The 241739-nt window shown below is 37.6% G+C and overlaps 3 protein-coding genes across 5 annotated transcripts; 1 reads left to right on the plus strand and 2 right to left on the minus strand.

Annotated features, from left to right (window-relative positions):
- Nucleotides 1-98517: 98517 nt before the first annotated feature.
- ASB17 (ankyrin repeat and SOCS box containing 17) lies at nt 98518-115426 on the plus strand (the record flags this gene model as incomplete). Its single annotated transcript, XM_082859153.1, is given in 4 exon segments — nt 98518-98877; nt 98881-98918; nt 111349-111628; nt 115220-115426. Coding segments are annotated over 4 exon segments (885 nt in total).
- A 7098-nt stretch (nt 115427-122524) lies between these two features.
- Nucleotides 122525-219698, minus strand: MSH4 (mutS homolog 4; the record flags this gene model as incomplete). The annotated part of the gene is made up of 20 exons (XM_082863144.1): nt 122525-122716; nt 126940-127028; nt 128384-128558; nt 139611-139739; nt 141025-141143; nt 156006-156206; nt 157444-157568; nt 158828-158931; nt 159928-160064; nt 163914-164083; nt 165203-165267; nt 174503-174577; nt 192554-192621; nt 199846-200018; nt 204861-205034; nt 205930-206045; nt 209089-209199; nt 210494-210654; nt 216537-216719; nt 219461-219698. 20 exons carry the CDS (start codon nt 219696-219698, stop codon nt 122525-122527), a joined length of 2805 nt encoding a protein of 934 aa, XP_082719270.1.
- Nucleotides 219699-221368: 1670 nt separating this feature from the next.
- On the minus strand, nt 221369-229063 carry RABGGTB (Rab geranylgeranyltransferase subunit beta). Of its 3 annotated transcripts, none has more exons than XM_082833730.1 (8): nt 227909-229063; nt 227068-227265; nt 225825-225930; nt 224927-224979; nt 224738-224848; nt 224052-224177; nt 222398-222547; nt 221369-221988 (listed from the first exon to the last, which is right to left on the minus strand). In XM_082833730.1, exons 2-8 carry the CDS (start codon nt 227254-227256, stop codon nt 221878-221880), a joined length of 846 nt encoding a protein of 281 aa, XP_082689856.1. In that variant the 5' UTR covers nt 227257-227265; nt 227909-229063; the 3' UTR covers nt 221369-221877. The 3 variants fall into 3 exon arrangements, with proteins under 3 accessions (XP_082689856.1, XP_082689855.1, XP_082689854.1); XM_082833729.1 differs by having other exon boundaries at nt 221370-221992; nt 227909-229062; XM_082833728.1 differs by having other exon boundaries at nt 221371-221988; nt 222394-222547; nt 227909-229062.
- Between the last annotated feature and the right edge of the window lie 12676 nt (nt 229064-241739).

Genomic DNA, 241739 nt, shown 5'->3' on the forward strand with positions numbered 1-241739 from the left:
AGAGACCACTGTTTCAGGGTGCGCGAGGAGAGGAGATTCAGAGCACTGCTTAAAGGAGCTCCAGAGGCAGGCACAAGCCGCGACTATCAGGGTGGCCCCCAGAGACAGGCATGAGACGCTAAGGCTGCTACTGCAGCCACCAAGAATCCTGTATGCAAGCACAGGTCACTATCCACACCCCCTTTCCTGGGAGCCTGTGCAGCCCGTCACTGCCAGGGTCCTGTGATCCAGGGAGAACTTCCCCGGGAGAACACACGGCGCACCTCAGGCTGGTGCAACTTCACGCTGGCCTCTGCCGCCTCAGGCTTGCTCCACACTCTGTACCCCACCCTCGCCCCCACCTGAGTGAGCCAGAGCCCCCTAATCAGCTGCTCCTTTAACCCCATCCTGTCTGAGCGAAGAACAGACGCCCTCAGGTGACCTACACGCAGAGGCGGGGCCAAATCCAAAGCTGAACCCCAGGAGCTGTGGGAACAAAGAAGAGAAAGGGAAATCTCTCCCAGCAGCCTCAGGAGCAGTGGATTAAATCTCCAAAATCAACTTGATGTACCCTGCATCTGCGCAATACCTGAATAGACAACAAATCATCCCAAATTGAGGAGGTGGACTTTGAGAGCAATGATATCTATATATATTTTTTTCCCTTTTTCTCTTTTTGTGAGTGTGTACATGTATGCTTCTGTGTGTGATTTTGTTTGTACAGCTTTGCTTTTACATTTGTCTTGGGGTTCTGTCTGTCCATTTTTTTGTTTTTTTTTTAAGTATAGTTTTTAGCACTTGTTATCACTGGTGGATTTGTTTTTTGGTTTCGTTGCTCTCTTCTTTCTTTCTTTTTTTTATTATTAAAAAGATTTTTTTCTTAATAATTATTTTTTATTTTTCATTTTAATAACTATATTTTATTTTCTATTACTTTCTTTTCTTTTCTTTTCTTTTTTCTTCTTCTTTCTTTTTTCTCTCCCTTTTATTCTGAGCCATGTGGATGACAGGCTCTTGGTGCTCCAGCCATCTGTCAGGGCTCTGCCTCTGAGGTGGGAGAGCCAAGTTCAGGACACAGGTCCACAAGAGACCTCCCAGCTCCCTGTAATATCAAATGGTGAAATCTCCCAGAGATCTCTATCTCAACGCCAAGACCCAGCTCCACTCAATGACCAGCAAGCTACAGTGCTGGACACCCTATGCCAAACAACTAGCAAGACAGGAGCACAACCCCATCCATTAGCACAGAGGCTGCCTAAAATCATAATAAGGTCACAGACACCCCAAAATACACCAGCAGATGTGGACCTGCCCACCAGAAAGACAAGATCCAGCCTCATCCACCAGAACACAGGCATTAGTCCCCTCTACCAGGAAGCCTACACATCCCACTGAACCAACCTTAGCCACTGGGGACAGACACCAAAAACAACGGGAACTACGAACCTGCAGCCTGCGAAAATGAGACCCCCAAAACAGTAAGTTAAGCAAAATGAGAAGACAGAGAAACACGTAGCAGATGAAGGAGCATGGCAAAAACCAACCAGACCTAACAAATGAAGAGGAAATAGGCCATCTACCTGAAAAAGAATTCAGAATAATGATAGTAAAGATGACTGAAATCTTGGAAATAGAATGCAGAAAATATAAGAAACGTTTAACAAGGACCTAGAAGAACTAAAGAGCAAGCAAACAGTGATGAACAACACAATAAATGAAATTTAAAATTCTCTAGAAGGGATCAATAGCAGAATAACTGAGGGAGAAGAACGGATAAGTGACCTGGAAGATAAAATAGTGGAAATAACTACTGCAAAGCAGAATAAAGAAAAAAGATTGAAAAGAATTGAAGACAGTCTCAGAGACCTCTGGGAAAACATTAAATGCACCAACATTCAAATTATAGGGGTCCCAGAAGAAGAGAGAAAAAGAAAGGGACTGAGAAAATATTTGAAGAGATTATAGTTGAAAACTTACCTAATACAGGAAAGGAAATAGTTAATCAAGTCCAGGAAGCACATAGAGTACCATACAGGATAAATCCAAGGAGAAACATGCCAAGACACATATTAATCAAACTATCAACAATTAAATACAAAGAAAAAATATTAAAAGCAGTAAGGGAAAGACAAAAAATAACACACAAGGGAATCCCCATAATCTTAACAGGTGATCTTTCAGCAGAAACTCTGAAAGCCAGAAGGCAGTGGCAGGACATATTTAAAGTGATAAAGGAGAAAAACCTACAACCAAGATTACTCTACCCAGTAAGGGTCTCATTCAGATTCGACGGAGAAATTAAAACCTTTACAGACAAACAAAAGCTAAGAGAATTCAGCACCACCAAACCAGCTTTACAACAAATGCTAAAGGAACTTCTCTAGTCAGGAGACACAAGAGAAGCAAAAGACCTACAATAACAAACCTAAAACAATTAAGAAAATGGTAATAGGAACATACATATTGATAATTGCCTTAAATGTAAATGGATTAAATGCTCCAATCAAAAGACATAGACTGGCTGAATGGATAGAAAAACAAGACCTGTATATATGCTGTCTACAAGAGACCCACTTCAGACCTGGGGACACATACAGACTGAAAGTGAGGAGATGGAAAAAGATATTCCACACAAATGGAAAGCAAAAGAAAGCTGGACTACCAATTCTCATATCAGACAAAATAGACGTTAAAACAAAGACTATTACAAGAGACAAAGAAGGACACTACATAATGATCAAGGGATCAATCCAAGAAGAAGATAAAACAATTGTAAATATGTATGCACCCAACATAGGAGCACCTCAATACATAAGGCAAATACTAACAGCCATAAAAGGGGAAATCGACAGTAACACAATCATAGTAGGGGACTTTAATACTGCACTTTCACCAATGGAGAGATCATCCAAAATGAAAATAAATAAGGAAACACAAGCTTTAAATGATACATTAAACAATATGGACTTAATTGATATTTATAGGACATTCCATCCAAAAACAACAGAATACACTTTCTTCTCAAGTGCTCATGAAACTTTCTCTAGGATAGATCATATCCTGGGTCACAAGTCAAGCCTTGGTAAATTTAAGAAAATTGAAATCATATAAAGTATCTCTTCTGACCACAATGCTAAGAGACTAGATATCAATTACAGGAAAAAATCTGTAAAAAATACAAACACATGGAGGCTAAATAATACATAACCAAGAGATCACTGAAGAAATCAAAGAGGAAATAAAAAAATACCTAGAAACAAATGACAATGAAAACATGATGATCCAAAACCTATGGGATGCAGCAAAAGCAGTTCTAAGAGGGAAGTTTATAGCAATACAATCCTACTTTAAGAAACAAGAAACATCTCAAATAAACAACCTAACCTTACACCTAAAGCAATTAGAGAAAGAACAAAAAAAACCCTGAAGTTAGCAGAAGGAATGAAATCATAAAGATCAGATGAGAAATAAATGAAAAAGAAATGAAGGAAACGAGAACAAAGCTCAATGAAACTAAAAGATGGTTCTTTGAGAAGATGAACGAAATTGATAAACCATTAGCCAGACTCATCAAGAAAAATAGGGAGAAGACTCAAATCAATAGAATTAGAAATGAAAAACGAGAAGTAACAACTGACACTGCAGAAATACAAAGGATCATGAGAGATTACTATAAGCAACTCTATGCCAATAAGATGGACAACCTGGAAGAAATGGACAAATTCTTAGAAATGCACAACCTTTCGAGACTGAACCAGGAAGAAATAGAAAATATGAACAGACCAATCACAAGCACTGAAATTGAAACTGTGATTAAAAATCTTCCAATAAACAAAAGCCCAGAACCAGATGGCTTCACAGGAGAATTGTATCAAACATTTAGAGAAGAGCTAACAACTAACCTCCTCAAACTCTTCCAAAATATAGCAGAGGGAGGAACACTCCCTAACTCATTCTACAAAGCCACCATCACCCTGATACCAAAGCCAGACAAAGATGTCACAAAGAAAGAAAACTACAGGCCAATAACACTGATGAACATAGATGCAAAAATACTCAACATAATACTAGCAAACAGAATCCAACAGCACATTAAAAGGATCATACACCATGATCAAGTGGGGTTTACCACAGGAATGTAAGGATTCTTCAATATATGCAAATCAATCAATGTGATACACCATATTAACAAATTGAAGGAGAAAAACCATATGATCATCTCAGTAGATGCAGAGAAAGCTTTTTACAAAATTCAACACCCATTTATGATAAAAACCCTCCAGAAAGTAGGCATAGAGGGAACTTTCCTCAACATAATAAAGGCTGTATATGACAACCCCAGAGCCAACATCATCCTCAATGGTGAAAAACTGAAACCATTTCCTCTAAGATCAGGAACAAGACAAGGTTGCCCACTCTCACCACTCTTATTCAACATAGTTTTGGAAGTTTTAGCCACAGCCATCAGAGAAGAAAAGGAAATAAAAGGAATCCAAATCAGAAAAGAAGAAGTAAAGCTGTCACTGTTTGCAGATGACTTGCTACTATACATAGAGAATCCTAAAGATGCTACTAGAAAACTACTAGAGTTAATCAAAGAATTTGGTAAAGTAGCAGGATACAAAATTAATACACAGAAATCTCTTGCATTCCTATACACTAATGACAAAAAATCTGAAATTGAAATTAAGAAAACACTCCCATTTACCATTGCAACAAAAAGAATTAAATACCTAAGAATAAATCTACCTAAGGAGACAAAATACCTGTATGCAGAAAATTATAAGACTGATGAAAGAAATTAAAGATGATACAAATAGATGGAGAGATATACCATGTTCTTGGATTGGAAGAATCAACATTGTGATAATGACTCTACTACCCAAAGAAATCTACAGATTCAATGCATCCCTCTCAAACTACCAATGGCATTTTTCATAGAAGAAGAAAAATTTCACAATTTGTATGGAAACACAAAAGACTCCGAATAGCCAAAGCAATCTTGAGAAAGGAAAACGGAGCTGGAGGAATCAGGCTGCCTGACTTCAGACTATGCTACAAAGCTACAGTAATCAAGACAGTACGGTACTGGCACTAAAGCAGAAATATAGATCAATGGAACAAGATAGAAAGCCCAGAGATAAACCCACATACATATGGTCACCTTATCTTTGATAAAGGAGGCAAGAGTATACAATGGAGAAAAGACAGCCTCTTCAATAAGTGGTACTGGGAAAATTGGACAGCTACATGTAAAAGAATAAAATTAGAACACTCCCTAACACCATACACAAAAATAAACTCAAAATGGATTAAAGACCTAAATGTAAGGCCAGACACTATCAAACTCTTAGAGGAATACATAAGTAGAATACTCTATGACATAAATCACAGCAAGATCCTTTTTGACCCATCTCCTAGATAAATGGAAATAAAAACAAACCTAAACAAATGGGACCTAATGAAACTTAAAAGCTTTTGCACAGCAAAGGAAACCATAGCAAGACAAAAAGACAACCCTCAGAATGGGAGAAAATATTTGCAAATACAGCAACTGAAAAAGGATTAATCTCCAAAATTTACAAGCAGCTCATGCAGCTCAATATCAAAAAAGCAAAGAACCCAATCCAAAAATGGGCAGAAGACCTACATACACATTTCTGCAAAGAAGATATACAGATTGCCAACAAACACATGAAAGAATGCTCAACATCACTAATCACTAGAGAAATGCAAATCAGAACTGCAATGAGGTAGCACCGCACACCAGTCAGAATGGCCATGATCAAAAAATCGGCAAACAGTAAATGCTGGAGAGGGTGTGGAGAAAAGGGAACCCTCTTGAACTCTTGGTGGGAATGTAAATTTATATAGCCACTATGGAGAACAGTATAGTGGTTCCTTAAAAAACTAAAGATAGAACCACAATACGACCCAGCAATCCCACTACTGGGCATATACCCTGAGAAAACCATAATTCAAAAAGAGTCATCTATTTTCAATAGCCAGGACATGGAATCAACCTAAGTGTCCATCGACAGATGAATGGATAAAGAAGATGTGGCACATATATACAATGGAATATTACTCAGCCATAAAAACACCTAAAATTGAGTTATTTGTGGTGTGGTGGATGGACTTAGAGTCTGTCATACAGAGTGAAGTAAGTCAGAAAGAGAAAAACAAATACCGTATGCTAACACATATAATTGGAATCTAAACTACAGAACAAAAAAATGGTCATGAAGAACCTAGGGGCAAACAGGAATAATGACGCAGACCTACTAGAGAATGGACTTGAGGATACGGGGAGGGGAAGGGTAAGGTGGGTCAAAGTGAGAGAATGGCATGGACATATATACACTACCAAATGTAAAATAGATAGCTAGTGGGAAGCAGCCACATAGCACAGGGAGATTAGCTTGGTGCTTTGTGACCACCTAGAGGGGTGGGATAAGGAGGTTGGGAGGGACAGAGATGCTAGAGGGAAGAGATATGGGGATATACGTATATCTATAACTGATTCACTTTGTTATAAAGCAGAAACTAACACACCATTGTAAAGTAGTTACACTCCAATAAAGATGTTAAAAAGAAAAAAAAAGAAATATATATATATATCATGTGGGCATCATATCATATACATCTCATATCATGTATATATATTTATATACATATATGTCACATATGTGATAATGAGGAATAAATTCAAACTAAAGGTACAGAGAACTTTATGAAGAAAAATATTTAAATATTAAAGGATATTATAGACGTCTCTCTCAGATAAATGGAGAGATCCTCAATGCTTGTGGATAAAAAGATTCAATATTATAAAGATGTCAGTTTTCCTGAAATTATTTAATGTTATGTCAAAACTTAGTCTTCACGGATTTGACAATATGAATTTAAAATGTATATGAGAAAATGACAAAAATGAATAAGAAAATTTTGAAGAAGAAAAAGAAGATTGAGGGATTTGTCCTACCTAACATCAAAATTTATTATCCATCTGTGGTAATTAAGACAACTTGATATTAGCTGGAGATAAATAAAAGACCAATAGAACAAAATAGAGACCCTGAAACTGACCCATGCATATATAAAGGTCTAATCTAGAACATATGTAGCATCATAAGTCGTTAGGTAAAGTATAAACCATTAAATAAATCATGCTAAAACAATTGATTTTTTAAAATTGATTTTTCCATGTGCAGAAAAATGAAAGTATACCTCTACCTCACACTATAAACAAAAGTAAATTCTAAATGATTAAAAACTTAATTTTAAAAACCAAACTTTCAAGAAGATTACAGTATATTGACTTCAGGTATTTGTGATTCTCACACAAAACACTAAAATCACAAACCAAAAATGAAAACAATGTCTAGGCAAATGTATTTGCAACGCCTAGAACCACAGTAGTGTGGCTCCCACAGTCCCATAACAGTAATAGACTCACACAAATTGATAAGGAGAAAGATAAACAACTCAGATGAAAAATGAACCAACAATATGAACAGGTAATTCTTAGGAAAGGAAACCCAATGGCCAATAACACTATGAAAAGCAGCTCACGAATGTATAGATGTTGAGCAACTGGAGTGCAAATCCACCAGGGGTGGATCTGTTAAATCAGCAGGACCATTTGTAGAGCCACTGCCATTTCTAATGGACTTGAAGGTGAGCTCATGCTTCACCCTGCAATTTCACTCCTATGTGTGGACCTCAAAGGGCCCAGTACTGCCCCCTAGGGTCATTTGAAAATTTGTCAGCTGTCTCCTGACTCCGAATGATAAAATCTACCTCCATTCAGAAAGATATGGGAAAATTAGCAATTTAATACTGAAAATATGAATGCAATGGGCTGTATCCACGTAGCAACATAAAAGAGTGAGATTTCTTCCTGTATTTGCAGTCTCTTAGCGGAGTGCCTGTGATGCACATCACATTCTTGTTGAATGCTTATTTGAAAATAAAACTGTTTCTTTCACTTAAAAACTCACTAGTAGGGGGGCTTCCCTGTTGGCACAGTGGTTGAGAGTCTGCCTGCCAATGCAGGGGACACGGGTCCGAGCCCTGGTCCAGGGAGATTCCACATGCCACAGAGGTCCTAAGCCTGTGCGCCACAACTACTGAGCCTGCACTCTGGAGCCCGTGAGCCACAACTACTGAGCCGATGCGCCACAACTACTGAAGCCTGTTCGCCTAGAGCCCGTGCTCGGCAACAAGAGAAGCCACTGCAATGAGAAGCCCTCACACCACAATGAAGAGTAGCCCCCACTCGCTGCAACTAGAGAAAGCCCACGCGCAGCAACAAAGACCCAACTCAGCCAAAAATAAATAATAAATAAATAAATAAATAAAAATTAAAAAAAATAGAGCAACACAAATACAAAAGAGAACAATATAAAGGAAAACATTAAATAAATAAATAAATAAATAATAAAAAATAAAAATAAAAACTCACTAGTAGGGACTTCCCTGGTGGTCCAGTGGTAAAGAATCTGCCTTTCAATGTAGGGAACGTAAGTTCGATCCCTGGTCGGGGAAGTAAGATCCCACATGCTGTGGGGTAACTAAGCCAGCTCACCACAACTACTACTGAGCTGGCGCACCTCAACTATAGAGCCCATGTGCCGCAAACTACAGAGCCCATGTGCCCTGGAGCCTGCCTGCCACAATTAGAGAAGAAAAAACCTGCACATCACAACTAGAGAGAAGCCCGTGCACCACAACAAAGAGCCCATGCACCACAGCAAAAGGTCCCGTGTGCCACAACTAAGGCCCGAGGCAGCAAAAAAAATAAGTTAATTAAAAAAAAAAAGAAAGAAAAAAGAATAATGCAGTTCTCATAAAAAGAAAAATATTTAAAAAAATTAAAATGCTTAAAAAATATCTACTAGTAATCAGGGATATGCAAATTAAAACCATAAGATACCATTACAGACCTATCAAAAAAATAAAATCCAGCAATAGCAAATGTGGTGAGGTCACGGAGTACCTGTAACTTTCATACACTGTTGGTGGAATTATAAATTGGTATTCACTTTGGAAAACAGTTTGACACTGTCTAGTAAATCTGAAGAGGCATATACTCTTTGCTTAGTCATGTATACATATCCAAAAGAAACTCTTGCATATGTGCACCAGGATACATGTATACAAAGGTTCATAGCAGCACTGTTTTTGTTTTTTGTTAACATCTTTATTGGAGTATAATTGCTTTACAATGTTGTGTTAGTTTCTGCTGTATAACAAAGTGAATCAGCTATATGTATACATATATTCCCATATACCCCCCCTCTTGCTTCTCCCTCCCACCCTCCCCATCCCACCCCTCTAGGTGGTCACAAAGCACCAAGCTGATCTCCCTGTGCTATGTGGCTGCTTCTCACTAGCTATCTATTTTACATTCAGTAGTGTATATATGTTAATGCAACTCTCTCACTTCGTCCCATCTTACACTTCCCCCTCCCCGTGTCCTCAAGTCCATTCTCAATGCCTGCGGCTTTATTCCTGTCCTGTCCCTATGTTCATCAGAACCTTTTTTTTTTTTTTAGATTCCATACACATGTGTTAGCATACGGTATTTGTCTTTCTCTTTCTGACTTACTTCACTCTGTATGACAGACTCTAGGTCCATCCACCTCATCGCAAATAACTCAATTTCATTTCTTTTTATGGCTGAGTAATATTCCATTGTATATATGTGCTACATGTTCTTTATCCATTCATCTGTTGATGGACACTTAGGTCCCTTCCATGCCCTGGCTATTGTAAATAGAGCTGCAATGAACATTGTGGTACATGACTCTTTTTGAATTATAGTCTTTTCAGATTATATGCCCAGTAGTGGGATTGCTGGGTCATATGGTAGCTCTATTTTTAGTTTTTTAAGAAACTTTCATCCTGTTCTCCATAGTGGCTGTATCAATTTACATTCCCACCAACCGTGCAAGAGGGTTCCCTTTTCTCCACACCCTCTCCAGCATTTATTGTTTGTAGAGTTTTTGACGATGGCCATTCTGACTGGTGTGAGGTGATACCTCATTGTACTTCTGATCTGCATTCCTCTAATAATTAGTGATGTTGAGCATTCTTTCATGTGTTTGTTGGCAATCTGTATATCTTCTTTGGGGGTATGAATGCAGTGTGGTCCATGGCAGGCCCACTACCCCACTGGGGATACTGTTGGTGTGTGAGCTACTTCATGAAACACCGTGACAGTCCTAGATCCAAGTGACTATGTTTTGTGAGGCCCCGACACACACACACAATCATATCACAGAGGCCAGGAGCTGCAGACTGCTTACCTAAATTAAGACTGAGCATTATCGGGCCCAGGATGAAAGACCTGGATCTGCCATCCATGTCAATGCTGGCGTTGCTCCCAGAAACACAGTGGCTCACAGAGGTATCACAGGAACCTGGAAGTGGCTCAGTCGGCCAGGCCAGCAAGCAGCCAGCAGCTGCTGAGGCTGATAGCAGTCCTGATCCTAAGTAAGACTTGGGGACTCCCAAATATACTGGGGGGGAATAGGCGAGTAGGTGGGCCAGGCCTGGAACCAACGGGATATGGAAATTAGTATTACTACAAGCTCATTTATACATACAGGCAGGTAAGCTTGGAATCATTTGAGATACACATCTACACTTGGAGCAATCACAGCTTCCTTTTTCTTAATTCCTGTGAATCAGGAGCTGTTCTTATTAACTCTCATTAAGGTCATTTTTAACTCAAAATGGAAGGAACATCAGGAACTACCTTTGCTCAGAAGGCCACAAAATTTATTCAAAGCAGAAGTTCTTTCTCATTCTATATAGATTCTTGCTTTCTATCTTAATTTCACAGTTATGCCCAGTCTTTCTAAAATTATTTTTGTCTTGCTTTTGTTGATTCTTACACAAACAAGAATGTTGGCTCAGCGGAATGGAGTCCTCCTTCAGATGCCCACAGCTTCTCACTGACCTCATGTCTTTGCCCCTTGGCAGGGCACTGTGGCTGGTGACCTAGGCTTCTGATCCACAGCTCGCCTGAGAATGATGAGCCTAAATGGATCAAAACATAACTAATTTGGTAGCTTTAGCCTAATCTTTCAAAACTCCAGCCACAGGTCCCCAAAACCCAGGTGGGGTGGAGAAACATCAGGAAAGAGGGAGTTCCCTATCCCCAAAAATGGGTGAGGGGAGGACTCCAGCGTCTGCTCCCCCAACTCCTCAGAGACTTAAAGCACTGCCTTTTCTATCAAAGGAATAAAAACAGAGAGAGGCAGCCACAGGATGGCAGGGAACCCTGAAGTCCAGCAAACAAAGAAAAAGTAGACTGCCTGTTAGCTAAAGGTATGGGCAGCAAAGAAAGGAGAAACAGAAGAAGAGGATTTTCCCTCGGCAGCAGTAAGAAGGATGGAGGTGAACACTAGCAGGAGGAAAAGCAGGGGGGATAGTGAGGGAAGAGCATGAGGGGAAAGGGGGCAGAAAGCAAGGGGGGGAGAGAGCCCAACAGTGTGACCATTTTATACAAGAGGTATTCAGAAATCTAACATAAAGGACAGAACTATCTGTAACAACTTGGTCAAAGAACCAACATGGTGAACCCACTCTTTCCATGTACAGTCGTCTTGTAGCAATTGCAGACTTTTGTAGAAAGCAGGACTATCCAACATCACAAATTTCACAGGTTCCCGTCTAATACGTGACTTAAAACTCCTATGCTCGTGGAAGGCACAGAGCTGTCCAGAAGGAGAAATAGGGCAGCAAACGTCCTATGGAGTCTGATGGGATATCTACTGACAATGGGTTGATGTGGTGCATTATCTCACCATAGCTGTTCTACTATGGTTACCCAATCACATGTGTGACATGACTTTTAAACTTAAAGTATCCCTGTGCTTATACTAGTTACATGAATAATAACTTGCTTTGGTCATTAAAAATCAGGAAATTAGTATTCTGCATTGGGATGGGACAGAATACTATCTATCTGGAACAAATATGTTTGTTTTCAATCAGATAGTTTTCGTATGTCAGCTGTATAATTCCCTTGTGGTGTTGAAGGCCAGATCCGTGATCTCTTAAAAACTATGCAGAGTCTACCACACAAGGGAAACAGGACTGATGTTAGGGAACCCCTGGCCACCAGGGGAAAACAGGTATCTTTCCAGTTATACTATCTTTTCTAGGTTCCTAGAACACATATCTTGGCTCATCTCCTGAACTCTCTGACTCTTTCAGCAGCAGCCTCTCACTATCCCATTTCTTTCCTTTTTTTTTTTTTTTTTTTTGCGGTACGCGGGCCTCTCACTGTTGTGGCCTCTCCCGTTGTGGCGCACAGGCTCCGGACATGCAGGCTCAGCGGCCATGGCTCACGGGCCTAGCTGCTCCGCGGCATGTGGGATCTTCCCGGACTGGGGCACGAAACCGTGTCCCCTGCATCGGCAGGCAGACTCTCAACCACTGCACCACCAGGGAAGCCCTCACTATTCCATTTCTGACCACAGGCCTTCACTGCTGACCTTCACTGGAGGGTGCCCCTATCTCACCCTTTCCACATCCATCCTACTTCAGCAGCTGCTGCTTGGCTGTCTTCTTCCCTCATGTACACAACACCCATAGGTCCCCATGACCACAGCTGTGCTCTAGTCTAGCTGATCAATAAATGTTATACCAATAAATTATAATACCTATGTTGTCCCCAAACTAATATTGACCATTTTCCTTCATGCCCTTTATGAATCCCAAGAGGTCCCCTGAAATTATACAAATCAAGTATTAAACTCTTATGCCTAGAAGGTCCAGTATGTAACATAAATGACTGAAGGAAATGGATAGGGAGACACTAGGACATGGTGGGGACTGAGGCAAACTAGAGAGAACATGCCCCAACTCAAGAAGGAACAGCTGTCTTCTTCAACCAATTGTTGCCATGTGGGAACAAATAAGGGCCCAGTCATTCCAAATCCTTTGACTTTTTCAGAAATCTCCCAATTTTTTTATGCTGGCAACTAATTTAATATATATACTGTATGAACTAACACTATGAGGAACAAAAGAAACACATCTGTAACCCCAGTTTGTGATGTATGACATGTTGGTTAAGAATAGAAGTGTCAACAACGAGAGATCATAAAGAGAAATTAAGGAAACAATCCCATTTACCATCACATCAAAAAGAATAAAATACCTAGGAATAAACTTACCTAAGGAGGCAAAACACCTGTACTCAGAAAACTATAAGATACTGATGAAAGAAATAAAAGATGACACAAACTGATGGAGAGATACACCATGTTCTTGGATTAGAAGAATCAATATGGTGAAAATGACTGTACTACTCAAAGCAATCTACAGATTCAATGCAATCCCTATAAAATTACCAATGGCATTTTTCACAGAATTAGAACAAAAAAAGTTACAATTTGTATGAAAACATAAAACACCCTGAATATCAAGCAATCTTAAGAAAGAAAAACAGATCTGGAGGAATCAGGCTGCCTGACTTCAGACTATATTACAAAGCTACAGTAATCAAAACAGTATGGTACTGGTACAAAAACAGAAATATAGATCAGTGAAACAGGATAGAAAGCCCAGAGAAAAACCCACACACCTATGGTCACCTAATCTATGACAAAGGAGGCAAGAATATACAATGGAGAAAAGACACCCTCTTCAATAAGTGGTGTTGGGAAAACTGGAGAGCTACATGTAAAAGAATGAAATTAGAACATACCTTAACACCTTACACAAAAATAAACTCAAAATGGATTAAAGACCCAAATGTAAGGCTGGACACTATAAAACTCTTAGAGGAAACCACAGGCAGAACACTCTTTGACATAACTCGCATCAAGATCTTTTTTCATGCACCTCCTAGAGTAATGAAAATAAAAACAAAAATTAAAAAATGGGACCTAATAAACTTAAAAGCTTTTGCACAGCAAACAAAACCATAAACAAACCAAAGGACAACCTTCAGAATGGGAGAAAATATTTGCAAATGAAGCAACTGAAAAGGGATTAATCTCCAAAATATACAATGCAGATTAATCTCATGCAGCTTAATATTAAAGAAACAACCCAATCAAAAAATGGGCAGAAGATCTAAATAGACATTTCTCCAAAGAAAACATACAGATGGCTAAAAAGCACATGAAAAGATTCTCAATGTCACGAATTATTAGAGAAATGCAAATCAAAACTACAATGCAAGTCAAAACTCACCTCACACCAGTCAGAAAGACCATCATCAAGATATCTACAAACAATAAATGCTGGAGAGGGCATGGAAAAAAAGGGAACCCTCCTACACTGTTGGTGGGAATGTAAACTGGTACAGCCACTATGGAGAACAGTATGGAGGTTTCTTAAAAAACTAAAAATAGAGCTACCATATGATCTAGCAATCCCACTCCTGGGCATATATCTGAAGAAAACCATCATTCAAAAAGATACATGCACCCCAATGTTCATTGCAGCACTATTTACAATAGCCAGGACATGGAAGCAACCTAAATATCCATACGTAGAAGAATGGATAAAGAAGATTTGGTACATATATACAATGGAATATTACTCAGCCATAAAAAAGAACCAAACAATGCCATCTGCGGCAACATGGATGGACCTAGAGATTGTCATACTGAGTGAAGTAAGTCAGACAGAGAAAGACAAATATCATATGATATCAATTATATGTGGAATCTAAAAAAGGGTACAAATGAACTCACCTACAAAACAGAAATAGAGTTACAGATATAGAAAACAATCTTATGGTTACGAGGGGCCAAGGTGGGGTGGAGAGGGATAAACTGGAAGATTGGGATTGACATTTACACACTACTATATATGAGATGGATGACTGATAAGGAACTGCTCGTAGTGCACAGAGCTTACTCTGTACTCTGTAGTGGCCTCTATGGGAAGGGAATCTAGAAAGGAGTGGATGTATGTGTGTATGTAGCTGATTCACTTTGTTCTACACCTGAAACTAACACAACACTGTAAATCAACTGTACTCCAATAAAAATTTAAAAAATAAAAATAAATAAAAATTTTAGAAAAGAATAGAAGTATTAACAGGGCAATGATATGTGAATCTGTGATGAGCAGCAGCAGGCAGATAATGACCATGGGTCACATCACGGCTCTCTAGCTTCCATAATATTATATTGAGTGGTACAGAGAAATGAATCCTAGATGGAAGCTACACAATATTATTTGCTTCTCTCTTGCTGATTACATAGAAAAGGAAAGAGAAGAAGAATCAGTAATATATTTTAGGGGCACCTCAGTCAGGCTATATAACCATGATCTGAATTCTGGTTTCAAAGTAACAGGCAGCCCTAGAGAAACTAAATTCATATCTCTGGACCCAGGGAGGTTCCATGGGTTTCAAAACCCTTTGGGAGGGGGTGGAGTCAAGATGGTGGCAGGGGAGGACATAGAGTTTGCATCTCCCCACAACTAGGGTGCCTGCCAGATGCTGGTGGAGACCTTGACACCCAAGGACATGGGAGGAACCCCCCAAGTGACCAGGTAAGATGATGGGGGAGTGAACAGGGAGGAGAAGTGGAGGCCAGACAGGACTGGCACACCTGAGGGGTGGCTGGGAGAGGGGAGGGGTTCCTGGGGACCCTGGGGGTTCGGAGGATCAGGGGGAGTGCACTTAGCATCTCCCCTGCCCACTCGGACCCCAGGAAGTCTGCAGGGCTCCTGGGCCGGGTCCTCCACCCTCTGAGACCCCTTCCAGGCCGTGTTGGTCCTAGGGGCATAGGAGGGATGGACGATGGGGTAGATGAAGAGAGGCAGACGGTGGTGGGGGCCCCTCCAGGACCAGAGGATCAGGGGAGGTGCTGTGGGCCTTTCCCCAACCCACTTGGCACTGGGAAGCCTGCTGGACTCCAAGGCTGTGTCCCCCACCCTCCAAGACCCACTTTGGGCCATGTGGGTCCTAGGGTCATAGGAGGGAGGCAGGGAGAGAAGAGGATAGGCAGGTGGGAGGGGCCCTCCAGGACCGGAGGATCAGGGGAAGCACTGTGGGCATTTCCCCCTGCCCACTTGGGCCCCCAGGAAGCCTGCTGGGTTCCTGGGCCTGGGCCTCTGCCCACTGAGGCCCCCTCCGGCTGTGGGGGTCCTAAGGGCATAGGAGAGAGGGAGGGGGCAGAAGAAGAGAGGCCAAAGGGTAGGGGCCCTACAGGATAGGAGGATTGGGGAGAATGCACCTAGCATTTCCCCTGCCCACTCAGGCCCAGTGAGCCTGCTGGGGTCCTGGACCTGGTCCTCTGCCCTGCAAGACTAGAGGCAGGCCTGGCCCCCTCTTGCTGCATTGGACCTAAGCCCTACCCCCCACCCCCCCAGGGCCTTTTCCTGTGCTGTGGGTCCTAAGCATAGGCCCTGCCCACCACCTAAACCCCACACCCCCACAGCCAAGACATTTTCTGGCATTTTTTTTCTTGCTTTCTTTCTTTTTTTGTTTCTTTTCTCCTCTTTTTAACTACTGTGGTTCTGTTTTAACTTCCGGTTCTTGTTTCAGCTATATTTTTATTTTTTATTCTTTCTAATGTATCTGTTAGTTTTCTAATCTAATTTTATTTTTTACTCTTCGTTATTGTTTTGCTCCTTTTTATTTGTTTTTTTTTTTGCCACCCCATGCAGCTTGCGGGATGTTGGCTCACAAGCTGGGGTCAGGTGAGAGTTCCTGCAGTGGAAGCTCTGAGTCTGAACCACTGGACTAACAAAGAACCCCAGACCCCAGGGAATATTCATCATTCCTCATCTTGACACCAAGACCCAGCTCTACCCAACAGCCTACAAACTCCAGTCCTGGAAGCCTCAGGCCAAAAAACCAGTAAAACAGGAACACAATCCCACCCAACAACAACAAAAAATGAGATGCCAAAAAAATATGTCACAGATGAAGGAGCAAGGTAAAATCCTACAAGACCAAATAAATGAAGAGGAAATAGGCAACCTACCTGAAAAAGAATTCAGAGTAATGATTGTAAAGATGATCCAGAATCTTGGAAATAGAATGGAGGCAGGATTGAGAAAATACAAGAAATGTTTAACAAAGATCTAGAAGAACTAAAGAACAAACAAACAGAGATGAACATCACAATAACTGAAATGAAAAATATATTAGAACAAATCAATAAAAGAATAACTGAGGCAGAAGAACGAATAAGTGAGCTGGAAGACAGAATGGTGGAAATAACTGCCAAGGAGCAGAATAAAGAAAAAAGAATGAAAAGAAGACAATCTCAGAGACCACTGGGAAGACACTAAACACATGAACATTTGAATGAATTGAACATTTGAATTATAGGGGTCCCAGAAAAAGAAGAGAAAAAGAAAGGGTCTGAGAAAATATTTGAAAAGATTATAGTGGAAAACTTCCCTAACATGGGATAGGAAATAGTCACCCAAGCCCAGGAAGCACAGAGAGTCCCATACAGGATAAACCCTAGGAGAAACACACCACGACACATATTAATCAAACTAACAAAAATTAAATTCAAAGAAAAAATATTAAAAGCAGCAAGGGAAAAACAAAAAATAACATAGAAAGGAATCTCCATAAGGTTATCAGCTGGTTTTTCAGCAGAAACTCTGCAGACCAGAAGGGAGTGGCGATATTCTTAAAGTGATGAAAGAGAAAAACCTACAACTAAGATTACTCCACCCAGCAAGATCTCATTCAGATTTGACAGAGAAATCAAAAGCTTCTCAGACAAGCAAAAGCTAAGAGAATTCAGTACCACAAAACCAGCTTTACAACAAATGGTAAAGAAACTTCTCTAGGCGGGAAACACAAGAGAAGAAAAAGATCCACAAAAACTAACCTAAAATGATTAAGAAAATGGTAATAGAAACATACGAATAGATAATAACCTTGAATGTAAATGGATTAAATGCCCCAACCAAAAGACACAGACTACTGAGCCCACATGCCACTACTACTGAAGCCCATGCACCTAGAGCCTGTGCTCCACAACAAAGAGAAGCCACTGCAATGAGAAGCCCACATCCACAACAAAGAGTAGCCCCCAGTTGCTGCAAATATAGAAAGCCCACATGCAGCAACAAAGACCCAATGCAGTCATAAATAAATAAATAAATAGATTTATTTATTTAAAAAAATTGAAACTGTAATTAAAAATCTTCCAACAGGGCTTCCCTGGTGGTGCAGTGGTTGAGAATCTGCCTGCTAATGCAGGGGACATGGGTTTGAGCCCTGGTCTGGGAAGTTCCCACATGCCACGGAGCAACTAGGCCCGTGAGCCACAACTACTGAGCCTGCATGTCTAGAGCCCGTGCTCTGCAAAAAGAGAGACCACGATACTGAGAGGCCTGTGCACTGCAATGAAGAGTGGCCCCCGCTTGTCACAACTAGAGAAAGCCCTCGCACAGAAATGAAGACCCAACACAGCCAAAAATAAATAAATAAATTAAAAAAAAATTTTTTAAATCTTCCAACAAACAAAAGTCCAGGAACACATGGCTTCACAGGTGAATTCTGTCAAACATTTAGAGAAGAGCTAACACTGATCCTTCGCAATCTCTTCCAAAAAATTGCACAGGAAGGAACACTCCCAAATTCGTTCTACAAAGCTGTCATCACCCGATACGAAAACCAGACATAGATATCACAGAAAAAGAAAATTACAGACCAATATCACTGATGAACATAGATACAACATTCCTGAACAAAATACTAGCAAACATAATCCAACAACATATTAAAAGGATCATACAACATGATCAAGTAGGATTTATCCCAGGGATGCAAGAATTCTTCAGTGTACACAAATCAATCAATGTGATACACCATATTAACAAACTGAAGAATAAAAACCATATGATCATCTCAATAGATGCAGAAAAAGCTTTTGAAAGAATTCAACACCCATTTATGATAAAAACTCTCCAGAAAATGGGAATAGAGGGAAACTACCTCAACATAATAAAGGCCGTATATGACAAACCCACAGCAAAGATCATACTCAATGGTGAAAAACTGAAAGCAGTTCCACTAAGATCAGGAACAAGACAAGGATGTCCAGTCTCGCCACTCTTATTCAACATAGTTTTGGAAGTCCTAGCAACAGCAATCAGAGAAGAAAAAGAAATAAAAGGAATCCAAATCAGAAAAGAAGAAGTAAAGCTGTCACTGTTTGCAGATGACATGATCCTAAACATAAATAATCCTAAAGATTCCACCATAAAACTACCAGAGCTAATCAATGAATTTGGTAAGGTTGCAGGATACAAAATTAATGCACAGAAATCTCTGGCATTCTTATACACTAGGAACAAAAAATCAGAAAGAGAAATTAAGGAAACAATCCCATTTACCATCACAACAAAAAGAATAAAATACCTAGGAATAAACCTACCTAAGGAGGCAAAAGACTTGTACTTGGAAAACTATAAGACACTGATGAAAGAAATTAAAGATGATACCAACAGATGGAGAGATATACCATGTTCTTGGATGGGAAGAATCAAAGTTGTGAAAATGACTCTAGTACCCAAAGCAATCTACAGATTCAGTGCAATCCTTCTCAAACTACCAATGGCATTTTCCACAGAATTAGAACAAAAATTTTTAGAATTTGTATGGAAACACGAAAGACCCCTAATAGCCAAAGCAATCTTGAGAAAGAAAAACAGAGCTGGAGGAACAGCCTCTCACACTTCAAACTATACTACAAAGCTACAGTAATCAAGATAGTATGGTATTGGGCTTCCCTGGTGGCACAGTGGTTGAGAGTCCGCCTGCCGATGCAGGGGACACGGGTTTGTGCCCCGGTACAGGAAATCCCACATGCCACGGAGCGGCTAGGCCCGTGAGCCATGGCCGCTGAGCCTGCGCGTCTGGAGCCTGTGCTCCACAACAGGAGAGGCCACAACAGTGAGAGGCCCGCGTACCACAAAAAAAAAAAAAAAAAAAAAGATAGTATGGTATTGGCACAAAAACAGAAATATAGATCAATGGTACAGGATAGAAAGCCCAGAGATAAACACACACACATGGTCACCAAATTTACCACAAAGGAGGCAAGAACATACAATGGAGAAAAGACAGACCCTTCAATAAGTTGTTCTAGGAAAACTGTACAGCTACATGTAAAAGAATGAAATTAGAACACTACCTACACAAAAATGAACTCCAAATGGATTAAAGACCCTAATGTAAGGCCAGACACCATAAAGCTCTTAGAGGAAAACATAGGAAAAAACAGTCTTTGACATAAACCACAGCAAGATCTTTTTTGACCCACCTCCTAGAGTAATGAAAATAAAAACAAAAATAAACAAATGGGACCTAATTAAACCTCAAAGCTTTGCACAGCAAAGGAAACCATAAATAAGATAAGCAGACAACTCTCAGAATGGGAGAAAATATTTGCAAATGAATCAACGGACAAAGGATTAATCTCCAAAATATACAAACAGCTCATGGAGCTCAATATCAAACAACCCAATTAAAAAATGGGCAGAAGATCTAAATAGACATTTCACTAAAGAAGACAAAAGATGGCCAAGAAGTACATGAAAAGTTGCTCAACATCACTAATCATTAGAGAAATGCAAATCAAGACTACAATGAGGTATCACCTCACACTGGTTAGAATGGCCATCATCAAAAAATCTACAAACAATAAATGCTGGAGAGGGTGTGGAGAAAAGGGAATCCTTTTGCACTGTTGTGTGTGAATGTAAATTGATACAGCCACTATGCAGAACAGTGTGGAGTTTCCATAAAAAACTAAAAAATAGAACTACCATACGACCCAGCAGTCCCACTACTGGGCATATACCCTGAGAAAACCATAATTCAAAGGGACACATGTACCCCAGTGTTCATTGCAGCACTATTAACAATAGCCAGAACACGGAAACAACCTAAATGCCCAACAATAGCTTAACGTATAAAGAAGATGTGGTACATATATACAATGGAATATTATTCATCCATTAAAAGCAGTGAAATTGGGTCATTTGTAGAGATGTGGATGGACGTAGAGTCTGTCACACAGAGTGCAGTAAGCCAGAAAGAGAAAAACAAATATTGTATATTAACGCCTATATGTGGAATCTAGAAAAATCTAGAAAAATGGTACAGATGAACCTATTTGTAGGACAGGAATAGAGATGTAGATGTTGAGAACGGACATGTTGCACAGGGGGGAAGGGGAGGGTGGGATGAATTGGGAGATTAGGTTTGACATAAATACACTACCATGAGTAAAATAGATAGCTGCTGTCTAGCACAGGAGCTCAGCTCGGTGCTTTGTTATGACCTAGATGGTGGGGGAGGGAGGTCCAACAGGGAGGGGATATATGTATACATACAGCTGATTCACTTCAGTGTACAGCAAAAACTAACACAACATTGTAAAGCAATTTACTCCAATAAAAAAATAAATTAAATAAATGAAAATAAAAAACCCTTTGAGGGAGGGAGGTTTCAAAGTGAAGGCACTATGAACTTGAGCCTAGCCTTTGATTTTCTAGCAATTAAGGTACTCAAAGAGTGAGACATACAGGAGGAATTGTGACAGGAAGAATTATGCTTTACCTTTTTTTTTTTTGCGGTACGCGGGGCTCTCGCTGTTGTTGTCCCTCCCGTTGCGGAGCACAGGCTCCGGATGTGCAGGCTCAGCGGCCACGGCTCACGGGCCCAGCCATTCCGCGGCATCTGGGGCACGAACCCGTGTCCCCTGCATCGGCAGGCAGACTCTCATCCACTGCGCCACCAGGGAAGCCCCTATGCTTTACTTCTTATGTGGACCAGTGATCACGTGCCTTTCCTATCAGCTTTGCACCAAAGCCTTTCCTTATGACCTTAATTCGGCATCTCCCAAGCGGTGTGCTTTCCTTATGACCTTAATTCGGCATCTCCCAAGCGGTGTGCTTAGACTCAGGTTATATGAATCAGCTCGCTAAAACACTAATTCTCTAAGCCCCAGGCTGTCAGGTGGGCATATGGTAGCTGGAGCCCCTGAGCTTGTCACCTCTAGCCACAAGCAGCCAAATCTATTTATCCCAATGCAGTATAAAAATATTATTTTTGATATGTCACAATGAAGAAAAGATTAGAAAGCACAGCAAACACATCGGTCTGCAGGGTTCTTTATGGATGGGTTTGCCTTGGAGGTGGCCTGGGTTTGTCATGGACATGCTGCTCAGGTCTCCCCTCCCTGGACAGAAGCACTTGTTTCCCTAGCTGCTGGGGGTGATGGCAGCTGACAGCTCTCAGCAGAGTCCCTCACAACAAGCCTCATGCATACGAATCTCCATCTCAGAGTCAGCCTCCCAGAGCCAGAACTGACCTGAGACCACCTCTGATTCAATCTCTTTTTCCCGTAAAACTCAACCGCTCTGGAAACACGTAGAAACATAACTCAGCATAACCTTGCCAGCTCAGATGAGTCTCATTTCAACATCCATTTTCCACATAGGTTATTATGGTCTTAATTCCTTCTGAGTTCTTTTTCTTATGTAGCTCATGAGGTCTGTCTGTTTTCACTATACTGGACTTCTTCAGTGGGGTTAAGAAAACAAGTTTTACACAGTGGGGAAGAGAAATAAATTCACAGGAAGTAAAACTTCCCATTCTAACACCCTCCCTTCATCTCAGGCCAACCACAAGCATCAAATGTTGCTGTCCAGGGGGTGATGGAGGATTGGACTGTCCATGCTATTATCCTTACTAAGATAATAATTACAATAATAATAATAACCATTACTACCATCATCATACACTTGTGATGTCATAAGCTCCCCAGTAAAAGTTTTTCTTAATATATTATCTTTAACTTTTCCAACAAACCCAATGAGGACAGTATTATTAACCATTTCTATAGACCACAAAAGTGAGGAGAGTCAAGTTGCCCAAGGCCACACCATTCTGGAGCTGGGACTAAATGCTGGATCTTTTTCCCTTCAAAGCTTATTCATGGTACTCTGCACCAAATCTCCATATCCTCTCTTCTTCCCACCTCCCCAGTTCATAGTTCACTTTGGAGGGAAAGTGAATCCCATGAGGGCAGGAATTTTTGTTCTCCATTGTGTCTCAGTGCCTACAGCAGTGGCTGGCATGTGGCAGATGTCCAATTAGTTGTTTGTTTGCTTGTTTGAATGAATGAATGAGATCCAGTGGCACAATCCTACCAGAGTGGACTCAAGCATTATAGAATGCTGAAGAATACATCTGAACTTATGTTTCTGAGCAAGCAGCTGCTGCTGGCCCATACAGTGTGTCCAAATTTGAAAAGGAACCCCTTTTAAAAACCCGTTATATACACCTATCAGAAAATTGTCCTCCTATATGAGGCCTAGTAAACAAGATACTTTACTGCCATCTGCCCCAAAATAATAACTGCACAGATCTACCCTATCTATGATGTGGACAATGTCCTCTGTAATGTGGTACTTTGTGCACCAGACAACGTGCACAGCCACGTGTGGTCCCTCTACCTGGACTGGCCAGGCATAGTTTATGCTTTTGTCTAACTAGATACTGGGGTTATATTTGTATTATTTTCTGACAGGTGGACTCTAACCCAGATTTGTTTTTAATTCCTCACTCAGCTACCTTTTGTCAACTTTGAGATAATGACCAAAAGTCTCAGAAAGTTTGTTGGATGATAGTCTTGGTATTACCCAGGCTCTCCACTCTGTAAGGTTCATGCTTTCAGAGAGCTCTCTTACCACTCTTTGATGGAGAGCTATTTTCAAGAGCTATACAATTTCCTGACATTCTTTTTTGCTTGTTGAAGACAGATCCTCTTGAGACAGTACGACATCTTAAGTACTTTAAAAACTCTGAATGTCATTGCCTCCCTTCTGAATCAGGCTTTCTTTCTCATCAGTAATCTTTCTCTCTGACTTCCTTTTACAGCCTTTTTTACTCCCTTTGTCCCAGACAGATGAAGCAACTGGTCTGGAAAAGGTCAAATTCAGCATGCCAAAAAATGAAAAGAAAGGCAGATTGAAAGATAACATTAACCAATCCATCTCTGAGGTTCTTGAGAGAGACACTAAAAATGTGAAATCATGAACAGTCTTTGATCAGGGATGCCCAGATGCCAATATATAAACCAACTGAGTATTTTATTTTATATACAATTCTTTACACAGACCCAGGAAAGAAAACAAAACAAAAGGAATAACAGGCCATCCTACTGTTATAAAATATAATAAAGCAAAGGCAAATCTGAGAGGAACCAACAATCTAGTTGGCTTAATTCCCAAGATACTGAAGTGAACATGATTTGGGTGTATAAGTAGGTCACAGTAAACAAATAACAACTCTACTTCGATGATCAGTTCAGCCCACTCACCATGGCAACTAAACTAGATCTTAACATCCCAGGCAGACCTAAGTTGTTGCCACATTTGGGAGCCCATTGCATTTTGTTTCTTCTTCTGTTGGAGTATTTATAATATGTTGTATGGAATTTTCAGCTCACTTATCAATCTCTTCCCCATTGGGTTGGGATTACTTGAGGCAGGAACAACATCTTATGTGCCCCGTGATGAGTATAATGCCTGGCACCTCACTGGTGTCCACAATGTTTTATGGGAGTCAGCTGGACGGTGCTATGGACTGAATGTGTGCCCCCAAAATCCACATTTTGAAGCCTTAGTCCCCAGTGTATTTGGAATTGGGGCCTTTGGGAGGTAATTAGGTTTAGATGAAGTCATGAAAATGAAGCCCCCATGATGAGACTGACTCTCATAAGAGAATAAAGAGATTACAGCTCTCTTTCTGTAACATGTGAGAGTACAGCAGGAAGGCGGCCACCTGCAAACCAGGAAGAGGACCCTCACCCATTCAGGCTGGAACCCTGATATTGGACTTCCAGCCTCCAGAACTGTGAGAAATAAATATTTGTTGTTTAAATCACCCTGTCTGTGGTATTTTTGCTATAGCAGTCTAAGTTAAAACAGATGTTTTTCCATTGGTGCAAAGGAATTAGACACCATTTTTATTTTGAAATCTTCCTTCTGGATAGTAAAGGAAGAGGTGTCATTAGCAGCATTCGGAAGGCTCAAAGGACAATGTCCACAGCAGAGAGCTTTTCCCCTCAGTATGTTATTAATACATTGATTTTCTGTCATTTCTCCTGATTTGCTGAAATTCACCCATTTCTCAGAAAACTGTGTATTGTACTATTGTGTACAATGACTCAAGCAATGAAATGCAGGTGCCTAGAGGAAGTCTGTGACCCTGATGATACTGGGCATGAAGTGAAGAACTTCCCTACCTACTACACCAGGAAGATGTTTAATGATGATACACAGCAGGTGTCATGTGCTACACAAATGGGCTCTCAGTAAGAGACTCTGCCCACCAAAGGACTTCTACAATCTTTCCCTGTCATTCTGCCACATTCAAGGATAATCCAACAGAGGGATTACAGCCCCCACTGCAGAGAATACTTATTCTTCAAAAAAGAATACAGTTTCCAGAACATCCCAGTACACAACATTGTGGCCCAAAGGGTAGCAAACATCACAGCTAACATTTAAGAGCACTTACTGTCAGTATATGCCAAGCATTTGGCTAGGGATTTAACAAGCATTCATCCTTGGAGCCACCCAGGGAAGGAGGTGCTCTTATAATCTCCATTTTATAGATAAGGAAACTGAGGTTTATTAAGCAGGTTAGCAATTTACCTAAAGTCTCATGGAAAGTAAGAAGCAAAGCCAGTCTTGAACCCCAATCTGTCTGCTGGAACTCTATACTTTGAGCAAGTGCATCAGCAGAAATTAAGTGTGGTAAACAATACCAAAGCTTACCAATATATATGGGTTCTTCTCTCCTCCTGAAAACATGGTTGGATTACATGACCCTACCCATTTAAGTTACTTTAGCCAATGAAATGACATAGTATACTTCATAGCAGAAGCATTTAAGATCCAGAGTGCAATTCTCCACTTCTCCTGCCATAGCAAAGCCTGAACCCCCATGTTGAGATGGAAGCATCATCCAATGCCCACTTCAGATATGGGATCAAGGATGATAATAGAGAAGGAAGGACCTCCTAGAGGGCCAAGTAAAGGAGATTGATGGACTTGGAGTTTCCTAGGGATCAGAATAGAGCCCAGTCTAGGAATATTCTCTACTTCCAAGGTAGGGAACCATCACATGTCAGTAAGTTTTTAGAATTGCTGTGTTTCCCATTCTTCCTCTTATAGAATATGAACATTTATTGAAGTTATCCTGTCCCCATTATAGGGAGAGAAAGGGGGAGGGACAGATGATTTGTTTTTTTAGTTCACAGTGTTTCATGGGGATTTGGGATTCTCTCTTTTGCAGGATGCTATGGTCTGAATGTATGTGTCCCCCCAAAGTTTATATGCTGAAATCCTAACCCCCTGAGGTGATGATATTAGGAGGCGGGACCTTTGGAGATGATTAGTTGATGAGGGCAGAACCCTCATGAATGGGATTAGTGCCCTTATAATAGAGGTTCAAGAAAGCTCCCTTTCTTACCATGTGAGGACACAGCAAAAATATGCCATATATGAACAAGGAAATGGGCTCTCACCAGACACCAAATGTGCTGGCATCTTGATCTTGGATTTTCCAAACTTCAGAACTATGAGAAATAAATATCTGTTGTCTTATATTCTACTAAGTCTCTGGTATTTTATTATAGTGGGCCAAATGGACTAAGACACAGGGGGTAGGGGCCATATTCTGTGTGTGGGGAAAAAAAAATTAACCTAACATTTGGTTACCAGATTATGGTAGGCATTACAGATTACTTCCCAATATTTCTCTTCTCCTCTTCTTCTCAGAATACTAGCAGATTGTACTTCCCTGTCTCCTGAAGTCAAGGCATAGCCAATGGCTTGCATTGGCCAATGGAATATGAGCAAAATGATGTGTCACTTCTGGGCAGATGCATTTAAGATCCAGTGCAGGATCATCCATGCTTATTTCCCCAGTCATAGCAAACCCTGAAAACTTGTGTTGAGATAGCAATGTTGTAAGATGATAAAGTTTCCATCAGCCTGGGCCCCTGAATGACCATTGTTGACCAATGACTATTGACCATTGTTGACCAATGACCATTGTTGACCAATGACCATTTTGCTTCTGTGTAGTATTAGAAAAAATAAACCTTTGTCATCTTAAACAGAGAGAGTTTGATGGTTGTTTGTTACAACAGCATAACCCAGCCTATCCTGATCATACCCTAAAACTCAGCATTATGACGGCCCTGACATTAGAAGCTCAGGCTGTAAAGGTTAGAAGGGCAGTGGAAGACGCCTAAAAGAGAAGCCAAAATGAACACGAACTCTTCATTAGCCAAACTGATCAGCACCTGCTCCTTAGTGAAGAAAAGATGAAACAGACCCAATAGAGTTTATTATAAATGCACATATATAATAAAAGATAGATGGCTTATGGAGTCATTCATTTGTCAAAAAAATACTTTATTCATCTTCAAAAAAAACTGAGTTAAAGATCCCTTTAGGGATCCCCAGAAAGGACAACCAGGTGAGGAACACCTGGAATAGCAGTATTTCTCATAATGTGGTTTGTGAACATGTTACATCAGAATCACTAGAGTCCTTATTAAAAATCCAAATTCCCTAGGCCCTACCATTGAAACTCATTGCTTTAGCAAAATTCTGTCTTAAGGAGCCTTCTTTCTGTCTGGGTGCGCTACATTCTATGCTTTGACTTCTCCTAGAGTTACATAACTCCCACTGCAGTAAGCCCACAATCCCCTTAAGTCAATAAATGTTTAAGACCATTAACAATTCCTTAGGAGCTGATGCCCAAGCTAATACTAAAAAGTGAATTAGAACCATCTGGCCTTTAAGCAGGCATCCTTGGCGGACCTGGAACAAGGAAGAACACATAATTACCAATGAAATCAGTATTTGGAATATCCTTTGCTGTTAATGTCAAGAACATGAAACACCTACCATGTTCTTAATTTTAACCATTATTCCAAGTGTTAGGTATACAATGATGATGGTTCCATGTCCCAAGGAATTCCTTGAGGAAGGAACAATATAGTTGATTCTCATTATTCACCATTGTTAATGTTCTATTAAATCACCACAAGTGCGGAATTAGCAAATACTGAAACACTGCTCCTAGGAAATATAGGGTTAGGTTCCTGCAAGCCTCCAGTCATAACATTTTTCTCAGCCCATAAATACATAACCTTGTTTTTTGTGTGTTTCTGTTTAAAAACAATTTACTTAATATATATTGCTGATTAATTAACATCGAACTCATGGCCCACAGGGCTGTGACTCATACCTGAATAAAGCTCATATAACACGTGTATTTTCTCTGTAAGGCACATCACAGCCTTCTTGCACTTAGGAACACTATACAACACTTCAGCACTATGTTTGGGGGTGGGCATTTTAAACAGCAAAATCACTAACAAAAAGCACAAAAAATGTGAAAACTGTAGCCTGAAACAGGCCACAAAAGGATAATTGTTAAAAAAAAAAAAAAAGGATAATTGTTCAATCTGTGAGAGCTAAAACAAGAAGGCTGCCCCTTTAACCTCAGCAGGGAACATGCATGATGGGTGGCTCAAATCTTTTGCTTCTGTGGGTATACCCACAAGTGATCATGAAAGTGCCACAAGTGTTGCCTGGGGGATCACAGATACATTTTAGCGAGTGGAGAAATTCGCAAATATGGAATAGTGAATAACAAAGGTCAACTGTGTATACAAGGGTAATATGCAAATACTGTAATGGAAGCATAGACAAGGTCTGATGGAAACACAGAGGAAGGAAACAAGAGTTTTGTGGGAAATGGTAGTGGGAATATAAACTGGTGCAGCCACTATGGAGAAGAGTATGGAGGTTCCTTAAAAAACTAAAAATAGAGCTACCATATGGTCCTTCAATCCCACTCCTGAGCATATATGCAGAGAAAAACATAATTTGAGAAGAGACATGCACCCCAATGTTCATAGCAGCACTATTTACAATAGCCAAACACATGGAAGCAACCTAAGTGTCCATCCACAGATAAATGGATAAAGAAGATGTGGTGCATATATAGAATGGAATATTACTCAGCCATAAGAAAGAAGGAAATAATGCCATTTGCAGCAACATGGATGGACCTAGAAATTGAAGTAAGTCAGACAGAGAAAGACAAATATCATACGATATTGCTTATATGTGGAATCTAAAAATATGATACAAATGAACTTATTTACAAAACAGAAATAGACTCACAGTCATAGAAAACAAACTTATGGTTACCAAAGTGGGGAGGGAGGATAAATTAAGAGTTTAGGATTAAAATATATACATTACTATATATAAAATAGATAACCAACAAGGACTTACTGTATAGCACAGGGAACTATACTCAATATCTTTTGTTTTTTTATCTTTCTTTCTTTCTTTATTGTTGTCTGCATTGGGTCTTCGTTGCTGCGCACGGGCTTTCTCTAGTTGTGGCGAGTGGGGGCTACTCTTTGTTGCGGTGCACAGGCTTCTCATTGCGGTGGCTTCTCTTGTTGTGGAGCACGGGCTCTAGGCACGCGGGCTTCAGTAGTTGTGGCACATGGGTTCAGTAGTTGTGGCTTGAGGGCTCTAGAGCGCAGGCTCAGTAGTTGTGGCGCACGGGCTTAGTTGCTCCACGGCATGTAGGATTTTCCCGGACCAGGGCTCGAACCCGTGTCCCCTGCATCGACAGGTGGACTCTCAACCACTGCGCCACCAGGGAAGCCCAGAGTATATATATTTTTATATATGTACAACTGAATCACTTTACTGTATACCTGAAATTAACACAACATTGTAAATCAACTGTATTTCAATAAAACTTTAAAAGATAATAAACGATCACATACAAAAGTTTGCAGCTAAGAGTCTGGTGGGCAAGGATGGAGGCAGACAGAAATGCAATCAAAGAGGAAGTAATGCTTAAGCAAAGACTTGTAAAGGGAAAAGGAAACTGACCCATAGGTAAAGAAGAAAGTATTCCAGGAAGAGGGAAATGTGTGTGGGAAGAACGGGAGACTGAACAGACTGGCAGGAGATGATGCTGAAAGGCCTTGCATGCCATGCTGAGGAGGTTAGACTTTATCCTCTGTAAACATCAGTGAATGATATCCTGGGTAATTGAACAGACTCTCAATTTTAATTTCCCTTCTATTTGCCACATTGCTACCTCAAGCCAAGTACCAGGAGAGTGTAAAGGATTATTTTCAGAGTAACGATTGCCCTATCCCTTTTGTAATTTCTCCTACTTAAATTTCATTTCCTAAGCATGGCTTGCCTGAAAGCTGCACATTGTGATTTATTCACTGAGTAATTTCACATTTAGGAGACGATGCTTTGGCAATGTTTTGACTAGATGCGAATCCCAGACATCAAACATGACAGGAATCAATATCAGTCTAATCCCTATATAACTACAACTCAATCAAATAAAACCAGTCAGAGTAGCTATGATGTCTACCACATATCAGTAAAGTGCTTTTGACCAAGCAGGGGAAAATACCATGAAGGAGTGAGCCTCTGTGTATTTGGAGAAGGTAAACCAATTCAAAGACTGGACAAATTAACTAGCCTACCAACTGATTACTTGGGGCCCTGTGATGGTTATTATCATTGTTTTAAGTGCCTGGAGTCCTTCTGTTGCTTTACCAGCCTTAGACAGTGCTCGGGCAGGCCTGCCTTTCATTTACTAAATGGAATTGCCACAGTTACCCAGGTGACCAGATGTGGTCACTAGGCGGCAGTTCAGACCACTACCATCCATCACCTTCTTTATTACTACCATTCCTTAACTGCCCTTCCTTATAATCCCTTAATTGTCCTTCCTTATGCTAGTCATAATTTTTCTCTCATCTATTCTCCACACTCCTTCCAGAGTAACCTTTTTAAAGTGGTAAAGCCAACACATTGCTTTCCAGCTTGGAAATCTTCAAACACTCTCCTTAACATGGGTTCAAGACCCATCTTGCTTAAGTTTCCCTTAACTCTCTCATGACTCTCATACTTACATTCAGTGTTTGAGCTAGTGTTTAAATAGGCCACTATTTAACATTCTTCGTCCAAACCATGATTTGCCCTGCCTCAGGACCTTTGCACATGCTGTTCCCTCAGCCCCCAACATTGTTCCCCAGGCCCCACCACAAATTTCTTCTTATTTATTCAGTCTCACCTTAGACATCCCTCTCCAGAAAGCTTTCCCTGACCACCCCATCACTCCCCCTGCCCTAATGGGCCTCCCATCATTCCCTGTATTTTCCCTAACAAAGCATGGATCATCCTGTATTATTCCTTCCTATTTACTTGACTATATTACCCCATTAGACCATATGCTTCACCAGAGCAGGGACTGTGTCCTAGTCTCCCCCGTATTACAAAAGCCAACACAGTGCCAACACTGTGTTCATAAATTTTTTTTTTTTTGCAGTACGCGGACCTCTCACTGTTGTGGCCTCTCCCATTGCGGAGCACAGGTTCCGGACGCGCAGGCTCAGCGGCCATGGCTCACGGGCGCAGCCACTCCGCGGCATGTGGGATCTTCCCGGACCGGGGCAGGAACCCGTGTCCCTTGCATTGGCAGGTGGACTCTCAACCACTGCGCCACCAGGGAAGCCCGTTCATAAATGTTTGTACAATGCTTGAATAAATGAACAATGAGTGACTCAATACTGAACTCTTCCCCCAAGGAGACATGACAGGATTTAGAATCTGAAAAAAAAATGGGTGTGATTCCAGTTCTGCCAGTTACTGGTGTGTGAGCGTGGGCAAGTCACTTATTTTTTCTGAGACCTAAATCTTATCTGCAAAGTAAAGAAGACAATAATACCTATTTCATAGAATTGTAGTGATGTTGTTTAAAACATGCATAAATAGGCACTATAAACTGTGATTTGTTAAATACATGCTAGCTGTTACACATATAGAAAATACATATTTTTATTGTTCAGAGGGTTAATGTTTTCAACCACTGATTTCACTTAAAAAGAGAGCTTAATTTGGTGCTGTGGGTGCAATTTTATCCTATAAATGAAAATCACTGCACTGTGAATAGATTAGGATATTAGGACTCTCATGAAATGCAGCAGGAAATTGGAAATGTTCTAAAAAAAAAAAGAAAAGGCTAAGTAGAGGGAGACTGTTGAAATTCTAAGCTTCCAGCATTTACTGAGAAAAAAACAAATGCACTATGCAAAGATTTTTTTAAATCCTCTATCTAGTATAAAAGAAAGGAAATATGGCCCATGATAACTTTATTTGCTGACACCAAAACAGTAACTTATAGACGATCCATTTTCTGTGTGGTCAAGAAAACTGGACACTGCAGATGATCTTGGGACATGTAGATGATGAAAATTCTACTCTTCAGTTCATTCAACCATACAGAACTTTCAGCTTGCTTCTCCATAGACCCTGTACAGAAAGCTTCATTGGCAATAGCTCAGCTTCACTAAATGACCAGGGGAGCTAATGGACAGTCATGCTGATCTTTTCATGCAGTGAAAAGAGTATTTCTCATTGTTGGCTTTCAGACCATTTCAGAATCTACTTCTTTTTCAATTTCTAAATCAGGAATCATTTTTAAAGTTTAGGGAACTGGCTGGTTTATCAGCATATGCCCTACTAATGAATTCCAATACAGAACAACCAAGTTGTTCAAATATCAATAGAACAATGGCCTATTCAAATCAATTCCTGGCCCTAGACCTCAACTGGAAGTGCAAGTCATGTCAGCAGGTAGATTTTTCAGTTGCTGTTTTCACTAAATTGCAAAGATACAGTTTGACAGTCTAGAAAATATTTCTCCAATTATTTCCTCTGAGTTCTGATAATGAGGTAGGCAGGCCCTCAGCTCCCCTGTCTTTTAGTTTATCTCTGTGTACGCACACTGCTTCACCTCTAATTTCCCGGTTTCTCTTAGAGGAGAAACTGTCCATCTTTCTTGGGAGCTTACCCTTTCCTATGAGCTCTATGCTACCTGCCTTGTCTTTCTGCATACTAGACAGGAAAAGAGAGTCAGTAAACTTACTGATTAATTGACCTGAATCCACCCTAATACCTCCCTCTGCATTGCAGCTTCAATAGCTACATTGACTCTATTTGATACCCTGAAACATATCCAAGCTTTCCCTACCTTCAAACAAACAAAAAGTGCCTCTCAGCCAATTCATTTCAACAAATACTTACTTAGTACTTAAATATGTTCAATGAACTATGATGGCACCATGAGGAACACAAGAGAAATGCGATAATCTTTTCCCCAAAGGGCCTTCCGGTCTGGCCCAAGAAATGAGACACATACACAATGCAAAGCTGGCTTGAAAAGCCTGGCTCTTCTGCAGACCTCTGTGAGTTGCTCATGCCCTGCAAACCTCAGTTTGCTCATCTGTAAAACAGAAGCAATGACGGTGCAAACCTCAGCGAATTATTGTTGGACTGAATGCATTAATGAATATGAAGCACTCAACACAGTGTGGCCCAAAGTCAGTGTCAGATAAGTGTTTTTTTAAAAAAAATATATTTAATATATATAACATAGTAGAAAAGCTCTTGCCTCTACAATTTCCAAATGACTTGCCAAATTAAATAGATGTTCTATGATCCTTTTATAAAATATACTAAAGGAGGAACCATGAGGCTTACCATGAGGAGCCACTGAAGAGTTTTTAAGCAGGAAACTCACATGATAAAATTTATATTAAAAATAAAAATGAACGTTAACAAGGTGAGTAGTGAGTATTGTTTTTCAGAAAACATAAATAAAATCTATCTATCTATCTATCTATCATCTATGCTTGTGTTACTAGGAGATGGGTGGGGAAAAAGACAAACCAGGCTGTTGATAGATTACTCCGCGGGTGTGGGCAAGAGAGGAAATGAATAGATTTGTCTTTATGCACATCAGCACAATATTGTTACACTTGATACAATAAAATTACTTTTTAATTTGAAAAATATAAAATGGAAAAATGTGATTTTAAAAAGATCACTCAGTCTACAATGTGGAGGAGACCATCAGGTCATGAGGGTGGGAACTGGAAGGCCGGGTAGGAGATTTTGGTGACAAAGCAAGAGTTGATGGTGGCCTAGACAAGGGTTGAAAGCAATGGAGATGGAGAGAAGTGGACAGGTTTGGGGTACATTTTGGAAGTAGAGCTAATGTATTGAATGGCAGGAGGTGAGGGAATAGTGAAGGCAAGAATGGAATAAAAAATGACTCCAAGGTTTTTGGTTTGAGCACTTGGGCAGGTGACGGTATCATTTCATGAAAGGTAAGACTGGGAGAGTGACCGGTTTGGAGAGGGGTGCTAATAGATAAAAGTGTTATGTTTTATAAATGTTAGGTTTGAAATGCCTTTTGACATCCATGTGGAAATGGATTTCCCTCTGGACTGTGTTATTCAGTATGTGAATTGGGAGCATTATATGAACATTGGCATTACAAAGGAACAGCATGGAAGGCAAGCCATTCTTCCTGCCTACTTTAAGATACTGCTTTCCTACAGACCAAGAGTTGCTCTTGCCCAAAGAAACACAGCACAGAGACAGCTAGTTTTCTATCCCAAGGTCTGTTCTCTCCTTCTCCCTATGAAATAGAACCTTTGATTTTTAACTGGGCACATGGCCAATTTGCAGCAAAATTCACACCAGTGATCTACAAAAACTGTGCTGTCTGGCAATTTCAGAAAAACCACATTAAAATATTGCTGGCATGTGCCTTTTGCACCTTCTTCCTGTATCTCTTTCTCTATCCTGCTACCTGAGATAGATATGAGTGCTGGAGCTCCAGCAGCTACGTTAGACTATGAGAATGAGGTCCACACCAAAGGAATGAGAGAGAAGAGAACTGAAAGAAGCTTGAGTCCCTGATGACTCAAAGGAATCAGCATACTAACATCAGACAACCTTCTTGTTGACTTCTTTTATAAAAGGAAAAATTAAAATTCTATCATGTGTAAGCCACTTTTACTTTGACTATTCTGTCATCAAATCTAGTTCTGTCTAAGAACAGAAAGAAGGTACTGTTAGTTATAGGATTTGATACTCTCAAAGTTCCTTATCTTTCTCTTCATGACCCTCATATAAGCAAGCTCTATATTCATAATTGGAGTTTGCTATAATTTCCTTCTTTTACTATTTTTTTCAGTTTTGGGTATTAAAGTTATGCTGGACACAAAATGAATTGGGTTTACAAAATAAATTTGGGCACTTTCTAGTTTTTTCTTTTTTTTTTTGGTCTGGAATAGTTTAAAAACACTGAAATCATCTGTTCTTTAAAAGTTAGACAAGATTCAGCTGAGAAACTTACTGATTCTGCTGTTCTTCTTAAACAGTTGATATTTAGTTATATTTCCAATGTATGCTATAGGTATTGGTCTATTCAAGTTTTCCATTTCTTCCTATGCCAACTTCCTATGCCTCTCTTTCCTCTGGGTTTTCAAATTTATCACCAAAAAGTTGCACATAGTATTCTCTCTGTTGTACCTCATCTCTTTTTGTATCTTCAGTTAAGCCTCCGTCCTTATTTCTAAACACTTTTTTCTCTTCTTCACCTTTCCTTATATTGAAGTCTCTGTTCCAGTTTCTTTGCTTGCTTTGTGCCCCTTCTCATATATTTTCTTTAGGTGGGGCATAGCCTCAAATGTCTCTCTTTCAGCCTGACCCATGAATTATATATTGGCTCTGTTTGGATCCTTAGGTTTTAGTTCCTTTCTCTAAGTCATTTACTGTTTCAAATACTGCAGAAGTTCAAAGCCAGTTTGACTGCTTTGCCTTTGTAACCACCTTTTTCTTTCTGCCTAGAATCGTGAGGTTTTTCTTTATCCTGCAGTTCAGAAATTTTACCAGGACATGCCTAGATAAGTCTTTTCAGTCTTTCCTGGGACATTGTCAAACTGTAGTCAGGTCTTTCTTCAGCTCTCTCACCCCTCTGTTTCTTTTCCTTTAGTTGGAATTCCTGTAATTCTCAGGTTTTTCATAGATCTTTCCTCCAAGTCTGTTCTCTTTTCCATTATGAGTTCCATCTCTTTGAAAGTTTGCTCTGTGTCTTGATAAATTTTATCTTTCAGACCAGTACACAGCTCTTGATTAGGACAATGCTCTTCTCCCTCCATCTACTGAATGTTTTCATTTATAAATCGTATTTTAATTAAGACTTATTTTAATTAAGTCTGTTTCATGCTCTCTTTTTATATCCTTAAGTGCTCTTTTCGCTATTTTATTCATGTTATCCTTTATCTTCTCCAGCAGCTATATTTCAATAGGAGTTCATTCCAAGAGTCATACTCATCCTCCTCTCTCTACCTGAACCACTAGTGTGCCTTCTTATTTTCCTTTGCCTGCTTATCGAGGCTCAGATACAGCTTCTGGAGTACCTTAAATGGCCAAAGCCTCAAAAATTGAAGAAGACATACTGTTTACTGTTCTTTGGGACGGGTGTTATGCAGCAGGCAGGCCATCATACCCAATCCATCATCTCTGCACCCAATTTCCTCCCATTCACTCATTCTCTGGAATAGAGAGGATTCAGCCCACCTGTTTGGCTATTCCTTAACCCCTCGGGGTCCAAGGAAACTGTATCCTGATAGCAACTCTCCCCTGGAGCTGACCCAGAGCACAGATATCCCTGAACCAGTTTTCTCCAACAGCTGCTTGCCCACCCTCAGAGCCTTATGTGAAGTCCCAACAGCTTGGCTCTGAAATGGACAGACTAGAGTTGGGAATAGAGAGGAATAATAATATCATATTGAAGCCACCATCTTCGCAGAGTGCCTTCTGTGTATGTGGGTGAGTATGTTTTTTATGTTTTGTGTTTATGTGTGGTAAAATGGGCGAGTGCGTTTTAAATACCATTTATTTCATGCTTACTAAGTATTCTGGGCTGAATAGTGTTCTCCCAAAATTAATGTTCACCTGGAACCTGTGACTATGACCATATTAAGAAATAGGGTCTTTGCATATGTAACTAGTTAAATTAAGATGAGGTCATACTGGATTAAGGTGGGCCTTAAATCCAATTACTTGTGTCTTTAGAGAAGGCCATGTAAAGACATACAAGGAGAATAATTTGTAATGACAGAGACAGAAATTGGAGTGATGTGTTTATAAGCCAAGGATCACCAGAGATTGCCAGCAACCACCAGACCCTAAGAGGCAAAAAACTATTCTTCCCTAGAGCCTTCAGAGGGAGCATGGCCCTGATGACACCTTAATTTCTGACTTCTAATCTCCAGACCTGTAAGAAGATTAATTTCTATTGTTTTAAGCCACCCAGTTTGCAGTAATTTGTTACAACAGGCCTAGGAAACTAACATACTACATTTCAGGTGCAGTGTGAAGAACTTTAAATTTATTATTTCATTTAATTCTCACATCAATTCCATGAGGTAAAGCTATTATTATTATTCCCATTGTATAGACTAGGAAACGGAGGCATGAAAACTTAAGCCTCTTTCCCATGATCAAACCATTAGATGGAGTCTGGACTCAAACCTCAGCAGGTTGGTTCTTAATCACTGCTTTCTCTAATCTCCCAGGGATTTAGGAATTTAAACACCCTTCATATGGTTGTTATTACAGGCAAACACATACCAAATACAGCTTGTTGGTATGATTGTAAGGACTTGGCTTGCTAGCATGAAAGGATCTTCTGTAAGCACCTGTCCAAACCAGAAGGAGGGATGACAGGATGTGTGTAACCAGGAAAGTGATCCAGCAGCCCCTTCATCACTGAGTATGAGACACCGAAGGGGAGAGTAAACAGCATCTAACGGTGCTCATGGTCTGACTACTGCCCTTTGTAAGAAGCATTCCTTCCGATGTGTGTTTTCATGGTTCTATTAGACTAAAATGTTTTCTTTTATAATTGAGATGCAGTGGTTACCTGGCAAAGTTAGAGAAAGTAAACTGTGTGGCACGACTCCTGAAATAATGCAGTTTCATAGGGCTACCCAGATGATAACAGTGCACCCTCGCACATAGGTACCCCTCCTTTCTGTCCCCTCACATCCTGTGTCTGCTGCTGCTGTTGCAACTTCTTCACAATATTATACTTTTCTGTTTATTTGTCTGTGTCCATTACAGGAAGATAAGTTCCTTGTGGGTCAGGATGATGTTTTACTCATGAATATATCACCAGCCCATGCACAAATGGCTAACAGTAGTATATTATCTTGTACTCTTTCATAGTTGAATCTTTGGAGGATGATTTATTTTTTTCAATTATGTACACCTTGAATGGAAGAGAATTTTGGTTAAGCTGGGCTCATCTGAAGGAAGGGACATGGACTGCCTGAGATGGGAGTGGAAGGCGTTCTAAGTGGAGACAGTAGCATTGATACACTGCACAGAAACAGGACAAAGAAAGCACGTGTATGAATCAGGTAAGGGTGACAGCACTGTGATTATTGTGGCTGTAATTAGGCCCATATTAGTTAGAAAATGAGAAAAAGGCAAGGCTGCCTTTAATGTCTAAGAAAGCAGAGAGAGCCTGTTTTCTATGTGTTGTGATTTCACCAACTCCAGCAAGGTCCCTCTGATTGTGGTAAATGCCTCCTCAATCCCACTGATACCTAAAATTAAAGCTTTTTAAATTATAAAGCATGTCAAATTACGAAGAGGATTGGTAAAAAGAGCACAATAATTCATATAAATAATTGTGTCTTAATGGCTATGTGTTTACCACACCCTTTGCAGAGAACACAAAATGTGGAGATGAAAGAACATGAGGACTTCGGATGGAAGATAGGAAACACAATGACAGAAGAGGAAGAATAAAAAATACATACAACTAATTTCACAATTATGCCTGGAGTCTTGCTCTATAAATGAGGCTAGGGGTTCTGTAGGACAAAGTATTTAAAGACCATTTATTCCCTAGAAGGCTGTATTTTATTTGTACATTGGAAAATCTAGTTTATTAATTTATTAGAGCTTCCTTTACCAACATTCCCTCACACCGTAGGAAAAGGAGACAAATATACCAGAGCCTAAGTCATTGAAAGTGAGTATTTTATTTCTATTGCATAGAATAGAGTAAGGAAGTATACTTAAGTGATTTCTACTTTTCCCCAACTGCTTTTGATCCTGCATTAGATTTGCTAGGAGGCCTTATTAAAAAGTCACTTCAAGGACAAACAAGTTCAAATCTGATTATTATTTCTTTTGACAATACTTATTAAAAACTGGAAAGACAGAGATGCTGTCAATTTCTCATTTTGGTTGACCTTGCCATTTCTAATGACACCAGCAGGAATAAGGTATATCTCTGCCAAAGGTAATACTATTTTTGTAAGAGGATATGTCAGAGAAATTAACTATCTAGAAACTTAACAATTTTTTATATTTATATCACAAACCAAAGAAAAGAAGAGAGAATAATATTGGTCAAATATATCTTCATTTAAAGTCCATCCTGCATTCTCACTACCAAGTATTTTAAAAGGACAAAAGCTCATGTTAACAAACTAATAATAATCCTAATGCTAGTACTACTATTAATACTAATAATGTTAGCTACATATAATGAGTCTATGTGCCAGCAATATGTGCTTTTATATTCATTTTTTTAACGTAATTCTCACAAAACCCCTAGGTCTATCTACATTCCAAAACTTGTTAAACACTGTACTTTGGTCAGTCAGACCCTGTTTGGAGCAGAGTCTCTGCCATTTATCAGTTTTTTTTTTTCTTTTTTAACATCTTTATTAGGGTATAATTGCTTTACAATGGTGTGTTAGTTTCTGCTTTATAGTAAAGTGAATCAGCCATACATATACATATGTTCCCATATCTCTTCCCTCTTGCGTCTCCCTCCCTCCCACCCTCCCTATCCCACCCCTCCAGGTGGTCACAAAGCACCGAGCAGATATCCCTGTGCCATGCGGCTGCTTCCCACTAGCTATCTACCTTACGTTTGTTAGTGTATATATGTCCATGCCTCTCTCTCGCCCTGTCACAGCTCACCCTTCCCCCTCCCCATATCCTCAAGTCCGTTCTCCAGTAGGTCTGTGTCTTTATTCCTGTCTTACCCCTAGGTTCTTCATGACCTTTTTTTTTTCTTTTTTTTCTTTTCATCTCCATGACCTTTTTTTTCTTCATGACCTATATTACAAGAGTGACAGGTTAATTACTGTCTATAAAATATTCTTGGGAAAGATATGCAATCTTCCAACCTGGAAGATAAGGATAGGGTGGACAACAACATGGTCATGGTGATGAAGAGAAAGGAGACAGGGAAAGAAGAGGGGTCTAAAGGAGAGGGAGAGCATATTGAAAGACACCAAAGCACAGAAACAGCACAATGTGTGGGGAGCAGAGAGAGACTTCTCATGACTCAAATAGGGCATAAGTGGAGGGAGGAGCACAGAAGTGGTAGATGGTGCTCAGATTATGGAGGGTGTTCAGTGTCATGCACAGGAATTTAGATGGGTCACATAAAGCATCTGTATTAACATGATGGTGCAAAGTACTTTGATAACACCTCATTGTTTAGAACCAAAGACACTCCTTCACCTTTCAAGTTCACTAGTCTATTAGTGTGGACTCCTCAGCACACGATTTGCTATACTGTGGTCTTCTAGCAGAATCTATTTCATAATAGTCTTTTATCATCCGAATAGAGAGCTAAAATGGGGAGAGGGAAAAAGAGAGTTGGGGAAGAATTCACAGTTTGATACTTGGTCTTTCTCCATTTTACCATTTTCCTAATGGTAGAGGGGATTGTGGGGACGGTGAAGATGTTCCACCTGCCTCCCCCCTCCCCCTGGCAAAAGCTGGAAGTCCCAGGAGAACCGTCTGTTAGGTTAGGGTTTGAGGATCACCGGAGTTTCTGCTGAGCACTGACTCATTATAAAGCTGATGCAAAGCATGCAGCATGTTCTGTGGCTACAATAAGTAGAAACAGCTTTCCATGCTCCTGGATACTGAGGATTTGGAGATCAGTTAAGAGAGAAATCAAGCTGCCTGGGACAGCTGCCCACCTAATAAGAAACCACACACCTGAAAAGGCATGTGGTACACTTTCCTGAAGGGAGGTTGAAGTGAGAGGGGAGCATCCTCTTCTGGGGCTTTCCCTGGGCTGGAGGTGGATCAGGGGAGCCCAGCTGAGAGTACACATCACTTATACTAAGGTCAATCAGATGATGGGGAGCCTGCTTCCCACTGCATCCAGGTGGAGATATGATCTGCAGATATAAGCAACTCTATATGTCACCAGCATCTGACAGAGGAGCAAAATTATCCAACAGAAAGGAACTCACCTCCTTATCTTTAAGGTGTGGGCAGTAGCACAAGTGGATTGCTCTCTCTCCCTACCCCACCCCCACTTATGCCTTGAGGGGCATAAGCACAAGAGACAGGGAGGAAAAAGATGGAGGAAAAGGAGGCCACATCCTATTGTGCCCTTCATGGACCCTACTCAGAGGGCAAGGATAGAAAATTTACCTGAGATGAAACTAAGACCTTAATAGCAAGCTTAGACTCCCAATCACTAGATTGGGACTGAGGTATAATTAACTGGCAACTCTGTTTTCTTTCCCTTTTCTTCTCCCACCAGTGACTTGGGTTCTGAATTGCAATCAAGAGTCATGATTAATATGGAAATAGGTACCTGGCAGTGGGGTGTTGCAAATGACAGATCCTAATGTGTGAGACTGGCTCAGTCAAGGAGAGGTGTGAGCAGTGGGCTTTCCCTTGACCCCAGCTGGGAAGCTGGCATTCCATGTAATGCAGTAGGAAAGCTGCTGATTAAACCTGCTGGTTAAACTGTCACCTATTGTATCTTAGGATCTCAAACTTGCCACTTGAAGCTTATCTTGACCACTGCAACTGGCTAGTGAGAATCTGGGGCTAGGCTTCTTCTGTGGGTAAGGGCAAATGCCCCCTGAAAACTGGCCCTATGCAACAGAATAATTAGTAATTGATTGTGAGAAGAGATTTTTAAAATTTAATATGAAGGCAATAAGTATGGAACATTTTTATATTGTGTAACTGTGTTTGGGGCTATGCCTTTTGCTCATTTTAACATGTTTCATTAGGCAATGCAGTTGAACACCTTTGAGATGGCAGGAATGAATGAAGAATTTCACTGAGGAATGAAATCTCAGCCTAGTGCATATGGTGGTCATGGGATAAACTGCATCTCCAGGCTTAATCCACCTCGGAAACTTCTAGGAACAACTTTGAGAGACATTCATAAGGGAACTTGGGCCTAGACCACCCTTATATTAGATCTCAATTTTTTTTTTTTTTTTTTTGCGTTACGCGGGCCTCTCACTGCTGTGGCCTCTCCCGTTGCGGAGCACAGGCTCCGGACGCGCAGGCTCAGCGGCCATGGCTCACGGGCCCAGCCGCTCCGCGGCATGTGGGATCTTCCCGGACCGGGGCACGAACCCGTGCGCACTGCATTGGCAGGCGGACTCCCAACCACTGCGCCACCAGGGAAGCCCAAGATCTCAATTTTTGCAGCAGCAAAGACTGCTTTTAAGTCCCACAAAAGGAATAAATGGGACATCTAATGTGCCGCTAATCTTTCCCCCACAAAAGCCATGATCCCATTCTAGATTAGCCGTTGGTATGGTTGTTAAGTCAACTAGATTAATAGGATAAAAATATAAATTGGGGAAATGCTAAACTTAGGCGCCCCAAGTTGCTGCACTTTGAAAAGGGAAATGATCTGGTCAGTTTTAAAGGCAATCTACTGACTACTGTACTACTGGGTAGAGTCACTTTGCTAATAAAACATCACAGGATACATACGTTGGGCCATTCGTTCTCTCTTTTCTTTCACAGGTCTCGAGTAATAAGAATACTACAGTTGCCCTAAGAAGTTTCCATCATCTCTCCTTCCCTTTTTCCAGATTGTTTTCTCCAAAACATAAGAAACCCTGGAGCTACTACCCTGTTTAGAACAACTAGAGGCAAGCAATTCTAGGCACTAAAGGAAATCTGCCTTGTCTCTCTGCTCTCCCTGCTTTTCTCTCTCTTCTCTCATAGGTGCTTCTTCCACTTTTCTCCCACTGGAGTGGTTAGTGTTGGAGTGGGAGCATACCAAGAGCCATCTGGTCTGCTTTTGTATTACGTCATTCAGACCCATCTAGCTTCAGTTAAAAACTTTCCACAGACCTGGGGTTATGCATTGAGGTTCAGGGTCAAACTCCAGCTTTGCCTTGCATCTTCATTTGTGTGTGTGTGTGTGTGTGTGTGTGTGTGTGTGTGTGTGTGTGTGTGTGTGTGTGTGTGTCTGTACATCCCCTTGGAGATCTTTTTGGAGGACTTATTGGTCAAGAGCAGGATTCAGACTGTGGTGGTTTCAAAGTATATCTACAAATTCTTTGACACTCTTCTCTTCAAAAGATGGAGCCTAATTCTCCTCCCTTTGTGTATGGACATAGTGACTTGATTCTAATGAATAGAATGTGGTAGAAGTGATGGTTTCTGATTTCTAATACTGAGTCATAAAAGGCACTTTCACTTCCACCTTGCTTTCTTGAACAGCCTGCTCTGAAGGAGGTCAGCCATCACGTTGGGGGGACACTCACGCAACCTGTGGATAGGCTCACATTGGAAGCAAATGAATGAAGCCTCCCACCAACAACAAGCATCAACTCGCCAGCCCTGTGAGTGAGCCACCTTGGAAACAGATTCTCCAGCCTCAGTCAAGCCTTCACATGTAGCTCTGGCCAACATCTTGACTGCAACCTCATGAGAGACCGTGGGCCAGAACTACCTACTCCTGCATTCCTAACCTACAGAAAGTGTGAAGGTAATAAATGCTTATTATTGTTTTAAGCTACTACATATTGGGATATTTGTGACACTGCAATAGATAAACTAATGGTGATTTTAGTACTGGAGATGGTATAATGCTATAATAACAAACTAAAATGTGGGAGAGGTTTTAGAACCAAGAAGTGAGAGGAAGCTGAAAGGATTTTGAGGAGAATGTTAGCAGAACCTTGATAGCCTTTGAGGAGGCTACTGGTGTGATCTTAAAGGAAAGTAAGAAAAATGTTACTGGAAACTGGAGGACAGAAAATCCCTGTTATGTACTGTCAGAAAACTTAGTGACACTGTTACCGGCAGCTACATGTAAAGTTGAAAATGTACTAATAAATTGGTTTATTTAACTAAGGTGATTTCCAGGAATTATGTTGATGTTGTCACCTGTATTTTTCAGACTGATTATAATCAAATGTGAGAGAAGATAAATAAGCTAAAGAAAGGACTATTTAATGTAAAAGAGTCAGGACTTGCTGGTTTTGAAATTTTCCATCCTCTCCAGATGTCAAACTATGCTAAAATTAAGAAATGTTCCCAGGTAGAGAATAAATCCAGGACACTACCAGAAATATTTGTAAAGATGAAGCTGAGGGAGTAACTATAAAACCCTTTGATTAGACTTCAGAAAGATGAAGGAAGGTGCCTCAGAGAAGTTTTAGTTAAAAAATAAGACTTCTAAAAAGCTTAGGGCTTCTTCTCTCAGCAGTCTCAGCAGAAGCCTGAGTAGGGAAGGGCATATCTCAAAAATATTCGTGGGTCTGGCTTAACGACATGAACTCTCAGTAAGAGTCATAGGAGACCCACAAGTTTTAAAGAGAATTGCATGGCAGAAATACAACTAAGTTGGACTGAAAGGAACAATATAGTACAAAATGAAGAGAGATCTTTGGGTTTCCAAACTTCTACAGGGAGTAAGCAGGCTTACGAGACTACTCAACTATAAGCCTTGTCTACCTTTCATGAAAAAGGAAGGATGACTCAGAAGGTGAAACCAAGAGACCAGGGTGCAGAGTCAAGAGGGATGGAGACTTATTCCCAAGCATTGATTCCCAATCAAGGCACTGCAAACTAGTGCTCTGCTATATTACAGACTTTCTATGGACCTGTGGCTCTTGTAAGCCTCCTGTGTTTTTGTTTTTGTTTTCTTTTGCAGTACGCTGGCCTCTCACTGTTGTGGCCTCTCCCGTTGTGGAGCACAGGCTCCAGACGCGCAGGCTCAGCGGCCATGGCTCACGGGCCTAGCCGCTCCGCAGCATGTGAGATCTTCCTGGACCGGGGCACGAACCCGTGTCCCCTGCATCGGCAGGCGGACTCTCAACCACTGTGCCACCAGGGAAGCCCAAGCCTCCTGTTTTTACCCTTTGTGGATGGGAGTATCTTTGGCATTTATGTTATACCTGTTCTACCATTGTATACTGAGTATTTGTGGGACAAATAACTTGCCTCTTTGGTTCATAGGTCTTCAGGTCAAGAGCAACTACATTTGAGGAACTGTACTTAAGGAACTACACCAGAGGAGCCTCATCCACACCTGAATCTAACATAAATAATGTGATCCTAGAATTTAAGTCAATGCTGTAAAGGATGAGACTTTGTGGGGAGGTTCTTGGGAGTGACTAAGAATATTTTGCATGTGAAAAAAAATGTAAATAATTTTTCGCTGGAGGGCAGACTAGAGTGGTTTTAAAACACATCTGAAAATTCTTTCATACTCCTGTCTTCAAAGCATAGAGCCTAATTCCCCTTCCTTTTTATGTGGGTTGGACTTAGCGACTCCCTTCTAATCAATAGAACGTGGCAGAAGAGATAAAGCATGACTTCTACTACATATTGAGGTAATTTCTTACACAGCAACAGATGACAAATCCCTCTCCCAAGTAGTGCCACAATACTATTCCTAAAAGCTCTCTAAATAAAAATCAGATTCTGGTGTAACTGAAAGTACCACACTTTACATAAACAGTATCCCTTCATTTGAGACAACTTCATAAATATTCCCTTCTCTGTAAATTCATTTCTCCTCTCCATACCCACAATTTTATTGTTGAGATTGCTTCTCTGTGTGTCTCCCAAAATAATGAAGACATCTTGAGAACAGGAGTCATTAATATATGACCATGATACCTTGAATATAGTAGGTAATCAAAAGTGTTTATTATCCAAAAGAATGAAAACCAGGACAGATATTATACATATAAATGTTTAAGTTAATAATGGAAGAATGTTTTTTACATAGCAGGTATGCCATAAATATTGGTTGCATGTATTACTGATAGACTGAACTTGATTAACAGCAAAAATGTTAAGAAGAAAAAAAGAACATAAGGATAGAGGTTTGTTCAACTGGGTAAACCTATCCCTGAAGCCAGGATCAGTGTAAAAAAATTAGCAAGATATTATTGAACATTTCCAAAAGACATAATACCATATTGTAGAAGGAATGAAGATAACAGAGAAAATAATTGAAATATATGGCTAGAAAGGAATCCAAAGAAAAATTCTTTTTCTGTTCAGTTCCAATCTTACTGCATTTAAAAAACCCAATCACATCTTTCTTTTCCAGTTTAAATTTTAAAAAAAAAAGATTACACAAGTTTGAGGTAGAAGATAGAAATTTTTTCCTAAAAGAGGCTATTTATCTTCTTAATAAGTTGAAAAATATAGATAATAATCCACTACAATTGGGTGCTGCTTTATAAGCCATAAGGAATTTTTCACATTACCTAATTTATCTTTTGCAACAACCCTATGAAGTAGGATTTTTGTTTGTTTGCAGATAAGGTAATTAAAGTTGAAAGGGCTTAAAGGACTTGTTCAAAGTCACACATAAGGTAATTAGGAGAGCCTATACTTAAACTCAGGCCTTTTGACTCCAAATCCAGCTACACCTCACTACATCACAATGAAAAACTGAGTTAAGTACATGGGAAAGTCAATTCAGTTTATCAGAGAATGAATGATCAGCAAGCACAGCAGTATTTCCTAGCCATAAAAACTCCATCTGGAACAAACTGCCCAATTCCAGAAATATAGGCCACATAAAAATCATACCTTAGCTGAATTTAGAAGGGAAAATTCAACAACACTGCCAAATGATAGCCTAGTTTCACAGGGTAGCTTCCTTGACTTTATAACAAGCAGTATTTTCATTCATCATTATTATGGTGACTCATTTTCTCATCTAATAGATGATGGCTGTAGGCATAAAAAGAAAAATGTTATTCTTTAAACAAGTTTATCACATGATTTAAACTTTTTTCAACTTTTTCAATAACTATAACTTTGAATCAACATAATACCTGTACTGAATAACTATTACTTCCAGTGGAAAAAAATTGTATTGAAAATGTCAAAAGTATATGCATACAAAGGCAGAGTCAAGATGGTGGTGTGGGAAGACATGGAGTTTGTGTCTCCCCACAACTAGGGCACCTGCCGGACACTGGTGGGGGACCTTGATGCCAAAGGAGACATGAGGAACCCCCAAGTGAACTGGTAGGATGTGGGATGACTGAGGGGGGAAGAGAAGTGGAGGCTGGACAGGACTGGCACCTCTGAGGAGTGGCTGAGAGGGGGGAGGGGTTCCCATGCCTGGAGGGACCCATGGGGTCTCTGAGGGGGGAGCACACCCAGCGTTTTCCCGGGGAAATCTGCCTGGCTGTCGGGCCAGGTCCTACACCCTCAGAGGCCCCCTCCAGGCCTCATTGGTCCTGGTGGGCATAGGAGGGAGGCCAGGGGAGAACAGGAGAGGCGGGGGGGAGGGTCCCTCCAGGACTGGAGGAGCAGGAGAAGGAGCAGAGGGCATTGGCCCTGCCCACTCGAGCCTGGGAAACCTGCTAAGTGCCCAGGCCTGGTCCCCTGCCCTCCAAAACCCCCTCCGGGCTGCGTGGGTCCTGGGGGCATAGGAGGGAGGCTGGGGGAGAGCAGGAGAGGCAGGTGGAAGGGGAGGGACACTGTAGGACTGGAGGAGCAGGACAGGAGGGGAGGGGCCCTCCAGGACTGGGGGAGCAGGACAGGAATGGAGGGCACTGACCCCACCCACTCAGGCCCTGGAAGGCTGCTGGGCTCCCAAGTGGGGCCCCCTGCCTTCTGAGAGCCGAGGCGGGAGGAATGTTATTCTTTAAACAGGGGCCTTCTGTTCTGTTGAACCTAAGCCCCACCCACCACACCTCCCAGGGCCTTTTCCAGACCTGTGGGTCCTAATAATAGGCCCCACCCACCACCCAAACCCCACCCCTGCTTAGGCCCTGCCCTCCACAGCCAAGGCCTTTTCTACCTTTTTTCTTTTTTTTTCTCCTCTTTTTTTACTATGGTGGTTCTGTTTTACCTTCCAGTTGTTGTTTCATATATATTTTTATTTTTATATTTTTTCTAAAATAGCTGTTAGTTTCCTACTCTAATTTTATTTTTTACTTTGTTATTGTCCTCCCTTTTTTTTCTTTTGCCACCCTGCATGGCTTGCGAGATCTTGGTTCATGAGCCAGGGGTTGGGCCAAAGCTCCTGCAGTGGAAGCTCTGAATCTAAACCACTAGACTAACAGAGAACCTCAAACCCCAGGGAATATTCATCAGAGTGAGGTCTACCAGAGGTCCTCATCTTGGCAAGAAGAACCAGCTCTACCCAACAGCCTACAAGCTCCCATGTTGGAAGCCTCAGGCCAAATAACCAGTAAGACAGGAACACAATACCACTCATTAAAAAAAAAAAAAAAAAAGAGCAAAAAAATATGTCACAGATGAAGGAGCAAGGTAAAATCCTACAAGACCAAATAAATGAAGAGGAAATAGGCAATCTACCTGAAAAAGAATTCAGAATAATGTTGGTAAAGATGATCCAGAATCTCAGAAATAGAATGGAGGCATGGATTGAGAAAATACAAGAAATGTTTAACAAATATCTAGAAGAACTAAAGAACAAACAGAGATGAACAACACAATAACTGAAATGAAAAATATACTAGAATAAATCAATAAAAGAATAACTGAGGCAGAAGAATGAATAAGTGAGCTAGAAGACAAAATTTGGTGGAAATAACTGCTAAGGAGCAGCATAAGAAAAAAGAATGAAAAGAACTGAAGAAAATCTCAGAGACTGCTGGGAAAACACTAAACACATGATCATTCGAATTATAGGGGTCCCAGAAGAAGAAGAGAAAAAGAAAGGGTCTGAGAAAATATTTGAAGAGATTATAGTGGAAAACTTCCCTAACATGGGAAAGGAAATAGTCACCCAAGCCCAGGAAACACAGAGAGTCTCATACAGGATAAACCCTAGGAGAAACACACCACGACATATATTAATCAAACCAACAAAAATTAAATTCAAGGGAAAAATATTAAATCAGCAAGGGAAAAACAGACAATAGCATACAAAGGAATCCCCATAAGATTATCAGCTGATTTTTCAGCAGAAACTCTGCAGGCCAGAAGGGAGTGGCAGGATATACCTAAAGTGATGAAAGAGAAAAACCTACAACCAAGATTATTCTACCTAGCAAGGATCTCATTCAGATTTGACAGAGAAATCAAAACTTTTCAGACAAGCAAAAGCTAAGAGAATTCAGCACCACCAAATCAGGTTTACAACAAATGCTAAAGAAACTTCTCTAGGTGGGAAACGCAAGAGAAGAAAGAGACCCACAAAAACAACCTCAAAACAATTAAGAAAATGGTAATAGGAACATACATATGGATAATAACCTTAAATGTAAATGGATTAAATGCCCCAAGCAAAAGACACAGGCTCACTGAATGGATACAAAAACTAGACCCATATATATGTTGTCTACAAGAGATCCACTTCAGACCTAGGGACACATACAGACTGAAAGTGAAGGGATGGAAAAAGATATTCCATACAAATGGAAATCAAAAGAAAGCTGTAGTAGCAATACTTGTATCAGATAAAATAGACTTTAAAATAAAGACTGTTAGTTTTAGTCAGAAACTGGCTGAGGTAAAATCCAGGGCGTAACCATTTTAAAGCCTAGTTATTCAGAAGCTAGGTAGGGGCTAAATCCACTTCAGTTTTAGTCAGAAACTGGGTGAGGTAGAATCCAGGGCCTAAGCATTTTAAAGCCTAGTTATTCAGAAGAGGGGGGCTTCCGGGAAGATGGTGGCAGAGTAAGACGCGGAGATCACCTTCCTCCCCACAGATACACCAGAAATACATCTACACGTGGAAAAACTCCTACAGAACACCTACTGAACGCTGGCAGAAGACCTCAGACCTCCCAAAAGGCAAGAAACCCCCCACGTACCTGGGTAGGGCAAAAGAAAAAAGAATAAAAGGGCAAAAGACAAAAGAATAGGGACGGGACCTGCACCAGTGGGAGGGAGCTATGAAGGAGGAAAGGTTTCCACACACTAGGAAGCCCCTTCGCGGGTGGAGACTGCGGATGGCGCAGGGGGAAAGCTTCGGAGCCGCGGAGGAGAGCACAGCAACAGGGGTGCGGAGGGCAAAGCGGAGAGATTCCTGCACAGAGGATCAGGGCCGACCAGCACTCACCGGCCCGAGAGGCTTGTCTGCTCACCCTCTGGGGCGGGCGGGGCTGGGAGTTGAGGCTCGGTTTCGGTCGGAGCACCGGGAGAGGACTGGGGTTGGCTGCGTGAACACAGCCTGCAGGGGGTTAGTGCACCACGGCTAGCCGGGAGGGAGTGCGGGAAAAAGTCTGGACCTGCCGAAGAGGCAAGAGACTTTTTCTTGCCTCTTTGTTTCCTGGTGCGCGATGAGAGGGGATTAAGAGCTCTGCTTAAAGGAGCTCCAGAGACGGGCGCGAGCCGCGGCTAAAAGCACGGACCCTAGAGACGGGCATGAGACGCTAAGGCTGCTGCTGCCGCCACCAAGAAGCCTGTGTGTGAGCACAGGTCACTGTCCACATCCCCCTTCTGGGGAGCCTGTGCAGCCCGCCACTGCCAGGGTCCCGGGATCCAGGGACAACTCCCCCGGGAGAACGCAAGTCGCACCTCAGGCTGGTGCAACGTTGCGCTGGCCTCAGCCGCCGCAGGCTCACCCCACACTCCGTGCCCCTCCCTCCCCACCCCCCCCACCCCCGGCCTAAGTGAGCCAGAGTCCCAGAAGCAGCTGCTCCTTTAACCCCATCCTGTCTGAGTGAAGAACAGATGTCCTCCAGGGACTGACACGCAGAGGCAGGGCCAAATCTAAAGCTGAGCCTCGGGGGCTGTGAGAACAAAGAAGAGAAAGGGAAATCTCTCCCAGCAGCCTCAGAAGCAGCAGATTAAATCTCCACAATCAACTAGATGTACCCTGCATCTGTGGAATACATGAATATACAACGAATCATCCCAAATTGAGGAGGTGGATTTCGAGAGCAAGATTTATGATTTTTTTTCCCTTTTCCTCTTTTTGTGAGTGTGTATGTGTATGCTTCTGTGTGAGATTTTGTCTGTATAGCTTTGCTTCCACCATTTGTCCTAGGGTTCTATCCGTCCTTTTTTTTTTCTCAATAACTTTTTTTTTATTATAATAACTTTATTATATTTTATCTTACTTTATTTTAATTACTTTATCTTTCTTTCTTCTTTTCCTTCCTTCCCTCCTTCCTTCCTTCCTTCCTCCCTCCCTCTTTTCTTTCTTTCTTTCTACTTTTACTAATTCTTTCTTTCTTTCTACTTTTACTAATTCTTTCTTTCTACTTTTTCTCCCTTTTCTTCTGAGCCGTGTGGATGAAAGGCTCTTGGTGCTGCAGCCGGGAGTCAGTGCTGTGCCTCTGAGGTGGAAGAGCCAACTTCAGGACACTAGTCCACAAGAGACCTCCCAGCTCCACATAATAACAAAGGGCGAAAATCTCCCAGAGATCTCCACCTCAACACCAGCACCCAGCTTCACTCAACGACCGGTAAGCTACAGTGCTGGACATCCTATGCCAAACAACTAGCAAGACAGAAACACAATACCACCCATTAGCAGAGAGGCTGCCTAAAATCATAATAAGTCCACAGACACCCCAAAACACACCACCAGACGAGGACCTGCCCACCAGAAAGACAAGATCCAGCCTCATCCACCAGAACACAGGCACTAGTCCCCTCCACCAGGAAGCCTACACAACCCACTGAACCAACCTTAGCCACTGGGGACAGGCACCAAAAACAACGGGAACTACGAACCTGCAGCCTGCAAAAAGGAGACCCCAAACACAGTAAGATAAGCAAAATGAGAAGACAGAAAAACACACAGTAGATGAAGGAGCAAGATAAAAACCCACCAGACCTAACAAATGAAGAGGAAATAGGCAGTCTACCTGAAGAAGAATTCAGAATAATGATAGTAAAGATGATCCAAAACCTTGGAAATAGAATGGACAAAATGCAAGAAACATTTAACAAGGATCTAGAAGAACTAAAGATAAAACAAACAACGATGAACAACACAATAAATGAAATTAAAAATACTCTAGGTGGGATCAATAGCAGAATAACTGAGGCAGAAGAACGGGTAAGTGACCTGGAAAATAAAATAGTGGAAATAACTACTGCAGAGCAGAATAAAGAAAAAAGAATGAAAAGAACTGAGGACAGTCTCAGAGACCTCTGGGACGACATTAAACGCAGAAACATTCGAATTATAGGGGTTCCAGAAGAAGAAGAGAAAATGAAATGGACTGAGAAAATATATGAAGAGATTATAGTTGAAAACTTTCCTAATATGGGAAAGGAAATAGTTAATCAAGTCCAGGAAGCACAGACAGTCCCGTACAGGATAAATCCAAGGAGAAATATGCCAAGACAAATATTAATCAAACTGTCAAAAATTAAATACAAAGAAAACATATTAAAAGCAGCAAGGGTAAAATAACACACAAGGGAATACCCATAAGGTTAATAGCTGATCTTTCAGCAGAAACTCTGCAAGCCAGAAGGGACTGGCAGGACATATTTAAAGTGATAAAGGAGAAAAACCTGCAACGAAGATTAGTCTACCAAGCAAGGATCTCATTCAGATTTGACGGAGAAATTAAAACCTTTACAACAAGCAAAGCAGAGAGAGTTCAGCACCACCAAACCAGATTTACAACAACAGCTAAAGGAACTTCTCTAGGCAAGAAACACAAGAGAAGGAACAACCTACAATAACAAACCCAAAACAATTAAGAAAATGGGAATAGGAACATACATATCGATAATTACCTTAAATGTAAATGGACTAAATGCTCCCACCAAAAGACACAGATTGGCTGAATGGATACAAAAACAAGACCCATATATTTGCTGTCTACAAGAGACCCACTTCAGACATAGAAACACATACAGACTGAAAGTAAGGGGATGGAAAAAGATATTTCATGCAAATGGAAACCAAAAGAAAGCTGGAGTAGCAATTCTCATATCAGACAAAATAGACTTTAAAATAAAGACTATTAGAAGAGAAAAAGAAGGACACTACATAATGATCAAGGGATCGAACCAAGAAGAAGATATAACAATTGTAAATATTTAGGCACCCAACATAGGAGCACCTCAATACATAAGGCAAATACTAACAGCCATAAAAGGGGAAATCGACAGTAACACATTCATAGTAGGTGACTTTAACACCCCACTTTCAACAATGCATAGGTCATCCAAAATGAAAATCAAGCTTTAAATGACACATTAAACAAGATGGACTTAATTGATATTTATAGGACATTCCATCCAAAATCAACAGAATACACATTTTTCTCAAGCGCTCATGGAACATTCTCCAGGATAAATCATATCTTGGGTCACAAGTCAAGCCTTGGTAAATTTAAGAAAATTGAAATTGTTTCAAGTATCTTTTCTGACCACAACACTCTGAGACTTGATATCAATTACAGGAAAAGATCTGTAAAAATTACAAACACATGGAGGCTAAACAATACACTACTTAATAACGAAGTGATCACTGAAGAAATCAAAGAGGAAATTAAAAAATACCTAGAAACAAATGACAATGGAGACACGACAACCCAAAATGTATGGGATGCAGCAAAAGCAGTTCTAAGAGGGAAGTTAATAGCAATACAATCCTACCTTAAGACACAGGAAACATCTCGAATAAACAACCTAACCTTGCACCTAAAGCAATTAGAGAAAGAAGAACAAAAAAACCCCAAAGTTAGCAGAAGGAAAGAAATCATAAAAATCAGATCAGAAATAAATGAAAAAGAAATGAAGGAAACAGTAGCAAAGATCAATAAAACTAAAATCTGGTTCATTGAAAAGATAAACAAAATTGATAAACCATTAGCCAGACTCATCGAGAGAAAAAGGGAGAAGACTCAAATCAATAGAATTAGAAATGAAAAAGAAGTAACAACTGACACTGCAGAAATACAAAAGATCATGAGAGATTACTACAAGCAACTCTATGCCAATAAAATGGACAACCTGGAAGAAATGGACAAATTCTTAGAAATGCACAACCTGCCAAGACTGAATCAGGAAGAAATAGAAAGTATGAACAGACCAATCACAAGCACTGAAATTGAAACTGTGATTAAAAATCTTCCAACAAACAAAAGTCAAGGACCAGATGGATTCACAGGCGAATTCTATCAAACATTTAGAGAGGAGCTAACACCTATCCTTCTCAAACTCTTCCAAAATATAGCAGAGGGAGGAACACTCCTAACCTCATTCTATGAGGCCACCATCACTTTGCTACCAAAACCAGACAAAGATGTCACAAAGAAAGAAAGCTACAGGCCAATATCACTGATGAACATAGATGCAAAAATCCTCAACAAAATGCTAGCAAACAGAATCCAACAGCACATTAAAAGGATCATACACCATGATCAAGTGGGGTTTACTCCAGGAATGCAAGGATTCTTCAATATATGCAAAACAATCAATGTGATAAACCATATTAACAAATTGAAGGAGAAAAACCATATGATCATCTCAATAGATGCAGAGAAAGCTTTCGACAAAATTCAACACCCATTGATGATAAACACCCTCCAGAAAGTAGGCATAGAGGGAACTTTCCTCAACATAATAAAGGCCATATATGACAAACCCAAGGCCAACATCATCCTCAATGCTGGAAAACTGAAAGCATTTCCACTAAGATCAGGAACAAGCCAAAGTTGCCCACTCTCACCTCTCTTATTCAACATACTTTTGGAAGTTTTAGCCACAGCAATCAGAGAAGAAAAGGAAATAAAAGGAATCCAAATCAGAAAAGAAGAAGTAAAGCTGTCATTGTTTGCAGATGACATGATACTATACATAGAGAATCCTAAAGACACCACCAGAAAACTACTAGTGCTAATCAATGAATTTGGTAAAGTAGCAGGATACAAAATTAATGCACAGAAATCTCTTGCATTCCTATACACTAATGATGAAAAATCTGAAAGAGAAATTAAGGAAACACTCCCATTTACCATCGCAACAAAAAGAATAAAATACCTAGGAATAAACCTACCTAAGTAGACAAAAGACCTGTATGCTGAAAACTATAAAACACTGATGAAAGAAATTAAAGATGATACAAACAGATGGAGAGATATACCATGTTCTTGGATTGGAAGAATCAACATTGTGAAAATGACTGTACTACCCAAAGCAATCTACAGATTCAATGCAATCCTTATCAAACTACCAAGGGCATTTTTCACAGAGCTAGAACAAAAAATTTCACAATTTGTATAGAAACACAAAAGACCCCGAATAGCCAAAGCAATCTTGAGAAAGAAAAACAGAGCTGGAGGAATCAGGCTCCCTGACTTCAGACTATACTACAAAGCTACAGTAATCAAGACAGTATGGTACTGGCACAGAAACAGAAAGATAGATCAATGGAACAGGATAGAAAGCCCAGAGATAAACCCACGCACATATAGTCACCTTATCTTTGATAAAAGAGGCAGGAATGTACAGTGGAGAAAGGACAGCCTCTTCAATAAGTGGTGCTGGGAAAACTGGACAGGTACATGTAAAAGTATGATTTAGATCACTCCCTAACACCATACACAAAAATAAGCTCAAAATGGATTAAAGACCTAAATGTAAGGCCAGAAACTATCAAACTCTTAGAGGAAAACATAGGCAGAACACTCTATGACATAAATCACAGCAAGATCCTTTTTGACCCACCTCCCAGAAAATAAACAAATGGAACCTAATGAAACTTAAAAGCTTTTGCACAGCAAAGGAAACCATAAACAAGACCAAACACAACGCTCAGAATGGGAGAAAATATTTGCAAATGAAGCAACTGACAAAGGATTTATCTCCTTATTTATAAGGAGCTTATACAGCTCAATAACAAAAAAGCAAACAACCCAATCCAGAATTGGGCAGAACACCTAAATAGACATTTCTCCAAAGAAGATATACAGAGTGCCAACAAATACATGAAAGAATGCTCAACTTCATTAATCATTAGAGAAATGCAAATCAAAACTACAATGACATATCATCTCACACCAGTCACAATGGCCATCATCAAAAAATCTACGAACAATAAATGCTGGAGAGGGTGTGGAGAAAAGGGAACTCTCTTGCACTGTTGGTGGGAATGTAAATTGATACAGCCACTGTGGAGAACAGTATGGAGGTTCCTTAAAAAACTACAAATAGAAGTACCATGTGACCCAGCAATCCCACTACTGGGCATATACCCTGAGAAAAAACCATAATTCAAGAAGAGTCATGTACCAAAATGTTCATTGCAGCTCTATTTACTATAGCCAGGACATGGAAGCAACCTAAATGTCCATCGACAGATGAATGGATAAAGAAGATGTGGCACATATATACAATGGAATATTTCTCAGCCATAAAAAGAAGTGAAATTGAGTTATTTGTAGTGAGGTCGATGGACCTGGAGTCTGCCATACAGAGTGAAGTAAGTCAGAAAGAGAAAGACAAATACCATATGCTAACACATACATATGGAATTTAAGAAAAAAAAATGTCATGAAGAATCTAGGGGTAAGACAGGAATAAAGACACCGACCTACTAGAGAATGGCCTTGGGATATGGGGAGGGGGAAGCGTAAGCTCTGACAAAGCGAGAGAGAGGCATGGACATATATACACTACCAAACGTAAGGTAGATAGCTAGTGGAAGCTGCCGCATAGCACAGAGAAATCAGCTCGGTGCTTTGTGACCGCCTGGAGGGATGGGATAGGGAGGGTGGGAGGGAGGGAGATGTAAGAGGGAAGAGATATGGGAACATATGTATATGTATAACTGGTTCACTTTGTTATAAAGCAGAAATTAACACACCATTGTAAAGCAATTATACTCCAATAAAGATTTCAAAAAAATAAAGTAAAATATTCCAAGAAAGTATAATTGGAAAATAAATGCATAACAAATGTCAATTAAAAGTAATTAATTATAGAAATAAAAAGCAAGGGAAAAAAAAAGCCTAGTTATTCAGAAGCCAGGTAGGGGCTAAATCCACTTCAGTTTTAGTCAGAAACTGGCTGAGGTAGAATCTAGGGCCTAAGCATTTTAAAGCCTAGTTATTCAGAAGCCAGTTAGGGGCTAAATCCACTTCAGTTTTAGTCAGAATGTGGCAGAGGTACAATGCAGGGCCCCCCAAAATAAATAATTAAAAAAAATAAAATAAAGACTGTTACAAGATATAAGGAAGGACACTACATAATGATTAAGGGATCAATCCAAGAAGAAGATATAACAATTGTAAATATTTACCCACCCAACATAGGAGCACCTAAATACATAAGGCAAATGTTAACAACCATGAAAGGGGAAATTGACAGTAACACAATAATAGTAGGGGACTTGAACACCCCACTTACACCAATGGACAGATCATCCAAAATGAAAATCAATAAGGAAACACAAGCTTTAAATGACACAATAGATCAGATAGATCTAACTGATATTTATAGAACATTCCACCAGAAAGTGGCAGAATACACTTTCTTCTCAAGTGCACACGGAACATTCTCCAGGATAGATCACATCTTGGGTCACAAATCAAGCTTCAGAAAATTTAAGAAAATTGAAATCATACCAAGCACTTTTTCTGACCAGAATGCTATGAGACTGGAAATCAATTAGAGGAAAAAAAAAAAAACTATAAAAAACACAAATACATGGATGCTAAACAGCGCACTACTAAATAACCAAGAGATCACTGAAAAAAATCTGCAGACACTTCAAAAAGCAAAAACTGAATGAGTCATATTCTCAGAGAAATGTACAATAATAATACACTTAATAATAATACACAGAAATAATTTTTAACACAAAAATTCAAAATGCTTAGAAATATTAAAATACCATCAGAAAGCAAAGATAGTTCAATCATTAGAAATTTACTCAAATATTTTCCATACTAATAAGTCAAAGAAGAAAAACCATATAGTTGAGGATGGCTCCGACACTTCATTCCTGTAGCCAACATGCAACTCTCTGGCCCAGAAGAGGTCAACCATGAGGTCTTGTGAAGTTACTTCACACAGTGGGAGTCAACTTCCATATCCCAAACCTGCTTCTTGATTTTCTATCCTTGAAATAATTAGTAAAGCTTAACATTGGGCAAGATCTCTGATTCATCTGAGTCTGATTTGATGATCTGATCCTTTGTGGTATATCAGATTGTAGATTAGGGTTTGATGCAAGGATGGATGTCTATTTGTGATAAGTGGTGAAAGTTTTGAAGCAAATTACAGATAACAAATCTTACCAATGAAACTGGAGGAATTCAGAATTTGTAGGAAATAGACTTAGGCCTAGGGGAAATGGCAAGTAGATTGTCAGGAAGTGGCAGGCAGAAAGTAACAATTAGCCACCAGAAACAGTTTAAACCTTTTCAGTGGATCAGTGGCAATATGCCTCAGTGAAAATGTTTTTGCAAATCAACCAATAAGTAGGAGCTGCTCCCCTCTGAAAGTCACCTTGTCAGGAACAAGCTCCAATAAATCTCCTTTGAATGCCAAGCAATTGTTACTGAACTAGGCTCGTTTGCCCAACACACAGCAAAGCAAATGCTGAGACATGGAAGTTTGGAGCTGAGAAAGAGTTCATTCACAAGGCAGCCAAGCAAGGAGATGGGAAAACAAGTCTCAGATCCACCTCCCCAAAGGCGAGGTGTTTGAGATATTTATGGGATAAAGAAGCAGAGTAGTCTTGGGAATGGGGAAAGGAGTTTGGAGGTAGGAAAAAGGTGAGGTAATCAGTGTTCTGTGCAGACATACCTGGGTTACATGTTTCTTCACTGATAAATGTTCAAAAATGGAGGCACTTAGCATGATCTGAGGGTGGAGTTTTGGGCCCTCTGACATCAAAAGGTCTCTCACAGGACACCAGTACATGCTCAGTTTTGGGGTGGTCCCAACCAGTCTAGGCTGGATTGAACTGGGCGGGAGCCAACTCCAGCTTCCTGGAAAACAACTTAACTCCCCCTGCCTTTACTATAGTGACCCATAAGTTAGAGGTTTTATCTACAGAAGTGGTTAAGAAGTCTGGTGATCTATTACCTAGGCTATGTGAAGCTTAGAGGGTATGCAGTTAAAAAAAGAAAAAAACAACTAAAGTAGGCTTAATTAGTAAAGGCTGGTTACAAGCAGAGGGGTTTTTAACAAGCCATTCCTTTACATGCTGTTCTGTAAGACACACTCAAGGACTTCTGTTAAGGCACAAGCTTCTGTTAACCCTATGGGGTACAGCTTCACAACAAACAATCTCACTCAAGTAACCATGATTTTACAGATTATGTCAGATCATTTACACTTCTGAAAGTCCATCAATCCCTGAACTCCAAGCTTCCTAAAAATCCCTATATTAAATCAGCAGTCTGCTCTACTCAGAGTGACTGTGTCTAGCCAGCATAGCTCTCACATAATAAGCAAGAAATTCAGCTTCTCTTTTATTCAGATTTTATTCATGGCCTACTTATCATTTAACATTACTTGAAGTTCTCTCAAGATCATTTTGAAGACCCCTGCTTGTGACAGCACACCAGGGGACCCTTGGACCAACAGGAATACTCACCGGGGCCCTTGTGCCCAAACTGTTTTGCCATCTGCTGCCACATAAGTCAACAACGATCTGAGCTCTAATTTCATTAAACTCTTATTACTGAATTTTCTCATTTAAGGATTTGTACTCAGATTTGAATAAGCGAATCAGAACTACATCTTTGTATAAGGTAATGAAACCTTTCACGATAAAGATATATCATTTGATAAATATTTTAGTCATTCACCTGTTCACCTGCCACCTGCTTATTTTTCCACTGTTTTTGTTTGTTTTGCATTTGTTTGTCTATATATACAGGGGTCTTATTTCATGTTTTTTGTTTTGTCCCAGTTGTCTTGCTTCTGTTATACTCTGCTTGTATAACCGAGTGTGTGATAGGGAACTGAATGGAGATATAGGCTTGATAGGCCTCCAGTACAGTCCAAGCTGACCATGACTACTAGGGAATGGAGGTCCAGAACCAACTAAATAATTTGTGAGCCCACAGAAAAAAATTTAATTATTAAAAATTTCAAGATAGCAACAGAAGAAAACAGAAGAAAAAGCAAGTGTGGTGTCCTTCTAAGCAGGGGGCCCTGTGGGACTGCCCAGGTCACACACCTATGAAGCTTGTCCTATATTTTTTTAACATCTTTATTGAAGTATAATTGCTTTACAAACATGTGTTAATTTCTGTTTTTATAATAAAGTGAATCAGCTATACGTATACATATATCCCCTCCCTCTTGCGTCTCCCTCCCACCCTCCCTATCCCACTCCTCTAGGTGGTCACAAAGACCGAGCTGATCTCCCTGTGCTGTGGGGCTGTGAAGTTGTCTTATGAAGGCCCTTTGGATTGGCAATAAATTTGTGAAAAGATGATTGGTCAATATTTTCATTGGAGTTCCCTCAAAGCTTTTCTTCTTCATTTGTGAAAGAAGATCACTTTGTTTAGTCCATATTCTGGGGTCAATGATAGTCAGGTTGTTGATAGTTTGCCCCTTTCTAGCCTTTGCTTGGTTGAGGAACTTGAGACAATGTTCAAAAGTATACACTTTGGGGACTTCCCTGGTGGTCCAGTGGTTAAGACTCCACGGTTCCACTGCAGGGGGCATGGGTTTGATCCCTGGTCAGGGAACAGAGATCCTGCATGCCACGGGGCATGGCCAAAAGTAAATAAATAAATGGCCAGCACTTAAAAAAAAGTATACAATTTGGCCAATTACAGTACCTTTCTTGTTTGTAATGGGTTTGTGTCAGTAGCTCTCAACTGTGGTGACCTTGCCCCCCAGGGGACATCTGGCAATGTCTGGAGACTTTTTAAAAAATTTTATTGAAGTATAGTTGATTTACAATGTTGTGTTAATTTCTACTGTACAGCAAAGTAATTCAGTTATACATATATATATATATACACACATTCTTTTCATATTCTTTTCCATTATGGTTTATCACAGGATAATGAATAAATTTCCCTGTGCTATACAGTAGGACCTTGTTGTTTATCCATTCAATATTGGAGACATTTTGATTTGTCACAATTGCAGAGAGTATAGGTCGAGGCCAGAGATGCTTCTAAACATTCTACAATGCACAGGACAGTCCCACACAACAAAGAATTACCTGGAGAATCAACAACAGTGTGTAAAGCTCCAGACAATCCTCATTGGTCTCTCCTGAAGCTTTGATTGAATGAGGACCGAAAAGGGGGACCAGGGATAAAAAAGTTCCCATGCTCTTAAAAAAGACTGATTGTTCTGTAGCCATGGTGGCATACAGCCAATCAGGGAAAGCCCCTGCTTCTGGAATTCAGCCAATCAGGAATAGATTTGCTCCAATAAACTCACCTGTGAGTACCAATCAGTCAACAACAATCTTATTGAAGTAACCAAGCTCTATTCAGAGAGATTGTGTCTGACTAGCAAAGCTCTCTCTTATTATAGTAAGCCATCAATTCAGCTTTGTCTTTTTATTCCACATATTGAATAATGCTCCCATCATCCTTTGACAACATCTGTGTCCTCATGGTATGTTCCTTATGAGTATTTGGCTGAGTAGGAAAAAAACTCAAGTCGGATTTATGGACGATTCTACATGATATGCTGGCACCAACAAAAGGTGGACTTTTGCAGCAGTACAAGCCCAACTGGGAGTGTTCTGGAACAGTGATGAAGGGAAATTCTCCCAGTGAGCTAAATCTTTGGGTAGTATGTTTATTATCCACTTGATCCAGATTAAGAAATTGCATATGTACAGATCTACACTTATTCATAGACAATGGTTAATAGTTTGGTTTTGTTGTCAGGGACTTGAAAGAAATAGAATTGGAAGATTAATCATAAGGAAGTCTGGGAAAGAAGTAAATGAATAGACCTTTAGTAATAGGAACAATGCAAAGGTGTATCCTGCGTGAATGCATACCAAAGGACATACACTATAGAGGAGGTTCCCAATAATCAGGTTGACAAAACGACATATTCTGTGTATGCCACTTTTTCCCCCAGCCAGTTTTTTGCTTGCTCAAGTGACAATGGTGAAAGAGATGGAGTTTAAAAAATATATATTTCCCCTCACTGAGGCTGACTTGGTGTGGCAGATTTTATTCTACTAAAGATGGTCACAACGCTATATCATATCCCACATGCTCTTCTTACAATGTGACCTTTACCCTTTTCCCAGCAAATGATGGGTCAATGTCCCCTCTCCTAGAACTTAGGAAGATCTTTATTATGGCTTTGATCAGCTAAACACAAGAAAAGGTGACACAATTTGATTTCACAAGCTAAATCATAAAACTGACATGTATTTCCAACTTGTCCTTTTAGGACATTCACTTTTGGAGCTCTAAGCCACCATCTAAGAGGGCTGAGGCCATCATGCTGTGAGAAAGCCCAGGCTTTAGGGAGAGACCATGCATAGGTTTGCCAGCCAACAGCCAGCATCAAGTGCCAGACATATGAGTGAAGACATTGCCAGATGATTCCATTCCTCAGCCATCAAGACACTCTCGGGCTTTAAGTCTTCCCAGATGAGGCTTCAGAAAATGAAGATCAGAGATAGGCCATATCTGCTATCTAAACAGCAGTGATTTACCTAAATTAGTGATATATCTATCTAAAAAAGATTATTATCTATCTAAATTCCTGATCCATGAGTATAAGAAAATGGTTGTTTTATACCATTAAGGTTTTTTTTTTTTTTTGAGGTGGGGGACATTATGCAGTAATAGATAACTAGAACAAAATTTAAAGCCTGGAAGTGGAGATGTCCATACCAAAAATATAAAATATGTGGTGTTCACTTTGGGGCCAGGCAAAAGCTGGATGGCTCTGAGGAGAGCGTTTGTGGAAGTCTAAAGGGCTTCAAAGAGGCTTTTAATGAGTGCTCAAAGGATAGTAAGGAAAATGTTACTGGAATCTTGAGGAAAGGCAAACCTTTTTATGTAGTTTTGGAAAGTTTGGTAGCATAGAAAATAGGAAATGATGTAAAGAATTTAACTATAGAGATTTCTAGGCAGAATATTAAAAGTACCAGCTGGCTTCTTCTCACTGTCTATGATGAAACATGAAAGGAAAGAAATTAGTTAAATAATAAGCTGTTAAATATAAAGGATATAGGACTCACTGGGTTTGAAAATAAAACTGTCTCTAACCCTAATAGCTTCCAGGCTAAGGTCAAATCCAGAGTAGGGTTGTAAGACCTTTGTTAAGACCTCAGAAAAATCCAAGGCCATATCTCATAGAATCTTTCAGATGGAGAAAAGGCTTTTAAGAATCTTAAGGGCTTACAGAGATAAACCCACGCACAGTCACCTTATCTTTGACAAAAGAGGAAAGAATATACAATGGAGAAAAGAAAGTCTCTTCAATAAATGGTGCTGAGAAAACTGGACAGCTATATGTAAAAGAATGAAATTAGAACACTCCCTAACACCATACACAAAAATAAACTCAAAATGGATTAAAGACCTAAATGTAAGGCCAGACACTATCAAACTCTTAGAAGAAAACATAGGCAGAACACTCTATGACATAAATCACAGCAAGATCTTTTTGACCCACCTCCTAGAGAAATGGAAATAAAAACAAAAATAAACAAATGGGACCTAATGAAACTTAAAAGCTTTTGCACAGAAAAGGAAACCATAAACAAGACAAAAGGACAACCGTCAGAATGGGAGAAAATATTTGCAAATGAAGCAACTGACAAAAGATTAATCTCCAAAATATACAAGCAGCTCATGCAGCTCAATATCAAAAAAACAAAAACCCAATCCAAAAATGGGCAGAAGACATAAATAGACATTTCTCCAAAGAAGATATACAGATTGCCAACAAACACATGAAAGGATGCTCAACACCACTAATCATTAGAGAAATGCAAATCAAAACTACAAAGAGATATCACCTCCTACCAGTCAGAATGGCCATCATCTCAGCATATACCCTGAGAAAACAATAACTCAAAAAGAGTCACGTACCACAGTGTTCACTGCAGCTCTATTTACAATAGCCAGGACATGGAAGCAACCTAAATGTCCATCGACAGATGAATGGATAAAGAAGATGTGGCACATATATACAATGGAATATTACTCAGCCATAAAAAGAAACGAAATTGAGTTATTTATAGTGAGGTGGATGGACCTAGAGTCTGTCATACAGAGTGAAGTAAGTCAGAAAGAGAAAAACAAATACCGTATGCTAACACATATATATGGAATCTAAAAAAAAAAAATGGTTCTGATGAACCTAGGGGCAGGACAGGAATAAAGACACAGATGTAGAGAATGGACTTGAGGACACAGGGAGTGGGAAGGATAAGCTGGGACAAAGTGAGAGAGTGGCATGGACATATATACATTACCAAATGTAAAATAGATAGCTAGTGGGAAGCAGCCACAGAGCACAGGGAGATCAGCTCTGTGCTTTGTGACCACCTAGAGGGGTGGGATAGGGAGGGTGGGATGGAGATGCAGGAGGGAGGAGATATGGAGATATATGTATATGTATATCTGATTCACTTTGTTATAAAGCAGAAACTAACACACCATTGTAAAGTAGTTATACTCCAATAAAGATGTTAAAATAAATAAAAAGTCCACTACTAAAAAAAAAAGAATCTCAATGGCTTCCAAAAATCTTAAGGGCTTTCTCCATAACAATCTCACAAGAGGCCAAAGTACAGAAAGCATTATCTCAAAATAATTTGTGTTTGTGGCTTTTATCTAAAAAAGTGTGTTATAAATCGACACATAAAAAGCCCACAATGTTTTAAAAAGAATTTACCAGCTTTGATTGAAAGGGAAAGAGATGGTGAGAAATAAAAAGAGGTGTTTGGACTACTATAACCTATTTCTACAGATGATGTCACGGTTGTCCAGTTATACCTGTGGAAGTCCACCAATCCCTGAACTCCTTGCTTCAAAAAAGCCTATATAAGATCAGCAGGTGCAGTCTAAGTTTACTCAGCTATAAACACAGACAACTTCTTATAGAGAAGGATTCAAAAGGCAGAGGGAATGAAGCCATGACTCTAGGGGCAGAGCCAAGAGTCATGGAAAACAACTTCTAGGAAGTAGGACTGAGACCTATTCAAGGAATTCGCAACATGAGCCTGCTGGGTTTCAGGATTGCTAGGGAGCAGTGACTGTTGTGTGCTTTCTATTATATTTTCCTCCTTTACTTATAAGGGGTTCCCCTATGTCTATTCCACCACGGCATGTTGAGCATGTGGGGGATATATATAATCTCATTTACAGGTCTTCAGAGGGAACTACACCCAAGGAGCCTTATCTACACCTGGACCTGATTAGGTAGCAAGATCCTTTAGGTGGCAAGATCCTTTCAAGCTGATGCTGTAGTGAAATAAAACCTGAGGGGATCCTAAGAGAGGGGATGAATAAGTGTTGCACATGGGAGGGATGTGAACTGTGACCAGAAGATGAACAGGGTGTGGACCTAGTGTTTCTCATGGATAAAATGACACACAAGTAAATTTGAAATTCATAATTCATATTAAGTTCAATTTGTTCCTTAGTATATCAATTGTATAAGCATAAGTTCACATTTTCAAATCAGGTGTTGTATCAGAATTGACTACCTGAAAGGAGAATTTGTAGTTTGAAAATTAATTGCTTAGCATGGAATTAGGGCAAAGAAAGGATTTATGCAAGGAACATAGTCTGATGAAATCTCATGAAGAGTTCCTGCCCTGTAGCAGAGAAAGACTCTAGAGACCTTGATGCTCATGTAATTCAGATTTTAAAACACTCTAGAAAATGCTGGATGCTCATTGCTATGTGTTTCTGTAAAGTCTGCTTTTTAATATGCTGGCTATATTCTTTTGGTAAGAGTTTTAAAATACATATTAATATCACTGATTAAGCAACAATCAAGTAAAGTAATTTTTCTCCATGGACCTAAGAGACATTTTGTAGTACTCATAATGTGTTAGTTTGATTAGTTTAAATTTCAAAATAGTAAGCCTTATTTTCCTTAAGGCTTTGTACCAAGTATAATCTATATTGACACTTTATATTTTACAACTTGATATGTAAATAAAACAAATAAGTAAAATGAGGTATCTATATCTGACATATCACTCATCTAAAACTTAAGCCACTCCACTACAAAGCTTTTTAGCACTCCTCATTGCTATCATCTGTAGACTTGCCACGCACCCCCTTATTAATGAAGATTATGAAATTTTAGTCACATTTTTTACCTGCCCTAACTTTTAGAATATTCCTACAACATCAACAGGAACAATTAATATAATGACCTTGTCATAAAATTGCTGGACCCTTAAATTGCAATAAGCTTAACTCTACTCCCAGGCTCTAAAGTGGATCTTGTCTTCAGTAGAACATCCCCCCCTCAGATACATTAAACTTTGACACTGCACTCTCTGACCACAACTTCCATCCTGCCACATCTCCTTCACTCCTGCTTTACCTAGTCTTTGGCCATGGAGAAATGTTGTTCCATTTTCTACCAGCCCAATCCTTTCCTGACCTCTCTTCCTTCCTAACCTCACCTAGACACTGTTGTTGATCATTTTGACCTCAGCTCTATTTGTTTATATACTACAATATGACCAAAAAGTTACAACACTGATTTCAAAAATAAAATTAATTTGGTTTTGCTTGCATGATTACAAAAGAAACACATGTGAATTGGGTAAATATTTAGGAAACAAAGAAAATGATAAAATTAAAATCACCATTAACCATATTAAAAAGAAATATCCAGTATTAACATTTTGATGTATATATCTTACCAGTTATTTCTATTCATATATATATATATATAAATACAGATTTTTTTAAAAATATAGACTGGACTGTATATATTGGTTTCTTAAAGTCATGTGGGTTTTTTTTATTCCAATACTACTCCATAAATAATCAAGATTAAAAATTTTTACAAGATAATAGCATTTTTGAAAATATATTACAAAAGTCTTTAATATAGAGATTTAAGTTATAACTATGACATAATTTATGTAGCAGAGATCTTTTAACGAATGTTATGACCAAAACTATTAAAATCTCACATTAGTTCCTGTGACATAATTTATGTAGCAGAGATCTTTTACGAATGTTATGACCAAATCTATTACAATCTCACATTAGTTCCTGTCACCCTTTAAAATTCTAATTGTGATTATATTTCTCTCTCTATTAAATATTTCTATATGTAGAGGTCATCTCTAATTTTAAACACTATTTGGCAGTAAGAATTTGACATAATTTTAAAACATAAAGGTCTGTTTTCTTTTCAGTATTGCCATTTCTTCAAATAGAATATATCACCATAAGTCTCTGTATACTAATTTTCAAGGGTACATATTTTCTTTTCATTATCACTACATTCCTATTTTAAAATACATATTATTATTTAATTTTTAAAAAACAGATATTGAAAGTATTTTACTTATTCTTAATAGAAAAATGGGAGTACAGGTTGTTCATATCCAAAATGGACTCCCTGGCCAAACACTATTTATCATTCTAGCCACCACTATTGAATTATATTTCTTTTTTTTTTTTAACATCTTTACTGGAATATAATTGCTTTACAATGGTGTGTTAGTTTCTGCTTTATAACAAATTGAATCAGTTATACATATACATATGTTTCCATATCTCTTCCCTCTTGCATCTCCCTCCCTCCCACCCTCCCTATCCCACCCCTCTAGTTGGTCACAAAGCACCGAGCTTATCTCCCTGTGCTATGCGGCTGCTTCCCACTAGCTATCTATTTTATGTTTGGTAGTGTATATATGTCCATGCCACTCTCTCACTTTGTCACAGATTACCCTTCCCCCTCCCCATATCCTCAAGTCCATTCTCTAGTAGGTCTATGTCTTTATTCCCGTCTTACCCCTAGGTTCTTCATGACATTTTTTTTTCATTAGATTCCATATATATGTGTTAGTATATGGTATTTGTCTTTCTCTTTCTGACTTACTTCATTCACTATGTATGACAGACTCTAGGTCCATCCACCTCACTATAAATAACTCAATATCATTTCTTTTTATGGCTGAGTAATATTCCATTGTATATATGTGCCACATCTTCCTTATCCATTCATCCAATGATGGACACTTAGGTTGCTTCCATGCCCTGGCTATTGTAAATAGAGCTGCAATGAACATTTTGGTACATGACTCTTTTTGAATTATGGTTTTCTCAGGGTATAAACCCAGTAGTGGGATTGCTGGGTCATATGGTAGTTCTATTTGTAGTTTTTTAAGGAAACTCCATACTGTTCTCCATAGTGGCTGTATCAACCTACATTCCCACCAGCAGTGCAAGAGTGTTCCCTTTTCTCCACACCCTCTCCAGTATTTATTGTTTCTAGATTTTTTGATGATGGCCATTCTGACTGGTGTGAGATGATATCTCATTGTAGTTTTGATTTGCATTTCTCTAATGATTAATGATGTTGAGTGTTTTTTCATGTGTTTCTTGGCAATCTGTATATTCTTTGGAGAAATGTCTATTTAGATCTTCTGCCCATTTTTTGATCGGGTTGTTTGTTTTTTTGTTATTGAGCTGCATGGGCTGCTTGTATACTTTGGTGATGAATCCTTTGTCAGTTGCTTCATTTGCAAATGTTTTCTCCCATTCTCAGGGTTGTCTTTTAGTCTTGTTTATGGTTTCCTTTTCTGTGCAAAAGCTTTTAAGTTTCATTAGGTCCCATTTGTTTGTTTTTGTTTTTATTTCCATCTCTCTAGTAGGTGGGTCAAAAAGGATCTTGCTGTGATTTATGTCATAGAGTGTTCTGCCTATGTTTTCCTCTAAGAGTTTGATAGTTTCTGGCCTGGCATTTAGGTCTTTAATCCATTTTGAGTTTATTTTTGTGTATGGTGTTAGGGAGTGTTCTAATCTCATACTTTCAGATGTAGCTGTCCAGTTTTCCTAGCACCACTTATTGAAGAGGCTGTCTTTTCTCCACTGTATATTCTTGCCTCCTTTATCAAAGATAAGGTGACAATATGTTCATGGGTTTATCTCTGGCCTTTCTAGCCTGTTCCATTGATCTATCTTTCTGTTTTTGTGTCAGTACCATACTGTCTTGATTACTGTAGCTTTGTAGTATAGTCTGAAGTCAGGGAGCCTGATTCCTCCAGCTCCGTTTTTTGTTCTCCAGATTGCTTTGGTTTTTGGGGGTCTTTGTGTTTCCATACAAATTGTGAAATTTTTTGTTCTAGCTCTGTGAAAAATGCCAGTGGTAGTTTGATAGGGATTGCATTGAATCTGTAGATTGCTTTGGGTAGTACAGTCATTTTCACAATGTTGATTCTTCCAATCCAAGAACATAGTATATCTCTCCATCTATTTGTATCATCTTTAATTTCCTTCATCAGTGTCTTATAATTTTCTGCATACAGGTCTTTTGTCTCCTTAGGTAGGTTTATTCCTAGATATTTTATTCTTTTTGTTGCAGTGGTAAATGGGAGTGTTTTCTTAATTTCACTTTCAGATTTTTCATCATTAGTGTATAGGAATGCAAGAGATTTCTGTGCATTAATTTTGTATCCTGCTACTTTACCAAATTCATTGATTAGCCCTAGTAGTTTTCTGGTAGCATCTTTAGGATTCTCTATGTGTGGTATCATGCCATCTGCAAACAGTGACAGCTTTACTTCTTCTTTTCTGATTTGGATTCCTTTTATTTCCTTTTCTTCTCTGATTGCTGTGGCTAAAACTTCCAAAAATATGTTGAATAAGAGTGGTAAGAGTGGGCAACCTTGTCTTGTTCCTGATCTTAGTGGAAATGCTTTCAGTTTTTCACCATTGAGGAGGATGTTGGCTGTGGGTTTGTCATATATGGCCTTTATTATGTTGAGGAAAGTTCTCTTTATGCCTACTTTCTGGAGGGTTTTTATCATAAATGGGTGTTGAATTTTGTCGACAGCTTTCCCTGCATCTATTGAGATGATCATATGGTTTTTCTCCTTCAATTTGTTAATACGGTGTATCACGTTGACTGATTTGCGTATATTGAAGAATCCTTACATTCCTGGGGTAAACCCCACTTGATCATGGTGTATGATCCTTTTAATGTGCTGTTGGATTCTGTTTGCTAGCATTTTGTTGAGGATTTTTGCATCTATGTTCATCAGTGATATTGGCCTGTAGCTTTCTTTCTTTGTGACATCTTTGTCTGGTTTTGCATGTTATTATTTTAAAAAGAAAAGTCTCCAGCCTAATAAAGCCATTTCAAAGCCCTCTCCCTGCATTTCATTTAAGTGGGTACAAAAAACAATAAAACTAATTCAGAAAAAGGAGAGGAAGGAAGAGTCCAAAAAAGCAACCTACTTTACAAGAGTTGAAAATATAAATGGTAGAAATATTTTTAGACACTGTTCTTTTTGCTTTAAAGTACAGTACAAGAGAACACTAGGCCAGTAGTTTTCAAATATTTTTAGCAGCATTTATTTTGCAAAAGGAAATGTTTATGCAAGAACAATACATAAAACACATGAAGTGGGCTGCTTCAGTTCAAGCCCGGGGGAGCAGGTCTGGACACACACCGGTTGGATGGGCCACACCCTACTGGGGTCCTTGAAACACACCTACAACCCTCAGGGCTCTGGGGAAAAGCTGTAAACAAAAATTTATATTTAAACACCTATCTGCAACATGGTATCAGCAACAGAGAAGTCTCAGAAATTATTAACGTATGTGAATATATATCAAGTATAAATGTTCTGATTTACTTTGTAATGTTCAAACATCACTATATGGTAGTTCTAGTTTTAATTTTTTGAGGAACCTCTATACTATTTTCTGTAGTGGCAGCACCATTCTACATTACCACCAACAGTGTACAAGGGTTCTAATATCTCCACATCCTAGCCAACACTTAAAAAAAATTTTTACAATAGCCATCCTAAAAGGTATGAATGAGGTTATAAATTACTGTGGTCTTAATCTAGCAATCCCATTTTGTGTATATATCCAAAAGACTTGAAATCAGTATCTTGAAGAGGTATCTGCAACCCCATGTTCATATCCAAGTGGAAAATGAATCCAAGAAAACAACCAAAATATCCAAAAACAATGAATGAATAAAGAAAATGTAGTCTATATGTAAAATATTATTCTGCCTTAAAAAAGAAGGAAACCCTACCACTTATGACAACATGGATGAGTCTACAGGATATTATATTACATGAAGTAAGCCAGTCACAGAAGGACAAATACCACATGATTCCACTTATATGGCATATCTAAAATAGTTGATGGTGGTTTGCCAGGGGCTTGTGGGAGAGGAAATGGGAAATTGTTTTCAATGATATAAAGTTTCTGTTATGCAAAATGAGTAAGTTCTAGAAATCTGCTGTACAACATAGTACCTGTAGTTAACAGTATGGTATTATGCACTGTAAAATACATTAAGAGGATAGATCTCATGTAAGTGTTCTTACCAAAAAAAAGAACCAAAGAAATTTTTGGAGGTGATGAATATGTACAGTGCCTTGGTTTTGGTGATGGTATCATGGGTGTATGCATATGTCTGAACTCATCGGAATGTATAAATTAAATGTGTGACTTTTTTATATCAATCATACCTCACTAAAAATTCAATATAAAGACCTTTTACAATATAATTTTGTTTTCATGTACAGAAATATGTGTTATTCTGTATTTTTAGAAAGAATTTAACTTTTTAAAAAAGTTACTGGATAGAAATCTGTTCATCAACAAATACATAGCTCAAAATTTATATAAATATTAGCACTTCCTTTCACTCTCAAATGTTTCCTGATCTGGATAAGAAAATAATATTTTATGGTTAAGAAATTTGAAACGTTGACACCTTCAGTTGACTTTTTCTATAAGCCAAAATATTATCAATTGAAAAATTACTCTAAGGGTGCTGAAGTACCTGATAAGCTCAGAGCAAAAGCAAGTTATATATAAGTGAAGGATATTTTCAATTCTATGTTTTAAAATAAAATGTCGTGTGTTAGTCCCAGTTTTCTGAGAAGCAGATGCCAATATAGGATTAAATGTGGAAGGATTTTCTTAAGGGAATACTGTGAGAGGAAATGGGAAGGGATCTAGAGAAGGCTGGGAGAGTTGTCAGACTGCAATGGAAGTCTAACACTGAGTGAAGGAGGGAGGAAGGAACGTTGGGTGGAAGAGACGTAAGCTGAGGTTGGAGTGCTGTCAGGCACATCTCACAGCCACCACAAATGTGTATTTCAGCCCAAACATTTCTACAGAGCACTATTTTTTGGCCACCATTCAGAGTACCTTTCTACAATTGTCAAAAAAGTTACCTATGGGACTTCCCTGGTGGTGCAGTGGTTAAGAATCCGCCTGCCAATGCAGGGGACACAGGTTTGAGTCCTGGTCCAGGAAGATCCCACATGCTGCAGAGCAACTAAGCCTGTGCACCACAACTACTGAGCCTGCATTCTAGAGCCCGCGAGCCACAACTACTGAGCCATTGTGTCACAACTACTGAAGCCCACACACCTAGAACCCATGCTCCACAACGAGAGGCCACCTCAATGAGAAGCCCGTGCACCACAACGAAGAATGGCCCCCACTCACCGCAACTAGAGAAAGCCCGTGTGCAGCAACGAAGATCCAACGCAGCCAAAATTAAATAAATAAATAAATTTGTGTTTTTTTAAAAGTCACCTGTTTCCTTTCAATGTTTCACCAAATTTAGATGCTGCAAATCTGTCTTCTAAATTTTATTCATTCCAGACATAATGTAAACTTATCCAGTTAAAAGTTCCTACAAATTGAATTTTACAAGGTGGAATTAGAGAATTTGGAAATCAAAGCTCATACAATTTATTCAATACTTCCCTTGCTTGTGAGGATAAAGTTCAACATCTTCCATTGTGTGACTTTTTATTTCATAATTGCAATTTTCTAAAAGCTTTAAAAACTGGAGGTGTTGGGTGTTCCATTCATTAAATATTTTCATTTAAGGTCTCAAACTGATTTTGAATAAATTCAACAAAAATTTGGAGTATCTGTTTCCAAAAATAGCCCAATACCATTATTGTAGCTTAGGCTGATTTACAAAATACTTCTTCAAAGGCTCAAGTATTTCTACAGTCTGACTGGTTATGGATGAAGAGAGAAAGTGCATACTTTCTGAAATGTTTTATAATTCAACATATGCTTCTTTGTTGAATTAACTGCAGTTAACTTTGTAAGTTAATTGTCCTATGTACATATGTATGTTTACATTTTGACAACCAAAGCTTCTATTTAGATTGGCTTCTATTTAAAATATCAGCTGTTTGAATTCAATTGCACATCATATGTGTTCCACAAACAATTCCTAGTACATTTCTATTCCATAGGTTTCTTAATTTACTAAGAACATTGTTTTTACCACAAGGCTGTGCTTCTTAATAAAATCTGTTTCATATTATCATTGTTAAACCCAATAATTTTCTTTTTAGTGAGAAACTTTATCACTGAACTTGTAATTACATTCAAAATATTAGCTGTTTCACTTTGACATAATAAATTCCCAAAAGTTTTACTTTGATTCCATAAATTGGATGAAAAATTGAACCATCATTGGAATAAACTGACTTTATATTTGAATAATTTGATGACATTAATATAAAATTGGTAACATTTGACTACTTGTGAAGTTCTGCTGATGAAGCCAACATGTTCATATTCCTTAATAGTTTCTTACTTATCTGTCTCTAATGCTATTTATTCACTGGTAAAGTGAACTATCACTTCCCTTTCCTATCTACACATAAAAAGTTTGAATAAAAAATGAGCAAGAAATTACTTTTTAATTATTTTTTGATCTAGATGAAAAAAATCATGCTTTCCACTGTAATGTATAAATGTTTATTCTGAAAGTGCACTTGTAAAATTATCAACTTTGGACACAGTCTTTTTCAGAAAACTGCTAATTTTGAAATTAATGATACTGCTTCTTCAGCAGATTTGTGTCTCTTGTATTCCACGTGACCAGATATGGCCCCCACGTGGGTTGCAGTATTGACAAATGTTTTGTGCAAAATACATTCTGCTCATCATCAGTTTCTTTGAGAAATGTAAATTCTGTATGAAATTTTTTACTAAATAAAGCATGCACTTTATTTAGATCATTACTGCTGAAAAAGTGTATTGGAAAACACAATACTGTTAATCAAATTATAAAGTAATTTCATTGTACAGTAAATAAACAATTATAAGAAGAGTTTTTAATATATACGATGTACTATAGATCAGGAGTGTTCAGCCTCTATTTTCTGCACATATTTCATGCACACTCAACCAATAATTTTCCTTGTTTCCCACTGACTCTGCCTACTAATGGCCTGGTAGCCTTGGGTGTCTTGAATGTTGTAGCACAAGCCACATCACAATGGCTGGAATGACAGGTGTTGTCAGGGACATCACCGCTGAATAAATCTACCACCACCTGCAGCCAGAGTTACCTGTTTCTATGCTACAGGTAAATAAATTTAACCTCTGTGCTGAAATGCTTCATTTTACCAGTGAGCACCATTATGCTGCCTTTGAAAGGAAGGTATTGGTTTATTGCATCTGGGAGGGGTCAAGACACAGATTCAGGTTATCTTAAGGTCATCTTTCAGATTTCACCATGTGTCAAAGTGAGAAATCTGTTAACTGCACATACATTTCATATACTGCTAGATGAGACCATGGCAGTAGCTAGAAGTGAAAAGTGGAGATCTAATGTCACACAACAGCTTCCCCATAAAGCAGACTCAGAGATGGAGACTACACAAGAAGTTTGTAGGAGTGTGTTCTTGGATCAAAATATGTGGTAGGAGCAAAAGAAGTAGAACTGGGCAGAGGGAGAACTGAGTAGCAATGCAGTCACAACAAAGGCCCTTGCTGATCCCATGAGGAGCTCTGGAGCTGGGATGGTTCTTATAATTGCTCAAAATAGAAAGAGGATGGGACTTTAACTCCCTGCATTTATCAGTCATTAGATGAGACAATGTGGTTCTGAGGACAAGCTTTGGAATTAAATTAATAGACCATACATTTTAAGCATTTAGAGAAGAATTCAGTTGAGAGCTGTCTGCTGCCAGCCACTACCAGTAGCTGGAGAAATGAGTGCTTTGGTCTTTGGAAGAATCAGGGCAGCATAACTTGGCATCTACTATTTCTCCAAACACAACCCAGCTTATCTCAATGCAACTATTCATAACAACTTCTCATTAAAAGTGAAAAACCTGGAACAATGCTAAACTGGACAGGAGTCAGTATAGCAGCTGTAATTCAGTGCTGAACTAGACAAACTAGCATGTATGACCAAGTACTTCCACTCTCTCTTGGTTCTACTCTTTGGAAAACCTTTGACCACCATTTGATTTCTCTTACCCAGTTTCATCCCCTGCCTACTTCTTAAATATTTATCTTTCCCTAAGAATCCAATCTTTGTCACCTTCTCTTATTACTCTATATTTAGATTAATCTTGTACATATGGATGACTTTATTCATTTAAAAAACTTTTGAGTGGATTTTATGTGATAAACACTGTGCTAATGTCTGGGGGTTAAAAAAAAGATCTCATCTATGTTGTTGCACAGAGGTAAACACATAACCTAGGGGAGTATATAAAAGATTCATCAAGGGGCACCGAATCCAATCATCTGATTGCAATCAAACAGGCAGCAATGTGGAAATGGTTTGTACTGGACAAAATGTTATAATTAAAGAAGCTAGGAAGAAAATATGGGGCCTAATCTAAGTCAGTTCAAGTGATGCTGGAGAAAAGAGGACTAATTTGAAGACATTACAAAGAGACATAATATATAGGAAATTGTATATGGAGGTAAAGAAAATGGAAGAGTTATGATGACGACTCTGAGGCTTCTCACTAGGGTAACTGGCTAGATAGTAGTGCCACTCACTAAGAAAGAAAATAATATAGGATAAGGAGTAATTTTAACTTGTTGCATCTGAAGTGTCTGTGAGACACCCAAGAGATAATGTGTAACAGGCAGCTGCATATACACTAGAGTTCAGAAAAGAAATATGGACTGCAGACATACATTCTGGGAGATCAGTATCATACAGTTGATGTGGAAGACATGCAAGGAGATAAGACTAACCACAAAAAGATTATACAGTAAGAAAAGAAAGATAAATTAATCCTAGGAGGACATCACAATTTATAAAGTAAGTAGAGGAAGAAAAGCCTTCCAAGAAGGCTAAGCACTCAGAGGAAACATCTGGAAAGTGAAATACCATGGAAATCAAGGGATTTGATTTGAAGGGTCTGGTTTGAAGAAGACGAGAGTGGCCAAAAAAGTCCAGTGAGGCACTGAGTTTTACAGTAGAAGAAATAAGATGTGTCCATCGATTTAACAACAAAGGGGGCACTGAAAATCTTGACAAGAGCAAGCAGTCTCAGTGATGGGGCAGAAGCCAGACTTCAGTTGATTGAAGAGTGATTTGAAGAGAAGACATAGTAAATATGAATATAAGACACATGTTCAGGGATATAGGAAGGAGAAGGGATAGGAGGTAAAAAGAAATATAGGGTTGAGATAGGTAGGATTCGTTGTTGCTTTTAAGATGAACATGACTTGAATATGTTTATATGATGATGAAACAGCCAGAAAAGAGATAAAGTTTGAAGATACACGAGAAGAATATGATACCTGAAACAAGGTCACTAAGAAGAAAGAAGAGGACAAATCTGAGAGGAATATACTTAAACAGGAAGGCTATTGGGAGGTTGAAAAAATTAAAGGCAAGGATGGGTGCTATTGTGGGCTGAGTTGTATCCCTAAAAAAATATAGGGATACAAGTTCAAGTCCTAAACGCTGGTACCTGTGAAAATGACCTTATTTGGAAATAGGGTCTTTATGGATGTAATCAAGTTAAAATGAGTCATATTGGATTAAGGGGGGCCCTAATCCAATGACTGATAACCTTATAAGATAAAATTTTGGACACTAACACACAGATACAGAGGGGAGAAGACTGTGTGAATATGGAGATTATTTTAACAAAATATAATATTTTGGTTTGGAACTCAGTTTAGCTAAAGAAATTTTACATTTGTTTGAGGTGGGGGTAATATGCAATATTTGGTTTCAAGTCTCAGGTACTGATAGTGATTGGAAAGTTTGTTCTAGTGAATAGTTTAATCTTTCCTGTAAAATCTTATTGATTTCCATTGTAAATTATTTCATCCACTGTCTTTCATTCCCTATGCCTAGATGATCAGATATTCAAAAATAAGCGAGTTCAAATTAATAATGTTTTACTCTAGTCTTTCTTCAATATTTTTTGGTCAATTGCTTCATTCCCTTCAAACGATTTGTAATGCAAATGAAAGAATCTAATAAGTCACGAGTTAGATTCTGACTTCTTGAATTAACTTCATTTAATAGCTCCAACTACAGGAAAGAGCAGACCTTCTTGCTTTTCGGGTGAAAAGAGTCACAATTTGAAATGTCAGTTGCCTCAGGCAGCACTCACATACAACTCACATTGAGTTGTATTTAAACATAGCTTCACACTGAAGCTAGCTTCACACTGAATTATAATAGAGAAGTCACTGAAGTCATCTCTTTTAATCTATAGCAGAAAAAGGAAAAGGATTTTAGTATTCCTTAACTTATGAAAAATGGTTCATATATATATATAATAGTCCACTATATTTATCTTATATAATGATAATTTTTCTCTGAAAAAATCTAAAAATGTGTACAGTTATCCAATAATTGATACAATTTGGTATAATATCAGCATATATATGAATTAATGTGATAAAAATATAGAGATAAAAAATTAGTTCCATAATTATTTTAGTTGGCAACAGTGAAGATTTCCAGTTAATGATTATCTAAGGGAGATAAGACAAAAGCATTTTGAAGTCTAGAAGTATAACTTTGTGAAGAAAATAAAGGCATCCCAGACAGAACAGATTTTAAAAGAGGCTGTCTCCTATTTTAGGTAAATCCAGCTAAAGATCCACAAAACATTCCCAGGTTAGGCCAGCAATATCTTCTCACAATAAATTCTTTATAATACATACATGAACTTAAATTACTTGCTAAATATTTCTTAGTCCAAAAAAGGAAATCAAGACTACAAATAGAAACAATTGAGAAAATAACAAAAATGCATCAAATTAAAAATTATTACAGCCTAAGTGATACTCAATAAAAAATGTATAACTTTAAATATTTTTAGTAAAATGAACTAAGAGATAATAGAGGAAAGAAAAATTAGCAGCTCTTTAAAAATGAAGAAAAAGGAATAATATTAATAAAAGCCGAAATTATTATTAGTGAAGAAAAACAATAGGACTTTCTTTGTGCTTCAGCCATACTGGTGATTTTTAGTCTCCTTTTTCTGCCTCAGGGCATTTTCATAAGCTGTTTCCTCAAACTGCAATGATATCTGCCTCTTCTTCTTCACCTAAATCACACTTACTAAATCAATAGAGATCTCAGTTTAAACATTATTTTTGCAGAGGTTTCCTTGACACCCATATGGGTTAACTCCTTCTTGTATATGCATCCACACACCCTAGCTCTTATCCCAATTACATTACTTATTCACTGCTAGATTATAAGTATCACAAAGGCAAGGACCATATCTGATCATTTCACCACTGAATCTCTAGTGCCCAATACAGTGCTCTCCATATAAAGTGGGCTTGAAACATTTGTGTGAAATGAATACATAAGTAAATAAATGAATGAAAGATGTCTTGGGAGAAAATACAAACACACAATTTTCCAGAAATTTGAATCCACAAATAAAAAAGAACCACAAATACACAAAATTAAGCACGGGAAAAGGAAAGAACAGATATTAAGGAGACTTTAAAGAGCCATAGGGGTGTCAAGGAAACCTCTCTGAAGAAATGTTTAAACTGAAATCTCTATAAAGATTTAGTAAGTGTTATTAAGGTGAAAAGAAGAGGCAGTTTGAGGAAACAGCTTATGAAAATGCCCTGAGGCAGAAAAAGGAAGGTGGAGTGCGGGGAATCTGTGAGGCTGAAGCAGAAAAAAGTCCTCCTTGGTGCACTAGAAACATTTCCTTTAAAGACAGTAACAAGGGACTTCCCTGTTGGCACAGTGGTTAAGACTCTGCGCTCCCAATACAGGAGGTAGGGGTTCGATCCCTGGTCAGGGAACTAGATCCCACATGCATGCTGCAACTAAGTAAGCCTGCCTGTTGCAAGTAAGACCCGGTGCAACCAAATAAATTTTTTAAAAAAAGACATTATTTAAATAAATAAGTAAAGTCGGTAACAAGTCAGGAAGCCCACTAGCAACAGTTATTAAACACTGACTAGAAATTTCAGTACAATAAATAGGTTAAGAAACAAAAATATGATGTACAACTATTGTACCCGAAGGGTCAAAATTATTTTTATTTTCAGATGATACTGTTATCCAACTAAAAATGTAAGAGAAGAAATGGAAAAAGCAAAGACTAAAACTAATAGGAGAGTTTAGTAAGATATCTAGTCACAAAACTACATACATTGTTTCATGTTAGTCTCATCCTACTGACAGCAATGCTATTGGCTAGGAATGCTTGGGGCACTGTACTACTTGTGGCAGCTCCCCAACACATTTCCTCCAACAGAGCCAATGTTGTGGCTGGATCTGCCCTTGTGGTTCTTATTATGATTGCAACACATACCTCAGCAACAACTATCAAGGAACATTGAAAAGACAAGGTTATTACTCACAGCTCTTAGAGAATACATGGCACACACCTCAGGGCCACACAGGGAAGTTGCAGGTTGAGAGAGAGGGAGAAAGCGTGTATCTGGGGTTCTGCCTTTACTGGGGTCAAGGATGGGGTCCCTAGGGTTTCGTGGGCTTACTCTTTATTTAAAACATAAGAGCAGGAATTAGGGTGCAGGAAGGGAAAACTCGGGTTACTGTTTTGCTAGCACCTGTGTCATATAGCTGATAATAAGTTGATTCCAGATGGATGCATTTGAAACAGATGCCTCAGCAATCAAAAGTTAAATGTCAGGCATTTATATTACAATCAAAAAAGCTTACTGTCAGGCACTTATACTACATATATTTATATAGTATAATACTAATTTTTAAGAAAATATATATCTGATTACATTCAAACATTCATGAGTATCTATCTCTGGGTGGAAGAATTACAGATGATTTTCCTTTCCATCTTCCCTTTACACTTTGATAGAAACTAATTTTATAATCGACTTATAAAGGTATAAAATAATTATAAACATACCTACTTGCCAAAAAGAGCCTACAAATATAATTATATTCGTAAGTATCAGTTATTATACAGTATAAAATAGCCTCAAGTTTTAATATAATTGTGTTTTCCTCCAAAATAAACAACCCCAGCCTCTGTAATAATTGGTGACATTTACTTCATCTCTACCTGTATAAGGAGAACCTTCCAGTGGCACTTGCTTGGCTCCACCTTCTACTCCTTAATTTAATTTCCAATTTTGGGAAACATGTCAATCATGAGAGTTACCTGAGAAGAGCAAATAACCAATTTTAAGTCAATAGCCTTAACATTATGTATAAGAATTTATCTGGCCTTCCTCTATTTTAACGTACATCAGCTTTGTAAATGGCTCTTTTTTCCTTCTTTGATACTCAAAGACCTTTTTTTCATTTCATATTTGTGTTTTGGATTGGTCAGACTAGCAGCAGTTAAATAAGAATGAAAGGAAAGAGAGAGGAAAGAAGGAAGGGAGGAAGGGAGGGAGGGAGGGAGTGAGGGAGGAGAAAGAAATTCATGAACTTAAAATCAAAAGAATGATAATGGATTAAAGAATGAAAATTTAAACTACACACTTCCTCTGACTTACTGGAGTCTAAATCCCTCTCTATATGATGCATGTTCAAACTGAATATTCATATATTTAGACAGAACAGAGAGGTAAAATGATAATTCAAAAAGAGGGATAACGCTTTTAAAGGCATTTTAATACTTAAAATCAATTGTGTTACTGACACAGGAGTACAGAGGCTATAAAAAATGTTCTGAGTACTAAAGTAATTCTTAGCAACTGCCAATATTTCCAAGTTATTCAGTTTTATTGCCAAAAAATATACTTGGATAATGTTGTCTAAGCTTGTTACAGACATGCCTTTATTACATTATTAATAAATATAATATCCTTTTCTTTTAGGGGATGAAGGGAATAGAATAATAGAAGAAATATCCAATAAAAGGTTTGGGGATTTTTATAAAACTCTAGCCAAAAACATGTTCATTATACTTTAAAAGAGTAAATATTATGGCATATGAATTATATCTCAATTTTTTAAAAAACATTGCTCATTTTGCTATTTAGTGTCCATTATCAAAAGGAGCAACATGACAGTGGCTTAACAAAAGATCTGGAAACTTTAATTCCTAATAATCTAATAATGCAGAAATAACATTAGCATAACCTAAAGAAATATATCATTAATTTGTCCCTTAGATTTTTCTCTCTTTTAAATATCAGCTCTCAACTGACCACTGATTAAGTGCAAGATTCCAATAATTTAATGCTTGAATTCTCTAAAATGCTAATTTATTATTATGAATGCTTGATATAAGACATAGAAGTAGGGGGTGACGAGCAAGACAGTAGAATAGGAAGCTCAAGACTCTCCTTCTCACACTTAGACACCAAATTAACTACAATACATAGACCAATTCCCTTTGTGAGAAAACCCAAAAGTTGAGGCTCCTGTGCCACAGGCAAGCATGAAACCAGCTGCATCAAAGCCAACAAGAAAATTCATGGCACCCACTCTCCAGAGCCTCCCTGCCCCAGGTATAGCATGATCAGGAGGAAACTCCCACTCGCCCCAGCTTCTTCCAGAGGAGGGGAAAAGTTGGAGCATGTGTCTAACATTCTGACTTTTCAGAGGGCTGCCCGAGAGACTGGTTTCTGTCTGGTCTGTCTCAGAGGGTATACTTCCAATCTCATTTTATGAGGCCTACATTACCCTGATACCAAAGGCAAAGACAAGAAATAAGACTACAGGCTGGGCTTCCCTGGTGGCACAGTGGTTGAGAGTCCACCTGCCGATGCAGGGGACACGGGTTCATGCCCCGGTCCGGGAAAATCCCACATGCCATGGAGTGGCTGGGCCCGTGAGCCATGGCCACTGAGCCTGCGTGTCCGGAGCCTGTGCTCCGCAACGGGAGAGGCCACAACAGTGAGAGGCCCGTGTAGAGCAAAAAAAAAAAAAAAAAAAAAGACTACAGGCCAATATCCCTGATGAATGTAGATGCAAAAATCCTCAACAAAATACTAGCAAACTGGATCCAATAACATATTGAAAGGATTATACACCATGACCAAGTGGGACTCATCCTTGGGATGCAAGGATGTTTCAACATTAAAAAAAAATTCACCACATTAATAGAACAAAGTAGAAAAATATCACATGATCATATTTGACAAAATTTAACACATTTCATGATAAAAACACTCAACAGACTAGAAATAAAAGGAAATTAATTCAACATAATAAAAGTCATGTATGACAAGCCCATAGTTAACATCATACTTAATGGTACAAAACTGAAAGCTTTTCCTCTAAGATCAGGAACAAGGCAAGAATGTCATGTTTGCCATTAATATTCAACATAATACTGTAGTCCTAGCTAGAGCAACTAGGAAAGAAAAAGAAAAGGCATCACAGTTTTAAAAAGGAAGAAGTAAAGTGATCTCTGCTTGCAAATAACATAATCTTATATGTAGAAAACCCTAAAAGATTCCACCAAAAAGAAAATGTTAGAAATAATAAACAAGTTGAGTAAAGTTGCAGGATAAAAAAATCAGCATACAAAAATCAGTAGTATTTCCATATATTAACAATGAAAAATCTTAGAAGGAAATTAAAAAATCAATCCCATTTAAATATATCATTAAAAAGAATAAAATACTTAGGAGGATCTCCCTGGTGGTGCAGTGGTTAAGAATCCACCTGCCAATGCAGGGGACATGAGTTCGAGCCCTGGTCCAGGAAGATTCCACATGCCGTGGAGCAACTAAGCCCGTGTGCCACAACTATTGAGCCTGTGCTCTGGAGCCCACGAGCTACAACTACTAAGCCCACGTGCCACAACTACTGAAGCCCACGCACCTAGAGCCCAAGCTCCGCAACAAGAGAAGCCACCACCATGAGAAGCCTGTGCACCGCAACGAAGTGTAGCCCCTGCTTGCTGCAACTAGAGAAAACCTGTGTGCAGCAACGAAGACCCAAAACAGCCAACAATACATAAATAAATAAATAAATAATTTATTTATTTAAAAAAATATTAAAATACTTAGGAATTAACTTAACCAAGGAAATGAAAGACTTGTACATTGAAAACGATAAAACATTGCTGAAAGAAATTTAAAATAACACAAATAAATGGAAAGACATCTTGTGTTTATGGATTGGAAGACATAACATTGTTAAAGTATCTATACTACCAGAAGTAATTGACAGCTTCAATGCAATCCCTATCAAAATGCCAATGCCATTTTACATTATTCTGCCATTATTACAGAAATATAAAAACCAATCTGAAAATTCATATAGAACCACAGAGGACCTTGATTAGCCAAAACAATCTTGACAAAGAAGAACAAAGCTAGAAGCCTTATACTTCCTGACTTCAAAACATATTACAATATTACAGTATTCAAAACAGTATGGTACTGGCCTAAAGACAGACATATGTACCAATGGAACAGAATAGAGAGCCCAGAAATAAATCCATGCATACATGGTCAAATGGTCTTCAACAAGGGTGCCATGACTAAACAATGGGGAAAGGATAGTTTCTTCAACTAACAGTGCTGGGAAACCTGAATATCCACATGCAAAAAAAGAAAAAAAACTGGATCCTTATCTTATACCATACACAAAAATCAACTCAAAAGAGATCAAAGACTTAAATGTAAGACCTGAAACTATAAAACTTAGAAAAAACTATAGGGGAAAAGCTTCAAAACACTGACCTTGACAATGATTTCTTGGATTTAACACTGAAAATACAGGCAACAAGAGCAAAAATAGACAAGTGGGACCACATCAAAATTGGAAGCTTCTGTGCAGCAAAGGAAACAATCACCAGAGTAAAAAGAAACCCTACAGAATGGAGAAAATATTTGCAAATCATATATCTGATAAGGAGTTAATATGCAAAGTATATAATGTACTCCTTACATACAACACAATAACATAAAAACAAATAAACCGATTTTTTTTCTTTTTTTTTTTTTTGCGGTACGCGGGCCTCTCACTGTTGTGACCTCTCCCACTGCGGAGCACAGGCTCCGGACGTACAGGCTCAGCAGCCATGGCTCACGGGCCCAGCCACTCCGCGCCATGTGGGATCCTCCCGGACCGGGGCATGAACCCGCGTCCCCTGCATCGGCAGGCGGACTCTCAACCACTGCGCCACCAGGGAAGCCCAAATAAACCGATTTTTAAATGGGGCAAAGGACTTGAATAAACATTTCTCTAAAGAAGGCATACAAATGGCCAACAGGTATATGAAAGGATGCTCAACATCATTAATTCTTAGGGAAATGCAAGCCAAAACCACAATGAGATATCTCATACCTGTTAGGATTGCCATTATTGAAATAATAGAAAACAACAAATGTTAGCAATGATGTGGAGAAACTGAAACTCTTGGGTGATGCTGGGAAAGTAAAATGGTGCAACCACTGTGGAAAACAGTATGGAGGCTCCTCAAAAAATTAAAAAAAGAACTACCATGTAATGTAGCAATTCTACTTCTGGGTATTTATCCAAAAGAATTGAAAATAGTATCTCAAAGAGATATTCCATTCCTATAATCATTGCTGCATCATCCACAATAGCCAAGATGTGGAAACAATCTAATGGCCCATCCGCAGACACATGGATAAAATGTGGTATGTACATACAGTTGAATGTTATTCAGCCCTAAAAAGGAAAGAAATCCTGCCACGTGTGACAATATGGATGAACATTGAGGACATTAAGCTAGGAGAAATAAACCAGTCACAGAAGAAAAACACTGTATGATTCCACTTATACGAGATAGCTAAAGTAGTTAAACCTATAGAAGTGGAAAATAAAATGGTGGTTATCAGGGTCTGTGAGAAGGGGGAAATGGGAGTTGGCTGCTTCAATAGGCATAGAGTTTTAGTCATACAAGATGAAAAAGTTCTAGATATCTGTTGTACAACAATGTGTATATAATTAACAATACTGTACTGTATACTTAAAAGTTTGTTAAGAGGGCAAGTTTCATATTAAGTATCTTTTTTTCTTTCTTTTTTTTTTTTTGCGGTACGTGGGCCTTTCACTGCTGTGACCTCTCCCGTTGTGGAGCACGGGCTCCGGACGCGCAGGCTCAGCGGCCATGGCTCACGGGCCCAGCCGCTCCGCGGCATGTGGGATCCTCCCGGACCGGGGCACGAACCCATGTCCCCTGCATCGGCAGGCAGACTCGCAACCACTGCGCCACCAGGGAAGCCCTTAAGTATCTTTTTAATCACAATTAAAGAAACAGAGCCCATAAATGAGACCAAACTTAGATGGGCAGTTACTCCAAGACAAAGGAGGCAAGAATATACAATGGGGAAAAAACAGCCCCTTCAATGAATTGTGTTGAGAAAATTAGACAGCTACATGCAAAAGAATCAAATTGGACTACTTTTTCACACCATGCACAAAAATAAATTCAGAATGGATTAAAGACTTAAATTTAAAACCTGAAACCATAAATTTCTAGAATAAAATATAGGGAGCACACTCTTTGACATCGGTCTTAGTAATGTATTTTTGGATATGTCTCCTCAGGCAAGGGAAATAAAAGCAAAAATAAACAAATGGGACTACATCAAACTAAAAAGCTTTTGAACAGCAAAGGAAACTATCAACAAAATGAAAAGGCTGCCTACTGAATGGGAGAAGATTTTGCAAACAACATATCCAATAAGGGTTAATATGCAAAATGTGCAAAAACTCATATAACTCAACATCAATAAAACAAAAAACCTGATTAAAAAATGGGCAGAGGATATGAATAGACATTCTTCCAAAGAAGATATACAGATGGCCAACAGGTACATGAAAAGATGCTCAATATCACAGAAATGCAAATCAAAACCACAGTGAGATATCACCTGACACCTGTAAGAATGACTATTGTCAAAAAGACAACAAATAACAAGTGTTGTTAAGGATATGGAGAAAAGGGAAACCTTGTACACTATTGGTAGGAATATAAATTGGTGCAGCTACTACAGAAAACAGTATGAAGCTTCCTCAAAAAACTAAAACTACCATACAATCTGGCAATTCCACTCCTGGTATTTGTCCAAAGAAAACAAATACACTAATTAGAAAAGATATATGCACCCCTATGTTCATTGCAGCATTATTTACAATAGCCAAGATATGAAACAAACCTAAGTGCCAATCAAAAGATGAATGAATAAGGAAGAAGTGGTATATGTATATATTTATACACAATGGAATATTAGTCATAAAAAAGAATGAAATCTTGTCATTTGCCACAGTGTGCATGAACCTAGAGGGAATTAAACTAAGTGAAATAAGTCAGACAGAGAAAGACAAATACTGTATGGTTTCACTTACATGTGCAATCTAAAAAACAAAACAAATGATCAAACATAACAAAACAGAAAGAGTTATAGATACGGAACAAACTGGTGGTTACCAGAGGGGAGGGAGGTGGGAGAAAGAAAGAAATAGGAAAGGGAGATTAAGAGGTACAAAATTCCACTTGCAAAATCAATGAGTCATGGGTACGAAATGTACAGCGTGGGGAACATAGTCAATAACTATGTAATATCTTTCTGTGGTGAGAGATCAAAACTAGACTTATTGTGGTGATCATTTTGAAATGTACTGAAATACTGAATCACTGTGCTGTGTAACAGGAACTGGCATAGCACTGTGGGTTAATTATACTTCAAAAACTAACTGACTCATAGAAAAACAGATCAGATTTGTGGTTGCCAGAGGCAGCGGGTAAGAGAAGAAGGAATTGGATGAAGGCAGTCAAAAAGTACAAACTTTCAGTTATAAGATAAATATGTACTAGGAAAACAAGCAAACAAACAGAAAGACACAGAAGTGGCAGAGGTGACATTCCATTGCAGAAGGGGAAGTTAAGAACCTTACCTGCATTCTTAGGAATGAGAGGCCAGGTGATTGCCGCACAGAAGAGTGAAGTCTGGATTTTAGGGTACTTTTGATTTTAATGTACTTCTGTTAGATATGTTCATCTGAAGGAGCCTTGCATAGCTGAACAGAAGAATGACAGATAAGAATCCCCTGGTAGCTCTCAGGTCCTAATCATTCTAGAACATCTATCACGGCGAAACTTTTAAGTATAAATTAGAGAGATTAGACATTACACTTTGGTTTTTAAATGTCTAAAAAATTTCATAGATGTGCTTACTATTCTTCCGTAAATAACTGTATTTCTAATATGCTTAATATAAATGACCTGTATGTTTATTTAAGATTTTTAATTGTAATACTAGATATTCTGTAGTGTCTGCCTCCCCTATAGCCACACCTGACTAGCCTGAGGGGGAGACATTGTCCCAGGACAACTCACATACAAACTGGCCAGGGATCTACAACTTAAAATAACTTAGTTTAAAACTCAGGTTAAAAATTGAGTTAAGGGACTTCCCTGGTGGCGCAGTGGTTAAGAATCTCCCTGCCAATGCAGGGGACATGGGTTGGAGCCCTGGTCCGGGAAGATCCCACATGCCCCGGAGCATGTGGCATGCCCCGTGTGCCACAACTACTGAGACTGCGCTCCAGAGCCCGTGCTCCACAGCAAGAGAAGCCACCACAAGGAGAAGCCTGCGAACCACAGCAAAGAGTAGTCCCCGCTCACCACAACTAGCGAAAGCCTGCACTCAGCAACGAAGACCCAACGCAGCCAAAAATAAATTAATTAATTAAAAAAAATTGAGTCAAATTTTTGACTGGATGCCATGAGGTAGAGAGAAGTCTAACCAACTGTAGCTCTGTGCAAGCCAAAGTTCTGAGGGAACCAGAATTATGAGTCTAAGTGTTTCTAGAGGGTTGCCTCAGTCATAGATAGAAGAATAAAAAATTCAGTTTGCCATATCTTTTAGGATATCCCCTAAAACTGACATAGAGCTATTGTATTCACACTTAAGGCATCATACAATATATACACATACTTTTCATTCTTCTTTTGGAAATACATACAGTTCCTACCCATATTTAAAAGTCAGGAAAGCCCTCTTCTCTCAATTTTGCTTTTACTTTTAATTTTCTCTTAAATGTGTAAGTCAGTATTAAAGATCAATGGTACTGAGAATGGTAAAGCCTGGCAAAAGGGCTACTATAAACTTTATAGAGCAGATAGAATTTTTACAAACAGTAATTTAATATAATTATGTAGAAACTGTACTTTTGAAACCATCAAAAAGGCCATTCTCATCGAATGACATCTGTTTGACTGTTTACTGAGATTATACAAACATGTCCCTCACCAGTGACTTACCTGTAGAATTTATCTCTGGTGAGACTGCTTAGCAGGCCAAGTCTGTCCTTGGCGCCTCCCCTTACTCACCTCTCGGCCGTCCAGTACTGCTGTGTTACATCCTTTGTACTTCCCCAATCCTTAAGCCATTGCTCTAGGATTTTTCTAGATAAGCTTCCTCCTTAACAAAATGTAGCTGCCCTGAGCCCAGCCAGATTACAGACTGAGGCATCTAATAAAAATGAATTTACTTAAAAGATTTATGACTGATAATATCAGTAGTTTCAAGCGTAAGCCTTCCAGATAACACTTAGGCCTGAAATGCACAAACTTAAAGGAAAATCTGAGTGGGAATTTTAGGCAGCATTTGAGACCTACAAGCCTTTGGCCTACTCACAACACATAGAGGTCAACATGCAATCTATGTCTAGGGTACTAGGAAGAGCAGTAAGATACTTATTTGAAACTCATACTTTTTCAATTATTAGTGTATAATTTATAGAACATTTTTCTTTAAATCGGGACATTTATAAAAGCTGTTGAATATATTTTCAGTGCCATTAGACTTCAAATGATTTTACTGAGGGATTTTCCATGAACATGAGAATGTATAAACTACACTCTGGCAAAGATGTTATACTCAAGTCTGAAGGCAGCTGAGCACACAGACAAAGGATATGGACTGTGGACTCATCTTTGGTTCAAATCATTGCTACTCAGTGACTATATGACCTCTGGCAAGTGGCTTAACCAATCTAAACCTCAGGTTCCTCAACCATAAAACAGAGATTAAATAATAGAGAATTTTGAGGATTAAATGATAAAATGCATGTAAAGCACTCATCTAGTATAGTCGAAGTACATAAGAACTCAATATATATTAGTTATTATTATTAATCAGCAGATTGTGTACTGAATATGTTTTTGATGTTTACCATTCATAGTGGCTATAATTTAAAAATATTTTTTTTAAACTAGTGCAGCACCAATTCTGACTTAATATATTCTGGTTATTATATTCAAAATGAAAATGACTTCACTAGTTTTTTCGATTAAAAAACACCTAATCAGACATTCGAATAACAAAGAAAATTATAAAGGAAAAAAATCACTCAAATTTATACATGTAGAGATATACCTCATTATTACTTTAATAATATTTTTTGCCAAAACAGGATTAATCTACCATCTGTTTCTGTTTTTGAGATATAATTGTAGAGCTCTTGTTTCTTGATTTCTATTCATAAACTAACCATGAAAATGGAAAGGTAACCTCTCTTTTTGGAGAAGCAGGAGAGAGAAGTGAAGCCTCTGGTACCATCCTGCCTGGGTTCAAATTCCAGCTTTACTACTTACTAGACATAGCATTGTGGGTAAGTCACTTAAGTGCTGCATCTCAACTTCCTTATCTGTGAAATGGAGTTATTGGAAGGATTAAAGGAGTTAATACAGAAAGTGCTTAAAGTAGTGCCTGGTACATAGTAAGAAGTATATAGGAGTTAACTATTATTATATATGGTCATTCAAAGGTATCTATGATATATTGTTATACAAATAAAAATCAGCTCATAGAACAAGTTATATAAAATATTTCCCATTTGTATAAAAAGAACAAAGTATATAATAATACATCTATTTATATACATAAGCATAAAAATATTTTAAAGTCTCTATATACAACTGCTAATGTGATTATATTTTTTTTTAGTTTTGTTTTATTTGACTATATCTTAAACTATTTTATTATATCTATTCAGGCACAATAATTATATAATTCTAAAACAAAACAAAACAAGTACTTTCTGAGAAATATAGTTTCCTCCTTTCTCCTCTATCCTCTTCCTTCTCCCCACCTCACAGTTGCCCACTTGTATAGTTTTAATTTTTCCATTAAGATATAAATGCATAAATATATAGAAGTGCATAAACTATATGAATTATATTCACTTCCTTGCCAAAATAAAGCTAACTGCACAAAGTATTCTGATAGTCACTGACAATTTAGGTCTGCATAGTTAAAAGAAGTTACTCCTTATGTCACAGCTGCCCAGTGCTCTTAGGAGGATGCACTTGATTTATTCAATCCATGTCCTATAGACTGATGTTTCAATCTTATCACCAAAAATGCTGCAAAAATAGGTTTGTATTTATGAAAAAATCTGCTTTTAATCTTTATATAAAATTGGAATAATTATTAGGAAAGCAAACAAATTTCCCAGCCCTAATGACAGGTACTCAATATTTTATATTCTACAGAGTCCTCTGATTGCAATAATATCAAACTCCAACATTCCCTCTAAATTTAAAAATAATGCTTTTTACTAATCTAAATTTTTAATAGATCTTTATTGGACTATAATTTCTTCACCATACTATTTAGTTTCTGTTGTACGACAAAATGAATCAGCCATATGCATACATATATCCCCATATCCCCTTGTTCCTGAGCCTCCCTCCCACCCTCCCTATCCCACGTCTCTAGGTCATTGCAAAGCACCAAGCTGACCTCCCTGTCCTATGCTGCTGCTTCCCACTAGCTATTTTATACTTGTTAGTGTATATATGTCCATGCTACTCTCACTTCACCCCAGCTTCCCACTCCACACCCCGGACCTTCAAGTCCATTCTTTATGTCTACGTCTTTATTCCTGTCCTGTCCCTAGGTTCTTCAGAACCACTTTTCTTTTTTAGATTCCATATATATGCGTTAGCATATGGTATTTTTTTTCTTTTTCTGACTTACTTCACTCTGTATGACAGACTCTAGGTCCATCCACCTCACTACAAATAACTCATTTTCGTTTCTTTTTATGGCTGAGTAATATTCCATTGTATACATGTGCCACATCTTCTTTATCCTTTCATCTGTCATTTGACATTTAGGTTGCTTCCATGTCTATGTCCTGGCTATTGTAAACAGTGGTGAAATGAACATTGTGGTACATGTCTCTTTTTGAATTATGGTTTTCTCAGGGTATATGCCCAGTAGTGGGATTGCTGGGTCATATGGTAGTTCTAATTTTAGTTTTTTAAGGAACCTCCATACTGTTCTCCATAGTGGTTGTACCAATTTACATTCCCACCAACAGTGCAAGAGGGTTCCCTTTTCACCACACCCTTTCCAGCATTTATTGTTTCCAGAATTTTGATAATGGCCATTTTGACCAGTGTGAGGTGATACCTCACTGTAATTTTGATTTGCATTTCTCTAATAATTAGTGATGCTGAGCATCTTTTCATGTGCCTCTTGGCCATCTGTATGTCTCCTTTGGAGAAATGTCTATTTAGGTCTTCTGCCCATTTTTTAATTGGATTGTTTGTTTTTTTGATATTGAACTCCATGAGCTGTTTGCATATTTTAGATATTAATCCTTTGGCCCTTGGTTCATTTGCAAATATTTTTTCCCATTCTGAGGATTGTCTTTTAATCTTGCTTATGGTTTCCTTTGCTGTGCAAAAGCTTTTAAGTTTCATTAGGTCCCATTTGTTTATTTTTGCTTCTATTTTCATTACTCTAGGAGGTGGGTCAAAAAAGATCTTGCTGTGGTTTATGTCAAAGAGTGTTTTTCCTATGTTTTCCTCTAAGAGTTTTATAGTGTCTGGTCTTACATTTAGATCTTTAATCCATTTGGAGCTTATTTTTGTGTATGGTGTTAGGTAGTGTTCTAATTTCATTCTTTTACATGTAGCTGTCCAGTTTTCCCAGCACCACTTATTGAAGAGGCTGTCTTTCTCCATTGTATGTTCTCCTTCCTTTGTCATAAGTTAGGTGACCATATATGCGTGGGTCTATCTCTGGGCTTTCTATCCTGTAAATATTGATCTATATTTCTATTTTTGTGCCAGTACCATACTGTCTTGATTACTGTAACTTTGTAGTATAGTTTGATGTCTGAGAGCCTGTTCCTTCAGCTCCATTTTTCTTCTGACTACTTTGGCTATTCAGGGTCTTTTGTGTTTCCATATGAATTGTAAATTTCTTGTTCTAATTCTGTGAAGAATGCCATTGGTAGCTTGATAGGGATTGCATTGAAGCTGCAGATTGCTTTGGGTAGTATAGTCATTTTCACAATATTGATTCTTCCAATCTAAGAGCATGGCATATTTCCCCATCTGTTTATGCCATCTTTGATTTCTTTCATCAGTGTTTTATAGTTTTCTGGGTACAAGTCTTTTGCCTCCTTAGGCAGGTTTATTCCTAGGTATTTTATTCGTTTTTTTTGCAATGGTAAATGGGATTGTTTCCTCAATTTCTCTTTCTGATTTTTTGTTCCTAGTGTATAGGAATGCCAGAGATTTCTGTGCATTAATTTTGTATCCTGCAACCTTACCAAATTCATTGATTAGCTCTAGTAGTTTTCTGGTGGCATCTTTAGGATTTTCTATGTATAGGATCATGTCATTGGCAAAGAGTGACAGTTTTACTTCTTCTTTTCCAATTTGTATTCCTTTTTTTCTTTTTCTTCTCTGATTGCCGTGGCTAGGACTTCCAAAAGTATGTTGAATAAGAGTGGCTAGAGTGGACATCCTTGTCTTGTTCCTAATCTTAGTGGAACTGCTTTCAGTTTTTCACCATTGAGTATGATGTTTGCTGTGGGTTTGTCATACATGGCCTTTATTATGTTGAGGTAGTTTCCCTCTATGCCCATTTTCTGTAGAGTTTTTATCATAAATGGGTGTTGAATTTTGTCAAAAGCTTTTTCTGCATCTATTGAGATGATCATATGGGTTTTATTCCTTAATTTGTTGATATGGTGTATCACATTGATTGATTTGCATATATTGAAGAATCCTTGCATTCCTGGGATAAACCCCACTTGATCATGGTGTATGATCCTTTTAATATGTTGTTGGATTCTGTTTGCTAGTATTTTGTTCAGGATTTTTGCATCTATGTTCATCAGTGATATTGGTCTATAATGTTCTTTTTTTGTGATATCTTTTTTTGGTTTTGGTATCAGGGTGATGGTGACTTCATATAATGAATTTGGGAGTGTTCCTCCCTCTGCAATTTGTTTGAAGTTTGAGAAGGATCAGTGTTAGCTCTTCTCTAAATGTTTGATAGAATTCGCCTCTGAAGCCATCCATTCCTGAACTTTTGTTTGTTGAAAGATTTTTTTTTTTTTGCGGTACACGGGCCTCTCACTGTTGTGGCCTCTCCCGTTGCAGAGCACAAGCTCCAGATGCACAGGCTCAACACCATGGCTCACGGGCCTAGCTGCTCCGTGGCATGTGGGATCTTCCCAGGCCAGGGCACGAACCCGTATCCCCTGCATCAGCAGGCGGACTCTCAACCACTGTGCCACCAGGGAAGCCCTGTTGGAAGATTTTTAATTACAGTCTCAATTTCATTACTTGTGATAGGTCTGTTTATATTTTCTAATTCTTCCTGGTTCAGTCTTGGAAAATTGTACCTTTCTAAGAATTTGTCCATTTCTTCGTGGTTGTCCATTTTATTAGTGTATAATTGTTTGTAGTAGTCGCTTATAATCCTTTGTATTTCTGTGGTGTTTGTTGTGATTTCTCCTTTTTCATTTCTAATTTTATTGATTTGCATCTGCTCCCTTCTTTTCTTGGTGAGTCTGGCTAAGGGTTTATCAATTTTGTTTATCTTCTTAAAGAACCGGTTTTAGTTTTATTGATCTTTGCTATTGTTTTCTTTGTTTCTATTTCATTTATTTCTGTTCTGATCTTTATGATTACTTTCCTTCTACTAACTATGGGTTTTCTTTGTTCTTTTTCTCTGGTTGCATCAGGTGCAGGGTTAGATTGTTTATTTGAGATTCTCCTTGTTTCTTGAGGTGAGATTGAATTGCTATAAATTCCCTTCTTAGAACTGCTTTTGCTGCATCCCATAGGTTTTGGGGCGTCATGTTTTCGCTGTCACTTGTTTCTATGTATTTTTAAATTTCTTCTTTGATTTCTTCAGTGATATCTTGGTTAATTAGTAGAGCACCATTTAGCCTCCATGTATTTGTGTTTCTCTCAGTTTTTTTCCTGTAACTGATTTCCAATCTCACAGTGTTGTGGTCAGAAAAGATGCTTGATATGATTGCAATTTTCTTAAATTTTCTGAGGCTTGATTTGTGACCCAAGATGTGATCTATCCTGGAGAATGTTCCATGTGCACTTGAGAAGAAAGTGTATTCTGCCACTTTCAGGTGGAATGTTCTATAAATACCAGTTAAATCTATCTGGCCTATTGTGCCATTTAAAGCTTGTGTTTCCTTATTGATTTTCTGTTTGGATGATCTGTCCATTGGTGTAAGTGGGGTGTTCAAGTCCCCTACTATTATTGTGTTACTGCCGATTTCCCCTTTCATGATTGTTAGCATTTGCCTTATGTATTTAGGTGCTCCTATGTTGGGTGCGTAAATATTTACAATTGTTGTATCTTCTTCTTGGATTGATCCCTTGATCATTATGTAGTGTCCTTCCTTATCTGTTGTAAGAGTCTTTATTTTAAAGTCTATTTTATCTGATACGAGTATTGCTATTCCAGCTTTCTTTTGATTTCCATTTGCATGGAATATCTTTTTTCATCCCTTCACTTTCAGTCTGTATGTGTCCCTAGGTCTGAAGTGGGTCTCTTGTAGACAGCATATATATGGGTCATGTTTTTGTATTCATTCAGCGAGCCTGTGTCTTTTGCTTGGGACATTTAATCCATTTATATTCAAGGTTATTATCGATATGTATGTTCCTATCACCACTTTCTTAATTGTTTTGGGTTTGTTTTTGTGGGTCTTTTTCATCTCTTGTGTTTACCACCTAGAATAGGTTTCTTTAGCATTTGTTGTAAAGCTGCTTTGGTGGTGCTTAATTCTCTTAGCTTTTGCTTCTCTGAAAAGCCTTTGATTTCTCAAATCAAATTAGATACTTGCTGGGTACAGTAATCTTGGTTGTAGGTTTTTCTCTTTCATCACTTTAAGTATATACTGCCACTCCCTTCTGGCCTGCAGTTTCTGCTGAAAAATCAGCTGATAACGTTATGGGAATTCCTTTATATGTTATTTTTTGTTTTTCCCTTAATGCTTTTATATTTTTTTCTTTGAATTTAATTTTTGTTAGTTTGATTAATATGTATCATGGATGTTTCTCCTAGGGTTTATCCTGTATGGGACTCTATGGGCTCCCTGGACTTGGGTGACTCTTTTCTTTCCCATGTTGGGGAAGTTTTACACTATAATCTCTTCAAATATTTTCTCAGACCATTTCTTTTTCTCTTCTTCTTCGGGGACCCTATACTTTGAATGTTGGTGTGTTTAGTGTTGCCCAGATGTCTCTGAGATTGTCTTCAATTATCTTCATTCTTTTTTCTTTATTCTGCTTCTCGGCAGTTATTTCCACCATTTCATCTTATAGCTCACTTATTCATTCTCCTGCCTCAGTTATTCTGTTATTGTTTCCTTCTAGTGTATTTTTCATTTCAGTTATTGTGTTGTTCATCTCTGTTTTTTCTTTAGTTCTTCTAGATCTTTGTTAAACATTTCTTGTATTGTCTCAATCCATGCCGCCATTCTATTTCTGAGACTTTGGATCATCTCTACTATCATTACTCTGAATTATTTTTCAGGTAGATTGCCTATTTCCCCTTCATTTATTTGGTCTTGTAGGATTTTACCTTGCTCCTTCATCTGTGAGATATGTTTTTGTCACCCCCCCTTTTTTTTTTGATGAGTGGGACTGTGTTCCTGTCTTACTGGTTGTTTGGCCTGAGGCTTCCAACAGTGGGGCTTGTAGGCTATTGGGTAGAGCTGGGTCTTGGTGCTGAGATGAAGACCTCCAGGAGATCTCACTCCAATGAATATTCCCTGGGGTCTGAGGTTCTCTGTTAGTCCAGTGGTTCGGACTCGGAGCTCCCACCACAGGAGCTTCAGCCTGACCCCTGGTTCATGAACCTAGATCCTGCAAGCTGTGCAGGGCAGCAAAAAAAAAAAAAAAAAAAGGAGAACAATAACAAAGTAAAGAAATAAAATTAGACTAGGAAACTAACAGATATGTTAGAAAGAATACAAAAATAAAAATATAGATGAAACAACAACCAGAAGGTAAAACAGAACCACAGTAGTTAAACAGAGGAGTAGAAGAAAAAAAAAAAAAATAGGTGGAAAGTCCTTGGCTGTGGAGGGTGGGGCCTAAGCAGGGGTGGGGTTTGGGCAGTGGGCATGGCCTATGCTTAGGACTAATGTGTTTATCTTAAGGAGGGATTTTCACTGGTTCTATTATGTTTCAATTTTTTACAACCTTTATATTTGGTATTATTAAGAAATCAATAAAAATAGTTCAATTAAAAATGTATTTTTTGAATTAGGGAAAAGAAGAAAAAGAAAGTAGAGGAAAACAACAAAATTCTTAGTTTTTACAAAGATGACAGTATTTATTAGGTTTTTATGCTAAAAGAGAGTTTGGATTTTATAAAATACAATATTACTGGAAGTATATTACAGTAAACCTAAAGTTATAACTTCCCTTTACTAAAGAGACATCATTCATATTATGTAAAGAAAAATATGCAAAAGGAAAAAGAAAATACTTAAATACCTTTAAAATTGCTAATAAATACACTCAAGGTTGTTAAATTTAACAGAAAGTTGGCTGAAGCATTAACTACAAAATAATGATAAAACAATCTTAACATATTTCTGCTTTATTTTACTGAGACAAGGATGCCATAATAAGCTCGAAGTACTTTTCTAAAAATTAATTAATTAATTAATTTTCGGCTGCATTGGGTTTTTGTTGCTGTGTGTGGGTTTTCTCTAGCTGCGGTGAGCAGGGGCTACTGTTCATTGCAGTGCGTGGCCTTCTCATTGAGGTGGCTTCTCATTGCAGAGCATGGGCTTTAGGCAAGTGGGCTTCAGTAGTTGTGGCTCATAGGCTCTAGAGAGCAGGGTCAGTAGTTGTGGCGCATGGGCTTAGTTGCTCCATGGCATGTGGGATCTTCCCGGACCAGGGCTTGAAACTGTGTCCCCTGCATTGGCAGGCGGATTCTTAACCACTGCACCACCAGGGAAGCCCCAGCTTGAAGTACTTTTAATGACCCCACTGTATATATTCTGCCTAATATAGAGAGGAATAATCTCTACAAAACTTACAATTCTAAAACAAAGTTTCCAAATTTTGTTTAATATTGTATGACATCTTTTCTCTCTGAGAATTAATACAGTGCCTATTGGTAGGTTTATTAACCTATCTAAGCCTTAGTTTCCTCAACTATAACATAGGGAAAATATCCTATGAAGATTAAGTGAGAACGTGCAGTCCTCATGCAGAACATGAGAACAACAGTACTTGAACTTTTTCACTCTATCATTACCTCTTTGTTATATGATAGCCTAAAAAGAATAATCAGTCTGATTATTAATACTATTTTGTCTAATGTATAGACTGTAATTTTAGCACTTGATAAACATACATATTAGCTGAGTTGAATTCTTAGAAAGTTAAAAATATATCTTATTATATATATATTATATATATTATATATAATATACAATATATATTATATATATATATTAATATTATATAGCTCTCCCATGTGCCATTTCTGTCCAATATGTCTTTCTCAAAGGTCACCAGTTACAAATCATATCCCAAATTTCTGACTTATGCTGATGACAGATCTCCATCTATTGTGATGTCATCCAGTACTTGATGGTAATATTTCACATGATATTTATTTCTGGCTACAGTTTAAAGAGCAATTCCTGTTTGTAGAGTAACTCAAGGATTACAGTATGACTTCCTGTGATTTTATTTCTATATCGTTGCCTTAAGTAGCAATGAGTAAATCTTCTAAATTATGTCGAAAGACTTCTTGTCCACAAAGCAATATATTCTGCGATCTCATTGACAAAATTGTTAAAAGACCATCCTTGCAGTTTTTGGGTCAGCGGGGATATCACTGTTATGAACCCAGGATTTACAGAACACTGGCAAAAATTCTGAGGTACGGAGACTTGCATCAGTTTGACATACTACTCACAGATTATATTGCATTTGTGGAAAAATCAAGATACTGTTTTGAACTAAATTTTAATCTTGAATTTACTGAAATATATGTGAATACAATTCTGTACTGGGTTTTCGCCAGAAAAGGTAATCCTGACTTTGTGGAATTGCTCCTCAAGAGGGCAAAAGACTAAGTTCAAGACAGAAGTTGTAACCTGGCACTGATATGGAGGTAATAATCTCATATTTTTTCAACATAAAAGGAGAAAATTTCTCTTTAGGAGGATATACTACTTCTCTTTTTCTAAAATGTATATGCATAGTGACTACATATGGATAAAGAATCCTGACTTGATTGCTCATTCATTTGTTCATTCCTTCATTATTTATTCAATAAAATTTTACCTATATGTAAATTATTATGTACCAATAAATTACTAGTGGTTTGCTCTATAAAGCTTATATGTAAGTGTTCAAGGTAATGCAGTGTTACACAACCTAGATTTCTGTAACTAGTCAAAGACATTGTTTTTTCGTAATACTGTGACCTCTTCTTTTTGAGAATACTGAGAATGTTTATCTATATACTATCTAAATTATCTTTCAAAGTATAATTCAGGATATACACACATATTCACTTAGTCATACTTGTTAAACATAATAATTCCTTATTTTTATGTTAAACATTATAAATTTGACTCCAAATTCTCCAGAATTGAACACAGTGAACGTCAAATACCCGATTCAATCTGCTATAGAACCAAATTTTCACATTGTCTCAACATGTCAATCTAGCTAATGAATACTACTGAGGATCTTAGAATAAAATGTCCAATATGACCTCGTTGTAGTCTGTAATACAGATTTTAAAGTTACTTAGTTTGCACTAACTGCAATTTAGTCTTTGGTTTTAGGTATTAATTTGATTAGAACAGATGTGCATTTATTCATTCATTCATCTTACTGTGCATGAGGCACTGTACTAGGCATGATGATAGAACCATGTATTCAATGAAAAACAAGACAGATAAGATCAGTTTAAGACTAAACCAATTTAGATTCTGCCTGAAGCAGAGTTGTTTTCTTGATTGTGTATCACTGTGGTGATGGAGAACCACTGGATTACTTTCCTTAATGATAACCCAAGTACAAAAACTGAGAGCTGAAGTCTTCAATATCAATAAATAAAACTCCAAGTAGTACTTTTTGGTTGTTTTACGACCATTATATTTGTAACTATAGCAGAGATCAGCAGCTTCTAACACTGAGTGTCACTAGCTGGGTTAAGTAGTACCTATGTGTATCCCTGGCAGGCCCATGGGAAAGAAAAATGAAGTAAAACAAAGGAAGAGAGGATAAGTTAAAAAAAAAGATTAATGAGGGGCAAGAAGGGAAAACTGAAAGGAAAGAAAGGAAAATGAAAGAAAAACATATGGTGGGACATGATAGAGTGCCATTAACAACTGTCTTAATAAACTGTTTGAAGATTAACAGATTTTGACTTAGATGCATCCACAAGGTAAAACACATTACAGGCCAATTCTAAGTACCACAATATCTTTAGGATCTTTCAGATTCACAGAATTTTAAATTCAGATGGAACCTAACAATTCATTAGCAAACCTCCCCTAACCCCTCTTCCTGGGCAGCAACTCCCAGAGTGCATCTCTGGTTGGTGCTCATCTGGTCTCTGCTTGAACAACTCTAGTAATAGTGAGTTAACTATTTCCTGAGGTAAATCATTCATTTGCCAGGGACCCTTCTCTTTCCTAGCCACTCATTTTCCCTCAAAGATTTTACCCAGTCCCACGACTTTAAATATTACGATATGCCAATGACTCCCAAATCTTTATCTCCAGCCATGACCACTCCTCTGAGCTCCAGACTCCTCCTATATGAGGCTGTCTGCTCAACATCTCCACAGAGCATCTCAAATTTAACAGAATCAAAACAGAATACTGATCTTACTCACACTATACCTGCCAACTTGCTCCTTCCCCTGAATTCTGCACTTGATTAATGGCCTCTGTTGGTCAGGCCAAAAATCTAGGATTTATGTTTGCTTCTTCTCTTTCTTTCACAACACATCAGCAAATCTTTTTTATTTAATCTCTAAAATATGTAACAATTAGTTATACTTTTCATCTTCTCAGTTTCTAACGTAGGTGAAGCCACCATTGTCTCTTGCCTAGACAACTCCAATGGACTCCTAAAGAGTCTTCCAGCTTCCACTCTTCCCTCTTACAATCCATTCTTGACTCAGAAGCCTGAGTGACCTTATAAAAATGTAAAATAGGCCATACCACCCACGCTTAAAATCATCCAAAGTTTTCCTACTACAGGTGAAATAAAATTCAAACTCAATAACCATTTTTTAAAACTCCCATATGGGGACTTCTGTGATGGTGCAGTGGTTGAGAGTCCGCCTGCCAATGCAGGGGACACGGGTTTGAGTCCTGGTCCGGGAGGTCCCACGTGCCACAGGGCAACTGGGCCCGTGGGCCACAGCTACCAAAGCCCACGCGCCTAGGGCCCATGCTCTGCAGCGGGAGAGGCCACCACAGTGAGAGGCCCGCACACCCCAACGAGGAGTAGCCCTGGCTCGCCACAACTAGAGAAAGCCCACGTGCAGCAACAAAGACCCAACGCAGCCAAAAATTTAAAAAAAAAAACAAAAAAAAACCTCCCATATGATATGTCCCCAAATCCAATCTCCCAAATTCTAATCTCATGTCATTCTCCCCCTCGAACACTATATTCCAACCACACATTTGTTGTCCACTGTCTACTCTTGCTAAAAGTAAGCTCCATGAAAGGAGGAACTTTGACTATTGCTTCAGCTTTGAATCCTCATGTCTAGAACTATGCAGATGCATAGTAAGTGGTTAATGAAGATTGTGTTGGATGAAAAAATGAATTTTTATACAGCTTTATTAGATTCTTCTTCCTCATAGTGCACTGAATTCTGTCTCCATTTCTCCAACTCTGCCCCCAGAGATATAGAATACAAAGTCTACTCATTCTCTGTCCTGTATGAAAACCTCTCAAATATTTGAACATAGCTATTATGTTCCCATAATAAATACCTTACGTTTCCTATTATCTGTTGTTCTTTATTTCCATAGCAGCATCATTCTTTGGTCACCTTCCCCTGTATACACTCCAGTTTGATAATTTCGCTAACCCAATAATGAGGTGTCTAAATAGGTCTCTGGAGGAGAAGAGACAGAATTAATGAGAGAAAGGAACTTAAGTTTGTTCATTTTTGCAATAAACCTGCAAAAATAAATGCTACAGTATGGAAGACTGTAAGTGGATAAAGAGAGATGACATCATTCAGTTAAAATAACAATAATCATTTATTAAGCATTTTCTAAGTACCAGGCACTGTGTTATTTGCTGAGGATACAAAAACAAAGTAGACATATTTCCTGATTTTGGAGAGCTCACAGACTAGTACATAAGCCATAAAAAATTATAATTATACTATAAGTTCAAAAATAGAAGCATATAGAGGTAGAAAGAACAGAGGACATCGTTAATATTGGGGAGGAGCTGGTATCGGAGAAGGCACTTTAGAAGAGGTGATGTCTTAAATTTATTTTTAAAATGTAAAAAGGAGTTTTCCCTGTCTTTCCCTTGAAGAAATGTAATCTAGGCAGAGAGAGGCTGACTAAAGAAAGCCAAGAGAGATACAAACACGTTGTATCCAGTGACTACAGGCAATTCAGCAATTGCTAGAGAGTGAGATGGAAATCAGGTAATAGTGACAGATAAGGCCTAAAAGAGAGCCCTTGAAGGACTTTGGAGGCCATACCAAGGAATTTGAAATTTATACCATGGGTGATGCCCAATCAGTGAAGGTCTTTTCAGACTTGAAGTATGAAAAGATTCATCAGCTCCCATTTGAAGACTGGACTGTGGTAAGGGAGGGTGCAGCTAGAATTAGGGAGGCTAGTTAGTAGACTGCTCAAACACTCCAGGTAGAATGGCAGGTCCAGAATTTCTGTAGAGGAAGGGTTGAGGGAAGCAATCTGATTGAAAAGAGGGAGGTGGTTAGAGGAGGTGCTTGAAACTGAATTTGCATAGCATGCCCAGTGTGCTAACTAAGATTACATGTGTACTTATAATAGTTTTGGGGGAAGAACTAATCTGCTCTGCCACCATCCCCCCCCAATCCCTAGGTAAATCATAATGAGGACTTAAACTAAAAACAATAGCAATAGGGAAAAGAAGAGATATTACTAAATAGAATAACCAGGCATTACAGTAGGTGGTTAGAAGTAGAAAATGAAAGAGAAGAGTTACTCCTCAAATTTCTAAATTTTGAAACTCGTTGATGATTGTATTAGCTTCCTTTTGCTGCTGTAACAAAGCTGCCACAAACTTAGTGGCTTAAAATAATATAAATTTATTATTTTATAGTTCTGAAGGTCAGAGTCCAAAATGAGGCTACAAGGGCTAAAATCAAGATGTCACAGGGTGGGTTCCTTCTGGAGGTTCTAAGGGAGAGCCTTAGAGGGCTCTAGCTAGATACTCTAGCTGCCTTTGCCAGCTTCTAGAGCTGCCTACATTCCTTGGTTCATGGTCTCTTCCTCCATCTTCAAAGCCAACACTGTAGTCCTATCTCCTTCACTGGCTCTGCTTCTGTCATTCTCTGACATCTCTTATAAGGACTCTTGTGATTATACTGGGCCCCCCTGGATAATCTCACACCTCAAGATCCTTATCCTAATTATATCTGCAAAATCCCTTTTGCCATATTGAGAGGCTATTTCAGTCTACCACAATGGTCATGCCACAAATCTATCAAAATTATTACAAGAGACTACAAAGTCAGTTTTGGATGCATGTGTTTGCATTGCCTAAGGGATATCCAGGTAAAGATGTGCAGTAGGTAGCTATTATGTAGTGTCATCCTTGATGTCTCTCTTTTACATTGCACATCTTAGTCTGTCAGGACATCTGTTGAGTCTACCTTTAAACAATATACAGAATTTGATCATCTCCACTGTTATCACCTAAGTTAAGTGATTCCTCTCCTTCTATTCCATAACAAATTCTCAATAAAGGTGAGATCGTGCTGTTTTTTTTTACTCAAAATCTCCAGTGGCTCTTCCATTCCATTTAGAGTAAAAGATGAAGTTCTTACAGTGATCTGCAAGGCTTTACACGATGTGACATCCCATTACCTCTGTCCTCATTTCCTACTATCCCTCACCCTTTTCACACTTTTAGCCACACAGGCTCCCTTACTCTTCCTCCACCACCCCAGGCACACTCTCCTGCCTTAGGGTTCTTAAATGTCCAAATGGCTAACTTCTCCATCTCCTTCTTCTTTATCTAATGTCACATTTCAGTACAGCCCTCTCCTATAATCCTATTTAAAATTGGAAAATGCCAAAAGTTCAGGACCAGACACTTTCATGCATTCTACCAAACATTCAAAAAGGACTTAATCCTTCTCAAACCATCCAAAAAATTGAAAAGGAAGGAATGCTCCCAAACTCATTCTATGAGGCCCACATTAGCCTGATACCAAAAGCAGATAAACGCACTTTGAAAAAAATAATAAAATAAAATAAAATTACAGGCCAATATCCCTGATGAACACAGATGCAAACATCCTCAACAAAAGAATAACAAACCAAATTCAACAATACATTAAAAGGATATACACCATGATCAAGTAGAATTTATTCCAGGGATGCAAGAATGGTTCGATATGTGTAAATCAATCAACCTGATACACCACATTAACAAAACAAAGAATAACACCATATAATCATCTCAATAGAGGCAGAAAAAACATTTGACAAAATTCAACATCCATTTATGATATAAACTCTCAACAAAGTGGGTATAGAGGGAACATACCTCAACATAATAAAGGCTATATATAATAAACTCATTGTTAACATATTATTCAGTTGAAAACCTGCAAGCTTTTCCTCTAAGATCAGGAACAAGAAAAGGATGCCCACTATCACCACTTTTATTCAACATAGTATTGGAAGTCCTAGCCACAGCAAATCAAACAAGAAAAAGAGACAAAATTGGAAAAATTGGAAAGAAAAAAGTAAAACTGTCAGTATTTGCAGATGACATGATACTATATAGAGAAAACTCTAAAGAGTCCACAAAAAATTTATTAGAACTAATAAACAAATCCAGTAAAGTTGCAGGATACAAAATCAATAAAGAAATCTATTGCATTTCTAAATGTTACCAACTATCAGAAAGAGAAATTAAGAAAACAATCCCATCTATAATTGTGTCAAAAGAATAAAACATCTCGCAATAAATTTAACCAAGGAGGTGAAAGACCTGTACTCTGAAAACTATAAGATATTGGGACTTCTCTGGTGGTGCAGTGGTTAAGAATCCGCCTGCCAATGCAGGGGACACGGGTTTGAGCCCTGGTCTGGGAAGATCCCACATGCTGCGGAGCAACTAAGCCTGTGCGCCACAACTACTGAGCCTGCGAGTCACAACTACTGAGCCCGTGAGCCACAACTACTGAAGCCCGAGCACCTAGAGCCCATGCTCCGCAACAAGAGAAGCCACTGCAATGAGAAGTCTGCACACTGCAACGAATAGTAGCTCCCTCTTGCTGCAACTAGAGAAAGCCTGTGTACAGCAACAAAGACCCAATGCAGCCAAAATAAATAAATAAACTTACCACAAAAAACCCTATAAGATATTGATGAAAGAAATTGAAGGTATTGATGAAATAAATGGAAAGATATACCATGCTCATGGATTCAAAGAATTAACAGTTAAAATGTCCAAACTACGCAAAGCAATCTACAGATTCAATGCAATCCCTATCAGAATAACAATGGTATTTTTCATGAAACTGAAACCAATAATCCTAAAATTTGTATGGAATCTTGAAAGACCATGAACAGCCAAAGCAACCTTTATATAGAAGAACAAAGCTGGAGGTATCATGCTCCCTGATTTCAAGCTATACTTCAAAGCTATAGTCATCAAAAGTGTATAGTACTGGCACAAAAACAGACACATAGATCAATGGAACAGAATAGACAGTCCAAAAATAAACCCATGCTTATATGGTCAATCAATCTATAACAAAGGAGGCAAGAATATACAATGGGGAAAAAACAACATCTTCAATAAATGGTGTTGGGAAAACTGGACAGCTACACACGAGAGAATCAACCTGGACCACTTTCTTACACCATATACAAAAATACACTCAAAATGGTTACAGATCTAAATATAAGACCTGAAACCATAAAACTTCTAGATGAAAACATAGGCAGTATGCAATTTTACATCAGTCTTTGCAATATTTTTTAGGATATGTATCCTCAGGCAAGGGCAACAAAAGCAAAACTAAACGAATGGGACTACATCAAACTAAAAAGCTTTTGGATAGCAAAGGAAACCATCAAAAAAATGAAAAGGCAACCTATTGAGTGGGGAGAGTTATGTGCAAACAATATATCCAACCAGTGGTTAATATCTAAAACATATAGGGCTTCCCTGGTGGCGCAAGTGGTTGAGAGGCCGCCTGCCGATGCAGGGGACACGGGTTCGTGCCCTGGTCCGGGAAGATTCCACATGCTGCGGAGCGGCTGGGCCCATGAGCCATGGCTGCTGAGCCTGCGTGTCCAGAGCCTGTGCTCCGCAATGGGAGAGGCCACAACAGTGAGAGGCCTGCATACTGAAAAAAAAAAAAAAAAATCTAAAACATATAAAGAACTCATACAACTCAATATTATAAAAATCAAATTTAAAGAGGTGCAGGGGACCTGAATAGGTACTTTTTTCCAAGGAAGACATACAGATGGCCTATAGATATGTGAAAAGATGCTCAACATCACTAATCACTAGAGAACTGCAAATTAAAACCATATTGAGGGAGCTTCCCTGGTGGCGCAGCAGTTGAGAATCCACCTGCCAATGCAAGGGACATGGGTTTCAGCCCTGGTCCGGGAAGGCCCCACATGCTGTGGAGCAAGTAAGCTCCTGCACCACAACTACTGAGCCTGCGCTCTAGAGCTCACAAGCCACAACTACTGAGCATGTGTGCCACAACTACTGAAGCCCGCATGCCTAGAGCCTGCACTCCACAACAAGAGAAGCCACTGCAATGAGAAGCCTGTGCACCACAACCAAGAGTAGCCCCCACTCACCACAACTAGAGAAAGCCCATGTGCAGCAACAAAGACCCAACTCAGCCATAAATAGATAAATAAATAGATAAATAACTAAATTTATAAAACCACAATGAGATATCACCTTCCCCCGTCAGAACACGTATTATCAAAAAGACCACCAATAAGTGTTAGTGAAGATATAGAGAAAAGGGAACCCTTGTGCACTGTTGGTGGGAATGTAAATTGGTGCAGGCACTATGGAAAATAGTATGTAGTTTCCTCAAAAAAATTAAAAATAGAGTTACCATATGATCCAGCAATTCTACTTCTGGGTATTTATGTGAAGAAAATGAAAATACTAATTAAAAAAGATACATGCACCCCTATGTTCCTTGCAGCATTATTTACAATAGCCAAGATATGGAAGCAACCTAAGTGTCCATCAATAGATGAATGGATAAAGAAGTGGTGTTTGTGCATATATACATATATATAATGTATTATTACTCAGCCATACAAAAGAATAAAATCTTGCTATTTGTGACAACATGGACAGATTTAGAGGGTATTATGCTAAGTGAAATAAGTCAGATAGAGAAAAACTAATACTGTATGATTTCACTTACATGTGGAATCTAAAAAACAAAACAAAAAACAAAAAGGAAACCGACTTGTAGATACAAACTGTTGGTTTCACGGCAGGGGTAGTATGGAATTGGGAAAAATAGGTGAAGGAGATTAAGAGGTACAAACTTCTAGTTATAAAATAAATAGGTCATGGGGATGTAATTTACAGCATAGGGAATATAGTCAATAATATTGTAATAACTTTGTACGGTGATAGATCATTGTGGTGATCAATTCATATTGTGTATAAATATCAAACCACTATGTTATACACCTGAAACCAATATAATATTGCATGTCAACTGCATTTAAATTAAAAAAATAAATAAAATAAAATCGAGAAATGCCCTCACTGCACCTTCCCAGCACTTCCATACTTCTTATCCTGCACTACTTTTTCTTTTTCCCAGAATACTTATCAAACCTTCTAACATATTATGAAATTGGCTTGTTTGCTATGTTCCTCCTGTTATATATTGTCTGTTATCCCTCACTACTATATTAGCAAGAAGCGGCATCTTTGTTTTGTTCACTCATATATCCCAAGTACCCAAAAGGGTGCCTGGCATACAGTATGCATTCAGTAAGTATTTGTTGAATAAATTAACAGACAGTAGTTATCATGTTATGGTCATAGATGAAATTGCCTGAGAACAATTAATCAGATGAAAATTAGTCAAAACGCCACATCTACTTTACCTAGATGTTGAGGGCAGAGGAAGAGGAATCAGTGAAAGAGGGTTGAGAATGAATAGTCAAAGAGGTAGATGCATAACTTGAAGAGAATGGTCCCACGGAGTCATGGGAAAACATCTCAAGAAAGTCAACTGTCAAATATCAAAGACAAAATTATTATGAAGAAAGGTCTATTAAATTGGCAGTTGGAAACCAGAAGAGAAATGCTAGGAAAATTTTTAGAAATAATTATTATAGCTACAAAACGGAATCATTCCCTGCATGTCTATATGGAAATATTATGTCCCATTTCATAAGTGCATATATGACAGGTTTTCAGATACAGAGGGTTCAGTTCATTAACCTCACATTTAAAAATTGATTCTTGCTTTGCTTGCCTCATTCCATCTATATAAGTACTGTAATAATTAACTGTCAGGACAGATTAAGCAAATTTTGGTTTACAATAACATGATCTTTAAACATGAGGATTAATTATATGTCATTTGGGTACAGACTAGACTTTTGAATCTCATTTCAAACCTATTTGAGTTTTAGTTATGTTTTCAACATTTTTGGTCCAAAATATCTTCTACAGTAATGTCAATCTTAATATCTTAAAATCAACTAATATCTCTAAATCTTAACAAGCGCCACTTACAGTATTTTTTGTCCCCTAAGTCCCGTGAATTCCCATACTTATAAGTCTCTTAAGGCAAATATCTTCTTAAGAGTTAGCAAGATGAATAAATTAGACTGCTTTTGAAAATGTTAAATGATTGCGCTTCACTAAAATTCTGACTAGGCCCGAAAGCTACAGAATAACTTTAAAATAATAATTTTCAGGGTAATGGTAAAAAAAAATCAATTAACATATATTTGAGTATGTACTATGGGCCAAGCATTGTTCTAGGCATTTAGGGATATAAAAGTGTATTAAACAGACAAAGAGTATTGCCCTGTAGAACTTAAAATTTATAGTTTATCTTGCCCATGCATTGATTTTGAACATAAGAAAATGAAAGATTAGAGACATTAAGCAAGTTGTCCAAAATGATAAGAGCTTAATGGAGCTATGTACAAAGTGCCATAGAGTTTATTAGACAGGGTCTTATATGATGAGCAAGACTTGTCCCAGAATTGAAAATGGAAGGGAAGAACATATACAAATCAAAGAAATGTGAAAGAGTTGAATGCAGTGGTGGTTTGGGAAAGTGAATACCAACAATCAGGAGAGGGAATGTAGAAGTAGTTTAGAAGTTCAATTTTGGATATGTGTTGGAAGTATTTGTGAAAAAGATGAGATGTTCAGGACAATATTGATCTGGAGATGACTCTAGGAGAGAGTGTATATATACTTTATACAGAGTTAGAAGGATAGATATAGTGCCACTGGTAGAGTGATGACAAAAATCCCACTTCTTAATTTCTAAAACACTATTCTGCACTGCACCACACTATTTTTTTTTAATCACAAAATCTTGGCATTTCAGAGCTCAGTGAAGCTTTGGAGATAAACTAGTTGGTCTAGTAATTTTCAAACTGTACTTTTTGGAGCTCTTGACAAGAGAATCACCATATGGGAGGTCTCTAGGACCCCAAATACACTTCAACCAGAGAACTTATCTAATACAAAAGATGTATTTTATATAGCTAGTTCTTGCATAACAATATTCCAGTGTTGGTTTATGTTTGTAAATGAAACATTCTTTCCAATCTTTTTATTGCCACACACCTACTATGACCTTCAGGTCTTAGATCCAGGATAACCTACAGGCAATGACTAACCCAGGTAGAGTTAGGTGTCCCTCCTTGGTGTTTCTACAGTTCCCCAAGCATGTTTCTATCGTAGCAATTATCACCTTGTACTGTATTTACTGAATTACTTGTTTGTTTCCCTTACTAGACTATAATAAGCATCTTGAGATCAAGGACTACATCTTTCATCTTTGCATATCTAGTACTCAGTACACTCTGGACAAGCCAGTGTTAAATAAATTAGTCAATGAATGGATGAGCAAATGAATACATAAATGCATGAGGAAATGGAGACTCAAAGAAGCTGACTTATTAGTTAGGAGAACTAAAACCTAGAATCTAGAACCTTTAAATCTCTATTGTTTTTAACACTATACCATGTTGCCTTCCATCTTAATTATTTTAAATCTTAAAGTTCTTTTTGAATAATGCTTTTCTTGCTAGGCATAATTGTCCGAAACTAATATTTATAGTTTGTATGCTGTTCTGCAGAATATATTAGTATTTTATTAGATCAATCAAGAGAATTCCAGAGACAAGGACCTTTAGTCCTAAAAACCATGTCTACTTGGCCAAATCAAAGCTTGATAATTAATACAAAATTCCCTGTGGCTGATTCTACCATGTCCTATCTACATATAGTAACCAATTCAATAGCAAACATAAATGTCTATTAAATGAAACAATTGCAAGAACTATACACAATTAGAAAAAAATAACATTTTCATTTCTGTCATAAGGGAGGAGAAATTTTCAAGTCCAGTCATCATATAGCACTCCAGGAGAAACAAGATTTCAGAGAACTCTCAAAACTCTACTGAAGAAGGCAAATTAAATTCTGTCCTTGAGGGACCTGATATGACCCTCATCATAATTTACATTTCTTCAACCTGAAAATACCAACTCTGATTTTATTAAAGTGAAAAAATAGAATTAAGGTAGTTGAACTTATTCCTTTTCAGTCTAATTTTCAGACTCAATTCAATCTCAAGCCTGATACATGATCAAGAACAACAAAAACAAAAGGGTCACAGAATTCTGTTCTATTAATAAAGCGAAATAAAAAAGTCTGTCCCTCTTTTCCATTTTAGATTTTCCAGAGCTATATCAGTTTCATAATATTAGTTCCAATCACTATGGATTTCTCAAATGAGAAACAGAATTGCTATTACTAAAACTAAACACTTTCCATACATTGTAAATCTTTTTGTTTGTTTGTTTTTACAAGTGTAAACGGGATTTAAGTGTGTAGTACAGTTTTCTTACTTTTTGACCTTCAGGTTGGCCTAGATTTGGAGTGGAAAACTCTTTTTAAGACATACTATATATAAAGGAGAAGTTACATTAATGTTATTTAAGATATTTACTATTTAAGATAATACTATTATTTTCCCTTTACTGTTAAGACAAAGTTTTTACCACATTTCTTAACTCTATATTCAATGAGGTTTTTCTTGTTTGTCTGATTCACAGAACTTTCACACCAGTATACTGTCCAAGCCCATTAAGTGGAATCACACCTCTACTTTACGTAGCTCAGATGAGACAATCCAATATCTTAAAAATACTCCTGCAATATGGAATCATAGAAAGAGAAAAAAACCCTATCAACATTGTGTTAACAATATTGCTCTACCCCTCAAGAGTGAGAATAATGGTTGATCATGAACTGGTAGACATCCAGGAAGATGCCAAAACATGTTTAGTGCTTTGTTCCAGAGTGCTTTCTGTCATTTCAACCAGGGAAATAGAGGTAAGCAAAATACTGTACTTTGGGTGTGGCCTCAAATATCGATCAATTTTAACATAAAATTGTGAGGCAAGAATAAAGTTAATTTTTCATCTATCAATCCAGTGAATCACTGAGTATATGCTTATAAATTAAAAATAGGCAAAATTCTAATTATCTTGAGCATTAGCTCTTTTATTTCATAATTTTATGTCTTCTAAATATAAAATAATTTTTTTAAAGTTAGTATAGTTTATTTTAGTAGTTATTAAGTAGATGTATGTTATTATTATATTCTAATTACATAATAACCTGTTTATTAGGATTTCTATGTCTCAAAAACAGAACAGGGCTTTCCTGGTGGCTCAGTGGTTAAGAATCTGCCTGCCAATGCAGGGGACACGGGTTTGAGCCCTGGTCCAGGAAGATCCCACATACCGCGGAGCAACTAAGCCTGTGCACAACTACTGAGCCCGCGAGCCACAACTACTGAGCCCACGAGCCTAGAGCCCATGCTCCGAAACAAGAGAAGCCACCGTGATGAGAAGCCCATGTACTGCAACGAAGAGTAGCCCCCACTCACCGCAACTAGAGAAAGCCCACGCGCAGCAAAAAAGACCCAACACAGGCAAAAATAAATAAATTAAATAAATTTAAAAACAAAAACAAAACAAAACAAATTAAACTTTTAACAGACTTCTTTTCCAATAGAATATTGTAAAATGAAAGTTACATTTCTCCCCACTATAATCACATATCAAGAAACATATTTTCCTTTTCAGAATTCCTGAACAATTTTAAGCATGAAAATATAAAGGCTTTAAATATTTGCTCAATTGAAAATATCTATCCCTCAGAAATGTGAAGTTTCTCCCTGATAAGGTTTAAAAAAAAAAATCAACCACATGAAGGGCATGTTTATCCTGTCAAAATGAACTGCAAGTTTCAGCATCAAATTGTATCATGTCTATTAGTATCAAGAAATAAGTATAAGATAGACAACTGATGGGAACATACTGTACAGCACAGGGAACTCTACATTTTAATGCACTGTAGTGTCCTAAATGGAGGGGATATATGTATATGTATAACTGTTTCATTTTGCTGTTCAGTAGAAGCTAACACAACATTGTAAAGCAACTATACTCCAATAAAAATTAATTTAAAAAAAGAAATAAGTCTGCATAAGGTAAAGAAAGCTACCCCTATAAATTTAAACCAGTCAAAGTACCAAGGAATCTAGCAGTTCCCCTTATCTTTAAAGGTGTGACTTCAGAAATAAATTCCTAAGAAATATAGTTCTGTTGGGTCTTTAAGTTTTTTAAGCTTTAACAATGCATATCAATCAACCATGCCTGGGCCAATTGTAAGGACAGCAAATTCGTCAACCAAATTTCTTTTTAAGCATTTTAAAAAAAATTTATTTTATTTATCTATTTTTGTCTGCATTGGGTCTTCGTTGCTGTGCATGGGCTTTCTCTAGTTGTGGCGAGCGGGGGCTACTCTTGGTTGTGGTCTGCGGACTTCTCATTGCGGTGGCTTCTCTTGTTGTGCAGCACGGGCTCTGGGCATGTGGGCTTCAGTAATTGCGGCTCATGGGCTCAGTAGTTGTGACTCACAGGCTATACAGCGCAGGCTCAGTAGTTGTGGCACACGGGCTTAGTTGCTCTGCGGCATGTGGGATCTTCCCGGACCAGGGCTCGAAACTGTGTCCCCTGCATTGGCAGGCAGATTCTTAACCACTGTGCCATGAGGGAAGCCCTGGCACCAATTTTTGTTGCTATTTTTTGTTTTTGTTTTTATGGCTGTACCACATGGCATGTGGAATCTTAGTTTAGTTCGCTGACCAGGGATTGAACCCACGCCACCTGTACTGGAAGCGTGGACTCTTAACCACTGGACCACCAGAGAAGTCCTTGGCAACTAATTTTTAAAACAAAAAATTAAAAAAATTTTTTTTGCTTCTTTATATATACAATGGAATATTACTCAGCCATAAAAGGAAAAGAAATTAAGTTATTTGTAGTGAGGTGGATGGACCTAGAGACTGTCATATAGAGTGAAGTAAGTCAGAAAGAGAAAAACAAATACCGTATGCTAACACATATATATGGAATCTGAAAAAAAAAGTAATGGTTCTGAAGAACCTAGGGGCAGGACAGGAATAAAGATGCAGACATAGAGAATGGACTTGAGGACACGAGGAGGGGGAAGGGTAAGCTGGGACGAAGTGAGAGAGTGGCATGGACATATATACACTACCAAATGTAAAATAGATAGCTAGTGGGAAGCAGCCACATAGCACAGGGAGACCAGCTTGGTGCTTTGTGACCACCTAGAGGGGTGGGATAGGGAGGGTGGGAGGGAGACACAAGAGGGAGGAGAAAGGGGGATGTACATATACGTATAGCTGATTCACTTTGTTATACAGCAGAAACTGACACACCATTGTAAAGCAATTATACTCCAATAAAAATGTTAAAAAAAATTTTTTTTTGCTTCTTTAGTAATTTGCTTGTCCTTGTCCAGTGTTAGTCCTGCACAATTTTTATAGGACATATTGATTCTCAACCAGGTTCATGAATGCTATTGCTGAGGTACCCTCAAAATAGAAGAGTACTAGGAGAGAATGAGTTGATCAAAATCACCTAAGTGGCAAAGAAGTTAAAGCTGGATTCCAATGAATTTCAGCTTAATAAGTGAAGTAGCATTGAGCAATAAGGTGAAAAATGGCATAAAAACCAGCTTAAAGAACTCTAAATAACCCTGCTTTTCATTTCCACATTTGCCAGTTTTACTGTAAATATACATTTAGATATCTTTACTTCTAGACCACAGTTCTGTGATTGCAGAGGCTATGTCTATTTTGCGTAGCCTAGCAATTATCCCAAGCACCAAGGTCAATGCTGAGTATACATGAGATATTCTTTAAATAATTGTTTACTGAACAATGAAAAATTATATATCATTTAAGTTAAAGTGTCATGTAGTCTGTAGAGTGCAGGTTCTTCTGGAGAAGTACCTCTATAACACAGCAATGTCTTTTACTTCTAAATCAGCCTAATAACATTTGGCTTCTAGAACTAAATCTTTAAAAGGGTAGCTTAACTAAAACGTAAGAAGTTATTTTCATGTGTATGGGCCTCTTGTTAGGTCTTCTCATGATTCAGCAGTATGTAGTTTTACTCTACAATGGTTGGAATCACCTGGTGGAACTTTTAGTTTTTATGTTGTCTGTGCCCAACCCACACTAACTAAATCAGAAATTCTGGAGTAGAACCTCAGCATTAATATTTTCTAAAGTCTCCTAGATAATTCCAGTCAAACTGGTCAAATTGGCAACACTACTCTAGAAGAAGCTTTTAAACCATAAGTGTATGTATGATCTGTCTAAAATTAAAAACATACAGATTCACTGTTGTAAGAAATAATGTTTTGTGTCCTTAGACACATTAAACCTTATATATGATTGTGAGAATAAAATGGGAGTAAAAATTCTTGCCTCAAAACGTTTTAGAAAAAATATTATAAGGGTTAAATAAATTTAAGATACATTTTGTGAATTCAAATAAAACAATTAAAATGTTTATAATTTCCCTTTTCCCTTTCCTTTAGACGCAGCTAAGTTTAGGAAGACGTCCAATTATTTCAAATTGGCTGGACTACATTCCTTCAACAAGATACAAAGATCCATGTGAACTATTACATCTTTGCAGAATAACCATCAGGGCTCAACTACTGACCAACAATATGCTCCCAAATGGAATATTTTCACTTCTAATTCCTGTTCGTCTACAGAACTACCTGAATTTAGAATGCTAATGCACATCTTTTTCTTCATTCTTTAAGGATGCTCACTGTTGTATGGTTTAGAAGTTAATAAACTATTAACTTCACACAATCACATGACACCCTAAATGCATCACTTTTAAATTAACATATGGCTCTACCCATTAACTTTCTATACAGTGTAACAAATTATATGCATTTTTAAAATATTTTAGATTTATGCTTTTATTCTATTTTTAAAAGTTGTTTTCAGCCTTAGAGCATTCTTGTTACTTGTGGAAAATCTGGTCATATTAATATTCTGAACTCTGAAGCTCTTATTTTTAGTATGTCCTAAGTTAGGTAAATATTATTTTATATTTTGTATCCATAATAACAAATGTTTATTGAGTTATTTTGCAAATAAAACACTGTGTTTGGTAGTAGGGAATAATTAATGAAATTAAGAGGTGATCCCTTCCTTGAGAGAAGAATTTATAATTCTGTAGCATCCGTGGTCACAAATAACACAAGGTAAAGAATTAGTCAACTAAAGTGTTGGGAATAGGATGACAGAAATGGATTATATTTGGACATAATTAGCCTTAAGTTACAACGTGGAGCTTGGGTGTTTTGGTATGTGATACCCCTAAATACTAGCCCAGCAGTATTTTTTTAATGAGATATAATTGTGTAAGACAAAATAGTTTCAGGTATATAACAGAATGATTCAATAAATTTATATACTGTGAAATAATCACCACAATAAGTCTAGTTAACACCCATCATCACACATAGTTACAAGTTTTTTTTCTTGTGATGAGAACTTAAGATCTACTCTCTTAGTAACTTTCAAATATATAATAACAATATTATTAACTATAGTCACCATGCTGTACATTACATGCCCAGGACTTATTTATAACTGAAAGTTTGTACCTTTTGATCACCTTCACCCATTTCATCTACCCCAAATTATATGTTTGTTTGTTTTTTTTTTTTCCGGTATGCGCGCCTCTCACTGCTGTGACCTCTCCCGTCGCGGAGCACAGGCTCCAGACGCGCCGGCTCAGCGGCCATGGCTCACGGGCCCAACCGCTCCAAGGCACGCGGGATCCTCCCGGACCGGGGCACGAACCCGCGTCCCCTGCATTAGCAGGCGGACCCCCAACCACTGCGACACCAGGGAAGCCCTATATGCATTTTAATACAAAAAAAGAAACAGTTTTGACCCAACATCACATCAAAATGAAACTATTATCAGTTAAATCTGCATATCCTTTGGTTACAAAGAAACTTATCTTAAAAAAATTAGAATGTATTCTACAACAATTTTTTAGCTCTTTGCTTTTTGAATATCTAGGGTATTAGACTGTTCTCTATATAACTATGTGGTCAAACTGTTGCCACATAAAGATGAGAACTGGAAGATAATTCTCCATGGGTGTCTCGTGTTTCCACCTGTCTTATGAGCAGAGGAACTGTCTTACTCTTGACTATCTTTTTAAGGATGTTTGTACAGTGAGCAGCCTTAGAAGATAGAGAGAGTGGCTCCCTCTGAGCAGAGGGCAGGTTTGCTCAATATCTAATATAATAAAGGCAATGTCTTCCTCTGGGGAAGTGGTCAAGGAGGTTTGCTTGAAGCTCATTTTAAAAGCCTGGAGTTTCCCAAGCTTGGGATTCTTCAGCTATAACACCAATCCACTGTGTGCACATCTACCTGGACAACTACACATCTTAGAGGATGGGAGTACGTGGAACCAACACAAACAAGAAGCTCATGTTGCATGCTGTGCCATTAGTAATAAAGTTCTTCGTTTCTGACTCAGTCTTTTGTCTTCTGACAGAAAACAGTATGGTAAGCTAAACTGCTAGTTTGCAAGTTAAGGTAAAAATCTTAGACACTTCACAGTCCTTGACAACGAGAATCTGTTCCCCACCTCATCACGGCATTTAGAGCGATTTCAGTAGATTATGGTAGACAGTATCCATCCTCACTATCTGCAATCTGGGGACTATCAAAATTTGACAATTCATATGAAAAGGGTATTCATTTTGGTCCTATAGTAAGACAAAACAATTGTGTGATTTAACTTTCTAAAGAACAGAATGGAAATAGCCAAGTAACAATATAACTAGATCACTTGCTTTTCCTCTCCTTCCACATTCGTTCCCTTAACTGCATTACAGGGTTGGATTATAGAAATGCTTATTTATTACACTTAAACTACATTTAATTATGATTGAGCATATTTTAAGCTCATAAATAAGTATATAGGAAGTTCAAACAACACACAATGTATTAATATTTGAATATTTTACCAGTAGCATATGATAATTATTTTAGCTGGAAATATGTGTTAACATGAAGAAAGTTAAAAAAAAATCTTAATCTAGCTTATAAAGAAAAACTAGATTGCTCATCCAGATGAAGTGGTTCTTCTGGGCAAATATTTTAGCAAATCTTTTTACATTTATTCCCTAATTTCCATCCACTCTAACAGAGCTTAATGAATTTTATCTAGTCATCACTTCTACTGAACATGGCTCATACCTATGCTAGAGAGTGGGCAACAAGCAGCACCTAAATTTCTGGAACTTCTTTCTTCTTCTTTTTTTGGGGGGGGGGCGGGGCGCCATGTCACATGGTTTGTGGGATTTTAGTTCCCGGACCAGGGATCAAACCCGGGAACCTGGCAGTGAGAGTGCCGAGTCCTAACCACTGGACCGTCAGGGAATTCTCTGAAACTTCCTTCTACTGGAATTCTTATTATTTCCATATTTCTCAACATGGTTGATGGTATCACCACCTAGAATCATATTTAACTCTTCCCTTCTGTATTAATTTGCTAGGGCTGCCATAACAAAGTACAAAAATTAGGAGGCTAAAACAACAGTAATTTATTGTCTCAGAGTTCTGGAGCCCAGAAGCCTAAAACTGAGGTGTTAGCAGAACCACACCCCCTCTGAAAACTGTAGGGGAATCCTTCCTAATTTCTGGTGGTTTTCCAGCAATCTTTGGCATTCCTTGGCTTGTAGATGTATCACTCCAATCCTCTATCTTCACATGGCATTCTCCCTGAGTCTCTGTGTCTTCACATGGCAATCTTCTTATAAGGACACCAGTCATATTGGATCAGGGGCCCACCCTACTCCAGTATGACCTCATCTTAACTAATTATCAATACATTTGAAATGATCCTATTTCCAAATAAGGTCACATACTGAAGTACAGGGGGTTAGGACTTAACGAATCTTTTTCAAAGGGACACAATTCAATCCATAACACCTTCCCCTCACTAAAAAATCGGATAAGTCATGAATCGCTAAATCTGGTTAATCAGCACTAAATCTCCTTAATATCTTTCAAATCAACGTCTTCTCTCCTCCACCAGCCACTCCATCCTCTCCATTCTCCTCCTTTACACACACACACACACACACACACACACACACACACACACACACAAAACCCTGTTCCATTCTCACTGTTTCTACCCTTAATCATCAATTCTCTTCTGCACTACTGAAAGTTTCTTAAACTATCTTGTCTCCTTGGTTTCAACCACACATCCCAAAACCGTTTATGCTACCACCCAGATGATCTTTCTAAAATAGAAATCTTATCATGTTATTCCTCTACCACCACCACCACCCTCTTCCACTCTCCAGCAACAGACCTTAAAACTCTTCAGTCATCTAAAGGAGAAACTGATATAAAGCCCTTACTTCATCTTTTTGCCACTCTCTCGTATGCACTCTATCCCCCAGCTAAACCAAGCTGCTTACTGTTTCACATCTCTTGGCTTTTACATATGCTGATCCTTATCTAAAATGCTCTTCCCTTCCTGAACACTTGACATATTTTACTACCTTTTAAACTCCCTTGACCCACAAAGAACTGTAAACATTTTTTGTGCTACGACCCTTCTTATGTTCCTCTATTATCATACTTATCACATGGTGTTCCAACCCTACTACATGCGTTTTTTTCTTAACTACACCTGAAAAGCCTACCTCAAGGTCAGACATCTTTTGTGCGCCTAGCACCTAGTACATAGTCTGTTCCATAATAAATATTATTGAATTATATTTTTGGTAGTTTTTTACCAAACTCTGAAACTTTTGCTTGAAGTGAAAGATTTAAAAATGTGCTACCAGAGAGGTTAAACTAAAAAGCAGCTAAAAAATAATTTAGGAAAAAGAAAGATTTTTAAAAATCACTGCTTGCTAAAGAATGATCAGAATAGCTTTAAAATATTTTAAATGCATTACTCACCACATATCTATTAGAATGGCTAAAAAAAAATTTAAAAACTGACAATATACCAAGTACTAAAGAACATGTGGGAAAACTGGACCTCTCATACATGGCTGACAGGAATGCAAAATGGTATAAGCCCTCTGGAAAAGAGTCTGCAGGCTTCTCATGAAGTTAAATATACACTTACAATATGACAGGGCCATTCCACTCCTATGTAACCTAGATAAATTAAAACTTAACACTCACACAAAAATCTGTACACAAATGTTTATAACAGCTTTATTCATAATCACCAAAAACTAGAAACCTAAATGTCCTTCGGTGAGTGAATGGATAAACTGTGGTACATACAAACAACGGAATACCAGGCAGAAATTAAAAGGCACAACCAAATGGATAAATTCTAAAGTACATTATGCTCAGTAAAAGAAGCCAGTCTCAAAAGGTTACATGCTATATGACTGGTAAAAACAAAACTATAGGGAAGGAATGCTTAACCATACTCAGTGATTGCTGGGTTAAAGTTAGGAGTCAGGGAAGAATTTGGCTACAAAGGGACAGTACTAAGGAAATCATCTGGTGGTGACAGAACTGTTCTGCATCTTGAATGTGGTAGTACCACGAATCCATAAATGTGCCAAAATTCATAAAATTGTAGACCAAAAAAGATTTTACTGTTATGCAAATTTTAAAATAAACAAATGTATTACTTCCTAGGCATGAGGATAAGCTGCCCTTTTCCTCTACTCCCATATACCTTACCCCTAGACTTGAAGATTACTTTACGTGAGGAGAAAGGTGGAACAGACTAAAAGAATGGCTTTGAGATGGAAATTCAAGGAGTTTGCTAATACATTATGGACATTTATCTTAAAAGACTGAATTATAAGATAATGATCTATAATTTTAGAGAAAGGCAAAGGCGAAGAGGTACTGAAGAGTAGAGCAAACAGACCTGAAAATTAAAGGATGGATTGTCTTCCTAGCATTCATCTCCATCCTATAGTACCACGACTTTATAATTATATCTGCATTTGATTTGCTTTTCCATATGTTTCGGCAACACACAAAATGACTGAAGAAAAAGTATTTAATTTTAAGAAGATATAAACCCATTTTTATTTCAGTATTTCAAATCTAAAATAAAAGGGATTAATTGGTTGGCTGCCATTTTTGCATCAAAAGCTGCAGAATGATGATGAAGAATTTCTTAAAAGTCTAGTGGAATTTAATATTAGGGTTAAACGTAAAGGGAAGTTAATACATTTGAGTAAATGATATTCAGCATATTTAATACTTCACACCTGTCTCTGCTTGCCTGTTTTTCTTCCGCAGCCAGCTCCCCTTCTCCCTGTTATTGCTTCCTCCCTTTTCTTCCCTGCCCTCCCAAACAATGTGCCATTCCCTTTTCCTCCTCAGTACCTTCTAGAAATTTGCCACAAACCTAAATTATCTAACTGCTTTTAGGAATGACTGCATAAAATATAATTCATTTCAAAGGCTGTGAGTTTAAATGTGACTAATGGTCAAATTCAAATACTGTGGTGCTCTATTTCTAAAACATGAGAATAGGAAATAGAAGTAGTCTAATAAGACATTTAGTATATATCTAATGTAATTATTAACACTAATTTACAATTATTTTTCAAAAAAATTATGTGTGTATTTCAAATTATAACTTTTTCAATATATCTGGCAACTAATGTGTACTTGGAATGCTGAATAAAGTAAAAAATATTAGTATTACATTTTATAAAATAAAATGTGTATATATTAACAAAAAATAGGGCCCTAATCAGTCTGTGAACAATTTTTTGTAATAGTAATTCACAGTAATACAAATAACTATGAATCTTGCAGCTTACTGAATGTATACCCTGAGTTCCAGACACTTAAGTTTCCAAGAGTAATTTCCCTACCTTAGGCCTTTGGGCTGAGATTATGTGAGTAAGTCTTCTACTGAGACGGAACTATAGAAATAAGGTGTTTGAGAAGACAACAGCTCTTTGCAGTTACTGAACAACTGATGGTCTTCCATTTTCTTTTGTCCATTTATAAAACCAGAATGACCTTTGGGTTAACTCTAAAAGGTGGTGTGAGCCACATGCCTGTGGAAACACAATTTTATAAAATGCTCCCTTGTGAACCAACAATTAAGGCAAACATATCAATATTACCTTTCTGCTGCCTTGTTTACTCACCTAAAAAAGATGGTCAAAAATGAAAATTTGGAAAAGGGAAAAGAGAAGAAGTTGGTGAGTAGAAAATGGAACACCTGGCTATTTGGTAACTACTCCTCGCAGAAACACTCTCTGCATTACAAAATATCTATTTGCTGAATTTCACCTTTTAGAACTATACTGAATGCCAAAAAGAATACTTTAAAATTCTCAGTATCATTCTAACAAACTTCAGAAGCATCCAGTGTTGGAATTTGGGGGTATTAATTAAGACATCATTGAGTCATAATAAGAATGTAAAAGAAATATTCCTTCTGAATAACAGTGTAAAAGAAAACCTCGCCTAAGTTTCCAGACCTGCAAAGAAAGATTTCTTTTAGCTAAACTATTTATGATAACATTTTAAACCATAACTTGTAAATATAAATAAACTTAACATGAAGTTTCATAAATGAGAAAAAAGCATCACGTTACACTTTTTTCTAACATAAAAATCAGTTCTTTAAATAGTTCTCATTTTTTAAGTTATATAACAAATATTTTCTTATATAGAACATATAGATGATAATTCTGAGGTTAATATAATGTAATTTTCAATTAAAATACAAAATTTAGCAAATATTACTTTCTTTTGCTCTTGGGAAAAATGAATTCTAGGTTCCTCATATTAAGACATATTATTTCATTAGTATAAGATGTGAGTTGTTATTATTCTTCAGTGTTTCCTGAAACTTGTTTAGCCCTGGGAAAATCTGCTTCATACTTCTTTTTGAGATTACTTAAATATGTTCGTAAACTGTCTGGATCCAACTGAGAGTTTCGAGCAGTTTGAACGAGCCTAGTAGCTAGATGGTACACAGCTCTCTGTCTTTCCATCTCAGGGGTACTCCTTTGGCTTTGCTGTTATTGAAAAAATATAGATAAAAATTAAAATATGAATACTATCATTTTTATTTTGGCAATATTCTATCTCCTTTCATAGAAATAAGAACTCAATGGTTAACCAATCCCTTTGGATAAGTCAGCCCCATCCAACTAGCTAATCATGTACCAGAAGAAATAAATATTATTTTGGAGAATAACATTTCTCATGAGTATTTACTACTTTATGACAGATCCTTAATCCTTGAAAACCACTTCTCAATGAAAAAAAAAATCTGCTAAATGGTCAAATATCTCAACACAACACCAAAGAGTAATAGAAAATCCACAGAGTTATGTTCTACAAACACTTTCTCATCAAAAAGTTATGGGAAAATAGCACTCTGCTCATTGCTATGCAGTATTCATAATTTTAAATGTCACTCAGAGTACTACTCTGTATCTCCTACTTTAATTCCCCAACAGATAAACTAGTGGACAGAATGGGTCATCAGTAAACTGCTTGTCCCTCAAAACAGTTCATATATAGGATTGCTAGAGCCTAAAAGAAAATACTGCCTGAGGGGTAAATTACATTTTTAAAATAAGCAACATAAATTGCTAGTTGAAATTATGTCTTAATTATACTTACAAACTATACTTAAGGATACCCAAGAAATAATGTTTAAAATGGGAATCTTCTAATACTTTGGAAGACCTTTAGAATTCAGTCCTTGAATACCTCCCTTCAGGGTTGGGAGTATAGCTAGAAAATTCTACATTCATTTCTTTGCCTGAGCTAGAAACAGGAAGCAGCATTTTCAATCTTAACTATGTAAAGACTTAGCTTCCATTCACTAAAGGAAATACAATCCCTTCAACTCCTCAATAGCCAAGAATTCCAGATATTTCTCTACTTTCACTATAGGAAAAATGAATACGACTCCGTGAGGTAGAATAAGATTATCATATATTGATCCATCCATCTGTTTGATACACTGATTGATCAACTATCAGTTTATTATTTAAATGACAGTTATTGAATATCTATTATTATCTATATTCCAGACCCTATAACTTGCATTCATGACTATGGGGGCATACAAAAATGTCATCCTGACATGATAATGGAAGTCAAAAAGCTCAGTCTTACAGTGAAACAGACATGTTTACAAGCAACTGATTAATCATGAAAAGTCCCATAAGAGGGATATAAAATGTTCAGAGGAAAGAAAGTTCACTTCCAGCTTGTGTCAAGAAAAGCTTAAATAGGATGGAGTACTTGAAATGAATCTTGATGGATAGAAGAGCCTAGAAGGGAGGGCATTCCAGATGGAAGAAACAGAGAGAACAAACACATTAGAAAGTATGGTACACAATCAGGTCAAAATGATGAAATGACAAGTAATTCAATGTGGCAGAAATGTACATTATAGTTAAATTGAGTAATGTTATACAACACTGAGGTAGTAAACAAAGGGATATCATAAAGCAGTAGTTAACAAACTTTAGTTTGCTTAAAAATCATCTGAAGACTGGTTAAAAATGTAAATCCTTGAGCCACAGGAGACCCTTGAAAACCTGGGATGGTACCCAGTATCCCAGGTGATTCTAACGTAGGTAATCCTCAGATTACATTTTGAGAAATAATCATAGAAGACTTTCAACATTAGGCTAAGGAGTTCAACTTTTATTTGGTAAGACACAACTGAAAATTTCCGAGCAGAAAACAACATAAGAACTATGCATTAGAAGACAATCTTGTAGAAGTATGTAGAATGGGTTGGAAAAGAGAGAGAACCTACTGCTTAGTCCTAATGAGAGGTAATTAAGAAGAAGGATTCATAGCTCTGATGGGTCACTGGGAGATCTGAAAGTGAAGAGATGAGAAGATTTTTCAAAAGATGATAAATTTAATTTCGAACCTACTGAAGAGTGAAAACATAAATTAAGATTTCAAGAAGAAATACGGATAAAAATATATAGATTCAGAGTCAAAAAGAAATGAAAGTGGAGGCTGAGGAAAGGTGAGATCAGCAAGAGTATAGAATTTTTTTTTTTTTTTTTTTTTTTTTGTGGTACGCGGGTCTCTTACTGTTGTGGCCTCTCCCGTCGCGGAGCACAGGCTCCGGACACACAGGCTCAGCGGCCATGGCTCACGGGCCCAGCCGCTCCGCGGCATGTGGGATCCTCCCGGATCGGGGCACAAACCCGTGTCCCCTGCATTGGCAAGCAGACTCTCAACCACTGCGCCACCAGGGAAGCCCAAGAGTACAGAATTTTAAACAAAGAAACAACGGTAAAATCTTAGGAATACTTCTGTTTGGTAGGTGGAATAATATAAAGCACTAGTGAAGAAAGGAAAGAAGTAATAATCAAAGGGGTAGGAGAATAAGAACATCCAGGAGAGGACAATTCCACAGTAGCCAAGACAGGGAAGAATTATGAAAAGGGAAAGAAGGGTAGTGGCAAACGCCGTAGAGGGAACAGGGAAGATGAGAAGTGAAAAAGAGGCCATACGATTTTATGAATAGTTAGTTTTTAAGAGGAAACTTTCTGTGGAGTGATGACAAGATCCAGTTTGCAAGTGGAAAATGGAAGAAGCAAGTATAGATTACTCTTGGGAAATTGGCAGTAAAAGGAAGAGAAATATAATTTGAGAAGGTAAAAAAAAAGATTTATTGGGAAAAACTTAACCATATTCATAGGGAAAAAAAAAGCCACTGAAAAAACACTAAGAAGAAAAGAAACTGATGAAGAAACTGATCTTAATCGAGATGGAAAGAAGGTAGAAAAGTTAACCTTAAAAAGGTTGGAAGGGGCTTCCCTGGTGGCGCAGTGGTTGAGCGTACGCCTGCTGATGCAGGGGACGCAGGTTCGTGCCCCGGTCCGGTAAGATCCCACATGCCGCGGAGCGGCTGGGCCCGTGAGCCATGGCCGCTGAGCCTGCGCGTCTGGAGCCTGTGCTCCGCAACGGGAGAGGCCACAACAGTGAGAGGCACGCGTACCGCAAACAAACAAAAAAAAAAGGTTGAAAGGTAATCTCTTCCTCTGAAATAGGAAGGAAGAGAAATAGGTGAAAAACAGAAATTCCAAAATAGAATTCTGAAGGAGGAAAAGGTTCAAGGACTCACCAGGATGCCCTCAAGTCTCTCAAAAAGTATAGGAGGTAAATTTTTTTGTAGAGAGTAAGGTTATTGAGGGCTCAGGAAGAGTAGAAACATTTTGAAAGAGTTACTATAAGAAACCACATAGATTAATGGGACAGAAGAAAAAACTATTCAGTAAAATATTCAACCAAAGTTAGTATATACAAATTTGCAGTGGCTAAAATTAGCCTGAATATATTTTGAGCAGCATCAGGAAATCCAAAACCTAGAAGGCTACTGGAGAGGTTGCCCATAATTGGAATTTGGCAAGAGGAATTCTGAAGAACTAGGTAATGAGAGGTTCTTTAGAAGTGAAGCACTGCCAAAATTACTGGCAAAGGAATTCCAATGGAGTAGTTAGGCAAGTAGAGTCATAAAAGCAGTCTAGGAGGTCAAAAGACTGAGGAATGCGAAAGAAAAATTGAAGGCAGGTTAAGAAAGAGTGAAAGACACAGGAAACTGTTCATACTGAAGAAAATTTCATACTGCACCTAGCATAGTTTACTGAACGCACTGGATTCTTAAAACAATATAAGGCAACTTGATGTAAAAACCTGAAAAAGGATTTCCAAATTTTCAGTTAACAGATGTGAATTCTGTGTTGGATCTACTGCTTCCTAGCAAATCACTTAAGCTCTATGAACCTCAGCTGTAAAAATGCACATAAAAATAATACCTTTATTATTTATCTTTTATTAGACCTAACTGCTTCAAGAAGAGTTATGAGGCTTATATATGATAATGGATAGAAGAGCTTTGAAAACTATTTAAAAAGACATGAAAATGTTGTGCATAGTGATTTTTATTTTTAATGCTTACTTTATAGAGATTTCTTTTCTTATCATAAAGTCAGTGTAGTAACAAGTAGGAACTGAACTGTTTAACTTTTGTCTCCTATCTTATTAGTAGGTATGCTGGGAAAAGTTATAATAGATCAAACCAAAAAAGTTTTGAGAAGTAAAAAGGATTTTCTTTATTTAGGAATTAGGTTTTTGTTTTAAATATTTTAATTATTAATTATATATATTTAGATCCGAGGCCATAATAAAAATGTACACTAAAAGTATTTTCTTGAATTTGAAAAACAATTCTTATTGCTAAAGAGTTTCTTACCAAAATTTGTCTGGTTATTTGACTTGTGATTTCTTTGGCATCCAAGACAATTGATGGTGGAAGTGACGACACCTCTGCAGCTTTTAATCCTAAAATTATCAAGAATGGGGCTTCAATATTATTATTGCTGGTTTTGTTAAGTTTGTTTTAATCAGTATTAATCTTTTCTTCACAGACTTAAATTTCCTTTCTTAGGTATTTATGAACTACTTAATTCTCAAAATTAAGTTTCCCTAAGTTCTGGATGACAACTTACCAATTATGAGATTTAATTACTTGCTAAGACATGTAAGACAAATTAGAATATCAATTACCTCTGAAGATACCTCTGAGATAGCAGAAAACATGATAGGGAAAGGAAAAGAGGTAATAAAAAAATCAAATGGTAGTAATAACATTGAAATTCCAACTACAAATTCAGTTGGTTTATAGGTCAAAGGAAATAACAGGTTTTTCAGGGTAGAAGAAAGTGTAGTCAGAGATAAGCCTACAGCTGAATATTCATCTATCTAGCGGATCAACGAGGGAAGAATTTCTCTGAAGACATAATGGTAGGTGACTACTCTTCATGCAAATTCAAATACCAACTAGTATTCTCATGTTCCCAGATTTTTATTGTGTAAATGCCTTATAGGCTTTCTACTATGTGCTAATAGTTTATTTATTGCTTTAGAGGCAACAGAAGCAACACTAACATTTATTTAGAAGTTACTAATTGCTAGGCACTATGCTAGGCAGTTTGTATTTGATAATTCATTTAATCTTCAGAAATCCACATATATCATCATTTAATAGATGAAACTGAGGCTTATAAAGATTAAACATCTGATACAAATAAAGTTATCCATTTGATTTTCCCATTTCAAATAGCAAAACAAAGATGCTATTTTTACCCTCACAAATGTCACATTCATAGCTAAAATAACTTTTGGAACTTTATGTGTAAAATTCAACTGAAAATTCCCTCAATCTGTGCCACTTTACATGTCACAAAATAATTTAGATAGAAAATATCTAACCCAGTTTATGAACACACATAATTTGGTAATACATTCCATTTTAAGACTTAAGATTTAGTTATCAAGTTCCCTGAATCTGAAGAAAACAGAGGGATGCTGTTACTGAAAGAGTATCTAAGAAATACATAATTTTCAATTCATTATATAACTTGCAAATATAATTACATTTTTCTAAGGATAGAAACTATACTTCTGGGACTTTCATGTATTATAATTCTACATAGTTACTGTTAATATGTTTTAAAATAAGCTTAATATATATAAAATGTGAGTTTGACATAGAAAATACAGTCTTAGATCATATAAGCACTCAAAAGAATGAAAAGGAAAGTTGCTTAGACTGACAGTCAAGTAAAGAGAAGAAAGTTTGTCTTACAAGAATATGTAGTGTTTCAGTGTATGTATATAATTTCTATATGCAATACCATAATTTTTTTCTTCTGTAAGTCCCTTAGAAAGTTTGTAGGTATACAAGATTGCTTCTTTATTTCTTGAGGTGTTCTTTACATGTTGAACTTCAAAATGCACATTTTCTACATTAGGATATAGAACATCTATATGGCATAGTTCCAGGAAATGTGTAGCGAACAGTGTAAATGCCTAGAATATACAACAATGAATATCAGTATTTTTAAATGAACTAGAAAATTTTATTTTAACTATTTAAACATAAATTTTTAGTTTAACCTTCTAAGTAGCTTAGCAGAAATGTAGAAATGAAACTGATGAACTTTGACGCTAACATGGTCAATTCATCTTAAAATGTTTTGAAATTTTATATTCAATGAAGAAAAACTATTTATTATGACTACACACACACGTATGTTACGCTATGGGAAAGAGAACAAATGCAAAATTCCTAAAAAAAGAAACCTGAAGATATTGAAAGGATGAAGTTTACCAGAAATAAAGCTACTGAGGTAATCATTTATTAGAGAAGTAATCCACAAATGAAATAATAAAATTTCCCTCAACTTTTAAAAACCTTTACTTTAAAACTAGCTTCCTTCCATATAAGTAGTTTTGGGAAAGTGAAATCAATGGATTGTCTTAGATATTTGAAATTGCAAAGGTTTCTGCTTTTATATTTGCATTGTGTTTGGGATAGGTACTTAAGGGGAAAAAAGGTTGAGGACACTGCTTAGTACAATGATTCTTAAACTTTAGTAATCCCCTGGAGAGCTTGTTAAAGATGCAAATTCTTGGTGCTTATCCCGCTCACTTTCTAACAATCAGCAGTGTAATTTAGGGCCCCAGGGAACTGCATTTTCCCTAAGTACTTTAGGTGATTTTGATGGAGGTGTTTCAAGTGACTTTTGACCAGCGCAGTGGCTTCCTGCCCAGAGTTACTGAAGCAGAAGGAGATATGACTCTAACTCGTTATGTTTTAAGATACAAGTGAGAAACTAAATAGGTGATTAGTGGAAATTTTAAATATTAAGACATTAAAAAGAAAATATCTGACTGGCAAATGGCTATCAACTATGGAAAGGGGGTAGCAGAGGGAGGAATGGTTTTGTATATGACAGAAAAATAATAAATCTCAAAAACTACTAAACAAACCAAAAGGTGGTATAAAACAAACCAAATTTACAAAGCAACAGGAAAATATTTAGAAACCCAGTAAACTATCAATATTTAGAGACCATGTTCATAATAACAATAACATGCCCAAATTTTATATATCAAATCAATCTATTCTAGTAACTCTGTAAACTCTATTTTGGGTTAATTAGACTTAACGAATAATTATTCAGGACCTTTATATTGCAGGGATTGTGCTAGGCACTAAAGATACTAGATTAGAAATTAGGCTCCTTAAAAGTAAGTAGCGAGCTTCCCTGGTGGCGCAGTGGTTGAGAGTCCGCCTGCCGATGCAGGGGACGCGGGTTCGTGCCCCGGTCCAGGAAGATCCCACGTGACGCGGAGCGGCTGGGCCCGTGAGCCATGGCCGCTGAGCCTGCGCGCCTGCAGCCTGCGCGTCCGGAGCCTGTGCTCCGCAATGGGAGAGGCCACAACAGTGAGAGGCCCAAGTACCGCAAAAAAAAAAAAAAAAAAAGTAAGTAGCAATAATTATATTTTTACTATCAAGCCAGCTGCTTCAGGATGGTGGGGAACATGATAAGACAAGTGAATTCCATGAACACGGGCCCATTGCTGCATTGCATTTGTTAGGAAGTGAGTTCCTTAATCAGAAGCAATTCTGCAATTCTGTGTGGAATACTGTGATGGTGGATAAAGCATTCTGTTAAGTTCATGGGTGGTAGTTTTTGCAGAAGCCACATATGCAGGGAAGGCAACTCTGTATCCACAGTAAGTATCTAGTCCAGTAAGAACAAGTTGCTGCCCTTTTTGTGATGCAAGTGGTCCAACATAATCAACCTGCCACCAGGCAGCTGGCTAATCATCTTGGGGAATGGTGCTGTATCAGAGGCTCAGTGCAGACTGGGCAGGTTGGCCATGGTGAGTGGAAATTTATTTTGCTGAGCCCATACACAACCTCCATCCATGCTACCATGGCCACTTTGTTCATGAGCCCCGTGGGTGATGGCAGGGGTGGCTGAGGAAAGAGGCCGACTGATATCCACAGAACAGGTCATCCTATCCAGTTGATTATTAAAATCCTCCTCTCCTGAGGCCACTCTTTGGTAAGTATTCACATGGGACACAAATATATTTCCATTTTTTTGCTTATTCAGAGAGATTTATCCACATCCCTCTTCCCCAAACATCCTTGTCACCAATTTTCCAAAAATGTTCCAAGTCTCAGCCATACCATTGGCTACAGCCCATGAATTGATATATAATCACACAACCGGCCATTTCTCCTCACAAGCAAAATAACAACCAGGTACAATGCTTCAAGTTCTGCCCAGTCAGACAATTTTCCTTCACCAGTGTTCTTCAGGGACTATAAAGGGACTATAGTGCTAGAGCTGTCCACTTTTGGGTAGCACCTGAATATCATACAAAACGATCTGTAAACAAGGTAAGTCTTCTCTTCCCCTGTCAACTCTCTATAAGGCCACAGGTACACGGTGAAAGAAAGTAGTTTAGTAGGAGTGGGGACCATGAGTACTTGGGCCATGCCTTCATGTAACTTACTTGTGCCTTCAGGGACTTCTCAGGCCCAATCATGTATATACCCCTTCCATTTGATGATGGAGTGCTGCTGTGCATGCCCAACGTTATGGCTGGTGGATCAGATAACACCCAGCTCATGATGGGCAGCTCAGGTCACATGATAACTTGGTGGCCCGTGGTTAATCATTGTGTCTCTACTAAGGCACAGTAGCAGGCCATGAGCTGTTTCTCAAAAGGACAGTAGTTATCTACAGAGGATGGCAGGGCTTTGGGCTTTGCTCCAAAATCCTAATGCCCTGCGCTACAAGTCACCTACAAAGGGCCTGCCAAAGGGGCCAAATAGCATCTCTTATCTGTCACTGATACTTCAAACGCTATTGGACCTGCTTGATCATATGGCCTAAGTAGCAGAGCAGCTTGCAAGGCTGAACCTGTTGCAGAGCCTTCTCCCGCTCCGAGCCCCATGCAAAACTAGCAGTATTCAGGTCACTTGGTAAATGGGCTGGAGTAACACATCCAAATGAGAAATAGGTTGCTTCTAAAATCCAAAGAAGCCAACGATATATTTTGCCTCTTTTTAGCTGTAGGACAGGCCAGGTGTAACAACTTATATTTCACCTTAGAAGGGATAACTCAACATGCCCCATGTCACTGGACTCCTAGAAATTTCACTGAGGTAGAAGGCCCCTATACTTTTTCCCTTTTTTACATTTTTTAAAAATTGAAGTATAGTTAATTTACAATATTGTGTTAGTTTTAATTGTATAGCAAAGTGATTGAGTTATACATATATGTATATTCTTTTCCAGATTGTTTTCTATTATAGGTTATTATAAGATATTGAGTATACTTCCCTGTGCTATGCAGGAGGTCCTTGTTGTTTACCTATTTTATATACAGTAGCATATATATGTTAATTCTAAACTCCTGATTTATGTCTCCCCCAACCCCTGCTATCCCTTTGGTAACCATAAGTTTGTTTTCTATGTCTGTGAGTCTATTTCTGTTTTGTAAATAAGTTCATTTGTATCATTTTGTTTAGATTCCACATGTGAGTGATATCATATGATACTTGTCTTTCTCTGACTTACTTCACTTAATATGATAATCTCTAGGTCCATCCATGTTGCTGCAAATGGCATTATTTCATTCTTTTTTATGGTTGAGTAGTATTCCACTGTGTGTGTGTACACACACACACACACATATACATACCACATCTTCTCTAGCCATTCATCTGTCTATGGACATTTAGGTTGCTCCCATGCCTTGGCTATTGTATATAGTGCTGCTATGAATACTGGGGTGCATGTATCTTTTCAAATTATAGTTTTCTCTGGATATATGCCCAGGAGTGGGATTTGGTGGATCATACAGTAGCTCTATTTTTGGTTTTTTAAGGAACCTCCATACTGTTCTCCAGAGTGGCTGCACCAATTTATATTCCTACCAACAGTGTAGGAGGGCTCCTTTTTCTCCACACCCTCTCTAGCATTTATTATTTGTAGACTTTTTAATGATGGCCATTCTGACTGGTGAGAGGTAATATCTCATTGTAGTTTTGATTTGCATTTCTCTAATAATTGGTGATACTGAGCATCTTTTCATAGATGCCTGTTGGCCATCTATATGTCTTCTTTGGGGAAGTGTCTATTTAGATCTTCTACCCATTTTTTGATTGGGTTGTTTGTTTTTTAGATATTAAGCTGTATGAGCTGTTTGTATATTTTGGAGATTAAGCCCTTGTACGTAGCATCATTTGCAAATATTTTCTCCCATTCTGTAGATTGTCTTTTTGTTTTGTTTACGATTTCCTTTGCTGTGCAAAAACTTTTAAATTTAATTAGGTCTCATTTGTTTATTTTTGGTTTTATTTCTATTACTCTAGGAGACAGATCCAAAAAGATATTGCTGCAATTTATGTCAGAGAGTATTCTGCCTATATTTTCCTCTAGGAGTTTTATAGTCTTACATTTATGTCTTTAATCCATTTTGAATTTATTTTTGTGTATGGTGTTAGAGAATGGTCCAATATCATTCTTTTACATGTAGCTGTCCAATTTTCCCAGTACCACTTATTGAAGAGACTGTCTTTTCTCCATCATATATTCTTGCCTCCTTTGTCATAGATTACTTGACCATAGGTGCGTGGGTTTATTTCTGGGCTTTCTATCCTGTTCCATTGATTGGTTTTTTGTGCCAGTACCATACTGTTTTAATTACTGCAGCTTTGTAGTATAGTCCAAAGTCAGGGAGGTTGATTCCTCCAGCTTCGTTCTCCTTTCTCAAGATTACTTTGGCTATTTGGGGTCTTTTCTGTTTCCATACAAATTAAAAAATTCTTTGTTCTACTTATGTAAAAAATGCTATTGGTAATTTGATAGGGACTGTACTGAATCTGTAGATTGCCTTGGAGTACAGTCATTTTAACAATATTGATTCATCCAATCCAAGAACAGGGTATATCTTTCCATCTGTTTGTGTTGTCTTCAATTTCTTTCAACATCTTCTAAGTTTTCAGAGTACAGGTCTTTAGGCCCCTGTACTCTTGTTGGATTTATCTCCCCTTTCTGATACACAGATGTCTTACCCAATAAGTCTAGAGTAGTTGCTACTTTGTTCTCACTAGGTCCAATCAGCATAATGTTCTCAATGTAATGGACCAGTGTGATATCCTGTCAAAAGGAATCAAGATCCTTACAAACTAGATTATGACGGAGTTGGAGAGCTGATATACCCTTGAAGTTGGACAGTGAAGGGGTACTGCTGACCTTGCCAGCTGAAAGCAAACTGCTTCTGGTGATCTTTATTGACAGGTATGGAGAAAAATGCATTGGCTAGATTAATTAGCCACATACCAGGTACCACGGGATATGTTAATATGCTCAAGCAATGAAATCTCATCTGGTACAAATAGCTGCAATTGCAGTCACCACCTGGTTAAGGTTACAATTATTCATTGTCATTCTCCAAAGTCCATCTGTCCTCTGCACAGGCAAAATATATGAGTTAAATGGGAATGTGATGGGAATCACCACCCCTGCAACTTTCAAGTCCTTGATGGTGGCACTAATGTCTCCAATCTCTCTAGGAATGGGGTACTGCTTTGGGTTACTATTTTCCTACCAAGAAACAGTTCTAGTGGCTTCCATTTGCTCTCTCCTACCATAACAGTCCTCACTCCACAGGTCAGGGAACCAATGTGGGGATTTAACCAGCTGCTGAATACACATATCCCAATTATACATTCTAGAACTGGGAAAATAATCACAAGATGGGTTGCATACCCATCGGGCTCACTGTAAGATAGACCTGAGCTAAAACTCCATTGATCATCTGACTTCCATAAGCCCTACCCTGACTGGCAAACCACAGTGATGTTTTGGGTCTCTGTAATTAGAGTCAGTTCAGAGCCAGTGTCTAGTAGCCCTCAAAAAGCCTGATTATTTCCTCTTTCCCCAATGCACAGTTACCCTAGTAAAAGGCTGTAGGTCCCTTTGGAGAAGGCTGGGAGAAAACTTAACATAAAACATTTTTGGAGTGTACCAGAGTCCCTCCTCCTGGGGACCTGGCTTCCCCTTCATTTAAGAACTTCTAGATCTGTAAATTGGCTCAGATCTAGAAACTGGCTGAGGGGCCCTGACTCTCTTTTTTATGGTTCAGGCTAGACTTTTGTTCACCTGACCTAAAACTTTTCTGCTTATACAGATCACGTACGAATTTAATAAGCTTCCTTTCTATTTCACTTCTAGGGACACCACAATCAACTAGCAAATGCCATATGACTGCCCAAGTCAAAACTATTCTGATTGCTGCTTGGACTCCGCTGTCTGTTTTGGTAACCATGCCTGTCTTGCCTTTGGTAGTAGAGTACAATCCATTGGTACATCCTGCTACGGCAAGATCCAGTTACTCCCACTGTATTCAAGTTTCCTAATTCAGTGACTGCAGTTTCCACTGTAAGATATGACCTACAGAGAAGAGTGATCACAGAGCTCTTTAAGGATGTTGGGGCTCTCCTCACAAATTTATTTCTCACAGTCACGGTGAAAGGTATGTCTTCTGGACCCTTGCAGAGTAGGTGAGTAGGTCTTAAATGACAAATCCATAACATTCCAATCTCCCTAATCCTCTGAATCTTTTCCTTTACATTAAACCAAGGCAGATACAGCATTTGCAAGTCACTCACTATGGGCTACATTTTGGTTCATGTTTCAACTAACGAACCAAACATCCTGAGCTGCAACATGAAATTCAAAACCTCTGCTTAGTGAGTACACATCAATAAATTTGGCCTTATCCAACTTCATGTTCCTTCCATCATTATCCCACATCCTTAATATTCAGTTCCATACATGTTCCCCAGATTTCTATCTGTATTTATTAGAAAACTCAAGTAGTTCTTTTGAAGTGTAGTGTACCTCTCATGGGCCACACTTCATACCTCACCTTTACGGGCCTGCTGGGACCTGAGTCTATTTATAGTTTAGAAGCACAGAAGGATGGTAAGGGTGGATCCTGAGGAGAATTAGCATTGTTTTACAGGGCAACTGCCTTAGGGAAAGTCATTACAGTTTCTTCAGACAAAGCAGACTTAATCCCCTCATATGGGCTGGGGATGCTACTCACACTGAGGGTAGAGAAGCCTCTTCCACTGGCAAAGAAGACTCATTAGAACTTAGAGGTTCAATGTCCCCAGCTTTATTAGAGTCTTCCCACATGTCTCCACTCCAACCTTCAGGATCCCATTCCTTGCCAATCAATGTTTTGACTTTAAAAATAGAGTCGCGGGCTTCCCTGGTGGCGCAGTGGTTGAGAGTCTGCCTGCCGATGCAGGGGACACGGGTTCGTGCCCCGGTCCGGGAAGATCCCACATGCCGCGGAGCGGCTAGACCCGTGAGCCATGGCCGCTGAGCCTGCACGGGCCGGAGCCTGTGCTCCGCAATGGGAGAGGCCACAACAGTGAGAGGCCCGCGTACCACCAAAAAAAAAAAAAAAAAAAATAGAGTCGCTACTATGTGGCTGGGAGTTCAACTTGCACTGTAATTCAGCCAGTCAAAGAATGAGACTCTGGGTTTGATTTTCAGTAACCTCAGGCTATAGGAGATAAGAGTCTCCTTCAGGACATACATAGAAGCTTTCAGGTCATTTAGGCACGGATTTACTCAGGAATTTGAATTCCTGAACTCATCTTTTCTTTCCCCACTTTGTTCAGCAAATTAGAAGCAACCAGCCAATCTCATTATATTTGTTAGTTTGCCAAAAACGTTTGAAAGTATCATATACACAGTTACCCAGCTCCTTGCTTCTTATAAGTGGTTGATTAAGAATATCCAATGGTGGGACTTTTGTGGTGGCACAGTGGTTAAGAATCCACCTGGCAATGCAGGCGACACGGGTTCGAGCCCTGGTCCAGGAAGATCCCACATGCCACGGATCAACTAAGCCTGTGCACCACAACTACTAAGCCTGTGCTCTAGAGCCCGTGAGCCACAACTACTGAGCCTGCGTGCCACAACTACTGAAGCCCGTGCGCCTAAAGCCCGTGCTCCGCAACAAGAGAAGCCACCACAATGAGAAGCCTGCACACCACAGTGAAGAGTAGCCCCCACTTGTTGCAACTAGAGAAAGCCTGTGTGCAGCAACAAAGACCCAATGCAGCCAAAAATAAATTAATTAATAAATTAATTATTTAAAAAATTTTTAAAAAAGAATATCCAATGGTGATATCTTGCATATTTCTATTGCTAGATCACACTACGGACTACCAGTTCTTTCTTTACTACTGGAAATAGAGTCATTAGTATCTTTAAATCTAATTAGCTTAGAAAATCGATTCTAGAAACTCCAGAACTAACTCAAAACATTCATCCTTAAAATTCTGTTCCCCTAGAACCACTCTTGATATTAAAATCTGTGTTAGTCAGGGTTCTCCAGAGAAACCAATTAATAGGATATATTTGTGTGTGTGTGTATGTGGGTGTGTGTCTGTGTCTCTGTCTGTCTGTAGAGAGAAAGAGAAAGATTTATTATAAGGAATTGGCTCACATGATTATGGAGACTGACAAGTCCCCAAATCTGCAATCATCAAGCTGCAGACCCAGGAAAGCTAATGATGTAGTCCCACTCCAAGTCCAAAGGCCTGAGAACCAGGAGGGTCGATGGTGTAGTTCTAGTCTAAATGTTAGCATGCTCAAGACCCAGAAAGAGCTGGTGTTTCAGTTCCAGACTAAAGGCAGGAAAGAACCGATGTTCAAGACTGAAGGTAGTCAGGCAGGAGTTTCCTCCTACTCCAAGGGGTCAATCTTTTCATTCTATTCAGGCCTTCAACTGGGCCCCACTCAAAAGTGACTGGCTAAGGCTCACCCACATTAGAAAGGGCAATCTGCTTTACTCATTCTACCAATTCAAATTCTAATCTCATTCAGAAACACCCTCACAGATACACCCAGAAAATGTTTGACCACATGTCTGGGTACTCCATAGACCAGTCAAGCTGACATATAAAATTTAGCAACACTGTTACTAATTAGCTTTTAATCCCAATAAGTAATATATGCATCTTATTTATATAAGAAATTCTTATCGAGTGAAATAGATTCAGAATTAACAAAGACTAATGTTATCTATTAACATTAGTTCTGATTCATCACATATCCTTCTTTAAGTATAAAATAAGATTTTTCTCAAAAAAGAAAAGAAAAACATGAAAAATACAAAAAAAAAGAAAAAAAAAGATTTTTCTCATTCTATATATAATAAATCACTGTGGACTCATTTAAGGTATAGAACCTCATCTTAGGGATATTTTAAGGTACTTTAAATATAGAAAAATATTTTTATTTAAGTTTTTTCATACCAGTATATATTTTGAGTGATTATCTAAAAAGATATTTTACAAGTTACCTTAATAATAGAGCAAAAATCATAGTTTGTTTAACATAGTTGATTTATGAAAAAACATTTCCTTTAAAGAAGTGAAATCTCAGCTAAGTAGATTTTCCATAAAGTGACTTCAGATACATAGTTTACTTCATGTTATGACATCACAGTCAATGTTATTACACATAGAGTCAATTATTGAAATGTTTTCATGTTTTGCTATTTAATTTGATTAAATTAAAGCCAAGTGACTAGTTTTGACATTATTTTTGTTTCTTGATTTCCTCCTTTCGTTTTGTATACCATGACTATCATATTAACTGTTCTTGCTTCCATCAGAAATGAAGAAAATATAAATGCTATGGTATGTTTTTATTAACTACCAAATGCTATTTTATTAACATACCAATGCTATGGTATGTTTTTATTAACTACCAAATTGTTTAATGAGCCATTTTGTAGGTGCCTGTAAAATCCAATTGTAATGAATTTATAAAGGATACATCAAAAAAGGACTCAACACATTATTTACAATAGCCAAGGTATGGAAGCAACCTAAGTGTCCATCAACAGGTATATGGAGGGCTTCCCTGGTGGCGCAGTGGTTAAGAATCCACCGGCCAATGCAGGAGACACGGGTTCAAGCCCTGGTCCGGGAAGATCCCATATGCCATGGAGCAACTAAGCTCGTGCACCACAACTACTGAGCCTACACTCTACAGCCTGTGGGCCACAACTACTGAGCATATGTGCCACAACTACTGAAGCCCATACACCTAGAGCCCGTGCTCCCAACAAGGGAAGCCACCGCAATGAGAAGCCTGTGCACCACAACCAAGAGTAGCCCCCGCTCACTGCAAGCAGAGAAAAGCCCACGCGAAGCAACGAAGACCCAGTGCAGCCAAAAACAAAATAAATAAAATAAAATAAATAAATTTATAAAAACAGATATGTGGATAAAGAAGATGTGGTATATATATATATACATATATATATCACACATACACACACAGTGGAAAACTACTCAGCCATTAATAAGAATGAAAAATTCTTTAATTGAAGTATAGATGATTTACAATGTTTAAGATGTACAGCAAAAGAATATATATATATTATTTTTCAGATTCTTTTCCATTATAGGTTATTGCAAGATATTAAATATAGTTCCCCGTGCTACGGTAGGTCCTTGTTGTTTATCTATTTTGTATACAGTAGTGTGTATCTGTTAATCCCTAGTTTACCCCTCCCCACTTTTCCTTGGTAACCTTATGTTTGTTTTCCATGTCTGAAAAAAGAATGACATTTTGCCATTTGCAGCCACATGGATGGACTTGGAGGGCATTATGCTAAGTGAAATAAGTCAGACAGAGAAAGACAAATACTGTATGGTATCACTTATATGTGGAATCTAAAACTACAACACAAAGTGAATAAAACAAAAAGAAACAGACTCACAGATATAGAGAACAAACTAGTGGCTACCAGTGGGGAGAGGGAAGGAGGCAGAGGCAATATATGGGCAGGGGAAAAAAGAAAAAGGGTTATTATGGGATTATATGAAATTATCTGGGTGAAACTTTTGAAAATTGTAAGGCACTGTACAATTTTTAAAATCTTTCATTCAATAAAAGAAATTTTAAAAAAGGGCTCAAAATTAATGTACTTAAAATAAATAGAGAAGAATACCTTTAAGCTCAGCAGATATTCACAAACAGCGTAACAAATGCCAATACCTTCTTCTGTATTAGTACCTCTGCCAAGTTCATCAATTAATATGAGTGATTTGTCATTAGCATTATGTAGAATATATGCTATCTGAAAATATAATTTCAGTATTATTCATTGTGACCAAACAGCTGTCACTGTTACAGGAAAAAATGAGGAAAAATCCAGTCTCATAATTAGTTCATTTGAAATATATTTTTAAGAGAAATCCTGCTGAGCAGAAACTAACGCATTGCTTTTCTTTCTAAAAATCTCATTACTTAGTAATTCCAATAGAATAAATGTATTAACAGAATACATTTTTGGAGTGTACATAAATAGTCATATGCATATGTGTATGAGACAACAGGGTAAATAAACATTATCTAGAATATTGATATTTCAGATACAGTGAAATAAACCAATGAATTAAATGTTTAAATAAAGCACAAAGATGGTCATTTTCTTCTCTACAAATGATTAATCAATTGTTGTCATAAAATGCGCGGAACTATCTCTCAAATTTATTTTACCATCTCTATAGCCAGTAAAAATGAAAAGAAAAATTTAGGGAAAAGCATCCAAGTCCATTGATTCCCAATTAAAGAAACTTAAACCCATGCCCAATAAAGACGTATGACATGACACAATAGTAACCTTCATGGCCATTTTACCTTTCCATAGAATTAAGCTTCTTGAGAGCTAGGACCACTTAAAAATACACCTCAAACACCTAGTATATTGTTATATTCTCCCATATATAGTCAACACATACTAAATAATTATATAAATATCATATACTGTGGGCAAATAACTTTATTCTCCCGCTATCTAAAGAAAAAAAGTTATCTGCATAGTGATCCAATAACTCCTACCTACTAAAGATAGCCCAAGAGCTGTACTGAATTCCTTTAGCCCTTCAAGCTTACTTGACATTTGCTCAGATCAAAAATAGGTGATGATACGTACTTTGTTAGAGGAAGTGAAAATTCTACAAGAGCACAGAAGTGGATGATTTTTAAAAGCCTTTTAACACAGTGATCTTTTATTTTAAAATCAAGCCTAACAGGAACAATAGATATTATGCAAAATGTTCCTGAATAGGTCATTGTTTTCTGAAGTCTTTTATATATTTCACACAAAAACATGAATGCGCATTTTTATCACTCAATAATATTAGCTTTTTCTTTAAAGCTGTATTTTTCATTAAAACATTTGCTTCCATTTCCACATAAGACAGAAATTAGGAAGCTGTCTTTGACTGCCCTCTGGCTCTTGTAGAGGAGTATAAACACATCTGCATGCTTTAGTATAAGAATACTTTCTTATGTTATAACTGACCATTAATAGGAGAATTCAATATACTTTTAACAGAAGAAAAGTTGAGCTTGGGTACCTCTTTCATTTCCTTCATAAATGTTGATGAATTTGTTTCAATATCATCATCAGTACTTATTCTTGTAAAAATCTGTTCAGCAATTCTAAAGGAAGCATATTCTGCTGGAACATATGATCCTATAAAATATAAGGTCAAAGTAAACTGAGATGCTTTTATAAAACATAAGTACTACTAACATTTTGCACTTTCCACCAACTCAGATTATTTACTAGCCTGTCTAAGAATTAATGTGGTGGAAAGATCACTGGGTATGGAACTAGAAGATGTGGCCCCAGCCCTGTCATTTACTGTACAACCTTGGACAGCACTTAATTCTCCCAGCTTCATCTTCCTCACATAAAAAATGGAAATACTTATCCTACCTATTGTACAGTTATTTGGAAGCTGAAAATAGATAATATATATACAAGTATATTAGAAAAGTTATAAACATGACAAAAATTTTATATATTTACATGATAAAGAACTCTCAAAATATGTAAATCTGAAGGAAATGGTTACGAAGCTCAAGTTGATAAAATCATTATAGAAAGATATATTAGGAAATATCTGTTATTAGAAGAGTACAGAAATACCCATAATTAGAATGAATGCAAAACACTTAATTTTGTTTTTTAAGGTTAACAGCTGATCTTTATTTCTTATTTATTTTTTACATTATTATTGGAGTAAAATTGCTTTACAATGGTGTGTTAGTTTCTGCTTTATACCAAAGTGAATCAGTTATACACATACATATGTTCCCATATCTCTTCCCTCTTGCGTCTCCCTCCCTCCCACCCTCCCTATCCCACCCTTCTAGGTGGTCACAAAGCACCGAGCTGATCTCCCTGTGCTATGCATCTGCTTCCACTAGCTATCTATTTTATGTTTGGTAGTGTATATATGTCCATGACACTCTCTCACTTTGTCACAGCTTACCCTTTCCCCTCCACATATCCTCAAGTCCATTCTCTAGTAGGTCTGTTTCTTTATTCCTGTCTTACCCCTAGGTTCTTCATGACATTTTTTCCCCTTAGATTCCATATATATGTGTTAGCATACGGTATTTGTCTTTCTCTTTCTGATTTACTTCACTCTGTATGACAGACTCTAGGTCCATCCACCTCACTACAAATACCTCAATTTCGTTACTTTTTTTTTTTTTTTTTTTTGTGGTACACGGGCTCTCACTGTTGTGGGCTCTCCCGTTGCCGAGCACAGGCTCCGGATGCGCAGGCTCAGCAGCCATGGCTCACAGGCCCAGCCGCTCCGCGGTATGTGGGATCTTCCCGGACCGGGGCATGAACCCGCACCCCCTACATTAGCAGGTGGACTCTCAACCACTGCACCACCAGAGAAGCCCCAATTTTGTTTCTTTTTATGGCTGAGTAATATTCCATTGTATATATGTGCCATATCTTCTTTATCCATTCATCCGATGATGAACACTTAGGTTGTTTCCATCTCCTGGTTATTGTAAATAGAGCTGCATGACTATTTTTGAATTATGGTTTTCTCAGGGTATATGCCCAGTAGTGGGATTGCTGGGTCATATGGTAGTTCTATTTGTAGTTTTTTAAGGAACCTCCATACTGTTCTCCATAGTGGCTGTATCAACCCACATTCCCATCAGCAGTGCAAGAGTGTTCCCTTTTCTCCACACCCTCTCCAGCATTTATTGTTTCTAGATTTTTTGATGATGGACATTCTGACCGGTGTGAGATGATATCTCATGGTAGTTTTGATTTGCATTTCTCTAATGATTAATGATGTTGAGCATTCTTTCATGTGTTTGTGGGCACTCTATATCTTCTTTGGAGAAATGTCTATTTAGGTCTTCTGCCCATTTTTGGATTGGGTTGTTTGTTTTTTTGTTATTGAGCTGCATGAGCTGCTTGTAAATTTTGGAGATTAATCATTTGCCAGTTGGTTCATTTGCAAATATTTTCTCCAATTCTCAGGGTTGTCTTTTGGTCTTTTGGTTTCCTTTGCTGTGCAAAAGCTTTGAAGTTTCATTAGGTCCCATTTGTTTATTTTTATTTCCATTTCTCTAGGAGGTGGGTCTAAAAGGATTTTGCTGTGATTTTTGTCATAGAGTGCTCTGCCTATGTTTTCCTCTAAGAGTTTGATAGTTTCTTGCCTTACATTTAGGTCTTTAATCCATTTTGAGCTTATTTTTGTGTATGGTGTTAGGGAGTGTTCTAAACTCATACTTTTACATGTAGCTGTCCAGTTTTCCCAGCACCACTTATTGAAGAGGCTGTCCTTTCTCCACTGTACATTCCTGCCTCCTTTAGAAAAGATAAGGTGACCATATGTGCATGGGTTTATCTCTGGGCTTTCTATCCTGTTCCATTGATCTATATTTCTGTTTTTATGCCAGTAGCATACTGTCTTGATTACTGTAGCTTTGTAGTATAGGCTGAAGTCAGGGAGCCTGATTCCTCCAGCTCCGTTTTTCTTTCTCAAGATTAACTTGGCTATTCGGGGTCTTTTGTGTTTCCATATAAATTCTGAAATTTTTTGTTCTAGTTCTGTGAAAATTGCCATTGGTAGTTTGATAGGGATTGCACTGAATCCATAGATTGCTTTGGGTAGTAGAGTCATTTTCACAATATTCATTCTTCCAATCCAAGAACATGGTATATCTCTCCATCTATTTGTATCATCTTTAATTTCTTTCATCAGTGTCTTATAATTTTCTGCATACAGGTCTTTTGTCTCCTTAGGTAGGTTTATTCCTAGATATTTTATTCTTTTTGCTGTAATGGTAAATGGGAGTGTTTTCTTGATTTCACATTCAGATTTTTCATCATTAGTGTATAGGAATGCCAAAGATTTCTGTGCATTAATTTTATATCCTGCTACTTTACCAAATTCATTGATTAGCTCTAGTAGTTTTCTGGTAGCATCTTTAGGATTCTCTATGTATAGTATCATGTCATCTGCAAACAATGACAGCTATACTTCTTCTTTCATGATTTGGATTCCTTTTTATTTCCTTTTTTTCTCTGATTGCTGTGGCTAAAACTTCCAAAACTATGTTGAATAAGACTGGTGAGAGTGGGCAACCTTGTCTTGTTCCTGATCTTAGAGGAAATGCTTTCAGTTTTTCACCATTGAGGACGATGTTGCCTGTGGGTTTGTTATATATGGCCTTTATTATGTTGAGGAAAGTTCCCTCTATGCCTACTTTCTACAAGGTTTTTATCATAAATGGGTGTTGAATTTTGTCAAAAGCTTTCTCTGCATCTACTGAGATGATCATATGGTGTTTCTCCTTCAATTTGTTAATATGGTGTATCACATTGATTGATTTGCATATATTGAAGAATCCTTACATTCCCGGGGTAAACCCCACTTGATCATGGTGTATGATCCTTTTAATGTGCTGTTGGATTCTGTTTGCTGGCATTTTGTTGAGGATTTTTGCATCTATGTTCCTCAGTGATATTGGCCTGTAGTTTTCTTTCTTTATGACATCCTTGTCTGGTTTTGGTATCAGGGTGATGGTGGCCTCGTAGAATGAGTTTGGGAGTGTTCCTCCCTCTGCTATATTTTGGAAGAGTTTGAGAAGGATAGGTGTTAGCTCTTCTCTAAATGTTTGACAGAATTCGCCTGTGAAGCCATCTGGTCCTGGACTTTTGTTTGTTGGAAGATTTTTAATCACAGTTTCTATTTCAGTGCTTGTGATTGGTCTGTTCATATTTTCTATTTCTTCCTAATTCAGTCTTGGCAGGTTGTGCATTTCTAAGAATTTGTCCATTTCTCCCAGGTTGTCCATTTTATTGGCATAGAGTTGCTTGTAGTAATCTCTCATCGTCTTTTGTATTTCTGCAGTTTCAGTTGTTACTTCTCCTTTTTCATTTCTAATTCTATTGATTTGAGTCTTCTCCCTTTTTTTCTTGATGAGTCTGGCTAATGGTTTACCAATTATGTTTATCTTCTCAAAGAACAAGCTTTTAGTTTTACTGATCTTTGCTATCGTTCCCTTCATTTCTTTTTCATTTATTTCTGATCTGATCTTTATGATTTCTTTCCTTCTGCTAACTTTGGGGTTTTTTTGTTCTTCTTTCTCATTGCTTTAGGTGCAAGGCTAGGTTGTTTTTTCGAGATGTTTCCTGTTTCTTAAGGTAGGACTGTATTGCTATAAACTTCCCTCTTAGAACTGCTTTTGCTGCATCCCATAGGTTTTGGGTCATTGTGTCTCCATTGTCATTTGTTTCTAGGTATTTTTTGATTTCCTCTTTGATTTCTTCAGTTATCACTTCGTTATTAAGTAGTGTACTGTTTAGCCTCCATGTGTTTGTATTTTTTACATATCTTGTACTGTAATTGATATCTAGTCTCATAGCATTGTGGTCGGAAAAGATACTTGATAAAATTTCAATTTTCTTAAATTTACCATGGCTTGATTTGTGACCCAAGATATGCTCTATCCTGGAGAATGTTCCATGAGCACTTGAGAAAAATGTGTATTCTGTTGTTTTTGGATGGAATGTCCTATAAATATCAATTAAGTCCATCTTGTTTAATGTGTCATTTAAAGCTTTTTTTCCTTATTTATTTTCTGTTTGGATGATCTGTTCATTGGTGAAAGTGGGGTGTTAAAGTCCCCTACTATGAACGTTTTACTGTCAATTTCCCCTTTTATGGCTGTTAGTATTTGCCTTACGTTTTGAGGTGCTCCTATGTTGGGTGCATAAATATTTACCATTGTTATATCTTCTTCTTGGATTGATCCCTTGATCATTATGTAGTGTCCTTCTTTGTCTCTTCTAATAGTCTTTATTTTACAGTCTATTTTGTCTGATACGAGAATTGCTACTCCAGCTTTCTTTTGGTTTCCATTTGCATGGAATATCTTTTTCCATCCCCTCACTTTCAGTTTGTATGTGTCTCTAGGTCTGAAGTGGGTCTCTTATAGACAGCATATATATGGGTCTTGTTTTTGTATCCATTCAGCCAATCTGTGTCTTTTGGTGGGAGCGTTTAGACCATTTACATTTAAGGTAATTATCGATATGTATGTTCCTATTCCCATTTTCTTAATTGTTTTGGGTTTGTTATTGTAGGTCTTTTCCTTCTCTTGTGTTTCTTGACTAGAGAAGATCCTTTAGCAGTTGTTGTAAATCTGGTTTGGTGGGGTGAACTCTCTCAGCTTTTGCTTGTCTGTAAAGGTTTTAATTTCTCCCTCAAATCTGAATCAGATCCTTGCTGAATCAGATCTTGGTTGTAGGTTTTTCTCCTTCATCACTTTAAATATGTCCTTTTTTTAATAAGGTAAATTTTCATCCACAAGACTGTTTCTGTCTGAGAAATTATCAGGCTAACTAATCTAAAATACTCATCTTTTGAAAACAAATCAATCTGATTAATATACCTCTCTACAAAGTGGGATATAAAAGGCATTCTAAAACCATAGGAAGATAAAAATATACAAATAGTTGAATGGGAAAAGTATCAAGTATACAGAACTCTGTACAGACAAAATGGTGAAATAATGGGGGTGAACAAACACAGCCAGATTAGTACAGGATTTAAAACAAAGGCAGGGCTTCACTGGTGGCACAGTGGTTGAGAGTCAGCCTGCTGATGCAGGGGACACGGGTTCGTGCCCCGGTCCAGGAAGATCCAACATGCCACGGAGCGGCTGGGCCCGTGAGCCATGGCTGCTGAGCCTGCGCGTCCGGAGCCTGTGCTCCTCAACGGAAGAGGCCACAACAGTGAGAGGCCCGCGTACCGCAAAAAAACAAAAAACAAACAAAATAAAATAAAAGAAAGGCAAAGGTGAAGAATAGGATCTATCTCTGAATAATAAGGACTAGCAGGAAGAGAAAGCAAAAGTCAGGATAATACTAATAAAAATAAAAGTAATAATAATAATAGTGGCAATTATAATTATCGCACCTCAGAAAGCAGCTATCTTAAATACAGCTTTCTCATAGGATTGCCAAAAGGATTAAATGTGAAAATAAATGTGAAAATATCAAGTATAGAATATCGCGTATATGGTATATGTTAATATTTTCCCTTCTCTGTTATCTCCACCTAAAAGGCTCTCAACTTATCATTATATCAAAGAAACCTACTGGCTGCTATTTTGCTTCTAACCTGGCTCTCCTCTAACCGTACATTAACCAGAGTGAGCTATCTAAAACTCAAGTCCAATTGTGCCATTCTCCTACTTAAATTTCAATAGCTCCCTACAGATTTCTGGATAAAGTTCTATCTCTTCCATTAAGTATCTAAGGCCCTTCACAATCTGACTCCTGCCCATCTCTCCAGCTTTAAGCCTGCCACTTCTCACAGCCACTCTTTGTTCTACAAAGCAAAAGAACCACTAAGCCTCTGGATTCCTTGTGGTTCCTTGGGAACATCATACTGTTTTTTGCTTCTGTGCTTTGGAACATTCTCTTACCTCTATCTGGAAAGTCTCCTTCTTTCTCATACCCTTCCCTTAAGTCCACAGGATTTTATATATATTATCTCGCTTAATCTTTACAACACTTCTTAGACATAGGTACTATTATAATTTTTATTTACAGATAGAAAAACTAAGGAGGTTAAATAATTTGCCTAAGATCATACAGCCAGTAACTAGACAAGCTAGGTCTAGCTCCAAAGCCTGTATTCTTAACTTTGGTGCCTTTCAAGTCCTACTGTTTCCTTTATGATCAGAGGCTGAAGATGGACAGTGACAAGAGAAGTAGAGTAATAGTAATTTTCTTCAAATATTTGAGAGGCTATTCTCAGGAGATACTAGATGATTCTGAAATGCATAGATGATAACAATTAGGACTAGTGAGTAGAAGTTATAGGAAGTTAAATTTCAAATCAGTATAATGAATGTTCTAACAATTACAGCTATCCAACAATTAGATAGCCTGTTTTTTTAAAGGATAGAACTCCTTATAACAATTCAAACAGAAGTAAGATTATCATGTAACGTATGAATCAGTATTCTTATAAGGGGAGGGAAGTTATCTAAGATGGCCTTTTAAACTATAAACTCAATAAAATATTTACTCTTTATTCATTCATTCGTTCATCTCTAATTTTCTTTCCCGGTAGTAAGGGTAAATTTGTACTGTATGATCAATATTGCTATTGCTGTATTTCTCTTACAATCCATTACACTAGACCAAGGTTTTTCAACCACATCTTGGGCTGGATAAATCTTTCTTGTGTATGTGTGTGGACTGGGGTGGGGTGGGTGAAATGGAGAAGGTGGCTGTTCTGTGCATTGCAGGATATTTAGCAGCATCTCTGGATTTTATACTCCCCTCAGTTGTTACGATTAAAAATGTCTCCAGACATTGCCAAATTCCAGGGGATGAGGGGAACCAAAATCATCCCTGCTTGAGAACCACTGCATTAGGACCAATCATCTCATCTCTGATTCATATAGTCCTCAAGGAACCCAGTTTTCAGAGATAAGCAGTGAGTATGCCTCTATGACAAGAAATATGTAACAATGTTGGGCCAGTGATAGCCATTTACATGTGTGTGTATACACACATGTGTGTAATATATCAGTTGCTGTAGCCAAGTTATTGGTACCCCTTAAATTAAGTAAGGGAAATGTTTCTGTGCCCAATGTTATAATTTGGGGAAAATCTTACATGGGTTATTAGAAGCAGCAGTTTATCCTACTTATTTCACTTTTCCTCCCAACGAACTTTTTGAATCTCAGGTAATTATATGATTCAGTTTAGCAGTAGTTGATGCAACACTAATAGCTATTGTAAGGCAATTTCTACTTTTGTTATATCCCACAAAATTTTCAGTACAATGTAATCCAAACTGGATGGAGCTTAATAAATACCAAATAGTAAAACTTATGGTATGTATATATATTAGACACTATTATACTTTTAGGTAAGAAAATCTACTCCAAACTGTTCTTGGGTTAATTACGCACCTAGATCTAAAATACTGGATACAGGCGGAGTCAAGATGGTGAACTAGGAGGATGTAGAATTCGTGTCTCTGCACAACTAGGGCACCTACCAGGCACCACTGGAGGGCCACGGACACCTAAGGGGATGGGAGGAACCCCCAGCGACCGGGTAGGACGTGGGGCATGTGGGGAGTGAAGCGGGAGGAGAAGTGGAGGTGGGATGGGACTGGTGCTCCTGAGGGGCAGCTGGGGGAGGGGAAGGGATCCCACACCCGAAGGGGGAAATTGGGGAACCATTGGGAGGGCAGAGAATCAAAAGGGAGTGTGGCCAGGTTTCCCCTGCCCACTTGGGCCCCCAGGACCCTGCTGAGATCCAAGGCCTGATCCTCTGCCCACCAAGACCCGCTCCAGCCTGGCGGGTCCTGAGGGAGTGGGAGGGAGGGAGGAGAGCAAAAGTAAAGGCCGGACCTCCGAGACTGGCACCCCTGAAGGGTGGCTGGGGGAGGATAGGTATTCCTACACCCAGTGGGACCCACCCACGGTTAGGGGTCCAGCAGGGACGGGGGAGACCCTGGAGGAGACACTGGAAGACACGGTGGGGTGGGGCATGCAGAGGAGGAAGGGAACACAGCCAGTGCTGGGAATTCCCTGTCCACTTAGGCACCGGGGAGCCTGCTGGGTTCCCAGGACTAATCCTCTGCCTTCGGAGGCTCCCTCCTGATGTGCAGAGCCCAAGCCCCGCCCCTACACCCCCACCCAGGGCCCTACCTCTACACTTGGAGACACCCTCCAATGCGCTGGACCTAAATCCCACCCACACACCCTCCCTCAGGGCCTTATCTCCAAACTCCAGAACCCCACACTCCAGAGGCCCTCCTTTCCACGTGCTGCCTCTCCCCTTCAGCACAGGTCCTAAGTAGAGGCTCCACCCCACATTTGAATGTCACCCTACCTAGGCCCCACCACCAAGGCCTTTTCTGGCTGCATGAGTTCTCAGCCTAGTCACCACCCCATGCTCAAACGTCACCCCCCACCCGCCTAGGTGCTGCCCTGCCCTAAACCCCACCCCTTGTTAAGTTCACCCCCCTCAACTCCACCCCCAAAGCCAAGACGTTTTTTTCCCCCTCTTTTAGATTCGGTTTCTATTTTTCCTTGTTGATTCATTGTTGTTGATTCATTTATATTTTTATTTTTCCTAATAAATATTTTATTTTTCTAATTTTCTTTTATTCTTTATACTTTGTTATTGTTCTCTCCTTTTGGCCTGTTCCCCCCGGAGGCCCTCCTTTTTTTTTTTTTTTCTGTTGTTTTATTTTACCTTGTTGCAGTTGTTTCAATTATATTTTTATTTTTCCTAATATATTTTTTATCTTTTAACTTTATTTTGTTTATTATTCTTTGATATTGTACTGCTCCTTTCTTTTCTTTCTTTTTTTGCCGCGCCATGCAGCTTGCGGAATCTTGGTTCCCAGGCTGGAGGTCAGGCCTGAGCTCCTGTGGTGGGAGCTCCAAATCCAAATCACTGGACTAACAGAGAACCTCAGACCCCAGGGAATATCAATTGGAGTGAGGCCTCCTGGAGGTCCTCATATCAGCACCAAGACCCAGCTCTATCCAACTGCCTGCAAACTCTGGTGCTGGACGCCTCAGGCCAAAAAACCAGTAAGACAGGAATGCAGCACAACCCATCAAAAAAATAAAAAATGAAATGACAAAAAAGTACGTTACAGACGAAGGAGCAAAGTAAAAACCATTAAGACCAAACAAATGAAGCCGAAATGCGCAAACTACCTGAAAAAGAATTCAGAGTAATGATAGTAAAGATGATCCAAACTCTTGGAAACAGAATGGAGAAAATACAAGAACATTTAAAAAGCATCTAGAAGAACTAAAGAGCAAACAAGCAGTGATGAACAACACAATAATTGAAATTAAAAATACTCTAGAAGGAATCAATAGCAGAATAACTGAGGCAGAAGTACAGATAAGTGAGCTAGAAGATAAAATGGTGGAAATAATTGCCAGGGAGTAGAATAAAGAAAAACAATGAGAAGAATTGAGGACAGGCTCAGAGGCCTCTGGGACAACATTAAACATGGGAACATTCGAATTACAGGGGTCCCAGAAGAAGACAAAAAGAAAGGGTCTGAGAAAATGTCTGAAGAGATTATAGTCGAAAATTTCGATAACATGGTAAAGGAAATAGTCAATCAAGTCCAGGAAGTGCAGAGAGTCCCATACAGGATAAACCCAAAGAGAAACACACCAAGACACATATTAATCAAACTATCAAAAATTAAATATGAAGAAAAAAATATTAAAAGCAGCAAGGGAAAAGCAACAAATAATATACAAGGGATTCCCCATCAGGTTAACAGCTGATCTTTCAGAAGAAACTCTGCAAGCCAGAAGGGAGTGGCAGGACGTATTTAAAGTGATGAAAGGGAAAAACCTACAACCAAGATTTCTCTACCCAGCAAGGATCTCATTCAGATTCGATGGCGAAATTAAAACCTTTACAGACAAGGGATTTCCCTGGTAGTGCAGTGGTTAAGAATCCACCTGCCAAGGCAGGGGACATGGGTTTGAGCCCTGGTCTGGGAAGATCCACATGTTGTGGAGCAACTAAGCCAGTGCACCACAACTACTGAGCCTGCGCTTTAGAACCCATGAGCCACAACTACTGAACCCATGTGCCACAACTACTGAAGCCCACGCACCTAGAGCCCGTGCTCACAACAATAGAAGCCACCACAATGAGAAGCCGCGCACCACAATGAAGAGTAGCCCCCGCTCGCCATAAATAGAGAAACCCCTGCGCACAGCAATGAAGATCCAACACAGCCAAAAACAAATAAATTTTAAAAATAATCTTTAAAAAAAAAAACCCTTATAGATAGCAAAAGATAAGAATTCAGCACCACCAAACCAGCTTTACAACAAATGCTAAAGGAACTTCTCTTGGCAGGAAACACAAAAGAAGGAAAAGACCTACAAAAACAAAGCCAAAACAATTAAAATGGTAATAGGACCATACATATCGATAATTACCTTAAATGTAAATGGGTTAAGTGCTCCAACCAAAAGATACAGATTGGCTTAACGGATACAAAAACAAGACCTATACATATGCTCTCTACAAGAGACCCACTTCAGATCTAGGGACACATACAGACTGAAAATGAAGGGATGGGAAAAAGATATTCCATGCAAATGGAAAACAAAAGAAAGCTGGAGTAGCAATTCTCATATCAGAAAAATAGACTTTAAAATAAAGACTATTGTAAGAGACAAAGGACACTACATAATGACCAAAGGATCAATCCAAGAATGAGATATAACAACTGTAAATATTTACCCACCCAACATAGGAGCACCTCAATACATAAGACAAATGCTAACAGCCATAAACAGGGAAATCAAGAGTAACACAATAATAGTTGGTGACTTTAACACCCCACTTACACCAATCAACAAATCATCCAAACAGAAAATAAATAAGGAAACAAAAGTTTTAAATGACACATTAAACAAGATGGACCTAATTGATATTTATAGGACATTCCATCCAAAAACCACAGAATACACTTTCTTCTCAAGTGCTCATGGAACATTCTCCAGGAAAGACCATATCTTGGGTCACAAATCAAGCCTTGGTAAATTTAAGAAAATTGAAATCATATCAAGTATCTTTCCCAATCACAACGCTATGAGACTACATATCAAGTACGGGAAAAAAATTTTAAAAAAACCAAACACGTGGAGGCTAAGCAATACGCTAATAAACAACCAAGAGATCACTGAAGAAATCAAAGAGGAAATCAAAAAATATCTAGAAACAAATGACAATGAAAACATGATGACCCAAAACCTATGGGATGCAGCAAAAGCAGTTCTAAGAGGGAAGTTTATAGCAATACAATCCTACCTCAAGAAACAAGAAAAATCTCAAATAAACAACCTAACCTTACACCTAAAGCAATTAGAGAAAGAAGAACAAAAAAACCCCAAAGTTAGCAGAAGGAAAGAAATCATAAAGATCAGATCAGAAACAAACGAAAAAGAAATGAAGGAAACAACAGCAAAGACCAATAAAACTAAAAGCTGGTTCTGTGAGAAAATAAACAAAACTGATAAACCATTAGCCAGACTCATCAGGAAAAAAAGGGAGAAGACTCAAATCAACAGAATTAGAAATGAAAAAGGAGAAGTAACAACTGAAACTGCAGAAATACAAGGATCATGAGAGACTACTACAAGCAACTATATGTCAATAAATGGGACAACCTGGAAGAAATGGACAAATTCTTAGAAATGCACAAACTTTCAAGACTGAACCAGGAAGAAATAGAAAACATGAACAAGCCAATCACAAGCACTGAAATAGAAACTGTGATTAAAAATCTTCCAACAAACAAAAGTCCAGGACCAGATGGCTTCACAGGCAAATTCTATCAAACATTTAGAGAAGAGCTAACACGTATCCCTCTCAAACTCTTCCAAAATATAGCAGAGGGAGAAACACTCCCAAACTCATTCTACGAGGCCACCATCACCCTGATACCAAAACCAGAAAAAGATGTCACAAAGAGAGAAAACTACAGGCCAATATCACTGAGGAACATAGATGCAAAAATCCTCAACAAAATACTAGCAAACAGAATCCAACAGCACATTAAAAGGATCATACACCATGATCAAGTGGGGTTTATCCCTGGAATGCAAGGGATATATGCAATATATATTCAATATATGCAAATCAATCAATGTGATATACCATATTAAGAAACTGAAGTATTAAAAACCATACGATAATCTCAATAGATGCAGGAAAAGCTTTTGACAACATTCAGCACCCATTTACGATAAAAACTCTCCAGAAAGTGGGCATAGAGGGAACCTACCTCAACATGATAAAAGCCATATATGACAAACCTACAGCCAACATCATTCTCAATGGTGAAAAACTGAAAGCATTTCCTCTAAGATCAGGAACAAGACAAGGTTGCCCACTCTCACCACTATTACTCAACATACTTTTGGAGGTTTTAGCCACTGCTGTCAGAGAAAACAACAAAATGAAATGAATCCAAGTAGGATAAGAAGAAGTAAAACTGTCACTGTTTACTGGTGACATGATACTATACATAGAAAATCCTAAAGATGCCACCAGAAAACTACTAGAGCTAATCAATGAATTTGGTAAAGTAGCAGGATATAAAATTAATGCACAGAAATCTCTTGCATTCCTATACACTAACAACAAAAAAACAGAATGAGAAATCAAGGAAACACTCCCATTTACCATAACAACAAAAACATAAAATACCTAGGAATAAACATACCTAAGGAGGCAAAAGACCTGCATGCAGAAAACTACAAGACACTGATGAAAGAAGTCAAAGATGATACAAACAGATGGGAAGATATACTATGTTCTTGGATTGGAAGAATCAATATTGTGAAAGTGACTATATTACCCAAAGCAGCTACAGATTCAAAGTAATCCCCATCAAATTACCAGTGGCATTTTTCACAGAACTAGAACAAAAAATTTGACAATTTGTATGGAAACACAAAAGACCTCAAATAGCCAAAGCAATCTTGAGAAAGAAAAATGGAACTGGAGGAATCAGGCTCCCTGACTTCAGACATACTACAAAGCTATAGTAATCAAGACAGTATGGTACTGGCACAAAAACAGAAATATAGATCAATGGAACAGGACAGAAAGCCCAGAGATAAACCCATGCACATATAGTCACCTTACCTTTGACAAAGGAGGCGAGAATATACAATGTAGAAAAGACAGCCTCTTCAATAAGTGGACCTGGGAAAACTGGACAGCTACATGTAAAAGAATGAAATTAGAACACTCCCTAACACCATACACAAAAATAAACTTCAAATGGATTAAATATTTGCAAACAAAGCAACTGACAAAGGATTAACCTCCAGAATATACAAGGAACTCATGCAGTTCAATATCAAAAAAACAAACAACCCAATCCAAAATGGGCAGAAGACCTAAATAGACATTTCTCCAAAGACATTATACAGATTGCCAACAAACACATGAAAGGATGCTCAACATCACTAATCATTAGAGAAATGCAAATCAAAACTACAATGAGGTATTACCTCACTCTGGTCATAATGGCCATCATCAAAAAATGTACAAACAATAAATGCTGGAGAGGGTGTGGAGAAAAGGGAACCCTCCTACACTGTTTGTGGGCATGTAAATTGATACAGCCACAATGGAGAACAGTATGGAGGTTCCTTAAAAAGCTAAAAATAGAACTACCAAATGACCCAGCAATCCCACTACTGGGCACATACCCTGAGAAAACCATAATTCAAAAGGAGTCATGTACCACAATGTTCATTGCAGCACTATTTACAATAGCCAGGACATGGAAGCAACCTAATTGTCCATTCACAGATGAGTGGATAAAGAAGATGTGACACATATATACAATGGAATATTATTGAGCCATAAAAAGAAACGAAATTGAGTTATTTGTAGTGAGGTGGATGGACCTAGAGTCTGTCATGCAGAGTGAAGTAATTCAGAAAGAGTAAAACAAATACTGTATGCTAACACATATATATGGAATCTAAAAAAAAAAAAAAAGGTTCTGATGAACCTAGGGGCAGGACAGGAATAAAGATGCAGACGTAGAGAATGGACTTGAGGACACGGGGAGGGGGAAGGGTAAGCTGGGACAAAGTGAGAGAGTAGCACTGACATATACACACTAACAAATGTAAAACAGATAGCTAGTGGGAAGCAGCTGCATAGCACAGGAAGATCAGCTTGGTGCTTTGTGACCACCCAGAAGGGTGGATAGGGAGGGTGCACCCAGAAGGGTGGATAGGGAGGGTGCAAGGGAGATGCAAGAGGGAGTGGATATGGAGATATATGTAAGCAAATAGCTGATTCACTTTGTTATACAGCAGAAACTAACACAACATTGTAAAGCAATTATACTCCAATAAAGATGTTAAAAAAATAAAAATAAAACAGTGGGCACAAAATGTTTTAAATAGGGAGCAGAACTGGTAATTATAAAGTAAATCCACAACTTACCAATCTGGGCCATAATCTGACAAAGAGCAATCTGTTTCAAATATGTGGATTTCCCACTCATATTTGGTCCAGTTATGATAAAAAAATTACTCCCTTCCGTAATATAGGTATTGTTGGCAACAGGTTTTTCCACAGATATTTTTTCAAGTATGGGGTGCCATCCATGTTTGATTGCTAAAGTATCAGTAAACTCTGGCCGAACTAAAGAGAAAAATGTTTTTGAAGGATTAATATATTTATACTTAAAGATTTTGTGGTATGTACATACTGTTTATACTTCAGTGATTTTACCTGGGTCAGTTTGGAACAATATCATTAAGGTATCATTTTATCTCCAATCCTTCTAAATTATAATTGACATAGTCTAATCACATCACAACTTTTATTCATTTCCAGAAAAATCTAAGACTTAGCTCCGTGTCATTGTGCTGGGCTCCAAAAGAGTTCATAACTTTTTCAGATTTGCATAAATTAAAATGAATCAATCAGCCATTGATAACACTTTTAAAATAATTAATTTACAAGTACTCTAAAATTGCATGTTTACTTAATCCTTGTCTTAAGCATTATTTCAAATTTGATATACTTAGCTTTCTGAATGAGGTCTAAAAATAGAGTAAAACCAAATAAAAACATAATTTTATGTCCAAAGTTATAGAAATTTTGTGTAAAAAGAAATCTCAGAGGGTAGAGAAAACAGACACAAAAGATTTGTTCATTTATAGCAAGAAACAATGATCAGGTCTGTATAGATAATTTCTGAGGTGAAGAGGGTGGGAGGACAAGTAAAAATTAAAATGCTACATGCTTCTAGATGAAACACATGGATAAACTTGAAAGCATTCATTATAAAAGTGAGGCTGATTAGAAATTTTTTTTTACTATTTTTAAATCATTCTTAACATCAAAAATTCACTATTTATAAGTTATGAGTTTTAGAATGGTCCCTCTCAAAATGAAGCAACATCAAATATCTTAATAGTTAAGAAAACTACTATTAAAATAGCTGGTCTCTAATGTAAGGTTTTAACCCCAAAAGAGACATAAAAGATTGAAAAGTTTTGGCCTATATAATACCAATTGAAAAATTTAACATTTCCATAAGAAATACAGAAATATCAAAAATGAAAAAAATCTTTGTAAAATACCTTTTCCCATCATACCGTCTTTCTTATTTGGGGAAACTTTAAAGTTTCTTGCTGGTTTTTTTTCTTTGTGATTTCTCAATTTCTCAGTAAATAATTTTCTGACTTTTAAAAGAAAATTTAAGGATAATTTCACTTTCTCTATTTTGAGTCTTAGTCTAGGACCATAAGCAAGACATTGTATTTCAGGTAAAAAAAAAAAATGTAAACCATTCATAATTGTTACATAAAATTGCTTGGCCGGAATACAAATTTCAGTACGCAACGTATTTATCCCAAAGAAAGTAACTTACCATAGTCAGAAAGAGTGCAGGCATGAGCAAATGACAGTAGCATATCCAGCATTGACACAGTGTCAGACAGTTTATGTAAGCAATGAATATGTTCATAAATCTCACTAAGCAGTTTGCACACTATCCTGAAAGTACATGTTTGGTAAGACAAGTAGTGCCTTTTACAGAGACACATACAATGCAATTGTAAAACAATATTAAATTCATTGTCTGAGGTAAAATAACATTCACATTTGAATTGTACACTACAGGTAAAGTCTATTGTTCTATTGCCTCATTTTAGAGATGAGGAAATTGAAGCTTATACTCAAGGTCACAGTTACTTAGTAGCAAAGAATCCATCTTCTAGTGTGTTAACACCAAGTTTTTAAAATAACTCCTTTTATTAAATATTAATAAAATAAATTTTTATTAATAGAAATATTTTATATAGGTCAAAGCAAGCCCTCATTATACTTCAACAGATCCCATCTGCTAATAATTTTGTTTTTGCAGTGTTAAATTCAACACAAAAGCTATTATGTATTTTCTCTCACCCATTCTCTCTCTCCCTCTCTCTCTCTCTTCTCTCTCTCTCTCTCTCTCACACACACACACACACACATACACACATATCCTAACAACATAATTATTTAAGCTTTTATGTGGCAGTTACCATATTGTGACATAATATAAAAGTTTTTCCCTTACATGGAGAAATATGTTCTCCAGCTTACTATATCTTATAATCTTTTTGGTCTATGCTCTGAAATTGTTTTGAAAGCCCAACATTTATCTTTATCATCTCAGCTTACCAATGTCCTAGTTCTTATTTCTAGACACATTGCTACCATTTCATGAACAGCAAAAGACTGGCATTATTGTGATATTGTTATGTAAGTACTAAGGCATGAGAATTTGAGGGCTTACATACTAAAGAAAAAGAATAAACCTAATGAAACTTATCTGGGCCCAAGATAAGCCCAGATGTGCCAAGTTCTACATCATGGTGGAATATATACTACAAAAGTATCAGTGATACTACAGGTATTTCAAGCTCATGTCATTATGACATTTCTTAAAACTTTATGAAAAGAATGAATGAAGTACTGCTGAAATGTAGAAATTTGGTTGTGTATCAAACTTTTTCTATAACACAGTATAATGTGTTTGTTTGGTTTGGTTTTGTAATTAAGATTTGCCCTGAATGTTCTGTGAGGCTCAGTGACCCCAATCACAATGACAGACTTTAAAGTTTTAAATGGTTTTCCAGAAAATGGTCTTTCCTTGCTAACATTTGTAACTACAATTTTCCACAACCAGACAAAAAGTCAATTAATGAAACTTATAGTACCTCAAATTAAATGAGTTTAATTCAGTATTCAAAAATTTCAAGTGCTCTTACATGTAAGTCATGTGATAGATTTCTCTCAAAGACTCTTGGCATCTTTCATTCATTTTAATTAAATCTGCTGATGTAAAGCTGTAAGAATTTTTCACTTTAGAAATCTGCTAGGAGATTAAAAAATAAATGTCAAGATACATATATACTCTTATGAAATAAAACATACAGATTTAAAACAATAGAAGTATAGGTACTTCAGTTAATCACTTTAATTTTTCAGGTAATAATCTCACAAAAAATCCCAAATAATGTTTGTGAAAGAGAAAAGGAAGATCACTTCTAAAGTTAAAGCAGAATTTTTTAAGCTGGTCCATCTGACATGACTATTTTTACAGGCCTTAAAGTAGCCATGTAGAAATGTTAAAACACTACATTTTATTACCAAGTAATAATATGCATGGTAGATAGTAATCCTCACTCCCTCTCTGATCCCTCCCTGTCTTAGCCCTTGGCCCATATCCAAACCTCACTCAATCTCTAACCCCATTACTAACTCTCAGCCCATTCTTTACTTCATCCATCCCTCATTACTTGGTAATACAATAGGTATTTTAAAGACCCAAAAGTTGAATGGTTTGTTTTTGTCAAAAGGTACTCCCTGGGGACAGAGAAAACAAAGTGGGTTAGACTTTCCCAAACTGGTATATTGTGGAGGAGTTAACATGTATATAGAAAAAAATATCACCCTGGCCCAAAGGTTTGGCAATACGAGATTTTAAAAAATCAAGCAAGTTTCTCTACTTTAGGACTTTTATTAAACCTTTAATAGGCAGATGTGCATTGAGAAGAGGTAGTACAGTACTTTCCAAACTTCTTTGATCAAAACTTCCTTTTGGACTTTCTTTCTTCATTTTCCTTTTTTTAGCCATACCAAGGTCCCAGAACTGTGGGAAACACTGTGTTTGGTATTTCTCTAAAAAAATCTTCTCAATTGCTTTTCGATTAGTAAAGCTATTAGGTGGGTGAGTAGTAGTAAGAGAAGCAATACACAAAACATTCAGAAATTTGTCATGTAATACTCAAGAAGTGCCTGAAAATATGTAAATGCAATTCTGTAAAATCAGAAACAATAATTTCCTAACCAAAACTCTAGAATGAACCTTAATAAATTCTGAAGGAAGCTGATCATTGGGTAGGGCTGTACAATCTGTAGTCATCTGAATGAAAAATCCTCGAGCAGAGCTAAAACTTGTCCTTAAAGGAAGACTATATTTTTCTGCAAGCTGCGATATCATTCCTAGTGACCAGAAACAAGAAAAACAAAGAAATTTAATGAGAAAAATTACTCTTCATGTTTAAAAAAATCATATAACTTTTTCTTGTTATTTTATATATAAGTAGGAAGGTCTTGTTACCTTTTTCTTTTTTTTTTGAAGTATAGTTGTTTTACAACATTGCATTTGTTTCATGTGTGCAACATAGTGATCCAGTGAGATTTTTTTGCACATTATAGGTTATTACAAGATATTGAATATAATTCCATGTTATATAGTAAATCCTTATCACTTATCTATTTTATGTATACTAGTTTGTATCTGTTAATTCCATACTCTTAATTTGTCCCTCCCTCCCTCTCTCCTGTGGTAACCATGAGTTTGTGTTCTATGTGAATCTGTTCCCATTTTGTATATAGATTCATTTGTATTATTTTTTATTTTTTTCAACTTTGAAGGCAGGAAAGATTTTTTTAATGACATTTAATACAAGAGACCCATTGTCTACTCCTGGATATCTCTGTGTCTCCTAAGAGAAGACACTTGTGAGTCCAATTAAAACTCAACTTAAGCCACTAACTTGTGGTCACAACTGTGTCATTCATCTGTGTTTGCCCCACCGTGGTGTCGAGCCCACTGCTCTGTTCAGGGCTGGTTGGTGTTCTACCAATGTCTGCCAATTTAATAAATGACTGAATAAACGAAAAAGTGAATGAGAAAAACTTAGAGCCTTAGCCAGGTTCTCCTTCTGATCATTTAGATGGTGCTTACTTCCAAATTAACTGAGAAGGTCCTGGTCCTAGAATAAAAATAAATAGCTTACTAAAAAGTAAAAAAGTTTTAAAAAGTTAAAAAAGTAAAAAGTAAAAAACTAGTTGTTTTTTTTTTTTAAAAAGGCCAATAAAAACAAAACCAGAAAATCAAAGAAATTATAGAAGGTTCCACTTTCAGCTATTAAAAAGTCACAAAAAACCATCAGTGCCACTGTAACCATGAGAAAACAATAAATTTAGAAATCTTTTGTCATAAAAGATACTGAAAGAGATCCAGACACAAGTCTAAATGAATGGAATTCCAAAGAGAGACAAGCCCTAGATGACTGGGCGTATGTAAGTGGAAGGCAGCTGCTGTTGGTAAAGAGACTCTGATGGGATGAGGAGGAATCAGCCACATTTCAACCAGCCACGCCTGGCTGCTTGGCAGATTGGAAAACAGAGAGACAGCCAGCTCTCACTGTAGCCCATTCTCCCTCCCAATATTTTTTTAAGTTAATTTTTATTGTAGTACAGTTGCTTTACAATGTTGTGTAAGTTTCTACTGTACAGCAAAATGAATCAGCTATACATATACATATATCCCCCTTTTTGGATTTCCTTCCCATTTAGGTCACCACAGTGCATTAAGTAGAGTTCCCTGTGCTACACAGTATGTTCTCATTAATTATCTATTTTACATATAGTATCAATAGTGTATAGTGTCAATCCCAATCTACTAATCATCCCACCACCCCCACTCTCCCTCTTGGTATCCCTACATTTGTTCTCTACATCAGTGTCTCTATTTCTGCTTTGCAAATAAAATCATCTATACCATTTTCTAGATTCTATGTATATGCATTAATATACAATATTTGTTTCCCTTTCTGACTTACTCCACTCTAGGTCCAACCACATCTCTACAAATGACCCAATTTTGTTCCTTTTTATGGCTGAGTAATATTCTGTTGTATATATGGACCACACCTTCTTCACCCATTCCTCTGTTGATGGACATTTCGGCTGCTTCCATGTCCTTGCTATTGTAAATAGTGCTGCAGTGAACATTGGGGTGCATGTGTTTTTTTGAATTATTGTTTTCTCTGGGTATATGCCCTATAGTGGGATTGCTGGGTCATACAGTAGCTCTATTTTTCATTTTTTAAGGAACAGCCATACTGTTTTCCATAGTGGCTGTGTCAATTTACATTCCCACCAACAGTGAAAGAGGGTTCCCTTTTCTCCACACCTCTCCAGCATTTATTTTTTATAGATTTTTTGGTGATGGCCATTCTGACCTGTGTGAGGTGATCTCATTGTAGTTTTCTTTTTTTTTTTGCAGTACGCGGGCCTCTCACTGTTGTGGCCTCTCCCGTTGCGGAGCACAGGCTCCGGACGCACAGGCTCAGCGGCCATGGCTCATGGGCCCAGCCGCTCCGCGGCACGTGGGATCTTCCCGGACCAGGGCACGAACCCGTGTCCCCTGCATCGGCAGGCAGACTCTCAACCACTGTGCCACCAGGGAAGCCCCTCATTGTAGTTTTGATTCACAGTTCTCTAATAATTAGTGATGCTGAGCATCTTTTCATGTGTCTCTTGGCCATCTGTATGTTTTCCTGGAGAAATGTCTGTTTAGGTCTTCTGTCCATTTTTTGTTTGGGTTGTTCGTTTCTTTGATATTGAGTGGCATGAGCTGCTTGTATATTTTGGAGATTAAACCTTTGTCAATTGCTTCATTTGCAAATATTTTCTCACATTCTGAGGGTTGTCTTTTCATCTTGTTTCCTTTGCTATGCAAAGGCTTTTAAGTTTCATTAGGTCCCATTTGGTTTTGTTTTTATTTTCATTACTCTAAGAGGTGAGTCAAAAAAGATCTTGCTGTGATTTATGTCAAAGAGTGTTCTGCCTATGTTTTCCTGTAAGAGTTTTATAGTGTCTGGCCTTACATTTAGGTCTTTAATCCATTTTGAGTTCAATGATTAATTCTTATCAATTCTTCCTTCAACCTCTGCATCTCTCTCTTCTCGTATACACCCTAAATAATGCTTTGTTAACTTGTAATAGCTTAAAATAGTTCCTCTTTCCATTGCTCCACTCAAATTCACTCAACATATCTTCTTGATCAATTTCACTCCATAGAGCAAAAACATAGAGTGCCTCTTCATTCTCCTTGGGAAACATCTCCAATCTGGCCTTCGAAAACTAAATTCTGATCCCCAGTCTACATTTCTGACCTTATCTCTTAGTAGCTCTGTAAGGAAATGCCCTATACCATCCTAACAAATTTCCTTAAGGTTTCCTCAGGCCATTGTGCTTCAGTATGTACCACTGCCAGAGGGCAGAATTCCTTTTTAGGCTATTCTACTAAAATTATTCCCATCCTCTATGCCTCCACACCCAGTCACACTCTGACCTCTCTGATCTACTATTTTTTTCTTCATATATCTTAAATCCATGTGAAATTATGTACTATATATGATTGATATACTTTATATATCAATATGGATATACATATATCCATATATATCAATGGATATATATATATATATATATATATACACACATACATATGTGTGTATGTTTATTATCTGTCTCTACTACTATTATAGCTCCATGAGGACAGGGACTTTGTTCTGTCCACTATGTATTCCCAGTACCTAGGACAGTGTCTATATTAACTAGGAGATTAGTAAATTCACAAAATGAATTACTGTACTAGCTGAAATGCTACCTCTTCTAGACAAAAATGATATCTCTTCCTCCAATGAAACCCTTTAGCACTGATAGCCAGTATTTTTCATGCAATTTATACTCAACATTGTATGAAGGTAAACTACTCTCCTAGCCTTCATGTAACCCTATATTTAAATTTGAAGGAACTCTAAATTTAAGTTTGTAGAAAAGAAGGGACACATTATAACACTGTGAGATCTTTTTTTTTTAAAGGCTCCTTAAATGATAATATCTGTTAACATTATCTGTTATTTGTTTTGGTAACAAAAAATAAATTTAAAATATGCATCGTTAATATAATCAGCAAAAAAAGCACAACATGTCCTAAAAAATTTTGTTTTATTTCTAAAAAACAGAATAAGTATGTTCAAGTAATTACATTACCTGCTATGTCATCTACAATCTCTGTATATGTTCTTCTGGCTATGTCAAGAAATTCATTTATGTTAGACCTCACTGCATAGCACTTCTGAGTCCTCATGTTCAGGCATCCTTTCATGTATCTTGCATCATCATTAATTACTGTTTTAATCTTGTCAAGTATGATTACAAACCTAAAAAAGAACATTATAGGCAATAAGTCAAACAGTTATGTTAACTGATAATTTGAACAACAGTTAATGATAGCAAATAACTATTTTCTTAAAATTATTGCTGAAAATTATCTTGCAAATAAATAAACAATATATATAAAATTACATAAATTAGGACTGTGACTACATCAATTGTAAACTATTTCATCAGTCATAACTACTCTCCTAAAATAACATGAGACCACCAAGAACAATCCTACAACTGTTGATAAACAGATCTCCCAAATTACACATACCAACTGTGTCTGTGAATATAAAATATATCCTTGAAGCACTTTATAAAAATTCTGGCTTCATGCTCATTGACTCAATAAACATTTACTTATACCATGTAGCAATCACTGTGTTAGGTGCAGGGATTCAAAGAAGGATTAACATATGGTCCTTGCCCTCAGTTGGTGCAAGGGAGATTAAGCATATTATGAGACAGTATAACAGGAACCTTTCAATCATCAGTGTCTAAGTGCAGTGATCATGCAGACCAGGAGTCTGGTAACACCTATTTTCCTAACCTTTTATGTTACAGTATTCTGTTCTGTATTTATCTGTAATAATTCAGTTTTATTAACCTCATTTTGTGACCTCACATAAGGTGTGAATCTTGAATCAATAAAATAACAGCTTTTAAGTATCACAAGCCATTTTGTTCAAGAACCAAGGCGCCACTGCTAAAAGCAATACTAAAATTAAACTGTAATTAGATCTTATTCAGTATTCATATAGACTATTTTTTGGTTACATTAAGTCCTTCATGATTTAACACAAAAGAATAATGTATTTTTATATTTGCAAGTCTTTCCATGGAGAATAGTTAAAAAGAAATATTAAAATTTTGTATGATTTCAACTTTTAATGCTATTATAATTGTCCATTAACACAAACCCTCAATGTGCTGTTACCCTATTTATTGGTATTTATAAAATATAATACATAAATAAATTTTTAATGAACAGTTTAAAATTTCTGTTAACCAAAGCTCAATTAATTGTTCTATAGAATATAATTAGAGTTCTTAAAATCAGTTATGATCAGGAAAAAAGAAATGATCTGCTGTTTTATTAACAGTTGAATGACAAAGACCTCTTATCTTCCAAGGAACCATAGTAAGCTCTTAATAAAGGTGTGTTACAGTTCTTCAGAGTAATCTATTAAAGAATAAAGAAAAAGATAGTTAAGGATAATAAATTATGACATTATTCAAACAAAGCATTTTAGACTTGTTTGGTACTTTACATTTTACCAAGTATTTTCTTGCTTCATCTTCTCATTTATATACTCATAACAGAAATTTTAGGTATGCAGGTGAAGACAGATTGTATCTGGCCCACTTTTCAGATAAAGAGCACATGGCTAAACAGTGGCATCCACTGCTTTACTACTATGACTTTTATTTTTCTTGCTGCCCAACTAACATTAACATTAAACTACTTATTAATGTAGTTTAACTAGTTTAATTAACTACTTATTAATGCAGTTAAACAGTTATCATTGTACATTCAGAGTACTCTACATATAAATCCAAAATTTGGGTTAAATGTGTTAATACATTAAACTAAGAAAGTGTTTTGTATATTTGTAAATAGAGCAACTTATCCATTCTTATATGGCAAAAGTAGGGATTTTATTTTGCTTAATTGAAACTATGAGTGATCACTATTTGAATAAACAGAAAAGAGAGAAAACATAGGTAACCTGACTTTTACCTCCTATTTTAGTTTTGTTATGAGGCAATGGCAATAACTTTTTTGCTTATTAATAGAAAAATAATACTTACATACCAATAAAAACTAGAAATGCATAAGAGCATAAAGAAAAACATTTAAATCACTCATTATTCTACCACCCTTCCAAAGATAAATACTCTTAAGTATTATGACATATTTCCTGTCCCTTTTTCAAATCAAAAAATTTATATCATTACATGCTCCTTTTCTCCCCCATCTATTTAAAAATAGATGAAAAAAATCACCATTCTGTAACCATCGGAGTTACTTCAGGTAAAAGTCATTAATAAATAACAAAATCAATGGGTGAAAGTTTGACAAGAAACAGTATATTTACACAGTCTCACGGTATCTCTCCACAAATTACTTATAAATTTATAGTGAAGTAATTAATCAAAGTTATTATCACCAAGAAGGGAAAGAAAAATGACATCATGTGCCTCCTGATGTAATACACTGAGAAAGATACAACATTGCTCATAGAGTATTATTGCCAAATATGAGTAAGCAGAAGTTAATCATGAGGAAACAATCACGCAAACTGAGGAATATCTTATTAAACAACTGACCCGGCACCTGTGGCCACTGGTTTCCCTGCACATTTGGCACCGCCAGGGCTCTCGTGATCCAAGCAGTCATACCACCTCTGCACCTAGTCCTCACAGGGGCAGACCAAGAGCTCCAAGGCAGCCTCAGGACCAGACTCCTGTGGGTGGACCACATGCAGAGGTGGGGATAAAACCAAAGCTGAATCCCAGGGATGGGGTAACTAAGGAAGAAGATCTAAAATCTTTCCATCAGTTGTACAAGCTGCAGATCAAACCCCCACAATCAGCTAGGAAGACCCTGTTTTTATGGAATATCTGAGTAGACAATGAGTGTTCCCACAAATGAAAACGGTCTAGCTCTGGCAGCTGTGGACTTTGGGGGCAAGCACACGCAGGAACTGGGCCAGATCAGAGACTGAGTGGTCCCCACAGGGCACATAGCAGGTCCAGAGACCAGCCCAGAGGCAGAGGAGGGCCTCTTGGGGAGGCAGAGGTGAGCTGTGGCTCACGGCATGTAAGGACACTAACAGCGGAGACTCCAAGGAAACATAATTATTACTATTAATTTTATTACATTTTGATTCATTCTGTTGTTGGCTCTAGCTTTTTTTTCTTTCTTTCATTTTGTTTGTTGTTTTAGTTTTTTTTTTAAATTCAGTCTTCTGGGATTGCCATGGTTTATAAAATATTTTTATTTTTTTATACATTTCTATTTTTACTTTGCTTTTATGTTGTTCTGTGTTCTTTTCCCTTATTTTTTTCTTCCTCTTTTCTTTAATATATTTTTCTGTTTTTCATATTTCCATTTCTACTTTGCTTTTCTGTTGCCTGTGTTTTTTCCCTTTTTATTATTTTTAAATCGTTTTTATTAGTTTATTCTGTTTCCTTGCTTTATTCTTCATTGGCACACTGTTTTGTTTTTGTTTTTAGGTTATGTGTTTATGTTAGTTTTAATCCTAATTGTTTGATTTCATTTTTGAGTTCTTGTATTTCTCTGGTTGTTCTCTTGATTTTTGTTTTATTTGGCTCTGTTTTGTTTCTTGCACGTGTGTGTGTGTGTTTTCTTGTTTCTGTTTTTGTTTGTTTGATTTTGTTTTTACAATTTCTCCAGGGTTCTGTTTGCCTTTTTTTCTTTAATATATTTTCTATTTGTTAAAATATATTTTTATTTCTACATTACTTTTCTGTTGTTCTTTTTTCCCTTTTCTCTTTTTCAGTTTTTTTTTACATCATTTTTGTCAGCTTGTTTTGTTTCTTTGCTTCATTCTTCCGTTAGAATTCTGCTTTGGTTTTATTTTTTGGTTTTGGGTTTTTGTCAGCTTTCCTCTTAATTGTTTGATTTCATTCTTTGGTTCTTCTGTTTGTCTGGTTGTTCTCTTGCTATTTGATTTATTTGGTTCTGTTTTTGTTTCTTTTCTGTGTGTGCAGCATGTTTCCTTGTTTCTGTTTCCATTTGTTTGATTTTACTTTTTACCATTTGTCTGGGGTTTTGTTAGTCTCTTTTTTTTTTTCATCCCCTTTATTGCCAGGACAAGAGACTTGCAGTGTCCTGGTTCCTCGACCAGAAGATGGGCCTGAGGCTCTGGAGTAGCAGCACCAAGTCCAGGATGCTGGACCACGAGAGAATTCCCGGTCCCAGGGAAGATTAACTGCCAAGAGCTCTCACTGAGGCCTCTATCTGAATCCAAGACCCAGGTCCACCCAAGTGCCAGCAGCTCCCAGCACTGGACATGTCATACCAAACAACAAACAAGACAGGAACACAAACCCACCCATCAGCACACAGACTACATCAAGTCATACTAAGCTAACAGACAGCCCAAAACAAATCACCTGACGTGGCCCCGCTCATCAGAGGGAAAAGACTCAGCTCCACCCACTAGAATGCAAGCACCAGGAAGCCTACACAAGACACTGGACCAACACCACCACTGGGGGCAGAGAACAGAAATAAGAGGAACTGTGACCCTGTAGCCTAGGGAAAAGAGACCTTAAATACTGTATATTAGACAAAATAAGAAGACAGAGAAATATATTACAGACAAAGGAGAAAGATAAATATGCACAAGACCAAGTAAAAGAAGGGGAAATAGGCAAACTAACTGAAAAAGAATTCAGAGTAATGATAGTAAACATGATCCAAAATCTTGAAAATAGAAGACAGAAAATACAAGAAACGTTTAACAAGGACCTAGAAGAACTAAAGAGCAAACAAACATTAATGAACAACACAAAAACTGAAATAAAATACACTCTAGAAGGAATCAATAACAGAATAACTGAGGGAGAAGAACGGACTAGAGAGCTGGAAGATAAAATGGTGGAAATAAATGTCACAGAGCAGAGTAAAGAAAAAAGAATGAAGAGAATGGAGGACAGTCTCCAAGACCTCTGGGACAACATTAAGCACACCAACATTCAAATTATAGGCGTCCCAGAAGAAGAAGAGAAAAGAAATGGGGCTGAAAATATTTGAAGAGATTATAGTTGAAAAATTCCCCAACATGGGACAGGAAATAGCCACCCAAGTACAGGAAGCACAGAGAGTCCCATACAGGATAAACCCAAGGAGAAACATGCAAACACACATCTTAATCGAGCTAACAAAAATTAAACACAAAGAAAAAATATTAAAAGCAACAAGGGAAAAGCAACAAAAAACATACAAGGGAATCCTCATAAGATTAACAGCTGATATTTCAGCAGAAACTCTACAGACCAGAAGGCAGTGGGAAGATATATTTAAAGTGGTGAAAGGGAAAAACCTACAACCAAGATTACTCTACCCAGCAAGGATCACGTTCAGAATCGATGGAGAAATCAAAAGCTTTACAGACAAGCAAGTTAAAGAGAATTCAGCAACACCAAACCAGCTTTACAACAAATGCTAAAGGAACTTCTCTAGGCAAGAAACACAAGAGGAGGAAATGACTTACAAAAACAAACCCAGAACAATTAAGATAATGGTACTAGGAACAAACATTTCAATAATTACCTTAAATGTAAATGGATTAAATGCCTCAACCAAAGGACCCAGACTTGCTGAAAGGATACAAAAACAAGACCCATATATATGCTGTCTACAAGAGACACACTTCAGAACAAGGGACACATACAGTCTGAAAGTAAAGGGATGGAAAAAAGATATTCCATGAAAATGGAAATCAAAAGATAGCTGGAGTAGCAATACTCATATCAGACAAAATTGACTTTAAAATAAAGACTATTACAAGAGACAAGGAGGGACACTACATAATGATCAAGGGACCAATCCAAGAAGAAGATTTAACAATTGCAAATATCTAAGAACCCAACATAGGAGCACCTTGATACATAAAGCAAATGCTAACAGCCATAAAAGGGGAAATCAACAGTAACACAATCATAGTAGGTAACTTTAACACCCCACTTTCACCAATGGACAGATCATCCAAACAGAAAATAAATAAGGAAAAAAAAGCTTTAAATGACACATTAAACAAGATGGACCTAATTGATATTTATAGGACATTCCATCCAAAAACAATAGAATACACTTTCTTCTCAAGTGCTCATGGAACATTCTCCAGGATAAACCGTATCTTGGGTCACAAATCAAGCCTTGGTAAATTTAAGAAAATTGAAATCGTATCAAGTATCTTTTCCAACCACAACGCTATGAGACTAGATATCAATTACAGGGAAAAAATCTGTAAAAAATACAAACACATGGAGGCTAAGCAATATGTTACTAAACGACCAAGAGATCACTGAAGAAATCAAAATCAAAAAATACCTGGAAACAAATGACAATGAAAACATGACGACCCAAAACCAATGGGATGCAGCAAAAGCTGTTCTAAGAAGGAAGTTTATAGCAATACAATCCTACCTCAAGAAACAAGAAAAATCTCAAACAAACAACCTAACCTTACACCTAAAGCAATTAGAGAAAGAAGAACCAAAAAAACACAAAGTTAGCAAAAGGAAAGAAATCATAAAGACCAGATTAGAAATAAATGAAAAAGAAATGAAGGAAACAATAGCAAAGATGAATAAAACTAAAAGCCAGTTCTGGGAGAAGATAACCAAAATTGATAAACCATTAGCCAGACTCATCAGGAAAAAAAGGGAGAAGACTCAAATCAACAGAATTAGAAATGAAAAAGGAGAAGTAACAACTGAAACTGCAGAAATACAAAGGATCATGAGACTACTACAAGCAACTATATGTCAATAAATGGGACAACCTGGAAGAAATGGACAAATTCTTAGAAATGCACAAACTTTCAAGACTGAACCAGGAAGAAATAGAAAACATGAACAAGCCAATCACAAGCACTGAAATAGAAACTGTGATTAAAAATCTTCCAACAAACAAAAGTCCAGGACCAGATGGCTTCACAGGCAAATTCTATCAAACATTTAGAGAAGAGCTAACACATATCCCTCTCAAACTCTTCCAAAATATAGCAGAGGGAGGAACACTCCCAAACTCATTCTATGAGGCCACCATCACCCTGATACCAAAACCAGAAAAAGATGTCACAAAAAGAGAAAACTACAGGCCAATATCACTGAGGAACATAGATGCAAAAATCCTCAACAAAATACTAGCAAACAGAATCCAACAGCACATTAAAAGGATCATACACCATCATCAAGTGGGGTTTATCCCTGGAATGCAAGGATTCTTCTATATATGCAAATCAATCAATGTGATATACCATATTAAGAAACTGAAGTATAAAAACCATATGATAATCTCAATAGATGCAGGAAAAGCTTTTGACAACATTCAGCACCCATTTACGATAAAAACTCTCCAGAAAGTGGGCATAGAGGGAACCTAACCTCAACATGATAAAAGCCATATATGACAAACCTACAGCCAACATCATTCTCAATGGTGAAAAACTGAAAGCATTTCCTCTAAGATCAGGAACAAGACAAGGTTGCCCACTCTCACCACTATTATTCAACATAGTTTTGGAAGTTTTAGCCACAACAATCAGAGAAGAAAAAAAAATGAAATGAATCCAAATAGGATAAAAAGAAGTAAAACTGTCACTGTTTACAGATGACATGATACTATACATAGAAAATCCAAAAGATGCCACCAGAAAACTACTAGAGCTAATCAATGAATTTGGTAAAGTAGCAGGATACAAAATTAATGCACAGAAATCTCTTGCATTCCTATACACTAACAACAAAAAATCAGAAAGAGAAATCAAGGAAACACTCCCATTTACCATTGCAACAAAAAGAATAAAATACCGAGGAATAAACTTACCTAAGGAGGCCAAAGACTTGTATGTAGAAAACTATATGACACTGATGAATGAAATCAAAGATGATACAAACAGATGGAAAGATATACCATGTTCTTGGATTGGAAGAATCAATATTGTGAAAGTGACTATACTACCCAAAGCATCTACAGATTCAGTGCAATCCCTGTCAAATTACCAATGGCATTTTTCACAGAACTAGAACAAAAAATTTGACAATTTGTATGGAAACACAAAAGACCTTGAATAGCCAAAGCAATATTGAGGAAGAAAAACGGAACTGTAGGAATCAGTCTCCTTGACTTCAGATATACTACAAAGCTATAGTAATCAAGACAGTATGGTACTGACACGAAACAGAAATATAGATCAATGGAACAGGACCAAAAGCCCTGAGGTAAACCCACGGACATACAGTCACCTTATCTTTGGCAAAGGAGGCAAGAATATACAATGTAGAAAAGATAGGCTCTTCAATAAGTGGTGCTAGGAAAAGTGGACAGCTACATGTAAAAGAATGAAATTAGAACATCCCTAACACCATACACAAAAAAAAACTCAAAGTGGATTAAAGACCTAAATGTAAGGCCAGACACTATAAAACTCTTAGAGGAAAACATAGGCAGAACACTCTATGACATAAATCACAGCAAGATCTTTTTTGACCCACCTCCTGGAGTAATGGAAATAAAATCAAAAGTAAACAAATGGGACCTAATTAAACTTCAAGCTTTGCACAGCAAAGGAAACCATAACAAGATGAAAAGATAACCCTCAGAATGGGAGAAAATATTTGCAGATGAAGCAAGTGACAAAGGATTAATCTCCGAAATATACAAGCAGCTCTGTAGCTCAATGTCAGAAAAAGAAAGAACCCAATCCAAAAATGAGCAGAAGACTGAATAGAAATTTCTCTAAAGAAGACATACAGATTGCCAAGAAACACATGAAAAGATGCTCAACATCACTAATCACTAGAGAAGTGCAAACAACCACAATGAGGTATCTTTTCACACTGGTCACAATGGTCATCATCAAAAATGTACAAACAATAAATGCTAGAGAGGGTGTGGAGAAAAAGGTTTCCTCCTATACTGTTGGTGGGAATGTAAATTGATACAGCCACTATGGAGGACAATATGGAGGTCCCTTAGAAAGCTAAAAATAGAATTACCATATGACCCAGAAATCCCACTACTGGGCATATACCCTGAGAAAACCATAATTCAAAAAAGATACACGTACCACAATGTTCACTGCAGCATTGTTTACAATTGCCAGGACATGGAAGCAAGCTAAACGTCCATCAACACATGAATGGATAAAGATGATGTGGCACATATACACAATGGAATATTACTCAGCCATAAAAAGGAGCAAAATTGAGTTATGTGTACTGAGGTGGATGGACCTAGAGTGTCATACAGAGTGAAGCAAGTTAGTAAGAAAACAAGAAATATCGTATGCTAACACACATATATGGGATCTAAATAAATGGTACTGATGAAACTAGAGGCAGGGCAGGAATAAAGGTGCAGATGTAGAGAATGGACTTGAGGACAGAGAGGGGGAAGGGGAAGCTGAGATGAAGAGAGGGAGTATCACTGACATATATACACTACCAAATGTATAATGGATGGCTAGTGGGAAGCTGCTGCATAGCACAGGGAGATCAGCTCGATGCTTTGTGACCATCTAGAGGGGTGAGATAGGGAGAGTGGGAGGGAGGCACAAGAGGGAGGGGGTATGGGGATATATGTACACTTATAGCTGACTCACTTTGTTGCACAACAGAAGCTAACACAACACTGGAAAGCAATTATATTCCAATAAAGATATTTAAAAAAAAAACTGACCCTTACTCTTCAAGATGTCAATATCACAAAAGGCAAAGAAAGGCTGAGAAACTTTTCACTTTAAAAAAGTGTAAAGGGGCTTCCCTGGTGGCGCAGTGGTTGACAGTCCGCCTGCCGATGCAGGGGACATGGGTTCATGCCCCAGTCCGGGAAGATCCCACATGCCACGGAGCGGCTGGGCCCGTGAGCCATGGTCACTGAGCCTGCGCGTCCGGAGCCTGTGCTCCGCAACGGGAGAGGCCACAACAGTGAGAGGCCCACATACCGCAAAAAAAAAAAAAAAAAAAAAGTGTAAAGAAACTTGACATTAAATACAATGCATGGTCCTTGACTGGATCATGTACCAGGAAAAACAAAAATACCATAAAGAACAGTATTAGGACAACTGAAAAAATGTGAGTATAGGCTATATATAATATGCAGTTGATCCTTGAACAACATGGGTTTGAACTGTGAGGGTCCAGTTATGGGTGGATTTTTTTCAATAGTACAATAAATACCACAATACTACGTGATCTGCGGTTAGTTGAATCTGCAGATATGGAACTGCAGATACAGAGGAACTGTGGATGTGGAGGAACTGAATATTCAAAGGGCCAACAATAAGTTATATGCAGAATTTCCACTACACGCAGGGTTGGTGTTCCTGACCCCCATGTTGTTCAAGGGTCAACTTAATAGTATTTTACCAATGTTAAATATCCTGAATTTTTAAATCATATTGTGGTTATGCAAGAGAACATCTTTTTTCTTAGGAGATATGCACTTTAGTATTTAGGTACTGCAACTTATTCTCAAATGGTTCAGTAAGGTAATAATAAGGACAATAATATGTGTGTGTGCTGTGTGTGGAAAGAGAGAGAATATGAGAATTCATTATACTATTCTTGCAACTTACTGTTTGAAATTTTTTCAAAACAAAAAGTTTAAAAACCTGATGCTAGACATGTTTTAAACAACATATACACATAAAAATTACCTTTAAAGGATCCACGAGTTCCAAGGTATGTTTTAGGTATATTAAATTTGTTATCTTTGATTCAGCTGCAGTAATCTATTAAGATAAAAATCCAAATGTGGACACCATAAATATTTAACACATTAATGGGTTTTCCTCTTAAACACTCTACACTTACATTTCCCATACATTTTTATTTATCAACCTCAGCAGGATAACAGCCTAGACAATGATTACAAATTACTGACCCATCATGATAAGCCTAATGCACTAGTCTCCTGTGAGTCTGACAGTGAGAAGAGTTCACCTCACTGTACCCAACTTTCATTTCTATATAAAACCCTTTGTGTCCAGCTTAACCCACAGTAGCAACAGGAGATACAATTCAATACTGACCAGCACTAAGAGACTAAGATTAATTTTAAAAGGCAGAAAAGACACTGATAAATGGATGACACTTGAAAAACTGAATCCAAACCTCCCAGATAGTTATAGAACATGAATTTCCCTCATCGGTTCCTGTTTATGCAAGTAAAACAATTTTCATAATTCCAGTGGTCCAAACTAATTATAGTTTTTCAAAATAAAGCAACATCAACATTCTAAATTTTATAAATAAATTTTTTGAAAATCAAATCATACCATCTCCAAAGCCAAACACTGGTACTAAACCTGGGGAAATGAGGAATGTTTGTGAATGGACTAATTTACCAATACTGACAAGGAGTTTTAGGATATTACAATTATGATGTAATATGCTTGATATAGAGCTGTTTTGTTATTTTTATTTAAATATAGTTGATTTATAATGTTGTACTAGTTTCAAATATACAGCAAAGTGATTCAGTTTTACATATATATAAATATATCAAGAATATATAAAGATTAAATAATATGTAATACATATTCTTTTTTTACATTCTCTTCCATTATAGGTTATTACAAGATATTGAGTATAGTTCCGTGTGCTATTATAAGTAGGCCCTTGCTGGTTTTCTATTTTATATATATTAATGTGTATATTTTAATCCCAAACTCCTAATTCATCCCTCTCCCTCTCCCACTTAGTAACCACAAGTTTGTTTTCTATGTTTGTGAGTCCATTTCTGTTTTGTAAATAAGTTCATTGTGTCATTCTTTGGATTCCACATAAGCGATATCATATGGTATTTTTCTTTCTCTGTCTTGCTTACTTCACTTATCTTGATAATCTCTAGGTCCATCCATGTTGCAAATGGCGTAATTTCATTCCTTTTCATGGCTAATATTCCATTGCGTGTGTGTGTGTGTGTGTGTATGTGTGTGTGTGTGTGTGTATGCGTGTGTATACATGACATCTTCTTTATCCATTCATCTGTCAATGGACACTTAGGTTGCTTCCATGTCTTGGCTACTGTTTTTTTTTTCTTTAAAATATTTATTTATTTATTTTTGGCTGCATTGGGGCTTCACTGCTGCACGTGGGCTCTCTCTAGCTGCAGTGAGTAGGGGTAACTCTGTTGCGGTGCATGGGCTTCTCATTGCAGTGGTTTATCTTGTTGCAGAGCACGGGCTCTAGGTGCGCGGGCTTCAGTGGTTGTGGCTTGCAGGCTCTAGAGCACAGGCTCAGTAGTTGTGGTGCACAGGCTTAGTTGCTCTGCGGCATGTGGGATCTTCCCGGACCAGGGCTCGAACCCATGTCCTCTGCACTGGCAGGTGGATTCTTAACCACTGTGCCACCAGGGAAGTCCCTTGATGCATGTATCTTTTTTGAATTGTTTTTCTCCAGATATATGCCCAGTAGTGGGATTGCAGGATCATATGGTAGCTCTATTTTTAGTTTTTTAAGGAACCACCATACTGTTCTCCATAGCGGCTGTACCAATTCACATTCCCACCAACTGTGTAGGAGGGTTCCCTTTCCTCCACACCCTCTCCAGCATTTATTATTTGTAGACTTTCAATCATGGCCATTCTGACTGGTGTGAGGTGATACCTCATTGAAGTTTTGATTTCCATTTCTCTAATTAGCAATGTAATTAGCAATGTTCACGTGCTTTTTGGCCATCTGTATGTCTTCTTTCAGAAAATGTCTTTTTAGATCTTCTGCCCATTTTTAAAATATATATATATTTATTTATTTAGTCTGTGTTGGGTGTTAGTTGCAGCATGCAGGATATTTCATTGCAGCATGCAGGTTCTTCACTGCAGTGCACAGGCTTCTCTCTAGTTGTGGCGTGCAGGCTCCAGAGCACGTGGGCTCTGTAGTTGTGGTGCATGGGCTCCAGAGAGCATGGGCTCTGTAGTTGCGGCACACGGGCTCTCTAGGTGTGGCGTGCAAGCCGAGTTGCCCTGCAGCGTGTGCGATCTTAGTTCCCTGACCAGGGATCAAACTGGCATCCCCTGCATTGCAAAGTGGATTCTTAACCACTGGACCACCAGGGAAGTCCCATTCTGCCCATTTTTTGATTGAACTGTTTGTTTTTTGATATTGAGCTGTATGAGCTGTTCGTATATTTTGGAGATTAATCCCTTGTCAGTCGCATCATTTGCAAATATTTTTCTTCCATTCTGTAAGTTGTCTTTTTTTTTATGGTTCCCTTTACTGCACAAAAACTTTTAAATTTAATTAGCTCCCATTTATTTATTTTTGGTTTTACTTCCATTATTCTAGGAGATGGATCCACAAAGATACTGCTGTGATTTATGTCAAAGTGTGTTCTGCCTATGTTTTCCTCTAAGAGTTTTTTTTTTTTTTTTTTTTTTGCGTTACGCGGGCCTCTCACTGCTGTGACCTCTCCCGTTGTGGAGCACAGGCTCCAGACGCGCAGGCTCAGCGGCCATGGCTCACGGGCCCAGCCACTCCGCGGCATGTGGGATCCTCCCAGACCGGGGCACGAACCCACGTCCCCTTCATCGGCAGGCGGACTCTCAACCACTGCGCCACCAGGGAAGCCCTCCTCTAAGAGTTTTATAGTACCTGGTCTTACATTTAGGTCTTTAATCCATTTTGAGTTTATTTTTCTATATGGTGTTAGAGAATATCCTAATTTCATTCTTTTACATGTAGGTGTCCAGTTTTCCCAGCACCACTTATTATTAAAAGACAGAAGAAACTGTCTTTTGTGCATTACATATACCTGCCTCCTCTGTCATAGATTAATTGACCATAAGTGCGTGGGTTTATCTCTGGGCTTTCTATCCTGTTCCATTGATCTATATATCTCTATTTTTGTACCAGTACCACACTGTTTTGATTACTGTAGCTTTGTAGTACAGTCTGAAGTCACAGAACCTGATTTCTCCAGCTCCACTTTTCTTTCTCAAAGATTGCTTTGGCTATTCGGGGTCTTATGTGTTTCCATACAAAATTTTAAAAATTTTGTTCTAGTTCTGTGAAAAATGCCATTGGTAATATGATAAGGATTGCACTGAATTTGTAGATTGCCTTGGGTAGTATAGCTATTTTGACAATATTGATTTTTCCAATCCAAGAACATGGATATCTTTCCATCTGTTTGTGTCATCTTCAGTTTCTTTCATCAGTGTCTCATAGTTTTTGGAGTACAGGTCTGTTGCCTCCTTAGAAAGGTTTATTCCTGGTATTTTATTCTTTTTGATGTGATGGTAAATGGGACTGTTTCCTTAATTTCTCTTTCTGAACTTTCATTGTTAATGTATAGAAATGCAACAGATTTCTGTATATTACTTTTGTATACTACAACTTTAACAAATTCATTGATGAGCTCTAGTATCTTCAGGATTTTCTATGTCTGCTATCATGTCATCTGCAAACAGTGACAGTTTTACTTCTTCTTTTCCAATTTGGATTCCTTTTATTTCTTTTTCTTCTCTGATTGCCATGGCTAGGACTTCCAAAATGATGTTGAACAGAAGTGGTGAGAGTTGACATCCTTGTCTTGTTCCTGATCTTAGAGGAAATGCTTTCAGCTTTTCACCAGCTGTGGATTTGTCATATATGGCCTTTATAATATGTTGAGGTAGGTTCTCTCTATGCCCACTTTCTGGAGAATTTCTATCATAAATGGATGTTGAATTTTATCAAAAGCTTTTTCTGCATCTATTGAGATGATCACATGGTTTTTATTCTTCATTTTGTTAATGTGGTATCTCATACTGAATGATTTGTGGATACTGAAAAATCCTTGCATCCCTGGGAAAAATCCCACTTGAATATGGTGTATGATCCTTTTAATGTATTGTTGGAGTGTAGAATTTTGTTGAGGATTTTTGCATCTATGTTCATAAGTGATACTGGCCTGTAATTTTCTTTCTTTATGGTATTGTTGTCTGGTTTTGATATCAGGGTGATGGTGGCTTTATAGAATGAGTTTGGAAGTGTTCCTTCCTCTGAAATTTTTTGGAATAGTTTCAGAAGGACAGCTGTTAACTCTTCTCTAAATGTTTGATAGAATTCCCCTGTGAAGCCATCTGGTCCTGGACTTTTGTTTGAGCAGAGTTTTTTTTTTTTTTTTTTTTTGCGGTACACGGGCCTCTCACCGTTGCGGCCCCTCCCGTTGCGGAGCACAAGCTCTGGACGCGCAGGCTCAGCGGCCATGGCTCACGGGCCCAGCCGCTCCGCGGCATGTGGGATCCTCCCAGACCGGGGCACGAACCCGTGTCCTCTGCATCGGCAGGCAGACTCTCAACCACTGTGCCACCAGGGAAGCCCTTGAGCAGAGTTTTTTAATCTCAGATTCAATTTCAGTACTTTTTGGGTTTTTTGGGGTTTTTTTTGTTTTTTGCGGTACGCAGGCCTCCCACCACTGTGGCCTCTCCCGCTGCGGAGCACAGGCTCTGGACACACAGGCCCAGTGGCCATGGCCCACGGGCCCAGCCGCTCTGCAGCATGTGGGATCTTCCCGGACCGGGGCACGAACCCATGTCCCCTGCATCGGCAGGCAGACCCTCAACCACTGCGCCACCAGGGAAGCCCAATTTCAGTACTTGTAACTGGTCTGTTAATGTTTTCTACTTCTTGCTGGTACAGTCTTGGGAGATTGTATCTTCCTAAGAATTTGTCCATTTCTTATCTTTCTAAGAATTTGTCCATTTCTTCTAGGTTGTCCATTTTATTGGCATATAGTTGCTTGTAGTAGTCTCTTATGGCCCTTTGTATTTCTGTGGTGTCGGTTGTAACTTCTTTTTCATTTCTAATTTTATTGATTTGAGCCCTCTCCCTTTTTTTCTTGATGAGTCTGGCTAAAGATTTATCAATTTTGTTTATCTTTTCAAAGAACCAGCTTTTAGTTTGGTCTTTTTTTCTACTGTTTTTTTAGTCTTATTTCATTTACTTCTGCTCTTCCATTAACTTTGGGTTTTGTTTGTTCTTCTTTCTCTAGTTGCTCTAGGTGTAATGTTAGGTTATTTATTTGAGATTTTTCTTGTTTCCTGAGGTAAGCTTGTATTGCTATGAGCGATTTCTCTTTGAAGCCTCCTAACCTATATCCCCATTGCACAATACCTGGACTTTTCCAAGACTATATGGATCAATTTAGAAGAAATACTCAGATGAACGTTGTTAGCCCCAAAACAAGTTATCTCATGCTCTCTTATAATGAATTTCTGAAACTAACTGGAATATTAAAAATAAATAAAATTCACCAAACATAAGACAATTATCATCATTATTACTAAAGGAGAACATCTTCCAAAAATAGCCAAGATACTCTTGAAGAAGAACAGCATGGAACGACTAACTCTAATGAATATCAACTTATAATAGCGTAATTAAGAAACTGTGGTATCAGCACAAAGGCAGACAGACAAACCAATGGTATAGAATAGAGTCTAGAAAGAAAATCATATATGGGCACTTGATTTATGACAAAGGTTGACTGTGGAGCAGTAGGCAAAGGAAAGTCTTCTCCATAAATGGTACCAATACGATTATGAATCTGTACAAGAAAAAATTAAATATGGCCCCTTCTTCACACCACATACAAATATCAATTCCAGGTGGACTGTAAATCTAAACATAAAACAATAAAGCATCTGGAATATAACAAAGAAGAATATCTTCATTACCTTGGATATTCTAACCAAACCTTTATAAGTTTCATAATTGATGATTTAGCACACATTAATCACAGGTTCAAACTAATGGCCAAGTTGTTTACATCTCCCCCATGGTCTGGTTTTTGTGGGCACACAAAAATCACATTACAAATACTCCAACCACAAATCCCACCATCTGTGTTTTGCTTCTTACTAAATAGGGGACGTTTTCACCTAACAAGTTCCTACTACTGCAGTAATTTAGGGTTTTGCAATATTTTCCCCCCAGTCCTCCACCTCCTGAGTAATCCTGGTACCTCCCCATGTAATTCTGCATGACATACTTCTTTCTCTCAGGAATTGTAAGTAATAAGAATATCCTTTGGACTTCCCTGGTGGTGCAGTGGTTAAGAACCCACCTGCCAACACAGAGGACATGGGTTCGAGCCCTGGTCCAGGAAGATCCCACATGCTGCGGAGCAACTAAGTCCATGTGCCACAACTACTGAGCCTGTGCTCCACAACAGGAGAAGCCACTGCAATGAGAAGCCTGCACACCACAACAAAGAGTAGCCTCCACTCACCGCAACTAGAGAAAGCCCGTGCACAGCAACAAAGATGCAATGCAGCCAAAAATAAATAAATAAATAAATTTAGATTAAAATATATATATGTATATATATATATGTATATATATACATATAGCCTTTAAATGGCATTAGCCTCTCCATGTCATCACTGAGTGATCTCCATAAATTAAAATCCCACGGGTACAATCAAGACACTGGGGTAGGTAAAGACTTCTTAAGCAGAATACAACAAACACTAACTATAAAGGAAAAAAATAGACTACATTTAAATTAAAGACTTCTAATAAGTCAGACAGAGACAAATACCACATGATCTCACTTATACATGGATCTAAAAACAAACAAAAAACCAAACTCATAAATACAGGGAACAGATTGGTGGTTGCCAGAGTTAGGATGTGGCGGAGAGGCAAAATGGGAGAAGAAGGTCAAAAGGTACAAACTTCCAGCTATAAAATAAATAAGTCGTGGGGATGTAATATACAGCATGGTGACTATAGTTAATGACACTGTATTGCATATTTGAAAGTTACTAAGAGTGTAGATCTTAAAGTCCTCGTCACGAGAAAAATATTTAAAACTATGCATGGGGATGGATGTTAACTAGACTTACTGTGGTGATTGTTTCATAATATATACAAAATAATGAATCATAAAAAAAGAATTTCTATTCATCAAAAGACACCACTGATGTAGGATAGGTTCTCCAAAAACCAATTTTTAGAAACCAAATAATTTATTTGAAAAGTAATTCCAGGAAGTATAGGCAAGAAGAGTGGGGAAGCAGAAGGCAAGGGAAGAACATCAATATAGGATGTAATGATGATCCGGTTACCAGTGTATGGTACCGTGGCTCAATCCTGCTGGAGACCTCTCAGAGACAGTGTAAAGTAAGCTTCAGAAACTACTTCCAGAGGTAAGGAAAATGGGGCATTTATTCACCAACTTCAGTCCAGTATTCGTCAAGACCTATCACTGGGTCAGCAACTCCCTGATTACTCTCTAGTCTCTCCTGTGGCCAGAGAAAGTCCTCAGGCAGAAAGTTTCAGCTTGCTTGCAGTGAGATGCCATCCATACACAAAAGTGAATGCCAAGGGGATGTGGGTGGCACACCAACAATGTCTACCCCACAATACTGAGCAAAAAAAGCCAATTACAAAGTGGGAGAAGATATTCGTAACACAGAAGCAACGAAGGGCGTATAAAACAGCTCTACAAATCATAAAAGATAACTCAATAGAAAAATGCGCAAGACCTTCACAAAAGAAGATAGTCAAATGGTCAATATACATATGAAAGGGTGTTCAACCTCATTAACAGGAAATGCAAATTAAAACCACAATGAAATACTACTATCTACCAACCACTATGGCTAAGACTTTTAAACTGACAATATCAGGTTTTGGATAAGAGCAATGGGACTTCTCATACACTCCTGATGGGACTGTAAATTAGTACAATCATTTTGAAAACCATTTTGGCAAACATCATGTTTGCCAAAAGTTCAACTAAAGTTGAAGATACACCTCAAGACTCAGAAGTTCCATTCCTATGTACCCAATAAAAATATGTCCAAAATTTTATTAAGAAGCAGGTATAAAATGATTAAGCAGTATTATTTCTAACTGCCAAAACCTGCCCACAACTCAGAAGTCCAACAACAGTGAACTGAATAATGGCATACTCATACAGTGGAATATTATATAGCAATGGAAATAAATGAGCTATAGCTACATGCAACAACATGAATAATCTTACAAACACAATGTTGGATAGAAGAAGCCAGATATAAAAAATACACACTGAATGATTCCTTATATTTAAAGTTTTTAAAAGAACAGGTAAAACTAAGTTATAAAGAAAAACAAAAAAGTAATTAATAAAAAGTGGTTTCTTTTTGGAGGGAGGTAGAGAATAATGAACAGGAAGGAACAGAAGGGGAGTTCTGAAGTACTGGCAATATCTGTTCCTTTACCTGAGTGGTCATCACATGGGTGTTCACTGTTGTAATGCCTGAATACATTTCTGGCTGTAATAATTGGGTATAACAATTGGATTCTACTGGCATCTAGTGGGTAGAAGCTATGAATACTGCTAAACATTTCAGAATGCACAGAACAGTAAAAGAATTATCCATCCCAACATGTCAACAGTGACAAGTTTGAGAAATCCTGCTGTGGAGGAGTTGTCTTACTATATTTACACAGGTACTCTCTTAACCTCTTATATCACTAGTGATTTCCTGTTTCTTCTTTCTGTCTCTCCTTCCAATCTCTTCCTACATTAATGGCTTTGAAAAAGTAAACAGCAATGAATCTTACAGTTGCAAGGTACTAAGTGTTGCCCATACCACATGAGCAGAGAGGCAGACCCTTCCCTAGGTGAGTACTCCAGATGAGTATCCAGCCCTGAATGACACCTTGACTGCAGTTTGTAAGACCCTAAGCAGAGAACCAAGCTAAGATATACATAGACTCCTAACTGACAGAAACTGTGAGATAATAAATGTGTAGTTTTAAGCTGCTATAGTTGAGGTCATTTGTTATGCAGCAATAGAACACTAATACAGTCTCTTTACAGCTTGCTTCTTCAAAGCCAAGAAAAGAGTTTCTTCGTGGAGAACTGGGAGACAATTCTCTACTGGCCTTTTGCATATCTTATGAGCAAAGGCACTGACTGCCTTTGTTCTGGACAGACTTTTCAAGGATGTTTATACAGTGAATAGCCTTGAAAGATATAGTGTCTCCTTCTACAGCAAAGGGCAGGTTTGCTTACAGTCTCAGAAGATAAAGATGGTGCCTCCCTGCATAGTAGCAGGCAAATATGCTTACCGCCCATTATAAAAGATTCAGGTTCCCTAAGATCAGCAATTCTCTCCTGTAAAACTCTGTATGTGCAGGTATCACCTAGCCCTCTTCACATCGCCCTGTGGGAAAAGGAGCTTGGGGAATCAGTGCAAGAAAATGTTGATACTCTGGATATTGCTATTGTGGGTATAAAGTCCTTTCTCTCTGATCTAGGAGTCTGTGTCTTCTGTCAGCATTTATGAAACTGTGGCAGGCTAACTTGTTAGCTTGCAAGTAGGGTAGAATATCAGATACCTTACAGTTCCTGATAATACTATGCTGTAATTGCTTTTTTTTTAACCAAAATCTCAAAATGAATTATAAATTCCTTTGGATTAGAGATTCACTTCTTACTGTATCCCTAGCACTCATTACAATGCTTGGTAAAATAACTTGTTGAATTAATTAAAGAAGGAGCCATGTACTACATACTCTATATGGCAGTCTGAAATCAATTGGAAAAAATTAAAAGTTATTCAAAACAAAGCAAAGAAACTTGGGTAAAAACTTGAAAAAAATTCTTTGATATCAAAATTTTCAAATGTTGCAGGAAGTATTTTGGATGTTTATAATGGAAAACACAAACATTCTTAATGCAATACATTAAATTGTAAGGTTATAAACACTGCATAAAAAGAAAAGACATTTGGATTAATTAAAATAATAAATTTAAATTTTATTCTCAATGAATACTTATGATCAGAAAATATGCATTTTATAAAATCAATATTCTTAAAGAGAAAATATGAGGATTCACCTTAGGCAAACAATTCCATACTGGAAATTTTCAGAGAACATTTAGTTCATTCAGAAGTTTAAGCCAATCATAAAATTCAGCCAAAAGAACATTTAGTTCATCCACAAGCTTAAGCAAATAATGCAATTTAACCAGCACAAGTCTGAACTAATTTAGTAAATATCATATTTAATTAAGATATATATATATATATGCTTATATTAAATGAAGGAAAAGCCTCATTTAAAATATATCTCCAGATGGTTAAGGAAACAGCAACTGAGAAACAGTATAAGGAATACTGAAATTCATGAATTATGTATCAAGTCAATATATTGCTTAAGTTTCCTTAAAAGTTAGTACATCTCATCTGAAAAGTACTTTTTTTACTTTATATTTTTCCTTTTTTGAAAATGTTTTATTAGAGTATAGTTGATTTACAACGTTGTGTTAGCTTCAGGTGTGGAAAGTATTTTTTAAAAAGCCTCCACAAAGGACAGATGTGCTGGTTAAGTAAAAAATGTACAGCTATGACTGATCCCTCCAAAACTAAAAAGGGTGGGAAGTAACACTGGCCCATAAAAACCTTATGGAGCTAGTTACAGATTGCCTTTTCTAGACTGGAAAAAAGATTCCAGATTCTCAGTTTACAGAATTACCTTACACTTAGCCCACTGGGCTTTTCTAAAATCTGACAGTCAAACTGATTACAGCAGCTGGTTATTTAATCACAGATATTTCCCAGAGAGCTAGTTGGCTAAATTGATATTCCTTTCTTAATATAACCAGAAACAGTCTAATGCAAAAACATGTACAGCTGATCCTTGAACAACACAGGTCCGAACTGCATGGGTCCACTTAAATGCAGATTTTTTTCAATAAATGCACATATGTACTAGAGATGTATTTTCTCTTGCTTATGATTTTCTTAATAATGTTTTCTTTTTTCTAGCTTACTTTATTGTACGAATACAGTATAAAAATATATAACATACAAAATATGTATTAATCAGCTGTTTATGTTATCAGTAAGGACTCCAGTCAACAGTAGGCTATCAATAGTTAAGTTTGGAGGAAGCCAAAAATTATATGAGGATTTTCAATTTGCAGGGGGTCAGCACCCTTCAGCCTCATGTTGTTCAAGGGTCAATGGTATATTACTAATTCTTATAGCCAGAGAAACTAAATCATGAATATGTATGACTGTATAATACTACACATTACACAAGGTGACAACAAAGAGACCGCTCTCAGGTACAATCTGATAATTAATTCTTTCCTATAATAAAATATTACCTGAATCTAACGATGAGGAAACATCAGACAAACCCAAATTGAGCGAAAATACATACCCGTAATTTTCAAGTGTCATGGTCATGACTGAAGACTAAATAGATACAAAAACTAAAGGCAATGCTTGATTCTTAACTGAATCCTTTTTCTATAAAGGGCATTGTTGGCGGGACTTCCCTGGTGGTCTAGTCGTAAAGAATCCACCTTACAATGCAGGGGACGCCGGTTCGATCCCTGGTCAGGGAACTAAGATCCCACATGCCGCAGGGCAACTAAGCTCGTGCACGCCTCAACTAGAGAACCTGCATGCTGCAAACTACAGAGCCCACACGCTCTGGAACCCGCGTGCCATAACTACAGAGCCCACATGCCCTGGAGCCTGCATGCCACAACTAGAGAGAAGCCTGCACATCGCAACAGCCTGTGCGCCGCAACAAAAGATCCCGCATGCCTCAACAAAGATCCCACATGCCACAACTAAGACCCGATGCAGCCAAAAATTTAAAAAATAAATAAATAATAAATACATCTTAAAAAATAATAATAAGGGATATTATTGACAAAATTGGAAAAACTTGAATGGGGTCTGAGGATTAAATGCTATTAAATGGTATTATCGTTAATTTCCTTATTTTGAAGGTTTACTGTGGTTGAATAGGAGAATATCCTTGTAAGAAATACTAATGTATTTGAGAGTGACAGAGCATCATGTCAGCAACTAACTCTTAAAATTTTCAGGAAAATAAGTTCTTTGTAATGTACTTGCAAATTTTCTGAAGATTTGAGATTTTATTTAATTTTTATCTTCACTTTCTAAAGATGCTGAAACCAAAAGGTCTTACATGCTTCCAGAGAATGGAGGGGGAAAATATGTCAGTCATATCCAAAATTCAGGAGTCAGGAGTCTCAATGGTTTCAACTTCTCAATAGGAACATTATAATCTACAAGACAGTGGGGAAATGACTCCTAAATTCTGAAGGAAAATTACTTCCTGACGAATTCTATTTTCAGCAAAACTATCAATCAATCATGAGGAAATGAGAAAACATTTTAGACATATAAAGTCTCACTCTTTCTCAAAAAGTTACTAAAAACCGTGCTCCATGAAAAGAAGAGAGTAAGTGAAAACAGAGGAAGACTTGGGATATAAAAAACAAGAGATCCAGGACTTCCCTGATGGTCCAGTGGTTAAGAATCCGCCCTCCAATGCAGGGGATGTGAGTTGGATCCCTGGTCGGGGAACTAAGATCCCACATGCTGAGAGGCAACTAAGCCCATGCACCACAACTACTGACCATGTGGGCCACAACTAGAGAGAAGCCCATGTGCTGCAACAAGGAGCCCACAAGCCACAGCAGAGGATCCTGCGTGCCGCAGCTAAGACCCAATGCAGCCAAAAATAAAATAAATAAACAAACATTTTTTTAAAAAAAGAGAGATCCAACACAGGAAAGACAAACAATGATGATGAAGAGAAATCTGGGGTCATAGCTGTATACTAGCGAAAGAGAGGTAACCAATCCAGATTGGAACAAGTTTGAAACCTGTGGGAGAGACTTCTTCCAGAGGTTGAAATTGACTGAGTACCTGAAGTGAATGAATGAATACTGAGAGGATATTTAGAATATACTGAAAGGATATTTATATAATTGGTGAAAACGTCTATGCTTGAATTAGTGAAAGTACAAGGTAAACCACACACAAAAAAAGTTATTAATTCTGGGGGAAAAATGTAAAAAGTTGTGCATGCTCAGTTATGTGTAACATGGATAGTCATAATCATTTTTATCTAACTAAAATTATGTAATAACCTTACTGGGTGAGGGGAAGTAGGGAAGTGTCCATGTTTATAGAAGGAAAAGGAAAGAAAGCTAAACAGTCATCCTTCTGGAAGGGAATTAACATGTAATATCAAAGGATATATGAAGAAAATAAAAAGACAACCCAATAAATGGTAGAAAATATTTGTAAATCATATATACAATAAGGGACTTATATCCAGAATATATAAAGAACTCTTACAACTCAATAATAAAATGACAATCCAATCAAAAATTAGCAAAGGATATGAGTAAACATTTCTGCAAAGAAGATATACAAATGGCCAATAAGCACAAGAAAAGGTGCTCAACATCATTAGTCATATCAGCAAAATGCAAATAAAAACCACAAGAGACTACTTCATACCCACTAGGATGACTAGAATCAAAAAGTCAGATAATAACAAATGTTGGCAAGGATGTGGAGAAATTGGGACCCTCATAGACTGCTGGTGGAAATGTAGAACGATAGTCACTTTGGAAAACAGTCTGGCAGTTTTTCAAACAATTAAACATAGAGTTACCATATGAGCCAGAAATTCCACTCTAGGTATAGATCCAAGATAAACAAAAACTTACATCCACACAAAAACTTGTATATAAATATTCATAGCAGCATTATTAATAATCAAAAGTGCAAACAATTCAAATGTTCATCAACCGATGAACAGATAAACAAAATGTGCTGTATCTATACAATGGAATATTATTTATCAATAAAAAGAATCAGGGCTTCCCTGGTGGCGCAGTGGTTGAGAGTCCACCTGCCAATGCAGGGTACACGGGTTTGTGCCCTGGTCCGGGAAGATCCCACATGCCGTGGAGCGGCTGGGCCCATGAGCCGTGGCCGCTGAGCCTGCGCGTCCAGAGCCTGTGCTCCGCAACGGGAGAGGCCACAACAGGGAGAGGCCTGCGTACCGCAAAGAAAAAGAAAAAAAGAAGAATCAAATATTGATGTATGCTACAATATGAATTAACCTGAAACATTATGCTAAGTGAAAAAAGCCAAACATAAGAGACTACATATTGTGTGATTCTATTTATATGAAATGTCAAGAATAGGCAAATCTAAAGGAACAGATAGATTAGAAATGCCAAGCACTGGGGGGAAGAGGATTGGAAGGGATGGAAAGTGATTGCTAACGGGTACAGCGTTGCTTTTTGGGGTGATGAATACGTTCTAAAATTGACTGTAGTGTTTGTTGTACAACAATGAATATACAAAACATGGTTAAATTGTATACTTCAAATGGGTGAAGTGTATGCTTTGTGAATTCTACCTTGATAAAGCTGTTATATTTTAAAAAATAAACTGTGTGATATATGTAGAAATAAAATATATGACAATAGCCCAGTGGGAGGAATGGGAGGAATGGCAGCATACTACCATAAGGTTTTCTTTTTCAGCTTTACTGAGGTATAACTGACATATAAAATTGTAAGATATTTAAAGTGTACATTGTGGTGATTTGATGTACATACACATTGCAAAAGGATCCCCCCATCTAGTTAATTAATGCATCTATCACCTCACATATTTATCTTTCTTTTTGTATGTGAGAACATTTAAGATTTACTCACTTGGCAAATTTCAATTATACAATACAGTGTTATAAACTATAGTCACCATGTTTTATATTTGATCTGCAGATCTTATTCATCTTATAGTTGAAAGTTTGTACCCTTTAACCAACCTCTTCCTATTTCCCTGATCTGCAAGCCCTGGCAACAACTTTTCTGCTGTGTCTTTCTGTGAGTTTTTTTTTTTTTTTTTTTACATTTTTCATACACGAAACCATGCAGTATTTATCTTTTTCTGTCTGGCTTATTTCACTTAGCATAATGCCCTCAATGCTACCCCTGTTGCCACAAATGGAAGTATTTCCTTCTTTCTCATGACTGCATAATATTCCAGTGTGTGTCTGTGTGTGTGTGTCTGTATCTTGGCTATTGTGAATAATGCTGCAATGAACATGGGAGTGCAGATATCTCTTCGACATCCTGCTTCTATTTCATTTGGATATATACTTAGAAGTGGGATTGCTAGATCATATGGTAGTTCTATTTTTTTAATTTTTTGAGGAACTGCTATACTCTTTTCCATAAATTTAGCTGCACTAATTTACATTCCATCAATAATGCACATGGGTTCCTTTTTCTCCACATTCTCATCAACACTTGCTATCTTACATCCTTTTGATGACAGGCATTCTAAAAAAGTGATATCTCATTGTGGTTTTGATTTGCATTTCCCTGATGATTAGTGATGCTGAACACCTTTTCATGCACCTGCTAGTCATTCATATGTCTTCTTTGGAAAAATATCTATTTGGTTCCTCTGACCATTTTTTAATCAGATTGTTTATTTTTTTGCTATTGAGTTATATGAGTTCTTTATATATTTTGAATATTAACTCCTTATCAGATATATGATTTGCAAATATTTTCTCCAATTCTGTAGTTACATTTTAATTTTATTGGTTATTTCTTTTGCTGTGCAGAAGTTTTTTAGTTGGATATACTCCCAACTTGTATTATTTTTGCTTCTGTTGCCACTACTCTATGGTTCTTATACCACATGTGAAGTGACATAACATTACTTGAAGGTAGACTGAATTCAGCTAAAGATGTAATCAATAAACCTGAAAGCAACCATTAAAATAACAAAACAATGAGTTCTATCCAATAAATCAACAGAGGAGTAAAATGGGATCATAAAAAATATTCAATTAATCCAAAAGAAGGCAGAAGAAAAGGAAAAGAAAGCAAATAGAAAAAAAAGTACCATGATGGCAGATTTAAATCAAAACATATCAATAATCTCATTAAGTACAAATGAAATAAACACCCTAATTAAAAGTAAGATATTCTGGGAATTCCCTGGTGGTTCAGTGGTTAGGACTCTGCACTTTCACTTCTGAGGTTGTAGGTTCAAATCCCTGGTCAGGGAACTAAGATCCCACAAGCTGCGTGGCCAAAAAAAAAAAAAAGAAGAAGAAGAAGAAACAGGTAACCTGAATAGCATCATATCTATTAAATATTTAAGAAGTTGAATTTAGAGTCAAAAACATTCCTACAAAGAAAATTCCAAGTTTTAATGGCTTCATTTGTGAATTCTACCGAACATTTAAGGAAGAAATAGTACCAGTTCTACACAAACACTATGAGTAAATTGAAGAGGAAGGAATGCTTCTAACCTTATTGTATGAAACCAACTAATTTTGTTCCAGACATCAGTTGTTCTGGGTTACCTCTCATTTGTATATATTGAATTTTAAGGTGTTTCAATTATTTAAGGAAACTTCCAATTCTCTGCCTGCCCAACAGCCAAAACTTTTCCATATAATGTTTTTATTGTAAATGAACCTTAAGAGCAATTATCTCTACAATATGGAAAGGCTTCTTAAACATAGATAAGCCTTCAATGGATTTGCAAAGTAATCAAATTTTAAATCAAATTTTACTGATGTACAAGACGTCTTTCCTTTTTAAGCACACGAGCAAAAATATACAGGTGACCCTTGAACAACACGGGTTTGAATGGTGCGGGTCCACTCATAGGTGGATTTTATTCAAAAAATACAGTATGACACAATCCAGTTGCAGAACCCTCCTATGCAGAGGGCTGACTGTAATGTTACACACCTGCGTGGGTTTTCAACTGTATGGGGGGCGGGGAGGGGGACACTCCAAACCCTGCATTGTTCAACAGTCAACTGTACATGTATTTCATTAAAGTAAATATTTTTCAATTCGCCTTAAATGGAAGAATGAAAACCATCTATTACTTTCTTTATAGAATGTGCCTATAGGCACTAAGTATTTACTTATTATTTTTTTAATAGATCTTTATTGGAATATAATTGCTTCACAATACTGTGTTAGTTTCTGTTGTACAATAAAGTGAATCAGCCATATGCATACATATATCCCCATATCCCCTCCCTCTTGAGCCTCCCTCCCACCCTCCCTATCCCACCCCTCTAGGTCATCGCAAAGCACCAAGCTGATCTGCCTGTGCTATGCAGCAGCTTCCCACTAGCTAACTATTTTACATTTGGTAGTGTATATATGTCAATGCTTCTCTCACTTCATCCCAGCTTACCCTTCCCCCACCATGTTCTCAAGTCCATTCTCTATGTCTACCTCTTAATTCCTACCCTGCCACTAGGTTCATCAGTACCACTTTTTTTTTTTTTAGATTCCACATATATGTGTTAGCATACAGTATTTGTTTCTCTCTTTCTGACTTACTTCACTCTGTATGACAGACTCTAGGTCCATCCACCTCACTACAAATAACTCAATTTCGTTTCTTTTTATGGCTGAGTAATATTCCATTGTATATATGGCACTAAGTATTTAAATTTGTAAAATATCCAAAGACTTTGTTTCATTCCTAAATGTTAAGCATATTTGAAAACTAATCAAACTTCACATAATGATCACCTTTTAAAGGACCTTTGGAACTAAAACAATTTTTCTCTATTTATTAAGCAAATTATTGTCATCTAAGGTTTTTGAAAACTGTATCCAAATTCTTTAAGTAAGTATTTGATAAATGAAAATATACCAATTCCTCACCTAAGAAACTTTTAATTTTAAGTATATCATATATGATAATACATTGAGGAAAAAAGTTTCCTTTAAAAAGGTATAATACTCCAGATATTAATAATGACGTACATTTCCAAAAGATTTTCATATTTTCCAATTGTTACATCATATTAAGACAAGTTATATCACATAAGGTATAACAATATAACATATAATTTATACATAAACATACCGTGTCTTGCTTTGGAATTTGGACTAAAACAGAAAGAAGCTGCTCTGTATCAAGAAATCTTGCTAAAACTGAAACAAACAAACAGAAACGATGAGCAGTTAAACTTTATGTTACATTTTTAAAATATACACTATGTAAAATATTATCCTCAAGTAATAGAACAGTTTTACCTGAAAATATTACTTGTTTGAATTTTCTTCATCTATCTTACATTTACCAGGAGTAAACTAATAAATTCTAGTGGTCTTTTCCTAATTTTGATTACTCAGAACTTGTCTTCAAATTTTGCCACTGTTGATCACCCCTTCCTTCTTGAAACTCTACTTCTCTGACTTTTAGATGTTGCTTATCATAATTTTCTTCCCACCTTTTTGACTTCTAATTTTTCTACATGATACTTAAAAGATCAGAGAAGATTAGTTTGAAAGCATAGTTCAACCACTAACCATATAACCTTCCAAAAGTTACATAACTTCTCCGAACTTTAGTTGTTCTCATCTTTTAAATGTGGATAATAACATCTTCCTCCTAGGGTTGTAGTGAGGACTAAGTGCAATAATATGTGCATAGGGGTACCTTGCACATACCAGAGCTCAAAACTGTTATTTTATTCTTCTCAACTCATTTTCCAGCTTCAAGTACACTATAAAAGTATATGTATAGATAATTGGAATCTATCCCTTTTAAATGTCCCCAGGTGTTTTTTTCTTTACCTTAAATTATAGTAACTATTTCTTAATGACTCATGGTTATTATCATCATTGTAATGTGTGATCTCAAAAGTTTTTGTGTAAACTTATTGATACTTTCACAAAGTGGCCCCAAACTGTTATCCTTTAAAAAAAGAACTAAATACAAAAATTTTATGTCACTTCTTTCTTGTTCAAATTTTTGATGTTCTTCAGTTTGCCTACCTCTAGAGCTGTGCCTCCTTCTAAATTACCACTTCTATGGTAATTATGTTAAAACTGTGGTTAAAAAATTAGAGTAAATAGGCTGAGTATACTATTATACTGTTATACTATTATATTATACTACCATGACATTTTATATGTGAGTCCACTAGTCAGACTCTCTTAAGCCCTCACATAGATTGGCCTTTCTCTTTTTCAGTCTCTTCCTTCTTCCTCTCCCCAAATCTACTGTAACAAACAAACAATGTTTCTAAAATAAGGATTTGACCATATATATTACTCTCTTCGTTTAGAATCATCACCTCCCTATTGATTTCAGGATAAAATCCAAACTTCTTAGCATTATATAAAGGCTTTTCATAAACCAGCCTCAATTCTCATTTCCTGCCATTCCCCAAAGCTTCAAGTCATAAATAACTACTGGCCATGCCTTAAATACAGCAAGTTCTTTTATGACAATGTAAGTATAACTGCAGAAGCTTATGTTAACTCTATCTTCCTCAACTTCCCAGAAAAAGAAGTGTACCCTAGAAAGTAATGACTGCTCAGGATCACAGTCAGCAGCACCCGTACCGGATCTTTATCCCAGCCACTGCACCCAAAACACATTTTTGTTACCCCTATGCACATCAACATACTTTGCTCAGGCATGTTCCCTTTGTCTTGAGTATCATTTCTAGAATTCTCCTGTTGTCAAAAATCCTACTCATTCCCTTAAGACAGAGCTAAAATATTATCTCTGTGAATCCTGGATTCTATATTTATCCCAGCTCCCTCCTCTATGTTTCCACAAAATATTAAATTATTATTGTTTTTCACACTGTATCATATTTATTTATTTAGAGTCCTGTGTCTCTAACATGAATGTAAGATCCCTGAGGACAAAAACTTATAACTTAATCTTCATGTTTTCATCCCTATTGTAGAATGCCTACAAGAAAGTACGTACTGTACTTTTTATGAGGTTCACATTCTCATATTTTAATAAACTATAAAAATTACCCTTGTTCTGTATTCCTGCTCTCCTACTTTATTACATGTTAAGATAAATTATAAACTGTCAAGATAAAGAAAATATAGAAATATTTAACATTTGTAGATGCCAATTTAAAACTTTCTATTATAAGGAATAATAAAACTTAAAATATATGAAAACTAAAGCTTCAAATAAAATCCAAGTTTTTCATTAAAATCTCATCATATAGAACATTATAATCTTTGGAACAACAGAATACAATTTTCAACATGTTTAGTAATAAATCAATAGCTTAACAAATATGAACACCCATTATGTTCTAGACTCATATGGGAATCATCCAACAAAACATTCACTTACAATACTGTAAGGTAAGTGCCATAACAAGATACTATAGACAACATATAGAAAAGATACCTAATATAGACTTGGGGAGCCAGAGAGGCTTCTAGAAGAAGTGACATCTAAACTAGGATGGTAAATTATGAACTGCAGTTGGCTAAAGAGTAGCTTGGGAGAAGAGGTTACAGAGAAGAAAGATAAAAGATTCTAGACAAATATTACAGAGTACAAAAGCCAGAACATGATACGCACTAAAACAGACACACAGCTCAATGGAACAGAAATAAACCCATGCACATATGATCAATTAATCTATGACAAAGGAGGCAAGAATACACCATGGGGAAAAGACAGTCTCTTCAATAAATGGTGCTGGGAAAACTGGACAGCTACATGTAAAAGAATGAAATTAGAATATTTTCTCACACCATATACAAAAATAAACGCAAAATAGATTAAACACCTAAATGTAAGACCTGACACCATAGAACTCCTAGAAGATAACATAGACAGAACACTCTTTGACATTAATGGTCAATATTTTTTTGGATCTGTTTCCTAAGGCAAAGGAAATAAAAACAAAAATAAACAAATAAGACCTAATGAAACTTAAAAGCTTTTGCACAGCAAAGGAAACCACTGACAAAATGAAAAGACAGTCTACTGCATGGGAGAAAATATTTGCAAATGATATACCCGGGAAGGGGTTAATATCCAAAATATATAAACAGCTCAAATAATTCAATATCAAAAAAACAAATAATCCAATTAAAAAATAGGCAGAAGACCTGAATAGATATTTTTCCAAAGAAGACATACAGATGGCCAACAGGCACACGAAAAGATGCTCAACACTGCTAATCATCAGAGAAGCGCAAATCAAAACCATAATGAGATATCACCTGACACCTGTCAGAATGGCTATCATCAAAAAGACCACAAATAACAAATGTTGGCAAGGTTGTCAAGAAGAGAGAACCTTCATACACTGATGGTGGGAATGTAAATTGGTGCAGTCACTGTAGAAAACAATATGGAGGTTTCTCAAAAAACTAAAAATAGAACTACCATATGACTCAGCAATTCTACTCCTGAGTATATATCTGAAAAAAATAAAAACACTAATTTGAAAAGATGCATGCACCCCAATGTTCACAGCAGCATTACTGACAATTGCCAAGATATGGAAGCAACTTAAGTGTCCATCAACAGATGAGTGAATAAAGAAGATGTGGTATATGTGTGTGTACATATATATGGAATACTACTCAGCCATAAAAGAAGGATGAAATTTTGCCATTTGAGAAAACATGGATGGGTCCTGGAGGGTATTATGCTTAGTGAAATAAGTCAGGCAGAGAAAGACAAACACTTATACATGGAATCTAAAAAATAAAACAAACGAAAGAGTATAGCAAAACAGAAACAGACTCACAGATACAGAGAACCACCTAGTGGTTAACAATGGGTAGAGGGTAGGGAGGAGGGTCAAGAAAGGGGTAGGGGATTAAGCGGTACAAATTACTATGTATAAAATAAGTGAGCTACAAGGATATATTATACAGCATAAGGAATATAGTCATTATTTTGTAATAACTTTAAATGGAGTATAATCTATACAAATTTTGAATCATTATGTTGTACAACTGACACTAATATTGTAAATCAACTATACCCCAATGGAAATAAATTAAATTAAAAAAATTTTAAAAGCCAGAACATGAGACAAGATATGTTCAAGTAACTAAAAGAAGTTCAATTATACTAGAAGGCAGAATGACAAGTGACGAGTAACAAGAGATGCTGTGGGAGGTGATAAAGAAATAGCCATCCAGAAGAGTTTGGATTTTATCCTAAAAGTAATGAGAAGAGAATGAAGGATTTTATGCAAGTGGATATGTGGTAGCCCCACAAAGATGTCCACATCTTAATCCCTGGAACCTTTGAATACGTTATCTGGTAAAGGGGACTTTGAAGATGGGATTAAGTTAAGCATCTTGAAATGGAGAGATTATTCTGGATTATTTGTTAGTCCCAAAGTAATCACAAGGGTCCTTATAAGAGGGAGGCAGGGAAATTCCCTGGCAGTCCAGTGGTTAGGGCTCTGTGCTCTCACAGCCGGGGGCCCAGGTTCTATCCCTGGTCAGGGAACTAAGATCCCACAAGCTGCGTGGCCAAAAAAGAAAAAAAAAAAAAAAAAAAAAGAGGGAGGTAGGAGGATCAGTCAAAGAGAGAAGATATAAGGACAAAAGCAGAGGTCAGAAGTAGAGAAGAAACTATTCTGCTGGCTTTGAAGATAGAGGAAGGGCCATAAGCCAAGGAATGTAGATGGCCTCTAGAAACTGGAAAGGCAAGGAAACAGTTTTGCCCCTAGAGCCTCCAGAAGAAACGGTGGACCTGCTAACACATTGATTTTAGCCCAGCAAAACTGATTTCTGACTTCCAGAACTGTAAGATAATAAATTCATGTTGTTTTAAGCCACTAAATTTGTGGTACTTTGTTACATCAACAACAAGAAACTAATGAAGAGTAATATGCTCAGATTTATATTTTCAAAAGATCTCTCAGGCTCTCATATAGAGAAGAGACTGTAAAGAACAAGACTGGAGGAGGAAGCCAAACAGAAGCCTGCTGCAATAAATCAGATTATAGATAAATGGTACCCCAGGCTGGAGCAGCAGCATTGGGAATAGAAGCTAAACATGCAAGAGATATATAGAAAAGAGACTTTGCAAAATTTGATGATTAATTTCAGGGAAGGGAAGTGTCAAGAATGACTTCCAGGTATCTGGTTTGGTAAACAGCTTGGATGTAGAGCTATTCTCTGAAATTAGAAGGGATTGATTTAGAAGGGAAGATGGCACAGTTTGGACACATTAAATGTGAGGTGATTAAGGAACATCTAATAAGTGCTCAGTAGGCAATACGATATATGGGGCTGAAGGTCTATAGAGATATCTGGACATGAGATGTAAATTTGGAAGTTACGAATACGTGAATGCTAATTATAAGACCAAGAAGGTGGGTAAATCATATAATAAGAATATACGGGGTAAAAAGACAACCCAGGACGTACCTTTGAAGAGCCATAGCATTTAGGGAATGAGCAAAGGAAAACAAGCCTAAAAAGAAGACTCAGAAGTCATTCTCACTTTGAAAGAAAGGACTCTGGGGTTTTTACTGTTACCTGATCAATGACAGAGCTTTCTGAAGACATTCCAAGACAGTATACAGTCCTGTAGTCTATTTGGAAATAGTAAAGATAACATTACAAGGGAGATACCCCATTGGTTTTGACTGGATAGTCATAAACTTGTTAAAGAAATGAGTGACAGAGCTTTAAAAAAAGGAAACTCCAAAGAAATAGGAAGAAAACTAGGAAACTGTATAATCACAGAAGCAAAGAAAGGCAGTAATTCAATAAGGAGAGATTTTTGGCAGCACCAAAGAAGTTGGATTTCAAATAGGAGAACTAATATGTGTCCATTAAATTTAAAAACAATGAGACTATGGGTGAATGTTTTAGGCTGGGTGCTCCAGAAGCAGAGGCTGAGATGAAGATTCATGTGCAAGTAATATATTAAGAATTTGCTTCCACGAGAAACCAATAAAGAAGACAAGAAGGACAGGAAAGAGAAAAAAAGCCAAACAAAAGTATAATTTCAGGCAAAGTCCTATGGAAGGTAACTTCAACCGATCCTGTATAAGGCTTGTGGACTTTAAGTTACATTCATGGTTTTTGCCAAAACAGTGTGAGACAGCTGGGCTTTCATACTCCCACAACATTCAGTCATTTAAGGTCCACAAGGCACTTCTGGCACTCCATGCCTGAGAGCAAAGCCCTCTAATAGCCTGAGGGCAGGCCTCTAAAGAGAGTCCAGGTACAGGCCATTAGAAGCAAAAGCACACATAGCAGGGAAAAGGGGCACAAAGAAAGGTAAAAGAGACCCAAGAAGATCTGGACAGAGAACCAACAATATCTGCTATAGTGACCTTGACAAGAGCAGTCTCAGTGCAGGAGTGAGCACAGAAACAAGACTGATTGATTAAGACGTAGTGATGAACAGAAGATAGTGTGTGCAGAAAATTTGTTTTCAACAAGATGTTTAATGGAAGAAGAGAGATAAGGTGTTGCTGTGAACAAGGCTGACCAGTTAAAAAGTGGCCTTTTTGTACCTTTCCCAAAGCCTCACAAAATACACAGGAATATATAGAAAAAAATGAATATACAAAACAACATTGGAAATGCAGAGTCACAGTCAGTATAATGTCAGAATGAAGAATGCAGAGTCACAGTCAGTATAATGTCAGAATGAAGAATGCAGAGTCACAGTCAGTATAATGTCAGAATGAAGAAATTATACTAATTAAAAGGTATTTAGAATTGGACTTAGGAAAACCTAAAGGCTGTAAATGCCTTCTAGATTTTCAAGTACCACTTCCGTTTAGACCTCCAGAGCAACAGGAGGGGAGGTTGGGGAAGTGAGGTTATGGAAGACAGATCAAGTTGCTAGAAACCAGGAATTGGACTCGGATCAGTGCATATAAACTGCCCCTCCACCTACAGATTTAAAAAGAAAATTGCACTGCCATGCCAGTGAACAGATGCCAAGGGCAATTCTCTTCCTCATGTTATGAGTTGGATTGTATCCCCCAAAAAGAAACTTTGAAATCCTAAACCCTAGTATCTGAATGTGATATCACTTGGAAATTAGACCTTTGCTGATATCATCAAGTTAAGATAAGGTCATTAGGATGAGCCTTAATCCAACAGGACTGGTATCCTTTTAAGAAGACAATGTATTTTGTTAAAAAATTTGTATTTGGGCTTCCCTGGTGGCGCAGTGGTTGGGAGTCCACCTGCGGATGCAGGGGACAAGGGTTCGTGCCCCGGTCTGGGAGGATTCCACATGCCGCGGAGTGGCTGGGCCTGTGAGCCATGTCCGCTGAGCCTGCGTGTCCGGAGCCTGTGCTCCGCAACAGGAGAGGCCACAACAGTGAGAGGCCCGCGTACCGCAAAAAAAAATTGTATTTGTAAAAGTAGATGATATTCATTTACCTGACTGAAGTCCAAAAAAGAGTTCCTCATCTTGAAGCAGTTCTTGAACACAATCTAACCTCATGTTAATGGTTTCAACATCAATTAGAGGTTCTAATATATTAGAACGAAGTCTTCTACTTCCTCCAGGAGTCTTAGTGTAATTTAGAACACCAAAGAGTGTGTGACTGCTCCTTTAAAAACACAAGTTAGGAAAATTTCATTAAGTATACTAAGGAAAATCCAATAAAACTGTAATTTAACTTTTAAAATAATCCTATAATCTACGGTAGTGATTCTCAAACTTTAATATGCATACAAATCACATGAGGATTCTGATTCAGTAGGTCTGGGATGAGGCTTGAGAATCTATGTTTCAAATACACTCTCAGGTGTGCTGTCAGTCAGTGAAGCACACTTTGATTAACAAGATCGACAGAATCTTCTTGCATTTAGTTAATGGCTTTTTTCATAGATCAGTTAACAATACTCAGACTAATATAAAATATTCTAGTCCATGGCATTCCATCAATAATAGCAAGATATCAACAACACATCCTTAAGGGGAGAACTTTTACACTGATAAAATGAGTAATATAATCACTCTGTTCTAACTTAAGAAGTTAGAGAATTATAAGTAAAAGAGAAAGAAAGAAAATAATATCAGGTACAGAAACTGTTAAAAACAAACAAACAAACAGAACTGTACAGAGAATGACCAGGAGGGTTGATTTAGTTAGGTTGGTTGAGAAAGACCTGTATGTATATTCGGCAGTTGAGTTAAGAAGGCATCCATGCCAAGATGATGATGAGATGGGAATAATGATGACAATTGATGGTGAGTATAGCTAACATATAGTGAACACAAAGTATGTGCCAGGCCTTATTCTAAGCACTTTACATATATTGACTTACTTAATTCTAACAATGATGGTATGAGATAGATGCTATTATTAACATTTTACAAGGGAAGAAACTGAAACACAAAGAAATTAAGTAACTTGCCCAAGGTTTCCAAATAAGTGAACAAGAAAAGAGTTACTGTTTAAAAGGGCAAAACAGAACAGCAATTTAAGCCCAGGTAGTCTTTCTGGCTCCAGAACCAGAAAGAAGACCAAAGTTGGTGGAGCACTGCAAGTGAGGGTAAGAATTAAGGGAGATGAATGAAGAAGTTGAAAGAGACCAGAACACATAAGTCCTTGTAGGCCACGGTAAAGAGTCTGAATTATATTCTGAATATAAAAGGAGCTCTGGAAGATTTTAAGCAGGAAAGTTCTAAGATCTAATTTCTGGTTTAAAAGGATCACACTCTGGCCACTAGGTTGAGAATAGACTAATTGTAGGAGGGGAAGAAAGCAGAGAGACGAGTTAGGGGCTATTACACTATACAGTAGTCTAGGCTAAAATGATGGAGGTATGGGTTAGGGTTGTAGCACCGGAAATGCTAAGAAGTGATCCAGAATATGTATGTACTCTAAAGGTTGAGTCAGGAGGATTTACTGACATATTGAATCTGCGTTAAGAGAGGAAAGGAAATAAAAATGACTCAAGTAATCAGACTGCCAAATTTTTGGTATATCAATTTAAACAAATTTTTAGGGAACTATTCAAATCAAGTCCTGGCTGGGAGTGGGGGTCATCATAGGTAAGTCACAGGCACAATTTTGAGAACTTGTCTTCTGCAGGAACACAGGAGGTGGGGAGCATACCTAAATCTGCCATTTGCTATAGAAATCAATGGGTGAAACAGTATGCTGAACAAGTAACAAATCCATAGAAGCATTAGAGCTATTCAGACAGCAGTAGATAGCATGCCCATCTTTTAACCTAATATTCTTTGGTTCAAGTCTGTGAAAAGACCTCAATTTCTTCTTTCAACTATAATATGAACTCTTGGAGGTCAAATATCCTATCATTTAATATATAGCAGGAACTCAAGCAATGTTTGACAATGATAACGGTAAACAATGATTAACTATGAAATGTGACAAAGTAAAACTGAGTACGAAACCCTTTGTAATAATTACCAGCCTTGGTTACTGACTGTCTACGTTACCCCACGTTATTTTAATTTAGAAAGTCAATGACAGAGTACTTTATCCAGATATTATTTTATCCCTTTTTTCCTAGCAATAGAAAAAATATTATTTATTCACTAAGCTGAAAAGGAATAATTACAATTAATTATAAACTCCTTTAAAACGTTATAATTTTAGACCATCATTATTCAGTGGAACTACAAAGGTGTTGAGGTCACTACACTGACAATGACAAATAGTATACACAGTACTATTCTTACCTTTACTAAAAGTAGTGCCAACAGTACCTAGATAGATCTAAACTGTTCTTGATGATTAAAGTAACTAATTAAAAAAATTAGATATTATAGGTTTCTAAGTTTGTAACTGTAAATAATGTCTGGAGATTTCACATAATTAAAAGTGAAGCCAAGATAAGAGCACACAAAGTGACCGAAATACTTAAACACTATGGCTCTGAAATTGGCAGTGAGCACCTTAGGGTTTCAATTGTATAAAGTACTCTTTATTCTGTTCAGTACTCTTAATATTAAAATTTATGATTATTTTAAGTTTATCCATCCAAAGTTATATTTAAGTACTGAAAGCTGAGATTTTACTCCAAGCTTACTTACTCCCAGCTTGTACTTTACCAAAGTAAATAGCTTATGGTTTCCTTGCACATACCATATTGCTATATTGAAAATCATGCTTTCAAGACTTTGTTATTCACTGTCTTACTACCTTTTCTACTTCTTAATCTGGATAACTTCTTTTTAAAAAAATTATTTATTTATTTATTTTTGGCTGCATTGGGTCTTCGTTGCTGCATGTGGGCTTTTCTCTAGTTGCGGCAAGCGGGGGCTACTCTTCGTTGTGGTGCACGGGCTTCTCGTTGCAGTGGCTTCTCTTGTTGTGGAGCATGGGCTCTAGGAACGTGGGCTTCAGTAGTTGTGGCTCGTGGGCTTTAGAGCGCTGGCTCAGTAGTTGTGGCACACGGGCTTAGTTGCTCCACAGCATGTGGGATCTCCCCGGGCCAGCGCTTGAACCTGTGTCCCCTGCATTGGCAGGTGGATTCTTAACCACTGTGCCACCAGGGAAGCCCATGGATAACTTCCATTTATACTTCAAACCTCATATCAGGGAAAAAAACCCCTCATGTCAGGTATTATCTTCTCTAGAAAGCCTTTTCTAATTACTCCCCTTTTACTCCTTAACTAAGCCCAGTTAACTTTCTTTCTCTGCTATGATCCCATCATTTTTTTATGCAAACTTTCATATCACTATACAGTTGTCCCTTGGTACCTGTAGGGGATTGATTCTAAGACCTCTAGCGGATACCAAAATCCGAGGATGCTTAAGTCCCTTATATAAAGTGGCCTACTACAGTGGGCCCTCCATATCCACAGGTTCCATATCTGTGGATTCAACCAACTGTGGGTCCCTAGGCTCCAGAGGGCCTGATGTACTTAGTACATGTTAATGATACTATGATACTATGCATCTCCTCCTTTAGACTAATTCCTCAAGGAGAAAAACCATTACTCACTAATTCTTTGTACCAAATTGAACCCATATTAAACTATATAGGTTTATGCCTACTATAAGCACCACCACAGGTTGATTACATTATCTTCTAATAACATTTTGATTCTAGTTTAGGTATCCCAACCACTATGAAATCTTATAAACACTGTGTGTTGGTGTGTGTGTGTGCACAGACATGGGCAATCTCCCACTCTCGCTCTTATTCATGCTTACCATAAATATTCCTCTAAAGCTAACAATAAACCAATAAAACGAGCAATCTAGTCATACACAAAGACCAAGTTGATTCAACTATTCTCACCTTCTCAAATGATTATGTAGCCCCCTTGAATTTCCTGTATTTAATGCTTTTAAAACTTGTTATTTTAACTTTGTAGTATTCTGCACACAATTTTTTTTATTATGGTAAAACATATAAAACACAAACTTTAGCATTTTAACCATATTAAGCACACAAGTCAGTGTCATTAGGTACACTTGCAATATTGTGCAACCATTACCATCATTCATTTCTCATCATCCCAAATAGAAACTCTGAATGCATTAAACAATAACTCTCCCATTCCCCACTTCCCCCAGCCCCTGGTAACCTGTCTACTTTCTGTCTCTATAAATTTGCCTATTCTAGGTACTTCATATAATGGAATCATAAAATATTCTTCCTTTTGTGTCTGGCATATTTCACTTAACATGATGTTTTCAAGGTTCATACATCTCGTGGCATGTATCAGAATTTCATTCCTTTTTAAGGCCGAATGATATTCCACTGTATGTATACACCTTATCTGTATACATCTTATTTTATCAGTCACTCATTGATGGACATCTGGTTTGTTTCCACATTTTGGCTACTATGAATAATGCTGCTATGAATATTTGTGTGCAAGTATCTGTTTGAGTCCCCATTCTCAATTCTTTTAAGTATATACCAAGAAGTAGAATGTCTGGATCATATGGTAATGCTATGTTTAACTTTTTGAGGAACCACCATGTGGTTTTCCAAAGTGAATGCACCATTGTACATTCCCACCATAAATGGATTAGGATTCTAATTTCTCCATAGCCTCACCAACAATTATTTTCCATTTACTTAATAATAACCATCCTAATGGGTGTGAAGTGGTAATTGTGGTTTTGATTTGCATTTCTCTAATGACTAGTGACGTTGAGCAACTTCTTAAGTGCTTATTGAACCTCTGTATATCTTCTTTGGAGAAATGTCTGTTCAAGTCTTCTACCTAGTTTTGAAATGGGTTGTTATTTTTTTTTCTTGTTTAGTACAAATATATTTTTAAAACCTGATTTTGGTGAAACATCTGAGCAGCTCACCAACAATGGTATAAGGATTAAAAATATGTTTATTCAATATTTCTCCATCGAACAATTTAAAGAAATGTAAAGTAACTATTCATAGAAAAATATGACATAATATACTGATACATTTTCTAAGAAAAAAATAGATGATCTTACCTAGAGTCTTGATTATTAATTATTAATTCAAGGTTTTGGGTTGATGATGAATCTATCATAGCTGTCTGTTCACTACCCTGGAAACAAATCTTCAGCGATTTTGGTGCATAAACTGAATTTTGAATAAATTCAACATATTTTAATAAAGCTGCGACAGCTGCAAGGCAGTAATACCTGTAAAGTGACCGAAGATACATCACTATAAATCTTTGGAATAAAAAAAAGTATTGCTATAAAAGAAAACATTTATTTCACTTTAATATTAGCAAAATTATAAATATTTGCATAGCATTGCTTAAAATCAAAGGGAAAAAGCACACCAAGTGTTCCTGATTTTTGATAACTAGTTAAATTACCTCTAAAACATGAAAGTTGATAAAAAGAGACAATTTTCTAAAGTCTGAGACTTAAGGGATATTAGACTCCCAATAGGTCACATGTTAGAAGTCAACATTCAATGGTAATTTGTGTCAATTTTTGATGTACCATTCTAAGTACACATTCAAATAATGTTGAAAAAGTCTGAGAGTTGTAAAGGTACAGTCAGGAGGTCCCAATGTATAGGAAAGCATGTTTTGATCTCGGTGACAGTAGTCGTCATGATTAACTGAGTGAACAAGTTGTCCAACCTGGCTCAAAGTAAGTATCTGTTCAGCATGTTATAAGAAACATCCATTCCAAAAATATCATTCCCTGTCTCATTCTGAAGGAGTAAAGGTATGAAGTAACAGGAACACAGCTTTAACTGTGTTTCACTTCTGTACTCTCACATTTCTAGTTTGCTGTAGCTACTTGAGCTTTTCAATTCAAAGTAAAGTGAGCAGGAACCATTAAGGCAGTAGATTATGACTAATTTGGAGAAATTCCATAAAAGTTTAGTTAGCAAGATATGCCTTGTATATAAATTTTAGTTAACTATTTTACTATTTCAATAATTACTGAGTGTGTTTTATAAGCCAGGCACTTTTCTAGGTGGTAGGGAATATAGCAAAGAATAAAACACACAAAAGACCTTTCCGTCCTGGAATACACACCAGAGATTTACTACTTGCCCTAAATTTTAACTTACTTGGATTGAACCTCCATTAGGACAGTGCTGAATTCTGTTATGCATAATTGTTCAATGTACTCTAATCCTTTTGTTTCATTGAAGTATTTCCTTTGGATAGTAGTGAAATTAACGTTCTGAAAAGAATTTTTAATTTCAAAATAAATTTTAAGTTTCATGCACTTGCCCAAAGCTGCTTTCTTAAATACATGCTCATACATGGGTAGATGACATAAATATTGAATAAAGTTTATTTTTCATTATTTATTATTTTCTAGAGTTAAATAAGAAGTTTTCTTAGTTATTTACAAAAAGAATGATGGTCTGTCTTGCTAAGTGAATTATAGCAGTCTGTACCTCTTATTAAGCCATATTTACATGAAATTTAAGTAAATAAAAAATAAACATGAGAGTCTCTGACTTCTACTAATTTTATTCTATAGCAACAACAGCAACAAAGGTTTTATATTCAGCCTCATATACACTATCATAATTTAGAGAGGGTAAATCTTTGTAATACACTAGCTGGGGAAGCCAAAAATACCAATTCCAGCTATCAAATCTATGAAATGCTATCTACATAAAGTGAATTTAATTTATAGAATAAAGAAAAGCAGATAATGGAACTTTTTTTAAAAGAGAAAAAAAATGCATGCAGCTGCAGAGTACAAGGTCTGCCTACTTTGAATAAAAGTAATAGGTAAGAAAGGTATTAATAATATAATAACAATGGACCATGAAATAGCTGCAAGGCTGCAAAAAAAAGTCATAAACAGGTAGGGAATTTGTTATGTGCCAAGATTGTTTGAAGCGTTATCTCATTTAATCTTCCCAATAACCCTATGATGTAAGTTTTGTATCAATATTAAGTACAATCTTCCTCTAAGTCAAATTCTGAGAAGTCAAGCAATTTTTCTAATATACAATTGATATGTTCCAGAGCTGAGACTTGAATTTGGATTTCTTTGACTAAAAAGTCCATGTTCCTTACACTTCATATTGCTTCTTATTTAACTGAGGTCTTTTTATGGTAAGTGTGATGATAATGATAACAATAACATTGATTTTCCCCTGTTTATAATGCTTTTATATCAAATATTTCTATGGCTCTCTCTCTCACTCCTATCAGGACTTTGCCCAAATGTAACCTCATCAGTGAGATCATTTCTGATTACCTTATATAAAATATCAGTTCTCTAGGAGGTAGATACTATTATTGTCCCTATTTTACTGACGAATAAAAACTGAAGCTTAGAGAGGTTAACTTAATTTGCACACAGTCATTTAGAATCAGGATTTGAGACCACAACAGTATAGCTCCTCTATTCTTTTTCTTTTTTTAATTTATTTATTTATGTATTTATTTATTTTGGGCTGCGCTGGGTCTTCATTGCCGCCCACGTGCTTCCCCTAGTTGTGGCGAGCGGGGGCTACTCTTCGTTGTGGTGCGCTGGCTTCTCATTGCGGTGGATTCTCTTACTGTGGAGCACGGGCAGTAGGCACGCAGGCTTCAGTAGTTGTGGCACGCGGGCTCAGCAGTTTCGGCGTGCAGGCTCTAGAGCGCAGGTTCAGTAGTTGTGGCGCACGGGCTTAGCTGCTCCATGGCATGTGGGATGTTCCCGGACCAGGGCTCAAACCTGTGTCTCCTGCACTGGCAGGCGGATTCTTAACCACTGCGCCACCAGGGAAGTCCCTGGCTCCTTTACTCTTAAGCACTATGCTATATTGCCTTACATCTCAAGCGTAGTAAATGTAGGTTGTTTTCGCCTTTGGAGGATTCATCTATCCCACATTCTATGTTGTTCTGTCCATGTAGGACTGTCAATTACAGTACTCTGTGCCCCACAGCAAAAAGCAAATGACCTGGGATTAATCAATCATAGTGCTTTTACCCCCAGAAACAGTGATTAATCTAACATGTGGGAACATGAACAAAGCAGGAACAGTCAGGGTCCTTCTCTTGAATTCATATGTGGACACTGGAAGGAAGAAGTTAGTTTTTACTCTCAGTTGACTAAGCTGAGTTGACATCAGCCTGGAGCCATGAGCAATCATTTTATTAAACCTCACAGAAAGATGGCAGTAGAGATGAGAGTAAGGATAGGATCTATCCAACCATTTGGCTTCCCATTTACATAAGCCAACAAATTTACTTTTTCACTTAAGCTACTTTAAGTTGAATTTCTGTTATTCACAACCAAAGGACTTAGAATGCTTAATCAATACAAAATAATGAAGGTATATGGAAAGGTATACATAAATAAGGGTGATGAAAAGAAGTCTAAAGTCATGAATGAAAGAGATAAAGAGTCCTGTCTAATAGAGACAATAGGTTTACAATAGGAACCATTTCTGGCAATGAGTCAAAGACAGCTGAGCTACAATGGATCTCTAAGAGCACAAGAAATCTTATATGACTGTAGATGCTGAATATATTAAGAACTATAAAGAACTCATTGGACCATAATCTCAACTTGGTTTCAAATGTGTTAAAGATTAAGTCTACAATGAAATATAATATTCTGAAAATAATTTGCACTCCTCAAGAACTATTCTAACTGCAATGCTGCCTACTTGGTTCAGAACCACAGCCTCCATTCCACAAAGCAGGGAGATGTGCTAAAGGGAAGAAATAAACCACATGGTAGACAGGCCCTTACTGAGAGGGAGAGTGTTGGCTGGATAAGGTTCCAGAGCACCTCCCTGTCACAGTCCCACAGACGGTGAGACAGTATGTGTTGCCAGGGGAAGCTGTAACAATTCTATAATATAAATCAAATTCTCCAAAAGAAAAAGTACTTGCTGATAGTTGCTATCCCCTAGAAGAATAAGAACTTCACTTTCAACCAGTCTGGCAGCAAAATAACTACTTTCCAGGAAGCTATACCTAAGGAAATCCATGCTTTCTCTAAGTGTCTGCTTCCTGTATACTCTGGGAAACCTCCTTATTACCTAAAAGATTTTTCCTTTTTTGCAAAGTATATCAAGGGTACCAAATCAAATAAGTGAATTCCTTGTCATTTTTATTATATGTATTAATAGTCCCTAAGCTTAGGATTTGTACTTAGTGAGTACTTTAGGGTAAAGATACCCAAATTATTGTTCTTTAGGATGATATTATAAAATGGATTTTAAATAAGACAATATTGAATGTTACTACTGAGAATAAAAATCACTTACCTTGAAATTTTCTGTGATGAGAGTAAACAACTTGGTTGAATTCCCCACAACACAAGCAGTATTTGACATTATTATTTCCAAAGGTGATAAAATTTTGAGTTTAGTGACCACCTAAAATTGTTTGAATAATTTCTTAAATGTAAGCTTAGGATTCTCTAAAACCAAAAAAGTTTCGTATTTTTCTGAGAGATAAAATTAAGTCAGAGACATACAAAATCACAACTGTTCTAATTATATGTTTCAATTAAATATACTTCTAATGGTAATATGTCAAACATACATCCTATAAAATTATAAATACAAAATATTATCATAAGCATAGGCTATATTTTACTCACAATAGTTTGTATCAGCTCTAAGCCCCCAAATAATTTGAACATATCAAATATGTATTCCTAAAAATATTTTTTTAATAAATTCATCTACTCGGTATTTTATTCATCTCCATGAAAAACATAAACATTCAATAGCATAACTATGGTGATTCAATCAATATGGCCACAGGGGTACAGCTCGGAAGTTGAAAAGTACAGAAACACAGATGAGAAACATCTGCTTTATGACTGATGCTTTTCACAGTCTAAGATGCATTTCTTAGAACTATTCTAGACACAGAAATACTTTATCAATATACTGAACATTCCTGTTTTTTAAAAAAACTTTTATCCTATTCTTTTTAAATTGCATAGAAATGTGAAATACCCAGATATGCAGTACTAATATCATTTAGGTTGTTAGGTATCTTAAAAAATTAATTATTAGGTAGGGAAAGGAAGTCTACATACTGGGAACCATAAAGGGGAATTAGGGAAAGAAATAAAGAATAAAACATTAAAAATAACATAGCATTTAATATGTTTTAATAATAGTAATGGGGTCAAATAACTTTTTTGAATTAGGAGTAGACTACCTCTACCTGATAAGTCACACAAATTCCCATAACAACAGGCCAGTGGCCCAAGTTAATGATGAGTGATAGGAAGTGAAGGCAAGAAGTTGAGAGACTTAAATTATGACTGGTCTAAGACACCAGTCTCCCTTAGCTCTGGAAAATAAAATTCAAATACAGTTCAGTGGAAACAACCCTCTGGAGATAGCATTATTACATATGTTATCTTTGGAATGAGTCCAAGATTTATTAATTTGAAGATATTAATTTTAGAAACTAATATTAATAGTAATTTGGAATATTTAAGTAACACCAAAACATGTTATTTTAGAAAAAAATAATATTAAAAAATTAAAATCAGATGTAAAACTTTATTGTAATTCAGAGTAACCTACATTGGTGCAATAATGAATAACCATTATTCTACCAAAAAGTAAACCAATTAGGAAAGCACTGACTTGAAAATCTGCAAAGTGCCCTCTAGATGAACCATTTTCTAGGAGTATAAATACTTACCTTTGCATATGTTGTGTTGTCTGCAAACTGAGATAATATAATTTGTGGGCTTTTTAAATCAATACTTGCCATTCCTATTTCACCTCTGGCAAGTCCTCTCCCTTCTACAACAGCTACAATAACTGATGGAGAGTGTGCAGAAACTGCAGATGAGGATGTAGCTATTAAAAAAAATTTTTAAAGAAAATGTATAAACATTAACAATACTTTCTAGTTCTTTCTCATAAAATCTCAAAGCACCAAGTCTAGGACACAGCTATTACTATCCAAGAAAAAAAGTCTCGTTTTGCTCATCAAAATATATCTTTCCATATATCCAGACCAAATAAAAATGTTAATTCTCTATTTTGCCAAAACTTAACTTCACATTTAGAAATAATAAACTTATACATTGTCTTATTTTGCATTTTATTGGAATGGAATGAAGTCATAAAGAAACACTAAATTTGCGATCAGAAAACATATTATTTATCTTACCTTGTCATTTGAGAGCTATATGAATTTGAGCAAATTATTTCATAATAAATAATCATATATCACAAAATATAATGTTAATACCTGCCCTACCTAACTCAAGAGGTAGCTGAAACGCTCAAATGGGATAATAATATATATCAATGCATTTTATAAAGTATAAAACATTATATGACTATAAACTCCATTTATGAGATATCTGTGTAATGTTGGATATTTTATTAATGTGCCAAGAATGTTCCAAGTTCTTTACTTGAATTAACTTTACTTCTCATGATTCTATCAACAGACATCATCATTTTCTCCATTTGCTTTTCAGGAGACTGAAGCATGAATGGAACTGGTAGAACTTGTATACAGGCAGCCTGGTTCCAGACCTGGTGCTCTTAACCATATATTAGTGATTTTGAGATCTATGCCTGACAAACCATAAATATTCAGGTAAGTAGTTTAACCTTTCTAAATTTACCATTTCTTTATCTGTAAAGTGGAAATACCAAACCTTTTTAACAAAGTTGTTATATAAGAAGTAAACATAATATAGAAGGGTTTTATAAAGTATTTGAAATTATAAGGCATTATTCATGGATAACAAAGTCAGACTACTAAACATACCTAAAATTTTATTTTCAAAGAAGCAGAATTGTCTTTTATCCCCTTTGCAACCTTTCAATATACTTTTTCCCCCCTCCTCACCCTCCCTAATCTAGAATCCTTTTTTCTTTTCTATTCTGTTGTAACACCTACAAAATTATTTTTACATTTATGCTATTTTAGTCAGTAGTCAACTTAAGAGTTCATTTAAAAATCTATTGTGTCTAGATCTCAGAACCTTTTTTGCCATTAAAGCCTTGTTATACATGGTGATTGAGTTTATATTAGATCTACAGAAGTTAATTTAAGTTCTGCAATTGAATATGACCTTCCCATTCTTAACTGGAAACTTAATATCAAGTTTCAGTACTTGGAAGTTCAGTACACACAGAAGACATCTCCCTTAAACTTTAAAAGAACATTTACGCTGTTATCCCTCTGTTATAAGTAATACTAAAATAAGCATCATAGTATATAAAGCTTTTTTCTGGGTCTCTTATTATTTCCCTAAATTGGCTCCTTATAAGTCAAATTACTGAAAAAAGGAAAACCATCACTTTTAAAGGATCTCACATATATTCCCACATTTCTTTTCAGGATTGTACCAACTTTTAATTCCATCATCAGTATATAAGAAAAACCAATCTTACTGAATCCTTACCATTACTAACTTCTGCAATGTATTATTATTGTTGTTATTATTATTATTAGCTAGTTTAATGGACTGGTGCTTTAAATGTGTATTTTTTAAAATTACTATCAAAATTGAACTTCACTTAATATACCCATTTGTTTTCTATATTTTGAGATGTTTACATCCTTTTTGCACAATTTTTACTAGGTCTTAATGTTTTTCAACCTGTTTCTTTGAGAATCTTGTAAATCAATGACAACAACTTATAGTTGCTACTAATCTTGCTATTTTTGATGTCACAAAGACTTTTGTTTTTGTATAGAAAGTCTTTTCCTTTATAATTTCTTCCATTACTTTTCTGCTATGAAACTCCTCCTTCATTGAGACATTTGATATTCACTACTATTTTCTTCTAACTTTTTGAGTTGTTTAGTTCATTTTGATCTCATTTGGGCAGAACTTTGAGCAGTACATTTGGTTCTCCACCTTGTCTGGCTTGTCTGGAATGAAAGATAACCAGAAGTACAGACTTAGCCTCATTCATAAGCAGTTGCTAATGGTTTAGCTGAATGGTCAGGGACTTGGAAGGAACAGAACTGGAAGACAGTGACAAGGAAAGTTGGGGAAGAGGTATGTGGATGGATCTCTTAGAACGGGCATAGACTTTGAAAATATTTGTCTCATGTGAATGCTCACCAAAGGGCATCCACTGTAAAGGAGACTCTTGATAACAGTGGACAAAATGACACACCCTATGATGTCAATTAGCCTCTTTTCCCAGCCACCAGTGTTTCCTTAATAGACCCATGAACAAATCAGCCATGGTGGCATGGTGGCCATGGTGGCAAGAATGGAAACTATGCATCAGCTCAACAACGTGAACTTCCTCTTACGAAGGCTGACCTGATTAACCCCTCTGCTGGCCAGCAGCAGAGATCAACCTAAATGCCCCATACAGTACCATTCCCCAGAGGGACAACATACCACCTGATGGTAGGATGATTACACTGGATTTCTTCCATCAAGGAGGGAGCAGATATTTGTCCCCACTGGAAAAAACACACATTTTAGATGCAGATTTGCCTTCTTTGCCCACAGTGCCTCTGCCAGCATCACGATCTATGAACTTACAGAGTGCCTTATCCACCATCATGGCATTTCACACAGTATTGCATCTGATCAAGGAACTCACTTCACAGCAAAAGAAAAAAATGCATCAATGGACTCTGGCCCATTGAAACAACTGGTTTTACCACATACCCCATCACAAAGAAATGCCTGGCTTAGCTGAAAGGCAGAATGACTTACTGAAGACTTAATGCCAATTGGAAGACAATAACCTAAAAGAATGGGGCTCTGTCTTACAGGATGCAGTTTATACTTTGAATCATAGATGCTGTATTCCTCATAACCAGAATACACAGGTCCAAGAATCAAGAGGAGAAAATAGGAGTGGCTATTCTCACTTCACTATTATCCCGATCAACCCACCCAAAGAATTTTTGCTTCCCATTCTGGCAACTTTGAGCTCTGCTGATTTGGAGATCTTAGTCTCCACAAGGTTACTGGTTCCACCAAGTGACACAGCAATGATTCCACTGAATTGGAAGATGAGATTGCCAACTGTCCATTTTAGGCTCCTTATTTATGCTACTGAACCAATAGGCAAAAAAAGGGGGGGAGGGGTTATCTATGGATGGGGTGGTTGCTCCTAACTGCCAAGGGGTATCATGTCGCTATACACAATGGAGGCAAAGTGGACTATATATGGAGCCCAGGGGGTTCTCTAAGGCAGCAGTCCCCAACCTCTTTTGGCACTGGGGACTGGTTTCGTGGAAGACAATTTTTCCATGGATGGGGGAGGGGGTAGGTTCAGGCGGTAATGCAAGCGATGGGGAGTGATAGGGAGTGGCTGTAAATATACATGAAGCTTCGCTCGCTCACCCGCCGCTCACTTCCTGCTGTGCAGCCCAGTTCCTAACAGGACATGGACAGGTACTGGTCCACGACCCGGGAGATGGGAACCCCTGTTCTAAGGCACCCCTTAGTATTTCCAATAGTAAATGTTAATGGAAAACTACAGCAACCAATAAGAGGCAGAATGACCAAGGACTCAGACCCTTCAGGAATGAAGGTCTGGATCATTCCACCGTATTGCTGCAGGTAAGGGAAATATAGAATGGGTAGTGGAAGAAGGAAGCCATAGATATCAACTATAACCTCGTGACCAATTACAGAAATACAAACTGCAGGGCTTCCCTGGTGGTGCAGTGGTTGAGAGTCCGCCTGCCAATGCGGGGGACACGGGTTCGTGCCCCAGTCCAGGAAGATCCCACGTGCCGCGGAGCGGCTGGGCCCGTGAGCCATGGCCGCTGAGCCTGCGCGTCCGGGGCCTATGCTCCGCAGCGGGAGAGGCCACAACGGTGAGCGGCCCGTGTACCCGCCCCCGCAAAAAAAAAAAAAAAAATACAAACTGCAGTAGCTTTGGATATTTTCTCTATGCTTTGTTATATGCATGTTTATTTGTATAAACTAACCATTTTTCTCTCTTTTCACTTTTAAAAAATTTATGCACAAGTTATTGGAGGTTAACTTTACAACTTAGTCTTTAAGTAACACAATATTCAGTGGGACCACGACTGAATTTGAGATAATTAATATGCAATGACTGTTGGGACTATGAATCTTCTCATTTTGGGAAAGAGTGAGAACCCCCTCACTTGTAAGGGTAGAAACACAGAGTTATTCTGTTGTTGTAAAGGAATCCAAATGTGTGTAGAATGACATATATGGACATTGAATAGCCAAAGGAGTTATGCCAGTTATCAATTTATTGTCACTCGGCTCCAAATTCACACTTCAATGTAAGCTCTGCAACAGTGGACAGAATTGCTGTATATTTCTCCTTTAAAGTGTGCATAATGTATACTCCAATAAAGATGTTTAAAAGAAAAGTGTGCATAATGTTAAGTTTTCTCAATGGAGGGCACTGGAGGGACCTTGCATGATGAAGGGCTCTCTGGCAGTTTCCACTGGGTCAGCAGTGTAGGTATGAGGACATCTGGTGGTGATGTGCCCAGCTACATACTCAGAATGTGCTGTCCTCTGGCAATCACACAGCCGCAGCATGGCACGGTAACAATCATCTTACAGCCTTCTCAACAGAGATATCCTGCATTCCAGGCCTCCTGCCCATACTAATTCCTTTGGCTTTTTCACTCTCTATTCAGTCTGTCTCCCATAGTCCTCTTGATGCCACCACCCCTCCCAACAGGGAGACTGTGTGCTCCAGGCCTCCAACCCACACCAGAGCCCACTCCCATTGCACAGCCATGTTCTAGCCATCAGCTGTAGTTCACCCACCCTGCCCGCTTCCTGTTTGCCTGGCCTGGCAAATCTGTGGCCACTACTGAAATTGCCATTCAGTATTCACCTTCTCCAAAGAGGTCAGTACCCCAGCGTTGGAAATGGGACCCAGAAGGGGGCCACTTCCAAGTAGGACCTCTTAGGAGTCCCCTTAGCCCTAGGGTGCCTCATAGAGTTTCCTTATATCCTATAGTTACTCTTTTATGAGTTTAATAATTCTTTATATTAAATCTTCCCTGTTTAAATTATTGTATGGTTCTACTTCAGATTGTATCTTCACTGCTACAGTCTCTGTCTTCATGGAGTTTATAGTCCAGCAAAGAAGATGGACAACTTAAAAAAGATAATCAACCTCATTTATAACCAGGAAAATGCAAATTCAGACTATAGTTGGGTAGTATTTTACAACTGCTAGACTGGTAAATATTAAGGAGTCTGACAGTACCAAATGCTGGATAGGATACAGATCAACAAGAACGCTCATATATTGCTAGTAAGAGTGTATGTTGGTAGAACCACTCAGAAAAACAATTTGTTATTATTTTGCAAATGTATACATTCATATATCTTTGAACCAAGAGATGTTTACACATGTAGACCTATTTCACCCATTTTCCCCTCAAGAAAATCTACATTTAGATAAATTCTAAAATTTAAGTATTAAAAAATCATTCAATAGTATTATCAGGATCAACTTTTAGATTTAAGCAAACATATAGAAGGAAGGGCTTTCTCTTTCTTGTGCCTTTTTTGTCAGAATGATAAAATAATGTAGACCTGCATTTTTTAACAAACAATATCACAAACTATGTAGACTTATTAATCCAGCTTCAAATTGTAGATATGGCTAAACTGATGTATTTATCATTCAGTCTTCCATATTAGTTATAAGTAACTTCATATTAACTTAACTACCCTAATATATAATTTTTAAGTTTCAAAAGATCAATTAGGCCAATATTCCACTCACTTTACCTGAATATTCCATTTGCAGTGTCCAACTTTTATAACCTGGTCTCTGGGGATTTCCAGCAGATAATGGAGTTTTTAGTATTTGAGGATAATTACTATCTCGCGCAGAGGATGAGCTTGTACCGAGAGTAAAATGTGATGCAAGTGTGTTTTCTGCATAAGATCTTTTGTTTGTAAAGTATGAATCTAAATTCAAAAAAAATTAAATATCAGTTCTTAAAGATTCCAAATTATGCAATGTTGTACTAATTCTTATAATCTCTATAAAACTTCATCTGATAATGATTTTTTAGTGTAACAAATTATGACAAGTTTAACATTACTGATAATCTTGTACTAAAGTATAATGAAAAGTGCTTGCTAATATGTCTTTTTCTTATACAAGTTGACTGAGACTATTCTTGCTAAAATCACAAACTACCTTCTAATCTTCAAATATACCAGATATATTTTCTTTGTATAGTAATTATAACACATCTTTTCCTCTGTTGACCTCTTCATTGAAACTGTCTCCTCCCAGGTAACTGGTGTAGTTTTAGGCTCACTTCGATTCAGTTCCTTGTTTAGTTACTTACCTGCTGATATAAGACATTACCTATTTTATAGGGTTGTCATAAAATACGAAGGAATGTACATAAACAGCCTAGCATAGTGTCTTGGCACATAGGAGTTTTTTTTGTTTGTTTTTTACTTGAAGTATAGTTGATTTACAATGTTGTGGGCACACGCAGAAGTTCTTAAAAGTATATATTGGGTCTCTTTTCTCCTCTTCCCCTTGATTTCCATGACAACTCTCTATCTTGATTCTCCTTAAACCACTTCTTTTTAGTTTCCTTTGCCAGGTCCTTTTTCCCTCTGTCTGACTCTTGACTGTTGGCTTCCCAAGGTTCCATACTTTTTCACTTTCTCTCAAAATCAAAATTATACATTTTCTCTGGGCATCTCATCTATTATTTTGGTTTCTATTAATATCTATTTCCTGACAATTCTCAAATCTTCATATACAGCCCTAACTCCTCTCCAACACTATAAACCATGGGGTGGCAAACTCCCTCTGTAAAATTGGGACAAAAGAAAAATCTACCTTGCAGAATTATTGTTAGGATCAGAGATACAAAATGCCAAGTAAGAAGCTAGAACAGAGTAGTGCTCGTTAATTAGTGGATGTTATTACTGTTGAAAAAGCATTTCAGGAAGGGGGGATTATACTGACAACGTAAACAAGTATGTTGCCTTGGAGGAACTGCAAGTAGGTCAGTTAGGTTAGAAAGTAGGGTAATTATTAAGAAATGGTAAGAGATAAGACTGCAAAAATTGAAAACAGATCCCAAATGGCCTTGGATGTCCTGATAAAGAATATGATTAAAAAAAAAAAGTATGATTTTTTTAACTGCAAATACAGAGTCACGGACTGAAGTGCCAAGGGACATAAGATTTTCATTTTCCGGGACCTCCCTGGTGGTGCAGTGGTTAAGGATCCACCTGCCAAGGCAGGGGACACAGGTTCAAGCCCTGGTCCAGGAAGATCCCACATGCCGCGGAACAACTAAGCCCATGCACCACAACTACTGAGCCTGTGCTCTAGAGCCCATGAGCCGCAACTACTGAGCCCACGTACTGCAACTACTGAAGCTTGTATGCCTAGAGCCTGTGCTCCACAAGAGAAGCCACTGCAATGAGAAGCCTGCACACCTCAACGAAGAGTAGCCCCTGCTCGCCACAACTAGAGAAAATCCGGCGCGCAGCAATGAAGACCCAATGCAGCCAAAAATAAATTAATTAATTTTAAAAAAGAGAGAATTAAAAAAAGATTTTCATTTTCGATATAACTCTAGCGACACTGTAAGTAAGCTTGAAAGAAAGAATACTTAGGAGTATGAGGCAATAAGTCCGACATAAAATCATAAGGGCCTGTAATGGCACAGAGATAGAAAAGTACATAATTATTTAAAAGATAAAGTTAGACAGAATTTAACTATTTGGATTTTATGAGTGAGGGAATACTCGAATTATTGGTCTCCTAAGTTTAAGATTTAGAAAACCCAATGACTGAGATAAGTAAGAGAAACAGGTTGAGGAGCTGCAGAGAGATGAATTAAATTAATCATATAGTGAGTCTGAGGATTTCCACTGGTTCCTCACCAGAAACTTCAGAACAGTCTGAAATAGGAATCTGGAGAATAGATGAGATCTGGGCTGTGGTGATAGTCACATCCAGACAGAAGTGGCCTAGGAAAAAACCTCCAAGAACAAACCAATAATTCGGGAACTAACAAAGGTAAGCATAGTTCTCTGGAAGGCAGGAGAAAAACAGGGGAGAGTGGAATCAACGAAAGCAAATTAAGACGGTTTAAGAGAAGACCGGTCAAGAACATTAAACACAGTGGAAAGGTCACACAAGATGAACTGAAAAGTGACCACTGAATTTGGCATTTGTTACCTTATCATTGACTTGCAATGTTGTCTGGAAAAAAAGGTGATGGTTTTGCCATGGAGAGTGACTGAATATAAAATAAACGAGTTGAACTCTCCTTGAAAGACATTTTTCAGATCAATTAGATAAAATGTTAAATCTGGTCTGTTTCACGGCATCCTAGAAGGACTTGGTGAGTTAAGCTCAGGAGCCGAGAAGTTCACCATTTCTATCACCAAACTCATGCACAAATTCAGGCATCTGTCATTAGGGGCAGAGAGCTGGGACATCACACCGGATGTTAATGCAACCCGCCTCAGAACCGAGCCACCCGCCATCACAGCCTAGTAATGAAACTAATTTGAAGAGTCCAGCCCTTTAGCCACTCAGAAACACTAAATTCCCGGAGCATCCCATTCTCATGTTCCAAACAAACCCCAACTGATAACTTCTCTGTGGCAACCACCAACCACAGCTCCCTGAGCCTCCGGGAATTCACACAACCGCTCCTTGCCTTGAGCTGGCCGCGCGCTGGGCGGGTGCCGAGGGAGGCTGCTGCTGCCGCTCCGGTCGCCCGCCGCTCCAGACGTGCCTGGAGGGGAGGACGAAGAGGCGGCCTGGGCTGAAGGACATCTCTGAGGAGTCTCCTGGAGTCCGAAATTGTAGCGGGGACCCTGGGACCGAGCCTCTACCGAGGAAGGGGAAACCGCAGGGACAGAAGGCGAAGTTGGTGGGATCTCAGGCCTCAGCATGCTCACAAGCCCTCTCAGAACACCGCTCCGCAGGGCCCAAAGGCAGAAGCGACGCCGGGAAAAGTGCGAGTATGGTGCGCAGGCGCACGAAGCCGCATGGCGCAGGCGCAGAGCCCCTGCTGCAACCGCCCACCTTCCCCGCCCCTCCCCCCACATCCACACCGAGGAATGTACTTCCAGGCGTTCCGGTCCCGTCACCTCCCACAGGATTTGGTCGAGCTAAATGTAAGGTACAGACCTCCTCAGCTGAAAGGAATTCTGGGCCCATCAATCCAACTTGGCAGGCCCATTATTCGCGCTGCACCTTATTTCCTTATCACAAGGTGTTTGGGGCTAACATTCCACACATACCTCCAAATACACTAGTTTCTTTTTAATTACATAAACTGCCATCACTGTGCACGCAGTGCCTGTGATAGTGGAAACAAATTTAATGCTCACACAGTAGTACAAACCATTTAACATTGGTTTCCTGGCTAAAGAGCCACTAACCCCTTACAGCTTAAATATTCACAGGGCTGTTATCACTGCAAGATTGCCCTTCACTCAGTAAGCATATGGCTGTGTGCACAGTATAGGAGGAACCAGGTTAAGAAGAGTTATCTCTTGGACAGTTTCCTCTCTCTCAATTTCTAGTACTGGGTTTTCACACATAGGTATGAACTGGTTAAGAGCAGACTACAAAAACTCAAACTAGCTTTACAGCAAATGACCTTTGGGAAATTTTGTGCCTGCTTACTTTTCTTGAATACACAGTAATACCAATTTCGTAGAGATGCCAGGATTGAAAACAGAATACTCTGGATACTATTAGAAGAAATGCATTACTCAATTCATGCAATTGTTAATATGTCAATAAATCAGGTATTCATAGAACAGTTCATCCACATGCAATGACTGCAGTCCTCAAAACTCCAACTTCCAATGACAGCACTTAAATAAAATTATGTTCCATCCAATGACTTCCAAACCTTCAGAAACAAAATACTGGCAATGCAACTCAAACCCTTCAAATTAGTGAACTGTTAAAAAACAATGCTAGGGCTTCCCTGGTGGCACAGTGGTTGAGAGTCCGCCTGCCGATGCAGGGGACACGGGTTCGTGCCCCGGTCCACCGGGTCCGGGAAGATCCCACATGCCACGGAGTGACTAGGCTCGTGAGCCATGGCCGCTGAGTCTACATGTCCGGAGCCTGTGCTCCGCAACGGGAGAGGCCACAACAGTGAGAGGCCCACGTACCGCAAAAAAAAACAAAAAAAAACAAACAAACAAAAAAAACAATGCTAGACATTTCAATCTCACATTGGCCAAGTGTTGAGAATCATCACTATACACATGTAAGAAGATTCTCTAACTCTTACACAGGGTATTGCAAAGACACTTGAGCAAATTTCAACTTCCATCAAGAAAAATGTTCATTAAAATTCTTCATTTTCACCAAGAACATAAAACTCTTATAAGAGATTAGCTGTGGTCTCATCCTTCTGAAAATACAGGTAACAAAAAAATACTGTGGCAACTATCAACTTGTGTTTCCTTAATGCGCAGGGAAAAAAGCCAACAATCTCCCTTGGCATTCTGACATAAAATATTAGAAAGTGAGAATATAGTCCAGATTGCAATCCTATTCCAAGATGGTGAATTGTCACTTACTTAAATCACTTTGTAACCAGCTCAGTAACCACAAACATGAAATATTCCCAAATTTCAGCCATTTATTTTTTTTCATCTTTTAATTTCTATGGGGTTCATCAATTCTTCATCAGTTAACATTCTCATTGACAAAGACCAATTTATATTAACTATAGTTATATATAACATATCAAGGGAGTACATGGGAAAATCAGAACACAAGACTTCATCAGCTAGAGTTCAACTCAGGTTGCTGTTATGGAGACAAACAAGATAAATACATTGAAGCATAAACAAAATATTACGCTCCGAATAACAGCATTCCAGAAGAAAACGGAAAGCTGAAGGTACAATAAAGATCTCTAATTTACAGTATGTATAATTATATAATTTATTAAAATCAACACAATTCATGTACAAAATATTAACATGGCAGCCATTAAGTTTGTTAAGCACTTCAAATACTGAAATGTTAGGACAGTAAAACTACACTAAGCAACTTTTGCATCAAGGGATCTAATCTAGCTCACTAGTTCAGGCTGAACATTCACTCTCCGAAGTATTTCTTCAGGCATGCAAAAAACAGGGCTAACAGGTTTAATCTGTTCTTCTCCCAAAAGTGACAATCCAGCAATTCCAAATAGAGTATGAAAAGGATCTACCTATTAAAAAAATAAGAATTTATAGAGTATTACAAAATGAAAACTTCTAAAACCCTGCTTCTGAACAATGATTATACTGGAGCCTATTGTATTCCCTTTATTTGAACATATGCTTAAAGTTTTCTGAAATAATGATGGTTTCAAATTGTGTTTTTAAACACAGAACCTGGTCCACACACTCATTTCTTGGCAATAAGTGACCAGAAATTTCTGTAAACTTGTTTTAGATCTTTCATGTATTCTTAAACGACAATTATTTAAAAAGCATCCCTTCAAAGCAACACTTGGAAATACCATCCTTTCCCCCCACCCCCCTATTCCTAATTCTGGAAACTTAGAACCCTTAAAACACAAAGCAACACTGAAAATTTTAACTGTTACATAAACAGTCACAAATATACTTGCCATATCTCCTGGCCTGTCCGCAAATCCTCCCGTTTCTTCATCTTGACATGCTAAAATGAAACTGCGCAGTTTCTCTCTGTCAATCCAGTGAAGCCTTCCAATTATCTTTAGGGAAGCCAACACCCACCAAGAATAGCACACATCTGGTAACTAGGAGGAAAAAGCCACAAGTTGCCTCAATTTTACTTTCTGGCCCAAATATTGGGGGTGGGAAGGGAATCAAGGGATATATTGACAATGCAGTGTTTGAAACACTGAAGTCCATAAACACAATTGCTTAGAATTAAAGATAATCACTGGAAAAGAGAAGACCAAACACTCCATTCCATAGAAGACCACGCTGAATGTTTCAGTTTCAGTACTCAGTGATAACCATCCATCTACCTTATCTTCTATTTGCAATGAATACCTAAATAAGCCCCTTAATCCAAGAATCTGGTGGTCAGGCTCGTGAGATCTATGGTACTATACGTTCCACTGCCTTAGGTACAGCATTTTCAGTAAGTGCTGTCCAAGCAGTACACAACCTGCTTAAAAAAAAAAAAATCACCCTGGCTCCTCAAATCATGGTAACTTAAGAAATGCAGAAGTTCCCACCTCAGACCGAATTTCAACAAGATCCTTAGGTGATTCACAGGCACATTAAAAGCTGTCCTAGGGCTTCCCTGGTGGCCCAGTGGTTGAGTCCGCCTGCCGATGCAGGGGACACGGGTTCGTGCCCCGGTCCGGGAAGATCCCACATGCCGCGGAGCGGCTGGGCCCATGAGCCATGGCCACTGAGCCTGCGCGTCCGGAGCCTGTGCTCCGCAACGGGAGAGGCCACAGCAGTGAGAGGCCCGTGAACGGCAAAAAAAAAAAAAAAAAAAGCTGTTCTAGATTTTAAGTGCAATCCTCACCCCCAACCATCTTCTACTTATTGAAAAGCTGCCCAGGTTTTTCATTGGATCTTAACTAGAAACCACTTGTGGTTATTTTCCTACCCATTAACTTATTCAGAAATACTGAGCAAGCAAAATTAAACAAAAATACAACGACCCAGATAAAAGCATCACCATGCTCTATCATATTTTAGGTCACGGGCTCAGCAGGCTACAGCCACTGAGTCAAATCTAGACCACAGGAATAGCTTTTAGTATGTGTAAATGATTTTTTAAAATAATAGTTTTGCGATGGGAAAATTATGAAATTCATATGTGTAACAATAAAGATCTCTATAGGTCAAAGCTAAAAATATTTACTACCTGGTCGTTACAGACCCAATTCAGAGTGTGTGAGAGCTAAACAAATTGGGTTTTTCTTTAAAAATTAACAAAGATTTTAAATAAAAATGTTGTAATCCAATTCTTTAAAAAAATCTTTCCTTTGGCAAATCCACTGTCCTTCTCCACCCCCCATAAGTGGGCATGGAGATTTCTGTACAAGATGCATGTGTTAATAGAAGCCTTTGACTCCCAGATATACATAATGCAAAGTAGTTAAGGTGAAAAGCTCATTATCAATTTACAAGAGCAATACCGAGATATATAAGACAAAAATTTAAGTCCTCAATCCAGGTTATAAAACTTAAAAAGTTAAGTTTTATATGCCACAACAATGAGAGGTCCGCATACCGCCAAAAAAAAAAAAAAAGTTAATCTTATGAAACGATAGATACCTTCTCTGGCCTTCCATTGAGTCCACCTGATGGAAGCTGTCGTTCACAAAGCCACCAACCAAGTAAATCAGAATTTACTCGATGCAACTGACTAGTAATAGCCAGGAATCCTGTGCAACAATAGATCTAAAATTACAGACATAAAGTACATGTGTATAATAGTTTTTCAACAGTAACATGGTGATAAAAACTACTTAAATCATTAAAGCTCCATTTTCTATCTAAAAATTTGCTGACAGTAAGAATTGCAAACAAGAACACAATTATTTGAACAAATCCAACACTACTAGGATGCAACTTTGCAATGCAAGACTACTGTCACAATTTCTTCATGGCTAAAAGCAAGCTTTATTTGACAACCATTTACATATACAACATCCTCTGGCACAAGCAAACAGGTCTTGGGGATAGGCAGGGAATGTTTTCACCTGGTTAAAAACTAATTGAAAATCAAAATATATTTTTGGTAATTACAAAACTACTTACGTTTACCTGGGTCAGAGGATTTCACCAACAGGGGACTGCATACAAAGTACACTACTGTAAAAACGCCTTCCTTAATCAGCAATTAATTCTTATATAACATCCCACATTATATTACATTCAAATTAACTTGTTATTTTCCCAATTACATGGGTTATCCCTTCAAAACTGACACTACATTTTAATCTAGATTGATAAATTACCTGCCCAGCATGGGATTCAGAACCTGGCCTGCAACCAAATCCACCATCAAAGTTCATACATGATAAAACAAATTCGATTGCCTTTTCCACATTAATAGCATCCAGCTTCCCCTGTAAACAAAATATACCTATTAAATTCCAGAAAAATCATGGAAGCTTAATCATTCCAATACAACATTTAAAACTTACCAATAGAGCCAAAGTTGCCACCGCACAAAAAGAGAATCTTGTGTCGATTTCTCCTAAAAATAAAGGGATCAAGCCAAAACATTTTGTTATCAGAAGCTTCTGATCATATTATGTAGTAAAAGTTAATTAAAAACAACCTCTGTACAACTACCATGGTTAAATTTCCAAGAGTTCAGGCTTAACATGTAAGTACATGTTAGTCACCAGGAGGAAAGCTAAATCTTTAAAAAGTGATCCATAATCACTTACTTTATTTCGAAGGAAACTAAGAACTAGAAAACTGCTTTGTGAAAAATATAAGCAAATAAATTGCTTTCAAAGCCCCAGAAAGGTAACAGAAAGAAAAAGACTAGTCAATTTCTCAGAATGATAATAAACTTACCCTATTATATAAAAGTAGATTTTCACATCCCATGAAGCAGCTGGTCTCTCCTGCCTGCACTGTATTCAGCCCTAAAGCAGAGATTATCTACATTTATCAAGTCAAATACTATTCCCTCCCTCCACTCAAATATTCAGTAAGTTTGTAAAGTTTTTTGAATATTTTCCCCTTGCCAGAAAGTTTTTAAAAAACTTTACAAAGCCACCAAATATTGGGGAAAAAAGTTTCACCTACCTTATCTTTTAGACTGGCCCCCTCTGTTCCAGTACTCCTGTATGCTGATATAACTAGCACAGTGCATGCTGGAACTTCCAGCAGACCATTAACTCCAGTTAGACCAGCTGCTTAGTGGGACCTGAAAAGATGAAAAACTTAAAAATCTCCTGGTAAGTTATTAGCAAAGCCCCCAATTCGCTGAACTTTAAAATTTGCAACAAAGCTTATCACTACAATAAATACCAAAGCAGAACATTTTTGGATTGGTATTTTGGGTGCCATGGATTAAAGGGACATTACCCCAAATATCTCCAGCGAAAGAACCATCTTCTTTCTGTAGACTCTGAACATATTCCACAACTTTATTTACATCAATAACATTAATACTATCATAGAGGGTAAGAATCTGTAACAAAAACAAACCATGGTAAGTAAATACCTCTTCAACACTGGTAAGGTTGTCCTAACAATGTTCTTCCTCAACTACCTTTTAAGTTGTCAAGCAAGCATGTCCTTTTGTTTATGTACATTGTGAACTTTTCTCAAATGTGCACTTCTACTATGTATTCAAATTATAGATATTACCAACAAACACAAACCTTTAACCACAAAGCATTATTTTTCCATTTATAAATTGTTAACTTAGCACTCTAAGACTCATATATACTAAACTTACATAGACTTTAAACCCTTATTTGTGGATTTTCACTAATATCAAAATCAAAGCTAACTCCAAGGAGGGAATTCCCTGACGGTCCAGTGGTTAGGACTTGGCGCTTTCACTGCCACGGGCCTGGGTTCAGTCCCTGGTCAGGTAACTAAGATACCGCAAGCGCAGTTCGTCCAAAAATGTAAAAATAAATGAAAATTTTAAAACTCCACGGAAAACAGCAGAGTTGTGAAATGACAGAGTATAAACAGGGAACCACAAGCAGCTTAGTATTTCCAGATATTAGATGAAAAGCAAGATGAGACAAAAGGGAGGAAATGGCCAGGCCATGGAGAGAAAGCAAATGCCATGCAGAAGTTTGACCAATACAAGAAACAGATGAAGGAGGCTTCTACACATGTGGTAAACAGGCTTTGAGCAGTTTATGTAATCCATTATGCCATTTGCTGTTCTCTGAATAACGTTCCACATGACATTTCTATTATCAGACAAGACTTATGTAACGTAATCTATTTGGATAGGTCATGCTGTCTAATAAATAAAAGATTTCAGTGGCTTAACTTCAAAGGATTTTTCTTGCTCAAAACAAACAAACCTAACTCCACTGAGTGATTTTCAAATATTTACATAGACTGAAGATAAACATAATTACCATCCAAGGTCTCAGTGTAATTTTAGAATTTACATCAACTTTGGATTCAGCTAATACATGCCATCACATCATTGACCTTGTACAACATATATTTCATTTGAAAAGGTAACTTTTTAACATAGATACTGATTTTGTCACGTCCCTGATACCTAGTTTCAATTTCCCCACTCTCACGGAAGAGAATACATCACCAAGACTGCTGAATTTTTATTAGTATTTACCTGGACAGCACTAAGAGTGTACAAAAGATGAGGATCATGTCCAATACTAGCACTTATTCCACCACACTCGTGTTGACAAGACTTAATAAATGTCAGAATCTCTTCTCTATTCATGCGATGTAGCTGTCCCATGAGATCCATTACAGTCAGACCCCAATAGATGCCACTCATTCTCAAATATTCAGACATACAGTATTCCTAAAATACAGAATTACTTTAATGCGTCAGTTTGAATTGATGCCAGGTTAAAGATACTGAACACATGAAGCTAAATAGTCATGGTGTTACATGGCCCTAACTCCATAGCTACAAGGTTATGGGAATTCATCAATACTAGATTATTTCCCAACATGGTAATTTTCAGCTCTTTGTATCCTACAGGGGAAAATATTTACTTCCAATTAAGTTGTTCATTTAATTTTTTCTAAGATTTTCCCACAGAGAAAAACTGGGAACACCATTCTTCAAGGTTAAACTTTTTCAAGGTCTCAGCGTAATTCTAGAGCTTAAGTGTTATCCCACATCACCGTAAACTCAGGTAATACATGCCAACACATCATTGACCTTGAAAGCACTACCTCAACTACAGAAGTAAATCTATTCCATGCCTCAAAATTCTTACAAATCTGGGCAGGAAGGGAAATCTACTTTGTCTGCCAAAGCCTCTAAATAAGTGTTGGTAAGGACCATGGTTAATTCCATTGCCCTTCAACCACACATACCAGTCCTTGTCACACAGGAGTTGGATACCATTTTTAAGAAACATGGGCCATACTAACCTGCTTATGCAGAATGGCCAACACCTTTAAAAATAAACTTCTCAACATAAAAGTATACATACGTAATCATCTTTCTTTGAGCCATAGGATGCTATATAATCTGCATGCTTCTCCACTAATAGGGTGTCGGGTGCATCTGACTTGATAATAACATCCTTCTGCGGTGTGCCCTTTCACACAAAAAGTGATTTCATAAATTTTTTATCTTTTAACGTTTGACCCCGGAGCATATATTCAATACACATTTGAATTCTGATTTCATCTTGCCATATAAAAACTTTCAATTTTAAAAGTATCTGACTAAAAAATAACTAAAGCCCTCATAAAGATGCAGGTATTTTTCAGGTCTCAGCGTAATTCTAGAGCTAAAGCAGTAATAATCAACTTTAGATTCAGAATACATGCCAGCTCATCATCGACCCAAAAAATCACCTCCGTCTTCATCACTCTTTGCTTATCTTTCACTTAAACAGTTAAGTAAAATAAACATACACTATCAAACTTTACGAATTTAAGACAACGTATGGCTTACATGTGGCAAAAAGTTGAAGCATTAAAATAAAAATCTTGCTAGCTCATAATTTTCAGTTAAGTTCTTTAATGAGATTTTATTAATCCTAGAAACTCAGGTTTCAAAGCACCTTCCATGTTCCCCGAAAGTTATTTATCAAGCAAGCAGTCCCTTTAGCCTAATCTTCTCCAGCTTTAGTCTTAGTTTCTACAAGCCCCCAGGTGATGAGGATGCTGCTCTAGTTCTTATTTTAAGTAGGTCACGATCACTACCAAAAGGAACAAAGCAGTTAATTTCCTTCACATCCCATTAATATTTACTAGATCAAGACCATACTATTAATAATTATAAAGATTCTGAACCATATATTCATGGCCAAATGGAAGGAAATATATATGTACATGTATATATAGAAGGAAAAGAGAACTAGCCGGCTTTTTTGAGAGATTAAGTAACCAGGTCGTTGAACCCTGAGGCCCGCCGGATAGGAGGAAGTCTGGCCGCATGTGCAGCCGCGAGATCTGCAGAAAATGCTAAGTAATACTTCACCTTGTCTCTGACTCAAAAAACCTTCCAAAGCCTGTGTCTTAACTCAACCACTCTCCAATACCTAGAAAACAACCCACTGGTGCCTGATCTGCTTAAACATTAGCCTACCCAGTCTCCTCCCGACTCATCTACACAGCAACCCAAAACACTACCACACTCACCATGTCTGAGACCGAAAAGAGAACTAAGCTCGTCGCTGGGCGGATTTAGGCGGCAAGCGCCTGCGCAGAAGCGTCCTTCAGGTCCCCCTCCTCCTCCCGCGCCCGACATAGCTGACCACACTCCCGCCTGAAGGAAGGAGTAGTGCCATGGCTGCCCTAGGACCCCAACGACTGCTCATAGCTGTCCTCGCTGCCTGCGCCTAAAGTCTCTGGCGCCAATTTTCTCGTCTCGTAAGGTCCGCGGTGTTGTCTACAAGGGTTTTAAGTAATGTGTAAATACCTGAATAACTTTTGTTTTTAATGTATTTATTTATTTATTTATGACCGTTGGGTCTTCGTTTCTATGCAAGGGCTTTACTCTAGTTGTCGCAAGCGGGGGTCACTCTTCATCGCGGTGCGCGGGCCTCTCACTATCGCGGCCTCTGTTGTTGCGGAGCACAGGCTCCAGACGCGCAGGCTCAGTAATTGTCGCTCACGGGCCCAGTTGCTCCGCGGCATGTGGGATCTTCCTAGACCAGGGCTCGAACCCGTGTCCCTTGCATTGGCAGGCAGATTCTCAACCACCGCGCCACCAGGGAAGCCCCTGAATAACTTTTAAGAAATCGTTTATTCTTGAGACTCTTTGAACTTCGAAGATCTGAGATGGCTGGTAATTAATAGAGTTGCACGTAGTTAAGTGTTCAATAAATGTTTTTGAGTGAATGTTAATGAAGTGTTCACATTCCCCTCCTGTTTGCCTTGGCCATTACGACCGACTCCCTCACCTACTCCCCCCACTTCTTTAGGAAGTACTAATATCTGAAATATTTGGAACTGAATTTTCAACAAAGAAACACCAATGTGCCTTTTATGAGCTTTCCACAGAAATTGGATTTACTAGGTGTGTTAACACAGCTGTTTTCAATTGTGCTTTCTTTAGGACTGTCATACTTAAGCATTTTTGAGTACCCATTAGAAAATAATGGCACCACACATCCTTGCATTCCGTAACGATTTGGAGAAGGGTTCCACATAACAGTGACTTATGTGGGTTATCAGTAATTGAGAGAATGTTGGATCTACTGTGATGATAGATTTCATTATTTTGCCCTGTAGTTCTGTTGATATTCGCATTTCTAGCTTGAGGCCACTTTATTAAATGCATATAAGTTTAGAATTATCTATTTCTGCTGAGTTGAGCCTTTTATCATTACGTGATGATTGTCTCTAGCCCTAATAATTTTTATTTTAAAAAGTCTGCCTTGTTAAATAGTGTCGATGAAAAATTAATCCGTTGCTCCCAGAAAGAAATGGAAATTTTTATCCGAGCCAAATTTGAGGATTATAACCTGGGAAGAGCATCTCAGAAAGCTCTGAGGACTGTTCCGCGGGTTACAAGTGAAGGTACAGTTATATGTTTTTTGAGGCAAGGGGCTGTACATCAAATGACATATTATTGACAGTTTACATAATCCAGATATAAGTGTCATCGTGGTAGGTCGTGTGACCCCTTACAAGATCAGGAAAGAATGTTATCTTTTAAGGAGCTGTCTTGTTTATGCTGGGAGAATGTTGCTCTTTATGGTTGAGCAGGTATTCCTGCTGATGGGGGAGGTTTGGTTGATGCATAATGCAGATACACAGTGCACAGTGGGGGCACAGCGGAGGCCAAAGGACAGAGAAGAATATCTTTATGTTTAAAATTTTCTTGTCTTGCCTTAAAATATGAATTTTATTTCACAATAGTAATGTAATTTCCCAGCTTTCTTTTGCCTCTAAATCAGATGGGAGAGGAGTGTTGTAGAGTGAGAAAAACCAAGGCAGAGAGAGAGAGAGAGAGAGAGAGAGAGAGAGAGAGGTCATGTCTCCTGGGAAAAGTAATACTCAAAATAAGAATAAGACAAGCATCCGATACAAAATATAACATTCAGGTCGAGGCAATAACTGCTGAAGTAATGAAAAGTAAGCCTCTCTTCCTTCTTTATTAATTCATTCATCAGATATGTATTGGATGCCTATAATGTGCCAAATATTATTCTAGGTTTTGGGGGTACGATGGTGAGCAAAATGGAAATATTTATAGGGAGTATCTGTTATAGCAATTCTTGTAATCACATTCAGCAATTCTATTTCTAGCTATTTATCCTACAAATATACTCCCTTGGCTATGAAGTGACATGTGCCAGAATATTCATAGCAGCAGTCTTCATAATAGCAAAAAATAACAAACATTTTAACCTTGAAAAGGTGAAATAGGGTTTCCCTGGTGGCACAGTGGTTGAGAGTCCGCCTGCCGATGCAGGGGACACGAGTTCGTGCCCCGGTCCGGGAAGATCCCACATGCCATGGAGCGGCTAGGCCCGTGAGCCATGGCCGCTGAGCCTGCGCGTCCGGAGCCTGTGCTCTGCAATGGGAGAGGCCACAACAGTGAGAGGCCCGCGTACCGCAAAAAAAAAAAAAGGTGAAATAAACTATGGTGTATTCATTATGCAGCCATTAAAAAGAATGAGGAAACTCTGCAAACATTGTGTGGAAAGATTTACAAAATATGTTAAGTGAAAACAAAAACAGAATGTACCAAACATGTACCGATGTGCCATATGCTACTACTATTTGTGTGGGAAACAAAGGGAAAAAAATATATGGAGATATTTGGGAATGCACAGAACCAAAGCAGTTACCTACTGGAGGAGAAATGGGTGGCTGTGGACAGGATTTAAGGAAAGCTTCTCACTGAGTACTCTGATACTTTTGAAACTTGGTATGTTTTACCTCTTCAAAAAAATAAAAATATCTCCCCTCCAAAGAAAAGTAGCTACATATATATATATATATATATATATATATATATATATATATATATAAAAAAACAAGTTCATCTCTGCCTCTAGACCTCCACTGTCCAATATAGCCACATGGAGCACTTGAAATGTGACCACTCTGATTTGAGATGTGTTGTAAGTATAAAATACACACCCCATTTCAAAGACTTAGTAAGAAAAATAGAAATATCTCATTAATAATTTAAAAGTATTGATTGCTGAAATATTTTGGATATATTGGGTTAAAGTATTTTCTTAAACTTAATTTCATCTGTTACTTTTTACTTTTTTAATGTGACTATTAGAAAATTTTAAATTACACATGTAGATCACCTTATGTTTCCACTGGACAATGCTGCTGTAGTCTATAAGCTTTATAAGAGCTGTAGTGTCTGCTTTGTTCACCATTTCATATATTACACATATCATTTTGTAAATAAAAGGATTCCTCTTTACCTACAGTTTTGTTCAAAGACCATATTGTGACTGACTACAACTATGAACATAGTTTCATTAACATTCAATATCTAAACTGTTTCTACTCTGGTTTAACATCTTTATTATGTCACGGAATAGCATTTCCAGGGGACAACAGTATCATATTTTACCTAAGATGCCACTAACTATAAGACACATCCCAATTGCAAAAACATCAAAGGTAGAAAAAAATAGCCAATGGCTATTAACATAAAACTTACCCAGATTGCTGAGATGTTAAATAAGAAGAAATATGCATTTTGGAATCAATGAAACAGTAACTGAGTCATTTTTTTAAATGAAGTATATCTTACTTACAATGTTTCAAATTTACAGCAAAGTGTTTCAGTTTTATATATATATTATTTTTCAGATTCTTTTCAATTATAGGTGATTACAAGATATTGAGTATAGTTCCCTATGCTATAAAGTAGGTCCTTTTTGTTTACCTATTTCATATATAGTAGTGTGTATTTGTTAATGCTGAACTCCTAATTTATCTCCACCCCCCTCCCCCTGCTATAACCTTTGGTAACCATAAGTTTGTTTTCTATGTCTAATTCTGTTTTGTAAATAAGTTCATTTGTATCATCTTTTTAGATTCCACATATAAGTGATATCATATGATATTTGTCTATGACTCACTTCACTTAATACGATAATCTCTAGGTTCATCCATGTTGCTGCAAATAGCATTATTTCAGTCTTTTTTATGGCTGAGTAATATTCCAGTGTGTGTGTGTGTGTACACACACACACACGCACACACACATACATTTTCTTGATCCATTCATCTGTCAATAGACATTTAGGTTGCTTCCACGTCTTCACTATGAGTCATTTATTTCTGAAATAGCAAATGTAGAAGCAGAATATTATATGCTCCATGCTGCATATTACACTTGTAAAATTATATTATAACCTTCTATATATTTTAGGACATCCCTGATTTTTTTTATTCCTCCATTTTTGGATTCACTTCAAGCAAATGAAATCTTGTCTAAAGTCTTAGAATTGCAGGCCTTCTTAACTAAGTAGTTCCAATAATAAAAGGAACTCTGATAGGAAAGATTCAGGTATATAAGGACTAGAATTCTGGAGCGATTTAAGAGAAACTTTCTAAACAAAGTTGTAGATAAAAAACATTTTAAAATGTAAAATCCTTTCCAAGGGACTTCCCTGGTGGTCCAATGGCTAAGACTCCATGCTCCCAGTGCAGGGGACCCGGGTTCGATCCCTGATCAGGGAACTAGATCCCTCATGCCACACCTAAAAGATCCCGCATGTGGCAACAAAGATCCCGCGTGCCACGTCTAATACCCCGTGCAGCCAAATAAATATTTAAAACAAATAAATAAATAAAATGTAAAATCCTGTCCTTTAATTATGAACTATAAAAAAGAGCTTGAAGCTTTAAAAAAAAAAAAAGAACATTGAGACATCTAGGTTATAAGATTTAAATTGGTTGCTAGAAATTGGTTTTAATATATTATTGGTTCCCTCCTTTTATAATGAGTTAAATAAAACTTTTGACATGTATTCACTTTATATTTATATGCGTCATGATTTTACCATTTTGAAAATTATACATTTCCTTAGATACCCAAGTACACTCAACAGATAGAACTAAGTAAACTGCATTGCTTGAGGATGGCACCTCAAGATCTACCCAAGCCAAAGCAGGTCTTTTCTTGGCTCTCACAGCCACTCCACAGCCTTAACTTTTTTGGACTCTATTTATGTAGGTTTTGCCCTCCTTACTGATTTTTTTTTTTCACCTCCTTACTGATTTTGTGTCTTGTTATTGTTTCTGCTTCAGGCACAGTTCATAATTTAATCTCATTGGTGGCAATGATTAAGACTATGTTTTTATGACCCACTTGGTGATCTCTGTCTGCTATAGAAGTCTATTTCTCTCATGGGTGAGAAATGACAGAGAATCTGGTTTATTCACTCTTGTCTATGTGTGAGAGCTCTAATCAGTTAAGAATTTAAAGCCCATTGAAAAGAAAAACAGCTTTGAGATCTGGACTGTTGAGTTTATTTTTGGCCTGTGACTGAAGTTGTTGTAGATCTGAAACTTTTAAGTTCTCAGTGTGTCTGTTTGTCTAAAATTGAGGAAGGCTTTGCCCTCTTATTGCACATCTATGAAATACTTTCCCACTTCTGAGCAGTGTAAACTAATAAATCAGATTATGCTTCATATTAAGGAACTCTGTTCTGATTAGTTTATGGAGATAAATAGGCACTTATATAAATGGGTTAGTCCCCAAATTAACAGAAAAATTGTAAAAATTAACTTCTAATACTTTGAATGAGCTAGACTTTAAAGGAAAACAGTCATTCTGATAAAAACTACTAGCTCAAAAAACATTTTTAAAAATTCAAGTTCACATAGTAAGATGAATCTGTGGACAAATTAGAGAGGTTTGTAATTTGGGTTAAAGAGAAAAACAGCTATGTGTCTTTTTCTCTAATTATCAGTATAATACAAGTATAGTACTATATGTTTAAGTGCAGTTTATTTTTAAATGAAGAGACTAATTAGTCTGGATTTCCTAAACTTTTTATAATGATTTATTGGTCAAATTAGCTAACCTAACACCTAAATGAAGTTTAAGATTTTTGAAAATGTAATTTTGGGTTCCACCATATTGAATCATAAGTCTAACAAAATTTGTTTATTCCAACAGTAATTATGTTTTGAATTATGTCAGATTATAGATAATTTCCATGATCTTTAGGAAATGTAAAACCTTGGACTGATATTGAATTAATTAATGAATAATCAAATATGCCTGGATTGTTTCTTGGATAGAATATTAAATCATTGATTATTGAACATAATTTTAAGCTTATATACTTTTGTTTCTTACTTTGATATGCTATGGAATAAGTTACATTTGGGTCAAGTTAATAAATATGTTTCTTTTTGCCACTTCAAGGTGTAAAGGGATATGCATAGATATATAAAGTTGTGTTAATATTCATGAACTTTGCTAAAATGTTCGTGTGTGAAAAACAGTTCTCAATGACCTGCTTCCCAGCTTTCTCTGAAGTAGAAGTTAGTTTCTACAATTAAGTCATAATAATAAGGATTATTATGTCACTAGAGTTGGACCAGTAGTGATAGAGAAATACAACTATGTATGTGTTTTTATTTTTCAAGAGAAAATGAGTAGTTTCGTTCCAAGTATCAGCTTTTTCTAGAATATGAAAAAGCATTGTGAAGGACAAAACTTTAGGAAAGTGAATTTTATTTGCCTTGGTGTGTAATACCTGAATCTGAAAAAAACACTGGAAGGTACTAAAATTTTGGCAAAGTTCACTCAGTTTTATGGGGCTTGCTTACGGTTTACTGATTGACCCCTTCACCAAAGGTAAAAGGTTACTCTTTACCGTCTGCCTACATACCAGAGATTTTTTCTTACAGAATAAATTTTCTGTGTTCTATGTGTTGAAATTTTAATACCCTTATTTTAAAAAAAGGAACAAAGTTTCCTCATTTGAGAAACAAAGTTCTGTATAATCATGTTATATTTTTCTGTGTTTATTTTTATTTATTGTCCCTTTAATTAAATAGGTAAACAAGTGTTCTTTCTCAGGTACCTATAATCCTATCCTAATCAAGTGATCAGATCATCTGACATCTCTTGATTTTGCCTTCTCAAGGTTAAATCTTGAATTCAGAAAAATAAAAATTTCACGATATATTTTACATCTAAATGTATCTTTGAAATTTCCTGGAGGAGAGGGATTGGGAGGCTGGAAAATAAAAAATCTATTCTTTCACCTCATAAAAAGAAAGGTATTAGAAATAATTAAGTTTATTTCATGTGCCCCATATTTCTTATTTACCAACACTACTGTGGGAGCTTTATAGAAAAATTTGGTAAATATTTCAGATCGACTCAGCCTTCCATAGCTTAAATTTGTATAGGTAAAATGTTAATATAAATATGTCCAAAATTGTATACTTTATGAGAAGGCCCTAGAGATTTGTCAATTCTCTTTGTTTCCCTCAGGGGAAATAATGGTTAAATTCTTATGAAATAATTATGCACTATGCTGTAATAGAGATTTGAACTCACTTCCATTCTGATATTATTTCAGTCTTGGTCATTACAATGGACTGAATGTTTCTGTCCCCCCACAAATTCATATGTTGAAATCCGAATCCCCAGTGTGATGGTATTAGTAAGTGGGGCCGTTAGGAGGTGATTAGGTCATAAGGGTACAGTCCTCATGAATGGGATTAGTGCCCTTATAAAAGGGACCCCAGAGAGCTCTCACCCTATTTCTGCCACGTTAGTGTAAAAGAAGTTAGAAGTCTGCAACACAGAAGAGGGCAGGCATCTTGATCTTAGACTTCCTAGCCTCTAGAACCGTGAGAAATACATTGTTGTTTAAACCACTCAGTCTATGGTGTCAACTGAAAAAAAATGTACAACAGAAAAACTGCGAGTTGTGTTTATTCAGTGTCTCACTGAGGACTATAGCCCAGGAGAGAGACTCTCAAATAGCTCTGAGAAACTGTTCTGAAGAGGTAACGGGGGAGGTCAGTATACATGTGATTGTGGTGAAGGGGGTATGTGCAACCCAGCACACATCTCTGTAGAAGGTTGCTGCTAGACATGAAGAACAGATATCTTAATTAATGGTTTTAGTGCTTTTCTAAGTATGGGAAGATGCAAGAATCCAGGTTCATAAAAAAATTTCTCCTGAAAATACCTATTTTTCCTGAAGGTCTGTTCTGTCAGTTTTCCCAGAGCATAGAATGCCTCATTCTGCCCTGAATTCCTTTCAGGCTGTGTTGAAGGTCAGTGACTGCAGGGGCTAACAGCTTAATTCTTAACAGAACTGGATGGTAAGTAACATTCTTTAGTTGGCAATGGTATTGTTGTAGCAGCCTGAACTAAAACGGTTATCTACAGATAGTTTCTGTTTTACTCTGATGCTAGCTTGAGGGCTCTGCCTATAGATTTACAGGCCAAAGTTTGTGCATTCAGGAACGGACAGTCTCAGAGCCTCATGGGAAGAATCAGGTGCTTTGAACTGTCAATAGAGACGTCAAAGAATAGTTCTGTGGGTACACATTTCCAAACTGACATAGCTTAGACACATTTCACACCATACCAGTGGACTGAGTCAGGATTTCTAGAACTCTTTTGTCTAGAAGCAGACAGTTCTTTTATTTTTTTTAATCAATTTTGGTTCAACTTTCTATTATTTATTTACTTTTAAATTTATTTAAATTTATTTTTTTTTGGCTGCGTTGGGTCTTTGTTGCTGTGCATGGGCTTTCTCTAGTTGCGGCCAGTGGGGGCTACTCTTCGTTGCAGTGCGCGGGCTTCTCACTGCGGTGGCTTCTCTTGTTGCGGAGCACAGGCTCTAGGCACGTGGGCTTCAGTAGTTGTGGCTTGCTGGCTCTAGAGCACAGGCTCAGTAGTTGTGGTGCATGGGCTTAGTTGCTCCATGGCATGTGGGATCTTCCCAGACCAGGGCTTGAAACTGTGTCCCTTGCATTGGCAGGCGGATTCTTAACCACTAGAAGCACACAGCTTCTTGAACGTAGTTTACTGATCCAAGATCCAACAGAGCAATTACAGAGAACTGAAGGGACCAATGAGGGAAATGTAATCATGGTTACTTGTTTGGAATATTGTTTATGCAGTTGTTATGTTCTATATTTATGGATATGTAAGGAAGCCCTTTTTAATTCTTAGGCTATCTCTAGTCTTCAATTTAGTAGATTCTGCTTTTGTAAACTGGAATTTTAAAATGGTATCTGATTCTCACTGTGTCCCCAGAATTTAGAAACATTTACTGAGTCTCCTTACATTTCATGGCAATATCAAAAGGAATCTTTACTCGTGTTTACCAGGATATAATTGAACAAATTGATTGTGTAACCAAAGCCATACCTGGAGTGTCATAATTGAGACCAATTCACATTTACTCATGTATGACAAACCCATTATTAAAAAAACAAGTTGACTTTATACGTAGAGTCAGTGCCTACAAAGCTGCCCCAGTAAAACTGGAATGGTACCTGGCTTACAAGTTTCCAGTCTTACAGATGGTAAGGAAGGTCCCTTCTATAGTAAATTTTAGAGATGCTGAGGAAGAAATTTACCTAAAGTCTTAGGTACTACTGGAGAAATCTGGTAGAGAGTTTCTTGAGCTTGGTTCCAGAGGCTTTTAGAAGTCCAATTTCAGTGTCCTTATGAAAACTTTCATACAGAGGTTAATCCTGCAGCTTTAATAATTGTTCAGTATTGCACATCTCTGGATTTGCAAAGTAAATCTGAGGAGGCCTACATAGTTAACACCCTTACTGTACAAAGGTAATCAGGCCAAACCTAATGAAACCTGTCTTTTTGTATCAAGAGTAATCTTGGCAGATTATTTATGCTCACATGAAAAGAGACTGTCAAAACACACTGTCAAAGACTTGGAAATGTATAAAAGAAATTACTGAGTGTCCTTTTAGTGGACTGCTAGGTATTATCTCATGGATCCTCTGAAGAGGTATATACCTGTGATTGTCTATTGGCTGGCTAAACTGTTTTACAACTCTGTTAAAAGTTAAATTATAGAAAATGGAGAGTAATGAAAATGAGCCATGAACTACAAGTGGTTTCTCCTGTATAGAAAAGATGACCCCCGGGACTTCCCAGGCTGTCCAGTGGCTAAGACCCTGTACTCCCAATGCAGAGGGCATGGGTTCGGTCCCTGGTCAGGGAAATAAGATCCTGCAAGCCCCACAGTGTGGCCTATAAAAAAAAGAGAAGATGACACCCTCTTTAGGTTTTTTGCCCTGCCAGTTTTACATCTATTAGCAAATTCTTTTAAGCGTTTCTAACTGCTGATATGTCTGTTCTTCAAATTCTCCCTTATACTAGTTTTAACATCTTGTTAGTTCTCTCATTCATTCATTAGTTATATGAAACCTTTAAAAAAAAAAAAACCTGTTGCCTATAGAGTTCAATCTTCAATCTCCAAAGAACTTTCGTATTATCTGGTTACAGGGTATATATTCAAATCAATGGGTGTCATTCTAGAAGCCATGTAAACAGCTTTTTTTTTTTTTTTTTTAATTCAGAGGAGTCTTGGAATAAACTCTTCTCCCTATATGCAAATTGATGACTCTGGTAGATTCCTTAAACATTCAATAAACTTGCCATAAACATACCAGATCTTTTATAAAATTATGTCTTTTCCAGGAACCATCAAGTCACAGATGTAGGCAACTAACAATCATGTTTGTAGTCTGACTCTACCTATCCTCCTGGCTGTAATGGCCCTTGCCAGTCAGCTTTTATAAGTGGCGGGAAATCTAATATATTAGGTCTTATTCTGTCACGGGATCAAAGAAGCAGAGGAAGAAGCTAGGCTATAGAACAAGAAAGAATGAAACATGACAGGGAAAATAGATAGAAAGGTACTATTTCATGGGTTCCTAAAGACTATTTGGGTTCTAGATCCTTCCTAAAACTGACTGTTCCAGCCTTCAGATCCATGAGGCATTTCAATATACTTAAAATATATTTGTCCATATTTTGCTTAAGTAGCTTAAGTTCATTTGTGTTACTTGTGACTAAAAGCTCTTAATTGATAGTTATATAATTGCTTAATACTTATCAAAGGTACTTTAATATTCTCATTATGTGGCTTTGGAATACAGTTACATGTCTAGAAGCTTTATATTTACAATATGTAGGTGAATTTTTGAACTTGTGTAAATTCAAATTTGCATTTGGAATGTATATATTCCATTTAACTTGTAATTTCTATGTAATATCCAATTTATTTAGAAATCTCCTACCAATCTTGAGCTGTACCATTAAAACACAGTTTCATAATTGAGCATGAAAAAGCCATTTAAACTTTCTTGGTAAAAGATTAGATTTTTATTTTCATAATTTAGTGAGGTGTAAGAGGAAATGGATTTGGTTTTTGTCCCCAGTCCCTGGGTGAGCCTGTAAGTGAAAGTGGGGTCTGGCTGCTCACCCCTCAAAAGCTAATAAAGAGGCAAGGTTGGTGGAAAAGAAAGTTTGCTTTATTTTGGATGCCGGCAACGGTGGGCGGGGGCAGGGGAGGAAGGGCAGATGCCTGTCCAAAGGCTGGCTCCCCCTCCAGCCTGACAGTCAGGAGGCAAGAGCTTTTATACAGAGGGAGGGGGCTACATGCAGAAATGGCATAGTCAGCTCTGACAGTCATCTTGAAATTGGTCATGTAGTGGTCTGACCAGTGTCATCCTGATTGTTTTAAGTACAGTTAATCTTCAGTTCCAGGGTCAGTTTGTTCCCATTTCCTTGAGGCCAGTTCTCAGAATTGTAGCAGCTTATGTCATGGCTACAGTCTGGTCATCATGTAGTTAACTTCTTCCACCTGGTGGGGCTTTCGGTGTCTGTAAGACAGCTCACACGATATGGCTCAGAATATTATCTATAGCCCTTGAGGAGGAGCTAAAGGTCCTTGACTTTGCTTACTGACTAAACTATTATTGTTTTGTCCTGTTTGACTTTTCTTTGCTTCTGCATTTTCTCACTTCTCTGATTAAACTTATTCTTTGGCTAAAGTTTTTCCACAGACGAAAGGCAGGTGAAGGACATGGGGTTGGGGAAGAAGGATCATAGGGTCCTGCTCCGTTTCAAGCTCATCCAGTCCTTGGAATTTCCTGAGCAACAGGAGTATCTTTTACTATTTTTAAAAAATAAATTTTAGGGACTTCCCTGGTGGCGCAGTGGTTAAGAATCCACCTGCCAATGCAGGGGACACGGGTTCAAGCCCTGGTCCGGGAAGATCCCACATGCCGTAGAGCAACTAAGCCCATGCACCACAACTACTGAGCCTGTGCTCTAGAGCCTGCAAGCCACAACTACTGAGCCCATGCGCCACAACTGCTGAAGCCTGTGCACCTAGAATCCCGTGCTCCACAACAAGAGAAGGCACTACAATAAGCAGCCGGCGCAGCACAACAAAGAGTAGCCCCCGACCGCCACAACGAGAGCGCAGCAACAAAGACCCAACACAGCCAAAAAATAAATGAATAAATAAATAAATAATAAAATAAAAATTTTAAAAATTTACTTATTTGGCTGCACCAGGTCTTAGTTGCAGCGCACAGGATCTTCATTGCAGCGTGCGGGATCTTTAGTTGCAGTGTGTGGGATTTTTTTTGTGCCATGTGGGATCAAGTTCCCTGACCAGGGATCAAACCCAGGCCTGCACTGGGAGCGTGGAGTCTTAACTGCTGGACAACCAGGGAAGTCCCTCTTTTATTATTCATAATGAGCCCCTTTCAAAACATCATAGTAGAGTTTGTGCTAATGAGGTGACTTAGGGTGGCGCCCCTAAAGAGACTCAGGGTGGGGCCAATCACCAGAAA

This window comes from Leucopleurus acutus (genome assembly GCF_964270905.1).
Source record: "Leucopleurus acutus genome assembly, chromosome: 2".
Classification (NCBI taxonomy): Eukaryota; Metazoa; Chordata; class Mammalia; order Artiodactyla; family Delphinidae; genus Leucopleurus; species Leucopleurus acutus.

What these genes read in the sequence shown, in the direction of transcription:
- RABGGTB (XM_082833729.1), bottom strand. Translation starts at nt 227,256, where the DNA reads ATGTCTGAATATTTGAGAATGAGTGGCATCTATTGGGGTCTGACTGTA. An exon ending in TTTCGCTGGAGATATTTGGG is followed by an intron (nt 224,980 to 225,824) that starts GTAATGTCCCTT and finishes CTTTATTTTTAG; the next exon opens with GAGAAATCGACACAAGATTC. An exon ending in CGGACAGGCCAGGAGATATG is followed by an intron (nt 221,993 to 222,397) that starts GCAAGTATATTT and finishes TTTTTTTAATAG; the next exon opens with GTAGATCCTTTTCATACTCT.